This window comes from Lithobates pipiens, unplaced genomic scaffold (genome assembly GCF_037356315.1).
Source record: "Lithobates pipiens isolate NorthernLeopardFrog02 unplaced genomic scaffold, aLitPip1_a1.2 Scaffold_16, whole genome shotgun sequence".
NCBI classification, from domain to species: Eukaryota; Metazoa; Chordata; class Amphibia; order Anura; family Ranidae; genus Lithobates; species Lithobates pipiens.
This window is the reverse complement of record NW_027507748.1, coordinates 347,693,339-347,981,696: the sequence shown is the minus strand read 5'-3', so window position 1 is coordinate 347,981,696 and position 288,358 is coordinate 347,693,339. Positions and strand designations below refer to the sequence as shown.

The 288,358-nt window shown below is 44.4% G+C and overlaps 2 protein-coding genes across 4 annotated transcripts; one reads left to right on the top strand and one right to left on the bottom strand.

Moving 5' to 3' along the window:
- Positions 1–47,187: 47,187 nt before the first annotated feature.
- NIPAL3 (NIPA like domain containing 3) lies at positions 47,188–98,638 on the bottom strand. 3 transcript variants are annotated; one of them, XM_077481849.1, is made up of 12 exons: positions 98,482–98,638; positions 95,082–95,320; positions 82,063–82,131; positions 79,312–79,483; positions 75,564–75,623; positions 73,182–73,327; positions 70,591–70,687; positions 67,108–67,243; positions 65,407–65,495; positions 54,422–54,485; positions 51,604–51,698; positions 47,188–47,698 (listed from the first exon to the last, which is right to left on the bottom strand). In XM_077481849.1, exons 2-12 carry the CDS (start codon positions 95,169–95,171, stop codon positions 47,505–47,507), a joined length of 1,212 nt encoding a protein of 403 aa, XP_077337975.1. In that variant the 5' UTR covers positions 95,172–95,320; positions 98,482–98,638; the 3' UTR covers positions 47,188–47,504. The 3 variants fall into 3 exon arrangements, with proteins under 3 accessions (XP_077337975.1, XP_077337977.1, XP_077337976.1); XM_077481851.1 differs by having other exon boundaries at positions 73,182–73,303; XM_077481850.1 differs by lacking the exon at positions 98,482–98,638 and adding an exon at positions 98,364–98,382.
- A 5,891-nt stretch (positions 98,639–104,529) lies between these two features.
- On the top strand, positions 104,530–234,595 carry STPG1 (sperm tail PG-rich repeat containing 1). Its single transcript, XM_077481848.1, has 9 exons — positions 104,530–104,576; positions 123,751–123,834; positions 134,036–134,157; positions 145,316–145,414; positions 149,060–149,239; positions 156,383–156,494; positions 176,443–176,611; positions 188,263–188,453; positions 232,843–234,595. The coding sequence occupies exons 1-9, from the start codon at positions 104,570–104,572 to the stop codon at positions 232,914–232,916; spliced, it is 1,038 nt and encodes a 345-aa protein (XP_077337974.1). The 5' UTR covers positions 104,530–104,569; the 3' UTR covers positions 232,917–234,595.
- Positions 234,596–288,358: the final 53,763 nt, after the last annotated feature.

Sequence of the window (288,358 nt, the reverse complement as noted above, 5' to 3'; positions counted from 1 at the left end):
TCCCTACTGACACCATCAACTACTCTTACACTGTCCACTACTCTACTGACACCATCCACTGCTCTTACACTGTCCACTGCCCTACTGACACCATCCACTGATCTTACACTCTCCACTGCTCTATTGACACCATCTACTGACACCATTCACTGCTCTACTGACACCGGCCACTGCTTACACTGTCCACTTCCCTACTGACACCATCCACTGCTTTTACACTGTCCACTGCCCTACTGACACCATCCACTGCCCTTACACTCTCCACTGCCCTACTGACACCATCCACTGCTCTACTGACACCGGCCACTGCTTACACTGTCCACTTCCCTACTGACACCATCCACTGCTCTTACACTGTCCACTGCCCTACTGACACCATCCACTGATCTTACACTTTCCACTGCTCTATTGACACCATCTACTGACACCATTCACTGCTCTGACACCGGCCACTGCTTACACTGTCCACTTCCCTACTGACACCACCCACTGCTCTTACACTGTCCACTGCCCTACTGACACCACCCACTGCTCTTACACTGTCCACTGCCCTACTGACACCACCCACTGCTCTTACACTGTCCACTGCCCTACTGACACCATCCACTGATCTTACACTTTCCACTGCTCTATTGACACCATCTACTGACACCATTCACTGCTCTGACACCGGCCACTGCTTACACTGTCCACTTCCCTACTGACACCATCCACTGCTCTTACACTGTCCACTGCCCTACTGACACCACCCACTGCTCTTACACTGTCCACTGCCCTACTGACACCATCCACTGCTCTGACACCATTCACTGCTCTACTGACACCGGCCACTGCTTACACTGTCCACTTCCCTACTGACACCATCCACTGCTCTTACTGTCCACTGCCCTACTGACACCATCCACTGATCTTACACTGTCCACTGCCCTACTGACACTGTCCACTGCCCTACTGACAAGATTCACTGCTCTACTGACACCGGCCACTGCTTACACTCTCCACTGCCCTACTGACACCATCCACTTCTCTTACACTGTTCACTGCTCTACTGACACCGGCCACTGCTCTTACACTGCCCACTTCCCTACTGACACCATCCACTGCTCTACTGACACAATCCACTGATCTTACACTGTCCACTGCCCCAACCTCTGCTCTGCTGATGCCATCCACTGATGTTCTGACACTGTACACTTCTCTACTGGCTGACAGTGTGCACTTTTATGGTAGGATATTTTCATATTTTATCTGACATTTCTTTTATTAATCAAATCATATTTTATGGGTACACTAATGCTTTTGTTTTATATAACCATGCCCCTTTAAGTTGTAGTCCCCTCCCCCCCCCCCCCCCCCCACACACACTGTTAATGCAATTTGGCCAAAGCCACTCTTAAACGTAGCACACTTCATTACTACTCTCTTTGGATAACCCAAGGTGTACTTCAAAAAAACTGCAGTGCGCCGGGAAAGTGTTCGGGTTTGGCTTGAAGAAAAGGTGGCAACCCTACGGTCCCGTGTGGCGCATGCGCAGTTCCACCTTGCACTATGCACTAGCCCATTTAAAAAATCTGCCCCCTCCAGCATCGGGAGCGTGCGGGAGCCTGTGACAGAATCTAACAGGTATTGCGCAGCTGTCGCTCATACTTCCTCATCAGCTGTTCCTCTTCGGAGACTTTCAGCGTCTCCTTTCTCATCCTTACTACACAAGCGCGGCACCTGCGCAGTACAGAGCGGACAGTTTTTTAGCAGAACACCCGCCGCACACACTTATGTGACCCGCATGTCCTTCACCTACTGCCATCTTGGGATTGGCAACACGTAAAGCAGGGTCTAATTAGTTTCCCATAGTCCTATGCTATAGTTGGATCATATCGCCATCTTGTGGCTATTTTGGGAGTTACATCTTACAATTAATAAAAGTAGACCTAAAGTCCAAACTTTTTATTTTTATTTTGCATAGAGAAACACTGATTGTGCACTAGGAATGCAACAATACCGTTTTTTTTTTTTTACAAGTACAGATCCTTTTTTAGTACTCACCGATACCAATTACCGATACCTACCACAACTATTTTGTTTACACTTCAGCTGAAAGCAATGGTACAAAGCATTGAAAAGTTATTTACAAGTGAAATAAATGTATTTTTTTTTTAAATTGCACGCTTTTTTTGTTTTCAATGTGAAACGTGTAAACATACGTTAAAGGTGTAAAGATACACATTTGAGGCTGGGTTCACACTGGTGCGATATTAGACATTACATGTGATTCGCACCGCACTTCTGTGTAGATCACATGCGATGTCTATGCGATGCAAATTCAGCCATACAGATTGTATGGCTGAATTTGCATCACTTTCGCACCAAAATGGTGCAGGACCCTTTTTTTTTGGTCCGCATTGGAATCAGATCAATTTGATTCCTGCACCATTTGACAGTTTGCACTGCGATATGCGAACTGATCTGGGGGTGTTATTAACTTTCTATTGACACCTGCAGCAGTTCGCATAGGGCCTGCCTGCAATCCTATGTGATTCAGGAACCGGCACTGGAATCGCATTGCGCTAGTAAACCCCAGCATTTAATACAAAAAAGCACCCATAAAAAAAGTTTTCATTATTAATAATTTATAGAAGTGAACAGAAAAGAAATAAAAAATCAGCAGGAAAATAATAATTAAATGGAGAAGGAGAATAAGGAGTTAATTAAGGCTGGGTAGAGTAAATCAAGGGTTAATAAGGGGTTAAATAGGGGAACATTTAAAGCAGAGTTCCACCCTAAAGTGGAACTTCCGCTCATCAGAACCCTCCCCCCCTCTGGTGCCACAATTGTCACCTTTCGGGGGGTTACAGATATCTGTATAATACAGGTATCTGCACCCACTTCCGGGCATAGATGGCCACAGAAACTGCAGGTATTTACGCCACTTCCTGCAGGGCCCCCACTGTCTACTGGGAAACACACGGATCCCAGAAACAGCAGGGACTATCCTTATTGCGCAGCGCGACTCGCGCATGCACAGTAGGGAACCGGGAGGTGAAGCCACAAGGCTTCACTTCCTGATTCCCATACCCAAGATGGGGGCGGCGGCAGCACCTGAGATCCGAGTGACAGATCGGCTTCGGGTGCCAGCATCGCAGGCGCGCTGGGCGGTTAAGTGTCCATATTTTAAAAGTCAACAGCTGCAGTATTTGTAGATGCTGACTTTAAAAAAACAAAAAACGGCGGAACTCCCACTTTAACATTTTTTACTTGACAGGCTGCTTTTAAACTAACTTCATCTGCAGATCAAAGTTCATTACTTTAACCACTTCAGACCCAGGCCAATTCTGACATTTCTCTCCTACATGTAAAATTCCTAATTTTTTTGCTAGAAAATTACATAGAACCCCCAAACATTATATATGTTTTTTTAGCAAAGACCCTAGAGAATACAATGGCGGTCATTGCAACTTTTTATCTCGCACGGTATTTGCGCAGCAATTTTTCGAACGCTTAAAAAAAAAAAAAAAAAAAAACAGTAAAGTTAGCCCAATTTTTTTGCATAATGTGAAAGAGGAGGATACGCCAAGTAAATAGATACCCAACATGTCACGCTTCAAAATTGCACGCGCTCGTGGAATGGTGCCAAACTTTGGTATTTAAAAATCCCCATAGGTGACGCTTTAAATTTTTTTACTGGTTACATGTTTTGGATTACAGAGGAGGTCTAGGGCTAGAATTATTGCTCTCGCTCTAATGTTCGCGGCGATACCTCACATGTGTGGTTTGAAGACCGTTTTCATATGTGGGCGGGACTTACGTATGCGTTCGCTTCTGTGTGCGAGCTCATGGGGACAGGGGCGCTTAAAAAATTTTTTTTTTTTATTGTTAATTTTATTTTTATTTTTTTAGTTTTACACTTAAAAAAAAAATAAAAAAAATTGATGACTTTTATTCCTATTACAAGGAATGTAAACATCCCTTGTAATAGGAATATGGCACAATCGGACCTATTTACAGTGAAATATGGGGTCAATAAGACCCCATATCTCACCTCTAGGCTGGGAAGAATAAAAAAAAAAAACGATCATGGCTTCCTTGCCAGATTGGCGCCGTTAATTTGAATACCGAGGCCGGGCGTGACGTCATAACATCGCGCCCGGCCTCCGAACGATCATAGAGACTCCGGGGACAATCTAGTCCGCCGGAAATCTCTATGATCACATGCTGGGGCCGGCGGATCCTGTGACCGACTCACCGATGGAAACGGTGAGTCGGTAGAAGCACCAGAGGGCGGCGGGAGGGGCGTCCCCTCCCGCCGCCCGTAAGAACGATCAAGCGGCGGAACAGCCGCTATGATCGTTCTTATGGTGTAGGGAATCGCCGGCTGAAAACGGCAATATCTGAATGATGTCTGTGGACTCAGGCATCATTTAGATATAACCAGCAAAACCCCATGACGTCAATAGACGTATTGCGGGTCTCAAGTGGTTAACTTGTAAATGAATAAACAGAAAAAAAACAAGCTTTATTTTTATCTTTCCATTTCAGCAGCTGAGCAATGTTGTTAATAAACATTGCATGGCTGCTTTTTATTTTTTTAATTTTTTTACAGTTCCAATTGCCGGGACTTCTCTTATACTTCAGCTTTCAACAGGGGAACCCCACTGACAGCTGAATGAGTCATCGGTTGTTAACCCCTTGCGAACCAGCGCACAACAACGTACATCAACACAATGGCACATTTGGGCAAATGGATATATAGGTACGTCCCCTTTAAATCACGGCATAGTGGGCGCGCATGCCCGGCGTGTACCTGTGAGTGTGCCCGCGGGCCCCCAGCTGACATTGTGTCACAGAGCAGCAGAACGGGGAGATGCCTATATAAAAGGCATTTCCCTGTTTTGCCTAGCAACATGACAGGGATCTACTGCTCCCTGTCATTGGGAGCAGTGATCTCTGTCATGTTCTAGTGAGACCATCCCCGTACAGTTAGAATCACTCCCTAGGACACACTTAACCCTTTGATCGCATCCTAGTGCTTAACCCATTCCCTGTCAGTGTCATTTACACAGTAATCAGTAGTGATGGCCGAACGGTTCGCCGGCTGTAGTTTCGCGGCGAATTTCGGCTGTTCGCCCGATCGGCGGACTATTGCCGCCGTTCGCCTGACGGACTTCCGTGTTTACTGTGTAAAAGAACTTTGACCTATGATGACACATCCATCATGGGGTACAGGACAGCCAATTGAGACATTACAGCACATGGACACTTGGACATTCCCCCTAACTTATAAATAGACCCGATCCGGCAGCCATTTTACATTCTTTCTTCTGTCACTATAGGGAGAGGTTGCTGTGTGGAGCAGGGAGAGATTGCAGTGACCCAAATCGCTAGCTATTTGGTACACAAAAGTTCTTTTCAGGACTGGTATAGGTGTTAGGCGTAGTTCAGGATATAGGTTTGAGGCACTGCTGTGCTACTGATTGTTGCAGCAGCCTGAGTGTCTTTTGTCAGTTTAGAGAAAGGGACAAGACACTGTGTGCTGCAGGGACAGTCAGTTTAATCATTAGCTGTTACTATTAGGTCCACAAAAGTGCTATTCAAGTTATTGTTCCAGCAGCCTCTGTTTTGTCAGTTTATATAGGGACAGGCAGGAAGCTGTGTGTGGCAGTGAGGGTCAGTTTAATCAGTAGCTGTTACTATTAGGTCCACAAAGGTTCTTTTCAGGACTGGTATGGTAATAGGCTTGTACACGTATAATATTCTTTCTTCCAAATATAGAAAGAATATTATACTTGACTGCTGCAGTCTGCTAATCATTCACAACCTACTTGTTCCACAAAGGTCCTTATAAGGACTGGTAACTTGGTCTAGGGTGCTACAGTACATAGGGTTGAGTGAGGTACAGTCTGCTATTCCGTAAGGACTGGTATAGGTCCACAATACATAGGGTTGAGGTGCACTACTGCTGACCGCTGCCCTATACTGCAGCAGTCCTTCATCAGTATAGGGACTGACGTACAGTCTGCTAATCAGTCACAACCTACTTGTTCCACAAAGGTCCTTATAAGGACTGGTAACTTGGTCTAGGGTGCTACAGTACATAGGGTTGAGTGAGGTACAGTCTGCTATTCCGTAAGGACTGGTATAGGTCCACAATACATAGGGTTGAGGTGCACTACTGCTGACCACTGCCCTATACTGCAGCAGTCCTTCATCAGTATAGGGACTGAGAGTTTTGTCACAGGGTCATTTAAAAAATGACAGGCAGAAGAAGAGGCAGGCCCTTCCGCAGGGGTGGTAGGGGTAGGGCAGGAGCAACAGGCTTGAGCCAAAGTGGGAAGTTGCAGAAGGTGCGTTCAATTCATTTAAAGGACACACCAGACTTGGTTGAGTGGCTCACTCAGCCTTACTCTTCTGCACCCTCCTCATCCTCTCGATCTGCACCCTCTTCTTCACTCTCTATGTGCACCCCCAAAGACACTACCACCAACAACACCACCACCACCACATACCTTCCGCTTGAGTCACAGGAATTATTTTCCGATCCATATCAAGACATTTCTGATGCGCAGCCACTCTTGGTATTGGATCAGGAAGAGGAGGTAGCAACAACCGCTACTCAGCAGTCTGACGACAGTGCCCAGATCAGCCCAAGGAGGAGGTTGGTCCCCGGTGTTGCTGCCTACTCTGAGATCTCTACTTATAGCGGTGGGGAAGGTGACGTCGATGATGACGTGTCTAGTGATGTTACGTGGGTGCCCACAAGAGAGGAAGAGGAGGGGAGTTCAGAGGGAGATATGGACCAGCAGATAGGGAGGAGAAGCAGGAATAACTTACATTGCACAGGAGGGACAAAGCAGACTGCAAATGCATCAGGAGCGAGTCATCGACCATGTACGGTCACATCTGGCGCTCCCAGGACACCGGCACATGGCTCCACAGTGTGGGCTTTTTTTAACGTGTCTGCTGCTGACAATAGCGTTGCCATCTGCAATCTTTGCAGTCAACACATTAGTCGCGGTAAGCCCAACACTCACCTAGGGACGACCGCCTTAAGAAGGCACATGAGCAGCCATCACCGAGCCCAGTGGGAGCAACGGAACACACAAAGCCACACTACAGGCTCTCACCGTCCAGCCTTGTCTTCTACTTCTCCTTCTCCTCTCTCCTCACAATTGTCCTCCACTCCACCTTCCATCACGCCAAGCTCACGTTTTTCTTCAAAAAGGTAGGCTTCCGTGGGCCTAATGTTCGAGCGTAAAAAATTATGACGCCAGATAACCCTCTTGCCCAACGGTTGACGGCTGGCTTGCCAGAACTCATAGCCCGCCAACTACTGCCATATAAACTGGTGGACTCGGAGGCCTTTTTCAAATTTGTGGCCATTGGAACACCACAATGGAAGGTCCCAGGAAGGAAGTATTTCTCAGAGAAGGGCATCCCAGAGCTATATGGCCATGTTCAGCGGCAAGTGAATGTATCTCTGGCACACAGTGTCGGTGACAAGATACATCTGACCACAGACACGTGGTCTAGCAAACACAGGCAGGGAAGGTATATCACTTTTACTGCCCACTGGGTGAACCTTCTGATGGCCGTCAAGCATGTAACCCGTGGCACCCATGTAGATTTGGTTTTACCGCCACGGATTGCATGCAGGCCTGGCCCTTCTCCTCCTCCTCCTCCTCCATCCTCCTCCATCCTCCTCCCTCTCCTCCTCGGCTGACTCCTCCTTTTCTGCTGCTAGCGTCTCTTCCGCTGTGCCGCCCAAGCTCCCCAGAACCTATTCGACATGCCAGGTGAGACGTTGCCATGCCGTACTGCGTCTGTTGTGCCTGGAAGCCAAGAGCCACACTGGCCCAGCACTCCTTTCAGCTTTGCGTTCACAGGCAGATCAGTGGCTAACACCGCTCAATTTGACAGTTGGTAAAGTGGTGTGTGACAACGGTGCCAATCTGCTTAGCGCATTGAAACAGGGCAAAATCACGCACGTGCCATGCATGGCACACGTCTTAAACTTGGTCGTGCAGCGATTCGTTGTCAAATACCCTGGGGTCCAGGACATCTTGCGGCAGGCAAGGAAAATCTCGGCCCATTTCAGAAGATCTTACACGGCCATGGCTCACATTGCTGACATTCAGCGGCGACACAATCTGCCGGTCAGACGTCTTATTTGCGATTGCCCGACGCGATGGAACTCAACCTTCTATATGCTTGATAGGCTGCTCCAGCAGAAACCTGCAGTTAACGTCTACCTGTATGAACTCTGCGGCAGAACAGGTTCTGGGGAGCTGGGGGTTTTTTCATTGCGCCAGTGGCTGCTCATGAGCGACGCATGCAGACTTCTGCGGCCATTTGAGGAGATCACCAAACTGGTCAGTCGCAGCCATGGCGCCATCAGTGACATGGTACCTTATGCCTTCTTTATGGAGCGTGCATTGCGTCGTGTCATTGATCAAGCTGTGGAGGAGCAGGAGCGGGAAGATGAGGAAGTCGCAATGCTGGATGAATTCCCAGGGGGAGCTACTCTATCTAAGACAAGTCAACAACAGGAGTCTGAAGAGGAGTCAGAGGAGGATGGTGCCGGGGCGGATGAGGAGGAGCAAGAAGAGCATGCTTTAAACCTTTCTGGGATCCCTGTTGTGCGTGGATGGGGAGAGGAGAATGAAGAGGACGACATTATCCTGGATGATGAGCAGGAGCCAGGCCACCACACCGCTTCCAGTTTAGTGACAATGGGGGCCTTCATGCTCCAGTGTTTTAATAGGGACCCCCGTATAAAACGCATAAGGGTCAAGGACCAGTACTGGGTGGCAACGTACTTAGACCCCCGGTACAAGCACAAAATGGTGGAAATGTTACCGCCGTCACAGAGGGCTGGCAGAATGGAGCACTTCCAGGCCTTGCTTCGAGAAATGCTGCATTCTGCTTTTGCGTGCGCTGGCAGAGGAGCAATTCCCACTCCCAGAGAAGGAGTTGCGGGTACAAATCCAACAGCACCTGCAAGAAGAGGCCGGTTTGAAGATGTGTTGGTGACTTCGGATATGAGGTCATTCTTTCAGTCGACCCATCGACAGGTGTCATCCGGATCCAGCATCAGGAACGCCTAGACCGTCAGGTGTCCGACTACATCGGGTTAACGGCCGATGTGGACGCTCTGATGAGTGATGAACCCCTGGACTACTGCGTGGGCAGGCTTGACCTCTGGCCAGAGCTTGCCCAATTTGCAATTGAACTGTTGGCTTGCCCCTTGTCCAGTGTCCTGTCCAAAAGGACGTTCAGCGCAGCAGGGGGGATCGTGACCGATAATCGTACTCGCCTAGCTCACGACAGTGTTAACTACCTCACATTTCTAAAAAATGAATGAGGCATGGATCTCGGAGGAATTCAACACATGTGACCAGTAGACCATGTATATGTCTATAAACAATTTTTTAATCGAGCACACAGACTTCTTTCTTCATTTGGCTCACTTCCTTGTCCAAAAAAAGCACACCGTACTATATGCCCGTATCCTCCTCTTTGAAGAGCTTGATCGGTGTCATATTTCTACTGGGGCTGCTTATTATGAGGGGCTCCCACCATCCCTGTGCTATGCTGACATCCTCCTGGGGCTGTACCTCTGCTGTGCATATTATGAGGGGCTCCCACCATCCCTGTGCTATGCTCATTATGAGGGGCTCCCACCATCCCTGTGCTATGCTGACATCCTCCTGGGGCTGCTGATTATGAGGGGCTCCCACCATCCCTGTGCTGACTTCCTCCTGGGGCTGCCTATTATGAGGGGCTCCCACCATCCCTGTACTATGCTGACATCCTCCTGGGGCTGCTTATTATGAGGGGCTCCCACCATCCCTGTGCTGTGCTGACTTCCTCCTGGGGCTGTACCTTTGCTGTGCATATTATGAGGGGCTCCCACCATCCCTGTGCTATGCTCATTATGAGGGGCTCCCACCATCCCTGTGCTATGCTGACATCCTCCTGGGGCTGCTGATTATGAGGGGCTCCCACCATCCCTGTGCTGACTTCCTCCTGGGGCTGCCTATTATGAGGGGCTCCCACCATCCCTGTACTATGCTGACATCCTCCTGGGGCTGCTTATTATGAGGGGCTCCCACCATCCCTGTGCTGTGCTGACTTCCTCCTGGGGCTGTACCTTTGCTGTGCATATTATGAGGGGCTCCCACCATCCCTGTGCTATGCTCATTATGAGGGGCTCCCCATCCCTGTGCTATGCTGACTTCCTCCTGGGGCTGCTTACGGTGCAGGTGTCAGTGCTGTATATCACGGTGCAGGTGTCAGTGCTGTATATCACGGTGCAGGTGTCAGTGCTGTATATCACGGTGCAGGTGTCAGTGCTGTATATCACGGTGCTGGTGTCAGTGCTTTATGTCACGCTGCTGATGTCAGTGCTCTCTATCACGGTGCTGGTGTCATTGCTGTATGTCACGCTGCTGATGTCAGTGCTCTCTATCACGGTGCTGCTGTCAGTGCTGTATTTAACGCTGCTGATGTCAGTGCTCTCTATCATGGTGCTGCTGTCAGTGCTGTATGTCACGGTGCTGGTGTTAGTGCTTTGTCACGCTGCTGATGTCAGTGCTCTCTATCACGGTGCAGGTGTCATTGCTGTATGTCACGCTGCTGATGTCAGTGCTCTCTATCACGGTGCTGGTGTCAGATGACTCTATCACGGTGCAGGTGTCATTGCTGTATGTCGTGCTGCTGGTGATCATCTCCTGCACCCTCTTTGCCTACCCTGACCTTCCCTCTCCTCCATTGCCTTCATGCGCTGCACAGTTTTGAATTGTCACAACAATTTCCCATATAAAAAAAGAATGCTTGTAGTTGTCGATCCCAGATTCACCTCATACATGTGTTATATCATTGGCCATGTGTTGGGACTATGTTTGCACAGCTATTAATTATTTTGTGGCTGCAAATTTGACCTGTAGGATTGCAAAGTTCGCCTCCCATTGAGGTCAATGGGGCCCGCCGCGAACGTTGCGGTTCGCGAACGATCGGCCACCTTCGCGAAACGTCCCATCGGAAGCTCGTCCATCACTAGTAATCAGTGTATTTTTATAGCACTGATCACTATAAGGCCCCTGCTCCTTAACAACCAATAATTGTTGGCCTTTTATTTTTTTACATTTCAACTTCTGTGTTTAAAAGTGAAAAAGTGGTGAGCGGGGAGGGAAGTGTGAGAGCTGAAGGTGGTAAAAAAGATTTCTTCCACATTCCAGCTGAAAAAAACCCTGGGTGGGAGAGCGACATGAAATGGCCCGGGGGGCCAGATTAAGCCCCTGGGAGCATAGTGGGTTTTTTGAAGTTGTAGGTTATTTCCACAATGTTTTTTAAAAATGAAGAAAATAAATACAATTTAATTTTATTTAACAAAATGGTAAGTTTAACAAGTTATTTCTCACTCATGGCATAGGCATAATTCCAACTATACCCTAAAGCCTCGTACACACGATCGGATTGTTGGCCAACAAAACCGTGGACATTTGTCCAAAGGGCCCAAACTTGTTGCTGTTGCTGTGGGGGCCAAGCAGTGCGTAGAACCCCAGTACTCCTTTCCAGACTTAGGGTATGTAGCACACTCAAACCTAGACCAATAAAAAAAAGGGGATGACAAGTTGCTGTGGTGGCCAGGCAGTGCATACAACCCCAGTACTCCTTTCCAGACTTAGGGTATGTAGCACACTCAAACCTAGACCAAAAATAAAAAAATAAAAAAAAGGGGATGACAAGTTTCATGTTGGTGTGGTGGCCAGGCAGTGCGTACAACCCCAGTACTGCTTTCCAGACTTAGGGTATGTAGCACACTCAAACCTAGACCAAAAAAAAGGGGGCAATGACAAGTTTCAAGTTGCTGTGGTGGCCAGGCAGTGCGTACAACCCCAGTACTCCTTTCCATACATAGGGTATGTAGCACACTCAAACCTAGACCAAAAAATAAATAAAAATGGATGACAAGTTTCAAGTTGGTGTGGTGGCAAGGCAGTGCGTACAACCCCAGTAGTCCTTTCCAGACTTAGGGTAAGTAGCACACTCAAACCTAGACCAAAAAAAAAAATTAAAAGGGATGACAAGTTTCAAGTTGCTGTGGGGGCCAGGCAGGGCGTACAACCCCAGTACTCCTTTCCAGACTTAGGGTATGTAGCACACTCAAACCTAGACCAAAAAATAAATAAATAAAGAGGGATGACAAGTTTCAAGTTGGTGTAGTGCGTACAACCCCAGTACTCCTTTCCAGACTTAGGGTATGTAGTACACTTAAACCTAGACCAATAAAAAAACAAAGAGGGATGACAACTTTCAAGTTGCTGTGGTGGCCAGGCAGTGCGTACAACCCCAGTACTCCTTTCCAGACGTAGGGCATGTAGCACATTCAAACCTAGACCAAAAAAAAGGGGGATGACAAGTTTCAAGTTGCTGTGGTGGCCAGGCAGTGTGTACAACCCCAGTACTGCTTTCCAGACTTAGGGTATGTAGCACACTCAAACCTAGACCAAAAAAAAGGGGGATGACAAGTTTCAAGTTGCTGTGGTGGCCAGGCAGTGCATACAACCCCAGTACTCCTTTCCAGACTTAGGGTATGTAGCATACTCAAACCTAGACCAAAAAAAATAATAAAAAAAATGGATGACAAGTTTCAAGTTGGTGTGGTGGCCAGGCAGTGTGTACAACCCCAGTACTGCTTTCCAGACTTAGGGTATGTAGCACACTCAAACCTAGACCAAAAAAAAGGGAGATGACAAGTTTCAAGTTGCTGTGGTGGCCAGGCAGTGCGTACAACCCCAGTACTCCTTTCCAGACTCAGGGTATGTAGCACACTCAAACCTAGACCAATAAAAAAAAGGAGGGATGACAAGTTTCAACTTGCTGTGGTGGCCAGGCAGTGCGTACAACCCCAGTACTCCTTTCCAGACTTAGGGTATGTAGCACACTCAAACCTAGACAAAAAAATAAGGGGGATGACAAGTTTCAAGTTGCTGTGGTGGCCAGGCAGTGCGTACAACCCCAGTACTCCTTTCCAGACTTAGGGTATGTAGCACACTCAAACCTAGACCAAAAAAAAAGGGGGATGACAAGTTTCAAGTTGGTGTGGTGGCCAGGCAGTGCGTACAACCCCAGTACTCCTTTCCAGACTTAGGGTATGTAGCACACTCAAACCTAGACCAAAAAAAAGGGGGATGACAAGTTTCAAGTTGCTGTGGTGGCCAGGCAGTGCGTACAACCCCAGTACTCCTTTCCAGACTTAGGGTATGTAGCATACTCAAACCTAGACCAAAAAAAAAATTAAAAAAAATGGATGACAAGTTTCAAATTGCTGTGGTGGCCAGGCAGTGCGTACAACCCCAGTACTCCTTTCCAGACTCAGGGTATGTAGCACACTCAAATCTAGACCAATAAAAAAAAAAGGAGAGATGACAAGTTTCAAGTTGCTGTGGTGGCCAGGCAGTGCATACAACCCCAGTACTCCTTTCCAGACTTAGGGTATGTAGCATACTCAAACCTAGACCAAAAAAAAAAAAAAAATGGATGACAAGTTTCAAGTTGCTGTGGTGGCCAGGCAGTGCATACAACCCCAGTACTCCTTTTCAGACTTAGGGTATGTAGCACACTCAAACCTAGACCAAAAAAAAAAAAAAAAAAAAAAGGGGATGACAAGTTTCAAGTTGCTGTGGTGTCCCAGCAGTGCGTACAACCCCAGTACTCCTTTCCAGACTTAGGGTATGTAGCACACTCAAACCTAGACCAAAAAAAAAGGGGGATGACAAGTTTCAAGTTGGTGTGGTGGCCAGGCAGTGCGTACAACCCCAGTACTCCTTTCCAGACTTAGGGTATGTAGCACACTCAAACCTAGACCAAAAAAAAGGGGGATGACAAGTTTCAAGTTGCTGTGGTGGCCAGGCAGTGCGTACAACCCCAGTACTCCTTTCCAGACTCAGGGTATGTAGCACACTCAAATCTAGACCAATAAAAAAAAAAGGAGGGATGACAAGTTTCAAGTTGCTGTGGTGGCCAGGCAGTGCATACAACCCCAGTACTCCTTTCCAGACTTAGGGTATGTAGCACACTCAAACCTAGACCAAAAAAAGAAAAAAAAGGGTCATGACAAGTTTCAAGTTGCTGTGGTGGCCAGGCAGTGTGTACAACCCCAGTACTCCTTTCCAGACTTAGGGTATGTAGCACACTGAAACCTAGACCAAAAAAAAAGAAAAAAAGGGGGATGACAAGTTTCAAGTTGGTGTGGTGGCCAGGCAGTGCGTACAACCCCAGTACTCCTTTTCAGACTTAGGGTATGTAGCACACTCAAACCTAGGCCAAAAAAAAAAAAAAAAGGGGGATGACAAGTTTCAAGTTGCTGTGGTGGCCAGGCAGTGCGTACAACCCCAGTACTCCTTTCCAGACTTAGGGTATGTAGCACACTCCAACCTAGACCAAAAAAAAGGGGGATGACAAGTTTCAAGTTGCTGTGGTGGCCAGGCAGTGCGTACAACCCCAGTACTCCTTTCCAGACTTAGGGTATGTAGCACACTCAAACCTAGACAAAAAAATAAGGGGGATGACAAGTTTCAACTTGCTGTGCTGGCCAGGCAGTGCGTACAACCCCAGTACTCCTTTCCAGACTTAGGGTATGTAGCATACTCAAACCTAGACCAAAAAAAAAAAAAAAAAAAAATGGATGACAAGTTTCAAGTTGCTGTGGTGGCCAGGCAGTGCATACAACCCCAGTACTCCTTTCCAGACTTAGGGTATGTAGCACACTCAAACCTAGACCAAAAAAAGAAAAAAAAGGGTCATGACAAGTTTCAAGTTGCTGTGGTGGCCAGGCAGTGTGTACAACCCCAGTACTCCTTTCCAGACTTAGGGTATGTAGCACACTGAAACCTAGACCAAAAAAAAAGAAAAAAAGGGGGATGACAAGTTTCAAGTTGGTGTGGTGGCCAGGCAGTGCGTACAACCCCAGTACTCCTTTTCAGACTTAGGGTATGTAGCACACTCAAACCTAGGCCAAAAAAAAAAAAAAAGGGGGATGACAAGTTTCAAGTTGCTGTGGTGGCCAGGCAGTGCGTACAACCCCAGTACTCCTTTCCAGACTTAGGGTATGTAGCACACTCCAACCTAGACCAAAAAAAAGGGGGATGACAAGTTTCAAGTTGCTGTGGTGGCCAGGCAGTGCGTACAACCCCAGTACTCCTTTCCAGACTTAGGGTATGTAGCACACTCAAACCTAGACAAAAAAATAAGGGGGATGACAAGTTTCAACTTGCTGTGCTGGCCAGGCAGTGCGTACAACCCCAGTACTCCTTTCCAGACTTAGGGTATGTAGCACACTCAAACCTAGAACAAAAATAAAAAATAAAAAAAGGGGGATGACAAGTTTCAAGTTGGTGTGGTGGCCAGGCAGTGCGTACAACCCCAGCACTCCTTTCCAGACTTAGGGTATGTAGCACACTCAAACCTTGACCAAAAATAAAAAATACAAAAAAGGGGGATGACAAGTTTCAAGTTGCTGTGGTGGCCAGGCAGTGCGTACAACCCCAGTACTGCTTTCCAGACTTAGGGTATTTAGCACACTCAAACCTAGACCAATAAAAAAAAAGGGGATGACAAGTTTCAAGTTGCTGTGGTGGCCAGGCAGTGCGTACAACCCCAGTACTCCTTTCCAGATTTAGGGTATGTGGCACACTCAAACCTAGACCAAAAAAAATAAAAAAAAGGGGGATGACAAGTTTCAAGTTGGTGTGGTGGCCAGGCAGTGCGTACAACCCCAGTACTCCTTTCCAGACTTAGGGTATGTAGCACACTCAAGCCTAGACCAAAAAAAGAAAAAAAAAGGTCATGACAAGTTTCAAGTTGCTGTGGTGGCCAGGCAGTGCGTACAACCCCAGTACTCCTTTCCAGACTTAGGGTATGTAGCACACGGAAACCTAGACCAAAAAAAAGAAAAAAAGGGGGATGACAAGTTTCAAGTTGGTGTGGTGGCCAGGCAGTGCGTACAACCCCAGTACTCCTTTCCAGACTTAGGGTATGTAGCACACTCAAACCTAGACCAAAAATAAAAAATACAAAAAAGGGGGATGACAAGTTTCAAGTTGCTGTGGTGGCCAGGCAGTGCGTGCAACCCCAGTACTGCTTTCCAGACTTAGGGTATTTAGCACACTCAAACCTAGACCAATAAAAAAAAGGGGGATGACAAGTTTCAAGTTGCTGTGGTGGCCAGGCAGTGCGTGCAACCCCAGTACTCCTTTCCAGACTTAGGGTATGTAGCACACTCAAACCTAGGCCAAAAAAATAAATAAAAAAGGGGGATGACAAGTTTCAAGTTGCTGTGGTGGCCCGGCAGTGCATACAACCCCAGTACTGCTTTCCAGACTTAGGGTATGTAGCACACTCAAACCTAGACCAAAAAAAAAGAAAAAAAAGGGGGATGACAAGTTTTAAGTTGCTGTGGTGGCCATACAGTGCGTACAACCCCAATACTCCTTTCCAGACTTAGGGTATGTAGCACACTCAAACCTAGACCAAAAAAAAAAAGGGGGGGATGACAAGTTTCAAGTTGCTGTGGTGGCCAGGCAGTGCGTACAACCCCAGTACTCCTTTCCAGACTTAGGGTAAGTAGCACACTCAAACCTAGACCAAAAAAAAAGGGGGATGACAAGTTTCAAGTTGCCGTGGTGGCCAGGCAGTGCGTACAACCCCAGTACTCCTTTCCAGACTTAGGGTATGTAGCACACTCAAACCTAGACCAAAAAAAATAATAAAAAAAATGGATGACAATTTTCAAGTTGGTGTGGTGGCCAGGCAGTGCGTACAACCCCAGTACTCCTTTCCAGACTTAGGGTATGTAGCACACTCAAACCTAGACCAAAAAAAGAAAAAAAAAGGTCATGACAAGTTTCAAGTTGCTGTGGTGGCCAGGCAGTGCGTACAACCCCAGTACTCCTTTCCAGACTTAGGGTATGTAGCACACTGAAACCTAGACCAAAAAAAAAGAAAAAAAGGGGGATGACAAGTTTCAAGTTGGTGTGGTGGCCAGGCAGTGCGTACAACCCCAGTACTCCTTTCCAGACTCAGGGTATGTAGCACACTCAAACCTAGGCCAAAAAAATAAATAAAAAAGGGGGATGACAAGGTTCAAGTTGCTGTGGTGGCCCGGCAGTGCATACAACCCCAGTACTGCTTTCCAGACTTAGGGTATGTAGCACACTCAAACCTAGACCAAAAAAAAAGAAAAAAAAGGGGGATGATAAGTTCTAAGTTGCTGTGGTGGCCATACAGTGCGTACAACCCCAATACTCCTTTCCAGACTTAGGGTATGTAGCACACTCAAACCTAGACCAAAAAAAAAAGAAGGGGGATGACAAGTTTCAAGTTGCTGTGGTGGCCAGGCAGTGCGTACAACCCCAGTACTCCTTTCCAGACTTAGGGTAAGTAGCACACTCAAACCTAGACCAAAAAAAAGGGGGATGACAAGTTTCAAGTTGCCGTGGTGGCCAGGCAGTGCGTACAACCCCAGTACTCCTTTCCAGACTTAGGGTATGTAGCACACTCAAACCTAGACCAAAAAAAAAAATGGATGACAAGTTTCAAGTTGGTGTGGTAGCCAGGCAGTGCGTACAACCCCAGTACTCCTTTCCAGACTTAGGGTATGTAGCACACTCAAACCTAGACCAATAAAAAAAAAAGGGGGATGACAAGTTTCAAGTTGGTGTGGTGGCCAGGCAGTGCGTACAACCCCAGTACTCCTTTCCAGACTTAGGGTATGTAGCACACTCAAACCTAGACCAAAAAAAAAGGGGATGACAAGTTTCAAGTTGCCGTGGTGGCCAGGCAGTGCGTACAACCCCCAGTACTCCTTTCCAGACTTAGGGTATGTAGCACACTCAAACCTAGACCAAAAAAATAAAAATAAAAAAAAGGGGGATGACAAGTTTCAAGTTGCTGAGGTGGCCAGGCAGTGCGTACAACCCCAGTACTGCTTTCCAGACTTAGGGTATGTAGCAAACTCAAACCTAGACCAAAAAAAAGAAGAAAAAAAGGGGATGACAAGTTTCAAGTTGCTGTGGTGGCCAGGCAGTGCGTACAACCCCAGTACTGCTTTCCAGACTTAGGGTATGTAGCGCACTCAAACCTAGACCAAAAAATAAAAATAAAAAAAAGGGGGATGACAAGTTTCAAGTTGCTGTGGTGGCCAGGCAGTGCGTACAACCCCAGTACTCCTTTCCAGACTTAGGGTATGTAGCACACTCAAACCTAGACCAATAAAAAAAAAAAGGGGATGACAAGTTTCAAGTTGGTGTGGTGGCCAGGCAGTGCGTACAACCCCAGTACTCCTTTCCAGACTTAGGGTATGTAGCACACTCAAACCTAGACCAATAAAAAAAAAGGGATGACAAGTTTCAAGTTGCTGTGCTGGCCAGGCAGTGTGTACAACCCCAGTACTCCTTTCCAGACTTAGGGTATGTAGCACACTCAAACCTAGACCAAAAAAAAAGGGGGATGACAAGTTTCAAGTTGCTGTGGTGGCCAGGCAGTGCGTACAACCCCAGTACTCCTTTCCAGACTTAGGGTATGTAGCACACTCAAACCTAGACCAATAAAAAAAAAGGGATGACAAGTTTCAAGTTGCTGTGGTGGCCAGGCAGTGTGTACAACCCCAGTACTCCTTTCCAGACTTAGGGTATGTAGCACACTCAAACCTAGACCAAAAGAAAAAAAAGGGGGATGACAAGTTTCAAGTTGCTGTGGTGGCCAGGCAGTGCGTACAACCCCAGTACTCCTTTCCAGACTTAGGGTATGTAGCACACTCAAACCTAGACCAAAAAATAAAAAATAAAAAAAGGAGGATGACCAGTTTCAAGTTGCTGTGATGGCCAGGCAGTGCGTACAACCCCAGTACTGCTTTCCAGACTTAGGGTATGTAGCACACTCAAACGTAGACCAATAAAATAAAATAAAAAAAGGGATGACAAGTTTCAAGTTGGTGTGGTGGCCAGGCAGTGCGTACAACCCCAGTACTGCTTTCCAGACTTAGGGTATGTAGCACACTCAAACCTAGACCAAAAAAAAAAAAGGGGGATGACAAGTTTCAAGTTGCTGTGGTGGCCAGGCAGTGCGTACAACCCCAGTACTCCTTTCCAGACTTAGGGTATGTAGCACACTCAAACCTAGACCAAAAATAAAAAAATAAAAAAAATGGATGACAAGTTTCAAGTTGGTGTGGTGGCCAGGCAGTGCATACAACCCCAGTACTCCTTTCCAGACTTAGGGTATGTAGCACACTCAAACCTAGACCAAAAAATAAAAATAAAAAAAGGGGAATGACAAGTTTCAAGTTGCTGTGGTGGCCAGGCAGTGCGTACAACCCCAGTACTCCTTTCCAGACTCAGGGTATGTAGCACACTCAAACCTAGACCAATAAAAGAAAAAAAAAGGGGGATGACAAGTTTCAAGTTGGTTTGGTGGCCAGGCAGTGCGTACAACCCCAGTACTCCTTTCCAGACTTAGGGTATGTAGCACACTCAAACCTAGACCAATAAAAAAAAAAGGGGGATGACAAGTTTCAAGTTGCTGTGGTGGCCAGGCAGTGCGTACAACCCCAGTACTCCTTTCCAGACTTAGGGTATGTAGCACACTCAAACCTAGACCAAAAAAAAGGGGATGACAAGTTTCACGTTGCTGTGGTGGCCAGGCAGTGCGTACAACCCCAGTACTCCTTTCCAGACTTAGGGTATGTAGCACACTCAAACCTAGACCAAAAAAAAATAAAAAATGGGGATGACAAGTTTCAGGTTGGTGTGGTGGCCAGGCAGTGCGTACAACCCCAGTACTCCTTTCCAGACTTAGGGTAAGTAGTACACTCAAACCTAGACCAAAAAAAAAAGGGGGGATGACAAGTTTCAAGTTGCCGTGGTGGCCAGGCAGTGCGTACAACCCCAGTACTCCTTTCCAGACTTAGGGTATGTAGCACACTCAAACCTAGACCAAAAAAATAAAAAAAAGGGGGATGACAAGTTTCAAGTTGCTGAGGTGGCCAGGCAGTGCGTACAACCCCAGTACTGCTTTCCAGACTTAGGGTATGTAGCACACTCAAACCTAGACCAAAAAAAAGAAGAAAAAAAAGGGGATGACAAGTTTCAAGTTGCTGTGGTGGCCAGGCAGTGCGTACAACCCCAGTACTGCTTTCCAGACTTAGGGTATGTAGCACACTCAAACCTAGACCAAAAAATAAAAATAAAAAAAAGGGGGATGACAAGTTTCAAGTTGCTGTGGTGGCCAGGCAGTGCGTACAACCCCAGTACTCCTTTCCAGACTTAGGGTATGTAGCACACTCAAACCTAGACCAAAAAAAAAAAGGGGGATGACAAGTTTCAAGTTGCTGTGGTGGCCAGGCAGTGCGTACAACCCCAGTACTCCTTTCCAGACTTAGGGTATGTAGCACACTCAAACCTAGACCAATAAAAAAAAAGGGGATGACAAGTTTCAAGTTGCTGTGGTGGCCAGGCAGTGTGTACAACCCCAGTACTCCTTTCCAGACTTAGGGTATGTAGCACACTCAAACCTAGACCAAAAGAAAAAAAAGGGGGATGACAATTTTCAAGTTGCTGTGGTGGCCAGGCAGTGCGTACAACCCCAGTACTCCTTTCCAGACTCAGGGTATGTAGCACACTCAAACCTAGACCAATAAAAGAAAAAAAAAAGGGGGATGAGAAGTTTCAAGTTGCTGTGGTGGCCAGGCAGTGCGTACAACCCCAGTACTCCTTTCCAGACTCAGGGTATGTAGCACACTCAAACCTAGACCAATAAAAGAAAAAAAAAAGGGGGGATGAGAAGTTTCAAGTTGCTGTGGTGGCCAGGCAGTGCGTACAACCCCAGTACTCCTTTCCAGACTCAGGGTATGTAGCACACTCAAACCTAGACCAATAAAAGAAAAAAAAAAGGGGGATGACAAGTTTCAAGTTGCTGTGGTGGCCAGGCAGTGCGTACAACCCCAGTACTCCTTTCCAGACTTAGGGTATGTAGCACACTCAAACCTAGACCAAAAATAAAAAAATAAAAAAATGGATGACAAGTTTCAAGTTGGTGTGGTGGCCAGGCAGTGCGTACAACCCCAGTACTCCTTTCCAGACTTAGGGTATGTAGCACACTCAAACCTAGACCAAAAAAAAAAAAAAAAGGATGACCAGTTTCAAGTTGCTGTGGTGGCCAGGCAGTGCGTACAACCCCAGTACTGCTTTCCAGACTTAGGGTATGTAGCACACTCAAACGTAGACCAATAAAATAAAAAAAGGGATGACAAGTTTTAAGTTGGTGTGGTGGCCAGGCAGTGCGTACAACCCCAGTACTGCTTTCCAGACTTAGGGTATGTAGCACACTCAAACCTAGACCAAAAAAAAAAAAAAGGGGATGACAAGTTTCAAGTTGCTGTGGTGGCCAGGCAGTGCGTACAACCCCAGTACTCCTTTCCAGACTTAGGGTATGTAGCACACTCAAACCTAGACCAAAAATAAAAAAATAAAAGAAATGGATGACAAGTTTCAAGTTGGTGTGGTGGCCAGGCAGTGCGTACAACCCCAGTACTCCTTTCCAGACTTAGGGTATGTAGCACACTCAAACCTAGACCAAAAAATAAAAAATACAAAAAGGAGGATGACCAGTTTCAAGTTGCTGTGGTGGCCAGGCAGTGCGTACAACCCCAGTACTGCTTTCCAGACTTAGGGTATGTAGCACACTAAAACGTAGACCAATAAAATAAAATAAAATAAAAAAAGGGATGACAAGTTTCAAGTTGGTGTGGTGGCCAGGCAGTGCGTACAACCCCAGTACTGCTTTCCAGACTTAGGGTATGTAGCACACTCAAACCTAGACCAAAAAATAAAAATAAAAAAAGGGGAATGACAAGTTTCAAGTTGCTGTGGTGGCCAGGCAGTGCGTACAACCCCAGTACTCCTTTCCAGACTTAGGGTATGTAGCACACTCAAACTCAGACCAAAAATAAAAAAATAAAAAAAATGGATGACAAGTTTCAAGTTGGTGTGGTGGCCAGGCAGTGCGTAGAACCCCAGTACTCCTTTCCAGACTTAGGGTATGTAGCACACTCAAACCTAGACCAATAAAAAAAAAGGGGGATGACAAGTTTCAAGTTGGTGTGGTGGCCAGGCAGTGCGTACAACCCCAGTACTCCTTTCCAGACTTAGGGTATGTAGCACACTCAAACCTAGACCAATAAAAAAAAAAGGGGATGACAAGTTTTAAGTTGCTGTGGTGGCCAGGCAGTGTGTAAAACCCCAGTACTCCTTTCCAGACTTAGGGTATGTAGCACACTCACAACTAGACCAAAAATAAAAAAATAAAAAAAATGGATGACAAGTTTCAAGTTGGTGTGGTGGCCAGGCAGTGCGTACAACCCCAGTACTCCTTTCCAGACTTAGGGTATGTAGCACACTCAAACCTAGACCAAAAAAAAAGAAGAAAAAAAAGGGGGATGACAAGTTTCAATTTGCTGTGGTGGCCAGGCAGTGCGTACAACCGCAGTACTCCTTTCCAGACTTAGGGTATGTAGCACACTCAAACCTAGACCAAAAAAAAAAGAAAAAAAAGGGGGATGACAAGTTTCAAGTTGCTGTGGTGGCCAGGCAGTGCGTACAACCCCAGTACTCCTTTCCAGACTTAGGGTATGTAGCACACTCAAACCTAGACCAAAAAATAAAAAATAAAAAAAGGAGGATGACCAGTTTCAAGTTGCTGTGATGGCCAGGCAGTGCGTACAACCCCAGTACTGCTTTCCAGACTTAGGGTATGTAGCACACTCAAACGTAGACCAATAAAATAAAATAAAATAAAAAAAGGGATGACAAGTTTCAAGTTGGTGTGGTGGCCAGGCAGTGCGTACAACCCCAGTACTGCTTTCCAGACTTAGGGTATGTAGCACACTCAAACCTAGACCAAAAAAAAAAAAGGGGGATGACAAGTTTCAAGTTGCTGTGGTGGCCAGGCAGTGCGTACAACCCCAGTACTCCTTTCCAGACTTAGGGTATGTAGCACACTCAAACCTAGACCAAAAATAAAAAAATAAAAAAAATGGATGACAAGTTTCAAGTTGGTGTGGTGGCCAGGCAGTGCATACAACCCCAGTACTCCTTTCCAGACTTAGGGTATGTAGCACACTCGAACCTAGACCAAAAAATAAAAATAAAAAAAGGGGAATGACAAATTTCAAGTTGCTGTGGTGGCCAGGCAGTGCGTACAACCCCAGTACTCCTTTCCAGACTCAGGGTATGTAGCACACTCAAACCTAGACCAATAAAAGAAAAAAAAAAGGGGGATGACAAGTTTCAAGTTGGTGTGGTGGCCAGGCAGTGCGTACAACCCCAGTACTCCTTTCCAGACTTAGGGTATGTAGCACACTCAAACCTAGACCAATAAAAAAAAAAGGGGGATGACAAGTTTCAAGTTGGTGTGGTGGCCAGGCAGTGCGTACAACCCCAGTACTCCTTTCCAGACTTAGGGTATGTAGCACACTCAAACCTAGACCAAAAAAAAGGGGATGACAAGTTTCAAGTTGCTGTGGTGGCCAGGCAGTGCGTACAACCCCAGTACTCCTTTCCAGACTTAGGGTATGTAGCACACTCAAACCTAGACCAAAAAAAAATAAAAAATGGGGATGACAAGTTTCAGGTTGGTGTGGTGGCCAGGCAGTGCGTACAACCCCAGTACTCCTTTCCAGACTTAGGGTAAGTAGTACACTCAAACCTAGACCAAAAAAAAAAAGGGGGGATGACAAGTTTCAAGTTGCCGTGGTGGCCAGGCAGTGCGTACAACCCCAGTACTCCTTTCCAGACTTAGGGTATGTAGCACACTCAAACCTAGACCAAAAAAATAAAAAAAAGGGGGATGACAAGTTTCAAGTTGCTGAGGTGGCCAGGCAGTGTGTACAACCCCAGTACTGCTTTCCAGACTTAGGGTATGTAGCACACTCAAACCTAGACCAAAAAAAAGAAGAAAAAAAAGGGGATGACAAGTTTCAAGTTGCTGTGGTGGCCAGGCAGTGCGTACAACCCCAGTACTGCTTTCCAGACTTAGGGTATGTAGCACACTCAAACCTAGACCAAAAAATAAAAATAAAAAAAAGGGGGATGACAAGTTTCAAGTTGCTGTGGTGGCCAGGCAGTGCGTACAACCCCAGTACTCCTTTCCAGACTTAGAGTATGTAGCACACTCAAACCTAGACCAATAAAAAAAAAAAAGGGGGATGACAAGTTTCAAGTTGCTGTGGTGGCCAGGCAGTGCGTACAACCCCAGTACTCCTTTCCAGACTTAGGGTATGTAGCACACTGAAACCTAGACCAAAAGAAAAAAAAGGGGGATGACAAGTTTCAAGTTGCTGTGGTGGCCAGGCAGTGCGTACAACCCCAGTACTCCTTTCCAGACTCAGGGTATGTAGCACACTCAAACCTAGACCAATAAAAGAAAAAAAAAAGGGGGATGACAAGTTTCAAGTTGCTGTGGTGGCCAGGCAGTGCGTACAACCCCAGTACTGCTTTCCAGACTTAGGGTATGTAGCACACTCAAACCTAGACCAAAAAATAAAAATAAAAAAAAGGGGGATGACAAGTTTCAAGTTGCTGTGGTGGCCAGGCAGTGCGTACAACCCCAGTACTCCTTTCCAGACTTAGGGTATGTAGCACACTCAAACCTAGACCAAAAAAAAAAAAGGGGATGACAAGTTTCAAGTTGCTGTGGTGGCCAGGCAGTGTGTACAACCCCAGTACTCCTTTCCAGACTTAGGGTATGTAGCACACTCAAACCTAGACCAAAAGAAAAAAAAGGGGGATGACAAGTTTCAAGTTGCTGTGGTGGCCAGGCAGTGCGTACAACCCCAGTACTCCTTTCCAGACTCAGGGTATGTAGCACACTCAAACCTAGACCAATAAAAGAAAAAAAAAAGGGGGATGACAAGTTTCAAGTTGCTGTGGTGGCCAGGCAGTGCGTACAACCCCAGTACTCCTTTCCAGACTCAGGGTATGTAGCACACTCAAACCTAGACCAATAAAAGAAAAAAAAAAGGGGGATGACAAGTTTCAAGTTGCTGTGGTGGCCAGGCAGTGCGTACAACCCCAGTACTCCTTTCCAGACTCAGGGTATGTAGCACACTCAAACCTAGACCAATAAAAGAAAAAAAAAAGGGGATGACAAGTTTCAAGTTGCTGTGGTGGCCAGGCAGTGCGTACAACCCCAGTACTCCTTTCCAGACTTAGGGTATGTAGCACACTCAAACCTAGACCAAAAATAAAAAAATTAAAAAATGGATGACAAGTTTCAAGTTGGTGTGGTGGCCAGGCAGTGCGTACAACCCCAGTACTCCTTTCCAGACTTAGGGTATGTAGCACACTCAAACCTAGACCAAAAAATAAAAAATACAAAAAGGAGGATGACCAGTTTCAAGTTGCTGTGGTGGCCAGGCAGTGCGTACAACCCCAGTACTGCTTTCCAGACTTAGGGTATGTAGCACACTAAAACGTAGACCAATAAAATAAAATAAAAAAAGGGATGACAAGTTTCAAGTTGGTGTGGTGGCCAGGCAGTGCGTACAACCCCAGTACTGCTTTCCAGACTTAGGGTATGTAGCACACTCAAACCTAGACCAAAAAAAAAAAAAAAAAAAAGGGGAATGACAAGTTTCAAGTTGCTGTGGTGGCCAGGCAGTGCGTACAACCCCAGTACTCCTTTCCAGACTTAGGGTATGTAGCACACTCAAACTCAGACCAAAAATAAAAAAATAAAAAAAATGGATGACAAGTTTCAAGTTGGTGTGGTGGCCAGGCAGTGCGTAGAACCCCAGTACTCCTTTCCAGACTTAGGGTATGTAGCACACTCAAACCAAGACCAATAAAAAAAAAGGGGGATGACAAGTTTCAAGTTGGTGTGGTGGCCAGGCAGTGCGTACAACCCCAGTACTCCTTTCCAGACTTAGGGTATGTAGCACACTCAAACCTAGACCAATAAAAAAAAAAGGGGATGACAAGTTTTAAGTTGCTGTGGTGGCCAGGCAGTGTGTAAAACCCCAGTACTCCTTTCCAGACTTAGGGTATGTAGCACACTCACAACTAGACCAAAAATAAAAAAATAAAAAAAATGGATGACAAGTTTCAAGTTGGTGTGGTGGCCAGGCAGTGCGTACAACCCCAGTACTCCTTTCCAGACTTAGGGTATGTAGCACACTCAAACCTAGACCAAAAAAAAGAAGAAAAAAAAGGGGGATGACAAGTTTCAATTTGCTGTGGTGGCCAGGCAGTGCGTACAACCGCAGTACTCCTTTCCAGACTTAGGGTATGTAGCACACTCAAACCTAGACCAAAAAAAAAAGAAAAAAAAGGGGGATGACAAGTTTCAAGTTGCTGTGGTGGCCAGGCAGTGCGTACAACCCCAGTACTCCTTTCCAGACTTAGGGTATGTAGCACACTCAAACCTAGACCAAAAAATAAAAAATAAAAAAAGGAGGATGACCAGTTTCAAGTTGCTGTGATGGCCAGGCAGTGCGTACAACCCCAGTACTGCTTTCCAGACTTAGGGTATGTAGCACACTCAAACGTAGACCAATAAAATAAAATAAAATAAAAAAAGGGATGACAAGTTTCAAGTTGGTGTGGTGGCCAGGCAGTGCGTACAACCCCAGTACTGCTTTCCAGACTTAGGGTATGTAGCACACTCAAACCTAGACCAAAAAAAAAAAAGGGGGATGACAAGTTTCAAGTTGCTGTGGTGGCCAGGCAGTGCGTACAACCCCAGTACTCCTTTCCAGACTTAGGGTATGTAGCACACTCAAACCTAGACCAAAAATAAAAAAATAAAAAAAATGGATGACAAGTTTCAAGTTGGTGTGGTGGCCAGGCAGTGCATACAACCCCAGTACTCCTTTCCAGACTTAGGGTATGTAGCACACTCGAACCTAGACCAAAAAATAAAAATAAAAAAAGGGGAATGACAAGTTTCAAGTTGCTGTGGTGGCCAGGCAGTGCGTACAACCCCAGTACTCCTTTCCAGACTCAGGGTATGTAGCACACTCAAACCTAGACCAATAAAAGAAAAAAAAAAGGGGGATGACAAGTTTCAAGTTGGTGTGGTGGCCAGGCAGTGCGTACAACCCCAGTACTCCTTTCCAGACTTAGGGTATGTAGCACACTCAAACCTAGACCAATAAAAAAAAAAGGGGGATGACAAGTTTCAAGTTGGTGTGGTGGCCAGGCAGTGCGTACAACCCCAGTACTCCTTTCCAGACTTAGGGTATGTAGCACACTCAAACCTAGACCAAAAAAAAGGGGATGACAAGTTTCAAGTTGCTGTGGTGGCCAGGCAGTGCGTACAACCCCAGTACTCCTTTCCAGACTTAGGGTATGTAGCACACTCAAACCTAGACCAAAAAAAAATAAAAAATGGGGATGACAAGTTTCAGGTTGGTGTGGTGGCCAGGCAGTGCGTACAACCCCAGTACTCCTTTCCAGACTTAGGGTAAGTAGTACACTCAAACCTAGACCAAAAAAAAAAGGGGGGATGACAAGTTTCAAGTTGCCGTGGTGGCCAGGCAGTGCGTACAACCCCAGTACTCCTTTCCAGACTTAGGGTATGTAGCACACTCAAACCTAGACCAAAAAAATAAAAAAAAGGGGGATGACAAGTTTCAAGTTGCTGAGGTGGCCAGGCAGTGCGTACAACCCCAGTACTGCTTTCCAGACTTAGGGTATGTAGCACACTCAAACCTAGACCAAAAAAAAGAAGAAAAAAAAGGGGATGACAAGTTTCAAGTTGCTGTGGTGGCCAGGCAGTGCGTACAACCCCAGTACTGCTTTCCAGACTTAGGGTATGTAGCACACTCAAACCTAGACCAAAAAATAAAAATAAAAAAAAGGGGGATGACAAGTTTCAAGTTGCTGTGGTGGCCAGGCAGTGCGTACAACCCCAGTACTCCTTTCCAGACTTAGAGTATGTAGCACACTCAAACCTAGACCAATAAAAAAAAAAAGGGGGATGACAAGTTTCAAGTTGCTGTGGTGGCCAGGCAGTGCGTACAACCCCAGTACTCCTTTCCAGACTTAGGGTATGTAGCACACTGAAACCTAGACCAAAAGAAAAAAAAGGGGGATGACAAGTTTCAAGTTGCTGTGGTGGCCAGGCAGTGCGTACAACCCCAGTACTCCTTTCCAGACTCAGGGTATGTAGCACACTCAAACCTAGACCAATAAAAGAAAAAAAAAAGGGGGATGACAAGTTTCAAGTTGCTGTGGTGGCCAGGCAGTGCGTACAACCCCAGTACTGCTTTCCAGACTTAGGGTATGTAGCACACTCAAACCTAGACCAAAAAATAAAAATAAAAAAAAGGGGGATGACAAGTTTCAAGTTGCTGTGGTGGCCAGGCAGTGCGTACAACCCCAGTACTCCTTTCCAGACTTAGGGTATGTAGCACACTCAAACCTAGACCAAAAAAAAAAAAGGGGATGACAAGTTTCAAGTTGCTGTGGTGGCCAGGCAGTGTGTACAACCCCAGTACTCCTTTCCAGACTTAGGGTATGTAGCACACTCAAACCTAGACCAAAAGAAAAAAAAGGGGGATGACAAGTTTCAAGTTGCTGTGGTGGCCAGGCAGTGCGTACAACCCCAGTACTCCTTTCCAGACTCAGGGTATGTAGCACACTCAAACCTAGACCAATAAAAGAAAAAAAAAAGGGGGATGACAAGTTTCAAGTTGCTGTGGTGGCCAGGCAGTGCGTACAACCCCAGTACTCCTTTCCAGACTCAGGGTATGTAGCACACTCAAACCTAGACCAATAAAAGAAAAAAAAAAGGGGGATGACAAGTTTCAAGTTGCTGTGGTGGCCAGGCAGTGCGTACAACCCCAGTACTCCTTTCCAGACTCAGGGTATGTAGCACACTCAAACCTAGACCAATAAAAGAAAAAAAAAGGGGATGACAAGTTTCAAGTTGCTGTGGTGGCCAGGCAGTGCGTACAACCCCAGTACTCCTTTCCAGACTTAGGGTATGTAGCACACTCAAACCTAGACCAAAAATAAAAAAATTAAAAAATGGATGACAAGTTTCAAGTTGGTGTGGTGGCCAGGCAGTGCGTACAACCCCAGTACTCCTTTCCAGACTTAGGGTATGTAGCACACTCAAACCTAGACCAAAAAAAAAGAAGAAAAAAAAGGGGGATGACAAGTTTCAATTTGCTGTGGTGGCCAGGCAGTGCGTACAACCGCAGTACTCCTTTCCAGACTTAGGGTATGTAGCACACTCAAACCTAGACCAAAAAAAAAAGAAAAAAAAGGGGGATGACAAGTTTCAAGTTGCTGTGGTGGCCAGGCAGTGCGTACAACCCCAGTACTCCTTTCCAGACTTAGGGTATGTAGCACACTCAAACCTAGACCAAAAAATAAAAAATAAAAAAAGGAGGATGACCAGTTTCAAGTTGCTGTGATGGCCAGGCAGTGCGTACAACCCCAGTACTGCTTTCCAGACTTAGGGTATGTAGCACACTCAAACGTAGACCAATAAAATAAAATAAAATAAAAAAAGGGATGACAAGTTTCAAGTTGGTGTGGTGGCCAGGCAGTACGTACAACCCCAGTACTGCTTTCCAGACTTAGGGTATGTAGCACACTCAAACCTAGACCAAAAAAAAAAAGGGGGATGACAAGTTTCAAGTTGCTGTGGTGGCCAGGCAGTGCGTACAACCCCAGTACTCCTTTCCAGACTCAGGGTATGTAGCACACTCAAACCTAGACCAATAAAAGAAAAAAAAAAGGGGGATGACAAGTTTCAAGTTGCTGTGGTGGCCAGGCAGTGCGTACAACCCCAGTACTCCTTTCCAGACTCAGGGTATGTAGCACACTCAAACCTAGACCAATAAAAGAAAAAAAAAAGGGGGATGACAAGTTTCAAGTTGCTGTGGTGGCCAGGCAGTGCGTACAACCCCAGTACTCCTTTCCAGACTCAGGGTATGTAGCACACTCAAACCTAGACCAATAAAAGAAAAAAAAAAGGGGATGACAAGTTTCAAGTTGCTGTGGTGGCCAGGCAGTGCGTACAACCCCAGTACTCCTTTCCAGACTTAGGGTATGTAGCACACTCAAACCTAGACCAAAAAAAAAGAAGAAAAAAAAGGGGGATGACAAGTTTCAATTTGCTGTGGTGGCCAGGCAGTGCGTACAACCGCAGTACTCCTTTCCAGACTTAGGGTATGTAGCACACTCAAACCTAGACCAAAAAAAAAAGAAAAAAAAGGGGGATGACAAGTTTCAAGTTGCTGTGGTGGCCAGGCAGTGCGTACAACCCCAGTACTCCTTTCCAGACTTAGGGTATGTAGCACACTCAAACCTAGACCAAAAAATAAAAAATAAAAAAAGGAGGATGACCAGTTTCAAGTTGCTGTGATGGCCAGGCAGTGCGTACAACCCCAGTACTGCTTTCCAGACTTAGGGTATGTAGCACACTCAAACGTAGACCAATAAAATAAAATAAAAAAAGGGATGACAAGTTTCAAGTTGGTGTGGTGGCCAGGCAGTGCGTACAACCCCAGTACTGCTTTCCAGACTTAGGGTATGTAGCACACTCAAACCTAGACCAAAAAAAAAAAAGGGGGATGACAAGTTTCAAGTTGCTGTGGTGGCCAGGCAGTGCGTACAACCCCAGTACTCCTTTCCAGACTCAGGGTATGTAGCACACTCAAACCTAGACCAATAAAAGAAAAAAAAAGGGGATGACAAGTTTCAAGTTGCTGTGGTGGCCAGGCAGTGCGTACAACCCCAGTACTCCTTTCCAGACTTAGGGTATGTAGCACACTCAAACCTAGACCAAAAAAAAAAAAATTAAAAAATGGATGACAAGTTTCAAGTTGGTGTGGTGGCCAGGCAGTGCGTACAACCCCAGTACTCCTTTCCAGACTTAGGGTATGTAGCACACTCAAACCTAGACCAAAAAAAAAAAAGGATGACCAGTTTCAAGTTGCTGTGGTGGCCAGGCAGTGCGTACAACCCCAGTACTGCTTTCCAGACTTAGGGTATGTAGCACACTCAAACGTAGACCAATAAAATAAAAAAAGGGATGACAAGTTTCAAGTTGGTGTGGTGGCCAGGCAGTGCGTACAACCCCAGTACTGCTTTCCAGACTTAGGGTATGTAGCACACTCAAACCTAGACCAAAAAAAAAAAAAAGGGGATGACAAGTTTCAAGTTGCTGTGGTGGCCAGGCAGTGCGTACAACCCCAGTACTCCTTTCCAGACTTAGGGTATGTAGCACACTCAAACCTAGACCAAAAATAAAAAAATAAAAAAAATGGATGACAAGTTTCAAGTTGGTGTGGTGGCCAGGCAGTGCGTACAACCCCAGTACTCCTTTCCAGACTTAGGGTATGTAGCACACTCAAACCTAGACCAAAAAATAAAAAATAAAAAAAGGAGGATGACCAGTTTCAAGTTGCTGTGGTGGCCAGGCAGTGCGTACAACCCCAGTACTGCTTTCCAGACTTAGGGTATGTAGCACACTCAAACGTAGACCAATAAAATAAAATAAAATAAAAAAAGGGATGACAAGTTTCAAGTTGGTGTGGTGGCCAGGCAGTGCGTACAACCCCAGTACTGCTTTCCAGACTTAGGGTATGTAGCACACTCAAACCTAGACCAAAAAATAAAAATAAAAAAAGGGGAATGACAAGTTTCAAGTTGCTGTGGTGGCCAGGCAGTGCGTACATCCCCAGTACTCCTTTCCAGACTTAGGGTATGTAGCACACTCAAACTCAGACCAAAAATAAAAAAATAAAAAAAATGGATGACAAGTTTCAAGTTGGTGTGGTGGCCAGGCAGTGCGTAGAACCCCAGTACTCCTTTCCAGACTTAGGGTATGTAGCACACTCAAACCTAGACCAATAAAAAAAAAGGGGGATGACAAGTTTCAAGTTGGTGTGGTGGCCAGGCAGTGCGTACAACCCCAGTACTCCTTTCCAGACTTAGGGTATGTAGCACACTCAAACCTAGACCAATAAAAAAAAAAAGGGGATGACAAGTTTTAAGTTGCTGTGGTGGCCAGGCAGTGTGTAAAACCCCAGTACTCCTTTCCAGACTTAGGGTATGTAGCACACTCACAACTAGACCAAAAATAAAAAAATAAAAAAAATGGATGACAAGTTTCAAGTTGGTGTGGTGGCCAGGCAGTGCGTACAACCCCAGTACTCCTTTCCAGACTTAGGGTATGTAGCACACTCAAACCTAGACCAAAAAAAAAGAAGAAAAAAAAGGGGGATGACAAGTTTCAATTTGCTGTGGTGGCCAGGCAGTGCGTACAACCGCAGTACTCCTTTCCAGACTTAGGGTATGTAGCACACTCAAACCTAGACCAAAAAAAAAAAGAAAAAAAAGGGGGATGACAAGTTTCAAGTTGCTGTGGTGGCCAGGCAGTGCGTAAAACCCCAGTACTCCTTTCCAGACTTAGGGTATGTAGCACACTCAAACCTAGACCAAAAATAAAAAAATTTAAAAATGGATGACAAGTTTCAAGTTGGTGTGGTGGCCAGGCAGTGTGTACAACCCCAGTACTCCTTTCCAGACTAAGGGTATGTAGCACACTCAAATGTAGACCAAAAAATAAAAAATAAAAAAAGGAGGATGACAAGTTTCAAGTTGCTGTGGTGGCCAGGCAGTGCATACAACCCCAGTACTGCTTTCCAGACTTAGGGTATGTATCACACTCAAACCTAGACCAAAAAAAAGGGAGATGACAAGTTTCAAGTTGCTGTGGTGGCCAGGCAGTGCGTACAACCCCAGTACTCCTTTCCAGACATAGGGTATGTAGCACACAACCCTAGACCAACAAAAAAATTAAAATGGATGACAAGTTTCAAGTTGCTGTGGTGGCCAGGCAGTGCGTACAACCCCAGTACTCCTTTCCAGACTTAGTGTATGTAGCACACTCAATCCTGGAGTAGGAATGATATCTGCTCCCGCAGTCAGTGACATCTCCATACAGGTCGCACACACTGAGGGAACACATATTTAACCCCTTCCCTGTCAGGAACAATTACACAGTAATTAGTGCATATTCATAGCACTGATCGCTGTATAAATGTCACTGGTCCAAAAAAAGTGTCAAAAGTGTCTTATCTGTGCGTCATAATAACGAAAAAAAATTAATAAAAAAAAACACCCCACACGCAGATCACCGCCATTGATAGAAAAAAAAATGTATATGAATTATAAAAATGCCATAAATCTTTCCCATCGTTTGTAGACGATATAACTTTTGCGCAAACCAATCAATATATACACTTACTGCATTTGTTTACCAAAAATATGTAGACTATATATTGGCCTAAACTGATGAAGAATTTTTTTATTTATTTTTTTTAAACATTTTTTTGGGCATATAGAAAAAAAAAACACACACAATATTTATTTTTAAGTGTCGCTTTTTTGTTTACAGCACAAAAAAATATATATAAATTTTTGGTGGGAAAAATTTTTTTTGTTTGGGTACAGCAATGCCGTATCGCAAAAAAATAGCCTGGTCATTAAGGGGGTAAAATCTCTCAGGACTGAAGAAGTCAATGTAAAGACCTTCAGACACTCACGGTCAGAAAGCTCCTTGTAGATGACAGTGATATAGAAGCAATCAGCATGCTATCCGATGCGGCCAGTTACTCCAGGCAAACATGTCCGCACTCTTCCCCCGCGCAGAGCATCTGCCACTCTGCCAGCCAGTGTTGAGCAGTTATATTCCATTCAACCAATCACAGAACAGAGCACCCAAATCCCCTATAACATCCCAGGTTGCCATAGTAACAGCTGCAAATCTCGTCAACAAGTCACGTGACGCGACTCAACGGCTGATTGCTTGTGGGGACAAGGCAGGCTGCTCTTTAAGCCCCCGCCAGTCCCCTAACTTGTCCGCGGCAGCCCGGCTGCCAGGCCAGCTCAGGCTCAGCCATTGGCACCAGTACTGATACATGAAGGGGGAGGGGCTAGAGGAGAGACCCAGGGGTACTGAAACATGAAGGGGGGAGGCTAGAGGAGAGATCTCTCCACGGCCCCCAGTAGAGTTAAGCCTTTGGAGTCTGGGGGCGTGACCACGAAGGGGAGGGGCCTGATGCAGCCGCGGATCAGAGACAAAGTAAGTGTGGCCACCTGTAACCTGAATAGGAGGAGGGGGTGGGGCGGCTGCATAGAGAAGAATCATTCTCTCCATCCTCCTCCCGCAGTCTCTGAATGCTTCTGCTCCTCTCCCTCTTGCAGGCTTTCAGGTACTGCGGGAGGAAGATGGAGAGAATAATTCTTCTCTATGCAGCCGCCCCACCCCCTCCTCCTATCCTTCTTATCTCTACCCCCCCCCCCCACAGTGCTCTCTGCCTCTCTCTCTGCTGTGCCCTCTGCCCCTCTCTCTCTCTGCTGTGCTCTCTGCCTCTCTCTCTGCCTCTCTCTCTGCTGTGCCCTCTGCCTCTCTCTCTGCTGTGCCCTCTGCCCCTCTCTCTCTCTGCTGTGCTCTCTGCCTCTCTCTCTGCTGTGCCCTCTGCCTCTCTCTCTCTTTCTTTGCTGTGCCCTCTGCCTCTCTCTCTGCTGTGCCCTCTGCCTCTCTCTCTGCTGTGCCCTTTACCTCTCTCTCTCTGTTGTGACCTCTGCCTCTCTCTCTGCTGTGCCCTCTGCCTCTCTCTCTGCTGTGCCCTCTGCCTCTCTCTCTGCTGTGCTTTCTGCCTCTCTCTCTGCTGTGCTCTCTGCCTCTCTCTCTGCTGTGCCCTCTGCCTCTCTCTCTGCTGTGCCCTCTGCCTCTCTCCCTGCTGTGCCCTCTGCCTCTCTCTCTCTCTGCTGTGCCCTCTCTCTCTCTGCTGTGCCCATTGCCTCTCTGCTGTGCTCTCTGCCCCTCTCTCTCTCTGCTGTGCCCTCTGCCTCTCTCTCTCTCTCTGTTGTGCCCTCTGCCTCTCTCTCTCTGCTGTGCCCTCTGCCTCTCTTTCTCTGCTGTGCCCTCTACCTCTCTCTGTGCTGTGCCCTCTGCCTCTCTCTCTCTCTCTGCTGTGCCCTCTGTCTCTCTCTCTGCTGTGCCCTTTGCCTCTCTCTCTGTTGTGCCCTCTGCCTCTCTCTCTGCTGTGCCCTCTGCCTCTCTCTCTGCTGTGCCCTCTGCCTCTCTCTCTGCTGTGCCCTCTGCCGCCCTCTGCCTCTCTCTCTGCTGTGCCCTCTGCCCCTCTCTCTCTCTCTCTCTGCTGTGCCCTCTGCCTCTCTCTCTACTGTGCCCTCTGCCTCTCTCTCTGCTGTGCCCTCTGCCTCTCTCTCTCTGCTGTGCCATCTGCCTCTCTCTCTTCTGTGCCCTCTGCCTCTCTCTCTGCTGTGCCCTCTGCTTCTCTCTCTCTCTGCTGTGCCCTCTGCCCCTCTCTCTCTCTGCTGTGCCATCTGCCTCTCTCTGCTGTGCTCTCTGCCTCTCTCTCTGCTGTGCCCTCTGCCTCTCTCTCTGCTGTGCCCTCTGCCTCTCTCTCTGCTGTGCCCCCTGCCTCTCTCTCTCTGCTGTGCCCTCTGCCTCTCTCTCTTTGCTGTGCCCTCTGCCTCTCTCTCTGCTGGGCCCTCTGCCTCTGTCTCTGTCTGCTGTGCCCTCTGCCTCTCTCTCTCTGCTGTGCTCTCTGCCTCTCTCTCTGCTGTGCCCTCTGCCTCTCTCTCTGCTGTGCCCTCTGCCTCTCTCTCTCTCTGCTGTGCCCCCTGCCTCTCTCTCTGCTGTGCCCTCTGCCTCTCTCTCTGCTGTGCCCTCTGCCTCTCCCTCTGCTGTGCCCTCTGCCTCTCTCTCTGCTGTGCCCTCTGCCTCTCTCTCTCTCTCTCTGCTGTGCCCTCTCTCTCTCTCTCTGCTGTGCCCTCTGCCTCTCTCTCTGCTGTGCCCTCTGCCTCTCTCTCTGCTGTGCCCTCTGCCTCTCTCTCTGCTGTGCCTCTGCGTCTCTCTCTGCTGTGCCTCTGCCTCTCTCTCTGCTGTGCCCTCTGCCTCTCTCTCTGCTGTGCCCTCTGCCTCTCTCTCTCTGCTGTGCCCTCTGCCTCTCTCTCTGCTGTGCCCTCTGATTCTCTCTGCTGTGCTCTCTGCCTCTCTCTCTCTGCTGTGCCCTCTGCCTCTCTCTCTGCTGTGCCCTCTGCCTCTCTCTCTCTCTGCTGTGCTCTCTGCCTCTCTCTCTGCTGTGCCCTCCACCTATCTCTCTCTCTCTCCTGTGCCCTCTTCCTCTCTCTGCTGTGCCCTCTGCCTCTCTCTCTCTGCTGTGCCCTCTGCCTCTCTCTCTTTCTTGCCCTCTGCCTCTCTCTCTGCTGTTCCCTTTGCCTGTCTCTCTGCTGTGCCCTCTGCCCCTCTCTCTCTGCTGTGCCCTCTGCCCCTCTCTCTGCTGTGCCCTCTGCCCCTCTCTCTGCTGTGCCCTCTTCCTCTCTCTCTCCGCTGTGCCTTCTGCCTCTCTCTCTCTTTCTCTGCTGTGCCCTCCGCCTCTCTCTGCTGTGCCCTCTGCCTCTCTCTCCCTGTGATATGCACCACCCCCATGCTCTCTGCTGTGCCCTCTGCCTCTCTCTCTGCTGTGCCCTCTGCCTCTCTCTCTGCTGTGCCCTCTGCCTCTCTCTCTGCTGTGCCCTCTGCCTCTCTCTCTCTCTGCTGTGCCCTCTGCCTCTCTCTCTCTCTCTCTCTCTCTCTGCTGTGCCCCCTGCCTCTCTGCTGTGCCCCCTGCCTCTCTCTCTGCTGTGCCCTCTGCCTCTTTCTCTGCTGTGCCCTCTGCCTCTCTCTCTGCTGTGCTCTCTGCCTCTCTCTCTCTCTCTGCTGTGCCCTCTGCCTCTCTCTGCTGTGCCCTCTGCCTCTCTCTCTGCTGTGCCCTCTGCCTCTCTCTCTCTCTGCTGTGCCCTCTGCCCCTCTCTCTCTGCTGTGCCCTCTGCCTCTCTCTCTGCTGTGCCTCTGCCTCTCTCTCTGCTGTGCCTCTGCCTCTCTCTCTGCTGTGCCCTCTGCCTCTCTCTCTGCTGTGCCCTCTGCCTCTCTCTCTCTGCTGTGCCCTCTGCCTCTCTCTCTGCTGTGCCCTCTGCCTCTCTCTCTCTCTGCTGTGCTCTCTGCCTCTCTCTCTGCTTTGCCCTCTGCCTCTCTCTCTGCTGTGCCCTCTTCCTCTCTCTCTCTCTGCTGTGCTCTCTGCCTCTCTCTCTGCTGTGCCCTCCGCCTTTCTCTCTCTCTGCTGTGCCCTCTGCCTCTCTCTCTGCTGTGCCCTCTGCCTCTCTCTCTGCTGTGCCCTCTGCCTCTCTCTCTGCTGTGCCCTCTGCCTCTCTCTCTGCTGTGCCCTCTGCCTCTCTCTCTTTCTCTGCTGTGCCCTCTGCCTCTCTCTCTTTGCTGTGCCCTCCGCCTCTCTCTGCTGTGCCCTCTGCCTCTCTCTCCCTGTGATATGCACCTCCCCATGCTCTCTGCTGTGCCCCCTGTCTCTCTCCCCCTGTGCTCTCCACCTCCCCCCATGCTCTTGGCTGCTCCCTGTGCCTTCCACTTCTCCCCCAGTGCTATCCAGCCCCCCGTGCTCTCTACCACCCCCATGCTCTACACTGCCCCCGTGTGCCCTCCGCCTCTCCCCCCTATGCTTTTTTACCTCCCCTGTGCTCTCCACCTCCACCCATGCTCTACGCTCTCCCCCTGTGCTCTTCACCTCCCTTCAGTGCTCCCCACCTCCCCCCATGCTCTCTGCTGCTCTCCGTCTCTCTCCCTGTGCTCTCCACCTCTTTCTCTCTCTCTGCTGTGCCCTCTGCCTCTCTCTCTCTCTGCTGTGCCCTCTGCCTCTCTGCTGTGCCCCCTGCCTCTCTCTCTGCTGTGCCCTCTGCCTCTTTCTCTGCTGTGCCCTCTGCCTCTCTCTCTGCTGTGCCCTCTGCCTCTCTCTCTCTGCTGTGCCCTCTGCCTCTCTCTCTCTGCTGTGCCCTCTGCCTCTCTCTCTGATGTGCCCTCTGCCTCTCTCTCTCTCTGCTGTGCCCTCTGCCTCTCTCTCTCTGCTGTGCCCTCTGCCTCTCTCTCTGCTGTGCCTCTGCCTCTCTCTGCTGTGCCTCTGCCTCTCTCTCTGCTGTGCCCTCTGCCTCTCTCTCTGCTGTGCCCTCTGCCTCTCTCTCTCTGCTGTGCCCTCTGCCTCTCTCTCTGCTGTGCCCTCTGCCTCTCTCTCTCTCTGCTGTGCTCTCTGCCTCTCTCTCTGCTGTGCCCTCTTCCTCTCTCTCTGCTGTGCCCTCTGCCTCTCTCTCTGCTGTGCCCTCCGCCTTTCTCTCTCTCTGCTGTGCCCTCTGCCTCTCTCTCTGCTGTGCCCTCTGCCTCTCTCTCTGCTGTACCCTCTGCCTCTCTCTCTGCTGTGCCCTCTGCCTCTCTCTCTGCTGTGCCCTCTGCCTCTCTCTCTCTGCTGTTCCCTTTGCCTCTCTCTCTGCTGTGCCCTCTGCCCCTCTCTCTCTGCTGTGCCCTCTGCCCCTCTCTCTGCTGTGCCCTCTGCCCCTCTCTCTGCTGTGCCTTCTGCCTCTCTCTCTCTGCTGTGCCCTCTTCCTCTCTCTCTCTGCTGTGCCCTCTTCCTCTCTCTCTCTGCTGTGCCCTCTGCCTCTCTCTCTTTCTCTGCTGTGCCCTCCGCCTCTCTCTCTCTGCTGTGCCCTCTGCCTCTCTCTCCCTGTGATATGCACCTCCCCCATGCTCTCTGCTGTGCCCCCTGTCTCTCTCCCCCTGTGCTCTCCACCTCCCCCCATGCTCTTGGCTGCTCCCTGTGCCTTCCACTTCTCCCCCAGTGCTATCCAGCCCCCGTGCTCTCTACCACCCCCATGCTCTACACTGCCCCCGTGTGCCCTCCGCCTCTCCCCCCTATGCTTTTTTACCTCCCCTGTGCTCTCCACCTCCACCCATGCTCTACGCTCTCCCCCTGTGCTCTTCACCTCCCTTCAGTGCTCCCCACATGCTCTCTGCTGCTCTCCGTCTCTCTCCCTGTGCTCTCCACCTCTTTCCATGCTCTTCGCTGTCCCCTGTGCCCTCCACTTCTCCCCCAGTGCTATCAAGCCCCCCGTGCTCTCCTCCTCCCTCCTGGGCTTTCCACCACCCCCCATGCTCTACACTGCACCCCTGTGCCCTCCGCCTCTCCTCCCTGTGCTCTTTTACCTGCCCCCAGTGCTCTCCAGCCCCCCCAGTGCTCTCCAGCTCCCTTCTGTACTCTCCGCTGCCCCCCTGTGCTCTCCGTCTCTCTCCCTGTGCTCTCCACCTCCCCATGCTCTCCGCTGCCCCCCTGTGCTCTCCGTCTCTCTCCCTGTGCTCTTCACCTCCCCCCGTGCTCTCCGCGGCCCCCCCGTGCTCTCCTCCTCCCCCCTGGGCTCTCCACCACCCCCATGCTCTACACTGCCCCCCTGTGCCCTCCACTTCTCCTCCCTGTGCTTTTTTACCTCCCCCCATGCTCTACGCTCTCCAGCCCCCCGTGCTCTCCACCTCCACCCAGTACTCTCCACCTCCCCCATGCTCTATGCTGCCCCACTGCGCTCTCCACCTCCTCCCATGTTCTACGCTGCCCCCCCTGTGCACTACACCTCCCTCAATGCTCTCTAGCACCCCCAAGTGCACTTCAGCCCCCCTGTTCTCACCACCTCCCTCCTGTGTTCTCCACCTCCCCATGCTCTATGCTGCTCCCCTGTGACCTCCGTCTTTCCTCCCGTGCTCTCCACCTCCCCCATGCTCTACGCTGCCCCCCTGTGCCCTCCGCCTCTCCCCCTGTGCTTTTCACCTCCCCCATGATCTATGCTGCCCACCTGTGCCCTGCGCCTCAACCCCTGTGCTCTCCATCTCCCTCCTGTGCTCTCCACCTCCCCCCGTGCTCTGCACTGCCCTCTTCCTCTCCCCCTGTGCTCTTCACCGCCCCCCTCTTCTCTTCACCCTCCCCTTATGCTCTATGCTGCCCCCGTGCCCTCCATCTCTCTCCCTGTGCTCTCTAGCCCTCCCAGTGCTCTCTAGCCCCCCCCCCCCTGTGATCTCCACCTCCCTCATGCTCCACACTGCCCGCCTGTGCCCTACGTCTCTCCTCCATTGATCGCCGCCTAGCCCCTGTTCTCTCCACCTCCTCTCATGCTCTCTGCTGCTCTCCGCCTCCCCCCCCGTGCTCTCCGCCTCCCCCCTGTGTTTTTGCTTCCCCCTGTGCTCTCCAGTCCCCCCATGCTCTCTGCCTCCCCCCACAGTGCTCTCCAGCCCCCTTGTACTCTCGCCCCACCCCATGTTCTCAAGGTTCTTCCCTGTGCTCTCTGCCCCCCCACTCTTTCCCTGTCCCCCTCGCCCCCCCGCACCTTTGCCAGGTTTCCCCCTCCCCTCTCCCGGGGGATTCATCAGGATGCAAAGTGGGAAAAGGGCCGGTTATGGTGTCATGGGCTGCTCATTCCAAAATGCCTGGGCCTATTTTTTGTCCCAGTCCGGGCCTGGCGGTGAAGCTGGAGGTTCATTTTTAGGTACTGTACTTGATAGTGTCTGTAGAACAGCCAAACCTACCCTGCATAACAGTTTGTGAATCTGACAGTTTGCTGCACTCAGTTCAACAAATATGATTGAATCATATAGTAAAACACCATTGTTCAAATTACAGTAACCTATAACGACCAATCAAAACTCCTCTTGCAATGTCGTGACTGCCATAAGGCAATTAAAAACAAACTGATTTGATTGTTGTGTAGCTGCATTTTGCTATTTGGTTGGTTATTGAGCAGACAACTGGCTTCAGTAGTATTAATGACCCAGAGAAGGAGGATGATTTTGATTGGGAAATCATTTGTTTACTTGTTTGAGGTCTATGATTAATGTATTGAAGCAGGAGGGTCAATAGGAAAGCCAGGCTGTTAATATTTTCAGGAGTAATCAGCAATGGCAGCCTCCATGTTTTCATAAGTTCAAAGGATAAGTCTACCTTTAATGTCAAAGGATACATTCATCTTTATAAAAAAAAAAAAAAAAAAAAAAAAAAAATGCACATAATTTTGCAGGTAAAAAAAAAAAAAATGCATGTATTATTATTTTTTTTGTTAGGAGACTGTAAAGCATTGTCCCACATGATCAGAAGATTGTGGGTGTAATGTCACGTGTCACGGTCCTGCAGACTGTCTGCCTAGCTGTCTGTTCATACCTCCGATACGGGCAGGCAGTTACACAATGCAAGGAAGCTCAATGCAGCTCAGCTACTAGAGCGATCAACATGCCAACAGAATTACATGCCAACAGCTGCAAAGACTGTTGGTACTTTCAGTTTTCACATTCACAAAACTCTGGGAATGAATGACGTGGCCAGGCAGAGCCGCGCACGGCTGCGTTTTTTTTTAGATTGTGACGGCAAGCTCAGTGCGGAGGCTGGTGCATCTGTAACATGTTACAAAAGGGGAACTTATGCTTCAACTGCATCCCAAACACAGATTGCGAATCGGAAAATTCGTACATTCATACGAATCCGAAATACAAATTTTTATGCATACGAATTCCTTATGAAACACGAAATTTCATGTATGAATTTCGGATCCAAATTCATAACGAAAATTTGTAATTGTTATGAAAAGTTGACAAACCTAAAAGTTAAAAACCCAGGAAGTCAGCACAGCACAGGGATGGTGGAAACCCTATTGGAAATTACAAATTTTATACGAAATACGAAATTTAGTTAACAAATTTCGGATCCAAATTAACAGAATTGTGACTGGTGTTTTTATCAGAAAGTCAGCACAGGACAGGGATGGTGGAAACCCCACATAATGGGCACAGCGGGTGTACACTCAGACCCGGGAACTTAGTGCAGGGATGGTGGGAACCCCTCATAATGGGCACAGCGGGTGTACACTCAGACCTGGGAACTCAGCACAGGGATGGTGGGAACCCCTCATAATGCACACAGCAGGTGTACAGACCTGGGAACTCAGCACAGGGATGGTGGGAACCCCCCATAATGGACACAGCAGGTGTACAGAGCTGGGAACTCATCACAGGGATGGTGGGAACCCTATGGGAATTTTTATGCTTATGAATTTCATACGAATGTAGCAGCTGAACGAGGAAATGTCGTTGTAAACAGCATCTCCTCGTTCTGCCTAGCAACTAGTGACGCTGATCTCTGCTCCATGTGATTGGAGCAGAGATCAGTGTTCACTAAATTAAAGCCCAGCCCCCAACAGTTAGTAACACACTCCTAGGAACACTTAACCCCTACACTGCCACCCACTGGTTAACCCCTTCACTGCCAGTGTCATTTACACAGGAATCACTGCATTTATATAGCAGTGATTAATGTATAAATGACATTGGTCCCAAAAATGTCCGATGTGTCCGCCGCAATGTCGCAGTCACAATAAAAATCGCTGATCGCCGCCATTACTAGTAAAAAAAAAAAAATAATAAAAAAAATTATTAATAAAAATGCCATAAAACTAATTTTGTAAACGCTATAACTTTTGCGCAAACCAATCAATAATCGCTTATTGCATTTTTTTTAACCAAAAATATATAGATTAATACGTATCGGCCTAAACTGAGGGAAAAAAGTTTTTTATATATATTTTTGGGGGATATTTATTATAACAAAAAGTAAAAAATGCGTTTTTCAAAATTGTCGCTCTATTTTTGTTTATAGCGCAAAAAATAAAAACCGCAGGGGTGATCAAATACCACCAAAAAAAAGCTCTATTTGTGAGAAAAAAAGGACGTCAATTTTGTTTGGGAGCCACGACGCACGACCGCGCAAATGTCAGTTAACGCGAAGCAGTGCCAAATCGCAAAAAGTGGTCTGGTCTTTGAGCAGCAAAATGGTCTGGTCTGTAAGTGGTTAAAAACCCAGGAAGTCAGCACAGCACATGGATGGTGGGAACCCCTCATAATAATAAATTCATCATAATGAATTTTCATTATTTTAACGAAAAGTTTACGAATCTAACGAAAATTCATATTTCATACAAATCCGAATTGAATTTCATACACGAATTTTGATATTTTTTTTCAAATGGAATGAAACTAAACAAATTTTTTGACGGCGTCCATGTCTAGTGTTCACAGGCACCACATAGCATGCTACTGCAGTGCCATGCAATTTGGTGAGGCACATTTTTAAAAGTAGTACATGCACTACTTTTTCTGAGTTCTGATGCGATTTGCAGCCCATTCAAAGTAACCACTTCAATACCGGGCCTATTCTGGCACTTCTCTTACACGTAAAAATCATCATTTTTTTGCTAGAAAATTACTCAGAACCCCCAAACATTATATATGTTTTTTTTAGCAGACACCATAGGGAATAAAATGGCGGTCATTGCAACTTTTTATCTTGTGTGGTATTTGCCTAATCATTTTTCAAATGCCTTTTTTGGGGAAAAAATAAAATTTTCATGAATTAAATAACAAAACAGTAAAGTTAGCCCAATTTGTATAATGTGAAAGATGATGTTACGCTAAGTAAATAGATACCTAACATGTCACGCTTTAAAATTGCGCCCACTCATGGAATGGCACCAAACTTCGGTACCTAAAAATCTCCATAGGTGATGCTTTGACATTTTTTATAGGTTACCAGTTTAGAGTTACAGAGGAGGTCTAGTGCTAGAATTGTTGCACATGCTCTAACACACGCAACGATACCTCACATGTGTGGTTTGAACGGTGTTTACATATGTGGGTGGGACTTACATGCGCGTTCGCTTCTGAACGCAAGCTACTGGGGACAGGGGCATTTTAAATTAAAATTTTTAAAAAAATTTTTGATCACTTTTATTCCTATTACAAGGAATGTAAACAGCCCTTGTAATATGAATCGATTGTGACAGGTCCTCTTTATGGAGAGATGTGGGGTCAATAAGACCCCACATCTTTCCTCCAGGTTGGAAAGCATGTGATCATGAAAAAAATTCACCAATCTCACACTGACAGCCGCAATCGCGACTTTGTTTACTTCCGGGAACCCGGGCGTGACGTTATGACAGAGATGACTGGTGACCACCTGGTCACCAGAAATCTCTATCGTCATCATCTGGCGCCAGCTGATTCTTTCTCCGGGCCCGCCGATGGCAGAGCCCAGAGAAGCACCGGATGGCGCGGGGGGGGGGGGAGCATTCAGATATCCCCTTACAAAGTCAAGGACATCATATGACGCCCTAAGGTATTGAAGTGGTTAATAGGCTGCAAAATCGCATCACATGGGAACACGAAGGAATGTGTGGGTTGGAATCCGCAGGCTCGTGTGTGATCCTGTTTTAAACCTTACACTATTCAATTTTAGCTCTACTGTAGATTCTTGGCCCATTAATGGGATAATCTTTTTTAAGTATAACTGCATTTCATTTCACTTTATTAGATATAGTGTAAACAAATTTTTTAAAAAATGTATCGGAAACTATACAGAAAATATTTCAGCGTAAAATAATTTGTTTACTATCCAATTAATTACAACATCTAAATGCATCTATTCAGCTTTTTTTTTTACTGAATCAAGTAACAGTGATATGCAGGTTCCTGTGCCATCAGGGATTATTTAAACCAGGCATGCATTTGTGCATTACCCAGCATGAAATACCATGTTTTCTATTCGCACTTAAGGGGCTTGATGAACGCGAGTTTGTGTCTTGTCAAAACTTTACTTACTGTATCACTGTACAGTTCACCAAGCACTACTAATGTTTCTGGCAGTATGTGCCCAGGGATGAATGCCCAAAACACAGACCTCCTGTGCCAAACATTATTGCCAATTGGGGCACCGTCCAGCAACAGCAGCTTTCATGGAGTTTTACAGGCTGCTAGCGGTAGTGCTTTCCACTCGCACCAAAACACCAAAGTCATGCACCGATGCTCAACACACACAAATGAGGCCCCAAGACACAGAAACTCTAGAATAGAGGTTACTGCTCTAGTGCTTCTGACTCTGCTATGTCCTTTGGGTCCCTCGTCAAAAGCGTTTTTGCCATTTTACAGGCTCAGGAAGTCTCCTGGGTGACTTTCCCCTCAGCGTCATTGAATCCTGCAAAAAAAAAAAAGTAGTGTATAAGCAGTGGGGTAAACAGGATGAAGTTGAGGATGGTGACCGTGCGCATGTTTTTGGACTAGCGTCTCCTTTCATTCAAGTGGTAAATTGTTTGGGAGGAGGTTATACAACATAAAATTGGTGGACAATATTTTATACATTAAAGTGGTGTTAGGACCTAAGGTAAAATCTCAAGATTTCACCTTGATATGGAATAGCTGCTGCCCATTTTTTCCCCCCAAATACAGTGTCAGAGGAGGAATAATTGTAGGCATAAGCTGTACTTGGTCAGGCAAGTGTTTACTTTACTGCAAAATACAACTTCATTAAAGCAATTGGAATGACTTATTTTTCCATTGGCATACAGAAAGGGCAAGGTGGCATACACAAAACCAATGCATCTGGAACTGTAAAGACTATTTATAGGGTAATGGCCATTCCCTCCCCCTCTACAAAAGGCATGGCAGCATTGTGGCCCTCCCTGAGAGTTCCCTTTGGAAGATATCTAAAAAACAGGAAGCCGGTCCCTGGATATGTTACTGAGACACTACAAGGTAGATGTAGCAGCCAGTTTCAAATGTTTCGTAGCAAAATCTTTTACTCTAGCCTGAAACATGTCCAGGACTAGTCCCAAATCCACCAAATGATGAGTCAGTTTCAGCATTTGTAAAGTCACAGGATTCATCTGAACCACTGGAGGTGACCAAAATCATAGTTCTCAGGAATTGGGAGAAGATTGGAATTCCATGTTGCTCTTGCAAGTAGGGATAGCAGCAGGGAGATGCTTCCTCAATGCTATATGGGTTATTTCAGACAGGTGGTAATGCTTAATGCTTACTGCCCGCTGAAATATAATCCACAGTGGATTGTTTTTGAAGAGGTGGTAGAGCAATGGCTGGCAGGTGTTCAGGAGGCACTACTGACACCTTTTGATGCTGCCTTTTACTTTTGTTTTTAATTGTGCGATTGTAGTTGTGCTTTATGTCCAGGGAGTATAAGGCTCAATTGACATCTATGCATGTTGCTTTTAAGCGTTTCAGTGCTTTTTGCTCCGCTTTCCAGCTTTAAAAAAATGCAAATTGCAGTAAATATGCACTAAATGCTTTTCCACAGCTTCTTAATTGGAAGTCTACTGAACAAAAAAAAAAAAAAAAAAAAAAAAGCACAGTTTTGATTGACTCTTTCCAAAAATGCAGTTATGTGAACGTGTTCCATAGGAACCTGTGCTAAAAAAACGTCCTATGCTTCTGCAAAAAGCATGAAAAAACATATTGGTGTGAATGGAGCCTAGCACACTCCTATTTACCACATTTATACAGGGCACTTTTACCCCCTTTCTGCCCAGGCCAGCTATCAGCCCTGTAGCACTTTGAATGACAATTGCGCGGTCAACACTGTACCCATATAAAATTATTATTTTTTTCACATAAATAGGAGCAAACACAAACTGGTTTATAATCACCACTGGGTTTTATATTTTTTGCTAAACAAATAAAGACCGAAAACGTTTTTCTTGGTTTGTTATAAAATTTAGCAAATAAGTAATTTTTCTCCTTTACTGATGTGCTCTGATGGTGCTACACTGATAATCAGTGCCAATCTCCCCTGTCACACTTGCCGGGTACTGACTCTCTTCTCCTCATGCTGCGATAGCGTGTGAGAAAAGGAATGCCGATAACCAGCAAGTTTGTTTACATGCAATCAGCTGTGATTGGACACAGCTGATCCCATGGTAAAGGGCCTCTGTGGTTGGCCCTTTACTCCAAAGGACACAACAGTCAAAGAGCGCACTTGTTGCACATTGCAAGAGGTGAGGGGGAGGGGTGGTTCTGGGAGGACGTATATAAGGTAATGTAAAGTATAGTTTCCCCTCTAGGACTTACCCTGTTCAGTAGCACCTGCTCTTTACAAATACTGGTAGTCAGTAGGACAAACCAGCTACATAGAAAAAAATGGTAGTCTGCCTAACACATACACCAAATTGTGCTTTGTTATGGTTGCACCGTGCCTACAGCTCTACACATGCCCTGGGCTGTCTCCCTGATAGGCTGTACTTATGGAAAGAAGGCTCTCTTGAATGAGACAGGCAGAATTTCTACAGTTATCTCTTGTACATAAACTGAAGAGATGGGAGATGCGTAGTTGAGTTTACATATAAAAAAAGAAAATATGATGGTGATGTACAGTAAAAAAAAAAAAAACACAACGGCAAATAAATGTTTGTTTTGTGTAATAATGGTGAACAGGTTTTTAGCCAAGTATGGAAAGTTAATATTTTTGCATTTTCGGTTTTGCCCAGAATTACAATTACAACAACAGATGTCAACAGGGCAGGTAAAAACAGTCCTTTAGAAGTGAACCAACAAAGCAGAGTAAACTGGACCTAAGACATACATATAACGCCTGACATTAAAAAAATACACATTTTAAACTATGGTTTGAACTGTACAAGAAAAAAACAGACAAAAAAAACCCAGGAACATTTTTTGCTGCATAGGTTTCCCAGTCCACACATTAGTTGCTAGCACGCCTATTCATTCTTATTGTGTTCCAAAATCTTATACGGCGGAGATGACGATGATGATGCTTCTTCTGTTACAACAGGAAGTGTTGCTGGCGTGTAAATTTCTGATAAACTATCATTACTTTGTAGCGCTCCATAAGAGAAGGAATTCCCAAAATCAGGCTGAATAGTAGAGCCATTATCATGCATGTTTATCGCACCTGCAAACAAAAACAGAAGATTTTTTTTTCTTGAATGGTAACTGGCATAGTATAGACTTCACACCATTAATAGACCATTGTAATCATGGGAAGGGTTCATATACTGCATACCCAGCTTAATATAGATGTTACACAATAGTAGATAATTTAACAATGCTAGTGATGAATATGCTTTATAAATGGCTTTGTATTAACATTATACCATTAAAGGAAAACTAACAGTGGTAGTGACACATATGTCGTATACATGTTCCCATTTTTTGTAGTTAAATAATTAGCTCCAGTTGTGAGATCTTAATGCCCTTAGTCCCTGAGCAATACAAAAATATTGTAGGTTATTAAGCCTATCATCCAACTACACTATCACTTTTGAGAGGGATTAAAGTGTATGTCATGGGGAAAAAAAACAAAAAACAACCCCATACAAAAACATATTCCGTACATAGCTGCAATACATACACATTTCCCTGTGTTCTGACCCTTAACCACTTCAATACAGGGTACTTTCACCCCCTTCCTGCCTAGGCCAATTTTAAGCTTTCAGCGTTAGTGTCCCTGATAACCACCACAGCAGTTATAACAACGTTGTACCGCACTGGTGTCCAGTATGTAAAAAAAATTAATAAAAAAAAAAAATCCCAAAATTTTTTTTCCCCATTTTCCAAATAGTTTGTGACAAATTACAACTTCGACAGGCTCGTCAAGACTCTTACTAAATACCTTGGACTGTTTACTTTCCAAAAAGGGGTCATTTGGGGGTATTTGTACTGTCTTGGCATTTCTGGGCCTCAAGAAATTAGAGGGTGTCAGTACATCAGATATATACCGTAGTTTGCCTAAATTTATGAAGAAAGATTTGCAAAATGTTATAACCGAAATGTAGAAAACTTGTTCATTGTCTTGTAGTGATTAGGCAAAGCTAATTACACGATACAGATGGGCTGTGATTGGCCCTTTCTGTACCATGTGATAACTGTGACCAAATCACAGCTAGCAACGCAATTGTATACAAAAGGATGGCATGAAAGGAAGCTATCCACTGTTTATAATTATCATGTGATCTTCTGTGACTGGTCACAATGATCACATAGTACTGGTAGTGAGCCGGTACAGTGATCAGCCATCTGCTGTGTCCAGTGCACTCGCCCGGTTGTCATTGTACTATAGGCTGGGTGGGAAGGTGTTAAAAGTACAGAAAAGCATATGTTGATTTGCCAGAAACGCAGTCAGGTACCTCTTTTTGACATGTACCTATACCCACTTCCTGGAGATCGCACGCGCAGCGAGGTACCCCAGAAGTTCAGCCACCCTCCCCCTTCCCCCTGCCGAGAGGCCATTAACAAACCGCAGCGCGCTTCATGCATGTGCAGTAGGGAACCAGCTTTGAAAGCGCAAGGCTTCACTGCCAGTTTCTCTTACAAAGGATGGTGGTGTCCGCACCCGAGACACAATTGAAAAATCAGCTAGAGTGCCAACATTGTGGGATCCCTGGAAAGGTAAGTGTCCCAATTTTAAAAGTCAGCAGCTACAGTATTTGTACCTGTTGACTTTTAATCTTTAATCTTAAAGCTCCTTTTTAAATTTCTTATTGTGGGCCGAGAATACACATCATTTTTGTGGAATGAATGGGGTCAGCCCTGTTTTTTTTTTTTGTTAAGAACCCTTTCACACTGGGGCGTTTTTCGGGAGTTTTTCTGGCACCTTAGCATTAAAAAAAGCGTCTGTAAAGCGCTTGAAAGAAGCTGCAACTGCAATCCCAATGTAAAAGCTCGAGTGCTTTCACACTGAGATCCCTTTCACACTGGGGCGTTTTTTCAGGCGCTTTAGCCTTAAAAAAAGAGCCTGAAAGAAGCCGCAACTGCAATCCCAATGTAAAAGCCCGAGTGCTTTCACACTGAGGCGCTGCGCTGGCAGGGCATCAAAAAAAGTCCTGCAAGCAGCTTCTTTGCAGGGCCTTTGGAGCGGTGAATACAACGCTCCTAAAGCGCCCCCCTCCCATTGAAATCAATGGGAAGCGCCTGTAAAATGCCTAAAAAAAAAAGCTATTGGCAGCCCTTTATTAACCCTTTATTTGACCACTAGCAGGGGTTAAAAGCGCCCCAATAACGCTCAAAAAACGCTGGTAAAGCGCTGCTAGTTTAAGCGGCGCTTTAGGAGCGTTTTTCGGGCGCTGACATCGTGAAAGGGCTCTTAAAGCACTTGGGCTTTCACATTGGGACTGCAGATGAGGCTTCTTTCAAGCGCTTTACATGCGCTTTTTTTTAACGCGAAAGCGCCTGAAAAACGCCCCAGTGTGAAAGGGGTCTAAAACTTTTGGAGAGAACACGAGTGGATGACACTGGATGGACTTTGTCTTTTGCACACTCATAGTTTGTCAGGTTGAAAAAAAAGACACAAGGACAGTTCTGAATCTCCAACAAGAGGAATAGTTTTTTTTTGCTCTTATAAAACAGATAACAAAATGTATTCAATTATATATTTAAGAGGCCACAATGGGGCAAATGAAAGGGGTGTATTGTTTGGGTTTACATACACTTTAGGTCTGCCTATTATTGGTGCTACACTCAGTGTAGTGTCAGCATATGCCATAGAAATGTGCCATCTACTTTCCTAGCGATAATCGATACAGTAAAAAAAAAAAAAAAAAAAAAAAAAAAAAAAAAAAAAAATATATATATATATATATATATATATATATATATATATATATATATATATATATATATATATATATATATATATATATATATATATATATATATATATATATATATATATATATATATATATATATATATATATATATATATATATATATATATATATATACTGCACTTGATATACCATAGAAAGATAGAACTGTGGGGAAACAATGCAAGTATTAATCCAGACATCCAGAGAAGCTACTGACCTTATACCGTAAGCACTGCAACAGTAAAAGCAACATACAGAGAAAGCCAAGCAAGGTCACTGGAAGCAAACATCCTGAGGCCTGATCGGTGTAACCTCTGCTTCCTATATTACAAAACGCACTGCCATGGCTAAGGTTGTTTTAAATTTGTTTCATGACAGCAAAAAAAAAAAAAAAAAAAACACTCACTACTGATTTTTTTTTTTTAAACGTAAGGGTTTCTGCATATGAGAGACAAGTAATCTGTAGTGGGCATGTCTGGGAATGGCTCTTCTGCATCACAAGCGGGAGTTCTCAGATTAGCACAAGACTTGTGTAGACTGGCACACAATAGCAATGCTTGGTTAAAAAAAAAAAAAATGTAAGCACTAAATGAACCCAAGCTCCTGGCATGATTTCAGCGTTAACTCAATTTGTATCATAAACCTAAACAAATGACTTAACCAGTATTTACCAAGCCAATTTAAAGTGGCTCTAAAGGCAAAAGTTAATTTTTTTTTTTTATTTTTTTTACCCCAATGTATTCTCTACATTAAAGGTAAAAAAAAAAAAAAAAAAAAAAACCCTTCAATAGCAACTCCCCCCCAGCCCCTTTCTCAAACAGTTGCTTGGGTCTTTTTTTGACCCCGTCTGCGGCAGCTTTTCTCCCATCTACCTGAATTCTCAGGAGGCTTTAAAAGCAGAAGGAACCATTGACTCCTGTTGCTGTCAATCAAACCCTGTAATGAGGGTTTAGCCATGCCGTGTATGCCTAAGGAATGCACACAGCTCGACATGGCAGCAGTCCCACAAGAGTACCCCATAGCAAGCAGCTTGCTTTGGGGGCACTTGGAGGAGATGAGGAGCGGACAGCACTGGCAGGGAACCACAGCAGGGGCCGCTCTGTGCAAAACCATTGTACAAAGCAGACAAGTATTAAAACATTTCTTATTTTAGGACAAAAGAAAAAAAAAAAGCTTTACAACCACTTTAATCTGGGCTAGTTTTAGTTTACCTGGCATGGAGTTAATGGCAACATACGGTTCAAAAGCTTTCGTCTTTTTTCTGCTCCTTGTTATGAGGAACACACCCAAAAAGGCAATAAGGCACCTTGGGGAAATGAAAGATTTTTTAGATAAAACTATACCAATACAAAAAAAACTTCAACAATAAATGTAGTTTAAAGTGGAAGTCCACCCCAACACTAAAATTCCTGAATCTACAGCCATCCATGACCTGACACTAACCTATCTATCCCTGTAAAGAAGTTGCTATACCATACCTTTTTTCTGATCCAATCACCAGCGGCGGTAGCTCTGCAGAGGACACAACCGATGTGAAACGAATGGGGAGTGACATCACCCATAGGCTTATTATGTGGCTTCCGTTGTCGGCACCCACCTCTGCAGCAAAGCCACAGATGACAGCTCAGAATGGGATCGGGTTGGATCGGCTTTAAAAAAAAAAAAAAAAAAAAAAAAGAGAAGAAAAAAGGGAAGGGGTATGTATACTGGATTTCTTCGTCTACCGATTTCTTTACAGAGATATAGTTTAATATTGGATTGTGGATGTCTGTAGATGCAGGGATTTTAGTGTTAGCCCTTGTACACACGATCGGACATTCCGACGGAATGTGTCCGATCGGAGCGTTTTGTCGGCTATTCCGACTGTGTGGTCTGCATCGGACTGTTTCCGTCGGACCAAATTTTCCAACTTGCTGGAAATATTTTCCGACAAAATGCTCCGATAGGACATACTCCGATCATGTGTAGAGAATTCCGATCGGACAAAGTGCCACGCATGCTCAGATCAAATTCCTACATCAAAGCTATTGGCTACTAGCCTGAATGTAGTCCTATCGTAACGAAATTACGTCATCACATTCTGAAAGATCGGATTTTCCGACAACTTTGTCCGACCGTGTGTATGCAACAGTTTCGGCCAAAATCCGACGGATTTGGTTGTCGGAATCTCCGACCGTGTGTACAAGGGCTTAGGATGGACTTCTACTTTAAGTACTGTGTAAAAGACTAAACAGCATTGAGAATTTTCATAACTATATAGCTCACCAGCAGTACCATTTTAGGAGAAAAATGTTAAAACGAGTTTACGTCTCAAAAAGAAAAAAAAATAAGCCTCAATGATCTCTGTAGGTGCAGACACTGAAGCAATTTGTCCTCAAAGTTCACAGCAGAAGCACTAAAAGTGATACTAAACACAGTTTATATTACAATGTCCCTTTTATTTCTGTATATGGATGATGGCACTATTTTTTTTTATTAAAAAAAAAAAAAAAAAACACAACACAAACCAGAACCACCAAGTACCTCTTTCCTAATCAATATACAGCTGCCACATGACCCAGCTCTATCCCAGCCTGTCTGCAGGGAAACCTAAGCAGGAGGAGCTTCTAGCCCACTGCTGCTGGTCACATGTTTAAAAAAAAAAAGCCGTTCGAATACAAAGTAAATATAGATAGATAATATCAATAAACAATTTTAAATTGGCATAAAATATATATACTTGAAATTACATATTTATTATTTTGTGGAAATAACATGGTGTGGGCAGATTTCTGCCAGTCAGAGGCTGGGTCAAGCCCCTCCAGCCTGTGTCTTAGAATAAGAGGGAAGCCACCATTAATCCACATGTAATTTCCCACTCCCATTGTGTTCAGCTAGTTGGTGGGCATGGGGGAGGGAGGATGTGGGCTGCCATTTATCACTGTATCACACCCACATCTCAGCGACTCTATAGTCACATGGACTGCTTAGATGTGAGGGAGGAAATGCTTAGCATAGAAAATCACTGAAAACTGAGTATGTGCAGAGTTACCACTACAGCTGTAAAATCCCTAGCTGAATTGGGGACCTGGACAGAAGGGAGAGATAGAGAGCAACAGGATCAACCAGTTATTTTGCAGAATACTAAAAATGAATACCATAGTGGTTGAGTGAGTTTGAACAGCATGTAATACACCATTTATTGATAGGTTGTTTTTTTTATGATATGGGTTTAGTGACGCCATGTCCTTCTCTCAGGAGCAATCCCTGCTTTTCCCAGGGCAACTGCTCTGTGTTTGTATTAAATATTTGAAGGGCAGGAAGACTGCCAAGTCATTACTGGTAAGGAAGGGAGTAAAAAACAGGGTGAACTGTGCTAGTTTATAATGCCCTCAATGCTTTTGCTGTACAGCTTATTTACAGAATATTAATTAAATATCTGTAGCTTGGCCACTGATACACTTTAAACTTTTGAAAGACATTTTAGAAGTTATCTTTTAAACAATAACAGAGCAAACAATACAAAGTTAGAGAAATGTGCTGGGTGCACGTAGGAAAATCCTGCTATAGGAATGCCCGTGATTAATTAGTAGTGACTGACACACATAAGCAACAATGAAGTGCACACTGCAGTAACAAATCATCAGCACCACAATGATCTAAATGTGGAAGATTGACAGCTATTACAATCAACTGTTTGTGTAGCAATTCTTAGTGTCCACTTGCAATCATCGCTATAGCAAAAATCACCTGTGTGCGAGAGAGCCCTTATATCGCACATAATGGAGTACAACTAGTACATCAAGCAGGAAGGAGAAAAGCAGAGGACAGCAGCATCCTTAGCAGCTTATCTAGATATGGACAGCACCAATACAAATAATATAAATGCACTTCAATATGAAGTAGTAACACAAATTCACTAATTGACTGTGCCAATGTAAACAGGACTAGTGCGTCTTCATAATGCAGGCATATACTCTCATGTGTCTATAACCTCATAACTTAAACTAAAAGATTGCCTAATTTCAATAGGTCCATTCCTGTTCTTACCCTAAAGCAAACATGCAAAGATGTAGAGCATCTTCATTTCGAAAGTCAATGTAAAATACTGCTCCTAAAATGTAAAGCATGAAATATTAATACAACTGCAAAGAGTTAAACAAAGCACAGAATAAGCAGATGGCTATGGGAATGCTATCATTTTTCCTGGCAGGTACACAGTATCAAGGCAACTAATGGCAAATTAAATATTTAGAAATCTGTTTACTTTTCTACACAAAGACAATTTCTTGCTTTTAAAGAAATGAATATTGAAATAAATGGCATTATCTGCATGTAAAAAATATGTGCTGTAGATAAAGTTGACATTTACTTTACAATCAGAAAATCCTTTGGTAAGTGAACAGTAGCTTTGTAATCTCTACTCCCACATCACGCTGTGCTTAAACAGTATGTAAACCTAACATTTCATACTCCTGATGTGTGTCTGCTGTATCATGTACTTGTATAAAATAATATCTTGTTCTCTTTGTATTGCATTCTTTGTACGGAATCCCTGGTGTTCCTGCCAGTCACTCTGCTTTCCTATTAAAAACTGACCATACTAAGCAGGAGGAGAACACTCTTCCAATGATCAGACTTGTCTTGACAACACAATTCTGAGGCCGCGTACACACGGGCGGACTGTATGGCCTACTTAGTCCGTCATACAATCCGACGGACAGTCCGTCATACTTTCGAATGAACGGACTTGACCACACACGGATACACAAACAGTCCGTCGAAAGCTTGCGCGATGACGTGTACAGCACGTACAACGGGACTAGAAATAGGAAGTCCAATACACAGCAATGCAACCTTCCGCCGTGTAAATCCTTTCTGAGCATGCGCCATTCTTAGTCCGTCGAACTAGCCTACTGACGAGCGGATTGTCCGCTGAAACCAAAGTATGACGGACAGAATTTCGAAAAATCCGAAATACTTAGTACGCCAGACTGCACGCTGAAAAAGTCCGCTGAAGCCCACACGAGCGGACTGTCCGCTGAAATGTGTTTCGACGGACTAAGTAGGCCATACAGTCCGCCCGTGTGTACGCGGCCTGAGATTCTTCACTGGGAAGATCATTGTGCTACGGTCTCCTATGCAGCCGAGAACAGATGGAATGTAAGCAAAAAAAAAAAAAAAAAAAAACATTTATAATGGTTTCTTTATCTACATTATATCACAAAAGTGAGTACACCCCTCACATTTTTGTAAATATTTTATTATATCTTTTCATGTGACAACACTGAAGAAATTACACTTTGCTACAATGTAAAGTAGTGAGTGTACAGCTTGTATAACAGTGTAAATTTGCGGTCCCTTCAAAATAACTCAACACACAGCCATTAATGTCTAAACCGATGGCAACAAAAGTGAGTGCACCCCTAAGTGTAAATGTCAAAATTGGGCCCTAAGTGTCAATATTTTGTGTGGTCACCATTTTCCAGCACTGACTTAACCCTCTTGGGCATGGAGTTCACCAGAGCTTCACAGGTTGACACTGGAGTCCTCTTCCACTCCTCCATGACAACATCACAGAGCTGGTGGATGTTAGAGACCTTGCACTCCTCCACCTTCTGTTTGAGGATGCCCTACAACAGGGGTGTCCAAACTTTTTTCAAAGAGGGCCAGATTTGATGAAGTGAACATGCTCGAGGGCCGACCATTTTGTCTGACATTCTTTAAACCATTAAAATTCGGTCTAAGTGTGTTCATTGGAGCTCTAATACACGGCCCAACAAAAATTCTCTTGCCTTTTTGCTGTGTGTGGTGAACAGATGAGCTCTGTGTGTTATTTGGATATACTGGATTTAATCGGCTTATACCACACACCTTATCTTTAAAAAGGAAGTCTCAAAAAAATAAAAATAAAAATCTTTCATTTTAAATAAAGACATGTGAAGCAAAATAAGGGTCAGTGCCCATCTGCAGCCCCCAGCGTATTGCCATGAATTCAGCCTCCACCTTATTGCCATGAATGCAGCCCCCAGCCTATTGCCATGAATGCAGCCCCCAGCCTATTGCCATGAATGCAGCCCCCAGCGTATTGCCATGAATGCAGCCCCCAGCGTATTGCCATGAATGCAGCCCCCAGCGTATTGCCATGAATGCAGCCCCCAGCGTATTGCCATGAATGCAGCCCCCAGCGTATTGCCATGAATGCAGCCCCCAGCGTATTGCCATGAATGCAGCCCCCAGCGTATTGCCATGAATGCAGCCCCCAGCGTATTGCCATGAATGCAGCCCCCACCGTATTGCCATGAATGCAGCCCCCACCGTATTGCCATGAATGCAGCCCCCACCGTATTGCCATGAATGCAGCCCCCACCGTATTGCCATGAATGCAGCCTCCACCGTATTGCCATGAATGCAGCCTCCACCGTATTGCCATGAATACAGCCCCCACATTGCCATGAATGCAGCCCCCACATTGCCATGAATGCAGCCCCCACATTGCCATGAATGCAGCCCCCACATTGCCATGAATGCAGCCCCCACATTGCCATGAATGCAGCCCCCACATTGCCATGAATGCAGCCCCCACATTGCCATGAATGCAGCCCCCACATTGCCATGAATGCAGCCCCCACATTGCCATGAATGCAGCCCCCACATTGCCATGAATGCAGCCCCCACATTGCCATGAATGCAGCCCCCACATTGCCATGAATGCAGCCCCCACATTGCCATGAATGCAGCCCCCACATTGCCATGAATGCAGCCCCCACATTGCCATGAATGCAGCCCCCACATTGCCATGAATGCAGCCCCCACATTGCCATGAATGCAGCCCCCACATTGCCATGAATGCAGCCCCCACATTGCCATGAATGCAGCCCCCACATTGCCATGAATGCAGCCCCCACATTGCCATGAATGCAGCCCCCACATTGCCATGAATGCAGCCCCCACATTGCCATGAATGCAGCCCCCATATTGCCATGAATGCAGGCCACACATTGCCATGAATGCAGGCCACACATGGCCATGAATGCAGGCCACACATGGCCATGAATGCAGGCCACACATGGCCATGAATGCAGGCCACACATGGCCATGAATGCAGGCCACACATTGCCATGAATGCAGGCCACACATTGCCATGAATGCAGACTCACCATTGCCATCGGTGCAGCCTGATTCACGTTCTGCAGCCTTGGAGGAGACAGGGAGGGGGGGCGGGATGAGCGCCGACAGACACACAGGAGAAACTCCTGTTTCTATCGACGGCCTCTTTAATTGAAAGTCCCGCCTCCTGTGATGGACAAAACGGTTGTCCAATGGCAGCGCAGGACGGGACTTCCTTTTACACAGGACGCCGTCCTGTATCCACGGCACTCGTCCCGCCCCCTCCATGGCAGCCAGCATATCTATCTTTTGTGGCCCCCGGCGAACGGGGATTCGTTGGGGGCCACAAAAGATATATATGTGAACATGACCAGACGGGCCGCCCGAAACCGGAACGCGGGCCGCGATTGGCCCGCGGGCCGGACTTTGGACATGCCTGCCCTACAAGATGCTCAATAGGGTTTAGGTCTGGAGACACGCTTGGCCAGTCCAATCACCTTTACCCTCAGATTCTTTATCAAGGCAGTGGTTGTCTTGGAGGTGTGGTTGGGGGTCATTATGTTGGAATACTGCCCTGCGGCCCAGTCTCCGATGGGAGGGGATCATGCTCTGCTTCAGTATGTCACAGTACGTGTTGGCATTCATGGTTCCCTCAATGAACTTTAGATCCCCAGTGGCGACAGCACTCATTCAGCCCCAGACTATGACACTCACCCCCATGCTTGACCGTAGACAAGACAATTGTTTTTTTACTCCTCACCTGGTTGCTACCACACACGCTTGACACCATCTGAACCAAATAAGTTTATCTTGGTCTCATCAGACCACAGGACATGGTTTCCAGTAATCCATGTCCTTAGTCTGCTAGTCTTCAGCAAACTGTTGGTGGGCTTTCTTGTGCATCATCTTTAGAAGAGGCTTCCTTCTGGGACAACAGCCATGCAGACCAATTAGATGCAGTGTGCGGCGTATGGTCTGAACACTGACAAGCTGACCCCCCCACCCCTTCAACCTCTGCAGCAATGCTGGTAGCGCTGATATGTCTATTTACCAAAGACAACCTCTGGATGTGACACTGAGCACATGCATTCAACTTCTTTGGTCGATCATGGCGAGGCCTGTTCTGAGTGGAATCTGTCCTGTTAAACCGCTGTATGGTCTTGGCCACCATGCTGCAGCTCAGTTTCAGGGTCTTGGCAGACTTCCTATAGCCTAGGTCATCTTTATGTAGAGCAACAATTCTTTTTTTTCAGATTCTCAGAGAGTTCTTTGCCATGAGGTGCCATGTTGAACTTTCAGTGACCAGTATGAGAGAGAGTGATAACGTCAAATTTAACACACCTGCTTCCCATTCACACCTGAGACCTTGTAAAAGGGCTGCAACTAACGATTATATTCATAATCGATTAGTTGGCCGATTATTGTTTTGATTAATCGGTTAATAACCTTTAAAAAAAAAAAAAAAAAAAGTGGGTCAAATTGATGTTCATTTTCAACCACAGTGACGGGAAAATTTGGAAATAATAGAAAACTTCTTAGTCAAAGGAATTTTCAGACAGTGGTATGTGGTTTTCGTTCAGAAAATTACATTCCTTTTAAAAACAGAATATTAAAAACAAGTGAAAATTTCAAACAAAATTATTTCATTTAGCGAATGTACAAAGATTTTTCGTCTAAATATTCTCATCTGAAAACTGATCTGTGTGGCCAGCATAAGGCTCGGTGCACACCTATGCAGTTTGCTTTTGATCTGTTTCTGCAATGCTTTTTGCTGTATGTTTTGATTTTTGCACACGTGATTTTATGGCAATTTTCAAATTTCAAAGTGAGGGGTACTCACTTTTGCTGCCAGTGGTTTAACCCCTTCCCGCCGAGCGTACGCAGATGTGCGTACTCGGCTTCCGGGGGGTATATAGGGATGATGCCCGCACCTGCAGGCATCATCCCGGTACAGTTTTTTTCAGCAGGCGATTGGCTATCCAGCCATAACAACCGATGCGGCTAAAAGCCGCTCGGCTGTTATGCCGGAGGAGCGGGAGGGACGTCCCCCCCTCCCGCCACTGTTACCGGTGCTCCCGCTCGATCGGGAGCACCTATTCACGTTCCGCTGCCTCCGGCTGCTGGGGAGGAACTGGAACGAAGCCGTAAGCGGCTTCGTTCCAGTCTCCTCATAGTAAACACGGAAGCGACGTCATGACATCACTTCCCGTTTACTCGGCTGCCAATGGCGCCGGTTTTAAAAAAATATCCGGTATTCAGAATCACCGTTTTCGGCAATCTGCATACATTGAAGTGTAAAGAAGGGGTGGGGGGTCTTTTAGACCCCCGATCCCTCCATAAAGAGTACCTGTCACCGCCTATTACTGTCACAAGGGATGTTTACATTCCTTGTGACAGCAATAAAAGTGATCAAAATTATTATTATTTTTTTAAAAACAATTTAGTCATTTTAAAATAAATAAAATAAAAATTTTTTAAAGCGCCCGCCATCCCCGCGAGCTCGCAAAGCAAAGAAAACGCATCCACGTATGTAAACGGTGTTCAAATCACACATGTGAGGTATCGCCGCGATCGTCAGAGCGAGAGCAATAATTCTAGCACTAGACCTCCTCTGTAGCGCTAACCTGGTAACCGTAAAAAATGTTTAAAGCGTCGCCTATTGAGATTTTTAGGTACCGTAATTTGTCGTCAATCCACAAGTGTGTGCAATTATAAAGTGTGACATGTTTGGTATCTATTTACTCAGCGTAACATTATCTTTCACATTACGCAAAAAAAAATTGGATAATTTTACTGTTTTTTTTTTTTTTTTAAATTCATGAAAGTGTCCCTTTTCCCAAAGGGTTGCATTTAAAACACCGCTGCGCAAATACCGTGTGACATAAAATATTGCAACAATCGCCGTTTTATTCTCTAGAGCCCCTGCTAAAAAAATATATATAATGTTTGGGGGTTCCAAGTAATTTTCTAGCAAAAAATATGTATTTTAACTTGTAAACACCAAATGCCAAAAATAGGCTTAGTCATGAAAGGGTTAAACATAAATGGCTGTGTGTTGAGGTATTTTGAGGGGACAGGAAATTTTACAATGTGAGGGAAAAGAGCCATGGTGACATCACTTCTGGCTGAGGTCGGAAGTTTATGTGTACTTCCTGTGTTTGCCATTTGTTTCAAACACTAAAGTGTTTTATGAATAATATTAAAAAGCGTTTTAAAATACTACACCATGGAGCCCTCCCCTTATTCTTACATATCACTGAATGTGACCATCCTGGGATCTTGAGTGTTGCGGAACCAGGGATTGAGCAGCCAGTGTGGAGTATCTATGTGGGGCTCATTTATAATATCTATGAGGTGAGAGGCTGGGGGGAACTATCACCCGCACTGGACAGAAGAAGCTTGCCACATTGCTGCACATGCACTTTATTATTGGACTGGACAGCCAGCATGTCTTGATTGAGTACTTGGTTTGAGTTTATTGCACTGTATTAAGAGACACTCACATTATTGGACTTGATTATTCTATTGCTATTTTGCACCATTTCAGATTTACAATTGCACCTTCATGCCAATTTAATCATTGCATTATTGCCGTTTGCACGGTATTATCTGTTGGATATCAGTATCTTTGCACAGATTTGCATATTTTGCGTTTTTGCACAGCATTCTTTCACATTCACTTTTTAGTAAGATATTTATTACGTTTTGAATTTTATTTCACTATTATGTTAATATAATTTTGCACTATTGTTGTTTGCATGGTACTATTTGTTGGAGATCAGTATTTTGCACAGATTTGCAGTATTTGCTCCTAGATTATTTGCACATCATTTTTTAGTGTTATAATAAGACATTTTCTGCATAATTTTAGTTTAGTCAAGCGCCGCAGTTTTTATATACTACATTTATGCTGAGTGTGAGTCTGTTGGCAGCCATTTAAGTCGTTTTGGGATTATCACCACCTTTTGGTTTGCGTATTAGTAACCCCTGTATTTACATACATTTTACACTGTTATACAAGTTGAACACTCACTGCTTTACAGTGTAGCAAAGTGTAATTTCGTCAGTGTTGTCACATGAAAAGATATAATAAAATATATATAAAAATGTAAGGGGTGTACTCACTTTTGTGATATACTGTATACACAAATGTTTTGCCTTTCATTTATATTTTAAACTGAATAGATTGTAAACGATCACCTTAACTGCATTAAAATAGAACCATTATGAAAAATATTCTCCAGTCCAAGGAAAAATTCAATAAAAGTAAAACAAATCAAGCAATTAAAAAGATTGAATCTTCAGTTAAAATGGTTTACTTGTCTCTGTAGTCAATTCTTTATCTGAAACCGTCCTCCCAGGGTATCACAACTCACCTGGGAACATTCTGGCTCATCCTATTACAATCTACAGGATAGGATAAGGTTTCAGCTGCCTGTGGTGTGTTTGCCTGTGATTTTGCATATTCTCCATCATTGGAGCAAGATTTAAGCAGTTCTACAAGGCCTATTAATTGGTTATGGTGCCCTGAAGTGGGTATCCTAAGGTGTCAGCACCTAGCTGCACAGTAGCACCTTAGGTCCCTTTCACACAGACGGATAGAATGGTGCTTTTAGCTGCAGATTTTCTCGTTTTCTACCACAGCTAAAAGTACACAATGCTTTCCTATGGCCCCATTCACACACAGCGTTTAGCTGCGATTTTGTTACGTGCGGTTCGGTGCGAATAGAAAAAATAGAATTGAATGCGTCCAGGTGCGATGTAGCACAGAGCGAAATAAACATGCTAAACTGCGGCAGAACAGCCGTCCATGTGAAAAGGGGCCTTAAAATGACCCTGTTGCCCAACCATATCTTCCCAAGATTAGATGCACTGTACATTGAACTTTTTGCACATTATCTACCTGTAAAAGCCTCCTTCCTTTGTATAGACATCCCAAAGCCCCAAGACTGCTGTTGGGAGCCACCATTGTGGATGTGTTGTCAGCAGACTCAGAGCTGTTAACAGACAATCTATAGTTTTCCCTTTCTTTCTGCCCCTCAATCTCTCAACCCCCCCCACCCCCCTTTTTTTGGAATAGTTACATTTTCTAGCAAGCTCAAAGACAGAATTGTGGGTAAAAAAAACAAAAATAATAAAAATAAAAGCAGCATTTAAAAAAAGGATTTAAAATACTTCATTTTTTGGGACTTTTACCGGCAGTTTCTTTTTAAAGTGGCCCCCATTTACTTCTGATCAATTTAACTCCGTGTTACCTAAACCTATGGTGCACAGCTCCCAGGGACAATGCTGGGGATGACAGTGGCCATGGGGGACACCACACCAGGAGCAATCTGTTTGTTACACACTTGTAACCTCTGAACTCTGTGCTTTAATCTCTCCTGACCCATAGACACAGAGTCAGGTTATTTTAGCTATTTATTTAAGCCCTGCTTATTGTTACAGCAATCTGACCACACCCACAATTCAATGTGGTGCGCTACATGCACTGCATCATTCCCCTTCTGATGGTGCAGTGTCTTTATGCCTTAATGTCTGCCTCTGGTTTCAAAATTGTGATCAACTGTTTCAGGTCATGTAAAAAAATGTTTTTTTTTGGCTGTAGTTTTCTGGGCATGGTGAGTAGGGCATTTGTGAATTTTATTTTGAAAATCTAGTAACCTTATGTCAGAAATATATAAAAAGGCAAATAAAAGCTGGCCCTGTAAAAAAAAGAAAAATACTTACCTCTCCTACAGCACCGCTTTACTGCATGTCCCTCAACAAAAATGAATTGCTGAAGTCTGAAGAAAACTATTTCCTGGAGTGTATATCTACTGTGTCCCCTGTGGTGCTTAATGATTCTCCCATCACTACAGGACATGGTAGGCTTGCATCGGAGCTTAACCACTTTCAGACCGGACCAATTTGCTGGTCAAAGACCAGACCACTTTTTGCGATTCGGCACTGCGTCGCTTTAACTGACAATTGCGCGGTCGTGCGACGTGGCTCCCAAACAAAATTAACGTCCTTTTTTTCCCACAAATAGAGCTTTCTTTTGGTGGTATTTGATCACCCCTGCGGTTTTTATTTTTTGCGCTATAAACAAAAATAGAGCGATAATTTTGAAAAAAAACGCATTATTTTTTACTTTTGTAATAATAAATATCCCCCAAAAATATATAAAAAAACATTTTTTTCCCTCAGTTTAGGCCGATACGTATTCTTCTACATATTTTTGGTAAAAAAAAAAATCGCAATAAGCGATTATTGATTGGTTTGCGCAAAAGTTATAGCGTTTACAAAATAGGGATAGTTTTATAGCATTTTTATGAATAATTTTTTATTCTTTTTTTTTTTTACTAGTAATGGCGGCGATCTGCGATTTTTATTGTGACTGCGACATTGTGGGGGACCCATCGGACATTTTTGACACATTTTTGGGACCATTGTCATTTATACAGTAATCACTGCTATATAAATGCAGTGATTCCTGTGTAAATGACACTGGCAGTGAAAGGGTTAACCAGTGGGTGGCAGTGTAGGGGTTAAGTGTTCCTAGGGGTGTGTTACTAACTGTGGGGGGGTTGGGCTTTCATTTAGTGTACACTGATCTCTGCTCCAATCACATGGAGCAGAGATCAGCGTCACTAGTTGCTAGGCAGAATGGAAAACTGTTGTTTATACAGCATTTCCTCCATTCGGCCGCTCCGTGAGACGATCGCGGGGATGCCCGCGGCGATCGAGTCCGCGGGTCCCGCGACCGGACTCACGGGGGTCCCGACCAGCGCGGGAGCGTGCCGCCGGCGGCGCGCTCCCGATGGTACGGCGGCAACGAATATTGGACGTACATGTACGCCAATATGCCTGCCCGTGCCATTCTGTCGACGTACATCGTCGTGCGCTGGTCGGGAAGTGGTTAAAGGTTACTTAGATTACTGGTAGGACAGGGTTGCTTTAAGTGCCAACTTGATGAAGCTTTTACCGATTTCAAAGACCTGTTTTTGCCTTTCTATTCTATATTGAACAGTGGCTCTTCCACACACACACAAAAAAAGAAAAAAAAAAAAAAAAAAAAAAAAGACTGATGTATAAAAAATAAAAATAAAAAAAATAAATTCAGAAATCACAGAGCTTCCATCCCAATACCTTTTAGCAATGTCACCCTCTACCCCATGGTATCTTATTTCTACTTTGACTAAAGCCCCATACACACTTCACATCAGATTTTCCGCAGATTTTTTTCCTTCAGATTTACCAAAGCCATATAATATGAGGTCAAACCTTAAGAGACTCAATGTGTATGCAATCAGGCAGGCCCTTGCACTACATGGTTTTGGTAAACCTGAAGGAAAAAATCAGCAGAAAATCTGATAGTGTGTATGGGGCTTAAGAGTGTGTCCTGCAGATTAAACCTGGATAAAATAGATCTAACTGTGCTTTATGAAAACTATTTTGTCACACTGCGCAAGATTTTAGTTTTCTAGCAAAAGTGAATTTCCTATATTTCCTTCAAAAGGATGTAATGGCCAATTCACACTATATGCAGCGACAGACCTCATTCTAAAATGTCTGTCACGGCAGAGAATCTAGAAACAATAGTTTCCTATGTGTCCCATTCACACTGCAACAAAGCCTAGCACCAGCCTGAATCACACCGGAATGTTGGGCAGCGCATTGTGCCGCCCCACACTGCAGTGAAGTGTATGGTTTTGATTTTTGTTTGTGTACAAAAGGAGCCGTGCAATGCAATTGATCATACAGCACAGCGGCAAGGAGCAGTGAATTGCTTCAGCTGTTCTGCGATTTTACGGACGGGCAGTGTGAATTGGCCCTAGAGGAATGATACAAGAGGTAAAATTCCCAGCCGTTTTCAATGTACATTGATGGACTGCTCAATGCATGAAGATGTTTAACACATATACACCATACTGAACTCATCTTACCTGCAGAAATAGCTAGACTTGTAGACAATATATAATTAACGCTTGCAATTAAGGCAGAGTCATAAAGCTGGGATGCCTGTGCCAAAAACCTAAATATAATAAAAAGGTTTGGTTAGGTTTTTTTAAAAACACAAAACCTTCTTGCCACAGACAATAGATTCTACAACAGTGTATAATTGCAAAGATTTCATCCTAAAGTAGACTGGAGCTCAAAAGGTAAACATTTGCCATGTTAAAGGGATCATCTAGAAATATTAAGAGTACCCAAGTCAGGACTACCTTTTGTCTAGAACTTCTCCTGAAAAATAGCAATGCATTTCCAAGTATGCGAGTGTGAATAGGCACTTCTGTGCCTATAGCCCCATAGATGTACATCTGCGGTACGAGTTTAAAGGCACTGCAGCCTATGAGTGCTAGTTTTAATAGACTTAGAGTGACTGTTGGTGATGTCACCACCGTGCCGCTCACTAGTCTCCTTGATGGAGGCTTCATGAAACAAAACCCTGCATTTCGCAGTAATTCAGTAATAGGGAAATGATCAGCTGGCAAGAATGATGACTGGTCCTCTTGCCCTGGCCTATCTTTTTTTAGCACAGCTTATAAAGTTTAGTTCTTCAAGACAAGACAGTTACATTTTGTCATGTCATGCTTGGCAGTCACCAATGAAGTTTTGCCTGTGTTTTACAAGTTAGGCCTGGTTCACACTGATGCAACATAGGATCCGACTTGTGAGACCCCAAGTTGGATGCCATGTGAAATTCAGTGTTTCCCTATGAGAGCTGTCTTAAAGCGGGTTCCACCCTAAAGTGGAACTTCCGCTGATCGGAACCCTCCCCCCTCCGGTGTCACAATTGGCACCTTTCAGGGGGGAGGGGGGTGGAGATACCTGTCAAAGACAGGTATTTACACCCACTTCCGGGCATAGACTCCCGTGGGAGTCTATGCCTCTTCCTGTCCTGCTGCGCTGTCTGCTGGGACACATACGGGTCCCAGAGACAGCGCGGACAATTCCTATTGCACTACGCGACTCGCGCATGCGCAGTAGGGAACCGGGAAGTAAAGCTGATTCGCTTCACTTCCTGATTCCCTCACCTAGAATGGTGGCGGCAGCAGCTGAGAGCCGAGCGATCGATCGGCCTCGGCATCGCTGGACCCCGGGACAGGTGAGTGTCCATTTATTAAAAAAGTCAGCAGCTGTAGTAACACACAACACATCAAAGTCGGACTCCAAAGTTGCACTGAATGTCAAAAGACTTTGGGGTCAGGTGAGTAGAATGGAATAATTGACGTGGCTTGGCTCATACTTTCTTATCAACAGTACAAAGTTTAGCATGTTATACAATTCTTACACTTCTTCTCAATGGACAGCATATCTGGAGAACTGTGGTGGAATTTTGTTTAGCTAAATCTGGGCCACATATACACCAATGTAAAGGTGCTATGGATGAGGAATAATGTATGCCATCTAAAACTTGCTATACTTGAATTGAAGTATTCCAAATTAAATACCTAAAAGGATGATGAAGTTAATGGACTATTGTTGTACAGCTTTAATCCCGAAGAAGCATTCAAAAAGTATAAAAAAAATTCCTTATGTGCAAATGGTTTTGAAATGAACAGTTTATTACAGAAAACTGCAGGTTTAAATGCAATAAAGTACAGCATTTAGAAAATATGTCATATATGTATAAGTATACTTACGATGCTTGAGCAATAGCTGTAGCCACCATGCACACAAACATGATGTAGAAGATGGGGTACCCCAGCTGCATGCTACCTTGTATAGAGACCATGATCATGCCAGCTAGTGCTTTCACCGTGACCACTGTGGTAGAGCCTACAAACATTGCAGAGTTAAAAAAAAAAAATATTTTAAAATTAAAATCCTAATGAAAAGGGGAATTAAATACAAATCCAATATTAGCACTTTTTCACCTGGTTTTCATTATTCCTCTCTTGTTTTATCCGTAGTAATATTTGGGATAACGTTTTCAGGTTTGGATAGAAGAATAGTCTACATTTACCTGCAACCTGTTTAAATTTTATGAACTCTTGGTGTCCCATATACATATGCATACTGTTTATGACCTTTTCTTAGACCGACAGGTCAATAATAGGGTTCTCATCCAATTGTTGGTGGAGGATCCTGTGGAAAGTGGTACAGCAGCTTCTCTGTTTATGTAGAAGTGAACTTTTCACACATTTATAGGACGATATTTGTTGAAGTGGTACACTCAGCCTTGTTAAGGGTGGATATTACCCAGGCTGCCGGGTCTAGCATGGACACTCCATTCTTGGTGCCCCATCTACCTTCCATCCATGAGTGGCTGATTCAATTGGCCTCATGGGCAGCACAGCGTTACATGTACAGTAAATATGCATATTGATCTAAAAAATAATTCAAATTTGAACTATCATTTACTGTATGGATGTGACTATTTTAATATTTATCATAACATGTAATTTTCAACTGTGGAACTTTTTATACACTTTAGGATTTATATAAAGTTATAAAGGTTGCTCTGCACACAGTACTTCTTATGCATGTTAGGAATTATTCATCAAAATTAGCGAATTAATGAACACGGGATGTTTTAAAACCTCTCCTGAATGATTTAACTTGACAGATCGTAACCGACGCTTTAAACGTCCATTTTGCCACGTTTAGACACTTTTTTTATGTTCAAATAGTCGAAAACGTATTTCCGTTAAAAAGGCCTGTAAACGAAACACGGCAAAATGCGAGCTACTGCGTTTACAAGCTGTTACAGGCATTTTGCATTTCAAATGCCTCTGAACATCCATCCTGAATGCTTTTTTTTACTTTCCAAAAAATGCTTCTAAAATCAACTGCTTAGAAAAAACTATAAATGACTCAGTGTACATGTACTGATAAGATAACATAGGAGAGTTCAGGAGCAGCTGAAAAAAAAAAAAAAAAAAAAAAACGCCCAACTGCTCCCAAACCTCAGTTTACCAGTAGCAGTGTTTATGAAGTCTAACAGAATTCTATAAGCTTCCCTCAATTCTTCTTTGTCTGGTGAAATAACAGGGAGCACAGGAACTAAAGTTAAGTCCCAAAAAGGTGCGATGAACATGGCATACCTTATACCAGTGTTTCTCAACTCCAGTCCTCAAGGCGCACCAATAGGTCATGTTTTCATTTTTCCATTATTTTGCACGGGTGATTTAATCAGTTTCACTGCCTTAGCAATTACCACAGCCATTTCATCTGCGGGAAATCCTGAAAACATGACCTGTTGGGGCACCTTGAGGACTGGAGTTGAGAAACACTGCCTTATACTACTCACATGGGGACAGTCTCTGTGACCTCTATTATTATTCAGGATTTATATAGTGCCAACAGTTTGCGCAGCGCTTTACAATATGAGGGCAGACAGTACACTTACAATACAAATCAATACAGGAGGGATCAGAGGGCCCTGCTCGTTAGAGCTTACAATCTAGAAGGGAGGGTCAAGTTGAAACAAAATGTAATAACTGTGGGGGGATGAGCTGATGGAGAAAATGAAAATACAGTTAGGTGTGGGTGGGGTAGGCTTCTCTGAAGAGAAGTGTTTTCAGGGATCGTCTAAAAGCTAATAAAGTAGGAGATAAGCGGACAGATTGGGGTAGGGCATTCCATAGGATTGGAGAAGTTTTGGAAAAGTCCTGGAGGCGAGTATGGGAGGAGGTGATGAGGGAGCTAGAGAGCAGGAGGTCTTGAGAGGAACGAAGAGGACAAGTAGGTTGGTATTTAGAGACTAAGCTAGTGATGTAGCTGGGGGTAGAGTTGTGGATGGCTTTGTATGTAGTTGTTAGTATTTTGAATTTAATTCTTTGGCTGAGCGGAAGCCAGTGGAGGGATTGACAGAGAGGAGTAGCAGACACCGAGCGATTGGTAAGGTGGATGAGTCTGGCAGCGGCATTCATAATGGATTGAAGAGGTGATAGACTATGTAGAGGTAAGCCAATGAGAAGGGAGTTGCAGTAGTCGAGGCGAGAGATGACCAGCGAGTGAATTAAGAGCTTTGTTGTCTCATTGGTTAGAAAGGGGCGTATTTTGGAGATGTTGCGGAGGTTGAGGCGGCAGGATTTGGACAGTGATTGGATGTGTTGCTTGGAGGAGAGTTCAGAGTCCAGGACTACACCTAGAACCTTGGCGTGAGGGGATGGGCTTATGGTTGTGCCATCAATTTTGACAGTGAGATCAGGGGAAGGGGCATATGGGGGAGGAAAAATTATAAGTTCGGTTTTGAATAGATTGATTTTGAGGAAGTGATGTGACATCCAGACTGATATATCTGATAGTAAATTAGTGATACGCGAGGAGACAGAGGGAGTGAGCTGAGGGGTAGAGAAATAGATTTGGGTGTCGTCAGCATAGAGGTGGTATTGGAAGCCGTGGGAGGCTATCAGTTGACCCAGGGAGGAGGTATAGATTGAAAATAGGAGTGGTCCAAGAATAGAACCTTGGGGGACCCCAACAGAGAAAGGAAGAGGAGAGGAGGAAGTAGAGTTGTAAGAAACGCTAAAGGTGCGGTTGGATAAGTAGGAAGAGAACCATCGTAGAGTAAGGTCACGGAGACCAAAGGTGTGGAGTTTTTTGAGAAGGAGGGGGTGGTCAACCGTGTCAAAAGGCAGCAGAGAGGTCCAGGAGGAGGAGTACAGAATAATGTCGATTGGTTTTGGTCATTAGTAGATCGTTTGTTAGTTTTAGGAGAGCAGTTTCTGTGGAGTGTTGAGGACGAAATCCAGACTGAAGGGGATCAAGAAGGCTATTATCAGCGAGGTGGACACTCAGTCGGTTGTAGACCAGACGTTCGAGTAGTTCGGATAAAAAGAGGAGCAAGGAGATGGGGGCGTAGGTTGTTAGGATTGGATGGGTCCAGTGAGGGTTTTTTAAGTATGGGTTTGACAAGTGCATGTTTTAGAGAGTTGGGGAAGATGCCAGAAGAGAGGGAGAGATTGCATCATACTGGTAGAAGTAATGGCTGTTACAAACCTACTCATGCCAACACTGTATAGCAGGAGGCTTTGTGTTACAGAAATACATTTTGTGTGAATATGTTGCAAATGCAGGAGGAAACAGAGCTCCAGAACTAGAAATAGAAATTCATGCAAATATCTGCACAGTAGGTGCAATAAAATGGGTGGAGGACAGACTATAAATAATTTACATACCTAATAATGCAACCAGCAACAGTATGATGAGCATGTAATTAGCATTCTTCTGTTTGTAGTAATACAGCAGGGAACAAAATGCAAGGATTTCCACCAGCTGAGAAGACAACACACAAGGCATAAGAAAAGAGCTAATTAAATGTTAAGTTTGTTCACCTTAGAGTACTTAGGCATAAACCGTGCAAGAGGCATGTTTGCCTGCACGGGGATGCTCAGGTGTTCCATGCATAGACATTCCCATTAATGTCAACTGGAACACAAAGCAGCTGCATGGACAAAGCTGCTGCTCCCAATTTGGCAGCTGTGTGGGTACGGGTTTCTCAAAACGCACAGTGCCTGCATTTGGGGATCCACAAAAACATGGATGTCAAACAGGGAGCAGAGACCTTGCTCTGTTCCAACTGACATGAATAGGACTACCTGCATGGGGGATGCAGAGAACACCTTTGAATCCTTGCGTGGTGGGAAAATATGGCCCTCACACAGGCATACACTTGAGTACACCCATGTGAATGAAGGATTAGTTGAAGTGATCCATTTTATGGGAACACTGATAAGGTTTAGAAGACAAAGAAAAACGAAATTTATATATGCAGCTTTGTGTAGGGACACAACTCTACTTGGGATCAGAGCTTTATTTTTAACACTTTTACTGCCGATTCATCGATATTAATAAAGTGGACCTTCCATGAAATGGTAGATCCACCTTCCCTGCCAGTCCCCTGCTGCTCAAAAAAAAAAAAAAAAACAACGTTAAAAATAAAGATTTCACAAAATGAATTATACAAAATGAAACACCACGTGCCTCACCTCACCACTCAAAATCCCACAAGAAAGCATTTCTGCATTGTGCTAGGCCACATTCTCATGTAATACTGAGTGCCAGGACTATTACAGGAAGCAGCAGTGAGGCACACTGATATCACCCTCTCAGATACCTTGGAAGCCAGGGCCGAGGTATTTTTAAATATGAAAACGAAAAAAATACTGCGCTTACCTAAAAACCCAACCACCAAATATTACTCTAAATATTTTAAAGCTGCAATTATTACGATGTCATACACATCAAGGGTAAACATAAAACAAAAAATATAACTGCGCTATCCCACAAATTTTACCTAACAGATAATTTGCATATACACTAACATGCACCTAGTATAAAGACAGGCTTCCTTCACCACCAACAAACCCTTCTAAAACGACCTCCACTGGCGGGATCACTCACAGGTGTGACCCCAGACGATGTCATATATGACGAAACGAACGTAGGGTGGTCTTGACGTGTTGACGCCATCACGTGACAGGAACTATTGGGCGCTCGTTTTGCCGGCCGGCATTTAACGCTGTTTTTATCTATTCGTTTGTGAGTATGTTATTCATATTTTAATAAAACTGTATCTTTGTGGATTTACACTATGGTAGTTTTTCTTGTCTGTAGCCTGTGAGTGATCCCGCCAGTGGAGGTCGTTTTAAAAGGGTTTGTTGCTGTTCCATTCCAATGGTCTTTGCAGGAGTTCTAATGACATGTGTTGTACGCTTGGACTCTTTTGGTCTGGTAAGCGCGCATTCAGATTGTTAATCAGCACATTGGTGGTGAAGGAAGCCTGTCTTTATACTGAATCTCGCTGGAAGAATAATTTTCAATCCTACGGACTGCTTGCACTTCTCTCTTTTTCTGGAGCACTTTGAGTTTATTAATTTATTTATTTGATATCTTATAATGAATTTATCTATTTGACATTTCACATTGGGATTGAAACTGTTCTCATTTGTATTAATTATATATATTTGTCATTTTTGTTTTATTTAATTAAGTTATTTAAATAAAACACGTGTCGCATGGGGTTTATAGTGATTACTCTTTGCCGATATTTCCTTTGATGTGCATAGGAACCATTACTGGAGATCCTAGGTCCATGTTAGTGTATATGCAAATTATCTGTTAGGTAAAATTTGTGGGATAGCACAGTTATATTTTTTTGTTTTATATTTTTAAATATGCCTTGCTCAAGCCTTTATTTTTTTTTATTTGTATCTCCAATCACATTTGGGCTTTCAATTAGAACTTTAGCCCAATAGGAATCTATTCTCTGTGCAGTAAGAGAACTATACAAGCAGCTTAGTACTGACAGGGGGACTGCCCCCCCCCCCCCCACCAGAACACAGCGATCAGCACTTGCAGCCATTGATGCTGGTTTTCCAGTATGGAGAAGCCAGTTGCGAGACCAGCTTATATCGAACGGGGAACTGTACACACAGGACATAAGTTGGCTGGTAACTACTGAACTGACTGTTTTCAGCAAAATTTTCATCCCCTGTGTACTTAGCTTTAGTAAAAGCTGCTACTGGGTTGTGAGCACAGATTTTGTGGTTCTCAAGACACATTGTACTCAAGCATTGGTCTTCGTTGTCTGTCTTTCAAAGGATGTAAATAGCAGAAACATAGAATAGGAAGTCCCTTTGAATCTTACTTCTTTGCAAGCTCCTGATGTGTGGAGAATGAGTTTGATATATTATATTGTCAAAATAGTTACAGTATTTTGCTGGAGTTAACGTCTATTTCAGAAATTGGTCTGGAAAGTGAAACTTACCATGTACAACAGAAATGGCCAGCTCACTAAATGTTTGACAATATTATCTCCAGTCATCTTCTCATGGCTATTGGGTCCAAAGGTTATCAGCAAGTATGTGCCAATGATTGCTAGCCCACAGCCTATAAAGGACAAGATATAACGCCCTTGGGAGGGTGGAGAGAGAAGACATACACATATACATCAAAGGAAGCTTGGTTAGTGAACATGCAGTTGAATGTTTGTAAGTGGAAAAATCATGAAGGCAGCAAACCATGATAAAAGGCGACTGATCTCTCCAAAGCAAGGATTTATTCTCCGAGGCCTGGTTCACACCTATGGGTTTGATGCATTTTGCAGAAACACACTACAGTTCATTCAACCTGGTTTCCTATGGGACACGTTCACATCTATGCTTTTTTCAACTGCTGCATTTTTGGAAAGGGTAAGGGATTTTTTTTTAAATGCAAAACTGCTTTTTTGGTTCAACAGACTTCAGTGGAGAAACCGCAAAAAAGCATGTGTTTTTGCCACGATTTGCATTTTAATCTGCCCAACAACAAATTGGGCAAAAAAAGAATAAAAATGTTAAAAAAAATAAAATAAAAATAAATAAATAAAAAAGCAAAAACGCACAGCAAAAAGCACTGCAGACACAGATCAAAAGCAAACTGAATAGATATGAACTGAGCCTGAAAGTGTAATGGAAGAGACAACATTTCAGAGATAAGATTCATAGTACTTATAGTTAATCCACTTAATGGATTAACCACTTCAGCCCCGGAAGGATTTACCCACTTCCTGACCAGGCCATTTTTTGCAATACAGCACTGCGTCGTTTTAACTGACAATTGTGCAGTCGTGCAACACTGTATCCAAACAAAATTGACGTCTATTTTTCACACAAATAGAGGATTTATTTTGGTGGTATTTGATCACCTCTACGGTATTAATTGTTTGCGCTATAAAAAAAAAAAAAAGTTTTTTTTTTTTTTACTTTCTGCTATAATACATATCCAATAAAAAAAAATAAAAAAAAAACCCACACACACACAACACAACTAAATATATTCATCAGTTTAGGCCGATATATATTCAAAATATTTTTGGTAAAAATCACAATAGGCGTATATTGGTTTGCACAAAAGTTATCACGTCTACAAACTATGGGATAGATTTAGGGACTTTTATTTTATTTTTTTATTGTTTTTACTGGTAATGGTGGTGACCATGCACAGACCGACGTACACATATGGCGATTCACGCTATCCAGCCACCTTGCTGCAGTGTAACTGCAGCAGATGGTCGGGGAGCTGTTAAATTTTTTTCTTTTCTGCAAAATTCTACAATACCCCATAATGACAACATGAAAGAAGTTTGTTTGATTTCTTTGCAAATTTATAAAAATGCAAAAAAAAAAATCCCATGTACATATTTATAGCCTTTGCTCAATAATTTGTTGAAGCACATTTGGCACCAATTACAGCCTCAAGTCTTTTTGAGTATGATGCTACAAAGCTTGGCACACCTATTTTGGGCAGTTTCTCCCATTCTTCTTTGCAGGACCTCAAGCTCCATCAGGTTGGATACGGAGCATTAGTGCACAGCCATTTTCAGATCTCTCCAGAGATGTTTAATCAGATTCAAGTCTGGTCAAAGAGTTCAATCTTTGTTTCATCAAACCAGAGAATTTTGTTTCTCATGGTCCGAGAGTTCTTTAGATGTCTTTTGGCAAACTCAAGGTGGACTGACATGTGCCTTTTACTGAGGAGTGGCTTCTGTCTGGCCACTCTACCATACAGGCCTAAATGGTGGAGTGCTAAAGAGATGGTTGTTCTTCTGGAAGGTTCCCATCTCTCCACAGAGAAACGCTGGAGCTCTGTCAGAGTGATCATCGGGTTCTTGGTCACCTCACTTTCTAAGGCCCTTCTCCCCTGATTGCTCAGTTTGGCTCGGTGGCCCATTCTAGGAAGTAAAATTTGAAAAGATTTCTAACAAACTTCTTTCAAGTTGTCATTATGGGGTATGGTTTGTAGAAATTGGGGGAAAAATAATCAATTTTGGAATAAGGCTGTAACATAACACAATGTAAAAAAAAAAGTGAAGCGCTGTGAATACTTTATGGTTGCATTGTATGTAGAACTCACATAATGGTGACACAACAGCTCAGCTTATAGCCTAGCTGATTGCAGTGCCGGTGGTGGATCTCCCCAAGTTCCCAGAGAGGAAATAACCACAGAATCTGTTCTGTGGGAAGTTGCTCTAAAATATATATATATTTTTTTAAAGTGACTTTTTACTGGACAAAATAAAGAATTTTCTGGCCCTTCCTTACAGATCAGCCAGCAGGGAGTATTGCAAGGGATGAAAACAATATTTCAAAACTACAAAAAATATACTCACTTAAGAATTCCTTTGCTTTCCATTTTTCCTTAATAAATATAATGCCTATGATTGAGCTGGCTGAAAGGTAAAAAAAAAAAAAATAAATAAATAAAAAAAAAAAAAAAAAAAAAAAAGGTACGAAAAGAGGATAAGCACATTTCCTTATAAAAATTAAACTAAACTATTAAATACTGAGTATTCTGCTTAATACACACAAATATTTTATATCTTCAGCATACTGAATACAAAATCTACCCATGCCATTGTTGCTCCATTGTTGCTTTGCCATCATATCTGATGTTATAAAAAGTAAAGGGTTGCATTATCACAGCTGCTGATTGCATTAAAATGAAAGAAAGAAAAAATACACAGTGCAGCACTGCAGGGTAGAGGAATGAAGAACAATATGCACATTTTTAATAACTATTTGCACAGATTCCTGGGAATTAAATTTTACACAACGCAGTGTATAAGACACGGTTAGGAAATGCATTACCTTTAAATGGAATGGATATAGAAGTATGTAGTAAATGTGCCCATATGGCTGTGGTTAATGCAGTTTTAGAATGAACTTCCTTAAAATTGTCATGTTTATGGGGTAAAAACCATTTCAGACTTCAATGACTATTATCAACAATTTGAGCAGGTCAATGAAGATGGGCAATAATCAATCATTGTCTCACTATTCATATATGCAACTTTTATGATCTAAATATCAAAACTCAAAAAGTAAAAATCTGTTGTAGCTCAACCTACCCTATGGTAGCACATGTCTATGGAACTTCACTCACCGTACAAAAGTGATTACAGAAAATTGAGGTTTATTGATATCAAGGTATAAGAAAAAGACATAAAAACATCATACGTACATAGCAGGAGAGCTATAAAGACAAGGGACCATCTCTGGACGGGTAGTGCAATACCACCCAAGCTGCCAAAAAATATATAAATATAAATTGCTTCAAAACAAGTGGGATAATATTCCCAGGTATCTAAGACCAATTAGACCGTGACCTTAAACCATGGCAAACCTATGGCATGCAGAGCCCTCTCTGTGGGCATGCCAGCTTATGGAGCCAGAGCTGCCAGGAGGTGGTGGGGGGGGAGATCCCTCACCCGGGCTGTCATTTGCACTGGCGGTGCAAGCACGGAGAAGCCGGCTCCCTTCTTTGCATCAGTGCCAGTGGCATCGGCAGGGGGGGTGGGCAGCCAGTCATCTCGCCCCATGTGCAACTTTTACAGGGGTGTAAAGTTAATCCTCCGCCATCCCAAGGGTCTGTGCTGCAGTTTATTGCCTTCCCTGGACTCCTACACCTTCGGTGAGGCATTCCTCTCTGCGGCACCCTGCCCCAGGACTACTTTGGTTCAGCCTGTCCCTCTGGCAATGCGACCTGTGGAACAGCAGAGGGGGAGGGGCAGTGCTCAGAGCAGATCATGACCATGGGAGAGGTGCAGTGGCTGCTAGCTGATCTCCCGGCGGCTGGGACAACAAGGAGCGGCTGGATGGTGGGGACCCCTGCAATACTTCCTGGCCACTGCTGAGGAGAGCCCTGATTTGATGGACGATGAGGCCATGGAGAGGTAAGGAGATTGGCTGTGCTGACCTGACCAGTTTCGCCGTTCCCCGACGGCTGCGTACCAATGCGGTTTGCATTGGTAACCAGCCTCTGATGCAGCGGATATGGTTTCACATACCTTGCAAGGTTGGCGTTTATAAAAGATAAAGGGGGAACATATCCTGGGACACTGGATCTGTGGACTTGACATTAAGATAAGTATATCAATCATTACTAGTAATAGGAATAGACTACTTTTTCACATCACACTATTGATTATTTCATTGTATGGGGATTTGGAACGAGTCTTCATAAGGACTCTTCTGGTACATGCTTTTAGTGAGCTACTCACCACCACATTGGTCTTTATATACACATAGAAACCCCCTTTTGCGTATCTCCTCTGGACCACTGTTACCCAGCCACTTTCCCCTGCCAGTTTTTCCCATCACCTCAATATCCAATTATCAACTTGTCTACAGTTTTCCAGTATGGATCGGGAGAGCTATGGAAATCATCTCACAGTTTCTTTATTGTGAATTGACATTAGAAATCCTCCATCTTTGAATACAAGTCAATACTATTGATACAGTTTAAGGTCATTGTCTAATTGGTCTTGTGAGATTCCTGGGGATATTATCCCACTTGTTTTTCTGCAATTTATACATTTTTTTGGCAGCTTGGGTGGGATTGCACCACCCGTCCAGAGATGGCCCCTTGTTTTTATAGCTCTCATGCTATGTATGCATGATGTATTATATGTCTTTTTCTTATACCTTGATATCAATAAACCTACATTTTTTGTAATCACTTTTGTATGGGGAGTGAAGTTCCATAGACATGTGATACCAGAGGGTTGGTTGAGCTAAAACAGGTTTTTACTTTTTGAGTTTGAGATTTAGTCTTTAGCATACTGTGAGCTCCCATCCCTTCCTCCTCCTCCCTTCCTTACACTTTACCATAAAGTTTTTGAGGGTATTCAATCCCCATGTGTTAGTATTGTTTTATCTTTTTGATTCATTATCAGGTTAGGCAGCACCTTGAGGGCCCTGTATATTTAAAGTGTATCAACATTTATGATCCGTTGTGCTGCTTCCAGTATAATACTATATGAAAATTTCAAACAAACAGCTTTACCCATCAATAGATTTGCTATTCTGTGCAGCCAGTTATGAGATCTAGGCATCCCTGCCAAAGCTAGGTCTTCAACCACTGTAGCAGCACCACTACATGCAAGAATAGCGGGCTAAAGTCTGCTTCTCCACCAGAGTCCTGGGTAGGCTCTTGCGTCACAGAGCCCACCCAGGACCCTGTACTGGCACTGACTCAGCAGTCTGGTGAGAGCCTGAACCTGCCCCACCTGCCCCCTCCACAGCCCAGCGCTCCAGTGAGCGTTGAAGGGGTAGAGCAGAGAGCCGCTAACTGACAGTTCCGGTGTCTTGCCAAGAAAGTTCCCCTGGTACTGCGCATGCGCTGCGCAGTACAAACGACTATGTAGCTGCCAAAAGTCTCCGAAGATGAACAACCGATCGTCAGCTCTACGCGGTGCATGCGCACTACATTCTGCCCTATGTCCAGGTTCAAGCTCCACCATCCAAGTGGATATAGAGAGTTAGAACACGAATATGCCGAGTGCAGCGAGACCATGCCCGAAGTGAGCCCGCAAAGGGGCCCTGTTACAGGCGCAGTGTACAGCTGAATTACAGGTATTCAGCTTTGGCTATTTTCGGCGGCTCCCTTGCGATTCGTACCGAGCAAGTGGGTCATTATCTGCGGGGGGGGGGGGGCCTTTCTCAGCAGCACACAGGCTCTCTGCTCAGAGCAGAGGGGGGGGGGGGGACTGAGTAAACAGCCGTGCTTGATTGCTCAGTACTGCAGGGCCAGCGGGGACAGATGCTGCATCAGATCGATGCTGCATCCACCTAGGCGAGTATAATTTTTTTTGCAAAGCCCATACTTCTCTTTTAATGATTTTTCCATGAACATGCCAATGATCGGCTTCAAAATATATTCCTCCATAACTATGTTACATACCGAAGATAGTACTCTAAATCGTTTTAAAAACAGATAGAGAAATATTTTAGCTATTTTAAATAAGTAAATGTACATTTTATTTTTAGTGGCTTTTCAGGAGGTTGGATTAATTTCATGATAAACCTGCATTTTTTTTTAATTTGAGAAAAATTAACGGTTTAATCTTTTATACTCACCTATTAGAGAAACAGCACTGAGAGGCACAATTAGAGACAGTGGAGCAAAGGCATAGGAAGAAAATACCCCCGTTTCTCCCAGTATCGCCAAAAAGAAACCGAGCCACCATGTCTTTGTCTTGAAGTAGGTACGAGGGTCTTTGGAACTAGCCAAACGTATATGGCTGTATTTCTATACATTAAAAAATATGGTCGTTAGCAATTGTCACCATAATAATCGAAATATGCCTTATAAATATCAAACAAGGTAATGCATCCTCAGTAATAACAAATATTTTGCTAGGTGCAAACTAGATGCATTTCCTGAAAACTCTAATTCTCTGTTTTCTAGGTCCACGATTGAGATTTTTGGAGGGACAAAATGGCATGCTACTGGAGGCTACAGTGCACCAGTGTCAAGATTATGGACAATAAATGATTTACATATTAACAGACTTAAACAAGCTGTTAGGTGAGCCTTCCTCACCTTTAGCTGCTCTTAATGTGGTATTCTCTATCGAATGTCCTCAAAAGATCAAAAACACAAAATTCTAAAGTTGGTTTTAGCAAGTTTCTAGAAGCTTAGGACACTTACACACTGGGGAGGGCGTCGGCGGTAAAGCACCGCTATTATTAGTGGCGCTTTACCATCGTTTTTCAGCCGCTTTTAAGCCCAGCTAACTAAGCTAACGCGCTGCTTGCAGGACTTTTTTTAGCGTCCTGCCAGCGCACCGCTCCAGTGTGAAAGCACTCGGGCTTTCACACTGGAGTGACAGGAGAGGCGTTTTGCAGGCGCTATTTTTAGTACCATCGTGCCTGTAAAGCGCCTCAGTGTGAAAGTAGCCTTAGACCTCATTCTCATGGGTGACAAAGGGGCAGCAAAAACAGGCTGTTGATCTGCTTTTTTACCACCCTGACCACCTTACCCTGGAAACCTAACATTGCCAGCACACTTATCTCGAAAACATTGCAAAGGTTACATTACGTTTATACAGCATGTTGCTTTTGCCAGGCAGTACTTCAGTCAAACTCAGCAATATTGTCTAATTTACATTGTGGCAGTGCGTTGGAGTTTCCACCCAAAAGACAAGTTTCCCAGGTGGAGGCATACAGTCTCCAAGTTGCCTGTCAACTGGCTCTAAAAACCAATCTATCGCAGATCGATGACTGAAAATGCTTGGCCTGTTAGCCTGCAGAGTCGTATTTAGGGATTATGTCGAAAGCCCTAAGCTGGTCATAGATGGTTTGAATCTTGGATCAGCAGGGACTGGCCGAGATTCAAACTATGTATGGGCAGCTGATTGTTGGCATTTATTTATATGTGATCAGCTGTGATTGGCCCTTTACCGCAATCTGTAAACAGCTGTGACACAGCAATCACAGAGTGCACCTGATTTGCGACTTGGAGGTGGGGTTCTGGGATGCCAACAGATGCCCTTCCAGAATTGGATGACTGCGTTGTAGCCGCCTTTTGGCTATAGTGCAGTCGGCAAGTGGGAGGCGGATGCTGACGGCTGACAAAAGCCCAGGCACCAGGATGCACTTTCTAGTCACCTTTGCAAGCCCTGTCTTAATGCATCGACAAGATCTTTGTGCTATACAAGCGGGTCTGCGCACAAATAAGCGGGCAGCACTGAGGACAGAACTCCCATTTGTTAGTCAAGAAGACATCATGCAAACTTCTCTTTGGAATGAGAAGATGTCTGAAGATGACAATCAGTTGAGGAAAGTGGAAAGATAGCACTGGGCCCAAAGGTTTATCTTACTGGTATTGTTATCGTAAGGTATGGATGTTGGTGTAAATGATCAGGTTCCTGGGCAGGCAGCTTCTACACTCCAGAGGATCTCCGGTCTCCTTGGCTCGTAGTGTAATAGAACAAGAATTGACATTAAAGCGCCACACCACTGCCAAGAGGTCCAGATACAACTTTATTCCATTAAAAGTCAAGGGTACAATCCAAAAAAGTATCCAATGCATTTTGGGGGTCCAGTTCACTCCTAGCTTGTTCGCATTCAAGCCCCAATGAATGGGGATCTTGGCCCACTGAAGCTCATTGGATACTTTTTTGGATTATACCCCTGACTTTGTGGAATACAGTTGTATCTGGACCTCTTAACAGTGGTGTGGCACTTCAAATGTAAATTCTAGTGATACCACAGGGCTCAAAAAATCCCACTGAGCTTTTGTCAGCCATCCACACTATAGCCAAAAGACAGCTACGGCAGAGTCGTCAAGTTCTGGGAGGGCATCTATGGATGTCCTCCCAGAACCTGCCCACCAAACAGGATGCTCATTGAGCACGCTTTGTGATCGCTGTATCCTTCAGACACAGCTGATCACAGATCAAGGTAAAGGGATGCTATGATTTTAAAAACAGTTTAAAAGTTTCACATAAATAAAAGAAGGGTCATCATTGTAAGCACCCGTCAGTAGTAAATGGTTTGTCTCAACACTCCAACTTGTACATTTGCAGGAGAGCTTGTTCTGTTGAAAAATATCACCAGGAGAAAAAACAAGAAAGAAAGCCAAAAAAAAAAAATTCCAGCCATAACATTTAATGATTAGTAAGCTGTAATATAATAAATGTTTGCTTTTGGGTTTGATACCCCTTTAAGCAGTTAAAAAACAAACCATTCAAGTTATCAAGTTCCAGGAGGTGATATAGAAAATGCAAGTTCACCAATTCTTATTCTTCGCTAAGAATAAAAGCTCTCTTTTTCTGTTTCCTCTAGCCACCCTTTTACCCTCGATAATTTTGAATATTTTCTTACCTGTACATTAAGTGCAATACTGATAACAAGATGTCCAAATATGGCCAGCAGAGATCCAATAAGGTTGTCCTGAAAATACATTTTGCTATGATTAAATGCATATTTTATTACCAAGTTTTGTTATGGTTACATAGACACCATCAACAGTCAGAAGGGAACACAGAAGCGCATACTGGCAGAGACTGTCCAGTCAGATGTTGTGACAGATCAGCTTCATCTTGTCTCCTCCCAAGCCCCGCCCCTCTATAATCAAGCCTGTGTGCGGGTGAAACGCATTAGAGGTGCATGGTTTGGGAGGATTCAAGCTGAAGCTAATCTCGCATTATCTGACTGGCTAGTCTGCTGGTGTGTGCTTCTGTGTTCCCTTTTGCATGCCCTCTTATGTCTTTTGAAATACATGATAAAAATATACCTCATTATGATAAGGCTTTGTACAAAGGGGTTGATTTACTAAAGCAAATATACTGTGCACTGAAAGTGCACTTGCTCCAGAGCTTAGTAAATGAGGTAAAGATTCACTTTTCAAAGAATAGTCAACCACATTAAAGAAAAATAAAAGCATGATTGTATGACACAAATCAGCAGAACTTCTCATTTCAGAGCTACTGTTTTACCCCCTCTGCCATGGGGATAATTCCTTTTTGTCCTCTACCTCTGTATACCTATTCTATTCTTTCATAAAATGTTTGAACAAGAAATGTATCATTTAATATTTTTTTTTACATCCAAGTACCCAGGAAAACAAGATCTAATGAGGTGTTCAATCCCAAAGAGAGAAAGGAAGGAGCCCTTTGTAAATGGCTAAAACGCTGGCAGAGTCACAAATCATCTGGCCTTTATACACATCTAGACAGGAGTAACTACAGTACTTTAAGTAAAATGATGCAGAAGGAAAAGTTCTGCAAGTCATGTCACTTTAGCTTTTACTATAAGGTATCTGTCCATTCTCTTCTGCAACTCCTTTGCACAGAGATTTACCACATCCTTCTTCCTGACCACCATGTAGCACACAATTGTGAAGTTGCCCCTTAATCATTGCTCAATTACATGGTTAGCAAGAATCCATGTGCAATAACAAGCACTTCCAAAACTCAAACCCTTAATAAATTATTTTATGGCAAAACAGGTAATTGAACTCCAGCTGCAGTTTTGTAGCACAAGTTAAAAATTAAATTTTAATGTAATTGGGTTGTATTTTTTTTGTTTTGTTAAAGAGTCAACCTGATTGTAATTTAAATATTCTGTAACCGTAGGAACAGCTGTACACGTAGTGGGTCGGGAATCCTGTATGGATCTGTTGTCAAGGAACGAGGACACTAAAGCTGGCCATAGACTGATCAAATTACAGACAGTTCCTGATGCACCAGATGAAATCTATGGAGTAGGTGACCCTGCTGGCACCCTACTGCCAAACATCCTTTATTCCGTATGGGGGCTGCACAATAGGTACCAAAGGACTGAAGTTTAGGCAGCAGGGGATAAGAGATCGTCTGAGAATCTTGATCCTTAATGAGGACATTGAAGAAAATATATTTTTTTAGAACGGGTTCTAGCAGTGAAAATGGCTTGCTTTGTTTATTTTAATTTTACTTTTTATTTTATTTTTCTTCTGATCGTGAGAGTATTTTGGATCTTGCAACAAAAACTGATTTTTTCAGACGGATTTTGGCCGAAACTTGTCTTGCATACACACGGTCGCACAAAGTTGTCAGAAAATCTTATTGTTCCGAACGCGATGACGTAAAACCCGTACGATGGGACTACGTCAGCAGCCAATAGCTTTTGTCTCCAAATTTTTTTCTGAACATGCGTGGCACTTTCTGCGTCGGAATTCTTACACACGAACGGAAAAAGTCAGATCGGATTTTGTCAGAAAATTTTAGATCCAGCTCTCAAACTTTTTCTGTCGGAAATTCCGACAGAAAAAGTCCGATAGAGCCCACACAGATTTCCGACAACATAATCCAATCAGACTTTTTCCGTCAGAATTTCCGACCGTGTATGTGGCATAAGAATGTCTGCTGAAACACCTGCCATGTCTCCAGCAACTCCTATAGCATGTTTTCAGTCTCTGATCATCTCCTGCTGCATTTCTGAAATCTGACAGCTTTATAAAGCATTACATTTACTGACTATTATGAACAATCCTTTGCTCATGTTGGGGCTGCACCACTATCTTAAAAAAATATATATATTTGGACCACCACTGTTCTAATCATATTGCTGCTTTTTTTCTGTACTCATTAACTAAATGAAATTTGAAACAAAACCTGTAACCAACAGTAGTTGTGTTTTCAGTAACTTGAGAATATTGAATTTGTAATAAAAATGATTACAGTAAATGGAAGAAGTCACTGCATTATTTTACATTTAAACTACTAAACAGAATAATTTTACAAGAATGTTACCAGGTCAAATGATGGCTTAGCATAAATTACAGTCAAATAGTTTGTACCTGTTCAAAAAGCGATTACCCAGAAAATCTTACAAGTAGCACAACATGCTCATAAAACATTTTCCTGTGTTTCATTTAATTATAGTTTCTTTGAATATTTTATTATAGTCACCTGTAAGGTTCTTAAAGCATTCAGACCACTGGGTTTCTGCAAGAGAAAAGCCATTATACTTGCCTCTCTGGTGACCCTCCATTCCACACTTACGGTAACACTTCCAGGAGTGTTGAATGCCTTTGTCTCCTGCTGTGCACTGTGGCTTCTTCCTCCAATACCTATAACACTGCTGTGTCCCGCAATGACCAGCAGAAAGGAACCATGATGTATGGCCGACATCAGACACTCATGAAGTGCTGATTGCCAAAGACATTTATAGAAGTCACAACACTTAAGGAGAGGGGAGGTAGGGGATATGGGCAAACAGAGAGAGGTGACCAAGTGAGTGCAAGAGCTGTTCTCCTTTGGGAACCTAATGGCTCGAATCCTTTAGACCAGGGGTGTCCAAACTTTTGTCAAAGAGGGCCAGATTTGATGAAGTGAACAGGCATGAGGGCCGAACAATTTGCCTGACATTCTTTAAACCATTAAAATTTGGTCTAAGTGTGTTCGTCCAAACACTAATACACTGCCCAACAAGAATTCTCTTGCCTTTGTGGCTGTGTGGTGAAGAGATGAGCTTGAGTGTGTTATTTGGATATACCGTATTTATCAGCGTATAACGTGCACCTGGACTTTAAGAGGGAAATTTCAGGAAAAAAAACACGTACATTTTAAACACCTCCCATCTGCGCTATAGACAAAAGACGGCTACAGCGCGGACCTAATTTGCCAGGAGGGCGTCCATCGGCGTCCTCCCGTGCTCGAGCGGCCTGCGCAATTGTCAAAGTGTGACAGTGCTGAAAGCTAAAAATTGGTCTGGGCAATTTGCCCTGGGCAAGTGCCCAGTAAGCAAGAGGTTAAACGAAGAACTGTGAAGCAAAATAAGGGTCAGTGCCCATCAATGCTGCCCCACAAGTGCCATGAATGCAGCCCCATCATTGCCATGAATGCAGCACCTCAATTGCCATCAGTGCAGCCGGATTGATGCCCATCAGCAGCCTTGGAGGAGACACGGAGGGGGTGGGACGAGTGGCAACAGATTATATACAGGAGAATCTGTTTTCTCAGTGGCCTCTTTAATACAAAGTCCCACCTCCTGGTGGACAGAACAGTCTTCCAATGGCAGCGCAGGAGATGGGACTTTCTATTACAGAGGCCGCTGTGTAAACAGGAAATTCTTCTGTATGTACGGCACTCATTCCCCAAGGGAGCTAGCATGTACAGTGCCTTGCGAAAGTATTCGGCCCCCTTGAACTTTTCAACCTTTTGCCACATTTCAGGCTTCAAACATAAAGATATAAATTTTTTATTTTTTGTGAAGAATCACCAACAAGTGGGACACAATTGTGAAGTGGAACGAAATCTATTGGATTTTTGAAACTTTTTTAACTAATAAAAAAATGAAAAGTGGGGCGTGCAAAATTATTCGGCCCCCTTGCATTAATACTTTGTAGAGCCATCTTTTGCTGCGATTACAGCTGCAAGTCGCTTGGGGTATGTCTCCATCAGTTTTGCACATCGAGAGACTGAAATTCTTGCCCATTCTTCCTTGCAAAACAGCTCGAGCTCAGTGAGGTTGGATGGAAAGCGTTTGTGAACAGCAGTTTTCAGCTCTTTCCACAGATTCTCGATTGGATTCAGGTCTGGACTTTGACTTGGCCATTCTAACACCTGGATACGTTTATTTGTGAACCATTCCTTTGTAGATTTTGCTGTATGTTTGGGATCATTGTCTTGTTGGAAGATAAATCTCTGTCCCAGTTTCAGGTCTTTTGCAGACTCCAACAGGTTTTCATCCAGAATGGTCCTGTATTTGGCTGCATCCATCTTCCCCTCAATTTTAACCATCTTCCCTGTCCCTGCTGAAGAAAAGCAGGCCCAAACCATGATGCTGCCACCACCATGTTTGACAGTGGGGATGGTGTGTTGAGGGTGATGAGCTGTGTTGCTTTTACGCCAAACATATCGTTTTGCATGGTGGGCAAAAAGTTCGATTTTGGTTTCATCTGACCAGAGCACCTTCTTCCACATGTTTGGTGTGTCTCCCAGGTGGCTTGTGGCAAACTTTAGACGAGACTTTTTATGTATATCTTTGAGAAATGGCTTTCTTCTTGCCACTCTTCCATAAAGGCCAGATTTGTGCAGTGTACAACTGATTGTTGTCCTATGGACAGACTCTCCCACCTCAGCTGTAGTTCTCTGCAGTTCATCCAGAGTGATCATGGGCCTCTTGGCTGCATTCTGATCAGTCTTCTCCTTGTCTGAGCTGAAAGTTTAGAGGGACGGCCAGGTCTTGGTAGATTTGCAGTGGTCTGATACTCCTTCCATTTCAAAATGATCACTTGCACAGTGCTCCTTGGGATGTTTAAAGCTTGGAAAATCTTTTTGTATCTAAATCCGGCTTTAAACTTCTCCACAACAGTATTACGGACCTGCCTGGTGTGTTCCTTGGTCTTCATGATGCTCTCTGCGCTTTCAACAGAACCCTGAGACTATCACAGAGCAGGTGCATTTATACAGAGACTTGATTACACACAGGTGGATTCTATTTATCAGCATCAGTCATTTAGGACAACATTGGATCATTCAGAGATCCTCGCTGAACTTCTGGAGTGAGTTTGCTGCACTGAAAGTAAAAGGGGCCGAATAATTTTGCACGCGCCACTTTTCAGTTTTTAATTTGCTAAAAAAAGTTTAAAATATCCAATAGATTTCGTTCCACTTCACAATTTTGTCCCACTTGTTGGTGATTCTTCACAAAAAAAAATTTTTTTTATATCTTGATGTTTGAAGCCTGAAATGTGGCAAAAGGTTGAAAAGTTCAAGGGGGCCGAATACTTTCGCAAGGCACTGTATATCTTTTGTGGTGCTCTAGGATTTTTTGGGGGCCACAAAAAAGATATACATGTCCAAGTTACCAGGCGGGCCGTTTGAAACCGGTACGCAGGCCGTAATTGACCCATGGGCCAGACTTTGGACATGGCTGCTTTAGACCCTGACTGGGTCTCTATAAGTCTTCCAAAAAAATACATCCTCTCTCTGTCCTGCCTTAGATAACAAGTCTTTGGTACAGTTTCTTAAAGTGGTTGTAAACCCTTACAAACCACTTTGACCTACAGGTAAGCCTAGATTAAGGCTTACCTGTAGGTCCAAGCAATATCTCCTAAACCTATATGGTTTAGGAGATATTTGCCCGAAAACGGGCACCGCTGTCTACGGCGCATGCCAAGAATGGAGCTGCCGCGCGTGTCGACTCCCGTGCACATGCGCGGGAGTGACGTCATCGCGGCTTCGCCGAATGACAGCGGCGGAGCTGCGAGACGCCACCAGCAAGATGGATGCGGCGGACTACAGGGGACGGCGGCGACTTCGCTGGCTCCTGTGTCAGGTAAGTGCCACATAATGGGCTACTATGCGATGCATAGTAGTCCATTATGCTTTGCCTTTGCAGGGAATGAAAGAGGAAGTAAACCCATCAGGGTTTACTTCCTCTTTAACTAACCTTACATTTACACTAAAACTGGAGAATGCAAAATGTGGTATAGTTCTGCATAGAAACCAATCTGCTTTTACTGTCAAAACGTAACGGGTCCAATTGAAGTTAGCCGATTGGCTACCGTGCACAGCTACACCAGATTTTGCACTCTCCAGTTTTAGTAAATCAACCCTATGTGTCAGAGTTGGCCAAAACCATCCTGTGTCACAGTCCAAAGCTGGTCATGTTGCAGCCAAGTGTCTGCAGTCATGCTTTTCTGAGTCTGGGCCCAATGCTTGATTCCTGTTCACTGGAGCAACCACTTTCATATTCCCCATAAATCTTTTTCCATCCGTGTGTTTAAATGTTCTCACACTCCCTCTGCTGGTTCTTAGGAAAAGTGCTGCTGATGGACGCTTACTCTGGAGGTCATATCCAGGAAAGCCATTTAAACCTGCTCAGTACAGTTGCCTGAGCAAAGACCTCTCTGAGTATCTGTTATAAGGACCTTGTACCAGCGCCGATTCATGTAAATGATCGCTGCCTGTTTTTTTTATAATCCGTTATCCTCTTGCCCTGACTTTTTCTCCACAATCTATGTTATCCACTGACCTTTGTCTATTTGACCATGACCTTGCATGCTGATTTTATACCATTCTTCTTTTTCATCAATTCCAATCTTTCCCTGCAGGGTGTGCTGGCAAACATGGGGCAATTATGCAGACCCTGTGCTTCAGCAATCTTTAGTGCCTACGCTGGCCTGGCAACATGACATAGTTGTATAATACATCAATTAAAATTTTGATCAGGTGACCACGGATGTTTAGCTTTTTTTTGGTTCAGAAGACACGGACGAGTTTGGATCAGATGTCTGACATCCTCCTACAACTCACTCACCTGTTGGCCCTGCACCTACTCTTCAGCCGTCGGTAAGAACTTCAGGCTGGGTTCACACCATCGCCACATCTGGCTCACAGCAGGGGTCTGGTGCATCCTGGTTCACCATTTAAGTTTTCGATTTCACACCAAATTTTGGGCTAAATTCGGACCTTAAATGAACCAAAAGACACACAGCGTAGTCATCTTAATGATCACCCTGCTATCTGAATAAGCACTTTTCCACAAGGATCAACCAGTTATATAATGGTCAGCTGTTCCTAGAAAAGTTCAAGAGGATTTTTCTGGCTTCTGTTCTGGTGCCAATTTCTGCTAACACGCAATTGCCTTTTTCTAGACACTCCTTGTTAATCACCTGTCCTTACTTTTTCTCTGATAGACTATGACCTTGCCCACCAATTTCTTATCACAGTTTACTTCTGCTTTGTAACTGCTGCCACGATTGACTACAAAATGGGAGCCATCTGCAGCACACTCATCTCTTGCAGAGTACTTTTAGACCATGCACCTCTTTTAAGGCTTAGATTTATCTGGCAACACAAAGTCGACCGTCTCCATAATACCAAAAGGGGAATTCTACTTATTATACTTAGTTCAGTATAACAGTTTAAAAATTAAGGCAAATATATAAACAGGAATATCAGACAGTAGGTTCAGAGGTTAAACCGAGGGTGGGGGTTGTGAGTATGGTGGGGGAAGGCAAGTGCAGTGGTGAAAGCGGAGCACTCAAGCACTGTGGTCAGAGTGGGCGATGGTGAGAGGGAGGGAGGAGGCCATACAGGTACATCGATCAGAAAGTTGGCCATGCAGGTGTGCTAATATATTGAAGGGAGTGGGGCATATATGTAATGCGATAACAGCTGGGGAAAGTTGCTACCATGCATGGCATCATATTGCTAGCAATAAACAGTTAGTAAAATGGCAGTAGTTTTCTGTGCAAGCACAGTAACATCCAGTCTCTTATATTGCTCCCGCACAATCACGGACTATCGCACCATCTTACAGGTGACAATTTTTCTCTGTGAAAAGAAAGATATTCTAACACCATACATGTTTTAAACCAGTTGCCCCTGTGGATGCAGAGGATATCAGCACCAGATTGCCGATAACATTTTGTGTGCCGACAAGGGTGAGTTTCGCGTCACCCCCTACTCCAAAGACCACGGCTGGTTTCTAGTGCACTTGCAAGAGATTTCGGTACATTCATGTGTCATTTCAGAAACGTCCAGGGGTAAACCCATTAATTTAAAAAAAATGCCTATTTCAGGTGCCTCAACATTAGTTCTTGTAAACAGCAGAATTTTTATTTTAGATTATTTTGACCATTTTATCTCAATTTCAATGTGAAACTAAGTGGAAAACTAAAATGGCATTTAACTTCCTATATTCTTCTACATATTTTAGTGATTGTAAACACAAGCTGAGGTGACCTCCCGAATGTTGTATAAACAGACAGCATAAGCTTCAACATTTATAAAACAATGACGGATATGTATAAAAACCAAACATCCATTAACCGATGCCTGACCAGCTCACGCCGATATGTCGACAGAATAGCACAGATGCTCAAAACCACATACCCGTACATTGCGCAAGCGCCCCCATGGCAATTGGATTTGTTGCAGAACCGAAGAAAGTATTGGCCTGGACCTGCTGTTCGGTTCTGAATTAAATGCTTCCCCTGCCTGTAAGTGTAAACACAGGCAGGGGAAGTGATGTCATCTCCCCTCGTGGAATTCTTTTCGGCTCCAGAAAGAGGAGAGAGGACATCTAAAAAAGTGAGTTGCACCAAGACTACACATAGGCACACATTTAACCCCCCCACTGTCACTCTGTCACCAATTGCAGTTTTCAGATTTTTCCTGATCACTGTATTGGTGTCACTTGTGACACTAATCAGCATTAGGGCAGCTAGTAGTAGGCCCAGGTAGGTCTAGGGTACCCCCGGTTAACCCTTTCACCCCCTGTCACCAGTAGATTTATTTTCTGATCGCCATATTAGTGTCACGGGTGATGCTAGGTAGTTATTTTTTTATAGCATCAGGGTACCCACCGTATATTACCTAATAAAGGTTTAACCCCCTGATCACCCATCAGGTTTTAGCGCCAGTTAGGGTCTGTGACAGCCCCAGGCAGCGTTGGATTAGTGCCAGTAGCGCTAACACACACACACACACACACACACACACACACACACACACACAGTATACCTCCCTTAGTAGTATAGTGTCCGAATGGACCAATATCTGATCAGATCTATACTAGCGTTTCCATTAACGCACCTGCATTTTGCCCCTCTGCCCAGCCCTCCCAAGTGCAGTATCAATTGATCACTGTCACTTACAAAACACAACACACAACTGCAGCATTTGCAGAGTCAAGCCTGATACCTGCAAACGTTAAACAGTTTTTTAGTAATGACTGAAGCAGGCTCTGACAAGCAGGAGAGCTTTTTGCCTGCAAGTCGCACTAGAGTACCTGTCACTACCTATTGCCATCATAGGGGACTTTTCCTGTGATAATAAAAATGATAAAAAGTAAAATAAAATAAATGATTTTAAGGAACGGTGTAAAAACTAAATAAAAAAGCAAAATAAAAAAATAAAAAATTGGAACAAAAAAAATACACACCCGTCCCCCCCATGCTCACGCGCAAAGGTGAAAGCAATCATTGGTCTCGTGTGATATGTAAACAGCAATTGCACCATGCATGCGATATATTACCGTGAACATCAGATTGAGGGCAGTCATTTTAGCAGTAGACCTCCTCTGTAAATCTAAAGTGGTTACCTGTAAAGGCTTTTAAAAATGTAATTAGTCGCTGCTGCACGGCTGTGCAATTTGAAAGCATGTCGCGTTTGGTATCTATGTACTCGGCATAAGATCATCTTTTATATTTTACCAAACATTTGGGCAATATACTCAACATGCCTCTCAGCAAATAGCTTGGAGTGCCTTTCCAAAATGGGGTAATTTGGGGGGGGGGTTTGTGCATTTCATGGACAAAACTGGCATAGGCAGTGAGGAGTGAAATCAAAAAATTTACGTCCTTAGACAGCCTGAAGGCGGTGCTTGGTTTTCGGAGTCCTGTACATGGCTAGACTGCCAAAAAGTGTGGGGTGTGATTTCACATATGCCCATGGCATGTTTGTGCAATATATCATTTAGTGACAACTTGAAAAAATAAAAAATAAATGCTTTTTTCAAAATTTTCGTTTTTTTCATTTATAAACGAAAAAAAAAAAAAAAAAAAAAAAAAAGGAAGAGGTGATCAAATACCACCAAAAGAAAGCTCTATTTGTGGGGAAAAAAGGACTCAAATTTTGTTTGGGTATAGCATTGCATGACCGCGCAATTGTCAGTTAAAGCAACGCAGTGCCAAATTGTAAAAAGTGCTCAGGAAGGGGGTAAAATCTTCCGGGGCTGAAGTGGTTAAAAGTGAACGATAAGTGACACTGAAAAAAATAATAATTCTATTGTTCTCAGGCAGTTCCAAATAACTTTTTTGGGCTGCTGTGACCAGACATCCTATGAGAGGGTGGCTACATTTATTCTGGTCTCGCTGTATGTAGGAAAGTAGCCATTCTCCCTCCCTAGATGGACTAGGGACTAGGGGGTGCACATCTTCACTGGTCTCACGATTCAATTCGATTGCGATTATGATTATCTGGTCAATGATTCGATTCCCCAATGCATTACGATTACCGATGAGCTCCCACTTCCGCGTGGGCCACCTAGGCCCTTGGGCCTTCTGCGCTGCAATCTTCTGGGACACATCACAGGTCCAAAAAGATTGCTGGCTATACAGGACATCGCAGTGAGACATGCACAGCCGGATGCCCACAGTAGTATTGCCAGCACTGTGGACAGGTGTGGGAGAGAAGGAAGGGTTTGGGTGGCCACGTCGCTGGATTGTGAGACAGGCGAGTGTCTTTATTAAAAGTCAGAAGATACACAATTTTTGTAGCTGCTGACTTGTAATAAAACAAAAAATTGATTGGAATTTGACTGGAATTTCACTTTAAATTAAAAATAACCTCGCGCCCTTAAAAAGTGCACTAATCCGTTGCACTACAGGGTACAGGCATTCACACCCACTGCTGCTGGTAGGTCAGAAGGGATTAAAATCCACATTTGACAAACAACCCTGTGAAGTTCCCTGTACTGTCTCTGTGCTGACCAGTGGCAGCTGGTGCTCAAAATTATTGGGCGGGTGCAAACAAACTGAACCTCCTCCATTAATTGCAGCCTCACTGTGCCCATCATATGCAGCCACTTGGGCCCATCATATGCAGTCATCTGTCCCCAGTAAATGCAGCCACTTGTGCCAATCAAATGCAGCCATTGCTTCACTAACCCCCCCACAATGCACGGGCCGCCACTGGTGCTGAAAGACAGTTCCCTGGCATTCCTGTTTGTACCTTCCAGCACACTAGGAGTGAACACAGTGGAATGCGCAAAGGGGGAGCCGGGCAACTGTCAGCACGGAGCGTGTACTAGGTGTAAGAGTACACATTTGTACTCTACTTACGGTTGTTACAATTACTGAGTTTTAATAAATCCCGTGTTACAATCAATGAAGTGCCCTGCTGTATGTGCTTTTTTAAAAATATGGAACTTCATACCGAATTTCACAGTACAATACATGCCGCTCATGTGACTGCCCTGCCTGGCCCGCTCTCATGTCTCTCCTGGAGTCAGCGTGGAATTCTTAGCCCCTCTTCTGATCTGATAGCTACAGTCAGCAGGCGGAGCTGAGAATTACCTGCTGATGTCAGGAGAGACGAAAGAGGAGAGAGACGGGATGGGCCGGGCAGGGCAGTCACATGAGCGCCAAGTATTGTACTGTGAAATTCGCTATGAAAATCCATTTTTTTTTTTAAAAAGCACATACAGTGGGGCACTTCATTGATTGTAACATGGGATTTATTAAAACACAGTCATTTTATCAATACACTCGGAGCACTCTCCTGGGAGGGACGGGGCAAGTCGGGATGACGCCACCCAGCAATCGATTTTCTGGTCGTAGGCATCGATGCTGCATTAGGGACACCTGAATCATGATGCATAGATGCAGTGATTAATTTCAGCACCCCTACTAGGGACTATGAATTATGGGATTTGTAATGTGCAAACAGCAGTGCACAATACCTTAGCTGATTTTGAGTGCTTGTTCAAAACAAACTGAAGTGAGGGGGGGAAGGAAGATGTTGCAAACAGTAAGAAACTATTTCATGAAAAACAGGTTACAAGGCCATTAGGTACAGACTGTTTCTGGAGTATAAGGAAGCCGTTTGTTTATTGCCACTTTAAGCAAACAGTGTAACATTTAATTTTATACAGCACTCCACTACGATAACAAGTTTTCACTAGATAACTGCATGCTTGTCTTGAACACTGTTTGCGATGATTATGCTGGAGCAAATATTGCATATGTGGATTACAAAAATCGATATCTCCACATAATTTTGCCTTTAAATAAACTTAAAGTGCAATAGTTTAAATGGAAACTCATGACAAAACCATGGAGGTTGCCACTGCTGAGCTCTTTTTCAGAACATTCTAGTTTTGTGGCTGGTGTGCTTTAATACTCTGACCATTGACCTGGGACAGGTCTCCAACTTTCCCAATGTACATACTTGTTCCAGGTCAATGATGCAGAAACCACTGAATGGGTCCATATAAAAACCAGTCAACTAGCCTTTTCAGAAATATGTCAGCAATAGCAGCACCAAGATTATCCAACGTGATCTGCAGCTTTAGAATTTACCTGCTGCCTCATCTGAATGTTAACGCCTGGGCCTAAAATACAAATGTAATTAAAAGAAACATTTACCGGTATGACATTTCAGAGGTAGACTTACTGGTTACACACTGATTGTGCAATCACCTTTAGATTTGTCAGCAACTTTGTAGTGCAAGGGTCTGCCTGACTGGATACAAACTGAATCAACCGTTTAAAAAAAAAATCCCCACAATACCTGGTTCAAGCACCACTTCAGTTCTAATGAAAGCACCTCAGTGTTACCATATGTATGCTGGATTAGCTGAAATAGAATAAATTATCCACCGATTACAAGACAAAGATGTAGTACCTTGTAGGAAAAATAACTTTCTCCAGGCGTTAGGGGAGTGGTGGCTACCAATTTCTCTATCTGAACAGCGGGAATGGCCGTTATCTCCATCTTATTTTCGGTTGGGAATACTTCTACAGCATCCTCAAATCCAGCCTTAAGACATGATCAGCACCTCTCATACACAGAAAACAGTCCTGCTTTGTCATCATAAACGTCTCTTCATCTGTGGCAACATACAGTTAAAGCAGTGTCCTGGCCTAAAATATGAAGAGACAAGAAAAACACATTACAACTTCACATATTTGACATATTGGCATGAATTCAATCAAAATTATCATACAGTGCAAATACCTTTTCATAGTAAATAACTGTAAAACATCAGAACTTTAAACCTAATCACAAACATTAGATTTTATATTGATACCTGCCAAATAAAGGTGTTCACAAGGGACTGTTGTGTAAACATGCATGCTAAAATTATCCTAAACATCAATGTTTATTGTGAAGAAGAAGACTTTGCGGACACACCCAGAATCAGCTTTATCTCAGGGGGAAACAAAAGCAATCAGCCAGAGAAGAAAATAAACTGGCTGAGCAAATTTTTCTAACAAAGTGGTCAGCCTGGCCTAGGTGTGTCCACTGAAAACCAAACAGATGTTACGATTTTCACCCAACCAAAAGTAGGTGGCTATTGTGCTAAGTTTTGGGTTCCTTTGGGTACCAGTGTTTGTTTCTGAAAATGTCAGCATTGTTTCCCTTAAGACATTAAAGATGTTCTTTTACAGCCAGTTCATACAAATGCACTGCATGTGGTAGTGGCAGGACAAGTTCATCTAGAGCCGAGAGAAAACATGTCAAATCGTGCCCAGCCGACCCCCCCCCCCCCCCTAAAAAAAAGAGCACTATTCTGCATGCTTATCCCTTAAAGTGGTTCTAAAGCCTTAAAGAGGAGTTCCAGGCTTTTTATGTTTATTAAAAGTCAGCAGCTACAAAAAGTGTAGCTGCTGACTTTTAGTAAACAGACACTTACCTGTTCCACGATCCAGCGATGAGGCCGAACCGAGCATCGCTCCTCTCCGCCAGCACCTCCATTGGCACTCTGGGCACCCGACCGTGACAGCTTTTGTCTTCGCGGCCTGGCACGCATGGCGCATGTGCAAGTCCCGCTGTGCTCCTCGAGTGGACAGGTGATCTCCTGGGACATGTCATGTGTCCCAGGAGATCGCCTTGAGGGAGGGGCTGCCTAAGGTGAAAGGAGGAGTCGCCTTGGCGGTCCCTGGGTGGAAGGAGGAAGTGGGACAGGAAGTCCCACTCCTAACGGAGCCCCCACTCCCCCCCCGGAAAAAAAAAATGACATGCCAAATGTGGCATGTAAGGGGGTGAGGAGTGCTTAAAGCGGAAGTTCCACTTTTGGGGGGAACTCCGCTTTAAAGTGTTTTTTAACCCAAAAAAAATAAAAACAGATTCTGTTCCTTTACCCACTTCAGCCCTGGAGGATTTGGCTGCTGATTGACCAGGCCATTTTTTTGCAATTCGCCACTGTCGCTTTAACTGACATTTGCGTGGTCATGTGACGCTGCACCCAAACAAAATTGAAAATTCTTTTTTCCCACAAATAGAGATTTCTTTTGGTGGTATTTGATCGCCTCTGCGGTTTTTATTTTTTGAGCTATAAACAAAAAAAAGAGCGAAAATTTTGAAAATGATTTTTTTACTTTTGCTATAATAAATATCCCCCAAAATTATATTTAAAAAAATTTTTTTTTTCCTCAGGTTAAGCCAACTTGTATTCTTCTACATATTTTTGGTAAAAAAAAAAAAAAGGCAATAAGCATATATTGATTGTTTGCACAGAATTTATAGCGTCTACAAAATAGGGGATAGTTCTATGACATTTTTATTATTACATTTTTTTTTTTATTGTTAGTAATGGCGGTGATATCCGATATTTTATCGGGACTGCAACATTATGGCGGACACATTGGACATTATTGACACTATTTTGGGACCATTGTCATTTATACAGCAATCAGTGCTATAAACATGCATCGATTACTGTGTAAATGACACTGGCAGTGAAGGGGTTAACCACTAGGGGGCGGTGAAGGGGTTAAGTGTGTCCTAGGGAGCGATTCTAACTGAGGGGGCTGGGCTTCAACACACAGGACAGTGATCACTGCTCTTGATGACAGAGTGCTGTGATCACTGTCCTGTCACTAGACAGAATGGGGAAATGCTTTGTTTACAAAAGCATCTCCCCCTTCTTCCTCTCCATGACGCGATTGCGGGCACCCGGCGGACATCGAGGCCGCGGGACCCACAGTCACAGAGATCGTGGCGGGCGCGCGAGACCGCTTCTTAAAGGAGACATACCTGTACGCCCTTTTGTCCACCAGTGCCATTCGGCATGCGCTGGTCGGCCCTCCCCCTTGTAAACTGACCAAGGTGTATCATGGCTGCTGAGCCCTGATATCATGGTCAGTTTACATGCCTCCGTCACCCGCAGGTCTGCTCTCCTGTGTCCTCCTCCCCCCTCCAGTCACTGTGAATGGAGAGCAAAGATACAATGTATCTTTTTTCTCTCCTTGAGAAATAAAAAACACCTAAGTATTAAAAAAAAAAAAAGAAAAAAAAAAAAGAAAAAAAAAAAAATACCTAGATCAAGGTTTGGTTCAATAAAAACCAGTCGACATTCGGCCCGCGTGTACTGCAGCTGGTCCAACAGAAGCCAGCCGAAGTGGCATGCCCGAAAAAGGTCTGCCGATTGGCACAGATAGTGCTGAGTGGGGTGTTCTGGCATGGTGGGTGGGACGGGTTGTGTGGCCATCCCCTGTCAGAAAACAATAGCTCAGCAGGGGATATTGCGCTTTACTAACATCGCAATTTTAGTACAGCAGCTCCTTCTAAGCTCTTCAGGTTTTTTTTTCCCATTCAGCCCGCTGGGTCGAAAAAACAAAACAAATAGCATGTACCAGGCTTTAGGTGTGATGGGGTTAAAGGTGAGGATGAGATGGCTGTCCCCGTGGATAGAATAATAATCTTGTGTGTATGGTACATCAGACGATCGATGACACTTCTCCCATCACTAAATAACCACTCGTACTGCCCACATACAGTAAGATGTGTGAGGTGTCTGTATCTGCCAAAGCTTCTCATTTCCTGATTACATCACTAACTTGTTGACTTCCTTGTGTCCCTGCTACCAAACAACTACACAAGTGTGTGTGTTCCTATGAGAAGACAAGCCTGCATTACTCTCCTGGAGCCAGTATACAATCACACAGGCACAGCTGTACTCACAGTATATAAGAGCAGCGTAACTGCTAGCATTCAGTCTTCCCTGTTTATGTCTATCAGGTCCCATTCCTCTCCTTGTAGTATGATAACACAGCCCAGTCACCTCCACGTTGTACATTACCTTCTCTATAACCGTCCTTCCTATACACTCCACAGCTCCTGGCAGCCTCACTCCTCCGAGTTCCCTGTATACCTAGACTTCCTGCTTCTGGGGCTGCTGGTCACATGACACCGGTCACTCCAATCACCATCTTCGCTTTGTGTGTGGGCTCCCTCTTCTGGCCTTCTGTGATGTCAGTTTATAGCTGGGTGTGTTTTGTATACATCACAATGGAAAAGTAGTGGTTTCCCCTCTTGTAGCAATTGTTATTAACACATGATAAGAGCAAAGGTAGTCTGTTTTATTTCCACATTTTTCCAAATAGCTGCATTCACATTTGTTCACTGCAGGGACACATGCTGCAGCGCATGAAAACGCGTTTTTCTGGTTAGTGCACTTTATTAGGCATGCAAGAATTTTGTTTTACTGACCTGAATGAGGCCTGTTTTAATTACGTCACATGCCCTCTTCATGACCAAGCTATTCTTTGCTCTGCGACACTGCTACTTTAACTGACAATGGTCATGCGACGCTGTACCCAAGCAAAATGTACGTCATTTTTTTTTCTTCACACAAATAGAGCTTTCTATTGGTGGCATGTGATCACCTCTGGGTTCAGGGCCATCTTTAAGGCTGGGGGAAAAGGGGCAGCTGCCCTGGGCCCCATCATTGTTGTGGGGCACAAAGCAGCTGCCTTATATTTGCCAACTATCCCAGTTTAAATTCCCTTGTCTCTTGAAGTTTTAGTCCTGTGCTGTGTCCCGATATCTCAGTGTAAAGTGCTGCTACTAATGCTGCCAAGCTCTGCCCTATTGCCATGTACAGATGACTCAATTGCAGACCCCGCTTTTATATGTAAATAACCAGCGTTAAATCAGAGTTCCACCCAAAAATTTAACTTTTTGGATTCCTCACATTTGGCACCTTTCAGGGAAAGGGGAGAGCAGATATCTGTAAAATTCAGGTATTTGCTTCCACTTCCAGGCATAGATCACAGTCTCTGCGGTGATCTACGCCATGTCCATAGACATGGAATCCGGCCCCTCCTCCGTCCCTCTCTCTGTCTTCTGGGAGACACACAGGTTCCAGAAGACAGCAGAGACCAGTGAGGATGCTCAGCATGACTTGCACATGCGCAGTAGGGAACTAAGCTGTGAAGCCGCAAAGGCTTCACTTCCTGATTCCCTTACCAAATATGGTGGCGCCTCCACCCGAGAGACAGATTGGCTTAGGGTGAGGACATCGCAGGTGCCCTGGACAGGTAAGTGTCCATATTTTAAAAGTCAGCAGCTGCAGTATTTGTAGCCACTGACTTTTAGGCCCCTTTCACATGGGGCTGTCCATATTTAGCATCCCCTTGCTCAGCAGGGATCGCTCCATTGATCTCTGAGCTCCATTGATCTCTGTGCTGAGCCGGCAGATGACAAGTCCGTCTCTGCACTCTGTGCAGGGACAGACCTGTCAGAGAGTCCGCTCTCCCCTGTGGGGGGATTGGATGATTACGGACCACCTGTCCATTTTCATCCGATCCAATCTGAACCCTATTTTCTATCCGTCTGGATTTTGCGGTGCGGATTGGATGTCGGTGGACATGTCACCGCTGAAATCCGTCGCTCCATAGAGCTGTATGGACCATTCAGATTCACCTAAAAAAAAAAACTGACAAGCGGATCTGAACAGTCCGCACATGTGAAAGGGGCCCAAAAATTTTTTTTTTTCATCAGAACACTGCTTTAATATGTAAATAGCTCACTAACACTATGCAACAATAAAAGAATAATGACATACACAGATTAAATGGACTCCCCAAACAAGCTATTGATTGATGTAGAACACTGTGGCTAAAGGGGAACCCCAGGCCGACCAATAGTACCTCCAATACACACACACAATTAAGTAATATAAACACTAGTGTCCGCTTTAAGAGTAACAACAACAATGTATTAGGAGCAAAGCCCCCTCAGCAATCCTGTACGCATTCAGCGGTCCTCCAAAGAGTGATCAACCAATTCTCCTGGCTACAGATACGTCGCAATGGCGTTCAGTTTCTGAGCCGTTGAATCGGCCAATTCCATGACATTCTGCGCTGCTGCAGAGCATCCTTCTGGAAGCATGTGGGTTCTGTTCCTCTGGGCTTGAGCTGCAGATTGTGTGCCCCTTGGTAGGCCGCAATGCCCTCACACAGCAACAGAGGGTTTCTCTCCCAATGAAATCCAGGAAACAAGGCCTCCTGGCCTGGTCCACCCTGTGCTTTTTATAGTCTCTCCCACAATCCTCTTGACTCCCTGCAGTGCAGCCTGGGATTTGCAGTCCTGACTCCTGCCCCCTCACACAGTCAGTCAGGCTGCCTTGTGCTGGGACTTCATATTCCAGTAAAAGTTCTGGTGTCTGTTTTGCAGACATTGAATAGAAGTAACAGGTGCGGAAAAATTGGACTTTGGGTGTTGGTGGGGCCTTCCCACTGTAACCCTATAGAGGTGCTGTTGATAAAAGCAATAAGTGGCTTGTTAACAAGCAGTTAGGGCTATATACCTACTGGCCAGATGATCACCAGGTGAAAATAAAGGAAAAAAATCCTAAAAAAGAAAACAAATGCATCCACCACATGAGACAGAAGACACCAATTTAACAGTTTCCCAAAACAATTATATTCAATTCAAAGCATTCCTCAGATGATAACTGTTAACCACTTCAGCCTGGAGCATTTGGCTAGCCAAAGACCAGAGCACTTTTCGCGATTTGGCACTGCGCCGCTTTAACTGACAATTGCGCGGCTCCCAAACAAATTTGATGTCCTTTTTTCCCCACAAATAGAGCTTTCTTTTGGGGGTATTTGACCACCCCTGCAGTTTTTATTTTTTGTGCTACCCTGTTTCCCCGAAAATAAGACTTATCGTGATTGTCGGTGATGGCTGCAATATAAGCCCTACCCCCCAAATAAGCCCTACCCTGTTTCCCCGAAAATAAGCCTTACCCTGAAAATAAGACCTACAAGGACTTTAACTAGGGCTTTTTTGTTGGGTAGGGCTTATATTGCAGCCATCACCGACAATCACGCTAGGTCTTATTTTCAGGGAAACAAGGTATAAACAAAAAAAGCGACAATTTTGAAAAAAATCATTATTTTTTTTTTTTTGCTATAATAAATATCCCAAAAAATATATAAAAAAAGTTTTTTCCTCTGTTTAGGCTGATACATATTCTTCTACGTGTTTTTGGTAAAAAATATTGCAATAAGCGTTTATTAATTGGTTTGCGCAAAAGTTATATCATCTACAAAATAGGGGATAGTTTTATGGCATTTTTATTAATAATTTTTTTTACTAGTAATGGTGGCGATCAGCGATTTTTATCATGACTGTGACAATATGGCGGACACACCGGACACTTTTGGTGCTATTTTGGGACCATTTACCTTTATACAGCGATCAGTGCGATTAAAAATGCACTGATTACTGTGTAAATGTGACTGGCAGTGAAGGAGTTAACCACTAGGTGGCGCTGTAGGGGTTAAGTGTGTCCTAGGGAGTGATTCTAACTGTGGGGTGGAGGGGCTGTGTGTGACACTACACTGATCACTGCTCTAGATCACAGGGAGCTGTGATCAGTCTCAGTGTCATTAAGCAGAATGGGGAGATGCTTGTTTACATTAGTATTTCCCCATTCTTCCTCTCCGTGAGATGATCGCGGTTATCCCCATGGACATGGAGTCCGTGGCACCCCCAGTCTGACTCATGGAGCTCGTGGCGGGCCGTACATGTGCCTTTAGGAGATCACATGCAATAATGTGATTTTGCGCAGCAGAGCCAACCTGCAGCAGTAAAACTGCGGCAGCTGGTCCGCAAGCGGTTAAAGTTATTAGTGTGCTTATCAGTAGCGGTGCGTCCATAAGGGCACATGGGCACTGCCCCCTCTCTCCAGCCACCCCCTCTATGACCAATGGATAGATTCATGCATAGCATGAATCTATCCATGGCCCCCGCTGCCACCCCCTATTCATGCACCCGGCCCATTTTCGGGCACCGGGCACCTGAATTACAGTGGCGGGGGGTGTTTTTGAAGCACCTGATTAGAGCCATAGGCTCCAATAGGCCTCAAAAAAGGTGACCTGCGAGAGTCATGCTTGGCTCTCGCAGTTCACCCATGTGTGTTAGAAAAGCGAATGAATATTCACTTTCCTAACACTGAACCGCTTCTCCGCAAATCAGGTGCTCGGGTCTGTTACCCATCAGCTGATTGGCTGAAACGACAGGTGCTGTGATTGGATGCAGTGGCTGCATTTGATGGGCACGGTGGCTGCGTTTGATGGCACAGTGGCTGCGTTTTATAGCACAGTGGCTGCAATTTATGTTTCTTTTTTCTGAATTTTTTGGTTTGTTTGCGCCCCCCAAAAATTTTAAGCACCAGCCATCACTGGTGCTTATGTTAGATTTCAACTGATCTGTCAAGCCATCAAATGTCTGGTGTCATAGCTGATCACATGTGAAGCACCATGGCAACTGCAGATCAAACAGAGGCTAAGATGGCAGCTTCCTTGGCTGTGAAGGATAGGGGGGTTTAGTTCCGCTTTAAGCATTGGTAAGTTGCAATATATAACTTTGTTTTTTTGGTTCAATACCACTTTAGCCCTTTGGAGTACATGGGCCACAGTCTTTTCAGTCTGACAGGAAGTTTTAATGGCGTCACTACCTCTCTAACTTGGGTATATTGTTTGTATCCAGATAAACTTCAAGCGCTTCAAGTCACAGTTGTTTATTTGAGTACATTGGATTTATATTCTCCTTTGCCCTGTTTTGTGTTTTACAGTTATATGTGTTCTTCCAATCTCTTAGCCAGGTTCCACATATTGCATTCTGTAAACAGTATATGTCGAGTTATTCACTTTAAAGTCAACAAAGAGGACAAGGGGGCACTCTTTACGTCTAGAGGAGAAGAGATTTCATCTCCAAATACGGAAAGGTTTCTTCACAGTAAGAGCTGTGAAAATGTGGAATAGACTCCCTGCAGAGGTGGTTATGGCCAGCTCAGTGGATTGCTTTAAGAAAGGCCTGGATTATTTCCTAAGTGTACGTAATATAACTGGGTACTAAAATTTATAGGTAACGTTGATCCGGGGGAAATCCGATTGCCTCTCGGGGGATCAGGAAGGAATTTTTTTGCTTTAGCAAATTGGATCATGCTCTGCTGGGGTTTTTTGCCTTCCTCTGGATCAACTGTGGGTATAGAATTGGGTATATGGGCTGGTATGTTTATTGTGTGTATATATATATGTATGTGTATGTATGTATGTGTGTGTACATATATATATATATATATATATATATATATATAATTTTTTTTTTGGTTGAACTGGATGGACTTGTGTCTTTTTTCAACCTGACTAACTATGTAACTATGATGCTATTTAAATCCTATATAATAATATTGATAATATGTTGATTGTTTCAGGCAGTTAAATTATAGTACATAAATAAAGTTATTTGTATTACTTTCTCATTTTTACACTGTTAATCTGCTACAGAAGAAATCAGTGGTATTATATTATTCTGATGGAGAACAAAAAAAAATACAATTTCCGAAATGACAGATGTCTCACCAAACCATTGCTCATTCTTTTCTGGGCTGTTTTCGTGTTGCTCCCTCCACACCCCGTAGATCTGTCATTCACAGCCCCTTTTGTTTCATATGTCATTGAATAAAAAGTAAGCACAGCTAAATTGGTCTGTGAGGTGGAGGAGAGCTGGGGAGGAGAGCCAGGATGGAACACAAGAGAGTGGAGCTGATTTTCTGGTCCAACTAGTCACCAAATGACGTCATCTGCATTCTATTGGTGGATAAATAAATATATAATATGTATTGTACTTTATATACTATAAATAAATTAGCTCATGTTATATAGGCAGTAACATTACTTTAACACATCTATGTCATACTTGAATCAATAGAACTTCTTGTGTATAAACTGTGCACTCTCTACTGAGCCTGAAAAGATCAGGGTGTAGCAAGATGGCTGACTTTGTACAGCACATGCCTGCTTGGTGGTTGCTAAGTAACCAGTATACAGAATTGTAATAGCAGATATGCTCAGAGTTCCAGCACCGTTCGCAGCATGGAAGGTATGAATACAGGAAAGATCTGTATGTTTACTAGTTGTATGCACTGAATTGAAGTACTGTTGTTTATATATATATCCGAAATGTATTTCAAGGAGAAAAGGCATTTGTTGTTATGGTGACTAACCCTGTCACTGCTGATCCACTTGACCTACATGCTAAGATGCATATTATTGACTATTTTTGTTTATGAAATCATTACATTAAAAAAAAAAAAAAAAAAAACTAAAATGAATTTGAACACACAAACACAACATGATCCCTATAATTCTCCTTTAAATATAATTTGGCAATATTGAGTTGATAAAAATAGAATATGTCAAACCTCCAAAATGTATTCCTCCTGTGAAAAAGCTACGATACATAAAATTGTAATACATTTAAAACATTGACAGCTTTTTTTTTTTTTGTTTTACACATGCATACATATCCTAGGCGCATGTGTGGTCGAGTTGATTTTATGATTATCAGTTTTTTTGTATTTATTTAAAGTGGTATTAACCACTTGCCTACTGGGCACTTTTAGCCTCTTCCGGCCCAGGCCAATTTTCAGCTTTCAGCGCTGTGATTGACATTACGGGCATGCAACACTGTACCCAAATGAAATTTTATATATATATTATATATATACATATATATATATATATATATATATATATATATATATATATATATATATATTCATTTTTAATTTTTTTAGACAGATAGAGCTTTCTTTGGTGGCATTTAATCACCTTTGGGGTTTTTTAATTTTTTTGCTAAACAAAGGAAAAAAGATAAAAAAAAAAAAAAGAAAAGTTTTTCTTAGTTTCTGTTATAAAATTTTGGAAATAAAGTAATTTTTCTCCTTCACTGATATGCACTGATGAGGCTGAACTGATGCACACTGATGGGCACTGATATGCAGAACTGACAGGCACTGATAGGCAGCAATGATAGGCATCACTGATAGGCACCGACAGGCAGCACTGATGAACAATGACAGGCAGCACTGTCAGGCAACACTGATGGGCACAGATTGGCACTGGTGGGCACTGTTGTTGCTGCACTGATGATCAGTGCCCTGATTATCAGTTTAGATGTACACTGTGATCAGCTGTGATTGGACACAGTTGATCACATGGTAAAGAGCTGCTTTGAGTGTCTCTTTACCATGAGGGCCGGATTAAGAGCATCATGGTCCTGGTGCTGAGGATTATGGTGGGCCTTTTTATGGAAATAAATAAAATGAAATTGCAAACTTTTTTTGTTAAAACAAATTTAATATAATTTAAAGAAATTAAATAGAGGGGGTGAGAGAGAGAGAGGGGATGGGCATGAGAGAAAGAGAAAGGGTGAGAGAGAGGGGTGAGACAGAGAGGAAGTGTGAAAGAAAAAGGAAGTGTAAGGGAGAGACGGGTGAGACAGAGAGAGAGAGAGAGAGAGAGAGAAAAAGAGTGAGAGAGGCTGTCCTACACGCAATGTATGATGTAAATGGAGCTTTACACTTACCAACCATGTAACAGGGGTATTTACAGTGACAGACTCTTCCCCTGCATCTTTATCCACCTCCTCTCAATACACTTGTGCATTCTAAATCCCCCTACTAACCTCTGCACCCCAAACTCCACACGCCTCTGCTCATCTTTGTACCCCAGCCACCGCTGCACACCCCCTCTTTGGTCATGTTTTCCCACCAAACTGTAATTCCTTCTCTGTTTATCTCTGGATAACTCCCCCCCGGTCCATCTGCTCACCTTTTGCAGTACAGGCTGATGGCAGGCTTGTTGACTGTGGCTGGCAGGGCTTGTTACACATTCCCAGCATCGGCAGCATTCAGCAAATATGATGATGGACTAGGGCTTAGGGAGTTTGACATACCTATGAATGCTCTAAAAATTTACATATTAATGCCACCGCAATTTACAGAAAAATCGTGTACACTGCACACACAGCAGGGCTGGACAGCATTAGTGAGCCACTCACACCACTGGGTTGGGCCTATGTTACAGAAGGGGCATGGAGCTCCAGCTCCAATAGCCCCTATGTTAACCCGGCCCTGACCACGATCTGTGGGCAGCGTGTCCCAAGGACGCAGCGATCACAGATCCCTGTTGATGCATGCCACAGGGGGTGCGCAAGAAACACGACCAAGGGAGGACGTCATATGTGGCTCTCCCGGCAATGTGCGACTGCGCTGTAGCAGTCATTTGGCTATAGCGCGGTCATAAAGAGGTTAAAGGCAAACTGCACCATTTATTTTAAAAATTACTTTTTTAATAAGTCTAGCACACTTATTAAATTAGAAATATAGTAAGTACAATACTTTTTTCCACATAAACTAAAATTGGCCAGTAGTCTGCCTCCAAAAGGTACCATATTCAGCTCTTTTTTTTGTTTACAACGTTTTTATTTGTTAAAGTATATATATATATATATATATATATATATATATATATATATATATATATATATATATATATATAATCTTGTGACAGAGTACATCATAAACTTGACATCAAAAGCATATCATTAATAATAGAAATACAGAATAACTCAGAATCATACAGAAAAAGAAGTATGGAAAAGGTATACATAAAGGTACTGTTCGGTTAAGACCTGACAACCTTAATTGCCGTTTAGCCTTGCATTAGCAAAATATGCCTTCGGGCTTTCCATCTACGCTCAAATAGGTGCATTTTATCTTGTAGAGTATACAAAATCCTCTCCATTATCATAACCATATTCATTCTATCTAGGATGGAGGATAGGGATACTACGGGGGACTTCCAGTGAAGGGCGATGACCCACAGAGTGAATATACAAATAGTATGTATAAGACATTCCTCTTTGTGGAGGATACCTGGGATCATCACTCCAAGTAAACACATTGAAATTGTGAGCTTTAGAGGAGTTCCAGATATTGCAGAAGATATAGCAATTACTCCTCTCCACACTGGAAATAGTAGTCCACAATCCCAAAATATGTGTCTAAAGGTGCCTGGAAGTTGGTAGCCCCTAAAGCATAACCCAGATGTTCCTGGGAACATTACCTGGAGTCTGGAAGGAGTGTAATACCATCTGGTCAATACCTTATAGGCCGTTTCCCTAACTGCCAGTGATTTAGTGGCCTTACAAAGGTTTACCAGCATGGTACCCCAGCCCTCCGAAGCAAACTTTTCATTACAGTCAGTCTCCCATTTACTTCTATATGGAAGTTCACCTGAAAGACATGAAGCCAACACTGTTTTGTAAAGAGTTGAAATGAGGCCTTTGCCTCTGGGGGACCCATAGCAGATCTGTTCGAAAACTTTGGGGGGGGGGGGGGGTAAGACTATGATGGGAGATATAAAAGTGATTTCTATAGTGCTCCCAAAGTGGGATTTGTTTTTGTGCGCGGAGATCGGATGTGGTGAATGACCAGGGAATTGGATTTCCACCATGCAAAACTTTCAGGACGAATGTGAAAAGGAGTGGCTGACAACACAGCAACTATTAAACCCTGCGCCACTAAAATTAATAATAAAAGATATATATGAAAAATTAAACAATCAAATAATCAGTGAATCAAATATGTGCTAAATGAAACACTAATAGCTGCTCCCTAGAAAAACAAGAAAAAAACTTGTAGTGCTATAAATATACTCATAATAGGGGCGCTAGACCAAATACTAAACAATAAAAAATGTGAGACTAGTGATCATACAATATCTAAAATGATACATAACATATCACAAAAAACTGCAATATACCAAAAAATTGCAAACAAAATAAGGTGAAAAACAATAATATGTGAAGTCCCAATTAGGTGCTAACACCAAAAAAGGAAAACAAATAAATAAATAAGTATGAATCCAAAAGTCCAAAGCAGTGGTTTTTTTCAGTGAAAAACTTCTTATGAATCCATAAACAGAACAACTGCTGGGATCTTCTATAACGTAATAAAACAATGTCCCTTCACCAAGAATTTATGGACATAAAAAAGACACCCCACTTGTGAAGAAATAGATGTCTTCTTACCAGATGCTGTTGACTACTTTAATAAAAAAGATAGTCAAATAGGCTTATGCAGGGTAAAGTCCCTGCTCACATGGAATCAGGTGGACCTCCTATGGACAGAAGCTTCTCCTCACAGACTCAGATAGGAAGCGCTTCCTGATGACGTGTCAAACGAAACGTACGTCGAGGCGGTATCCAGTCACGTTCGTTTACGTCTAGTTCCGGTCGTCCTTGGTCATCGGCTGCCCTTCGGTGGAACGCACGCCTTATACCACGAGGAACTATGTATCCATTACGAAAACTTTTGTTTCAAGCAAGCAGCCCCAGTGCCAGGTTGGGCACCAACATATGTAAGCAGCCATTTGGCCTTATGTTTTATAATTTATGTTTTATTAAACGGTATTATGCTATGGATTTTTGTTTGGCTTTTTTTATGACCTATCTGAGTCTGTGAGGAGAAGCTTCTGTCCATAGGGGGTCCACCTGATTCCATGTGAGCAGGGACTTTACCCTGCATAAGCCTATTTGACTATCTTTTTAATTAAAGTAGTCAACAGCATCTGGTAAGAAGACATCTATTTCTTCACAAGTGGGGTGTCTTTTTTATGTCCATAAATTCTTGGTGAAGGGACATTGTTTTATTACGTTATAGAAGATCCCAGCAGTTGTTCTGTTTATGGATTCATAAGAAGTTTTTCACTGAAAAAAACCACTGCTTTGGACTTTTGGATTCATACTTATTTATTTATTTGTTTTCCTTTTTTGGTGTTAGCACCTAATTGGGACTTCACATATTTTTGTTTTTCACCTTATTTTGTTTGCAATTTTTTGGTATATTGCAGTTTTTTGTGATATGTTATGTATCATTTTAGATATTGTATTATCACTAGTCTCACATTTTTTATTGTTTAGTATTTGGTCTAGCGCCCCTATTATGAGTATATTTATAAAACTTTCAGGACGATTAAATAATAATTAAATAATGGTTCACTGAGAAAGGATGAGCCTGGAGGTGCAGATGAAATTAGTTCAAGTTTGCTTTTATACTGACCAATGGAAAGTGAGGGTGAGAGATTGGGAAACAATGGAATTGAGGGGAGTAAGCTTGTGTGTGGAGTTGGTGGTTGACCATAATAAACTGAGTTGCAACACGGTGTCCAAGACCATACAGAGGTTTAACAGGACAGGTTCCACTCAGAACAGGCCTCGCCATGGTCAACCAAAGAATTTGAATTCACGTGCTCAGTGTCATATCCAAAGGTTGTCTTTTGGAAATAGATATATGAGTGCTGCCAGCATTGCTGCAGAGGTTGAAGAGGTGTGGGGTCAACCTGTCAGTGCTCAGACCATACGCCGCACACTGCATCAAATTGGTCTGCATGGCTGTCATCCCAGAAGGAAGCCACTTCTAAAGATGATGCACAAGAAAGCCCGCAAACAGTTTGCTGAAGACAAGAAGAGTAAGGATATAGATTACTGGAACTACGTCCTGTGGTCTGATGAGACCAAGATAAACTTATGTGGTTCAGATAGTGTCAAGTGTGTGTGTGGTGGCAACCAGGTGAGGAGTACAAAGACAAGTGTGCCTGGCTTACAGTCAAGCATGGTGGTGAGAGTGTCATGGTCTGGGGCTGCCTGAGTGCTGCCGGCACTGGGGAGCTACAGTTCATTGAGGGAACCATGAATTCCAACATGTACTGTGACATACTGAAGCAGAGCATGATCCCCGCCCTTCGGGGACTGGGCCACAGGGCAGTATTCCAACATGATAATGACCCAAGCACACCTCCAAGACAACCACTGCATTGCTAAAAATGCTGAGGGTAAAGGTGATGGACTGGCCAAGCATGTCTCCAGACCAAAACCCTATTGAGCATCTGTGGGGCATCTTTAAATAAAGGAGGAAGAGCGCTAGGTCTCTAACAACATCCACCAGCTCGGTGATTTCGTCATGGAGGAGTGGAAGAGGACTCCAACCTGTGAAGCTCTGGTGAACTCCATGCCCAAGAGGGTTAAGGCAGTACTGGAAATGAATGGTGGCCACACAAAATATTGACACTTTGTGCCCAATGTGGACATTTTCAATTAGCGGTGTGCTCACTTTTGTTGGCAGCGGTTTAGACATTCATGGATGTGTGTTGAGTGATTTTGAGGAGACAGCAAATTTACACTGTTATACAAGCTGTACACTCACTACTTTACATTATAGCAAAGTGTAATTTCTTCAATGTTGTCACATGAAAAAATATAATGAAATATTTTCAAAAAATGTGAGGGGTGTACTCACTTTTGTGAGATACTGTACATATGTGTTGAAGAATATCGTTCAAGGATTTTAAAGAAGGAGGCAAAAAGGAGGCCTGCACTACATTAGATGCATACACATTTGCAATCGTCATTTCCTGTCCAGCTATTGACCCCTTAATTATAAGGAATCTGCTATCTGGGTCTTTGTAGACATGTTGCACCTCTAAGGGGAATGTGTTATGCAACAATAGTGCAACACTTCTATAGTTTGATTGGTACAGGGTAAAGAATGATTGTTTGTAAGACCTGTGATGATTATTTGAGGAAAAATGGGTCTCCTGTATCAAGACAATTTGGGCTCCTAATTTTTTAAAAGTGGTTAATGCTTTTTTACATTTGTGGGGAGAATTAAAGCCCTGCACATTGTGTGTAATACACGTAATCACCATTTTTGAAATGAGATCCATTTAGGCTCACCTGAGAGGTATGGTGGTAACATCAGTGCATCGCCAGAATTCTCCAACACAAGTGAAACGCCATGGGGGATACCTTACAGAATACACAGTGTTAAAACCATTACAATGTATGCTTTGATTGATATGCTTTGATAACTGAAAAAAACAAAAACTTGAATTGAAAATGTATAATCAAAATAACAACAGAGAAAAAAGCCAGCATAACGATTCTGAGCTGGTAAAACATTGGGTCAGGTTGCAAATAGCAGAAGCCTAAAGCTGAGAAATTAGCTATGTAAGGGGCAGAAATGCTCCTATCTCCAGGAGTCATATCCTTTCAGAAGACATCAAGATATTAGTGGAGTGGGGTAACATGGCAGCGGCATCTGCCAAACTAGCCTACAATGTTTGAAAAATATGCATAATGAGTGCATGTCTCAACCTTATATTGCAGGAGACAGAAAGCAAATTATTGCAGTCTGTGTCCATGTCAGGAGCCCAGAGGCAAGTTTCTTTAGAAAGAATAGAGATAGTCTCTGAATACCCGTCTGCACGATTGTTGGTAGAGAGTTGTGTCTACCTAAAAAGGAAGAGAAAAAAAATGGGGGGGGGGGGGGGGGGGGGATGGTCGCCATGCTGTCCTTATATGGTAATAAGGGGAAATATTCAAGCATCCTGGAATCGTCCGCAATGGTCCAGATGTCATCGGGAGTGGGTACATTCTATTATTTGAATAGTGCAAACATTTACCATAGTCTACCAGGAAGTAGACTATAGTGTACAGATTGAAAGATGCTGTGCAGAGGAACTTCCAAAAATAGCCATTAGGTGGAGTTCTAACCACAGAGAACATCAGACCATGTTAAACATGCACAGAGTGTGGAAATAAAGTCATCTCCAAGTTAGAGCCAACCTGAAACAGCACAATCAGATGTTCTTGGTCTTCCAAAAGTGTGGTTGCTGTGTATGTGGTACCATTATGGGGTCTGAAAGCTTAAAGGGGAAGCCCCATCTGTAATGGATGCGTGCAGTAGCTAACACTGTGGTTACCTCCTTCATCTTGCGGCATCTATCCAGGGTTGCTGGGGAGATGTCAGGATAAATTTGCACAGGGTGATAGAATGAGAGTTGCGAACAGCTCTAAGGATCTCCTCTTTGATAAGGAAGTCTTTTAGGAAGAGTACAATATCTCTAGGATGTTTGTCAGGCGGTGGTTTTGGGCGCAAAGCCCCGGTAAATGCGGTCACAAGTAAAGGACTCAGATTTATGATTCAGGAGCAGAGATTGGAACAGTTTGTACATGGCAGGAATCAGGTCAGTGTTAGATTCAGGGACTCCTCTAATCCTGAGATTGTTCCTGCGATTACGATTGTCAAGTTCTTCAACCTGAGATGGCAGTTGTGGATACTCCGACGTAAACAGTCTGATGTAGACCACACACAGTCGGAATATCCGACAAAACGGTCCGATCGGACACATTCCGTCAGAATCTCCGACCGTGTGTACAAGGGCTTAGAGGGGGTTGTGGTGGGTTTTTTAGCTTCATGGCCCCAGGAAGCAGGCTAATTGGAGTGAGTACTAAGGAGCTACTTAGACATGCAGCCGGTCCCGTGGAAGTCATGCATGCGTCCCTGACCATATTCAGCTTTTGATTGCGTGTGCAGGACCATGGCAACTAAATGGGCCAAGATGGCATCTTCTTTGGATGTAAAGAATTTGAGGGTAAAATTAACTAAAATGGTGGCTGCTGACATCATCACTAACTAACCATTCAGAATCCTGTGAAAGAAGTAGTACACAGTATGTACTATTCTGTGCCCTATAATTCCCAGCTTTTAACAACTAAGGTCACTTGCTCCCCCTCTAATCTTCCTGCCCACATGTTGGCCAACTGCCGGACATGATGCTAGGTGTAATAATGGTCACCAGATATCACTCTCCCTCTTCTTTAATTTATATGACGTGTTTAGTGTGGAGAGAACAAGAGTGACATCTGGTGGCCATTATTGCATCTAACAATATGCTTGATTTGATCCAATTCTCCAAAAGGGCCTTAATATTTGGGTCAGGTTTTATCTGATTATTTCACATTGAGTGCCAGGAGAAGGCATATATCAATGTAAGCAGGCATTCTGTTACTTGTTTTTATCAATTATTAATTACAATTTTACACTATGGATTTTTAATTTTCTTATTTTCGGCGAACACCCGAATTGGCAGGGCATTCAACCGTTTGTTCGTTCCAGCAGAACGCCCCACAATGCATTGTGTGCCTCAGAGTAGTGTGTCGGTTCACTTTTATTGAAGTGCATCAGTGCAGTTTTACTGCAGTATAATGTAGTGCATCAGTGCAGTTTTACTGCAGTATATTGTAGTGCATCAGTGCAGTTTTACTGCAGTATGTTGTAGTGCTTCAGTGTAGTTTTACTGGAGTATGTCGTAGTGCTTCTGTGTAGTTTTACTGGAGTATGTTGTAGTGCATCAGTGCAGTTCTAATGCAGTATATTGTAGTGCGTCAATGCACTTTTACTGAAGTATACTGAAGTTTGTCAGCACACTTTTACTGCAGTATATTGTAGTGCATAAGTGCAGTTTTACTGGAGTATAATGTAGTGCACCAGTGCCGTTTCAGTATATTGTATTGCGTCAGTGCAGTTTTTCTGCAGTATATTGTAGTGCGTCAGTGCAGTTTTACTGCAGTGTATTGAAGTGCGTCAATGCAGTCTTATTGCAGTATATTATAGGGTGTCAGTGGAGTGTGTCTGTGTGGTTCAGTGTTTTACAGCGCATTACATAACACTTAGTGCTGTATACAGCTCTGTATACCCCCCCTTTTTTGGTTCTGCATTTTGTGGGGGGGTTTTTATGTCCCGTGCCAGCCTTCTTTTTTAAAATTGTGAGCTGCAGTTTTTCTGACTGCAGCACTGTTGTTCCCTTTTTTTTTTATAGCCTTGACATTTCTGTCAGCGGCAGTCCTCAAGCTAATGTAGACCAAACACCACTTTCCATTGATTAAAGTGCATCGAATTACACTTTTCCCCATCTCTATTACATTTGGGTAGTAAGCCCCCCATCATGTCTGGGAGGCCAACAAGGAGAGATAGACGTTCCCATGCCACTATGAGGGGGCCAGCAGTGCCTTTGTCCACAGGCAAAGGTGGACATGGTCCATCCTCAGGCAGGGCATAATTTTCTCTGTTTAGTGATGTTGCCCATGTTATCCAATCACAGCATTCAGAGGAGGTAGTGGACTGGCTTATTAAACCATCCTCATCCTACTCATCCTCTATCACCCAAGCAGAAACTAGTGTGCAGTCCACCACAGCTGCCAGAGTGGCTTATTCTGCCTCCTTTTTGACAGCTAGCCCTGCCATAGCCTCAGCATCATGCACGGATGCTGCTCAGCTATTTGAACACAACGTCAACCACTTGTTCCTTGACGATGCACAGGCATTACTACTTCCCACAGCTCAGCTGTCTGGGCCCCTTTTGGACATGTATAGCCGATCACACTGTTGTAATTTGCAAACTTTGTCTCATACAGATCAAGCGTGGCAAAAACACCAGTCATTTGGGTACCACATGCTTGACAAGGCACTTAACCTCCCACTGCCCATTGGCAAGAGCACATAAAATCCACGCAAAAGGGATGCAATTCTTCTCCTCCTCACTGCTCACCTTTCAGGTCTACCCCCCCCCCCCCCCCCCCGCTATATCGCATGACTTCTCAGAAGTCTCTACTGACAGGCATGATAGTATAACGAAGGATATCACAGGTCCTTGCAGCACGTCTGCCAGCAGCACACCACCAGCTGTAGAGTATAGCAGGCAAATTTCTCTGCCCCAGCTGCTGCAGTGAAAAAAAAATACAGCCACTGCCACCCACATGCTCAGTGTCTAAATTCCAATTTGTCCAAGCTGTTGGCGTTACAACTCCTGCCTTTGGTGGTTTCTGCCCCCTTCCTCAAAATTTGCAGAATGTGCTGTACCATAATGGCAGGTTCCCAGTCTCTATTTCTTTTGTACGTAAAGCCATTCTAGCTCTGTACCATCACGTTGAAGGAAATGTTGTGGCATCGTTGGGCAAGCAGCAAGGTCCATGGTACTGCTGACATGTGGTCCAGCAAGCATGGTCAGTGATGCTATATTTTGTTCACAGCACACTGGGTAACCGTGCTGGCAACTAGGAAGGATGCAGGACAAGGCTCAGTGTTGGAGCTTATTTTGCCACCACGTCTTTATACAGCTGGTGGTGATGATGCAAGATTTATCAGCACCACCCTCTCCTCCTTCATGACCTCCTCTGCTGAATTGTCCTATGAACCACCAGTACCCCCTAAGCGTTCATAGGGCTATTCAATGAGTCAGACTAAAATATGCCATGCAGTGTTTCAGCTGGTCTGTCTAGGGGACAGGAGCCACAATGGAGTAGAGATTCTTTCAGCTCTGCAGGGGCAGGTCCAGAGGTGGTTGACACCATGCCAGCTTGAGTCAGGAATGGTGGTGTGCGATAATGGCACTGACCTCCTGTCCACCCTTTGACAGGGAAAGTTGACGCATGTCCTCAATTTGGTGGTGCAGCGTTTCTTAAACAGGTACCCAGGGTTGCAAGATCTTCTGAAGCAGGTCAGAAGAGTCTTACAAGAGTTATACACAGCCAGTGTTCGGTTGGCTTAAATTCAACAAGAATTCCACCTGCGCGTAAACCGCCTGATTTGTGACATGCCCACCAGGTGGAACTTAACTTTGGCAATGCTGCAGAGGCTGCACATGCAGCAGAAGGCTGTCAATGAATACCTGTGTGAGGATGGCACAATGACAGGCTCAGGGCAGCTTGGCTTTTTTTCCCCACACCAATGGCTGCTGATAAAGAATGCATGCACTGTACTGTCACCATTTGAGTCGGTGACAAGGATGGTGAGCCATGACAATGCATGCATCAGTGACACAATCCCTGTTATGTTTCTGCTGGGGCAGACGCTACGCAGCATTATGGACAGGGCACTCGAGGCAGAGAAGCGGGAGGAAGAGGAGGTCTTCCTTTCCTCTTAGGGCTCACTTTATGCAGACACCATTCTTGCGATGCCACAGAACACACAAGAGGAGAGGGAGGAGGAGGAGGATTCTGGCAGTTTTGGAGGCATGGAAGCAGAGAAAAACATACGTCAAACCTTAAGAGATGGTTTTCCATCCCCAGTACCCTTGGGAGTAGTACGTGGCTTGGAGGAGGCAGTTCCAGATACTGTAATCCTCAGTGACCACGAGGACTCTTCTTCTCATGCCTCTGCAAACTTGTGGTGCATGGGCTCCTTTATTGTTCCAAGCCTGCGAAAGGACCTGAGAATTTGTGGCATCAAGGAGAAGCACCATTACTGGTTGGCAACCCTCTTTGTTGACCACCGTTACAAGGGAAAAGTCTCGGAACTCATCCTGTCCCCACAGAGTGAGCAGAGGATGAAATATCTTGAGGACACCTTAAAGAGGAGTTTATGTAATGCTAGGTTACAGTCTCATGGAAAAGTTAGTTTTGAGGCTTATGTTGGTCAAAGTAGGAACAGTGGAGATGGGGTCTACCTCAGTGATGCAAATTTTTTAGTCCTTGATGCCCAGGGCTGTCAGCTTTCGCATCCCATCGGCAGCATCTTCATCATATGGTGGGAGATTATCTAGGGGAGAAAAAAAGACATGGAGACCTTTCCAGTTGACAATCCACTGGGCTACTTGGTCATGAGAATAGACCACTGGCCAGAACTTGCCCAGTATACAATTGAGGTGCTGGGCTGCCCTACATCCAACATACTTTCTGAATGGGCATTTAGTGCTGCCGGAGGTTTTGTGACAGATAAAAGAATGCATCTGTCCACAGACTCTGTTGACTGGCTGACATTTATCAAAATTACCTGATGCCGATGTTGCCAATTAAGTGTTTTTGGGATGTGGAATCTCTGCAAGACTGTCTAGGCTGCCTAGTTTGGTGGGTGTTGATTTTATCTAGAAGAAATGTATTAGAATAGGTTTCATGGGCCTAATTAACACCAATTTTTCTGCACCTGTTTGACAGGTGCATATAATTTCATTTTTTTCCAGCAAGGACAATTCTTACTTTCATCAAGAGTATCACTATAGGGTTATGGTGTGAAGGTACCACCAACACCCAGAGCCCAATTTTTCTGCACCTGTTTGTCCGTGGCATATAATTTCAATTTTTTACAGCAGGCCAATTCTTGCTTTTATCAACAGTACCTCTGTAGGGTTACGGTCAGAAGGCCCCACCAACACCCAAAGTCCAATTTTTCAGCACCTGTTACTTCTATCCAATGTCTGCAAAACAGACACCATCATTTTTCCCAAAAAATTTCTAATCTTGTTCCGAGTGCACTAAATTGTAGCCTCTATCAGGGTAAATTGTGGACTCATCATACATACAGACTCATCAAGCCATTGTATTTACAAAATAAAGAAAGCTTGCAGGGAAAATGTAATTTATTTTTCTTTATAAATGTCATTTTTGCTGCAGTAGATTCTATACACGGTAAAGATGTGCCACTTTAGTGGCAGACTAAAGAGCCCCCCCCCCGGCACTATATTTAAAGGAATTTTATATTTTTATTGTTTTATTGTTAAAATTATCTTTTTAAATAAAAACTAAAAAATGTGCATTGATACATGTTCCCCAGGGCAGTACACGGATCCCTTGTTCCTACTGTTTAGGAACAGTAATTGGTCTCCTCCCCCAAGCAGTCCCATCCCCCCACAGTTAGAAACATTCCCTAGGTAACAAAATTAACCCCTTGATTGCCCCTAGTGTTAACCCCTTCCCTGCCCATGACTTTTATACAGTAATCAGTGGCTATTTTTAGCTGTGTAATGTCAATGGTACCAAAAAAGTGTCAAAAGTTTCTGATCTGTCTGCCGCAATGTTGCAGTCCCTCTAAAAATTGCAGATCACCGCCATTACCCACTACTAGTAAAAAAAAAAATGCCATAAATATATCCTTATTTTGTAGACATTATAACTTTTGTGAAAACCAATTAATATACACTTATTTCAATTTCTTTTACCAAAAATATGTAGAATACATATTGACCTAAACTGATAAAAGAAAAAATTGGATATGTATTATAGGAAAAAGTAAAAAATATATATATTTTTTCAAAACTGTCGCACTTTTTTGTTTATAGCGCAAACAAAAAAAACAGCAGAGGTGATCAAATACCACCAAAAGAAAGCTCTATTTGTGGGAAAAAAAGGACATCAATTTTATTTGGGTACAGCGTCGCACGGCCCCACAATTGTTGCAATTGTCAGTTAAAGGGACGCAGTACGGTATCGCAAAAAATGCAAATCAATCCTTTATACAGTCACAGCATGTACCATTTTCTTATGTAGCATCCTTTAGTGTGTGCTACTAGAAATGAGAGTAGGCAAAATATAGTCTGGCCCAGGGATAAACCCACTGAATCTGGGTCAAGGTTATTAGAAGCCAGGGCTTGATGACTCATCCTGGCAGCTCACTGGTGCCACCCCGTTTCAAGAATGGATGAGAAAGTTCTAGAAAATAGTGGGCGGAAGCAAAGAGGGGTTGCCTCAAATATTTAGGGGCCTGTCAAGGAGCCCTTAAATAGATGTGAGCCATGCCAGCAGGGGAGTCGGTTTGAAGATGGAGAAGCAGTGCTGAGGGAAGCTGTCTGTCCTCTTACCGGGGGGGGGGGGGTGAGAGAGCAAGGAGAGACATTGAGTAGATCAACATGTTGCAGGGACAGACAAGGGTAGAGGCTGCCAGCTGTAGCAGTGCTCTCTTGAAAATAGTGGTGTACCAAGCCTTTGCCCAGGGGAGTCTCCATGTGCACGTCAGTCAGGATGACTGGCAACAGGAAGACAGCCAGGAGTGGCTGGTGGAAGCCAGGTGGGCTAGCAACTTCTGCAAGCAGTGGAACTGGGATCAGTGGCCACAGGGAAGCAGAAGGTGATGTAAAGGGCTGTTCACTCCTTATGTGTTACTTTGCTAAGGGACTGAGAGTTTCTGCTTATAATGGGCTGTTGCTGACAATATACTGTTAGTTCCCTCAGGCGTGAACCAGCAGAAGCTGTACAAAGAGGAACCAAGTTTGTGCAGGTGGAAGGAAAAAGAAGAGTAGTCTGTAAATAGGGAAGAAGTGTCCCTGAATTATTGTTGTCATACTGGGCATCCCTTAACCCCTTACCTTATTCAAGTTATCATCCCCTAATAAAACTACAAAAACAAGCCACATGCCATGTACACACGATCGGAAATTCAGCCAGCAAAAGACCGTTGAGAACTTTTGGTCGGAAAATGCGACAGCGTGTATGCTTCATCGGACTTTTGTTGGCCGAATTCCCTCCAGCAAAAGATTGAGAGCAGGTCTCAATTTTTCGGTCGGAAAAAGTTTTGATTGGAAATTCCAATCGTCTGCAGCAATTCCGATGCACAAAATTCCTACGTACACTCGGAAACAATTTGACGCATGCCCGGATGCATTGAACTTCATTTTCTCAGCTCATCGTAGTGTTGTAAGTCACCGCATTCTTGACGGTCGAAAGTTCAGCAAACATTTGTGTGACCGTGTGTATGTAAACCAAGCTTGAGCGGATTTCCATTGGAAAAACCATACAAGATTTTTCCTGCGGAAAATCCGCTCGTCTGTACTCGGCAAAAGACTGATTTCTGTGTCTGGATGAAAGAAAAAAATGCTGAGTGACTGGTTGTGCAGCAGTGGGGAACCCTGACTTCAGCAATTCCTATGGGGGTAGTTCTACACTTGTCACCCTATAAAACAGCTTTATTTAACCTTTTTAACACAGAGGAAATAAATCTGAAATAAGATTATGGTCTTCAGGAAACCTATCTAATAATTACTATATGTACAGCTCACAGTATATTTGTGTGCTGGTTACTGGGAAGAATGTTCCCTACATTTGTAGTCAGTGGGAAGAATCCCTCTTTTGCAGATAGATAAAAACAACATTGGTATCTTTGTATTCTTATCTAAGAGGCAGAATTTGTTCATTGTTCAAGGAACTCCAACCAACCTCTGAAGCAACCCTAGGGTTCCATGGAACTCTGGCTGAAAATGCCTGCTAAACTGTTACCACTTACCACCAGGTCTGTTATGTGTCTGCTTGTTAGAACCTCCGAAATGTATAAACAGCGGTTTCAATTCACTTAAAAAAAAAAATGATGGTGGCAAGGAGAGTGGACCTTAAAATACCCACACACCACACATATGTGTCCATGGGAGCTGGAGTTTCTGTGCTGAGAGTGCATGGGCAGGCTCCAGATCTTTTGGCCGATGTGACAGCCAATCACAGTAGTCATGTAATCATATTGTATTCCTGTAGGGCCTTTGAAGTAGCCTGAAATTCTTAGGTACACTTTAAAGAAAAATATGAACAGAGCTTGCATGGTTATAATTTACCTTGCTTATTTACTGTGTAATCCCACTGCATCCTGCCACCTGGATATACAGTTTGGGCAACATACAGTATGTGATGGGTAGGGTAGCTTTACTAAGCCACAAATGTGGGGAAGGGGTGGTGCTGGTCAAAATTTCTTCTCTCCAGGATTTCAAAATTCACTGCTGCTCTACAAAGATACTGAATATGTGTGCAGAAACCTTGGGGCACCTGCTATTAAAGGACAGGATACAATTTAAACTGACTGTCACTTGATGAAAAATGTAAAGAAGATAATTAACGTTTACCTGTCCCACACCGTCAGTCTTTGATCTCCTGTAGAGTTAAGGTGCTATTCTCATTTTGCGCATCCCTACTTCAGTTTTTTTTTTTTTTGCAATTCACGCACTCTTCCGCATGTCGCGCATAGGGCAGCCCATTCACTTTTACACAGGTGTTTTGCAGTGACTTGTGCATTTTGTCAAGCGATAATTGTGTCGCTATTGAACCATGTTTGGGGTGCCACTAAAGCCGCGTACACACGTAGCCGTCTGTCCGACGTACTTAGTCTGGCGGACGTCCGCCAAACTGTCCGTCGGAATTTTCAAACGGGCTACTTGCCCACACACGGCACTTTTTCAGCCGACTAATACGACGTACTAAGTCCGCCGTACTTTCGAAATGAACGGACTCGCCCACACACGCGGAGGAAAGTCCGCTCATTTCGAGCGCGTCTCCAGGTAGGCGGGTCCCGCGAAGGAGACGTCGCTGGCCCCGCCGCCTGGTATGGACTTAAAGGGGAAACCCCAACGCCGGAAAAAATCGGCATGGAGGTCCCCCCAAGTCCACAATAGACCCTTGTCCGAGCACGCTACCCGGCCGGCCAGGAAAGGGGGCGAGCGAGCGCCCCCACCGCCTGAGCCGTACCAGGCCTCGTGCCCTCAACATGGGGGGTGCCTTGGGGAGGGGGGGGGGGCGCACGGCCCCCCCACCCCAAAGCACCTTGTCCCCATGTTGATGAGGACAAAGGCCTCTTCCCGACAACCCTGGCCGTTGGTTGTCGGGGTCTGCGGGCGGGGGGCTTATCGGAATCCGGGAGCCCCCTTTAATAAGGGGGCCCCCGGATACCGGCCCCCCACCCTATGTGAATGAGTATGGGGTACAATGTACCCCTACCCATTCACCTGTAAAATAAAAGTACAAAAAAAACACAACACACGAGATAAAATACTTTATTGCACAGCTCCGGGGGTCTTGCGTCTTCGGGGGTCTTCTCGCCGGACTCCTCCGCTATCTTCTTGTAGCTCTTTTGCTAGCGGAGGAGTCCGGCTTTCTTCCTCGCCGCCGGCCTCTTCTCCCGACTTCGGGGGTCTTGTCTCCCTCTTTGGTTCTTCTACCGGGCCACCGTGCCTTCTTATAGCTCTTTTACAGGCGGTGGCCCGGTCTTCTGTCGCCGCTGCCGCCGCCGCCTTCCGTTCTTCTTCTTCTTCTCCAGGAGATGTTGACTCGACGATCTCTCCGGCCGCAATGCCAGGGACGCCCTGCGCTGCCACTTATATAGGGACAAGGGGCGGTGTCACATGGCTTTATGTCACATGGGTTGGTCACATGGGTTGATGTCACATGGGGACTGTGACATCGTAAGGGGGCGGGGTCACCATGTGACACCAACCCATGTGACATAAAGCCATGTGACACCACCCCTTGTCCCTATATAAGTGGCTGCGCAGAGCGTCCCTGGCATTGTGGCCGGAGAGAGCGTTGAGTCAACATCTCCAGGAGAAGAAGGAGAAGAAGAAGAAGAAGAACGGAAGGCGGCAGCGGCAGCGGCGACAAAAGACTGGGCCACCGCCTGTAAAAGAGCTATAAGAAGGCGCGGTGGCCCGGCAGAAGAACTGAAGAGGGGGACAAGACCCTCGAAGTCGGGAGAAGAGGCCGGCGGCGAGGAAGAAAGCCGGACTCCTTCGCTAGCAAAAGAGCTACAAGAAGATAGCGGAGGAGTCCGGCGAGAAGACCCCCGAAGACGGAAGACCCCCGGAGCTGTGCAATAAAGTATTTTATCTCGTGTGTTGTGTTTTTTTTTGTACTTTTATTTTACAGGTGAATGGGTAGGGGTACATTGTACCCCATACTCATTCACATAGGGTGGGGGGCCGGTATCCGGGGGCCCCCTTATTAAAGGGGGCTCCCGGATTCCGATAAGCCCCCCGCCCGCAGACCCCGACAACCAACGGCCAGGGTTGTCGGGAAGAGGCCCTTGTCCTCATCAACATGGGGACAAGGTGCTTTGGGGTGGGGGGGCCGTGCGGCCCCCCCCTTCCCCAAGGCACCCCCCATGTTGAGGGCACGCGGCCTGGTACGGCTCAGGAGGGGGGGTGCTCGCTCGCCCCCTTTCCTGGCTGGCCGGGTAGCGTGCTCGGACAAGGGTCTGTTGTGGACTTGGGTGGGACCCCCACGCCGATTATTTTCGGCGTTGGGTGTTCCCCTTTAAGTCCATACCAGGCGGCGGGGCCAGCGACGTCTCCTTCGCGGGCCCTGCCTACCTGTAGACCCGCTCGAAATGAGCAGACTTTTCTCCGGGCGGGAAGAGTCCGCTCATTTCAAAAGTACGGCGGACTGGCACACACACGGCCGGATTGTCCGCCGAAATGCGAGTACGGCGGGCAGATTGATGTGCAACACGAAATTCTAAGTCCGCCGTACTGTCGGGTCAAAAAAGTATGCCGGAGGCTACACACGGGGGGATTGTTTGGCGGACTTGAGTTTGCCGGACTTTTCCACCGGATTGTTTGATCGTGTGTACGCGGCATAAGGATGAATGACACCCAAATGTACATTGCATGTTTTGATGCAATTTTAGCACGATTTGGAATCATGGGGAGAATAGGGCTGATGCAAATCCAAATCGTTAAATGTGCACAGGCTTTAGCCTTTTCTTAACTTGCGGTGCTGATTTAAAAGCTTTTTTTTTATATATAGTGACAGAGTTGCTTTAGGAAAGTTTGCAAAACAATTACACACTGATAAAATGTGAAACTTTAGGTACACCTGTATTTTAATGGATTGTAACTTTTTTGCACAGGCATGATGTCATTCTGTGTAAGAACTCAAAGAAAGAGGAGCACAAAGAAGAAAAACCACCTATGGGCAGAACACTTGCAGAAAGGTAACATGATAAACAAATCATTTTTAATCCTCCTTTAGCCGCTTGACCCCTGAAAGGTTTTACACCATTCATGACACATTTTTTGTTATTCAGCACTGTTCCTCTTTTAACTGGCAATTGCGTGGTCATACAACACTGTACAAAAATGAAATTTTTATAGTTTTTTCATACAAATAAGAGTTCTCTTTTGGGGGTATTTGATCAGCACTGTCTTTTTTATTTTTGTGATATAGATGAAAAAAGATTGTACATTTTGAAAAACAAACAATATTTTCTACTTTCTGTTATAAAATATATTAAATAAAATCTAATTTATTTATAAATTTAGGCCAAAATATACTCTGCTACATACAGTATCTTTGGTTAAAAAAAAATTCCAATAAATATATATTAATTGATTTGTGTGAAACTTATTGCGTCTACAAACTATGGTATACATGGTGTGCCTAAAAAGTTAAATGAATGGTCCAATATCTCAACGGCAACATGGGCCAGGTGCGCATGCACTTGGCTATCCAGAAGCACGTTGAAGTGCCATCGTGGAGTTCACGTGACCGTCAGGGTAAACCTGCTGCAGGCAATCAAACATTGTTAGGGTGAGAGGTAGGGTCACAGTGCAATGGAGAAAAGAGTAAACATAAAGTTTTGCTACAAATTCGGGAAAATGGTGATGGGGACGCATGAAATGTTGGTGCAAGTGTACGTGATGGAAGCTGGGAGCAGAAAATGTGTTGACTGGTTCAAACTCTTTTGTGATGGGAAGGAAACGATGAGCCACGTTCAGGTCGGCCGTTGACAAGCAAAACCTCAGACATGATCAAGCGATTGCGACAAATGCTGGCACAAGATAGGCGACTGAATCTCCTTCTTTGACAACGATGGTATCATCCATAAGAAATTTGTTCCTACAAATTCTGGAGCACTGGACAGTGGATGTTGCTGAACGATAATGCGCCTACGCACTGTGCGATCCGTGTGCACAAATTTTTGGCTCATCATATCTTACCTGTTGTCGATCATTCACCATACTGCCCTGATCTGGCCCCTGCAGACTTCTTTCTGTTCCCCACCTAATGGCGATTATTTTGAAGGTCAATGAAAGTAATTTTTTGTATCTTCTGTTTTGTTTGTTTTCTGATACCATTCACTAAACTTTTTTAGACAAACCTCGTATACCAGCTCAGTGCTTATTTTAATGCTGTTCTTCGTCTGCGTTTGAATTTTTTTTAAAGCAGAGTTCCACCCAAAAGTATAACCTCCACTCATTGTACTCCTTGCCCCCTCCAGTGCCACATTTAGCACCTTTTGGAGGGGAAGGGGGGCAGGATACCTTAGAGGAGAGAAGTTGCACTACAGGTATGCTGGCCTCAGTGTTTCCCCTTAAATCAGTATCCTCAGAGTTACCCTTTACATCAGAATCTGCAGCAATCCCCCTTACAGTGCAAGGGGGAGCTCTGCAGACTTTGATGTAAAGGAGAACTCTGATGTAAAGGGCAATACTGCAGACCCTGATTAAAGTAGGAACTCTGATGTAAAAAAGTACGATGCAGACTCTGATGTAAGGTAGGGCTCTGGTTACCAGGGGCTACCTTACATCACAGTTCCCACTTACATCATGGTCCACAGCATTTCCCTTTACATCAGGTTCCACAGAGTTTGCCTTTGCACCATAAGGGGAATCCTGCAGACTCTGATCTAAGGGGCAACTCTGTGGATACTGACGTAAGGGAGAAATTTGTGGACTGTGATATATAGGGTATATCTGATGTAAGAGGGAACTCTGAGGACTGTGATGCAAAGGGGAACCCTGTGGACTCTTGTGTAAGGGAGGGGGTTCTGCTGACCAGAGATCCCCTTACATCAGAGTTTCCCTTTAGACCACAGTCTGCAGCATTTGCCCATACATAAGAGTCCTCAGAGTTCTCCTTTACATCAGAGTCCACAGTGTTCCCTTTTACATCAGAGTCCACAGAATTATCCCTTGCACCGTAAAGGAGAAATCTTTTTTGTGTTCTATCAGTAAAAATTTGTCTCTTTCAGTAAATTTTTTGTATTGTGGCAGTAAATTTCACTTTGGTGGTGGGAAACCCTGGTGCTGAGTATTCTCTAAAGTCAAAGAAAGTGGAAAAATTATGATGTATTCAATATAGAATGCTGATTTCCATTATAGACACTTAGTCCTGGTTCTGGTGAGCAGGGAGCTGCTGAACAGGAACAGTTCAATAGACTGAGTCAGGCAACACAGCACTGTGGAAACTGTAGTACAGAGGAGAGAAACTCTACTGTAATCAAGAGCTTTTGAACTGCATTTCTCAGAGCGAGATTGCCAGAAAGTGGGAAAAGAGCTGCATCTTCTCAAGCTGTACAGAACACAGCTTCCACTTGCCACGAGGGAGTCTGGAGAGTGCACATTGCTGTTCCATGTGCACCACCACTGCTGAATATTGGTTGCTTGAGGATCTGCAGTGCTGAGTCCAGATATGCCAACAGCCAGAGTCACCTAGGTGCCTTGCTGTGTGTGACCGGATGATAAACTGTTGCTGTGGATACTATCTGGTGCTAGAGAGACTAAACCCTTTAGGAACTGACCATCTAGTAGCCGTATTACTGCCTGCAGGCTTCACTGGGACTATTCCCTTGTGTACCAATGATACAATTGGGCCCCAACACTAGCCAGCTGAAGAGTTAGGACTAAAGACTGGCCATTTACAGATACTTCACAAAGACCTTCACCCATTGCTTATGCTTATGCTAAGACGTACCTCTCAGGGGACGTTGCATCATGTCCTAAGCATTCTCCTAGGGTGCACCCTAGGCTAGTTATAGTATTCACGTTGCAGTTAATGCTTATATGCACTACTTATTGCTGATTTTTCTGATTTATGAGTTAATCCCAGACTAGTGGTACAGAACTTTATTCGAAGTTACATTGGCAAAATGATTATAATGTCTAGCAGACTGTGTCTGAACCTACTTACTGTGTGTTAATTTATGCTCAAACCACAATTTATTCTAACCCTTATCAATACAGTGGGTTAATTTACCACTAAACGACTTTGTGTCTATTTTCTGGTACTAATTCACAGCTGAGTTAAAGGTATCTATACTCGTGTTCTTATGAGTGGTACAATAACTCTCATTCAAGCAGGTGTGTCAGAGCGACTGAGGTTGTTCTTGGAATCAAGGTGCAGAACAGGGAATCCACATTACCAACAACGGGATGGTACTGGTGCAAAGTTATGATTACCGATACTGGAGCCATACGTCTGGGTAATGGATGACGATGGGCAGGAAGTTAAAAGACATATATAGTGATTTGGCAGATGATAATCCTGGGACGGAGATGGACAGTCCACAGTTTAGGGCAAGCCTCCTCTACGAAGTAGAAACACAATCCAGGGACATGTAGAAAAAGACAGAAGCAGAGGAACCTTTGCTTCTGTCTCTTTCTACAAATCCTCATTACTAAGTGGCTCCTGCGGGTATAGCTCTAAACATGAGACAAGACAAATGGTGGAATCTTGATAAGTGGATTGCGTAGTTTTGAAGTTTTTAAAAAGTGGCTTATAGGAGTGGTAAATAACTTAAAGGGGCCAGGTCAAGCCCCTAAGCCAGTGGCCTCCAAACTGTGGCTGGGGGCTGGATGTGGCCCTTTGGTTTAGTTTATCTGGCCCTTGGGCACGATTTAACTAACTGACACCAATGCTGGAGCATCATTCCCCCTACTAACACCATCAATGGGACTCCATTCTTCTCATTGATATAAAAAATGGGGCACTATTTCTCCCATCAAACCAATGGATGGGGCACTGATATCGGAAATTTTCTATTACCACAGGCCACAGTCTGGCCCCCCTAAAGCCTCAAGGACAGTAAACTGGCCCTTTGCTTAGAAACTTTGGAGACCCCTGCCCTAAGCAAATGCAAACAGCACTTCCCCACATTAGAAGAAGTGGTAAACTTGCCTCTCTGGTGGCCCATGTCCCCTACCTTACCTTCATTCTAGTTATACAATCTCCATAAGACACTGGCATTCGGCATTCCTGGGAGTGTTGGAGGCTTGTGTTCCCCGCATGCTGTGGTTCTAACCCAACTTCACTGCTGTGTCCTGTAGCAAATAGAGGATGTAGTCACAGCATGTGGTGGGACAAACAGGTGTCTAACACTCCCAGAAGTTTTGAACACCAAAAAGTGAGTATACTACCTCTCCCATTGAAGGGGAGTTCCATTTCCATCTGCTTAGGGACCTTATAGCATCCCTAGAAAATGTATGTTGTATAGTGGTAGTGGTGAAAGGAATCAACACATCCCAATACATACTTGACTTCCAGTCCACTAATCAATAAAATTACCCAATGTTATTTTGTTGCCTCTTCCTGCTTTCATGGAGCAATGGTTGACCAACATGTTATTTGAATGTCAACTATTACAATTTCTGTATAGATATATAGATATGTTAACATGCGTTCTCAATGGGGATCTCTTTCAGTAATAAATATCCTGTAACTATTTATTCCACCTGCTTTTAGTCTCATGCCATTCATTTTTTGGAGTGGTTGACAACTGGAATGTAAATCACTTTGACACAATTTCCACCTCTAAACATGTGCTTCTGGCAAAAATGACTATAAAAGAGAGTATATTATGTACACGATTATTATATTATTTCCTACTTGTCACTAGAGGGCACTAGAGGGAAGGATTTGAACTATTTTGACCTTAAGTTAAAAACCAAAGAAAAAGTATCAGAATGTTTACATTGACAAGAATGTGACATTATGATTTATTATCAAGATCAGCTAAACAGAACATTTTAGAGTAGGAAAATACCCTGCAGGGAAAGATAAGTATTTGAATTCAACCTTTCCTCTACTTCTACCCTTGCTCTCCATCTACTGTTCCTACAGCCTGCCTAGTATGACAAAGCAGAAATGTATGCATGGGTCATTTCTTGTATATGTTTTTTTTTCTGACCGACTTATCAACAGATCACAAATTGCGATTGCAGAGGTGCAATAAGCAAAAATCATATTATGATTTACATAACTGAAAATAATGACTTAATATCAAAACAAAAATGCAAAAGTGTGTTGAAAGACATGAGTTGAGGGTAAATCTCATCATTAATTAAAAACTCATACTCTACTATTGAAAAAGAAACCCCCAAAAAAATGGATGGTAAATCAGTAGCCTGTTAGGATAATACTTAGTAAATTGGCCCCAGGGCTAAATACACTGTATTGTCAAAAGTATTGGGACACCTGCCTTTACACACATGAACTTTAATGGCATCCCAAATGGGAAAAAAAAAAGAAAGAAAAGAAAACAATGTCCCTGACCACCGCCACACCAGTTATATGATAATGTCGTACTGCACTTGTGAAAGTATGTTAAAAAAGAAGAAGAAAAAAAATTATATATATATATATATATATATATATATATATATATATATATATATATATATATATATATATATATATATATATATATATATATATATATATATATTTTTTTTTTATTCCAAAAAATTCTGGAAAAAAATTACAACTTCAAAAAACTCACCATGCCTCTTACTAAATACTAGGGATAGGCTGTTTGCCGAACACCCAAATTTGCAGGTTGTTCACCCCGACGAACATCCTGCAATACACTGAGCACTGCACAGTGCATTCTGCGCCCTGTTTGCTTTGCCCAATCAGGGTGCAGTGTAAGCTGGCTGGGAAGCTGGTCGCAGCGTCCTTAACAACCGATGAGTCATCAGCTGTCAATGGGTTTCCCCACTGACAGTGGAACAATAAAAAGAAAAAGCGCCTGTTAAAAAGGTCTGGTCTGGTATGGATTTGAAGGGGAAACCTATGCCAAAAGTTTTTATAAAAAGGGCATGGGCCCCCTCAAAATATGTTCCAGATCCTTATCCAGGCATGCAGCCCAGCAGGTCAGGAAAGAGAGGGGGCGAATGAGCGCCCCCTGCTCCTGAACCATACCAGGCCACATGCCCTCAACATGGGGGGGTGGGTACTTTGGGGCAGGGGGGATGGGAGATGTTGGTAGGGACAAGGGCCTCACCCTCACAACCATAGCCGGTGGTTATGGGGGTCTACGGGTGGGGGGCTTATGAGAATCTGGATGCCCTTTTTAACAAGGGGGCCTCTAGATCCTGCCCCCCCATCGGGTGCCCCTATCCATTTACCAAAAAAGTGTCAAAAAGTAATAAACACAAAAACAAAACAAAAAAGAAGTTTTTGACAATTCCTTTATTAAAAAATAAAAAATAGTGTCCCTCGATGTAAATCCATCGTCCATCATCAATCACGCCACCCAGCATGGACCAGTCCGTGGCATCAGAAGGGACAGTGTCTCTGGGTGACGTATCTAGGTGGCCCGCTCCTCTCATATATAAGAAGTGCCAAAGCGCAGAGCAGGAATTTAGTGGGAGGCCTCCCAGGAGGCTGGAGCATTTGAGTTTTTTTATTTTTTCAGGTCAGCATGCAGCGGGATTGACAATGGATTTACATCGAGGGACACTGTTTTCTTTTTTATTCTCTTATTAGAGGAATTGTCAAAAACTGTCTCTTGTGTTTATTAATTTTGACACTTTTTTGGTGAAGGGGCAGGGGTACTATGTACCCGATATCCATTAACATGGGTGGCAGGGGGCGGGATATGGCCGAATGCCTATTCTGCGCTTTGACATTCCTTATATAGGAAAGGGGTGGGCCAACTGGCTACGTCACCCAGTGGTACCACCCACTGTTCACATCACAGACTGGACCATGCTGGGTCGCGTGATTGAAAATGGATTTACATCGAGGGACACTATTTTTTATTTTTTAATAAAGGAATTCAACATTGTTTCTTCTTCAAATTTTCAGTCTTTTTTTGTTTAGTTAGGAAAAAGTAAAAAACTCACGGCATTTTTTTGTTTTAGTTCTGGTGTGGGGTTCCCCTCCAAATCCATACCAGGTCCGAATTGGGTGCCCTACGCCATTTTTTCTTTATTTTTTTTTTTCAATAACCGTGTGCCGACAATTATAACCGCAAATCATTTTAAATTTTTTTTTCTCTGCAGCAGGTTTTATGCATGCTACAGATGCGCCACTTTACAGGCACATTAAGGGGACCCCTCAGCCTCTATATTTAAAGGAATTTAAATTTTTATTGTTGCACTTTAAGCATAATTAAAATCACTGCTCCTTAAAAAAAAAAATATTGTTCAGGAGTTCTGCTGCAAACTGAACAGGGGGGTGTTCGGCCTATGTTTACTAAATACCTTGGACTGTCTCTTTTCAAAAAAAGGGATCATTTGGAGGTTATTTATACTGTCCGGGTGTTTTCGGGCCTCAAGAAATTAGATAGGCTGTCAGTACATCAGGGTTGATAAATTTTTAGATATACTATATATACCATAGTTTGCGGACTAAATAATATACACTGATTTGGGTTATTTTCACCAAAGAAATGTAGCAGAATACACTTTTATGTAAATTTATGAAGAACTATTATTTGTTTGCAAAATGTATTAACAGAAACAAAAAAAATGAAAAAAACACCACCATGCTTCACAGTTCACTACTTGTATTATACACCACTGGTATCCTTGAATTAGTAGACCTCTTGTTTTAAAGTCTGCCCTTTCTGCAATGTTTGAGCAGTCTGAGATCAAATTATGTAGCAAACATAACTAAATCTCAATTAGCTCATATTTTAGTCATTCTCATTACAGGTTTATTATTTAAGCCCTATGCATACTGGGTGCATACATGAAGCTCCATCATTTAGATGTGAGCTGAGGGCACAGGTGCACCATCCAGCCTTGCTGCCCGCAGCCTGTTAAACTCTATGAGAAGCTGACAGCGTATGGTGTATGCTTCCAGGGGTGAATGCCAAGAATGTAGACTGCTTGTGTTCCTGGCATTTGTCCCTGGGCACATACTGCCCTAAATGTAAGTACCGCTAGGTGAACTGGTCAGCCCTGTCCAGCCAGAGCAGCTGTCTGGCTCTCATAGAGTATGAAAGGCTGGTGGCAGCGGGACTGGATGGTGCACCTATGCCCTCTGCCCACAAGCAAGCATTGGAGCCCTATGCACTGGAGCTAAAAGTCCAGATTGCATTGAGCCTTAGGTGTGTAACTGATGCAATAACAGTGGTAAAATGTGGGCTTTTGAACAATATTCATATGAGAAGAGGCTACTGAAGGCCCTGCTATATGATAGTGAGTTGGCAATAATGAGATCTTTATCCTGACCAAACATGGTAAGAAGAGAAAGCTGCAGGTGCTGGTATTGAGAAGGAGGTCTGAAATGCATGTGCACAGAGGAAGGAAGGGGCAGTTTAGCCACAGACCCTTCCTCAGATGATCCCCTTACCCCCTCTCTTACAGCTCTTCACCCCACTGCCTCTTTAGAACCCCCACAGAGTCCCTCAGCTGTCTGCCTCTTTTAGAGTTTTCCAAAAGCCTTTCAGCCTCCTTTATCAAACTGACGCAGACTCCAGGGCAAACTTCATTCCACCATTGCCATAAGTGCAGGAGTATTATTTCTTCCAGCCAATACAGGGGCACCTTTTCCTTCCACACTACTGATATGGAGACATATTTTTCATAGCCACAGGTATCCCCATATTTTGCTTAGTCACACTATGTGCACTGTTTAAACCCTTTAATTCCCTGCTATGCGCTAAGTGGACCACAACTATTGCCTCTACTGTATATTGGCTATTTTAACCATTCTAGAACAGCATGCTGGGATTGCTGCTATTGGCTCCTTTCCTTGCCCTACCCCTAATCTCAGACTTATTTACTTTTCAAAGTTCCCAGTACAAAAATGCATGATGGTGTGTTGCTTTAGTGCCTTGGGTAGTCATTATAATGCAATGTAATTTGTCATACATTGCAGTACAGTGCATGTTACTGCAACATATAGGGGTTAACCGGCTTCAGCGTTTATTTTTATTTTTAGGTGTTAGTGCTATGTCTTAAAAATTAAAGACTCTTTAGCAAGCAACATGAATCTCAATAATGTATGATTTATTCATTTTTCAGCTCTGTTATATTGTGAGTACATATTCAGAATTATACTCCAGTCAAACATTAAAATGTTTTATATAAACTTGATCAGGGGACACAACCTATCTGCTTTCATCCTAGCATTCATCTTGTCAAGCTGGTAGCCCCACTCACTAACCCCCCTTTCTCACTTGAGCTTTTTTCAGCTCACCATACAAAATTCCATTCTTTCGACTTGTCCCTTTTCACACTGGTATGTACAGTTTCCCTACACTCTACGCCCCAAAAAAGTACACAAAAGCGTTTGTTACCCCAACACTTCATATTTCTAATATGTGTCTACTGTACCATGGAATTGTATGTGAAAGTATCCTGTTCTCTTTGTATTGTTCCTTTATGTGAAATTCCTGGTGCTCCTGCCAGTCCCTCTGCTTTCCTATTAAAAACTGACCACACTAAGCAGGAGAGCATACCATGGTCAGGTCTCTAGCTATGCTGGGAATTCCATGTGCTCTCCTCCAATGATTAGAGTTGTCCTGACACGCCGCTGCTGCACAGCCATTCACTGGGGAGCTCAGTGTGCTGCTGCTTCCCCACCCAGCTCTTATGCAGCTGAGGACAGAGGGAATTTGATCACTTATAAAAAAAAAGGAAAAAAGGTTATTTATAATGTTTTTTTATATCTATACAAAAATGCCTGAAGGTTGAGACACATGCAGAAACACTTGTACAAATCTTGTAAAATACCTGTAAAACACCCCGAAAGAGAACATCAAAATCATTGGGAATATGCTCTGCTTATACTCTCAGGTATGAATGCAAGCTGAATTATAATGGGTATGGATACCCTGAAACCAAGCATGGAAAAATATAGGCCAAATCTTCCCATATTCTGAGCACCTGACACATGAAGGAAGGCAGCAGAAGAACAGAGCAGACTTTCTGATTGTAGTGAGTTTGTACAGTTTATTAGATAACTGACAGTTCAGCTGATGTTGGTTGTCGTCTGGTGTTGCATCTTTAACATTTACAAAGGTTATATGCTATAGATGCAAGAAATACAATAACATAAAAATGATTCATAAATGAATATATCAACTGGTCAGCAATGATATGTACATATTGTGGGATGACACTTGGACATTTGGTTTTTATCTTCTCAGTTTTCTTGTTTTTTTATTCTGGTCATTAAAGGGATGAAGATACCTACCACTCCTTCCTCAATTCCTACAAAACACCAGACTGTGTTTATTGCTGAGTCAGAAAAGAAAGGTTTCAACTCCAGATCACTGAGATTTTCCTACAATCTAAATCAGGTAACAGTAATATACTTTTAGTATAGCTACTGCGTGTTCATATTATTTGCTGTTTTATGATACACTAACGTGGATAAAATTCAAGGACTTTCTATTTGTTTATCTAGGCCCTGTTCACATCTGAGTGTAGCAGAAGTGCGGGCAAAATTAAGCCCACGATTCTGGAACTCGCTAAAAACAGACTACGCACATCTATCTGAGTGGCATTCATTGGTAATGGCACAACTATTCACGCGTGCCAAAAACCACTCAAAAAAAGGGTACAGAAGATGCTTTGGAGCAGAAGGTAGCCCATAGAAGTGAATGGTGTTGCTCCAAAAATGCACGAAACAAATAAGCAAAAAAAGCGCAAAAAATGCAATGCTCCCACGTCGGCGGTGCTCAGATGTGAATGAGAACAAGTTCAACTGAATTCAAAAGAGATATTTCTGTTTATATTGTTGTTGACAAACTAAATTGCATGCTGGCTTTTTATAGGTCCCCTTCATTGATATCTTCATATGAGGTCTTAGGGGATCATTTGCACATTTTTTTACTGGCAGAGGCGTGTAAATCTCAAGGCTGTTTGAATAGAATTAAAAAAAATTGGGTGGTAAAATGAATGATATGAATTACTTTTTAAAACTGAGCTTAAATTGGACATTTACTAGTTCAGTGATCCTTTCTAACATTTATAGTCTCATGTAACAAATGTATTTTTGTACCTAAAATAATGCCTACATCATTTATATATAAGTAGCAATTCTTCATTTCAAAAGAGAGTTCATCAATCAATCTTTGAGGCAACACCCTGTGACTTGAGTTTGTTCCTTTTTTTTTTTTTTTTTTTTACTTACGTTCTTAAGCAATCAGCCCTAAGGGCTAGCTACTACATTTCCAATGTTCTATCTAAAGATACATTTAGTTTTAAGTAATTATAGATCATTCACCTGTTCAGTTTTAATAACAGCTGAGCTGAGATGATGCAGATTCCTTCTCAAGGATATACAGGCTTTTTGTCTTTGCATTCTTTCAGAGCACACATCCATCTTATAAACTCTAACATACAGAAATACAGTAAAGAAATGAAGAAATGTAATGTTCATGGTTTTGACATTTTTAATTCCTTATTTTAGTTTTGCATATCATGAGTACTGTATAATGAGGGCTTACTTTTCTGTGATGAGAAGTTGTGATTTTTCCTCTTTAATTACATAAAATTATTGCAGATAATGCAATTTAGGACATGATTCACTCTATGAATAAATAGGGCTTACTTTACTCCTGGCTTATTGCTAGTCTACCTCCCATTCCAAGAAAACGTTGATGGGTTGCTTGTCAGGACTGGAGATCCTCTTTAATGCAGATCACCTCCAAAGACACATATACTTATTTTGCTCCTCCACTGCTCTGTTCATTGTCTGAGAGTGAAAGGAAAGCCCTATGTATGCTACATGTCACTGAAGTTGTAGCTCAGCACAGCTATGAAATCCCCATGTGATAGCACTGATTGGCCCACAGCTGTCAAATAAAGTGAATGACCTGCCCTTCATAGCCTAGGAGTGCCATTTGTAGCACTGACTCCCGAAGGAGCGGCTGGTTTTGTTGGGCTTACCGTTTACCTTCTCCACCTCGTTGTTCTTGTCTAGGGGTTCATAGTACAGTCCAGCCAAACTGATGCCAGAATCAGGCCAGAATATTAGGAAAAAACTAAATTTACAAACATTGTGCATACTCTTCAGGAGTACCGGTGCTACACATGCATTTCCTTTACCTCCCATCACTGAAAAGAGCAATGGGGGAGCAAAGGAAAGATGAGTATGTGCTTTAGAGGTAAGCAGGAATTAAAGCAACCCCATTGAATTTGCGTTACACACAGTATCCTAGTCGTTTTTAGAAAGCACACTGTTTTATACAGAGTCTACTGTTTTCATTACGACCACATTAAAGCAGGAGTTCCGCCGTTTTTTGTTTTTAAAAGTCAGCAGCTACAAATATTGCAGCTGCTGACTTTTAAAATATGGACACTTACCCGCCCAGCGCGCCCGTGATGTCGGCACCCGAAGCCGATCTCTCGATCGGCTCTCGGGTGCTGCCGCCGCCATCTTCTATATGGGAATCAGGAAGTGAAGCCTTGCGGTTTCACTTCCTGGTTCCCTACTGAACATGCGCGAGTCGCGCTGCGCAATAAGGATGGTCCCTGCTGTCTCTGGGATCCGTGTGTTTCCCAGCAGACAGCGGGGGCCCCCGCAGGAAGTGGCGCAAATACCCGCAGAATCTGCGGCTATCTATGCCCGGAAGTGGGTGCAGATACCTGTATTGTACAGGTATCTGCACCCCCTCCCCCCTGAAAGGTGCCAGTTGTGGCACTGGAGGGGAGGAGGGTTCCAATGAGTGGAAGTTCCACTTTAGGGTGGAGCTCCAATTTAAGTAATTTTGTTATTAAACATTTTTTTTTTTTTAAATCAGACTGTGTTGTGAAAGCAGAGAAATTGGAAGTGGCTTCATATGTTAAGACAACTTTTGAACCCTAAGGCCCTTTGCACACAGGGCTGTTTAGTTGCATTGTGTCCCTCCTGGCACATTAATGCATCTGAGAGGGACAGAAACAGTGTACAGCCTTGCTTCAGGCAACCTGTCAAAGTCTGTGGCAGGTTGCAGCTGGACAGGGCTGAACACTTTACTGAGTGGTACCAATATTAAGGGCCTTACATGTTCACAGATGTTATCCTCGAACGAATAGGGCCCTAAACTCTACCATTCAGTATAGCATTCAGCCCTGTCCAGCCACAACCCACCATAGACTGACAGGCTGCCTTTAGTGGGCTGGAGCATGTACCTGTCCCTGCCCAGCTTACTAAATTGCTGGGACACACTACAGCTGAATGGCCCAGTGAAAAAGGGGCCTTAGTTGACTTCTTTCAGCATACATTTCCCATATTTTCTCCAGAGCACCAGATTGTTAGGGATTGCAAAAACAGTGGTCATTTCAGGTTCTGCATGAGCAGCAAGTACTAGGGAAGTAGCACAAGGGATATGCAGAATTCAACTGTGGAAGCATGTGTGATATTGCCAGTTATCTTTTTTTACCTTAAACCCATATTTGAATTACAGGGCTGTGTTGCGTCATGGTGTAGAGAGGATTTGGTGTCACCAGGGTTCTCACCTATGCAGGTTGAGGGGCTCTGGGATTTGTCTCATTAGGAAAAAATAGCTTTTCTCCAGGATTAGTAAATCCTGGATCGGGTCCTGGAGCCCAGAGATTTTGTAGAGTATTGAGTAGGGTAATGCCTTCTTCTATGGGTTCCACATTTTGATGGTTACCAGCACCCGCTGATTGTGAAGATGTGCACAGGCCTTATGGTATGGTAACTGAGTAGAGTTCAGAGCTCCATCCTCCAGAGGAGAATGTTGTGGCAGAGAGCAGCAGGTGCACTGATCAGGATGACATCTAAAGAAACAATTACTGCAGGACCAGCATTTGTCGTTGTAGACATGTTCTGTTAAGCTAAAGGTTGGTACACACTGCTAGTTTTTTTGTTCAACCCAACAGGGCTGAGGGAAAAAAAAACCTGACAGCTCAGCAGGTGCCTCTGTACTAACTATCCGATGTTAGTATAATGATCTCCCCTGCTGTGCTATTGTATTCTGACAGGGAGCCTGCCCCCCTCCCCCACCAGAACACTCCAGTCAGCAGACCTTTTTTGGTCATGCCCTGTTCAGCCAGTTTCTGTTGGACTGGCTGCAGTACACACAGTCCGAATGCCGCCCAACATTCGGCCCATGTGTACTAGGCTTAAAAACTGGTATTCTGACTCCGATTGTTGTGAAGAGATTATCCCTTGTGAGACCTCTATGCCTGGCCTGCATAAGATATAATCACTGAGGACAACCCTCATCAGATAGCTTGAACTCACCAACACTGATTCCATCCCCAGAGGTGCTTTTATTCCGAACATCAGGATACAGCAGATGACCAGATACAACAGATGAATAGGTTGTGCTATTATGCGGTCAAAAGATGATATTGACTGTAGCTTACAATGTAAAATACATGTGCCCTGCTCCATGTGGCCTGTTACTGCATTGATGACACAGGAAGTACAAACACAGGAAGAAGGGTGGAGCATTACATACAAAGGAAGTGTGTTATAACATAAGGGAAAAACAAACTCAAGAAACAGGTGCATTACCACAAAAGGTCACTAGATGGCAGCATGCAAACTAAACTTAAACATCCATAGAAAAATGGTTCAGGGAAATAATATATATAAATTCTATGCCCCGTTGGGGCTGTACAACTGGTGTAGACCAAGCTGGGCTGCTTTATAGTTAGGAGGTTGTATTTTTACTCTGAATGCTGGGCTGTACTCTTGATGCCATCCTATTTTTTGTGGAGTTGGTCTTAATACATAAATTGGTCTATTTTAGCAGATTTATAGCAAATAATACAGTAATTAAACTAATATTGTCCCTGAAAAACATTGTCAGTCTGCTTGAACCTTTGTCCTTCATGGGGACGAACAGTGGTGCACTGGCAGTCAATGAAGTCCTTTAAGCTAGAGCAGCTAAACAGTTGTGAAGAATCTCTAAATTTGTGTAAGTGTCCAGTATGGTTATGTGACTAAATGAATTTATCTCAAAAGTCTTTCAGCAAAATTTCTGATTATGTTCCCATATATAGAGAGAAACACTACAGTAAGGACCTCCAAACTCACACCTGAAATGCAGACATCAACATAAGAAAGCAAAAATTTGGATACGTGGGTTGCATAAAAAATTACAATAGCAACCTAAAATGTGTATCCAATGACATACACCTTAGTTTCTCTTTAAGAATGGTTCTTATGAAACAAAGGCCTGAATCTGAACATCTTGTCATTAAGCTTAGTACAGCATTAGTGCAGTCTGCTTTAAGAAACACACAGGTGTTTTTTGTTCCTGCTTGTTCATACCATTGAAACTTCCTCCTTGGTGACGTGAATTCAGGTTTCATTAAAAGCTTAAGCTGTCAATGTGCAGAATTCAAGGTGAGTTTGAATTTTGCTTTGTTTCATATCCCTCCCTGTTTTCTGTTTGCAGTGTAGCCCTGAAGCAGTTCTGAGTCAGATGGGGTGAGGAAAAAGGGAATTATTCACTGTTCACATATCTGAATTTTTGCCACCATGTGATTTTATTGTTAACACTGACTTGTGTACTTTGACTTTAGATTCCATACATAGGAAAAATGTGAAATGAGTGCCCAAAAACTAGCTTGTACTATTGTGCTGGTAACAAATGGTAACAAATACCAGGTATATTATTGCTGTATATTAATAAACAAATGTATTAAAAAATATAAAAAGGTATGACTGACACGTGTCCCCTTGACTGTGGCAACCCACCCACAATCCACAAAACAAGATCCAAACATAGAGTCTGTATCAGTTTTTGTATGTTTCTGGTCATTCTGCTATACTGTGCCTAGTGGACATTCCAAAAGCCACCCCATGTAGCTTTTTTTGCCACCCCCCTCTGTCATGGTCAGCTCCTGATGGAGGTCGTGGCCCTCAGGATTGCCCCACCAGAAAGTGAGCAAGCCGGGGTCCAATAGCAGATATAGCAGGTAGGGATAAACCAGAAGCGTTGTCAAGGAACAAGCCAAAGGTCGGAAACGATTGGTAACGAAGATATGGATGGCAGTGGGAGAGACAAAAGGGAGATATTGGCTAGAGTGAGCCCCTTAAAGAATAGACCTAAAAGCTCCATGACTATTATTTATACAAACTCCCAGCAGCCTTCAGGGCCATCCTCCTTGGGATTGGCCAGGGCTGTATAATAATTCATGCTGCTATTTGCATTGTTCCACATCTATGTTCCAGAGAGTTCTATAGTTCTCTGGAAAACAGAGGAAACAATCAAAATTGCAGCAGGTGAAACACTGAGCAGACCTAACTAATTAAATGCAGCTGCACTGAATACAGTGAGCACAACTGAATTTACCTAACACAGCAATTGCAGCCACACTGGTTGCAGTGAGACAAGCTTAATTTACTTAGCACCAAAAATACAGCTCCACTGAACAAATTGATCCAGAACTAACTCTACCTAAACTTAGCACCTATCTAGGAGAGTGCTACACATATCTGAAGAAAACGGAGTGAGCCACAGATGTTGGTGGAGCCTTATGCTTGATTAAGGTCACTTTCACACTGCCAGTGCCCGGGCGTCAGTGGTAAAGCGCCTCTATTTTTAGCAGTGCTTTACCATCGTTTTAGTGGCTCTGTTCGGATGCTAGTGGGATGCTTTTACCCCCTGCTAGTGGCCGAAAAGGGGTTAAAACCGCCCACAAAATGCCGCTGCAGCTGCGGCTTTTCCGGCGGCACTGCCCATTGTATTAACCGCTCTTACAGCACTGCAAAAAAGCTGCTTGCAGGACTTTTTGTGATGCCCTGCCAGTGCAGCGCCCCAGTGTGAAAGCACTCTGGCTTTCATACTTGGATTGCAGCTGAAGCTTTTTTCAGTCGCTTTAGAGGCACTATTTTTATCACTAAAACACCTCCAGTGTGAAAGGGGGCTTAGGGGGACACATGCTGCAGGCACAGACTGGCTGTCTTTCACCCAGTATACAGTGGGAACCACCTTCTAACACAAGAAGTTGATGAGAGGTCATTGACCAAATCCACATTACACGTTGACAAAAGATGGGAAAGTGTTGTCTTCAAGTATCACAGAGCCAGTAACTTTATCAGAGATTAAAGGGGCCAGAACCAGTGTCATCATCAGTGTTTAAGTACTTAAGGACCGCCCGTCGCAGTTGTGTGCCATAACTCCGGTATCCTCTTCAACAGCGGGCTTTCAGATAAAAGTGGTCTCAGAGGCAGATTTTGTTTACATCCCTTGTAATAGGAATAAAAGTGACCCCAATTTATTTATTTATATTTTTTTCTTAGAAGGAGAGTGTCAAAATAAAAAAAAAAAAGTAAAATAAATAAGAAAAAATAAAGCTAAATTTAAAGCACCCCATCCCATGCGTAGAAGCGAACGCATATGTAAGTTGTGCCTGCATATGAAAATGGTGTTCAAACCACACATGTGAGGTATCACCATGATCGTTAGAGCGAGAGTAGTTCTAGCACTAGACCTCCTCTGTATCTCAAAACTGGTAACATGTAGAAATTTTTAAATGTCTCCAATGGAGATTTTTAAGGGTCTAAGTATGTCGCCATTCCACAAGCATGACATGTTGGGTGTCCATTTACTCGGCGTAACATTATCTTTCACAATATAAAAAAAATTGGGCTATCGTTACTCTTGTCTTATTTTTTTACTTAAAAAAACTGTATTTATTCCAAAAAAATTGCGCTTGTAAGACCACTGATTAAATACGGTGTGACACAAAGTATTGCAACGACCGCCATTTTATTCTGTAGGGTGTCCGAAAAAATAATTATAATGTTTGTGGGTTCTAAGGCCGCGTACACACGGGCGGACTGTTCGCCCAACTTTGTCCGCTGAACAGTGTTTCGGACAGTCCGCTCGTGTGTGGGCTTCAGCGGACAGTTTCAGCGGACAGTCTGACGAACAAAGTTTTTCGGAATTTCCGTAAGACAGTCCGCTGAAACTTGGTTTCAGCGGACAGTCCGCTCGTGTGTAGGCTTGTTCGACAAACTAAGTTTCGCGCATGCTCAGAAAGGATTTACACGGCGAAGGTTGCATTGCAGTGTATTGGACGTCGAATTTCTCGTCCCGTCATACGTGCCGTTCACGTCATCGCGCACGCTTTCAGCGGACTGTTCGTTCATCGTGTGTGGTCAAGTCCGTTCATGCAAATTTTGAGCGGACTGTTTGTCGGATTGTTTGACGAACAAAGTTGGGCGAACAGTCCGCCCGTGTGTACGCGGCCTTAGTCATTTTCTAGTAAAAGAAAATTGATTTTAACTTGTAAACACAAAGTCTGAAAAATGGGCCGGGTCCTTGAGTGGTTAAAGGAACATTATCCAGAGTGCTCCGACATAACAGTTGGGCCCCAGACTGCTGAACTGTCAAAGTGGCGTAAGGCCAAGTGTGGTGCAGTTTGTCCGTGTTGCTTTTTTATGCTCATTTACATTCATTTTTAGCTGAGCTGTCATTAAACTCTATTAAAATGCACACTTTATATCTGCGCAATCGATTAAGTGAAACAAACCAAATAAGTGCTAAATCAGTTGCTGGCCAGAACCTATAAGTGATTCTGAACTTACTAGACTAAAGTAATACCCCAAGATGGTGTAGCGCAACTCTCAAAAGCTATGAACAAAAACAATGTGCAAAAAAACTGTGCATAGAAAAATGATATACCGTAAATTTACAAATAAGGTCCAATGAAAATCCAAATGCGAAAAATATACAAAAATCGATATTCAGCTTGAATCCACTGCAATAACTACTGTGACATGTCATATGCAAAATGTGTGGTGAGACCTATTGGTAATGCAGAGGTCAGGTCAGTCAGGTGAGAGGCTCATCTAAATGGGTGGTGGATTTACTTTGCGTTTGACATGTCACAGTGGTGATTGAAGTGGATTCAAGCTGGATATTGTCTTTTGATATTTTTTCACGTTTGGATATTTATTGGACTTTATTTGTATATTTATATCATTTTTGCATCCAGTTTTTTTTTGCACATTGTTTTGTTCATACTTTTTGAGAGTTGCTCTACATCATTTTGGGGTATTACTTTATGAATGTGCATCAAAGATGCAACAAGCAGGACTTTGATGCACTTTTAATAAAGATGCACGTTCTAATAGAGTTTAACAAACCAACTGATGTGAACGGGGCATAATTTTCCTAAATTAGGATTACCCTAGGATTTAAGAGAATTTGTTCTATTGCTTGTTTTTACAGTAAACTTCTTTCTACTGTTCTACTGTCCCACTGTTCATTTGCAATATAGTCCTTGCTTTAGCTTATCTGTTTGCTGTGTCATTGCTGTAGTGTCATATCTCTTTGGCTACCGGGGTACCACATATACTGTACATCTGCAATAAATATTCCCCATCCAGCCAGGTGTGTCAGTGTGGTTCTATTTGCAGAGTCGCAGACACAGGAATTGGGGAACCAGTACATCCAGCAGCTCCATCAGGGCTAAGTGCTACTTTGTCAATAGAACAGGAATAAATCTTCCAATGGAAATACCTGTTCCAATGACAGATGGAGTAGCCAAGATTGCTTGTGGAGGACCCCAGAAGAAGAGCTTTGGGGTTGCTGTGTACAATATCATTGCATATAGCAGGTGAATATAACAAGTTTTATTATTTTCAGAAAAAATACACTTGACTTTAAAACGGTTTTAAGGTAAAAAATGTCCCAGAATTTGTATCGCCCCCGCACCTCCCTGAATACTTACCTGAGTCCTAGCTCGATCCAGTCCTGTGCCCAAGTGCAGCAGCAATGCTCTTTCTTTGTCCTCACAAGACTCAATGTCAGCTGTAGGAATCATTGGCTCCTGCTGCTGTCAATCTAATCCTGTTCAGAGGGATCAGTACGGGGGGGGGGGGGGGGGTAGGGAGGGCAAGGCCGAGCTGTGCTGTGTGTGTCTATAGAAGCGGACCAAGAAGTGGAGGGGCCTGAGGCTCTGGCAAATCATGGGGCAACTCTGTGCAGAAGCATATTTAAAATAAATAAATAAATGAAACACTTGACGCCCCTCCACAGTACATTTCATTTACTACAGCGGGGTGGTAGGGGCAGGCTCAGTAATATACTGTGTGTGTATATATATACTATATACTATACTATATATATATATATATATACTACATATATCTGTAGTGTTTAGTTATCTCTCTCCAAAGCTCTAAATGTCTTTTCTCTCTGGTGTTTGTTCCTTTGTTATCAGCATGTCACCTCTGAGAAGTTTTCCCCACACATGAGATACAATTTGTGTCGTGGAGAGAGCTCAGCACACAGCTTGTCTTTTCACAACACAGTTTTTCTGCTCTGTGAAGGGGGTGTGTTCCTTTCCTCCAATCAGCTCACACACACTGTTACTGCAGCCTCTCCGCCCCCTCCTCTGTGATACTAACAGATGGAGAATAATTTTAAAGCGGGGTTCCACCCTAAAGTGGAAATTCCGCTCATCGGAACCCTCCCCCCCGCCGGTGTCACAATTGGCACTTTTCAGGGGGGAGGGGGTGCAGATACCTGTCAAAGACAGGTATTTACACCCACTTCCGGGCATAGACTCCTACAGGAGTCTATGCCTCTTCCTGTCCCTGTGCGCTGTCTGCTGGGACACACACGAGTCCCAGAGACAGCGCAGACAATTCCTATTGCATTGCGTGACTCACGCATGCGCAGTAGGGAACCGGGAAGTGAAGCCGCAATGCTTTACTCCCTGATTCCCTCACCTAGAATGGTGGCGGCAGTAGCCGAGCAATTGATCAGCCTCGGCTGCCGACATCGCTGGACTCTGGGACACGTGAGTGTCCATTTATTAAAAGTCAGCAGCTGCAGTATTTGTAGCTGCTGGCTTTTAATATTTTTTTTCACAGTGAAATCCCTCTTTAACACAATTCTGCCCTTTTGAAGGGGTGTAGGTTAGAGAGGAGAAGACTGCAGATAAACAAGTAAAACTTATCTGGATTTGTTAAATCTCTGTATATCATCTGTGGCTGTTCACTTCACTGGGCAGCAGCAGCCGGTCCATAAGGGGCACAGGGGTGCGCCCCCCTAGTATGCATGTGGGGTGCCGGATTCATAGCTTTCTATGGGTTTTTTTTTCAAGCACATGATTAGAGCCTGAGGCTCTAACTGGCTTGATAAAGGTTGAGCTTGGGGCGCAGGGCACTGTGCCCTGAACCTACCCACTTGTGACACTAGCGAATTAATATTTGCTATTGGTTTCCGGCTTCTCCTCCCAGCCCATCAGGGCAGGAGACGGATCTGAAAAAGACCGGGTTGGCCGGTTGGAGAATCTGGGGAAGCCACGGCGGTGGAGGGGTGAGTGCGTTGAGTGCAGACCTGGGGAGGGTGGCTTGTTTCAAACCCTCCCCCCACCATAAAAATGTATCACCAGCCACCACTGTCACTGGGTATATTTGAGGGTTGTACATTTTTTTAATAATAATATATCTTTGTGTATTGCCATACGACACATCAAATATCAAAAATAAAGGTATATTGCTTTCAGTAATGCAGTTTATTTTTATACCAGAATGAAAATCCCGGCCCAGGATCCTATAATGTTTCCAATGGATCAGATATCAACAATGTTTCTTTATCAGCAAAAGGGACTGGAGGCTTTCCTTCAAAGGTATTATATTGGCTTAAGGTTAGAGATACACTAATTTCGGTATAATATTGTGTACGATTGATATATAAGACATATGTATTGGCATAACAACGTGAGTGTACAAATACCACATTTTAATGGTGTAAAATCTAGAAAAGGTATTGGTAAGTGCCTGCTGTAGCAGAAATATATGTTTGGCAGCCACTATCCTGTGCTACCTCTTGTACAACTCATAGTGGCTTTGCCCCTTTCAACCCTGTCTGCTTCAATAAACATTGGTGGATGGGGAAGCAGGGTTTTGAGTTTATATCTGCTTCTTTCTTGTAGCCCAACTCCAGGAATATGAAAAAAAAAATAGCTCCGTCTAGTGCTGCAACCAATCTCCCACAGCCTGCTCTTTGTGCTGCGACTGAATCTGTCACACTCCAGCCTCATCGCTGTCCAGCCTCATCACTCTCCAGCTTCCTCAGCACACAATACAGAGTTGATGCTGCTGTATTGTACGTGCCGATGTTGAGGCTCCATCCACAGACTGGAGCTTTGGGCAAAGGAGGGGAGCACTGAAGTTGGCTGGAGTGGGCATGTAGGGAAAGTAAAGCTTCTTATACAATAACCCCTAGGCATAACAAGCATTTGACGCTTGAGTGTGGGACAGGGTGGAATTATTCATTTTCATGGAGATGGGCACCAGGAAAGTTAAAGATCACTGATATACTGTACATAATGTACCTAAAACGTAATTTTTGCGTAATGTCTTTTTATTATAAATGTAAAAGAGGGCAACATAAAAAGAGTGCGATATTTGACACTGTTTTTGATAAACGAACGCATCACCATCTGGATTGAAGAAACTTGCAAAAAAAAAAAGTCCAGTAAAGAGACACTGTCAAAAAGTTTTGTCGGCCGCATGTGTTCACTAGGTATAAAAGTATTTTTACATAAAAAGTCCCCTACATAAAAAATCAACATTTTGAATTAAGTTTATGATTTTGTGTTGGGCCGCATTCAGGTTGGACACCCCTGCTATAGCACAGCATCATTGTGCCAAGGTATCACGCCAACCTACAATTGTAAGTTTCAAATTCACACCCAAAATGTCAAAATTCACCCAATAAAGGGTGTCAAGAAAAGCCGTTTTTACGATGAATTTTAACTTTCTTATACTATGTATCAATTTATTTTGGATGTATGTTGTTTCTCTGTATCCCATGTATTAATCATGATTACTGTGATTTATATGTTTATTACTCATGCTCATTGTTTACTGATTAACTGTAATGAATATTTTTATGATCCTTAATTTATATGTTAAGTTATTATGATTATTTGCACTATGATTATCATTATTGCCATTATTATTATTATGTATTATTTTACCATATGTCTATCAATCATGTATATCTTACATGATTGTGGCACTGAATTGATTATTCATTATGCTTTTTGTGTGTCTATCAATCATGTGTACATTTTATGTTATTCTGACATTCAATTGAATTAGAGTTTATCATTTGCTTTCTATTTTTGTTTTTCTTGCAAAGACATGCCCCATGTGAAGTCCCAACCGGCCTCTTTTTTATGTATATTGGCCTACTAAATACATTGAGAATCTTCATGCCATAAATTGTGTGAATATTCACTTCAATTATCCAGTCAAGTGTAGATGAAATAAGCAGATATGATTGTATGAAGATTCTCAACTGCTTTACCAGTGACGGGCAGTGGTAATTTTTTTTGGGGGTGGGGGGGGCGGCAGACATTTCCACCACCATTCCCTCCCCCCTGGTCAGTTGGATCCAGAGCACTTACCCCATCTATTGGCGGGCAGCGCTTCTCCAGGGCTTCATCTGTGTCTTCCCCTGCTCTCCACAGGCATCACGGCGGCAACGGCTTCTTCCCCTGCTCTCAGTGGGCATCACACCAGTGGTGGCTTCCCCTTCCTCTGCTCTCAGTGGCTTCAGTTTCCTCCCTCCTCCTCGGCAGCCAATCTGGATGCTTCTAATTTCGGCCAATAGGGAAACGGGTCTCATACCCGCTTCCCGATTGGCCGGGAGGAGGATCCGTGTTTCAATAGCAAATTATCATTGTATATATATATATTGTAACACAACTGGGTGGGCTCTTAGCGCACATGAGCCCACCCTATTTTGAAGCCTATTAGAGCCTCTGGCTCTAAGCAGGTGCTTCAAAGCCCCTCCCTGTTGGAATTCATGTCCTGAAAGGGGCCGGATGCATGGATAGATGTGGTAGTTGTGGATGGGGGGGTGGCACTCGGGCGCCCCTAATGGATGGGCCACCCCTGAGCTTTACTAAGTCAGCCTCAAAATATTGAGTCTTTTCAGGAGTGAATCCAAAATGTAAGTTGTAGGTTGCCCTGATTCATTTATTTTTTATGCATGGTCAAAAGCAATTGGACAAGTATTGAAATTGCCTAAAAATACATGTGTGCAGCCAGCATAATTTTCTTTGCATGAATAACGAAATATTTACTAATTTTGAGGACAAAGATTATACTGCCACCTACAGGAGAATGAGACATTGGCTAACAAAAAATTCTAGACCAGCTCAGGATAAGCCCTTCTACAACCAGCATGCCTCAGTGTTTTACCATTTTCCTTAGTACGATGGATACATTTTCTTCAGTTCTGTTGGGAAAAGTCTAATGTACTAAAATGCTAGCATTTTTCTTCTTTTTTCTTAGTTTTTCTGTTCAATCAGGATTCTTACGTTACTGCTAGAGCTGGTCTCTATGGCTGCAGCTATCTGAAGCAGCCTATCCTTAGCCTGGCTTTTGTAGTATCTTTGAAGATTCGCTATGTTAGAATGCCAAATGGGCTAAGCATCAAGAGCTACCTCATTGGATTGTGGGGCTCCTTTGCATTGCTTGCTTCCCACTAGCAAGGAGTACATCATCTGCCGAATGGAGTGTCATGTGCTTTGCACTCTCCTTACTGCCATTCAGCATCAAGGAAGTATCTACCTGCTGCTGCTCCTGCTTTGCAAAGAGCCATGTGGCTCTTCGTCTGTTCCTCCTGCCTTTCTTCAGTGACTGTGCGGGGCAGCATATAACAGTTTGGCCTAGGAAGTCAGGAAGAATTAGTCTTACCCTGAATATTGGTGGCACACATACGGTTAGCCGCCTGGCTGCCTCTGGGCTAAGTACTTTTTTTTAATGTTACCTACTATGAGCAGGGAGCTAATAAAGTCAGATGAAAATCAAAACTATTGATCTGAACACCTCTTCCAGATTAGTGACGCAGAAAGTATTACAATTTTTTACGGCCAATCTAACAGGCAAGGAACCAGCATTTTCTAAATGAGCATTCAACAATGGTGGTCTGCCTATTTTAACAGCATGGGTTACCTTTAAGATGTAGGCCCCTTCCAAATGTGAATCATGCTGTGGTGTAGAGTGACCACCAAACATGCACTGTAGGCCAGCCCCCACAGTTGTTTTTTTAGAATATTGTGCATGATATGGCGTTACACAACAGGTACAGTATTTGTACTCCTTACATATTCTTAGTGCAAAAGCTTTAGTTAAACTTTCACCAATGTGTTTATATTTTAGTTTATGAATAAAATAATTTGATACTGTATACTTGACTTATTCTGATAGCCAGTATTGAATAAATGAAAATATTTATGGCACTGTTTATTCTTTAGGCACCCCGAAGTACGTTCTTTAGGGTCAGTCGGACCCCTGCACCGAACTCATACTACATAAAATATGCCCTGTTTGCAAAACAGGATTTTAACAAAAGCAACTCTAGCGTGTTCCATCAGCCTATAGCTATAAAATTGAAAGACACAAAACTTCAGACACCAGCTCCAAATCAGTACAATGTAAGTGTTTGTCTGTTATTTTCATCCAAATGGGACAGATCACTTTCTCCTAACCATTTACCAGTTTACGGGCTGGTTCACAATCCCTGTGCTATGTTTTAGCTTACAGAAAGTATTGGTTCCGGTCAGTGGTGCCTTGCACTTTTAAAGACATGCTGCAGATTTCCAAACCACACCACAGTTCACCCACAGGCTGCACTGAAATGTGAACAAGGCACATCGAAAATAATTGTTTTCTGTCTGCCCTTGTGGAGATTGGTGCGTTTTCACTAGAAAAATTACAATCTTGGCCCAAATATGAATGTTTCCTAAAATACAATTTTGAATATTCTCAATGATTCAGTAATGGACTGCTAAACTGCAAGGAATAAAGTTTGCTTTCTAAAATATGATTTTGCTTTTTTACATATCTAATAGTGTAAGGCTGGATTTACATCCCTTTGAAGAGTGTTCCATTAAAATGAATGGAAGCATACATCAACTACTAGCACCAATGTGCATAAACATGTGTTGTTGCAAGTTTTCAGCATGCACTGCAGTATGTTATATTGGATGTCAATAGGCTTCAAAACACACATCCAACTCTTGCTGATGCATATTATGTTGCATTTACATGTATTATGATGAGTCCATGTAAATTACAAGACGCATAATGCATTTGTTGATATGCGTTGTAATGTGTTTTTATGGATTTCAATGGACAACGCATCAAGCAAAAATGCAGAGATGTGGATCCAGCCTAAATGCAAACTTAAAAACAGCTTACCCATACTTCCTTTGTGGTTACAGTTTTTTATAAGTTGAGCAGTTTAAAGCAGTGATTTTTAACCCTATTCTCAAGTACCCCTAACAGGCCTTGTTTGCAGGTTTTCCTTTATCTTGCACAGGTGCTTTAATTCAGAGTCAATGGCTTGGTATTTTGGACAGCTTTTTTGTCTAATGCCGCATACACACGTAGCCGACTATCCGGCGGACTTCCCGCCGGACTGTCCGTCGGACTTTCTGAACGGGCTACTTGCCCATACACGGCACTTTTTCAGCAGACTAATATGGTGTACTAAGTCCGCCGTACTATCCGCCCTACTTTTGAAATTAATGGATTCGCCCACACACGCAGAGGAAAGTCCGCTCATTTTGAGCGCGTCTCCAGGTAGGCGGGGCCCGTGAAGGAGACGTCGCTGGCCCCGCCACCTGGTATGGACTTAAAGGGGAACCCCAACGCCGAAAAAAACCGTCGCGGGGGTCCCCCCCAGGTCCACATCAGACTCTTGTCCGAGCACGCTACCCGGCCGGCCAGGAAAGGGGGGGGACGAGCGAAAGCACCTTGTCCCCATGTTGATGAGGACAAGGGCCTCTTCCCGACAACCCTGGCCGTTGGTTGTCGGGGTCTGCGGGCAGGGGGCTTATCGGAATCCGGGAGCCCCCTTTAATAAGGGGGCCCCCGGATACCAGCCCCCCTCCCTATGTGAATGATTATGGGGTACAATGTACCCCTACCCATTCACCTCTAAAATAAAGTAAAAAAAAAACACAACACACAAGATAAAATAGTTTATTGCACAGCTCCGGGGGTCTTCCTTCTTCAGGGGTCTTCTCGCCGAACTCCTCCGCTATCTTCTGCTAGCTCTTTTACTAGCGGAGGAGCCCGGCTTTCTTCCTCGCCGCCGGCCTCTTCTTCCGACTTCGGGGGCCTTGTCCCCCTCTTCGGTTCTTCTTCTGTCGCCGCTGTCGTCGCTGCCTTCTGTTCTTCTGTTCTTCTCTTCTTCTCTTCAGATGTTGCCTCGTCGCATCCTCCGCTCACAATGGCACGGACCCGACGCGTGCCGACTTATATAGGGACATCACTGGATTATGTCCCCGCCTATTATGATGTCACAGTCCCAGCATCCTCTGGGACTGGGACGCGACGAGGCAACATCTGAAGAAGAAGAGAAGAACAGAAGATCAGAAGGTGGCGACGACAGCGGCGGCAGAAGAACCTAAGAGGGGGACAAAACCCCCGAAGTCGGAAGAAGAGGGCGGCGGCGAGGAAGAAAGCCGGGCTCCTCCGCTAGTAAAAGAGCTAGCAGAAGATTGCAGAGGAGTCCGGCGAGAAGACCCCCGAAGACGGAAGACCCCCGGAGCTGTGCAATAAACTATTTTATCTTGTGTGTTGTGTTTTTTTTTACTTTATTTTACAGGTGAATGGGTAGGGGTACATTGTACCCCATACTCATTCACATAGGGTGGGGGGCCGGTATCTGGGGCCCCCTTATTAAAGGGGGCTCCCGGATTCCGATAAGCCCCCCGCCCGCAGACCCCGACAACCAACGGCCAGGGTTGTCGGGAAGAGGTCCTTGTCCTCATCAACATGGGGACAAGGTGCTTTGGGGTGGGGGGGTCGCGCGGCCCCCCTTCCCCAAGGCATCTCCCATGTTGAGGGCACGCGGCCTGGTACAGCTCAGGAGGGGGGGGCGCTCGCTCGTCCCCCCCCTTTCCTGGCCGGCCGGGTAGCGTGCTTGGACAAGGGTCTGATGTGGACCGGGGGGGGGACCCCCACGCCGTTTTTTTCCGACGTTGGGGTTCCCCTTTAAGTCCATACCAGGTGGCGGGGCCAGCGACATCTCCTTCGCGGGCCCCGCCTACCTGGAGACACGCTCAAAATGAGCGGACTTTCCTCCGCGTGTGTGGGCGAGTCCGTTCATTTCAAAAGTACGGCGGATAGTACGGCAGACTTAGTACGCCGTATTAGTCCACTGAAAAAGTGCCGTGTGTGTTCAAGTAACCCGTTCGGAAAGTCCAGCGGACAGTCCGGCGGGAAGTTCGCCGGACTAAGTCTGCCAGATAGTTGGCTACGTGTCTACGTGGCATAAGAGAGATTCCCAAAACATGGCCTGTTGGGGGTACTTGAGGAAAAGGTTGAAAACCACTGGTTTAAAGGAAGGTCCTGCTCTTTTTGGCTAACAATGCAGTAGCTGGTAGTACTCACTCCAAATAATCTTAGACAGCAGCCAGTGGCAGCTACAGCCATGATATGATCTATAAAGCCTACACAGTACAATGTCACATCTCCTTTAGTTGTACTAAAGCATGTAATGTTAAAACCTAAATCTAAACAATACATTCAATATGTATTCAATCAAGCAGGCTACTGCATTACATGTAGTTGTTGGTCTAAAGTAGATTGCACAATTAGAGTGTAAAGTTCATAGATTTTATTCCAGCTTTCAGAGCTATAGAGCAGTCCATTTTTATGAACAAATTAGGTCCCTTGGGGAAGATTTGGATTTCATAATCTAGGGAAATACTAAGTTTGCAAATAACAATGTACAGTATATATGATTACCTGGTTTGTGATAGTCTACTGTAATTATATAACTGTGTAGCGGATGACATTTGGGACCAAATGTCACACGCTTTCTAAATTTAGTTTTTGCCTCAGGACCTTACAGTACTGAGGGTTGATTGTGTAGGTAAGCCTTAACACCCGTCTGGCTAGGCCATGATTGATGTTCTGCCTGGTCATGTGAGCGGTGAGGTGCACATGACAGGCGAGAACCAGGCTTGGTTGGATGTTTGGGTATGGCCCTCTCGGAGCCAATCAGCGGGAGTGCCAGACCCACTGAGGAGTCTGGGAGGGGGTACTTAAGCAGGTGTGGGTCACGTGTTCAGGGTTCCGGAGTTGATCGAGAGACCCGTGTGGTCTGTTCTGGTTCCAGGACCGGGGTAGCCCCATGAAGGGTCCCGGTCACGGGGTATTTGACATCCTACAGAATGTTCCTGTCAGTGGCCCCTGTTAGACCCGACTGGTCTGGGGTAGGGATCCATCTGTTCCTGAGTCTCGGAACCTGCTGGCCCAAGGCGCTGTAAGGCGGCGTACACACGCGGGGACTGTCTGCCAAAACTAAGTTCGTCAAACAGTCCGCTCAAACTTTTGAATGAACGAACACGCCCACACACGGCACTTTTTGAGCGGACAAATACGGCAAACTTTGTTCGTCGTACTAAGTCCGCGCAACTTTTGAAATGAGCGGACTCGCCCACACACGAGGCAACAGTCCGCTCATTTCGAGCGCGTGTGCAGGTAGGCGGGGCCCGCGACGGAGACGTCGCGGGCTCCGCCGCCTGGAATGGACTTAAAGGGGAACCCCAACGCCGAAAAAAATCGGCGTGGGGTCCCCCCAAAGTCCACAACAGACCCTTGTCCGAGCACGCTACCCGGCCGGCCAGGAAAGGGGGGCGAGCGAGCGCGCCCCCCCTCCTGAGCCGTACCAGGCCGCGTGCCCTCAACGCGCGGCCCCCCCACCCCAAAGCACCTTGTCCCCATGTTGATGAGGACAAGGGCCTCTTCCCGACAACCCTGGCCGTTGGTTGTCGGGGTCTGCGGGCGGGGGGGCTTATCGGAATCCGGGAGCCCCCTTTAATAAGGGGGCCCCCGGATACCGGCCCCCCACCCTATGTGAATGAGTATGGGGTACAATGTACCCCTACCCATTCACCTGTAAAATAAAAGTACCCAAAAAAAAACACAACACACGAGATAAAATATTTTATTGCACAGCTCCGGGGGTCTTCCGTCTTCGGGGGTCTTCTCGCCGGACTCCTCCGGAATGCCAGAGCCGCGCTGTGCGGCCACTTATATAGTGACAATGGGGCGGTGTCACATGGTATATGTCACATGGGTTGGTCACATGGGTTGATGTCACATGGGGACTATGACATCGTAAGGGGGCGGGGTCACCATGTGACCAACCCATGTGACATATACCATGTGACACCGCCCCATTGTCACTATATAAGTGGCCGCACAGCGCGGCTCTGGCATTCCGGCCGGAGAGAGCGACGTGTCAACATCTCCTGGAGAAGAACAAGAAGAACAAGAAGAAGAAGAAGAACGGAAGGCGGTGGCGACAGCGGCGACATCGGCGACAGAAGACCGGGCCACCGCCTGCAAAAGAGCTATAAGAAGGCGCGGTGGCCCGGCAGAAGAACCGAAGAGGGGGACAAGACCCCCGAAGTCGGGAGAAGAGGCCGGCGGCGGGGAGGAAGAAAGCCGGACTCCTCCGCTAGCAAAAGAGCTACAAGAAGATAGCGGAGGAGTCCGGCGAGAAGACCCCCGAAGACGGAAGACCCCCGGAGCTGTGCAATAAAATATTTTATCTCGTGTGTTGTGTTTTTTTTTGGGTACTTTTATTTTACAGGTGAATGGGTAGGGGTACATTGTACCCCATACTCATTCACATAGGGTGGGGGGCCGGTATCCGGGGGCCCCCTTATTAAAGGGGGCTCCCGGATTCCGATAACCCCCCCGCCCGCAGACCCCGACAACCAACGGCCAGGGTTGTCGGGAAGAGGCCCTTGTCCTCATCAACATGGGGACAAGGTGCTTTGGGGTGGGGGGGGCCGCGCGGCCCCCCCTTCCCCAAGGCACCCCCCATGTTGAGGGCACGCGGCCTGGTACGGCTCAGGAGGGGGGCGCGCTCGCTCGCCCCCCTTTCCTGGCCGGCCGGGTAGCGTGCTCGGACAAGGGTCTGTTGTGGACTTTGGGGGGACCCCCACGCCGATTTTTTTCGGCGTTGGGGTTCCCCTTTAAGCCCATTCCAGGCGGCGGAGCCCGCGACGTCTCCGTCCCGGGCCCCGCCTACCTGCACACGCGCTCGAAATGAGCAGACTTCCCTCCGAGCGGGAACAGTTTGCTCATTTCGAAAGTGGCCTACACACGGGCGGACTGTTCGCTCAAACCAAGTTTCAGCGGACAGTTTTTCGGAATTTCCGAAAAACTTTGTTCGTCAAACTGTCCGCTGAAACTGTCCGCTGAAGCCCCACACACGAGCGGACTGTCCGCTGAAACACTGTTCAGCGGACAAAGTTGAGCCAACAGTCCGCCCGTGTGTACGCGGCCTAACTGAGGGAGGATTCAGAGTGTCCGGGTGTGCTCTCAGCTTGGAGGGGCACCACAGCTCGTGCAAGTGACTGGGGGAGGACTCTTCAGAGGAGGGCCGACAAGTGGCATCCTGAGAAGTGCCTGGTTACTGAGTTGGGAAGGACATTGACGAGTCCACACTTTTCCAGTACCTCAAAGGAAGCGGGAAACGTTCCCGGTACGGTTGGAAAAAGGTTCCTGTTTATCTTCAGTTGATGGTTCAAGTTTGAGTCAACGTGCTGACTGCCATGACCTCTGGCTAGAGGTCTGTTCAGCCTTGAAGTACCCAGCTGCGAGTGGCTACTCTCTGGGTGGAAGTAGAGACTTTGCTAAACCTACAGTTCAAGGTACCTGAGTTCTTCACCCGTGCCCTCTGTTCCCAAAGAGACTGTGTTTTGTGAGAGTTCTACTGCAAAATAAAACCTTTTGAAAGGACTTTATCTGTGTCAGTGTACAAGTTGTTGGGTATCAACCCTGGGAACCTCTAGACGTGGAGGAGCAGGCCAGGAGAAGGTAACCGGTAAGCCCATTAAGTCAAGGCCGCCCTGCAACGGGTTATGGCCGCTACAACTGTATTTATATAACAATATATACCGTACTTTAAATCATAGTTTTGGTATGTGTCTGGTGTTTGAAAAACACACAGTATAAACTGGAATGTATTTTAAAGTATAACTAAAGGCAAAACTTTTTTGTTTTTTTTAGTTTTGGAGTGGAAAGGGATTAGAACATCTGTCAGGGTTTTATTTCTGTCTGTTTCCCTCTGAGGTGGAGTCACCCTCTGTATCTGTTTTGTTTACCATTATCACTGAGAGTGAAAGCGAAAGAAAATCCATAATTGTGGGTTGCTGCCAGAACAGGAGTACAGGGAAAATATTCCAATGGGGCCACTAGTTCTGATGACAACCTAGGATTCCACAGTTTGGAGGGATTTGCCCTCACTTCGTGTATTGGGCAAGGGAAAGGAAGTGAAGGAAAATCTCTCCAATGTGAACAAAATTGCCATAAAGAAAAAAAAACTGACAGGGGTTATATTCTTCCGTTACTCTTTGCAAAATAAAAAGGTTTTGCCTTTAGTTCTACTTTAACAGTTTTTAAGATGATATGTGGTCAGCTATGTATGGACACTTGAAATAACATTTTCGATTTTGACAAGCTTGATCGTTGAAGCTAGAAAACATATGATACCCCTGTAATATCCATGTATACCATATATTCTGACAAAAAATATTTTTTTCCAGGCATCTATAAATTGTTGTCTTCCCAATAACAATGTGTCTGCTCAAGCTGCTTTTGTCTCAAGAACAAAGAGAGAGGCTGTACAGTTAAACCCTCTTAAAGTACCTTCACCTTGTAAGTTCTCTTTATAAAATGATTCATTGCATCTGCATTCCATTTAAACGTAGAGCAAATGTTTAAAGAGAATGATATTCATCCCAGTACACAACCCCACCCAACAATAATTCCTACAGCATTAGAAATATTTAGTCTATATATGGCTGAAAACTCATGACCACCAACACCAGAAGATACAGTGGGGAAAATAATTATTTGATCCCCTAAAGATTTTGTAAGTTTGCCCACTTACAAAGAAATTAAGGGTCTATATTTTTTATCAACCAAAAATCCAGAAAAAAACACATGATACAAATGTTATAAATTGAGTTGCAGTTCAGTGAGTAAAATAAGTATTTGATCCCCAAGCAAAACATGACTAATTACTTGGTGGAGAAACCCTAGTTGGCAAGCACAGAGGTAAGACATTTATTGTAGTTGGTTACCAGGTTGGCACACATCTCAGGAGGGATATTGGTCCACTCATCTTTACAGATCTTCTCTAAATCTTCAAGATTTCTTGGCAACTTGAAATTTTAGCTTCCTCCATATATTTTCTATAGGATTAAGGTCTGGAGACTGGCTAGACCACTCCTTTGTTGCCTTAGTGATATGTTTTGGGTCATTGTCATGATGGAAGACCCATCCATGACCCATCTTCAGTATTTGGACTGAGGGAAGAAGGTTCTCACCCAAGATTTTACAATACATGGCCTCTGTACCTTTAGCAGAGAAACAGCTGTAAAGCATAATGTTTTCACCTCCGTGCTTGACTGTAGGAATGGTGTTCTTAGGGTCATAGTCAGCATTTTTCTTCCTCCGAACACGGCGAGTCGAGTTAATGCCAAAGAGCTTAATTTTGATCTCATCTGACCACAGTACTTTCTCCCAAACCTTCTCTGAATCTTCTAGATGTTCATTGGCAAACTTCAGATGGGCCTGTACATGTGCCTTAACGAGGGGGACCTTGTGGGAGCTGCAGGATTTCAATCCATGGCTGCCTATTGTGTCACCAATGGTTTGTTTGGTAACTGTGGTACCAACTGCCTTAAAATTGTGTAGTTATGGGCTGATCCCTCACTTTTCTCATGATCATCCTTACCCCATAAGGTGAAATCTTACATGAAGCTCCAGACGGAGGGTGATTGATGGTTATTTTGTATTTCTGCCATTTGCAAATAATCGCCTCAACAGTTGTCTCCTTTTCACCAAGCTTCATGCTAATGGTCTTGTAGCCCATTCCAGCCTTGTACAGGCCAACAATAATTTCCCTGACATCATTCAGAAACCATGAATCAAACTGAGTACAGTTAAATCTCACGTGTTTAATAATAATAAAAAAAGGTAATCGTAGTTAAAAACTTAGCCAGAATTCAGGAATCGGAACGGATAGTCAGACAAGCCAAAATGTCAGGGAGCCAGAGATGAGCGTAGTAGAACAGCAAGCAGGATCTGGAGCCAGAAGGAATGTCAGCCAAGCAAGTCTTTAACAGGAACACAGGAGAGCATTTCTAGAGATGTGACCAAGGCGAAGGCAGAGATCATCTGGGCTGGATGGATTAACTAGGCAGGACTGACAAGCAGGATATCATCAACAGGTGAGTCACTGTGGAGAGATAGGAGCTGGCAATTAGCTAAAAGCTGAGCGGCCAGCTTAGAGAAGGAAGGGCTGAGCTCAATCCCTCCTCAATGACCCCCCCTCGGAGGACCACCAGGCTTGAGGGGAAAATGTCTATGGAAATCACAGAGGAGGACAGGGGCATGAGGTCCGAGGATGAGACCCGAGAGCGCTCCTCTGGACCGTACCCTTTCCATTGCACCAGGTACTGTATGCGCCCATTCCAGCCCTGTACAGGTCAACGTTAATTTCTCTGACATCATTCAGAAACCATAAATCAAACTGAGTACAGTTAAATCCCACTTGTTTATTAATAATAAAAAAAGGTAAATGTAGACAAAACATAACCATAATTCAGGAACCGGAACGGATAGTCAGGCAAGCCAAAATGTCAGGGAGCCAGAGATGAGCTGGTAGAACAGCAAGTAGGATCTGGAACCAGAAGGAATGTCAGCCAAGCAAGTCTTTAACAAGAACACAGGAGAGCGTCTCTAGAGATGTGACCAAGGTGAAAGCAGAGATCATCTGGGCTGGACGGCTTAAGTAGGCAGGACTGATGAGCAGGATATCATCAACAAGTGAGTCACTGTGGAGAGATAGGAGCTGGTAATTAGCCAACAGCTGAGCGGCCAGCTCAGAAGAGGAAGAGCTGAGCCCAGCCCTGACAGTTGCCCATGACTGTGAGGTTGTAATGGAAGAAAGAGATTCTGTGGACAGGTGTCTTTTATACACATTACGAGTTGTTATTAGGAGCAACTTCTTAAATTGACAGGACTAATCTGTGTACCACATGAGCACATACTGTAGCCAGACTGGGAGACAGAATTATTGTTGGTTGTTAGGGGATGAAATACTTTTTTTCTCACTGAACTGCGACTCAATGTATAACATTTGTATCATGTGTTTTTTTATGGATTTTTGGTTGATATTCTGTCTCTACCATTTAAAATACACCTATGATAAAAATGATAGGCCCTTCATTTCTTTGTAAGTGGGTAAACTTACAAAATCTGCAGGGGAGCAAATAATTATTTCCCCCACTGTAGGTAACATTGTGTTGGTATGTGTGCAATCTGTGCTTGGCCTTCTTCTACTTAAACATGAAGCACCTTATACCAACATAAAATGTGGATAAAAATAAAGTGTACAGCATTACAGTACTTGGAGTAAAGGGGCTTACTGATATTTGAGTCCCAGAAAAAAGTGGGTTAGAAATCCTTCAGGCATCCCAGAAATTGGTGTCTAAACAGCAATTTGTATCTTATCTATCTTGTTATTTAATGAAAGTTGCTTGGCCTTTGCTAGACTATGCTTCTATCTGCTGTGATCAAGTTGCTTTAAGATGGGTATATTCTGATAGTGGGGTATGAGGTAGTCTTTCAGTGCTGGCCTCCTTCTTTCTCACTGAGACATCAGTGGCAGTACATAGCCAGAACTGCTCTGAAAGACCAGAGGGACATGATTTGGCAGCAGTTTGGGTATATGGTGGGAGCAGGTGGGGGAGCTGCTCCTAGAGCAAGAGCCAGAAATATTTTGTCCTTGATTACTTCTTTGCTAATAGCCTATACCACTTTGCAGTAAGAGCTGGTACAGTGCCAACACTCAGACCATTACTGGAGTTACCATTTTAGTGTAGGCAGGTTTAAATAAAGTAAAACTGTGGCTTCCTATTAAATATGTGCCACAACACATCTACATCTGGACTTGCAGTTTTCTCTTGCCTCCTCCCCGCAAAGCGCTATAAATACCTGTTGAGCCTTAAGTGAAGTCCACCGGATACAGCTTCTTGTGATGATGTGGCAACGATGCTGCTGCACTACTCCTGTATTCAGAGCAGAGTTGCCAAATTTGGGGCTTCCACTCATATGTCCCACATTTTATGAAAGTTCTTAGCACATCCTCTGGATAAGTAAGTGGCCTTATTCAACGTAAGGGCAGAGCTAATCAGCTGTTTCCTTGCGTGCAGTTCTGACTTCTCAACTATGAGCCAGTTGGTCCACAAGACTCATCAGGCACACCTCCACCATTAGTGGTATCTGGATAGTGGTGACAGTGGAGATAACCATGGCTACCTCCCTCCAAAATTTTTTTATTTGAGGACAGGTCCAAAATACAAGAATAAAACCCGCCCACCAAGCAACACACCACCAGCATGAAGCTGAGTATATTTTATGTAGACGTGAGGGTGTGTAATACACTCTATGCATGATCTTTAACTGGATTAGTCTGTCTCTTGCCGAGACCAATTGCATGAAGGAACATTCCCATGCCTCTTCCCAACACCACCAACTTAAATCTTGGCTGGCCTGTGCCCCAGAGAAAAGCAAGCAAGGTATTATTCATTCGACTGAACACCTTCTTGGGTATGCACACTGGGGAATGTCTAAGAACATAGAGAAAATCAGGCAAGAGCTTCATCTTAAAAACATTAATTCACCCAATCAGTGAGAGGGGGAGCTGAGCCCATGCTTTCAAATTAACCTTCATATTTTGTATCAATAGAGCTATGTTTAATGTATAATAGTCAGCAGTAGATGAGGAAATGTAGATACCCAGATACTTAATTTTGTTGGCCCATATTATTGGGAGATTAGGGTCTTGTAAAGATTTTGCCGCAGTGTCAATCAGCAATATTTGGGATTTATCCCAGTTGACTTTGAGTCCTGAACAGTCAGTGAAACTGGAGAGGATGCCCAGAGCCGCTTGAAGGGAAGGCCCCGAGTCATTTAGGAATAAAATGAGATCATCCACATACATGGCTAGTTTTTCATGTATGGAGCCGACCTTTGTGCCCCTGACCATGCTTGCTTGTCTAAGAGCCAAGGCGAGTGACTCCATCACCAGGGCAAAGTGTGCCAGTGATAAGAGGCAACCCTGCCTCATACCTCTGCCTATTGTGAAGGGGGGCAAGAGGGCACCACTTAACTTCACCCGTGCTGTCGGGCACCTATATAGAATCTCAATCCACGTGCAGAATTCCATCCCAAATCCCATGACCTCCATCACTGAGGACATATATGACCAAGCCACGTGTCAAATGCCTTCTCTATATCCAATGCCACCATTACCTTAGTGGAGGTTTCAGACAGCGTTAATTGCAAGTGGGTGAAGACTCTGCACAAGTTGATGTCCGTTTATTTCCCTGGTATGAACCCAGTTTGATCTATGTTAACCAGAGATGGGAGAATTGTCTGTAAACGAGTTGCCAACATTTTGGTTAATATCTTAAGTCATAATTCAGGAGAGACCGGCCTGTATGAGGCACACTGGGACTTGTCCTTACCCTGTTTAGGAAGTAAGACAATATGACCTTGGTACATAGAAGGGGGCAGGGATATCTGCTTTTTATACCCAGTGAATACCTGTAACAGTTTAGGTGCAATTAATGCAGAATATGTTTTGTACCAATCTCCAGGAAGGCTGTCTGGGCCCGGAGTTCTATTGCCTGGGAACGAGCGAATCACTGCTTTTACTTCCTCGGCAGTGAACTCTGTGAACTATCCAGAGATGCACAGTCCTCCTGTAACAGAGTGGGTAAATGTAAGGACCATAGATAGTCCGTAATCTGCTCAGCTGGCCAGTTAGGGGGTGCTGTATATAGATTTTCATAAAAAACTTCAAATTCATTCAGGATTTGATCGGAATCAGAGACGATTCTGCCATCTGGACAACAAATCTCAGACACTACTGTTTGCATTTTAGATTCTGCAACCAGATTTGCCAGAAGCTTGCTATTCTTGTCTCTGGACTCAAAGATTCTTCCAGCCAGAGAACTTAGGTCTAGGTGTGTGACCGAAGTAACATGAAGAGACAAGGCTCTTCTCATCTCGGCCAATTGACTGAAGTGATCAGGAGTCAGAGAAAGCCTGGGCAGCCTCAGTCTCTCTGGATTCAAGCCGCTGCAATTGAAAGGACATTTCAGATCTGACTGACTTGATAGCTGAGATGTACTCTCCCCTAGTGTTGGCCTTAAAAGCCTCCCAGACCACATGAGCTGAGGCAGAGCCCTCATTAAGGTCCCAGTATTGTTGTAGTTTAGGGGACACCATCTCCTCAACCCTAGGGTCCTGCAACCACCTAGCTGCCAGACGCCAGCATATCTCTCCCTTGTTCTCTGATAGCACTAGCTTAATTTCCAAAGGGGCATGGTCAGAGAGGCCTGCAGGTAGGTACTAGACCTCCCATACCTCTGCCAAAGCACAGGTGTTACTAAAGACCAGGTCGATCCTGGAACCCGATTTGTGAGAAGTGGAGTGAAAGGCATAGGCTCTGTTATTTCGGTGTTTCCATCTCCAAATTTCAGTGTAGTTAAAGGCCTGTGCCCAGTGGAGTAAATCAGGTGTATAAACTCTATTAGGTTTAGACGAGTCTAAAGATGGGTCTAAAGTGGAATTAAAGTCTCCTGCTATATAGAGTCTGGAGAATTGCAGTGTGGACAATTTTTCATATACTTTGTACAAGACCTGGAGGAAGGAGGAACATATATAATGACCAGAGCAAATACCATTGCCTTAATTTCCAGCAAGAGAATAATATATCGACCCTCCTGGTCAGTGATCAACTTAATAACCTTATATGAAAGGGACTTGGCCAGTAGTATAGCCTGGCCCTTTGCATAATAAGAGTATGTTGCATGGATCGACTGCTGCACCCAGGGCCTATGGAGGGCAAGAATTTTGTTGCCCAGGAGATGCGTCTCCTGTAGAAACAAAACATGCGATTTGTGATGATTTATGTATTTTAACATCAAAGCTCTCTTAATCTTATCATTTAAACCCTGGAAATTCCAAGATATCAGTTTTAGTTCTGTAGCCATCTTGGACATATTGTAAAATTACCTGATGACATGTGGATGAGGGGCTTCATCCCCTTTGAGGTATGAGAGGGAAAGCAAAGTAGGGCAGAACTGAGGCAAATGAGTGCCATTCTAGCATAGGAAAATAACCAATCGTGCAATGGATACAGAGCGTACAAAACTAAGAACCAAAAAAAACTAAACTCCCTACTTACCATGAAGTACTCAACTAAAAACCAGGTCAGTTTACCCTAAAACGTATTCAGAACCCCCTACTGGCCGGAACCGCAACAAAAATATCCAGTCAATTTTTTACCCTGAATTCAACTTAAACTTTGGCTATTTTAAAGTCCCTCCAGGTGAGTGGAGAATAGCGGGTCAATAACTTTGCAAAATTTCTGGGATGACCCCAGCTCATGGGCAAGGGTGGGGGGACGTGTATCTCATCACAGTGAGAAGGACTGGGCAATTTGGAACGGTTGTTTAGTTCCTCCAGCTATTGGAGTACCTCCAAGAATATGGAGAGCACCAGGTCTATCTCTTCTCAGAAAACAAATAAACTGTGAGGGTCAAGTGTGAGTCACATGTAGAAGTACATTTGGGGTTGCTCTGGTATTTGCCGAATGTTGTGTAGGATGGGGCGAACAAGGATATGTATGATCTGTGCATCAGGTGGAATTATAAGAAGAATCCTTTATTGTAGGGTGATCAGCCAGTCATCCACGTTGGTCCCGCAGACCGCTGGGGTAAAGCATGCTGTAGTTAATGTTCTTATCTCTGCGATCATCATTGAAGGTTTTAATTTTTCTCTGTAAGTCAGCCGAAAAGTCGGGGAAAAGAAGAACTGAGGAGTTGCCATATCTGAGAGTGGGATGTTTCCGGGCTTCAGAAAGGATCCTGTCCCTATAGTTGAGGAAGCGAACCAAAAATGGGCGGGGAAGATTCCCTGGCATGGCACGGCCCACAGGAACTTGTGAGCCCTTTCTGTTTTAATATGTTTATTTGAAATTCGAATAAACAAGAATAAACAAGAAAATACAATCTGCTCCTTGAGCGCCCTCGCAGGGGCTACAAAACATGAATACAAAACCAAAGGGCAAGCCATCGCATTGTACTTATAACAAAAGATGAGTAGGGGATGGTATCGAGACTGGCTACAGTACCGAATAACTTGTCCCCTTGTTGTCTCTGGGGGGAAAGCCCTTCTCCCACTACCCCCTTCCATGGGGGGCAGCAGTATTTGTTAGCAATGGGAGAGATTATAAAGAAGAGTGAAAAGAGATAGGGAACAAAAGAAAGAAGGTTAGAGAGAAGAGAGGGGGGAGAAAGGAAGGGGGAAGCTCGGACGTGGACGCCTCGTCGAGGGGAGTCAGACCAAGCCCAGACATGTGGCTTGGAGTGCAGGGAACTCATAGGAGATCCACGGCTCCCAGATTTTTAGAAATTTAGCATGAGAATCATGAACAATACTGGACATATGTTCTTGAAGTAGCATAGCAGTCATGCAGGTTTTAACCCCTTGGGAATCTACCCGTTGGGCCTTCCAGGCTTGGGCAATGGTCCGCTTGGCTGCTATAAATAGATAGGTAGCCAGCTTCTGCTGAGGGCCTCACAAACCAGGTATTGGACATGGAGGAGAGCTAGCTTAGCATCCCTTCGGATTGTTAGATGAAAGAGTGTCTGCAGCAAACCAAAAACCCTAGACCAGAACCCCACCAGCCTTGGGCAGGCCCACCATGTGTGCATGACATCAACCCGCTGCCCACAGTTGCAAAAGCATCTGTCAGCACTCCCAGGGAAAGCCTGAGCTGTACGGGCTGGTACCCAATACCATCAGAACAATACTTTGTATGCGGCCTCCAGGGTATTTGTGTTGAACGAGCATTTGGCGACCATTCTCCAGGCCTTGCTCCAGTCCTCTGAGTCTACTGGGGCCTGAAGGTCCTTTTCCTATTGAGCCATATAAGAGAGGGATGCTGATGGCGGGCGTCCATTCAAGGATGCATAAATGGCCGAAATAAGGCCTGGGGACCCCGGGGCGCATTGGCATGCATGCTCGAAAAACGTTTTTTGGAATGGGTAGGTGGACGTGCGGCGCAATGTTGCAATCCAGTGCTATAATTGGATAAAATGATAATGATCGTTAGCCGGTGCCCCTTGTGTTTCCCGAATACCCTCCCAGGAGGGGAAGCAGCGTGAAGAAAGAAAATTCTGGACTCGTGGGTAGCCATGTGAGGGCCACCAGGAGAATGCCTGGGGCTCCTCCAGATCCGGGGGGGAAAGAGGGTTATGGGTGATGGGGAGCAGGGGTAGAAAGGGGGACATCAGATTGCCGGAAAAGCAAACTGAGTCCCAAACCTGCAGACCATGTAGCAGCATGGGACTCAGAGAGGGAGGGCGCAAATTCCTGGGGAGCCAGAGTAGTGCCTGAAGTGAACATGGGTCACAGCCAGGTACCTCCAAGAGCACCCACAGAGGAACATCCGTGGTTGCATGAAGCATAGTCAATGGGGAGATCTGGGCCGCTGTGTAGTATTTAGAGATATTGGGGACCCCCAAACCTCCCTGGAGCCTATGGGTAAAAAGGGTCACTCTAGGTACCCTGGGGCGTTTGTGCGCCCATATAAATTGGAGGATCCTATTCTGCAGGAGTCGAAGGAAAAAAGTGGGTACTCGGACAGGCAAAGTGAGAAAATAATAAAGGACTTTAGGCAGGATCATCATCTTTGCCGCCGAGATCCTGCCTACCCATGAGAGCGTGGGAAATTGCCAAGCCTGCATAAGGGTGGACACTCGGTGAGCCCTTTTTTAACCATGTAAGTTGGGGGGGACATCTGTAAGGCCCATGAGAGTTTTAAAGAACTCTGATCCCCCTCTTCTCTCTCAGGTAGACCCAGGATATTGTTTCACCTCAGTCTGTTTTCAGCATTGTCAGATTTTGCAACAAGGGACTGTACTGTGCGCTGCAACTCAGCGATGGAGGCGGCATGGGTGGCTGTAAGATCTTTGGTGGCTGACACTCTGGTTTCAGTTTTGGTCATTCTCCCTCTTATTTTGTTGAGGTCATTCCGTATTAAGTTGCACTCCTCAGCAAGATGGTGAATGCGCACCAGCAGCTGGGTCCTACTCTTCTCGATCGCAGCAAGGACTGTGGCTGTACTGTCTCCCTTCCACCATCTGAGTTTCTCTAGGTTTCAATTCAAGATAGGGCAGCAGGGCCCGAAGCCGACCGATCAGTATGGGATCCGTTTGCGGGGAGGTGGGCAGTGGTGGCCGGACCGGAGTGTTGGTCTTAGTGGTTTTAGAGTACCTCTTCCCTTTTTTTGGAGGACATTAGGTATTTCATTCAGGGAGACCACTATAGTAGAAGCTGATTGATCGTGCCCAGAAGGATATCCAGTGGATGGCTAGATGCGACCCAAGCTGGCCGTAGGCCTCAAGTCCCTGGTGTTCACAAGGTGGACAGGCAGTCAATGTTCACCAACAGCCTCCCCCCTCACAGCAGACACACAGGCAGGGGTACAGTAGTAAGGATGTGAGACTGGGAGTGCCAGTGTGGGGAAGGACCAGAGCAGTGTGTCAGAGGCAGCAGCAGATTGGAGACACTAGGCCTCAGGATACGCCAGCTCTGACAGGCAGTACTTGGAAGCACCCCAGGCAGTGGCAGGGCCTTGGATGGGTGACAGGGCAGATGCAGAGACCCATGCCTCCGAGGTCGGACCGGACCGGCCGCGGTGCACTACCGCAGGACAACAGCCTCAGAAAACAGTGGGGATTCTCAGGCCTCACTAGGCCGCACTAGGCCGGACCAGGATGTGGATGTCACCATGACCCGGCTCGGCCTCCGAACTGGGCCAGATAGGTGGATGGGTGGCAGCTGAGGAAGGATGATGGTCCCTTACCTCCAAAACTGCTAGGATCGAGTCTCCTCGGGAGGCCTTAGGCTGGCAAGATGACGGCGGCCCGGGTGTCTGGAGGCAATGTCTCTGGGGTGTCCACGGCAGAACCACCCCAAAATAATGGCACAGGACACTGCAGGGGACTGAGATGAGCAGGCTAGCAAGTTTTCAGCTCTGTATTGGTAGTTAGATGCATGGATGTTGACGGATTAGAATCAGGATTCCCGGAGCTCCTCGCAAAAACGTCCACCGCCGCTCACGTCAGGACATTCCCCCCTACTACTGTCTTTTGCTGAAACCCTCCCACTGTGGATTACAGTATCTGGGAGGAGGAACCTGTGAGACTTCAATGAAGGAGAATTTGTCTTAGAATGTTTTTGTAATTTATAAGGCTTGTGCATCACATAGTGCCTGGATTTTGTAATTGTTTAGATATACAGGAGCATTAAGCCCCTATTCACACCCCTGAGCGTTTTATTGCTCATTGCTCCAAATCGCTCAACAAGCCAAAGACTATGCTTTTTATATTGTCCCATTTGAGCATTCAGGCACATGTAGCTCAAGCAAATGGCCTACTTTTGAAGGAGAATGGGATGTTTTTAACCCCACTGACTTCAATGGGAGTGCACAAAAAATGACAAAATTAGTGTTAGGCTCCATGTAACTTGAGTTTAGAAGCTTTTTTGGCTTTTTTTGCCAAAGCTCCTAATTTCAACTCCCTAAAAGCCTTTGTACACATAGGCTATGAGGATTGTTTAGGAGCTGCTGCGGTCAGGGGAGGTTTAAGCTCCCCTAACCTCCCTCTCCTGAATGCAGAAGAATCGCGTTCAGGATAGGAACGTTTTGACCGCCAGCCGCAAAAAGGCGCAAAATCATGGCATGATTTTGAGGCGTTTGCATTTTCTTGTGGCCAGTGGTCAAAGTAGTTCAAGTGTACATGAAGCCTTATGCACATTTTTCTGCTGCTCTGATAATAAATTTATAAGGCCAACACACACATTTTTCCATGAGGTTGGTACACTAAAGTCTAACGATTTAGATATATTAGTTCTCAGGAACACCATTTAGTAATTATGCGGCCATATTAACCAACGTGTGGTTCTGCTAGAGACAAATTTTGTCATTTCCAATTTCCTTGGTGAGAGGTCCCTGCAGACCTCCTGGGATCTTTTCCTAAAGTAAAGTTACAGCAAACATGAGAAAGAAAAGCATTTGTATGTTGTCTTAACTACCCCAAATGCATTTCCACCAGTGGCGGCCCGTCCATTAGGGACGCCGGAGCGCTGCCCCTCTATCCACAAGACAGCAGCAGTTTATTTTAAGCACCTGATTAGAGCCAGAGGTTCTAATAGGCTTCAAAATAGGGTGGGCTCATGGTGCAGAGCATTGTGCCAGGAGCCCACCCAGGTGTTACAACAGCGAATAAATATTCAGTATTGAAACTCTGATCCTCAATCTGGCCAATCAGAAGCAGGTCTGAAACACATTTTCCGATTGGCCGCTGAGGAGCAGGGAGGAAACGATAGCTGCAGCGATACCCGTGGAGAGCAGGGGAAAGCCGCCCGAGAGTCCTGGGAGATGTGCTGCGCACCATAGATGGGGAAAGTGCACCAGACCCACTTGACTGACCAACCCCTGTCTAACTAACCGGGGGAAGGGTTATACTGTTTCCACCAAAAAATTTACCACCGGCCGGCACCGATTTACATCCTAATATTTTTTGGATGGCCTATGAGCGTTTAAATCTCAAATTCTGCAGTTCAACATTTTGGATAATCTATAATGCCTCCATTGAACATATAAATTCATCATAGATCCCACACACGTTACCTTATTGTTACAATGTTACGTTACAATGTACCCTTACTCATTCACCTGTGAAGAAAACGTAAAAAAAACACAACACACAAGGTTTAAAAATAATTTATTGCCCTGCTCCGGGAGTTTTCCGTTTTCGGGGGTCTTCTCGCCGGACTCCACTATCTTCTGCTAGCTCTTTTACTAGCGGAGGAGCCCGGCTTTCTTCTTCACCACCGCCCTCTTTTTCCGACTTCGGGGGTCTTGTTCCCCTATTCGGAGGTCTTGTCCCCCTCTTCGGTTCTTCTTGCCGGGCCACCGCGCCTTCTTCTAGCTCTTTTACAAGCGGTGGCCCGGTCTTCTATCGCCGCTCTCGTCGCTGTTGCCGTCTTCTGTTCTTCTCTTCTTCTTTTCTTCTCCTCTTCTTGAGCTGTTGCCTCGTCGCTGTCTCTGGCCACAATGACAGGCACGCAGCGTGCGGCGACTTATATAGGGACATCGCCGGATGTTATTATGATGTCACAGTCCCAGAGGATGCTGGGACTGTGACATCATAATGGGTGGGGACATCATCTGGCGATGTCCCTATATAAGTCGCCGCATGCCGCGTGCCTGTCATTGTGGCCAGAGACAGCGACGAGGCAACAGCTCAAGAAGAGGAGAAAAAGAGAAGAACAGAAGACGGCGACAGCGATGAGAGCAGTGACAGAAGACCGGCCACCGCTTGTAAAAGAGCTAGAAGAAGGCGCGGTGGCCTGGCAAGAAGAACCGAAGAGGGGGACAAGACCCCCGAAGTCGGAAGAAGAGGGCAGCGGCGAAGAAGAAAGCCGGGGCTCCTCCGCTAGTAAAAGAGCTAGTAGAAGATAGCGGAGGAGTCCGGCGAGAAGACCCCCGAAGACGGAAGACCCCCGGAGCAGTGCAATAAATTATTTTTAAACCTTGTGTGTTGTGTTGTTTTTACATTTTCTTCACAGGTGAATGGGTAGGGGTACATTGTACCCCATGCTCATTCACATAGGGTGGGGGCCAGTATCCGGGGCCCCCTTATTAAAGGGGGCTCCCGGATTCCGATAAGTCCCCCGCCCGCAGAACCCGACAACCAATGGCCAGGGTTGACGGGAGGAGGCCCTTGTCCTCATCAACATGGGGACAAGGTGCTTTGGGGAGGGGGGACCGCGTGGCCCCCCTACCCCAAGGCACCCCCCCATGTTGAGGGCACTGGTACGGCTCAGGATGGGGGGGGGCGCTCGCTTGTCCCCACCCCCTTTCCTGACCGGCCGGGTAGCGTGCTCGGATAAGGGTCTGATATGGACCTAGGGGGGACCCCCACGCCATTTTTTTCGGCATAGGGATTCCCCTTTAAGTCCATACAGGTGATGGGGCCAGCAACGCCTCCTTCGCTAGCCCCGGCTACTTGGAGCGGCGCTCAAAATGAGCGGACTTTTTCTGGGTGGGAAAAATCTGTTCATTTCAAAAGTATGGCGGACTAGCACACATGCGGCCGTATTGTCCGCCGAAATGCGAGTGTGGCAGACATATTTAGGTGCAAAACTACTTTCTTAGTCCGCCGGACTTTTGGGTAAAAAAAGTCAGCCGGAGCCCAAACACGGGCGGATTGTCCGCCTGACTTTTCCACCGGATTGTTTGATCGTGTGTACGCGGCTTTAGTGAGCACTTCTCCTTTGCCTGAGATAATCCATCCACCTCACAGGTGTGGCATATCAAGATGCTGATTAGACAGCATGATTATTGCATAGGTGTGCCTTAGGCTGGCCACAATAAAAATTTTAAATGTGTAGTTTTATCACACAGCACAATGCCACAGATTTTGCAAGTTTTGAGGACGCGTGCAATTGGCATGCTGACTGCAGGAATTTCCACCAGAGCTGTTGCCCTTGAATTGAATGTCCATTTCTCTACCATAAGGCCGCGTACACACGGGCGGACTGTTCGCCCAACCTTGTCCGCTGAACAGTGTTTGGGCGGACAGTCCGCTCGTGTGTGGGCTTTCAGCGGACAGTTTCAGCGGACAGTTGGACGGACAAAGTCTTTCGGAAATTCCGAAAAACTGTCCGCTGAAACTGTGTTTGAGCGAACAGTCCGCCCGTGTGTGGGCCTGTCCGCTGTACTTTCGAAATGAGCGGACTGTTCCCGCTCGGAAAGTCCGCCCATTTCGAGCGCGTGTACAGGTAGGCGGGGCCCGCGAGGGAGACGTCGCGGGCTCCGCCGCCTGGAATGGGCTTAAAGGGGAACCCCAACGCCGAAAAAAATCGGCGTGGGGGTTCCCCCCAAGTCCACACCAGACCCTTGTCCGAGCACGCTACCCGGCCGGCCAGGAAAGGGGGGCGAGCGAGCGCGCCCCCCCTCCTGAGCCGTACCAGGCCGCGTGCCCTCAACATGGGGGGGTGCCTTGGGGAAGGGGGGGCCGCGCGGCCCCCCCCACCCCAAAGCACCTTGTCCCCATGTTGATGAGGACAAGGGCCTCTTCCCGACAACCCTGGCCGTTGGTTGTCGGGGTCTGCGGGCGGGGGGCTTATCGGAATCCGGGAGCCCCCTTTAAGAAGGGGGCCCCCGGATACCGGCCCCCCACCCTATGTGAATGAGTATGGGGTACAATGTACCCCTACCCATTCACCTGTGGAATAAAGTACAAAAAAAACACAACACATGGAAAAAGTATTTTATTGCACAGCTCCGGGGGTCTTCCGTCTTCGGGGGTCTTCTCGCCGGACTCCTCCGCTATGTGTGTGTAGCTCTTTTACTAGCGGAGGAGTCCGGCTTTCTTCCTCCCGGACCAGGCGCGGTGGCCCGGTCTTCTGTCGCCGTCTTCCGTTCTTCTGTCGCCGCCTTCGGTTCTTCTGCCGGGCCACCGCGCCTTCTTGTAGCTCTTTTACAGGCGGTGGCCCGGTCTTCTGTCGCCGTCGCCGCCGCCGCCGCCTTCCGTTCTTGTTCTTCTTCTTCTTCTCCTGGAGATGTTGACTCGACGATCTCTCCGGCCGGAATGCCAGGGACACGCTCCGCTGCCACTTATATAGTGACAATGGGGCGGTGTCACATGGTATATGTCACATGGGTTGGTCACATGGGTTGATGTCACATGGGGACTATGACATCGTAAGGGGGCGGGGTCACCATGTGACCAACCCATGTGACATATACCATGTGACACCGCCCCATTGTCACTATATAAGTGACCGCACAGCGCGGCTCTGGCATTCCGGCCGGAGAGATCGTCGAGTCAACATCTCCAGGAGAAGAACAAGAAGAAGAACAAGAAGAACAAGAACGGAAGGCGGCGGCGGCGGCGACGACAGCGGCGACAGAAGACCGGGCCACCGCCTGTAAAAGAGCTACAAGAAGGCGCGGTGGCCCGGCAGAAGAACCGAAGGCGGCGACAGAAGAACGGAAGACGGCGACAGAAGACCGGGCCACCGGACCAGGCGCGGTGGCCCGGCAGAAGAACCGAAGAGGGGGACAAGACCCCCGAAGTTGGGAGAAGAGGCCGGCGGCGGGGAGGAAGAAAGCCGGACTCCTCCGCTAGTAAAAGAGCTACACACACATAGCGGAGGAGTCCGGCGAGAAGACCCCCGAAGACGGAAGACCCCCGGAGCTGTGCAATAAAATACTTTTTCCATGTGTTGTGTTTTTTTTTGTACTTTATTTCACAGGTGAATGGGTAGGGGTACATTGTACCCCATACTCATTCACATAGGGTGGGGGGCCGGTATCCGGGGGCCCCCTTCTTAAAGGGGGCTCCCGGATTCCGATAAGCCCCCCGCCCGCAGACCCCGACAACCAACGGCCAGGGTTGTCGGGAAGAGGCCCTTGTCCTCATCAACATGGGGACAAGGCGCTTTGGGGTGGGGGGGCCGCGCGGCCCCCCCTTCCCCAAGGCACCCCCCCATGTTGAGGGCACGCGGCCTGGTACGGCTCAGGAGGGGGGGCGCGCTCGCTCGCCCCCCTTTCCTGGCCGGCCGGGTAGCGTGCTCGGACAAGGGTCTGGTGTGGACTTGGGGGGAACCCCCACGCCGATTTTTTTCGGCGTTGGGGTTCCCCTTTAAGCCCATTCCAGGCGGCGGAGCCCGCGACGTCTCCTTCGCGGGCCCCGCCTACCTGTACACGCGCTCGAAATGGGCGGATTTGCCTCCTCCTTACGTGGGCGAGTCCGTTCATTTCAAAAGTTGAGCGAACTGTTTGCCCAACCTTGTTCGTCAAACAGTCCGCTCGTGTGTGGGCAAGTCCGCTCATGCAAATTTTGAGCGGACTGTTTGCCCAAACTGTTTGACGAACAAGGTTGGGCAAACAGTCCGCGCGTGTGTACGCGGCCTAAGCCATCTCGAAAGGTGTTTCAGAGAATTTGCAAGTACATCCAACCAGCCTTACAACCGCAGACCACGTGTAACCACACCAGTCCAGGACCTTTGGAAAAATACAGAATCGTTGGAGCTGATTTACTTAGCCACTTGCCTGCTGTGTAATTTTACCCCCTTCATGCCCAGGCCAATTTTCAGCTTTCAGTGCTGTCGCACTTTAAATGACAATTGCGAGGTCATGCAACACTGTACCTAAACAAAATGCTTTTTTTTTTTTTTTGGTGGTATTAAACCACCACTGGGGTCTTCATTTTTTGCTCAACAAACGAAAAAAGACCGAACATTTTGAAAAAAATGTTTTCTGTTTTAAAATCTTGTAAATAGGTAATTTTTCTCCTCCACTGATGGGCACTGATCAGGTGGCACTGATGGGCACTGATAGGCGGCATTGATGGGCTACAATGATGGGCACTGATAGGCAGCAATGATGGGCACGGATAGGTGGCACTGTTGGGCATGGATAGGTGGCACTGATGGTCACTGATAGGCGGCAATGATAGGCATTACAGATAGGTACTGACTTTTCATTCAATATTTGACAGTTATAAAGATATATTGTATTTACTTAATTACATTTGGTTGCAATTACAAACTCACAGGAATTGTATCCTTCTTTACTGTACTTGCAGGACAATTTCATGGGTCAGATAGTAAATGTACCAAAAAGAAACAAAGCGTTACTAGACCTACTGATTAGGATTACTAACAGTAAAGACCTGATCACAGATGTTGAAATACGGGGCAATTTAGGAAACTGCGATCATAGGTCAATTTGTTTCAGTATAAATCACACAAATAGAAAACATAAGGGGAATACAAAGACAATGGATTTCAAAAGAGCCAACTTCCATAAACTATGCTCCTTGCTAGAAGATATTAAATGGGATAAAATCTTAGGAAAAATGAACACGTTGGAAAAATGGGTGTGCTTTAAGGGCATCTTAAATAAGGGTATTATCCAGTGCATCCCAATGAGAAATACATTTAAAAGAGCTAATAAAAGTCCTGGGTGGGTTAATTCCAATGTAAAAATGCATATAAAAGCAAAGGAGTAGTTATGGGCTGTCTTTTCGAGTCGAACATGAGTTCGATTCGAACATTGGCTGTTCGCCCGTTCGCTGTATAGCAAACAATTTGTGGTATTCGTGGCAAATTCGAAAGCCGCAGAAACACCCTTTAAAAGTCTGTGGGAGAAATCAAAAATGCTCATTTTAAAGGCTAATATGCAAGTTATTGTCATAAAAAGTGTTGGGGACCTGGGTCCTGCCCCAGGGGACATGTATCAATGCAAAGAAAAGTTTCAAAAACAGCATTTTTTTTCGGGAGCAGTGATTTTAGTAATGCTTAAAGTGAAACAATAAAAATGTTATATTCCTTTAAATTTCATACCTGGGGGGTGTCTATAGTATGCCTGTAAAGTTGCATGCAGAAAAGTCCCTGCACAAAATGTCATTTCGAAAGGGAAAAAAAGTCATTTAAAAGCACTCACGGCTATAATGAATTGTTGGGTCTTGGCAATACAGATGAAAGTCATTGAAAAAAAACTGCATGGGGATTCCTCTCAGTCCATTACCAGGCCCTTTGGGTCTGGTATGAATATTAAGGGGGACCCCGAATCAAAATGTAAAAAAAATTTGCGTGGGGGTCTCTCCAAATTACATTACCAGGCCCATCAGGTCTGGTATGGATATTAAGGGGAACCATGCACCAAATTAAAAAAAAAATGGTGTAGGGGTCCCCCTCAAAATCCATACCAGACCCTTCAGGTCTGGTATAGATTTTAAGGGGAACCCCACGCCAAAATAAAAAAAAAATGGCGTGGGGTTCCCCCAAGAAATCCATACCAGACCCTTATCCGAGCACGCAACCTGGCAGGCCGCAGGAAAAGAGGGGGGGACGAGAGAGTGCCCCCCCTCCTGAACCGTCCCAGGCCACATGCCCTCAACATTGGGAGGTAGTCTCCCAAAGCACCTTGTCCCCATGTTGATGGGGAGAAGGGCCTCATCCCCACAACCCTTGCTCGGTGGTTGTGGGGGTCTGCGGGCGGGGGGCTTATCAGAATCTGGAAGCCCCCTTTAACAAAGAGGACTCCCAGATCCCGCCCCCGTGTGAACTGGTACATTGTACTCCTACCATTTCACCCAAAAAAGTGACAAAAAACACACACACAGTTTGGCACAAGTCCTTTAAAAAAAAAAACAGACCAAAAAATTCCAGTGATGTAATCCTTCTACGATCCATGAACGATACAGCCTCCTCCATAGGAGCCCCCAGCAGAATGACGTACAACTCAGATGACAGTTCTTAAATAACCGAGGGCGGGGCCACCCATGACATGTTGACGGGTGACCCCACCCCCTCTGACACAACGGCAATGCCAGGGTTAACCATTGGCATGTACGGGTGACCCTGCCCCCTCTGATGCAATGGGGGTTTCTCGTGATGCGTCAGAGGGGACGGGGTCACCTGTACATGCCGTCCATTCACTAAAATTAGAAGAAAAGCAGTTTAACCTTAAACTGCGTAGAGGCTTCTTTTCTGTAAGAGTGGTAAGGATGTGGAATTCTCTTCCACAAGCAGTGGTTTCAGCAGGAAGCATAAATCATTTAAAAAAACTATTAGATAGGTACCTAAACTACCACAACATTCAGGGTTGGGCAATGTAATATTGACACACACACAGGTTGGACTAGATGGACATGTGTATTTTTTCAACCTCAACAACCATGTAACTATGTAATAATAAATGGGGTTGATTTATAAAAGGCAAATAGGCTGTTTACTTTGCAAGTGAACTTGCACTTTGCAAGGGAAGTTGCATTTGCATGATAGGTTTCCCCAGAGCTTAGTGAATGTGGTACAATTTCACTTTGCAGAAAATACCCAATCGAGTGCAAGGAAAATAAAAAACAACATGTTTTTTCTTGAACAGGATTGGAAGTCAGAAAAGCTTCACCTCATTCACTAAGCTCTGGGAAAAATTATGATTCAAAGTGCAAATTCCCTCATTATGTCTTTTTTTAATATTCTTTTGCATGGTCGCGTTACTTTGTTCGTGATAGATAGTCCAGGTGAAGGTCCGCCTTAAATAAATATGGTTTATGTATAACTTGGTTTTCAAGAATTTAATAGGGTCAGATAGGGTTAGTGATTCTTTTTTTAGAACATGCTGATAATTCTGGTTATATTGGATGCTTTTAGTAGGAAGTCCATTCTAAACATTACTTGTCATCACAATGCGGCTGTTTGCTTAATACAAATATAATCCTTCGAAAATAATTGTGCATCTACAGCTTTGGCAGTAAAAACATAGCAAATATAATAAATAAGTACAGTTTCACCTAAATTAGTACCAAAGTTACAAAGCCCTGAATTCTGAAAAGCTATCATTTAAAAATGTGGGCAAACCTAAAAGACACAAAAGAACTGTTGGCTTAACATTCCAAGAGTAAACCCTAAATAAATGAACATTATGTTGTTTTAGGTCACTATACAGTCAATGATTCGCTAACTAAAGAGTCTCCTAAGGTTCTGGTGTCATGCTTCAAGTCAAAGACTACCCGAGATCCTTTGAATGTTGCCTTGAATAACCCAGGACCAGCCAGCTATGACCCATTTGGATGCCCTGAAATAGGAAAGAAGACTGTTTTACCGTGAGTTATCAGAAAGTTGTATTTTCAGAATCTAACCTATCTTTCCTCATTGGTGTGACTGGCTGCAGCCATGCAATATATGATTGGTTGATATGTTGGGGACGGGGGTATTCCACTTCCCACTGCATATCAGTGCACGAAAATCATTAATTGTGTCTTCTCCTTAATATCATAGATACCCCCTACTCCTTATATACTGTATGTCTATTGTTTCTGCCATGACTACCTGTGTTACTGTTTGACGAAAGCAGTGTTGTTCTTTACCTTAAGGAACTGTGAAAATATTATTTCAGACCATGCCCTAGAGGTTGTATTCTTTCTTCTTTGCCCTAATGCTTACAGGACTTGTTCAAAATTCTGTCAGAATGTTCTGCACACAACCTTTGAGGTGACCCCATGCACCCCTTTTCTCCGCACACAACTTGAATTATATTACCAAAAGTATTGTAATGCCTCACTTTATGCACATGAACTTTAATGGCATACCAGTCTTATGCCCCATACACACGGTCGGACATTCCAACAACAAAATCCGTCTCATTTTTTCTGAAGGATTTTGGCCCAAACTTGTCTTGCATACACACAATCGCACAAAGTTGTCGGAAAATCCGATAGTTCAGAATAAAAGAAGTACGTCAGCACTATACACGGGCCAGTAGCCAATAGCTTTCGCCTTGTAATTTATTCTGAGCATGCGTGGCACTTTGTGCGTTGGATTTGTCTACACACGATCGGATTTTGTTGTCGGAAAATTTTAGATCCAGCTCTCAAACTTTGTGTGTCAGAAATTCAGACGGAAAAAGTCCAATGGAGCCCACACACGATCGGATTTTCCGACAACACAATCCGATGGCACATTTTCCGTCGGAAAGTCCAACCGTGTCTACAGGGCATGAAGCCCCATGCACACTATCAGTTTTTCTGCTGAGCTTTTCCTTCAGATTTACCAAAACCATGTAGTGCAAGGGCCTGACTGATTGTATACACATTGAAACGCCTAAGGTTTGACCTCATATTATATGGTTTTGGTAAATTTAAAGGAAAAACTCAGCAGAAAATCTGATAGTGTGTATGGGGCATTAGTCTGTACAGTTACAATATTGAGTTGGCTCACCCTTTGTAGCTATAACAGCTTCAACTCTTCAGGGAAGGCTGTCCACAAGGTTTAGGAGTGTGTCTATGGGAATATTTGACCATTCCTCTAGAAACGCATTTGTGAGGTCAGGCACTGATGTTGGACGAGAAGGCTTGGCTCACAGTCTCCACTCTAATTCATCCCAAAGGTATTCCTCTCCGGTTGTGCAGGCCAGTCAAGTTCCTCCACCCCAAACTCGCTCATTCATGTCTTTGAGGACCTTGTTTGGGAAATGGTACACAGTCATGTTGGAACAGGCAGGGGCCATCCCCAAAAAGTTGGGAGCATGAAATTGTCCAAAATGTTTTGGTATGCTGACGCCTTAAGAGTTCCCTTCACTTGGCCAAGCCCAACCCCTGAAAAACACTGTACAATGGAATCGCCCAACTCGTCCTAGACCCAGCCCCCACCCAGCAGAAGGCACATATTAGAAAACACTATCTATCCACACAGTGCCCTACAGCTGAAACAATTTGAATTTCCCTGCCCACACTCCCTATATGGGAGGGGTTAGCAAGGGGGCGTCTGAAAAGTTCAGTATACTGTTAAGTCGCCACTTTGAGAGCTGCTGCTGTGTGAAGCCACAGCCCAGCCTCAATCGTGTCTGGGGATAAGGCAAGCTCAAATCCAGACACATGATTCAATTCCCGTACTGTCCAGGGCAATCCCATACAGGTGGCAACCCTAACTGTTCGTCTCACCCCTTTACAATACATGGTTCCTGGTACAGCTAGCACATAGGCCTGACTCTAGCCAGGCCTTAGTGACTGTCATTTGCAGGCAGGCCCGCGGGTCCCTTTAGTGTAGCAGCAAAATTAGAAAAGTCTTTAGTGCTAGCGGACCTTGGTGGACTACTGCTCCAGTCAGTCTTTTAGGCCCTGCCAGCCGTCCTGGTTGCAGCTGCCCATCTTCACTGCCCATGACATCACAGTGTCTCCTGCTGGCTCTACAAATATTGGCTCACTGACTTTGGATGACTTTGATTGAGCAGTGGGTGCCCACTGCAGTCTCAGCCAACGAGGATTCAGAGTCACGGACATTGGGGGCTCTTGTACAACATTGCTGGATCGAGATGGGGCTCAGGTAAGTATTGGGGAGGGGGGCTGATGCACACATACGTTTTTTTTTTAACTTAATGCACAGAATGCATTAAGATAAAAAAACCTTTAGAACCACCTTAACTAACGAACATTAAGCAGGAGGGGAGGACAGCAGGAGAAAACAATCAAGTAAGCAAGATGTAGTAGCCCAAAACTGCCACTAGATGTCAGCATACAGCAAAACAATAGTAACCTCATGCAGTTCAATGTAACACAAAAATAATAGCAATAGGTTGTACAGACTAGTTGTAGTTTTTTAAATGTCATATGGTATTAGTGCACATGTTTATCAAAGGCATATTTTCATTAAAAAAATACACAAAAGTTAAAGTGGTTCTAAAGGCTCAAGGTTTTTTACCTTCATGCATTCTATGCACGAAGGTAAAAAAAACCTTCTCTGTGCAGCAGCCCCCATAATACTTACCTGAGCCTGATCTTCCTCCAGCAATGTGTGCGAGAGCTCTCTGAGGACTCTCCCTCCTTCAATGGCTCCCGCTGCTGTCAATCACAGCCAGTGAGCCAATAAGGAGGAAGAGGGGTTGTGGCCAAGCCACAGCTGTGTGTGTGAATAGACACACAGAGTCATGGCTCAGAAATGAGCCTGCTTGGGTGCCCCGTTGCAAACTGTATTCTCTGGTAGCACTCAGCAGGTGGGCGGGGCCAAGAGCACCAGCGTGGGGCTCGAGAAGAGGAGGATCAAGGCTGCTCTGTGCAAAACAACTGTACAGAGCAGGAGAGTATGACATGTTTGTTATTTAAGTAAAAAAGAAAGCCTTTAATATTGCTTTAACTTTAGTGCACACAATCACAATATGTGGGATGGGAGTGACGACCACCCAACGGCCTTAAAGGGATAATTTTTTTAATGAAAAGAAAATTAAAGAACTTTGGTTTTATTGCTTTTAAGTGTAAATGTGAGATCTGAGGTCTTTTTGACCCCAGATCTCACATTAAAGCGGAGTTCCACCCCCAAGTGGAACTTCCACTCATCAGAACCCTCCCCCCCTCTGGTGCCACAGTTGGCACCTTTCAGGGGGAGGGGGGTGCAGATACCTGTCTCCCGTGGGAGTGTATGCTTCTTCCTGTCCCACCGCGCTGTCTGCTGGGACACACACGGGTCCCAGAGACAGCATGGACCATTCCCATCGCGCTGCACAACTCGTGCATGCGCAGTAGAGAACCGGGAATTGAAGCCGCAACGCTTCACTTCCTGATTCCCTCACCGACAATGGCGGTGGTAGCAGGCGAGAGCCAATCGATCGATCGGCCTTGGCTGCCAACATCACTGGACCCTGGAACAGGGGAGTGTCCATTTATTAAAAGTCAGCAGCTGTAGTATTTATAGCTGCTGGCTTTTAATAATTTTTTTCAGGTGTACTCCCTCTTTAAAGAGGTCCTGTCATGCTTTTTTTGTATTACAAGGGATGTTTACATTCCTTGTAATAGGAACACAAGTGATGCATTTTTTTTTTAAAGGGACAGTGTACAAATGAAAAAAAATAAAAAGTAAAATAAATAAGAAAATAAATAATTTAACCACTTCCCAAACACCCTATAGCCGAATGACGGCTATAGAGCGGGCACTCTCGTCCGGGAGGCCGTCCCTGGACGTCCTCGTGTTTACTTCCGCAATGCGCGCCGCCGTGGGTGCGTATCGGGGAAGTTTTGTGTTTGCTGTGTCCCCCGGAGACAGGCAAACACAGATCGCTGTAAACGGCCAATCACAGCGGCCGTTTACAGCGCGATCGGCCTATCCAATGAGAGATGATCTCATATGTAAACATATGAGATCATCTTTCAGCGCCGCTCTCTCCTCACACAGACAGCGTGTGAGAGGGGAGAGATGAACGTGAAAAAGTGAAAAAAAAAAAGAAAAAAAATGTTCCATCCTCCCCCAGTGCCATCCTCCTCCAGTGCCACCCGCCCCAGTACCATCCACCCCAGTTCCATCCACCCCAGTGCCATCCTCCCCCAGTGCCATCCACCCCAGTGCCATCCACCCCAGTGCCATCCACTCCAGTGCCATCCTCTCCAGTGCCATCCTCCCCAGTGCTACCTGCCCCCAGTGCCACCTTTTAGTGCTATCTGTCCCCAGTGCCACCTGTTAGTGCTATCTGTCCCCAGTGCCACCCATTGTCAGTGCCATTTGTCCCCAATGCCATCTGTCATCAGTGCCACCTATAAGTGCCATCTGTCATCAGTGCCACGTGTCATCAGTGCCACATAGTGCCATCTGTCATCAGTGCCACATATTAGTGCCATCTGTCATCAGTGCCACGTATCAGTGCCATTTGTCATCAGTACCACCTGTCAGTGTCACGTGCCATCTGTTGTCAGTGTCACGTGTCATCAATGCCACTTATCAGTGCCATCTGTCATCAGTGTCACACGTCATCTGTGCCACGTATTAGTGCCATCTGTCATCGGTGCCACGTATTAGTGCCACATATTAGTGCCATCTGTAATCAGTGCCACGTATTAGTGCCATCTGTCATCAGTGCCACGTATTAGTGTCACGTGTCATCAGTGCCACGTATAAGTGCCATCTGTCATCAGTGCCACGTATAAGTGCCATCTGTCATCAGTGCCACATATTAGTGCCATCTGTCATCAGTGCCACATGTCATCAGTGCCACGTATAAGTGTCATCATTGCCACGTATCAGTGCCATCTGTCATCAGTGCCACGTGTCATTGTCCTGGTGCTCCAGGGCCTTCAAAAGTGTAATAGATAGTCAACAAGTTAGATGTGTAATTTATGCCACATGAGAAAAATAACCTATTACAATGACAATTTTGTGGAAAAAAATAAATCTTAATTTTGCAAAGAATTGTGGGAAAAAAATGACACCATCAAAAAGCTCACCATGCCTCTTACTAAATACCTTGGAATGTCTACTTTCCAAAAGGGGGTCATTTGGGGGGTATTTGTACTTTCCTGACTTGTTCGGGTCACAAGAAATGAGATAGGCCACCAGTACATCAGATGTGATCAATTTTGTATGATTCGCACCACAGCTTGTAGACTCTCTAACTTTCACAAAGACCAAATAATATCCACTAATTTGGGTTATTTTTACCAAAGATATGTAGCAGTATAAATTGTGGCCAAAATTTATGAAGAAAAATTAATAATTTGCATAATTTTGTCACAGAAACAAAGAAATATGCGTTTTTTTTCAAAATTTTCGGTCTTTTTTCATTTATAGCGCAAAAAATAAAAACCCCAGAGGTGATCAAATGCCACCAAAAGAAAGCTCTATTTGTAGGAAAAAAGACAAAAAATTAATTTGGGTACAGTGATGCATGAGTAATTGTCATTCAAAGTGTGAGAGCACCGAAAGCTGAAAATTGGTCTGGGCAGGAAGGGTGTTTAACCGGTTCCCGACCAGTGCACGACGATGTACAACGACAGAATGGCACGGGCAGGCATATTGGCGTACAGGTACGTCCAATCTTCAATGCTGCCCTGCCATCGGGAGCGCGCCGCCGGCGGCGCGCTCCCGCGCTGGTCGGGACCCCCGTGAGTCCCCGCGATCGTCTCACGGAACGGCTGAATGGAGGAAATGCCGTGTAAACAGCATTTTTCCATTCTGCCTAGCAACTAGTGACGCTGATCTCTGCTCCATGTGATTGGAGCAGAGATCAGTGTTCACTAAATGAAAGCCCAACCCCCCCCACAGTTAGTAATACACCCCTAGGAACACTTAACCCCTACACTGCCACCCACTGGTTAACCCCTTCACTGCCAGTGTCATTTACACAGGAATCACTGCATTTATATAGCAGTGATTACTGTATAAATGACAATGGTCCCAAAAATGTTTAAAAAATGTCCGATGGGTCCTCCACAATGTCGCAGTCACAATAAAAATCGCTGATCGCCGCCATTACTAGTAAAAAAATAATAATAAAAAATTATTAATAAAAATGCTATAAAACTATCCCTATTTTGTAAACGCTATAACTTTTGCGCAAACCAATCAATAATCGCTTATTGCGATTTTTTTAACCAAAAATATGTAGAAGAATACCTGCCAAAAAATAAAGCTGCGCTAAAACTTATAAAGTGAAAAAACTAAAAACATGATATTGTGACATATCAAATCTTAGTATCACATACTAAACAATGTGTGTAACCAAAAATTGTGCAAAAATTATTCAAAATTAAAACACATAAAAAAAGTCCAGGGGGAAGAGAAACGCAAAGAAATAAATAAATTCAGTCCATTGAAGTGACTCTTTAAAACACCCTTTAGATGTATAGCAGGTGCGCCCAAAGAGAGAGTTCTATCCACCACCGAATTCAGTAAGGCTTACCAGCTGACAAGATCTCTTTTTAGGGAGATCATACAGGCTTGAAAACAAAGCGATCACTCCTGATCTCTCCAATGGGTTCTGCTGGCGTCTCCAACTCCTATGACTTCTTGTTAGAGCGTCCAGGTTCCAGGTGATGCATCTCCTCCATCCAGCGGAAACATGAAAAACTCAGTTTTTCATGTTTTTCATGTTTCCGCTGGATGGAGGAGATGCATCACCTGGAACCTGGACGCTCTAACAAGAAGTCATAGGAGTTGGAGACGCCAGCAGAACCCATTGGAGAGATCAGGAGCGATCGCTTTGTTTTCAAGCCTGTATGATCTCCCTAAAAAGAGATCTTGTCAGCTGGTAAGCCTTACTGAATTCGGTGGTGGATAGAACTCTCTCTTTGGGCGCACCTGCTATACATCTAAAGGGTGTTTTAAAGAGTCACTTCAATGGACTGAATTTATTTATTTCTTTGCGTTTCTCTTCCCCCTGGACTTTTTTTATGTGTTTTTTTTATGTGTTTTAATTTTGAATAATTTTTGCACAATTTTTGGTAACACACATTGTTTAGTATGTGATACTAAGATTTGATATGTCACAATATCATGTTTTTAGTTTTTTCACTTTATAAGTTTTAGCGCAGCTTTATTTTTTGGCTTGTGTTTATTGTGGGTATCTCACATTGTGTTGCAGCAAGAACTTATATTTAGTTTATTATCAGTAATTAATTTATTATTAATTTCAGAGCTTGCCTCACTGGCTTAGGCTCCTTTTTTTTGAATGATTGAGCAATTTTTTGGACAGCGCTGTTTTCCAAGGATTTTTTATGTAGAAGAATACGTATCGGCCTAAACTGAGGGAAACATTTTTTTTTTATATATATTTTTGGGGGATATTTATTATAACAAAAAGTAAAAAATAATGCGTTTTTTTCAAAATTGTCGCTCTATTTTTGTTTATAGCGCAAAAAATAAAAACCGCAGGGGTGATCAAATACCACCAAAAGAAAACTCTATTTGTGGGAAAAAAAGGACGTCAATTTTGTTTGGGAGCCACGTCGCACGACCGCGCAATTGTCAGTTAAAGCGACGCAGTGCCGAATCGCAAAAAGTGGTCTGGTCTTTGACCAGCAAAATGGTCCGGTCTGTAAGTGGTTAAGTGCCCAGTAAGCAAGTGGTTAAAGTGCCCCATCCCTATGTGCTCACACACAGAAGAGAACGTATATGTAAGTCGCAGGCGCATATGTAAATGGTGTTAAAACCACACATGTGAGGTATCGCCACGATCGTACGAGCAAGAGCAATATATATAGCAAAAGACCTCCTCTGCAACTCAAAACTGGTAACCTGTAGAAATTTTTAAACTCAAAGTTTGTCGCCATTCAACGGGCGCAATTTTGAAGCATGACATGTTGGGTCTCAATTAGAAAAAGTGTATTTTTTCCAAAAACATTGCGTTTGTGAGACCGCTGTACAAATACAGTGGGACATAAAGTATTTCAACAACCATCATTTTATTCTCTAGGGTGAAAATAAAAATAATGTTTGGGGGTTCTAAGTAATTTTTCTAGCAACAAAAAACGATTTTAACTTGTAAACACCAAGTGTAAAAAATAGGCTTGGTCCTTAAGTGGTTAAAGGAATCCTTTGTGGTGTTTTTATATCTGTCAGGTAATCAACTGGAAAACACTTAAAGATGAACACTAGATGGATAGAAAATGAAATGAAATTAAGGCAGTCCTGTAATCAATAATGCTTCATGAAGTCAACGTATTTGTATTAAATGTACTTTTTAAATGCAAGCAATGTAGGAACCTGAATTTGATCCAGTATCAGCTTCTTGCAGTCCTTTGTAGGAAGAGAAAACAGTGACAGTGATGAGCTGTTGACTGTGCAGCTTCTCTTTTCACTGTCCAGTCACAGGTTAGAACAAGTTGAGGACAGCCTGGATTCAAAAGAAATGGGTTAAATGGTGGTGGCCATCAGATTGAGAACATCTAGTGGCATATTGAAGAATACTTCTTATAGACAAATGATCACCCATTCTTAAAATCTGTCTTTGTCCATCTACTGACTTTGGATACATTTACTCTCTGACAGAAGCCATACAGATGATATAAAGCAGTAGACATGCATTTAAGACACCCGTTACTGCTCTAGAGTAAGTTCTAGAACTGCAGAGCTACTCCTATTGGAGACTGGTGATTTGTGCATGTACCATCTTCTGGGTATGTCCATCCTTTTCTAGCACTGTACAAAGCTTTATTACTCAGTTGCAGTTATTTAGGCATATCACAGCCTACACTCTGCACTAAGTGGTGGCACATGTTAATATGCATAATGCCAAATACGATTATCTAAGCAAACAAACTTGGTGATCTCTCTCTACAAATGTTTAGATACTTTTACATTTGAACTGCTGACAATGGTGGCACGGAAATAACTGCTTAACAAAATCATTCCAAGATTAGGAACTTTCAACAGTTAGAATGGATTGTTTAGTAAAAGGTTTGCCATTCAGTAAAGCCCAAATAACAATTTTCGAGGTCAATAATATGTTACCTTTAGGTAGTTTGTTACTGTAAACATATGTTGCAGTATAGGAATGACTTTTTGTGCAATCACATTCAAAAGAGTAAGTTTGACCTAGGTCCAGTTATGTGTCACCTTAGGCTTATTTTCTGTACCTTGTGTTTCTTCTGATGACAATAAGTCCACACCATTTCACATGCTAAACATACTAAGATTTCAACATGCTAAACATTTTTGACCTATCCACCTCCTACTATTGCTAATACTGTGGAGGCTTTTAAATGGGAAGTCTGTTCAAAACTGGTTTTTATTTTTTCAGTTTTGGGTGGAAGCCACCAGGTTTACCCACTGAAATCTTAAAATGATCAGGCATCAAAGAAGGAAGATTTTGCCACAGGGAGCGTCACAGCTTCAACATGAGAGCGTTTGCTCCAGTTTAGGCAGCGTAGTGTAGGTACCCACTCATCCTTCTGCCCTTTAAAGAGGAAGTAAACTCTCCCACTCTGAGGCCTCTTTTCATTTAGTGCATTATAATAATAAATTATCAAACTATAGCCACTGTAATCCATCCCAAATTGCATATTACTTTCTGTTTAAAGAAACTTTAAAAAAACTTGTTTCCAGGGGTAAGGCAGCACCATCTTAAGTATTGTATTCTGAGTCCATAAGGGAGTGTATTTTTGCCCTTACATTGAGCACTTCCTGTACTGGTAACCAAGCCTCCTTCTCAATCCAACATTTCTATGGCAACCCTGCTTCCCTGCTCATAGCTGACTTGTTTTATTTCATAGTATTTACTTGTGCTGATTATCTAGTGTTTGCCTGTGTAAGTCTTATCAGCTTCAGCTGATAAGACTGCAGTAATGCTGTTACATGCCCTGCTTTACACTGCATGTGATGTCACATGGTCACATGGGGGTGTAGGAGGAAGCTCTGAGTGATTATGAAGTCTCCTGGGATTTCAGTGCTGTGTGCAGTAGGAAGTCCTGATAACAGATAGATAAGCACATAGAGAGTGTGCCGTAAATCAGGGGAGCTCTGGGCATGCTCAGTGACATCATTCTAAAGAACAAAAAGGATTACAACAATACTAAGCAAGTAAGGAGATATCTACAAGCAGTGTTCATTAGAGTTTTCATACTGATTTACATGGGACAAAGTTGTGGGGGAGAGTTTACAACCACTTTAAACAAATGTTCTTAGGCACATATGGAGGCATAGCTAGACTGGTTGCATTATTGCTGAAACAAAGTGAGCTATTGCATAATCATATCATAAGTATAGGGTTTGATTGGCAGAGCTGGAAACTTCAAAGCAAGGTCTTATCACTGGCATCTGCAAGTGTTTATTAAAGAAAGGTTTAAGAAAAATAACTTAGGTATACGTACCCTTAAAAGGCATGGGAGACATGTGAAAGCATAACAAAACTTTAGCCCTGACAGTATCTGTTTCATTTTAAATCTTCAGTTATAGTTTAGGAGTAAAGTGAAAAAATGAATTTCTGTGGGTGAAAATATATTGGCTTTGAGTCTGTGGAGACATGCTTTTGGGTTTAATACGGCTTAAGGCTGGATTCACACCTATGCATTTTTAGCGCTTTTTGCATTTTTCAGATTTGCACAACAGAACGTGTTCCATAGGAAACCATGTTAAATGGACTGTAGTGCAAATCTGCAAAATGCAAAAAGCGCTAAAACTGCATAGGTGTGAATCCAGCCTTAAGCCGTATTAAACCCAAAAGCATTAATTTATTATATTGCAGCTTACCAATTATTACAGTAGATGCAATGGCTGCATTCGTTTTCTTTTTTTTTATAGGAGTTCTTTGCTTTATTTTTACCTGGTGATCTGGTCGGTAACCCTTTTATTTTTCCAAAAAGAACAAGCTCACTTGCAATTGTATCAGTCAAGAGACAAAGCATTTACCACTGAGAGTGCTTATAATGATCAGATTTTATTTATTCGTGTAAAATCTTTATCCCAAAGGGGAAAAAAAACAGCTGTTTGTGTAATTGCAGTGTGAGTTGGAGTTTGGATTTTTGCTAGTGTATCTAAATCTGCTACTCCATCCAATACTACCCTCCCCCAGAATAACAATGCTGCTGTCCAAAGGTACCCCTGGAGGCCCTCATCCAAAGTGAGGGGGCACTAATACAGGAGGCGTGTTAGTGGCCAGATCATTGGGTGAAAAAAGAGGGGAAAAAAAGAAAACTAATACAGCCACCACATCTAAGGAGTGGTAAGCTGTAAAATATATTATCATTTTATGTTTTGGGTTTAATACTGTTGTAAGCAATAAAAAAAAAAAAAAGTATATATATCCAAGTATTTCCAATAGCTGCAGAAATGTCCTTGTTTTTGCATATCATTCCTCTGTAAAATAAAAAATCCAAAGTCCAAAAAGAGTTGGCCTGGCCCATTTTTATTGTAATTTCTGAACACTTCTTTAGGAGAGATGAAAAAATGTTTCTTTATTATATTGATCATGATTTTTATTATGTTGTAAATGTTATTTCTCTCTTCCTCAAAAAGGTTTTCATACTAGCCAGTTCTAACAGAAACCTTTGTTGTATTTCAGGAGGAAACATTACCTCTGTTTCTCAGCCCCAGCAGTACCAGTTCCCAAGACAACAAATGTTCCAGGCCCTGGATATTATGAACTTGTGGACTATGAGGGACCTCCCAAACAGTACATTTCCAGCTCTGCGTTTGTATCCAACACAAGTCGATGGGCTGGAGATGCTTCTGGAGCAGATGTACCAGGTCCAGGTTAGTAGAGTAACTGTGTGCTTATCAGAAAGCACATATTGTTTCATTTTCATTGGAAAGATATATTGTATTTTCTGGCATATAAGACAACCTTTTTGCTCTGAAATTACACACCCAAAAAACAGGGGTCGTTTTATATGCCGGGTGAAGAAGCTGCCAGATGGATATCAGCTTGCCGGGTGCTACTTTACTAACACAGCATCGTACTTGGCGCTTTACATATTAACAAAGCATCCTGTTTGCACATCCAGCTCCAAATCTCCCCTAAAATACAGGTATGATTTATGGTGCTTTGGAGGAGAAGATTAATTGTTGCTGCCTACCAATTATGGGATCTCTGGGACTTGTAGTTCACCAGTTTCCCTTTTCTGATGTTAAGTCTGATGTTTTTTTTTATGTTTCTGATGTTTTCTTTTAAAATGGTATAGCTTCGGAAGGGTCTTATATGGCGAGTATAGCCCAAAACCTAAGTATTCACTGGAAAAATAGGGGGTCGTCTTATACGCCCAGTCGTCTTATACACCGGTAAAATTGATAGCATTGTTGCCAGCTGATCGGTAGGGCAGGGTACACCATCATTTTAAAATCTGTTCTTTATTTTGATCCGTGGATACAAGGTTTCACACTGACTGCCTGTGTGTATGACCGAGCTGCCATACACGCAGGCCAAACGTTGGCCATTTTTTATTGAACCGATGTCACTCGACATTTGGCCCGTGTACTACCAAGTCTTTTCTGGTGCACCTGCTGTTCCAAGTCTTCCTCTATGGAGATTGGAAACATCCTGACAAGGTGTTTGCTCACTCAAGCACTTATTAGCTGTCTATCTGTTTGTCACTGCTCAAATTAATAGACCTCCCTGGAGTTCTGGATCCAGATGTAATTGACCCATTTCCTGTGGCAGAATGGTTTTAGGAGTTTTATTCTAACCTGTTCAATGGTTCCCAAACACAAAAGAGGCATCCACCCCATCCTGGATCTCTAAGCACTGAATGTCTTATGAGGGCCCCCTGCTATTCAGCCTTTCTTCTACTACATGATTGTTTACCAAGGTTCTAGTCCTAGTACATGTCCTGCTGCTCTTGGGGCATCCCCAATGTAGGATACCTAGATGACATTCTGTTGAGGTCAGATAAATCCTAGAACACACTCATCGCTTGGAGTCCAGTGGTCTAGTCCTAGACTACAGCTCATGCTAAGATTTTCTCCCCCAGGATAGACTTTAAACTCTCCACAACCAAACTTCTGCTTTTCAGTCCAGGAGTCCTTGGCTCTACGCTTTGGCATGAGAGTCCTGGTAGTCTGCTTCAAGTTAGTCCCAATTGACCATTTTTACTCTATGCCCCTAAAATGCTCAAAATGCAATCTATTGTTTTGGGACACGTTAGTCCAGTCCCTGAACACAATAATTCATTTGGCACCGAGGATCAGGTTGTCCCTGACTTGGCAGCTTAGGAATCCGTCAGTGCCTAGGACTTGGATGACGGAGAAATTTTGTCTCTAAATCAACATCCTGAAAATGCATGATTCATGATTTGGTTCTCCAATAATTGAGGAACCAGAAATCTCACCATGGGAAGATAGGTAGAGGGGATTGTGTGCTAGGCAGAACTTCACATTCCAGCCTTCTCTCCACTATTTACATTACTGGCATGGGAAATTAGCAGTCGGCAGCACCTGAACTGAATGATCCCTAGACCTGAAAGTGTTCCAGGACTTTTATCTCATTTGCGGGATGCTGGATATGGACCTCCTGGCCTCTAGGTTCAACAACAAATTGGACAGGTTTGTCTCCAGGTACAGCGTTTTTCAATTGATGTGCCATCTGGGTTCTCCCAGGGTACCGCAAGCACAGGACCCAGTTTGACCCTCTTTACCTGCACCCGCAAGGCAGTGTTTCTTGTACCCAGCACCTCTGTGAGGAAAGTATCTTTGGTTTCAGCTGTATTCTGCAAAGAACCTTTTTGGTATTACAAAAAAGACAAGGTTGTGTTGAGGCCAAGGACTTCCCTCCTACCTAAGGTAGTTTTGGCCTTTCAACTCAATAAAGGCACCATTCTTCCATCACTCTATCTGGCCCCGGTTCATCAAAATGAGATTTCCCTCCTTTGTCTAGATGGGGTTCATAAGATGATAGTGTTAGCTCTCAGCTACTGATTCCCTCTATATCATCCCAGGTGATACCCATAAGGGTATACCAGCTTCTTGCTCCACCATTTCTAGGTGGCTAAGACAGACCATTACTCAAGCCTATGGTCTCAAGTATTGGGTTCAAATCTTTCCTCTTAAGTCCCACACTTGTAGGTCTATGAGAGCCTCATGGGCTTTTTGTCATTGGGCTACTCTTTCCCAGATTTTTTAGGCTACCACCCGATCGTCTGTGCATGTTTTCTAAGTTCTAGCAAGTAGACTTACCTGATGCCAGCTTTGGGTGCAAGGCCCTTTAGGCAGCTCTTTGAACTGCAGACAGTCCCATTTTGTTTTTCTTTTCTTGGGTCTGTCAGCATTGGTAGGACCTCAATGGACAACATTTTTCTACTCACCATAAAATCCTTTTTTTCCTTAAAGCGGGGTTCCACCCTTAAGTGGAACCTCCGCTGATCGGAACCCTCCCCCCCTCCGGTGTCACAATTGGTACCTTTCAGGGGGGAGGGGGGTGGAGATACCTGTCAAAGACAGGTATTTACACCCACTTCCGGACATAGACTCCCGTGGGAGTCTACGCCATTTCCTGTCCTGCCGTGCTGTCTGCTGGGACACACACGGGTCTCAGAGATAGCGCGGAGAATTCCTATTGCTCTGCGCGACTCGCGCATGCGCAGTAGGGAACCGGGAAGTGAAGCCTATTCGCTTCACTTCCTGATTCCCTCACCTAGAATGGTGATGACAGCAGCCGAGAGCCGAGCGATCGATCGGCCTCGGCTGCCGGCATCACTGGAACCCGGGACAGGTGAGTGTCCATTTATTAAAAGTCAGCAGCTGTAGTATTTATAGCTGCTGGCTTTTAATATTTTTTTTTTAGGTGGAACCCCTTTTTTAAGTCTGTAGAGGAACAGTGGTCCAACTGCTCTGTATTTATGATCATGCTCTTGGTACTGCTTTGCCACAAAACTAAAACACGCTGGTAGTAGGGAGGAGTTATCCTAGGCTGGCCTACAGTTTTTTTGCTAGCCAGTGTCCAGTCCTCCTTTAGGCAGCAGCATTACCTGGAAGATGTCCTGCATACCTCAATAAACTCTAAGAAAATAATTGTACAGTAAGTACAACAATTCTTCTGTTCTTTTCACAAGTGTAACATTTTAGATTTTCTCTCACTTTCAGTTCTAAAAAAACAAGCACCAAGATAATAGAGACAGTAAAATTTTCCAAGAGGGACTTCAACAGTAATTCAAACCTAACATTCAATATCCTGTCTCGCACTTTCCCCCAAAGTTAATATAGAATGATGCATGGTTAACAGTGGTACTGTATCCATCCAATTTAAAGTAATATCCAGGAATCCTTATCCTTAAAGAATTTGTTAACCCCCCCCCAAAAAATACATCCTGCTCCTTTAAAGCATGTTATATGACACAGTGCTTGTCCTGTGTCATTTTGCCCCATGTAACACCTAAAAACCTGGCTGACCCTGCCAGTTTCTCCCTACCCCTCTGTAAACTGACCACAGTGTATCATGGCTGCTGAGACCAGACACTGTGGTCATTTTACATGCCTCTGTCATCAGCAGCCTGCTATCTGCTCTTCTCCCTGCTCCTGTGCCCTCCTCCCACCTCCCCTCTCTGTCTGTGTGTGAGCCGCCCCCCCCCCCCCGCTGCTCTCATAACACTAACCTGTATACACCATCAGCACTGCCTCCTATTGCACTGTCCCCCTCTGTGAATGATTTATAGATATAAATGCTGCAAATACCTAATTTAAGAGCCGAGTTTGTGATCACATGACCAGCCAGCTCTCTCCTCCTCTCTTCCTGCCCACCAGACTGACATCAGCAGAGGAATCTCAGCTCTGCCTGCTGCATGTCTCAGAGGAGGAAAGGAGAAAGCTGGCCAGTCATGTGATCTCAATCTCGGCAGTGAAATTGGGTATTTGAAGCATTTATTTTTATAAATCACACAGAGAGGGATACTACAATAGGAGGCAGTGCTGATGGTGTATACTGGTTAGAGTGGCTTAATAACCACTTTAAACACTATTCATTAATAGTAGATGTGTTAGTAGCATATCTTTGCAAATCTATGTGGCAGTCATACTGTGTGTGTCTTTGCATCTTTAACCACTTTCAGACCGGACCAATTTGCTGGTCAAAGACCAGACCACTTTTTGCGATTCGGCACTGCGTCGCTTTAACTGACAATTGCGCGGTCGTGCGACGTGGCTCCCAAACAAAATTGATGTCCTTTTTTTCCCACAAATAGAGCTTTCTTTTGGTGGTATTTGATCACCCCTGCGGTTTTTATTTTTTGCGCTATAAACAAAAATAGAGCGACAATTTTGAAAAAAACGCATTATTTTTTACTTTTTGTTATAATAAATATCCCCCAAAAATATATAAAAAAACATTTTTTTCCCTCAGTTTAGGCCGATACGTATTCTTCTATATATTTTTGGTAAAAAAAATCGCAATAACCGATTATTGATTGGTTTGCGCAAAAGTTATAGCGTTTACAAAATAGGGATAGTTTTATAGCATTTTTATTAATAATTTTTTATTCTTTTTTTTTTTACTAGTAATGGCGGCGATCAGCGATTTTTATTGTGACTGCGACATTGTGGGGGACCCATCGGACATTTTTGACACATTTTTGGGACCATTGTCATTTATACAGTAATCACTGCTATATAAATGCAGTGATTCCTGTGTAAATGACACTGGCAGTGAAAGGCTTAACCAGTGGGTGGCAGTGTAGGGGTTAAGTGTTCCTAGGGGAGTGTTACTAACTGTGGGGGGGTTGGGCTTTCATTTAGTGTACACTGATCTCTGCTCCAATCACATGGAGCAGAGATCAGCGTCACTAGTTGCTAGGCAGAATAGACAAATGTTGTTTACACAGCATTTGCTCTATTCGGCCGCTCCGTGAGACGATCGCGGGGATGCCCGCGGCGATCGAGTCCGCGGGTCCCGCGACCGGACTCACGGGGGTCCCGACCAGCGCGGGAGCGCGCCGCCGCCGGCGCGCTCCCGATGGCAGGGCGGCATCGAATATTGGACGTACCTGTACGCCAATATGCCTGCCCGTGCCATTCTGTCGACGTACATCGTTGTTTGCTGGTCGGGAAGTGGTTAAAGCGTTTGTTAACCCAAAAAAATAAAAACAAAGATCCTGTTCCTTTAACCACTTGACCACTGGGCACTTAAACACCCTTAATAACCAGACCAATTTTCAGCTTTCAGTGCTCTCACATTTTGAATGACAATTACTCATGCAACACTTTACCTATATGAAATTTTTGTCCTTTTTTTCACACAAATGGAGCTTTCTTTTGGTGGTATTTAGTCACCTCTGGGTTTTTTATTTTTTGTGCTATAAAAGAAAAAATACAGAAAATTCTGTAAAAAAATGAATTTTTCTTTGTTTCTGTTATAAAATTTAGCAGATTAGTAATTTTTTCTTCATGAATTTTGGCCAAAATTTATACTACTACATATCTTTGGTAAAAATAAGTACAAATTGGTGGATATTATTTGGTCTTTGTGAAAGTTAGAGTCCACAAGCTATGGTGCCAATATCTGAAAACTGATCACACCTGAAGTACTGGCGGCCTATTTCAATTCTTGAGACCCTAACATGCCAGAAAAGTACAAACACCCCCCAAATGACCCCTTTTTGGAAAGAAGACATTCCAAGGTATTTAGTAAGAGGCATGATGAGTTTTTTGAAGTTGTTATTTTTTCCCACAATTCTTTGTAAAATCAAGATTTTTTTTAATTTTTTTTTTTTTCACAAAATTGTCATATTATCAGTTTATTTCTCACACACAGCATATGCATACCACAAATTACACCCCAAAACACATTCTGCTATTACTCCCGAGTACGGCGATACCAAATGTGTGAGACTTTTACACAGTGTGGCCACATACAGAGGCCCAACATGCAGGGAGCGCCATCAGGCGTTCTGGAGCACCCAGGACAATTCTGACATTTCTCTCCTACATGTAAAAATCATCATTTATTTGCTAGAAAATTACATAGAATCCCAAAACATTATATACGTTTTTTTAGCAAACACCCTGGAGAATACAATGGTGGTCGTTGCATTTTATCTCGCACGGTATTTCCGCAGGAATTTTTCGAATGCTTTTTTTTGGAAAAAAAACTGTTTTGTGCTTTAAAAAAAAAAAACAGAGTAAAGTTAGCCCAATTTTTGCATAATGTGAAAGATGAATTTACGCTGAGTAAATAGATACCTAACATGTCACTCTTCAAAATTGCACAGGCTCGTGGAATGGCGCCAAACGTCGCTACTTAAAAATCCCTATAGGCGACGATTTAATTTTTTTCTACTGGTTATAGGTTTTGAGTTATAGAGGAGGTCCAGGGCTAGAATTATTGCTCTCGTTCTAACGTTCGCAGCGATACCTCACATGTGTGGTTTGAACACCGTTTTCATATGTGGGCGGGACTTACGCATGCGTTCGCTTCTGCATGCAAGCACATGGGGACAGGGGCGCTTTAAAAAAAAAATAAATACATTTATTGTTCATTTTACTTTATTTATTTTAGTTTAACATTTTTTTCCCCCCAAAAAATTTTTTTGATCACTTTTATTCCTATTACAAGGAATGTAAGCATCCCTTGTAATAGGAATATGGCATGACAGGTCCTCTTTACAGTGAGATATGGGGTCAATAAGACCCCGCATCTCAGCTCTAAGCTGGGAAGTCTGAAAAAAAATGATCGTAATACAGATAACACTCAATGAGTGATGTAACCTGTGTTATATTTACATATTTTACATATTTAGGGAGACCCGCATGTCAATTTAAAAAAAAAATGGACTGGGGTTCCCCTTAATATCAATACCAGACCTGAAGGGCCTGGTAATTGAATTTAGGGGAACACCACTCTTTTTTTTTATATCAATGAATGAATTGTCGGCTCCGTAATACAGAGACCACTCATTGAGTGTTCTCTGTATTACGGGAGCCGACAATTCAAAGTGATTTTAAAAGACTTTTTTTCCTTGCGAAATGATACTTTGTGCAGGGACAGTTCTAAGCCTGGGAAACATGTGCCCTTTCACAGGCATACTATAGACACCCACCAGGTACAAAATTTAAAGGAATATTACACTTTTATTGTTTCACTTTAATCATTATTAAAATCACTGCTCCTGAAAAAACGGCCATTTTTAAAACTTTTTTTTGCATTGATCCATGTCCCCTGGGGCAGGACCCAGGTCCCCAAACACTTTTTAGGACAGTAACTTGCATATTAGCCTTTAAAATTAGCACTTTAGATTTTGAATGTTCGAGTCCCATAGACTTTAATAGGGTTTTAAAGGGGGGTGTTCGGCTCATCCTTACTGAAGTAACCTTAAGGCACCCCAGGTGCCTGGGCGCCCTGGTTGAAAAAGGCTAGTCTAAAGGCATATACCAATATGTGTAGAGGGGCCTTGAGGAAGCATGCAATCTGCAGTGGGTGTCAATGTAACGACACACCAAACATTTTTTGGGATATAGTTTGCATTTGACTTTTAGGTTTTCATTAGGTTTTTCAATTTTATTTTGTGTGCTTTTGTCAGAGCATGGCATTCACTTTTTTGTTACATCACTTTATATTTTATATATCATTGTATATCCTCTTGCTGCCAATCAACGTATCGGTACGTTGCTTGACTTCAAGTGGTTGTAGTGGGAAGATGCTTGCAGCTGTTGGTGGTCGGCTCATTTTTAAGAGCAATCAGAGTGGCTAACTAGCTGCTCAATTGCTGTTACAAGCAGTACGTTGTCCCCTCCTGCCGCTTTTCACGGCACGCTCTGGCCCTTCCGTCCCATCAGGAGACCCGAACAACCAGCTGACATGTCTGCCAGTAACCATGGCATGGTTACAATGATACCAGTCATTGGTGCTATTTTCAAAAAAAATAAAAGCACAGATCTTGGTGTTTTGAATGCTTTTAAATGTAGAAGAGGGATTTGGGATCTTTCTGACCCCAGATCCCTCCATAAAGAGTACATGTCATGTGCCTATTGCTGTCACGAGGGATGTTTACATTTCTTGTGACAGCATTAAAAATTATAAAAAAAAAGAAAAAATTAAAGCAACAGTTTAAACATAAATAATAAAAATGTGTATGTGTGTGTATATATATATATGTGCATATATATATATATATATATATATATATATATATTATATGTGTGTATGTATATATATATATATATATGGAAAGGCCAGTATGGTGGCCTGGAATTATGGGTGGAGCCCGGTGGTGTATATAACCAGCCCGTTCGCCTGGCTACCTCGTCGGTTCCGGTGCGCGATACCTGATACGTCAGAAATCAAGGGCCGACTATCCACAAGACTTTACAGTGAGCCGGGTTCGTGAGTTCCACGTTTTCGTCCGCCTCGTGTCGACAAAGCCTTGTCGTTCGTCAGCGTCCGTCTGGTTGCCGTCTGAGTCGCTATACTCTAAATCGAATTTTCCGTTGTCGTACAACACGTCTGGGCCGGCTGTCGCAGGTAGGGCTTCGGCACCCTTTTCGTTCATGTGTTATTAAGTCACGTAAACTAGATTCCGGAACTCACGAACCACTCACTCTAGATTACACGAACGTCTTAACTTATATTCGATACCTCATGTCACTACCCCTTCTTCGAAGAAGTCGTTGTCACCTTTTCGGTACTTGTCGTTCGTGCCGACAGGCACTTCGTTTCGTAGCACGTCATTGCTATACCGAACGACTCATTTCGTCGTGTTCGAATCGATCGAACCGTTTCGAAAGCACAGCTGTCTGCTTGTCACGCTAAATTGAGCAGTCCGGGCAATGTCAATCTCAGGTTGTTCAAAGAAAAAAAAAAAAAAAAAATCATTTCATACCGTTTGTACTATGTCCGTCAGGTCATTTCTTTCCATGTCAATCATTGCAGTCATTTCAATCATGCCAGTCGGTTATGTCGAATCATTTCATTTCTGCCACTTCTAACCATGTTATCATTTCTGTCACTTACCACACTCCGATTCGAATCCCGTCGCATCTCTAACGCACCGATTCGCTTCGAAGTGCCCCAAGGTTCGGCCTCATTTCTGTACGTGCTCCAGAGACTGAGTCACTCGCAGGTTCAAGCATGGTCCTTGATTCTAGTCTTTGTCATGGCATATCATTTCTGTCACTTATTACGCTCCAATTCGAATCCCATCGCATTCCTTATGCATCGATTCGTTCTGGTGCGCCCAGCTGCTACACCTCATTTCAGTACCCCCCCCCTTTGCCTGAGCTCCACGTGGCAGGCTCCCCCCCCCTGCCTGAGCTCCACGCGGCGGGGTCCCCTCCCCCCCCCCCCTGCCTGAGCTCCACGCGGCGGGGGTTCACCCCCCCGCCTGAGCTCCACGTGCGGGGTTCCCCCCCCCCCCTGCCTGAGCTCCACGTGACGGGGTCACCCCCCGCCTGTGCTCCACGCGGGCAGACCCCCCCCCCCCCCCCTGCCTGAGCTCCACGTGGCGGGCTCCACCTCCGCCTGAGCTCCACGCGGCAGGCCCCCCCCCTCTGCCTGAGCTCCACGTGGCGGGCTCCACCTCCGCCTGAGCTCCACGCGGCAGGCCCCCCCCCCCCCTCTCTGCCTGAGCTCCACGTGGCGGGCTCCACCCCCGCCTGAGCTCCACGCGGCAGCCCCCCCCCCCCCTGCCTGAGCTCCACGTGGCTGGGGTTCACCCCCCTGCCTGAGCTCCACGTGGCAGGGGTCCACCTTCGCTTGAGCCCCACGTATGTGCAATTTGCGTTAGAAACAAAAAAAAAAAAAAAAAAAAATGGGGAAAGGGAAGGAAAGGAAATTTTGCATCTGCGGCGCAACCAAGTCACGTCTCTGTCGCCATATGCACGTTATTCTAAATTCAGTTGTCTGCTCGTTTTATTTAAGTAGCTCGTTTCAGTTATGTCTTCCATCACATTTCAAGTCTTACCTCCACTATTTAGCTAGACATCTCTCTGCAGGTATAGGAGTCTCATACAAACTCACCTTCATCTCCTCAGATCAGTCGAGTTTTCAGTAGGTCCAACCTGCACCGGGTCGGACGGTGCCTCCTTAGGTAAGAGAATCTTCTGGGAAGGGAACGCTCACAAGCGGTAGTATCCTTCTCTAAAAAAAAAAAAAAAAAAAAAAAAAAAAAAAAGAAAAAAAAAATGTTTGCTTAGGAGTCTCCTACGAGTCTTGTAATCCATGTCACCCTCTTAGGTTCCGTGTAGGAGAAAAACCCGGACCCTAGGATTAATAGGCTCACCAAGCCTGGATTTTGCCACCATGTCCCAGGCTGGCAGCGAGGACTACACGGCTCCGTTGTCCCCGTCTCTCGTCTCAGAGAGCGGCAGCCAAAGGTCCTTCAGATCATGGACCATTCCAAGGCTGACAGCCGAGTTGAGGCGTAGGGGTGTACCCTTCCCAGCTACAGCCAGAAAGGCCGAGCTCTTCGGGCTCCTTTTTCCTCCCCCAGCCGCGGTTGAGAATAGTGTCCAGCAGGCCTCCCTGGGCTCTATCGCTGCTTCCATCACGCAGCTTCACACGCTGGTGTCATCCCTGACGACCTCAATGTCAGAGGTTCAGAGTTGGGTGGCCCTCCTCGAGACCCACCCAGTTGTTTCTCCTCCTACACCAGCTTTACAAGCAGTGGAGAACACCAGCGCAGGTACCCCCGGGTGTACACCAGTAGTGTACCCTTCTCATTTAATATCAGCCAACATCAGGAAGGACATCCTAGAGGGAAAGGACGTCAATCTGGCTTCACTCCTGATATCCATTCATGAGCTGGCAGAAAATAAAGCTTACACTTGGGGGGACGTGTCGGTGGTCCTCAAAGCCAAAGACCCCAGGCTGGACAGGAAGCTTTCAGTCACCGAGTTCACCTTGGCCTTCGGCATGCTGAGGGATGTCATCTGCTCGGCCTCCCCCGGCAGGAGGGAGGAACTGGATCGTTACCTCCACGTAGTAGTTGACCTGGGGTACAAATACGGCGGTTTTGCATTTTATGACTATCACCGCTCCTTCTCCGCTAAGGCGGCCGCCAGGCTCTCCCAATTTCAGATACCTACGGATTGGAGTGTCTTGGACACCGAGTTGTTCTGTCGACACTTCGCAGGGCTGCGGTCTCCTCTTTGTGCCATTTGCCAGTCGGCTACTCACACCGCGACTTGGTGTGCCAGCTCAGTGGCAACCCCACCCGTAGACGGTCCATCGACCTCAGGCACTGCCCAGGCCCTACCGGCGCCGGTACGCCTGCCGCAGACGGATAAACTGGGGCGCCCGGTCAAGACCTTGGGGGGCGCAGCCATCTGTAACAACTACAACAGCGGGTCGTGCAATTTCAGCCAGTGCAGGCTGCTCCATGTATGCTCACGATGTAAATAGAGCTCATCCCAGGCTCATGTGCGAGGTCAAGCAGGCTAGAAAATCTTGACTAAGCCGGGTCAACGTGTCGTGGCTCAGCGTCTACCTCGCCAATCATCCCACCCCCTCACTTGCCACCTACCTAGTCCAGGGCTTTACTCAGGGCTTTCATACAGGACTTATTTCCCTCCCTCACCTTACACACGAGTGCCAGAACCTGCGGTCAGCAGCCACGGACGTACAAGCCATCGACCAGCTATTACAGGCAGAGCTAGACCGGGATTTCATCATAGGCCCTTTCACGAAGCCCCCATTTAACACCTGGCGAGTCAGCCCTATTGGGCTTGTCAAGGGCAAGTTCTCCAATAAACTTAGGTTGGTCTACGATTTGTCAGCGCCTTATTCTTTCTCTGTCCCCAGTCTTAACTCTCTTATCCCCTCTGAGGAGTTCTCCCTTAAGTACGCGTCCGTAGACATGGCCATCCAGGCCATTCTCAAGTCAGGCACAGGAACATGGCTCTCCAAGGCCGACATCTCGGACGCCTTCAAGCTCCTTCCTATCCACCCATCTCTCTGGTGCTGGCATGGCATCAAATGGAGGGAGCTCTACTATTTTGCCACTAAGCTAACCTTCGGGTCCAAGAGTAGCCCTGGCTCTTCGACTCGTTTGCGCAGGCTCTCGAATGGATCTTGCTGCACGTAGCCCAGTGCCAGGGAGTCATACACTATTTGGATGACTTCCTGCTGGTCGAGTCACCTGGCTCCCTTCCAGGGGATTTGGATAAACTAAGGGTGGTCTTCAATAACCTTGACGTCCCGATTGCTGAGCACAAGGTGGAGGGCCCTGCGCAGGCAATCACCTTCCTCGGGGTCAGCTTAAATACCAGCACTATGCAGGCCAGCCTCCCCCCGGATAAACTAAGCCGCATCAGGTCGGTCATGAGGGACTTCACCCGCACCAGAACTTGTACCAAGAGGCAGTTACAGTCCCTTCTCGGTATGCTTAATTTTGCCATGCGCATCATCCCTCAAGGTCGCGCTTTTATATCACGCCTGTTAGTCCTACTGTCTCATTCACAAGACCCGGAGCATATCCTCAGCCTGGACCCCGCAGCTATAGCTGATCTTGCCATGTGGGAGGAATTCCTGACGTCCTGGAATGGTGTGTCCCTATTCATTCCCTCCGTGTCCTCCTCGTCACCGCAGGTCGTGACCGACGCAGCGGCCTCCACAGGTTTTGCGGCAATTTTTGGCCACCTCTGGCTCGCAGCCCCTTGGCCTCCTCAGATACTGGCTATTCCGGGCTTCACCGAGACGTCCTCCCTATTCGAGTTGTACCCCATTGTAGCCGCTGCCCATACGTGGGGCCGCAGTTGGTCCGGTCAAACAGTGACCTTTTCAACGGACAATCTCGCCACTGCGGAAATCATTAACAAAGGCAGGTCCAAGTCTCTGGAGATTATGTCCTTCCTGCGGCGGCTGGTCCAGCTCTCGTTATTGTTTCAATTTAATGTTCATTGTGCCTTTATCCCCGGTAAATGTAATCGGGCAGCGGACGCCCTCTCCCGCTTTAACTTAGTTTCCTTTTTCGATCAGGTGCCCGGAGCCGGACCAACGTCAGCAGTTATCCCGGACTGGTCTCAACTGACCCTGGATTAACCCCTCACCTAGTAGCCGCGACGCAACTCATCAATCACTCCCTCGCAGACAATACCCGCAAGGCCTACCAAACAGCCTGGAGGGCCTTTAACCGTTTCTTAACATCTCGCTCCACAGAGACCTCCCGGGTCAAGCAAGTTCTGGCCTTCATTGCCCATTGCCACTCGGACTTGGCGTTATCCTTCAACACGATCCGACTATACCTGGCCGGGGTACAACATTTTACGTCCCTCCAGGACCCTGCTGAACCCTCCTTGTTCACTTGTCACGCCATTCGGGCCGTCATGCGTGGCATCCAGAAACGCCAGCCTGCGGCTTCCCTCAAACGCCTGCCTATCACAGGAGACGTTTTCAGAAACATGTCCGATATTCTGGCCACTGCACCTTTCGGACTCCACACTAGTATCATTATACAAGCAGCCATACACCTGGCCTTCTACGGCTTCTTGCGGCCAGGCGAGTTTACCTCCAGTAGCCCCTCAGCTCGCACGCTATGCAAGCACCACCTGGTCAGGCACGGAGACCATTTCATCCTACATATAGCAGTATCCAAGACGCAGCAGCTCGGCCCAGGGACGGACATACATTTTTATAAAACTAACAACCGCTGGTGCCCGGTCGCCATGCTCACCCGCTTGTTGACCCTTCTGGCCGATCAACCAGGAACTGGCCCGCTTCTGCCATTCCACGGTAAGCCACTGAACGCAGCCCAGTTCATGGAGCATGTCAGGATACTCCTGGGCATCCTTCACCTCAATCCGGCTCACTACTCCGGACATTCATTTCGGATCGGAGCGGCTTCAACTGCCTCCCACCAAGGGGTCCCGGTCCACGTTATCAAAAAGTTGGGTAGGTGGAAGTCCACCTGTTTCGCCCGTTACATACCCAATCCGCAAGTAGAGATGGCCCAGGCCTTTGTCAAGCTCACCCAGTAACAAACTTGAATCAATAAAGGCATTCCCTACCTGTATGTTTTTGCCCCCTTATTTTGGTATACCCTACGTTAGGCCAGGGCACACTTTCAGGTCCGGTTCAAGTAAGCGAGTTTGTGTTAACCTTGTTTGTCATCCTTATCCGTATCGGTCAGAGGGCTCTGGGCCATAAATGGAAAGGCCAGTATGGTGGCCTGGAATTATGGGTGGAGCCCGGTGGTGTATATAACCAGCCCGTTCGCCTGGCTACCTCGTCGGTTCCGGTGCGCGATACCCACCCACCCATCCCCTGTCAGGGCATTTCTCAAGCATTATACTCCTCGAGCGAGTACTCATTTCACTTCATTTCATTTTCATTTCATTTATTACTCATTTCTCTATCAAGGGTATGCCCCCTTATTTTGGTATACCCTACGTTAGGCCAGGGCACACTTTCAGGTCCGGTTCAAGTAAGCGAGTTTGTGTTAACCTTGTTTGTCATCCTTATCCGTATCGGTCAGAGGGCTCTGGGCCATAAATATATATATATATATATATATATATATATATATATATATATATATATATATATATATATATATATATATATATATATATATATATGTATATATATATATATATATATATATATATATATATATATATTTATTTATTTATTTATTTTAAAGTACCCCTGTCCCCCTGTGCTCGCACACAAAGGCCTTGGTCAGGCATGCACGCAAACATTAAACGCCCCACACATGTGAGGTATCACTGCGAATGTCAAATCATATGCAGTAATTTAAGCACTAGACCTCCTCTGTAAATCCCCCCCCCCCCCCAAAAAAAAATGACATGCCAAATGTAGCATGTCAGGGGGTCACCTTCCCTTAAAGCAGAAGTTCCATTTTTGGGTGGAACTCCGCTTTAACATTGAAAAAAGTTTAATTTATTCCCAAAAATTGCATTTGGAAAACCGATGCCACAATACCGTGTGGCATAATAAATTGCAAAACCCACCAATTTATGCTCTAGGGCCTCTGCTTTAAAAAATATATACAATATTTCTAGAAAAAATACTGATTAATAAATGTAAACAAAAAGTGCCAGAAATGGCCTGGAGCTGAAGTGGATATGCGCCCTGCACTTTTTTTTTCAGTTTATTCATTATATGTGAGTGAACTGCTAACTGACTCTTTATCTGACATAAGAGGGAGGCATTTCTAATTGCACATGCACTACTTTTGGTGAAATCCAGCTCATTCAAAATTAATTGTCTCAAGTCATACCGCACTGTATCACATGTGAATCACACAGAAACATGCTTGCATGTTCCTGTGCAATTTTTGATGTGAACCGGTCCTAAGGATGGTGACTATTTCTTTAATTTAGCAATTTGAACTTGACAGAAATGTAACACTAGTACAACAAGACTATAGAATTTTTTTTGGCTTTAGATACATTTTAACAATGACATCACTTTATGTAGAGTTGATACACTTATAGTGAGACCATTGTGATTGTGCTGCTTCTTTGCATTTTTCTTGTAGCAGCGGGACAAAAATAGAAGTGTTCCTATGAATTCAGAACACGTCACACTGAGTGTGCTGACTGTATTAACAATTGTGACTAAGGTCAAAATATGTGATGGAGTGAAGGCTTAATAATCAATTAATGACAGCACATCAGTGTTCAGCATGGAGCATTATTCTAGAAACCGGACGCACTGCCATCTATATATTCTCCCAATGCATATGTGACTCATGGGCATTCCAAGATACTAATCCACTCACAATAATGTTTTCAGTACTAATATCACGCTAAAGTTCTTCAAAGTTGACATTCCACCTTGGCAGATCTTGCAATAGCCCTTAAGGTCTGAATGTGCGAAGATGTCAGAATAAGATAGTGCTTTCCAGAATACATGGCTTATTCTCTGAAGGAATGCTGTTTAGGCACGTAATGTTCTAACTGCAGGGAGCTTAACCATTTCACCTCTGAAAACGTACAGCACTGTTTTTTTAACGTTGATGTCTTTAAGTGACTGTATGAAAAGCGTACAGTATGTGACACACTACAATAGGTCTTTGTCCTATAAAAACAGTTTGATCATCTGTATGACTAGAGAAGTACAAATACTAGATAGCATTGCAATTGCTCCTCCTTGTTCCATTTTTTTTGTGCAATGCTATGTTGTGACCTAGAGATGACAGTGTTACTGTTCTTCATGACAAAGAAATGGTGATTTGATCAGAGGAAAAGTTCAGAAAAAAATTTCAGGGAGGTTGAAATATATTTCTGAGTAGTACTGACTGGACGAAACAAAATATAAGACACAATCAACAATTACAACAAATTAAAATCAGTGCTCAGCTGTTTAGCTTCATGAGAACAATGCAATTTCTATATAGGTCATTACACTTCTTGTGAAACTACCAGTCTTTCAAAATTGAAATATTCTAAGCTCTATCTAATCATATTGTACTTGAACATAGTAGGCCTGTGGGTGGTTCCCATTTGGGGATAGTGAGGAGCGTGTGCATACCGTTGCAGGCTGCCAAAGGCATATGCCGAAAACACGAGTAGTGTTGATCTGGCACTCTCCATAATGAACAGCACTTCTCCACACAGACAGTAGTTTAATTCTTAGATTCCTTGGCACAGTTATTTCAACCTTACTCACTGTACATGACAGATAATAATTCCGATGTCACTTCTCTCTCTACAGCATTTCTGAGCCGGTGCCACTTGACGTGCACCGGACTCCACAAGCTAAGTGACACTGAACTGTTTGTTTAACTCTTTACTCCACTCGTGATTAAACCTGAATCTCAGGAAGCTCGACTCTGTACATAACCTCTGCTTGCTATTCCCTCAAGGCTTCACTCCCTCTTTTGTGACATCCAGACTGGGTCCCTAGGGACACCCCATACCACAAGTGGGATCCAGATTGGGGTACTGATCAAAAGGGAAGGTGCTCAAGAACACAAGTTGAATGGTCTAAGGTTATTGGCGGTATACCCCAAGGTTAGGTGTTGGGATCCTTTCTTTTTAACATATTTATAACTTATATAGGTTGTGGGGTTAAAAGCACCATTTGTGTCTTTGCAGATGACACCACGCTATGCAGTGGAATAATGTCTTTACAGGTCTCCAACTTACAAGCCAACCTCAATGCACTAATTGGGAATCTATGTGGCAAATGAGGTTTAATGTTTATAAATGTAAAGTTAGGGGGGTTAGGGGGGTAACAATATGCATGCATCATACATACTAGGGGGATTACAACTGGGGGTATCAATAGTGGAGAAAGATCTGGGTGTTCTGGTACATCATAAGCTTAATAATAGCATGCAATGCCAAGCTGCAGTTTCTAAAGCAAGCAAAATCCCTTCTTGTATTAAGAGAGGTACGGAGAGAGATATCATTTTGCCTCTGTACCGAATTTTTTTTTATTGGTCTTTTCTTATTTGTTTAGCAAAAAAAAAAAAACCCCAGTGGTGATCAAATACCACTAAAAGAAAGCTCTATTGTCAGGAACAAAATGATAAAAAAAATTGTTTGGATACAGTGTAGCATGACTGTGCAATTGTCATTCAAAGTGTGACAGCGCTAAAAGCTGAAAATTGGTCCAGGAAGGGGGGAAAGTGCCCTGTATTGAATTAGTTAAGGGGGGATATGATCAACATGTATAAATACATAAGTGGTCCATATAGTGAACTTGGTGTTGAGTTATTCACTTTAAATGAGGTTGTATACTCTGGAAAAAAAAAAACCTGTAAGACAAAGGCATTATGAGCTAGTATGCATTGCATACTAGCTCATTATGTAATACTTACCTTAGACCGAAGCTGTTGCCTGCGCACCATTGACACGGCTGACATCTCTCCCGAAGTTACTTCCAGGTTCGAGGGCTCCAGCGCTATAATTGGGTGGAGCCGCGATGACGTCACTCACACGCATGCGCACGGTAGCTGCCGTTCGCAGCATGGGGCTCGGAAAGGAACAGCATCTGTGCCTGTTTCTTTAGAGAGCATGTGCCAGTGATGTCACTGGCTGAATGTAATATATATATTTTCACTACCTATAGGTAAGCCTTATTATAGGCTTACCTATAGATAAATGTAAGCAGAGAAGTTTGCTTCCTCTTTGAGGTCATCACAGCAGACAAGGGGACACTCTTTACCTATGGAAGAAAGGAGATTTAATGTCCAAATACGGAAAAAGGCTTCTTCACAGTAAAAGCTGTGAAAATAAGGATTAGACTCCCTCATGAGCTGGTTCTGTCCAGTAGATTGCTTTAACTATTTCCAGCGTGCTGTTTGCAGAATGAGGGCTGCAGGGTGGTTATGTTATCCTGATTGGGCGTCATATGATGTCCAGCAGGATAAGCCGCTCATGCTCACTAGAGGCCTACCAGGAATGCCAAACCGTGCCCATCGAGAATACCTATCGATGCCCACTAGGAATGCTAATCAGTGCCCAACAGTAATGCCCATCTGTGCCTGCTTATCAATGCTGCCTATCAGTGCCATCTATCAGTGCCACCCATCAGTGCCGCCTATCAGTGCCCATAATTACGGCCTATCAGTGTCCATCAGTGCAGCCTATTAGTGAGCATCAGTGCAACCTATGAGTGCCCATCAGTGCTGCATATCAGTGCAACGATGAGTGCCCATCAGTGCTGCATATCAGTGCCCACCAGTGTTGCATATTAGTGCTCCATCAGTGCCTGCCCCTCAGTGCTGCCTCATCAGTGCCTGCCAGTGCAGCCTCATCAGTGAAGGAGAAAACTTACTGATTTACAAAATTTTATAACAGAAACAAGGAATTTTTTTTTTTTATATTCAGTAGTTTATTTATTTGTTTAGCAAAAAATAAAAAACCCAGTGGTAATCAAATACCACCAAAAGAAAGCTTTATCTGAGGGGAAAATATATGACATTTATTTATTTAAAAATAAACCTTTATCCACATGTTCAGTATAAGGATGGAGGTGCGTGACAGGCTGGTACGTAGTTTTTGACTACCATTAATGGATTCTTTTGAATCCTTATTGCAGATGGCAGACCTTACTTTTCGGTCTGTACTAACTTTTTTTTACCAATCAGGAGTGCTTTATTGAACATCATCATAATACAGAATCCACATACACAAGGTATACAGTTAGCATCGTACAGAAGTCAGCATATCAATCATGAGACCAATAAAACAGTGTGAACCAGAGGATACCTATTGCAGTGCCGTAGCCCACCAGGGAGAGAAGAGGGTGGAGGGGGACAGAGGAAGACAGGGGAAGGGGGAGGATGACGGGAAACAAGAAGAAAAAAAGGGGGGGGGGGAAAGGAGGAGGAGGAAAACAAAGGAGAAGCATCAGAGGGAATAGGAAAGTGCGAAGGGGAAAATGCACAGAGCTTCTTGTCACCGCTAGTCTCCTATCCAAGGGTGGGCCCAATCCATGGGGACCATACCTTGTCGAACTTCCAAGGACAGCCCCTGCTCATATATGTAAATTTATACATGGGTAGCACAGCATTTATTTTATTCTCCCATGCAGACACCCTAGGTGGAGTTGGGGATGTCCATTTCACCAGAATCTCCCTCCTAGCGTAAAAACAGAGCATATAGATAAGTATCCTGCTGTGGTGTGGCCTCTGAGCATCTTCCTGCACCCCCAAGAGAGCAAGCTCCGGCGACCTGAGGACTGACAACTCCATACGAACATTCATATGTTCAAACACTCTATCCCAGAAAGTCGCCAGAGTCGGGCACTCCCAGAACATGTGAATAAATGTGCCAAGATTTACTCTACAACGGGGGTACTGCGGGTCCTTATCAGCATACATTCTCGACAATCTGACTGGAGTAAAATATACTCTGTGGAGAAATTTAAGCTGGATCAATTTGTCACCCGCTGCTATCATTACCCTGGGACCATAAGTTAGACAGTCTTCCCAATCCGCCCTAGTGAGTGTCGGGATATCGTTTCGCCATTCCTCCCACAACGGGCCATCCTGGGAGTGTCTTTTGGCAGTAGGGTGGTATACAATGCAGAGAGGGGCTTCCTCAGGTCACTATCAGACAGGAGGTCTTCCACTGGGTCCATTTGGAGCAGGGGGGAGTCGGGAACTGGGCCCTGGCAGCGTGGGGCAATTGAATGTAACGAAAGTACATCCAGCCCGGGAGATCATATTTCCCAGATAGGTGCGTATACGTCAATAGAACACCGGTAGGCATAATATCCCGGAGAGTCGCTATCCCGTACCTAGCCCACACCCGATGGTCCGGAACCATACGAAAGTGGTGCAAGGCCGGCTGTGCAGGAGACTACCGGTCGGTATTCGAAAAACGACGCCTAGCCACAACCCACGCCTTTAATGTAGCCTTCACCGGAATAGGGAGATCCGAATAAGCCCTAACCCCCCTATAAACCAGATCTTGAAGATCCCGTCGCGTGCCCACCCGCACCGCCTCCACACGCACCGCGGCATTAGACCGGCCCCCCTCCAGCCACCAATACGCAGTGACTAGCATTGCTGCCCAATAATAGATCCGCACATCCGGGAGGGCAAGCCCCCCCAAATGAGTGGGAAGGCGCAGCGTGGCCCTAGCCAGGCGCGGGGACGCGCCATTCCACAAAAAGGAGGTAAGGCACCCATCCAATTCACGAAAAAAGGAGGCCTGGACCCACACAGGACTGTTCCTAAACATATAAAGAAGTTTGGGCAACACCATCATCTTAAAAATGCTAACCCGTCCCAATAGGTTTAGAGGCAACCCAGCCCAAGACCGAAACCGGTCTTTAACAAAGCGGAGCAGGGGGGGATATATTAAGTCGGTAATATTGAGTGGGATCTCTGGATACCAACACCCCCAGATATTTAAAGGAGGATACCCACTCCAATGGACCGGGGGGTGATCCATGACAATCCCCTCCATCCAAGGGAAGTAGACTGGACTTAGCCCAGTTAATACGGATACCGGAGTGAACACCAAATTGATCAAATATGCCCAGGGCAGCTGCTAACGAGGGGCCCGCATCTCTCAAGTATAGCAGAGCGTCGTCCGCATACAGCGATATCTTTTCTTCCACTCCACCGACCACCAACCCCTGGACCCCCAGAGACTGCCTAATAAGGATTGCCAGAGGCTCTATAGCCAAAGCAAAAAGCCCGGGGGACAGGGGCAATCCCTGACGTGTGCCTCTATGGAGTGGGAACAGATCTGAAAGTCTGTCGTTAGTGCGCACCCTGGCCCTGGGCGCACGATAGAGCAGTTGTAACCAACGCAGAAACCCGGAGCCAAACCCAAAACAACGAAGCACTTCCCAGAGGTATCCCCACTCCACAGAGTCGAACGCTTTTTCCGCGTCAAGTGACGCCACCACCCGGGAGCCACTATCATCATGCGCGGTAGATAGGTTAAGAAAAAGGCGACGTATATTGATGTCTGTACCTTTACCTGGCATAAACCAGTCTGATCGGCATGTATCAGCTTAGAGATGATCGACGTGAGTCGAGTAGCCAGAACTTTTGTTAATATTTTGGCATCCACGTTCAATAGTGAAATGGGTCTGTATGAGGAACACTCCTGCGGGTCCTTACCAGGTTTAGGGATAAGAACAATGACCGCCTCCTCCATGGACCCCGGGAGAGCCTCAGCCGTTCCAAGGCCCAAGAACAAGGCAGAGAGTTTTGGGGCAAGGAGCTCCATATTTTGTACATAAAACTCAGAGGGGAGCCCGTCCATTCCCAGAGTTTTACCTGACTGAAGGGCCCCAATCGCCGCCTGCACCTCCTCCAACGTGATGTCACCATCCAGCATATCCCTGTCCGCCTGAGATAACACAGGGAAGGAGACCTGCTGTAGATAATGCCACAGCTCCGTCGGAGTGGAGCCAGAGCGAGAGGCATAGACCCCCTGAAAAAATTAGAGGAACCTGCGATTAATGTCTGTAGGGGAAGACAGTAGTTCCCTGGTAGCACCCCGAACCTGAGCAATATGCGTGGATCCAATCTGCCCCCTTGCCAACCAGGTAAGCAACTTCCCATTTCTATCTCCAAATTCAAACAGCCGCTGCCTGGCGTGCAACAGAGATTTCTGGGTCTGCTCCACCCTGTACAGCGAGAGCCCCCGCAACGCACTCTGCCATGCCGGGTAAGTGGAGTCTCCCGGGTCCAAAATATAGGCCGCCTCCCGTCTCCCAGCCTCCCCCTCCTGCTCCCGCACACACCCCTCAGCCTCCCTCTGAATGTGAGAAATATTAGAAATAAACACTCCCCTCACCCAGGCCTTGAAGGGATCCCATGCATTCGGCACAGACGTCGAATCCCCGTTATCAGTCCAATACTGACAGAGCGCCTCAGTCATTGGCTCTTTCAACCTGTCATCCGTCGCCCAGAAACCCGACAACCGCCAGAGTCTTAGTCCAGAAGGCCTGTCCATAGATACAGTTAGGCAGATTGGGGAGTGGTCAGAGATACACCTAGGTTGATGGCGAACTTCCTGTGCCCATGCAAGCGCTTCAGAAGAAGCATAGACCAAATCAATTCTAGAGAGGGCTCTATGGGAGGCTGAGTGACAGGTGTACTCCCGCGCATGAGGGTGATAGTGCCGCCACACGTCTGTCAGCGTAAACGTAGTAGCCCACTGTCGTAAGTCTGAGGAGGACCTATACCCGGGGTGCAGCCTATCAAGATCATCCCTAGGGGCCAAGTTAAAGTCACCAAAGATAAAGACCTCACGTGTAGCATATCCCATTACCGCCCGCATAATATCATAGAGAACTGTTGAGTCAGTCGGGGGGGGGGGGGGGGAAGATACAGTCCCACCAGAACCAGGTGTCTTCCACAAATAGACATATGTAGGATCACATACCTTCCGCCAGGGTCAGTACGAACATCCAGGACCTGGGACGGGAGTGATCTTCGAACCAGTATGCTGACCCCCCTAGCATAACTCGAATAAGTAGAGTGATAGTGCGTACCTACCCATGCCCTCCTAAGGCCCAGGACCCGCTGGCCCAGCAAGTGCGTCTCTTGGAGTATACAAACGTGAGGGGCATATCTCTGCAGGTAATTAAATACCAACGATCTCTTAATTGCCGATTTCAACCCCCTCACGTTCCAAGATATAATGGAAACACTAGCCATGCTGCACGTCACAAGGCTACCGAGCCCCCCCCCCATCCACCGCCCCCCCCCCACCCACCCAACCCCAGAGGCCACACCACACAGCACCCCGTGAACACACTTCCCCAGTATCAATGCAGACATATATACCCCTGCTGGACAGCACACACCTCGTAATACAATAGCAGCTCCTAACAACAAAAAAAAACTAAAACAAACCCCCGTCCCCTGCGACTGCAGAGAAAAAAACTGAAACTGAAAACCCCCCACCCCGCACCCCCCTAGAACTGGCGATGCATTGGATCCCATACCCCAAAACTAGAACTTGATAGAAAAAATTACCAAAGGGACGGTGACTGTCAGCAAGGCTCACCACCCAACAAGACAGTAGAGATGCTGTAGAATAAACATAGAAACATTCTCCTGAGTACACTCAGGGGCACTGAACTTAAATGAAACAGATGCATAGACACTGTCCCCCACTGCGAAAAGGATTCCCAGTAACACAGTGAGATATACATATATACATCCATACATTCCCCCCACCTTCCCCCCCAGCCGGTCTGTACTAACTTAGAGGATTTATAGGACACATAGACTCTACATTTGTATTACTCCATGGTTAACCATGGTAATTTATATTACGACATGCAGTGGCGGCTGGTGAAGTTTTTGGATGGGGGGGCGCCAGACCCCGCCCATCATGACCCCGCCCACCATTTTGGCCCCTCCCACTTCTCATAAAACACGCCCCTTATGTAATCGGAAAAAAAATTTGACGTGGGTTCCCCCTCCGAGAGCATACCAGGCCCTTAGGTCTGGTATGGATTTCAAGGGGAACCCCCTACGCCGAAAAAACGGCGTGGGGGTCCCCCCCAGATCCACACCAGACCCTTATCCGAGCACGCTACCCGGCCGGCCAGGAAAGGGGGTGGGGACGAGTGGGCGGCCCCCCCCCTCCTGAGCCGTACCAGGCCGCGTGCCCTCAACATGGGGGGGTGCCTTGGGGGAGGGGGGCGTGCGGCCCCCCCACCCCAAAGCACCTTGTCCCCATGTTGATGAGGACAAGGGCCTCTTCCCGACAACCCTGGCCGTTGGTTGTCGGGGTCTGCGGGCGGGGGGCTTATCGGAATCCGGGAGCCCCCTTTAATAAGGGGGCCCCCGGATACCGGCCCCCCACCCTATGTGAATGAGTATGGGGTACAATGTACCCCTACCCATTCACCTGTGAAAAAAAGTACAAAAAAAAAACACAACACAGGGTTAAAATATTTTATTGCACAGCTCCGGGGGTCTTCCGTCTTCGGGGGTCTTCTCGCCGGACTCCTCCGCTATCTTCTTGTAGCTCTTTTACTAGCGGAGGAGCCCGGCATTCTTCCTCGCCGCCGGCCTCTTCTCCCGACTTCGGGGGTCTTGTCCCCCTCTTCGGTTCTTCTGCCGGGCCACCGCGCCTTCTTATAGCTCTTTTACAGGCAGTGGCCCGGTCTTCTGCTGCCGCCGCCGCCGCCCGTTCTTCTTCTTCTTCTTCTTCTTCTTCTTCTCCTTCTTCTCCAGGAGATGTTGCCTCGACGATCTCCCTGGCCGGAATGCCAGGGACGCGCTGTGCTGCCACTTATATAGGGACAATGGGGCGGTGTCACATGGGTTGATGTCACATGGGCTGGTCACATGGGTTGATGTCACAGTCGCCATGTGACATCAACCCATGTGACCAACCCATGTGACATCAACCCATGTGACACCGCCCCATTGTCCCTATATAAGTGGCAGCACAGCGCGTCCCTGGCATTCCGGCCAGGGAGATCGTCGAGGCAACATCTCCTGGAGAAGAAGGAGAAGAAGAAGAAGAAGAAGAAGAAGAAGAAGAAGAAGAACGGGCGGCGGCGGCGGCAGCAGAAGACCGGGCCACCGCCTGTAAAAGAGCTATAAGAAGGCGCGGTGGCCCGGCAGAAGAACCGAAGAGGGGGACAAGACCCCCGAAGTCGGGAGAAGAGGCCGGCGGCGAGGAAGAAAGCCGGACTCCTCCGCTAGTAAAAGAGCTACAAGAAGATAGCGGAGGAGTCCGGCGAGAAGACCCCCGAAGACGGAAGACCCCCGGAGCTGTGCAATAAAATATTTTAACCCTGTGTTGTGTTTTTTTTTTGTACTTTTTTTCACAGGTGAATGGGTAGGGGTACATTGTACCCCATACTCATTCACATAGGGTGGGGGGCCGGTATCCGGGGGCCCCCTTATTAAAGGGGGCTCCCGGATTCCGATAAGCCCCCCGCCCGCAGACCCCGACAACCAACGGCCAGGGTTGTCGGGAAGAGGCCCTTGTCCTCATCAACATGGGGACAAGGTGCTTTGGGGTGGGGGGGCCGCACGCCTCCCCTCCCCCAAGGCACCCCCCCATGTTGAGGGCACGCGGCCTGGTACGGCTCAGGAGGGGGGGGGGGCCGCCCGCTCGTCCCCACCCCCTTTCCTGGCCGGCCGGGTAGCGTGCTTGGATAAGGGTCTGGTGTGGATCTGGGGGGGACCCCCACGCCGTTTTTTCGGCGTAGGGGGTTTCCCTTGGAATCCATACCAGACCTAAGGGCCTGGTATGCTCTCGGAGGGGGAACCCACGTCAAATTTTTTTTCAGAAATTTGGCGTGGAGTTCCCCCTTCAGAGCTCATTCTCTGATTGGCCACGGCAAAAGTCGCCTGGCCTGGGGAAACCTTTCTGGCTGTGAAAGCTTTTTGCATTCATTCAGCTAAATGCACGAACATTCTCCACAAAGTAGAGGCTAGAAAGCCTTTATGCGGTGACTCACCTCTCACTGTCTGGCAGCTCCGCTCGGGCTAAGGAACAGAGCTGCCTACGTCACTTCCGGGTTTCGTGAAGCAGCCGAAAGCCGGAAGTGACTGCCTGTCTAAGAGTGACAATGCTCCCGCCCGTAGAATCACAGTGATTTTACGGGCGGAAGCTAGTCGGCGTTCTGCTGTGCGCCGCAAGGCGGGTTTTTAACCCGCAAATGAAGCGCCATGAATGCAATCTTGTGATTGCATGGACGTGGCGCTTCTCATAGTGCACTGTGACCGGCGCCACAGTACACTATGTTAAATTGTTAAATGACATTTTTTTTATTTTTTTTTTAAATGTCTTAAAGGGCCCGTTTTTTTTTTACTTTTTTTTTTTTTTTTTTTTTTTTTACTTTTTTTTTTTTTTACACCTAGGGAGAGGGGGGGCGGCGCCCGGGCGCCCCCTATGGGCGGGCCGCCACTGACGACATGGTTAAACTATTTTGTTCATTCTCATGTGGTCTGACTCTGCTGGGCTGGCCGATTGTCTCTGCACCCTGGAGCTGCAATGTGCACCAGGCACCTTCTCCTTCCCGTCTGCCCTCTTTGGATGCAGGGGATTTGGCAGGCAATCATCTGATGCGCATTGATGCCGTGCTTCATGCCAAACGCATGACATTGATCTCCAATGAGGTATGTTGGCACCAATTGCAGGCAACGGCTGCTGCTCTGGCAAGGACGCCTCTCCTCATCAACCACGCCAGCGTGACTCTGGGCCGGACTTGTGGTCATACCTGGTGCATATAATACCCCCAGTTGGAATAGACAGTCTTTTTATCTTCTTATCCTCGGTATAGTGCACACCACATTTGGATCATGTTTCCATGTGGGAATACAAGGTCATCACTCTGGGAGTTTCCTTGCCCATAGGGTCTCTTGAGCATAGTGTCTTTCTAGACTTTTTGTTTCCCCTGTGGAGAAATTGCATGGTGGGTTCCATACAACACTTAATATATTATTTTCATTCCTTCTTTGTACTTGGGTTATGGTTTATTTTGCATATCCTTTAACCCACACTTGCTCTTTATTTCTCTGAAGTCACCAATGGTCACTGGTTATATTTACACATGGCAGCAGCATTATTCAATATATAATAGTTATGCACAATGTATCACTTTTATAGAAATTCTTGTAGCTACTATGTTGTACCATCACAAATTATAACATGGAGACCCTTATCCTTCTGGGGTTTTCTATGTGTGTGCCTTGGTTTCCGCGGGTCTGTATCACCACAGCTCCCCAGTCAGACATTTCCAGCGGCCCCCAGTTTGCAGCACCGCTTTTTTGAACTTGGAGCCGGTTTGTAAGTATTTCAGGGGTGAGTATCTTTTTTCCTCCCTCTTTAGCCCTCCCCATTAGTTAGGTCAACCATTAGACCCACTGGATGCAGCTATGTGTTAAACATACCTTTTTTATTTTAATTTTAGCTCACATAATGAAACTTCTGCAATTATAAATTATCCTGTGACACAGAGCATAAATCGGCTCACAATATCACATACTACAATGTTATCTGTATATATATATATATATATATATATATATATATATATGTGTGTGTATGTATGGCTTTTTTTCAGCCTGAACTTACCACTGGCTGCCCTCTCCTCTCTAGCCTGTCATTTAATACTGAAGCCAGTAGAGGAAGTTTTCTGCACAGCACACTTCCTCTATTAGGTTCTCTGCGCTAGAGCTGCACAATCAGGACTGCTGCCCTCAATCACTGGTGAGGTCTCAGGTCCCAACCTTCAGCTGCTGCAGTGATTTGGGAGGACACTTCCATCCCTGCCTGCCGCTTCTACTCAGCCTTTGTAGCACAGAGCAGAGGAAGTCTGAACACCTCCTCAGCTCTGTGCTACAATAGGGGGAGCTCTCTGGTCCATTGCACTGTGCAGAAAAAAAAGCCTGCACATACCGGAGAGCAGTAATAGCAGAAGAGGTGAGGGATCTGTCCCTGTGAAAACGAGGGAAAGTTTTGCAGAGACCATTCAGAGAGGAGTGCACTGTGGAAGTGTGTGGGGTAATATGTGGAGAGAGTTAAAGTTTGTGTGTATTTAGCAGAGGGGAGAGCATTGTACATAGAGGAGAGCTGGAGGGAACTTGTGATGAGAGGGGAGCTATATATATACACATATGTGTGTGGAGGAGGAGGGGGAGGTCAGCAGAGAGGAGAGCTGGGGGGGGGGGATTTGTGATGAGAGGGGAGCTGGGGTGATTTGTGATGAGAGGAGAGCTGGGAGGAGATTTGTGATGAGAGGAGAGCTGGGGGGAGATTTGTGATGAGAGGAGAGCTGGGGGGATTTGTGATGAGAGGAGAGCTGGGGGGAGATTTGTGAGGAGAGGAGAGTTGTGGGGAGATTTGTGATGAGATTAGAGCTGGGGGGATTTGTGATGAGAGGAGAGCTGGGGGGATTTGTGATGAGAGGAGAGCTGGGAGGGGAGTTGTGATGAGAGGAGAGCTGGGGGGGGGGGATTTTGGGAAATTTTCCTTATGTGAGACACAGTTCTAAGCCTTAACTCATTACAATTTTTTGGCGCAGCAGCTGTAAATCTCTCCTCTAAGGAAGGTGTGGCTGGGGGTTGGGTTTGGGTGGGGTTGGGATGGAGAGTTGGACAGAGAGGTTGAGTTCCTGAACCTTTTCTCTGAGAAAAAAAGCCCTGTATATATATATATATATATATATATATATATATATATATATATTGCAACATTCCATGTGTAATCAGTGTATATATATGAATTAATTAATATCTGTGTGTGCATAAATTGCAATGTGCTACGTTATTTGTTTATGTACGAAAAATAAATATGTCATCATGTATTGACCAATTTACCAAGTTTTGTGTCACGTGCTTCATATAAAGTTCTTCCTTTTATTTCAGATACAGGGATGCAGGTGCGTGACTATTGTCATGCGCTTCATATAAAGTCCCAATCCCCCCCCCCCCCCCCCCTTATCCATACATTCAAAGGTACTGTGCCTTGCAAAAGTCCCCCCCCCCCCCCCTTGGCTTTTTACCTATTTTGTTACATTACAGCCTTTAGTTCAATGTTTTTTTAATCTGAATTATATGTGATGAATCAGAAAACAATAGTCTAAGTTGGTGAAGTAAAATTAGAAAAATATATACATAAAACAATTTTTCAGAACTAAAAAACTGATAATTGGCATGTGTGTATGTACTCACCCCCTAACATATCCAATGTTAATGCAGCGATCTCCCTGCCAAGCTAATGTATTCTGACAGGGGAACTGCCCCCTCCAGAACACAGTGATCAGTGCTCGCAGCCATTGGCTCATAGTCATGGGCCATTTTTTTGTGTACTTTGTTTTATGTTTCCAGGCAGTAGTGTGGTCACACAAGTGGAAGTTACCTGTATATGTAGGCCAATAAGCAGTTAGTGGAGTATGAAAGAACACCTCTACTTTTGAGCCCTATTAATGGAATCTATCCTTGGCTGTGTGTTCCCACCGGAATCTACTGACAATTCTCTTACAAATATAAAGTAGATTTTAACTGAATTAAAAAAAATTAAAGACTAGGATAAAAGTGGTGACTCTATAAAACTCTTTTCTACTCCCTTCTTGTGATCCTCTGTTTACTTGTGTGAAGTTGACTTTACAAACTTCTGTCAAACCCTTAGCAAGGGTCAGAAAATGAGATATTGATGTTTTTTTTGTTTTTTTTATATTATTGTAAATCTCCAATTTTCTTAAGAATTCTGCATGGCCTCCACCTGTCTTACCGTATCCAAGTGATTCTTATCAACTTTCGCAATGAGATGTTAGAATGATCAGCAGCTCGTTGAGGAATTTACATGCTTTAATTTTCCATGTACAAATCTGCTGGCGTTAAATAGTGGAATGTGACCTGGTACTTGTTTATAGTGGCCAATTGTGTCTAATTTCCAAATACCATTCTGCTTCTCTAGTGTGTCCTTTGAAACACACATAACTTTTAGTTCTGATCATCTGCATCATACAGCCCTTTATGTACAGTGTATTAAAGTAAGCTATTTCAACCTCTTAATTTAACTTAACCACTTTCAGACCGGACCATTTTGTTGGTCAATGACCAGAGGTCTTTTTACAATTTGGCACTGTGCTGCTTTAACTGGTAATTGCGCGGTCATGCAATGTTGTACCCAAACAAAATTTGCGTCCTTTTTTTCCCACAAATAGAGCTTTCTTTTAAAGGTATTTGACTGACTCTGCGATTTTTATTTTTTGCGATATAAACGTAAAAAGACCGCAAATTTTGAAAAAAAAAGATATTTTCTACTTTTTGTTATTAGAAAAATCCAATAAACTCAATTTTAGTCATACATTTAGGCCAAAATGTATTCAGCCACATGTCTTTGGTAAAAAAAAAGTCAATAACTGTATATTTATTGGTTTGCGCAAAAGTTGTCACATCTACAAACTAAGGTACGTTTTCTGGAATTTACGCAGCTTTTAGTTTATGACTGCCTATCTCATTTCTTGAGGTGCTAAAATGGCAGGGCAGTACAAAAGCCCCCCAAATGACCCCATTTTGGAAAGTAGATACCCTAAGGAAATTGATAAGAGGCATGTTGAGCCCATTGAATATTTTATTTTTTTGCCTCAAGCAATTGAATAATGACAAAGTTGTCACTAAATGATATATTGCTCACACATGCCATGGTTATATGTGGAATTGTACCCCAAAATACATTCTGCTGCTTCTCCTGAGTACGGGGATACCACATGTGGTCGACTTTTTGGAAGCCTAGCCGCGTACGGGGCCCCGAAAGCCAAGCACCGCCTTCAGGATTTCTAAGGGCATACATTTGTAATTTCACTCCTCACTACCGATCACAGTTTTGAAGGCCATAAAATGCCAAGATGGCACAAAACCCCCACAAATGACCCCATTTTAGAAAGTAGACACCCCAAGCTATTTGCTGAGAGGCATGTTGAGTCCATGGAATATTTTATATTTGGCACAAGTTGCGGGAAAATTACAAACTTTTATTTTTTTTTATTTTTTTTTCACAAAGTTGTCACTAAATGATATATTGCTCACACATGCTATGAGCATATGTGAAATGACACCCCAAAATAAGTTCTGCTGCTTCTCCTGAGTACGGGGATACCACATATGTGGGACTTTTTGGGAGCCTAGCCGCGTACGGGGCCCCGAAAACCAAACACCGCCTTCAGGCTTTCTAAGGGCGTAAATTTTTGACTTCACTCTTCACTACCTATTACAGTTTTGAAGGCCATAAAATGCCAAGATGGCACAAAACCCCCACAAATGACCCCATTTTAGAAAGTAGACACCCCAAGCTATTTGCTGAGAGGCATGTTGAGTCCATGGAATATTTTATATTTTGCCACAAGTTGCGGGAAAATTACAAACTTTTTTTTTTTTTTTTTTTTTTCAAAAAGTTGTCACTAAAGGATATATTGCTCACGCATGCCATGGGCATATGTGAAATGACACCCCAAAATAAATTCTGCTGCTTCTCCTGAGTACGGGGATACCACATGTGTGGGATTTTTTGGGTGCCTAGCCGCGTACGGGGCCCCGAAAGCCAAGAACCACCTTCAGGTTTTCTAAGGGCGTAAATATTTGACTTCACTCCTCACTACCTATTACAGTTTTGAAGGCCATAAAATGCCAAGATGGCACAAAACCCCCACAAATGACCCCATTTTAGAAAGTAGACACCCCAAGCTATTTGCTGAGAGGCATGTTAAGTCCATGGAATATTTTATATTTGGCACAAGTTGCGGGAAAATTACAAACTTTTATTTATTTTTTTATTTTTTTCACAAAGTTGTCACTAAATGATATATTGCTCACACATGCCATGGGCATATGTGAAATGACACCCAAAAATAAGTTCTGCTGCTTCTCCTGTGTACGGGGATACCACATATGTGGGACTTTTTGGGAGCCTAGCCGCGTACGGGGCCCCGAAAACCAAGCACCGCCTTCAGGCTTTCTAAGGGCGTACATTTTTGACTTCACTCCTCACTACCTATTACAGTTTTGAAGGCCATAAAATGCCAAGATGGCACAAACCCCCCCCCCCAAATGACCCCATTTTGGAAAGTAGACACCCCTAAATTTAGGGGTACACTAGTGAGACTCACAGGTAAAAAAGCACCTAGGCTGTCAGCGACTGTATCAAAACGCTACAAGAAAAACTGTTAGCGATCGCAGGGATCAGGCCTGACTCTGCAAACGCTGCAGTTATGTGTGTTGTGTTTTGTAAGTGACAGTGATCGATCGATACTGCACTGGGTGGGCTGGTCTGGGCTTGGCGGAGGGGCTAAACGCAGGTGCTAGCAGGTATCTGGGCTGATCCCGCTAACAATGCGTTTTGGGAAACCTAAACTGCTGGCGACGCTAATATAGATCTGATCAGATACTATATTACTAAGGGAGGTGTATGCTTTGTGCGTGGGTGTTAGCGGTACTGGCACTAACCTGACGCTGCCTGGGGCGACGCAGACCTTATCTGACCCTCAAACTTATATAACCCGCCGGGTGATCAGGGGGTTAAACCTTTATTAGTTAATAAATGGCGGGTGCCCTGAAACTATAAAAAAATAACTAACCAACCAGCGTCACCTGTAACAGTTATATGGTGATCACTGGTGAAAGGGTTAACTAGGGGGCAATCAGGGGGCTTTATGCGGTAGTATATGGGGGTCCCTGGCGCTATAAAAAGCTGCGGTGAACCTAAATACCTACCTGCCTAACTAGCGTCACCTGTGACACTAATACAGCGATCAGAAAAATGATCGCTTATTAGACTGGGTTCACACTGGAGCGATGCAGGAACGCTACGAATCCGCGGCGGGTTCCCGCATCGCATGCCTCCCAGCGGCAGTTCACACTGCCCTATGCGAACTGCTGGGAGTGTCAGTGAAATGTTAATGACACCCCCAGATCAGTTCGCATATCGCAGTGCGATCTGCAAACTCGGATCGCATGGTGTGAACACCCATGCGATCCGATTCTGCTGCGGACCAAAAAAGGGTCCCATGCGAATTTGCGGCGGGTGCGGCGGGTGCGACGCAAATTCAGCCATACTATCTGTATGGCTGAACTCGAATCGCACAGAGATCGGATGTGATTTGCACTGCAGTGCGGTGCGAATCACATCCGTTCTCATAAACCGCTGCAATGTGAACCCAGCCTTAGTGACACTGGCGACGGGGGGTGATCACGGGGTTAAACCTTTATTGGGGGGGTTAGGGGGGTACCTTAGAACTAAAGGGGGCTAACCCTAACTGCCCTAACAGTTATTACAGTCACAAATGACACCAATGCAAAAAAAAAAAAATGCAATTGGTGTCACTGTGACTGGGGGGGGGGTGATCGGGGGGGTGAGAGTGTGCCTGGCATGTTCTACTGTGTAGTGTCGTGTTGGTGCAACTCACCGATCCTCTCTCCTCGGTGCCGGAACGAAAAATACCGACACGGAGGAGAGATTACATCACTTCCTCTGCCTGTGTTTACATTACAGGAGAGGAAGTGATGTCACGCCTCACTTCCATTAGTCAGGAGCGATCGCGAGGGGGTGGCCATGAATGAATGGCCGCCCCCTCATCCCGGGTCGCTCCTGAACGGATACCGACCGCCGCAGGCACCGGGGGGGGGGGCCCGATCGGGCCCCCCACCCGCGGGAAGGCAGGGACGTATATATACGCCTATATGCCTGCCCGTGCCATTCTGTCGACGTATATCGTCGTGCGGCGGTCGGCAAGTGGTTAAAAAACACTTTAATCATTTTATTTTTTTTAGATTTGAGCTACTGGCACTTATGGAAGTAGAATTTAAAGTCCAAAATACTGATTAAATTACTTTGGCGAAAACTTGCCATAATTATGGATTCCTAAGAATCCTTTTAAAATGTTGGTAACTAGTTTTTGCATTGTGTTCTTAGCTAATATTTTGTAAAAGATATACTGATATGAGTAAAAAATACATCATATAAATGAAATTACATGATGTTCCTAAGCCATCAGTATGTTTTTGTCCTCCTTTAGGTGTGACACCATAACCCACTTGAAAGGTGGATACAAAGATTGCAAGCTTTGCATATATTAATTTGGATTCTTTTGTGTACATTCACATTTTAGGAAGTAAGGCAACTCCTTTGTCAAAACATAATGCACACCCAGTGATTGATGCATCTTCTTCCTGCTATTTTTCTAAGTAAACAATCATAGAAAAAGGGTGATACCTGTATGTACACATCGCATATAATAACAATCATGTTATGACTAGTTTTTTTAAAAAACAAAATTTAGATGAGAATGGCTCAGTAGCTTTCTTTCATTGTTTTGCTGTAACTAATGCTAAAACATAAAGAAGCTTACAGAAAACGAAGTTTAAAACTGAGGGGGTAATAAAGAACCTAATATTTCTGATAAAATGTTATTACTGGGGAGGGTATATATTGATACACATTGTTGACTTCCTGTCCATTTACTTCCTTGTAAAATAATGCAGCAAGAGTCTTTTCAACTTTTTGCTAGCCTATAATAAAGAGATATTGCTCATGAGGGACTTTTTTGTTTATCAGTTGCTTTAAAAAATAAATAAATAAGAGGAGGGTTTATCATTAGACCCTTCAGTTCTGCAAAAAGCCCTCATGCTGTTCCCCAAGTTCCTAGTAATTTTTAAGAATGTACGCACACCCTCTGCACCCAGCCTACAATGAAATGTCTAAAGGTTTTGATTGATCTACAAGCAGGTCATCACCATGTGATGTGAAGTACAGTATATGTACTGTATGTGTGTAAATAATCACCTTCAAGAATTCCCCTATTATACATTTGTCACTGGAAGAGTTGTCCTCATCATATGACCTATCCTCCTCTCTTGTTCTGGTGACAACCTGGACAAATGAAAAGGTAAATCTGGGGACACAGACAGCACTAATAACTTAACAGAGTCTAAAACCTAGTATGCACGGGCTGAATGTCGGGCGGCATTGGCCGGTTCAGTAGAAACTGGCCTACATTAATCCCATGTCCCACAGAAGCTGGATGTTGGGCCGGCTTCTGTTAAAGGGGAATGACAGAAAAGCGTCTGCCGATTGTCTCCCGATCAGTGCTCTCAGCCAATGGCTGAGAGCGATGACCGGAGAGTCCTGGCGAGGGGCATCCCCTTATAAAAACACAATAGAACAGCAGGGGAGGTCGCTGTACTAACATCGGATAGTTAGTAAAGCGGCTCCTCCTGAGCGGTCAGTTATTTTTTTTCCTTCAGCCCTGCGCGGTTGAATGAAAAAAAAAAACTTCTAGTGTACTAGGCCTAACCTTTCCCTTCCCTGTCCATGAGATTTAAAACCTATGCTGTGTCCTTCCCCCAACAAAAGAAAAATGTATTGTAAAGTGAATGCAAAAAAAAATCCTATTTTTGCCTTATTTTAAATTAAAATTAAATTAAAATGTATGCACTGACACTTTATTGACACTTGTCAGTTGTCTGGCCCTACTGGTGGTTTAGTAACTCTGTCCCACGGGTTTGTTGTGTAAATACATTTTAAGCTTTTGTATAATTTGGATGAAAAAAAAATAGTATGGACAATAGAGGGAGCCAAGGGCACCACATCCCATATGTATATAAGAGAACAACGGAATGATAACTTGCGATTTTTAAGGTGCCAATAATCAAGAAAACATAATTTGTATAAAATGCTTAACAAAATATATTGGAGATTTCTATAAAAATATATATAAAAACCATCTAAAAGAAAGTCCTTAGAAGCCACATGTTTTGTACTTTAAATGATACATCCTTTAGATGTTTTTTTAGGAATTTTTATAGAAATCGGTAATAAATTTTGTGAAATGTTTTATACAAATTATGTTTTGTTGATTATTAAATTAAAGAAAACGAAGATAACAAAGTGAATGTGACAGCACTGTATATATAATAAGCTCAAATAATAAATATAAAAATCAACATAGGAAAAATAGTAATCAATGAAAAACGTCCATATTCAAATACAGGTAAATAGTGCTCAATGGAAAAACGTCCAAATATGTGTGACAATTTTGCTAAAAAGCAAGTAGAACGTTCTAATTTTCTAATTTTCTAAAAAGATAATATCTAGGTTTACAAATAAATGTGTTACACACAAAGTTATGAACTCTGTACCTATTGAGGAATATATATGAAATAAAGATTTTTGTGCATGGAGTTTAGCTTTAACATAGGCCTTAGGCTACCAAGGTAGCAAGGAAAGTTTGACATTGATGCCTGAAATATTTTTCAAATTTTGTGTGTTTTATTACTTTGAATTTAGTAAAAAATAATAGAGAAAAGCAATGCGCAGCTCATTGTCAATATTCTTGAACTCTTGTGTGTGGTCATACCTTTGTGCCTCGTCACTTAATAGAGCTGACTCATCCAAAAGAGAGCCAGTTCAAAGTCTTTAGCAGCAAGTCACCTGCTTAACACGACATCCTGTCGTTCCATGTAATCTATAATAACATTTTGATATGTTGTATTGTGATTAGCTGCATATTGTATCTAAGGCAAACATTCATTTGCTCTATAGTACTGTTTTATTATTGCTAAATTGAGTTTTTAAATTCATAATTGCCTGTATATTTTGTCAACACATTAGTGGTGAGTACAAATTGTGATTGTCTCAAAAAAAAAGATCCTGTAGAAGCACCTGAAAAGTGCTTTGAAAGTGCGGCAACTCAGGCGCTATTAACCCCTTCTTTGGCCGCTAGCAGGGGCTAAAAGCACCCCGCTAGTGGCCGAAAAGTGCAGCTAAAATGATAGTAAATCGCTGCTAAAACGAATGACGCTTTACCGCTAACGGACTCACCGCCCCAGTGTGAAAGTACACTAAGGGAGGGTTGTAACCAGAGACGGCCGGTCCATAAGGGACGCAGTTGCGCCCCCCTAGTTTGCCTAATCTAATCATAGAAAGATTTATTTTTAAATAACTTTATTAAATAACTAACAATTTTTAACATCTTAAAGAAAAATCAAGTGTTCTGTGCCTGGCTGTGCACTGTATGGGGCTCCAGACTAATAGGTTTCTATTAGGTAAGTCATTTTTTTAGAAGCATATGGTTAGAGGCTCTAATTGGCTTGTTTTAGGTTGTCCTCGGGATGCACTTGTGATTTTAGCAAATCAATATTCACCATTGGTTTCCGGCTTGTCCCAGCCAATCAGGACAGGAGGCTGAAGTTTTGGAACCCGGAAAGAAGACCAGGTTAACACGGAATCTGCAGTGCCGGGTATCAGGGGAGCCGTGACTGCTGAAAGGCCCCATTTGTAGGGTGAGTGCAGACCTGGACTTTGTTTGCACCCCCAAATATTTTTTAGCACCAGCTGCCACTGGTTATAACCCCTGTCAGTTTAGTTTTGTCACCTGTGTCCCATTGAGCAGAATTACCTTCACTTCCTGTCCCATAGCTAAGACAGGAAGTGAAAGAAAATTCCTCCAAAATGAGGGAATCCCTGGTTGTCATCAGAAATATTTGAAGACTTTCACTTTATTCCTGTTCTGGTGATAATTTGACATTTTCTTTTAATTTTACTCTTGGTTATAACAGTAAACAGGACAAATAGAGGGCAAATATTACTAATGGGGAAGTGAACAGCAATAAAAACAAAACAAAAAAACCCCAATAAACTAGCACGTTAATCCTTCTTCATTCTATCTAAAACAAAAAAAGTGATTTAGTGATTTAGTGATACTTTAGCAGCTCCCCTGTACTGCTACAAACAAGGAGATACCAGTTTTCTGATAAATCAGTGTTTATAACCAACATTCACAGGAAACACTATTTGACACACTAAGCTTGTTTGAGTGAAAATTAATTTGCAAGCAATGCCAAGCAGAAGTTATAATACTATTGACCATTACATTTTTATTTTCATAATATTAACCATGATATTAATTTATAGTAAGGGACCTTCTATTGTTATGCTTAATAAATATTAAATCACTTGAGTTCTGTTTTTAATCTACAGTGCATCTTTATGTATCCATTTGAGGTTTTTTTTTAATCATATTTGGTTTGCCATGTAGAAATGATCTGCTAGCTCATAATGTAAGCTCCATCTAATTAAGCATTCTGATTTTCTTTGATAAAGTTTGGAAGGAGGGCAGTTGTCACTGGGACAGAAAATGAGGGGCATCTCTCAAACAGGGCACAAACTGTCATAAAAGACTGATAGTAATTCTAATCCTTAATGAAAAAGGTGTTCTGGTTGGATTATCCAATAGATATACAGTATGTCACAAAAGCCAAAGAGGTGAATGCCATCATTTTATTTAAAAATCCACAATATAAAGTAGACCTTGCATGAAAAAAAAAAGAACTCTAAAAAGGAAGATTTACATTGCTTCCCGCGCTCCCTAATGCAAGTGATATTTTGAAAACATATACAGTATCTCACAAAACTGAGTACACCCCTCACATTTTTGTAAATATTTTATTATATCTTTTTATGTGACAACACTGAAGAAATGTACAGCTTGTATAACAGTGTCAATTTTCTGTCCCCTCCAAATAACTCAACACACAGACATTAATGTCTAATCGGCTGGCAACAAAAGTGAGTACACCCCTAAGGGAAAATGTCCAAATTGAGCCCAAAGTGTCAATGGAGTTCACCAGAGCTTCACAGGTTGCCACTGGAGTCCTCTTCCACTCCTCCATGACAACATCATGGACCTGGTGGATGTTGGAGACCTTGCGCTCCTCCACCCTCCGTTTGAGGCTGCCCCACAAATACTCAATGGGGTTAAGGTCTGAAGACATGCTTGGCTAGTCCATCAACTTTATCCTCAACCTCTTTAGCAAGGCAGTGGTCGTCTTGTAGGTGTGTTTAGGGTTAGTGATGGATGAACTTCCAATGGGACATTTCAGGAACGCAAACCCCGAACGCGGCCAAAAGTTTGTGAACCGCAAAGTTTGAGGCGGACCCCATTGACTTTAATGGCAGGCAAACCTTAAAAACCTACAGGTCATATTTTCAGCCACAAAATACTAGCTGTGCACACATAGTCCCACAACATGGACACTGACATAACAAAAGTATTAAGTGAATCTGGGATCGACAACGACAAGCATTCTTTTTTTAGCTGTGAAATTTTGACAATTCAGGAGCGCATGAAGGCCATGGAGGAGAGGCAAGGTCAGGGCAGGCTATGAAAGGGGTGCAGGAGATGATCAGTGCCACAGTTAGGGCAGCGCAGTCCTGTGCCAGTGTCCCAGTGTGCCAACCTGTGCTTGAGCCCCTCCCTCTGGCCAGCCCTTACCCCCACCTATGCAGGGCTCCACTGCGGTGGTCTGGAGGTTCCAGTCCAGTGCTGATCCTCAGCCATGGTGCTGGCATTGCCTGCTGATTGGCTTCTCCGCTGCTATCTCCCTCACTGTCTGAAATCAGCACCACAATAGAGACTGAGCACTGACACCAGCACCGTGATAGAGAGCACTGACACCAGCACCGAGATAGAGAGCACTGACACCAGCCCCGAGATAGAGAGCACTGACACCAGCAGAGAGTGAAGAAGAGGGTGCAGATCGAGATGATGAGGAGGGTGCAGAAGAGTAAGGCTGAGTGAGTCACTCAACCAAGTCTGGTGCGTCCTTTGACGTAATCGCACGCACCTTCTGCAGTTTGCCACTTTGGCTCAAGTCTGTTGCTCCTGCCCTACCCCTACCACCCCTGCGGAAGGGCCTGCCTCTTCCTCTGCCTGTCATTTTTTAAATGACCCTGTGACAAGTCTGTAGAGAAGTGCAGTATGTATGTGGAAGAAGGTATATAACACCCCGCTTCAATCTGTCGTTTTTGGGGGCCACTGGTCTACCACACCAGTTATAATACTTTTTTTTTATTGCGTTTGTCACTCTTTGTAGTACCACTGCTGAACCGCTCAGCAGTCACAATGCTGCACAGTGGAAATGCACTATACTATGCTTTCTATATGTGCAAGTATTTTATACGTGTATTACACCCCTATATACTGCACACCAAATAGTACACCTATACCAGTCCTTAAAAGGACCTTTGTGGACCTAGTAGCTAGTGATTTGCAGACTGTCCCTCAGTCCCTACACTGATAAAAGACAGCTGCAGAGTTGGTCAGCAGTCAAGTATAATAGGCTTTCTATATTTGAAAGAAAGTATATTGTACGTGTACAACCCTATAAACTGTACACCAATACCAGTCCTTAAAAGGACCTTTGTGGACCTAGTATCTAGTGATTTGCAGACTGTCCCTCAGTCCCTACACTGATAAAAGACAGCTGCAAAGTCGGTCAGCAGTCAAGTATAATAGGCTTTCTATATTTGAAAGAAAGTATATTATACGTGTACAACCCTATAAACTGTACACCTATACCAGTCCTTAAAAGGACCTTTGTGGACCTAGTATCTAGTGATTTGCAGACTGTCGCTCAGTCCCTACACTGATAAAAGACAGCTGCAGAGTCGGTCAGCAGTCAAGTATAATAGGCTTTCTATATTTGAAAGAAAGTATATTATACGTGTACAACCCTATATACTGTACACCTATACCAGTCCTTAAAAGGACCTTTGTGGACCTAATAGTAATAGTTAGTGATTAAACTGACTATCCCTGCTCCACACAGCGTCCTGTCCCTACACTGACAAAAGACAGCTGCAGAATAGGTCAGCAGTGCACTCAGCAATCAGCAGCACAGCAGTCAGCAGCAGTGCACCAGAACCCTATATACTGTACACCTATACCAGTCCTTAAAAGGACTTTTGTGGACCTAATAGCTAGTGATTTGTGTCACTAAAGTCTGTCCCTGCTCCACACAGCAACCTCTCCCTACACTGACAAAAGACAGAATGTAAAATGGCCGCCAGATCAGGTCTATTTATCAGGTAGGGGGAATGTCCAATTGTCCATGTGCTGAAATGTTTCAATCGGCTGTCTTGTACCCCATGATGGATGTGTCATCATGGGTCAAAGTTCTTTCACAATGTAAACGCATATGTCCGCTGCGCGAACAGTGCCAGAAGTCCGCCGATTTGGCGAATCGCGAACACGCAAAATCCGCCGCAAACCGACCGCCGGGGCGAACCGCAAGGCCATCCTTATTTAGGGTCATTATCATGTTGGAATACTGTTCTGTGGTCTAGTCTCCAAAGGGAGGGGATCATGCTCTGCTTCAGTATGTCACAGTACATGTTGCCTCAATGAACTGTAGCTCCCCAGTGCCGACAGCACTCATGCATCCCCAGACCGTGACACTTCCACCACCATGCTTGACTGTAGGCAAGACACAGTTGTCTTTGTACTCCTCACCTGGTTGCCGCCACACACGCTTGACACCATCTGAACCAAATAAGTTTATCTTGGTCTCATCAGACCACAGGACATGATTCCAGTAATCCATGTCCTTAGTCTGCTTGTCTTCAGCAAACTGTTTGCAGGTTTTCTTGTGCATCATCTTTAGAAGAGGCTTCTTCTGGGACGACAGCCATGCAGACCAATTTGATGCAGTGTGCGCTGTATGGTCTGAGCATCTCTGCAGCAATGCCCATCTTTTTCCCAAAGACAACCCCTGGATATTACACTGAGCACGTGCACTCAACTTCTTTGGTCGAACATGGAGAGGCCTGTTCTGAGTGAAACCTGTCCTGTTAAACTGCTGTATGGCCTTGCCCCCATGCTGCAGCTCAGTTTTCAGGGTCTTGGCAATCTTCTTATAGCCTATGCCATTTTTATGTAGAGCAACAATTTGTTTTTTAGATGGTGCCATGTTGAACTTCGTGTGACCAGTATGAGAGTGAGAGCAATAACACAAAATTTAACACACCTGCTCCCCATGCACACCTGAGACCTTGTAACACTAACAAGTCACAAGACATCAGGGAGGGAAAATGGCTAATTGGGCCAAATTTGGACATTTTCACTTAGGGGTGTACTCACTTTTGTTGCCAACGGTTTAGACATTAATGGCTGTGTGTTGAGTTATTTTGAGAGGACAGCAAATTTACACTCTTGAATTTGATGCAATCAAGCACCTTGACTTCAGTTTGGGCTCCCTGTTTTAGGGTCTATATATGTAATTGGTGACTAATAGATGTCCATACTATTGAGGCTTTATTGCTTTATTGCTCATAGTGTCCAAGTCCATATCACCCCCCCCCCCCCCCCATACCTTCCTTCTTATCTGGCTGTGGCTCTTTCATTTGATAATACTGGAAATATACTTGCCACAGAGTACTTATAGCCCAGTGAGTATTTCCTACTTTCTTCTTTCGAACATTTGCACTGTCTTTCGATCTTTGAATGACTATTGTTACTGTATATTGTTCTAGTTGGTGTTCTTGTATGAACACTCAAGTATTGGGATTAGAATTTTTGAAGTTATATGGGTGAGACTATTCTTTTATGGATCCCTCTGCAAGGTATTTTTTGTATGCCGTATATATGGCTCAGATATGATGATGATCAATTTTTATTGTTTGTTTTCATTGTAGATAGTGAGACCTATTTTTTTCCAACAATCCCTGAGTGTGTCCTGATGAAGCTTGACAGTGAAACATGTTAACGCACAGGGACATGCATGCTTATTTTTGTCATGTATTATGTATAAGTTTTTTACTCTTTACACCTTTTTGCTTTATGTACCATGTATTGTTATAAAAAAATATATTTGTTCTATATATCTCCCACTGTCTATGTTGCCTTTAAAGTCTTACCTTTGTGACTATCATATGACCAATTTTTCCTCCTACATTAAATTCTCATACAGATGTGGCTACAGAAGTGTCTTCCCTACATTGTTCCATCTCTCCTACCCTTCCTATTGACTAAGAACATGATGGCATCTTTATGAGTAGATCATTAAGGCACATCTATGAGCAGATCATAAAGGCACATACAAAAGCAGAAATCTATGCATACTAAACATAAGCATGCACAGGAGGAATGCCAGGTGTGCCTGGGCACACCCTAATTACTGAGTGTGGTGCCGATTCCCCCTGTTGCCTGGGCCCCCCTCCCCCATGTTGCGCCCCCCTGTAAACTGTGTTTGCTATGCTTCAGTTTGTGAATGAACAAGAAGCCGCTCATCACAGAGCACTATCCCATTCATTCACTATCCAGTGCAGCTGAGGCTGCAGAGAAAGGCATGTGTGTTTGAGCTTTGGAGTGCACACCCTAATGCAATAGACTGTACACACCTATGAGCCTAAATGAATTGTGATATCAGCTTTTTAGAATAACACTGACTGCATTACTTTCGTTAGGCAGGAACATATGTTTTTGAATAAAAACATTTTTTTTACATTTTCAGAGCTAAAAAAAATACCCAAATCCATAGCCAAAGCTCTGCTCAAGATTCACTTCTCTTAATATACCAGGACAACCCCGGTTCTAGCTCCTGTAGGCAGTCTCCACTCCTTATCAAAAGATATGAAAAGATATCAGCCACACTCCAATCTTAGCTCCTCTTCCTATATTTATTGAATTATTGATTGTCAGAAAAGTGACTGCATACAACATGTCTCCACCCCGAAAAAGGAAGGTTGGTTTTTGGATGGAGACATGTTGTATGCAGTCACTTTGCTAATCCACTAAATCAATAAATATAGCAAGAAGAGCTAAGATTGGCATGTGGCTGAAATCTTTTCATAACCATTGTTTTAAAAATGCTTTTTTTTATGTAGATAAGTATAAAAATGATTTTGGGGCCATTTCTCATTTTTCTCCATTTGTACTACTGTTGAATAAAACCTGTTAACGTAACTCAATAGCTTAAGCTGAAATATTACACACAGATCAGTGCCATATAACAGGGACTTATACCTTTTTGAGACTACCCCATTTGAGGTTTCAGTCAGACAAAGCAGGCAGCATATGCTGTCTTTTTAGGTAATCCATTGTGCTATAAGTATCCATTGTCTTCCATTAACTGTATATTTTTAAAACAAAGCTTGTGTGTGTAAGTTAAAAATCTGCTTAAGCTAATAAACTTAAGAGAAGACAGCTAAGAACTCAAAATCATCATAGTGTCCAATTAACATGGGGAAATCTGACTATACCTTTCCAGCTAGTGAGGTGTGATTTCACTGGGAGGGGGTGCCTCTTAGCAAAATAGTGATTTCATCTTGAAATGCATACTTTGGAAAGTATTTGTACCACACTACATTCCTACCTCTATTCTTCTGTTTGAATTTATTTTGAAGAGACGTGATCTGAGAAATGGCAAGGAAACATTTACATGCATGTGTAAGAAATACATTGTAACGTTCCATCATTTTGATATTTGTGTTAATCCTGTTTTTTTTGTTTTGTTTTTTGTGTCCACCACAGGATCCTACAATCCTGATCACCTAGGAAAACAATCATTTCTTTTCAATAATAACCAGAAATGGATTCCAGCATAAGAAGGCAACCAGGAAAGCAAAAGTTGTATTGAGCTACATCTTCTACATCTTGCATATAGTGCTTCACTTTGATCAAACATGACCATCTCAGGATTTACTTCTGAAAGTCCAAACACAATCATAATTATATGCAGCTTTTATAGTGGAAATATTTGCATATAATTTTTCCCAGCATCAAAGCAGAACTCTAGTCTATGGTTAAGCCTATGCAACCCCCACACTCCCCAGCACACTGACATCACTGGTCCTTTCTATTCACCTTCCGTGACAGCGTGATGGTAATTCTTTCTTGTGGACTAAGTGCTGTTTAGGTAATGATATGTGCGCACTGTTCTGTGCAGTACTACTATGAGCACAGGATCAATGATGATGGGTAGGATGTTCGCCTGTTCGCTGAATAGCGAACAATTCGGGGGGGTTTGCGGCAAATTTGAAAGCCGCGGAACACCCTTTAAAAGTCTACGGAAGAAATCAAAAGTGCTCATTTTAAAGGCTTATATGCATGGTATTGTCATTGCCCTTCAGGTCTGGTATAGATATTAAGGGGAACCCCATGGCAACATTTAAAAAAAATTGATTTTGAGGGGGACCCCCACGCCATTTGTTTTTAAATTTTGGCACGGGGTTCCCCTTAATATCCATACCAGGCCCTATGGAATTTGGGAGGACCCCCACACATTTTTTTTTTACATTTTGGTTCGGGGTTCCCCTGTGGGGGAATCCCATGGCGTTTTTTTCAATGACTTTTATGTATGTTGCCGGGACCGACAATTCATTATAGTTGCGAGTACTTTTAAACTACTTTTTTTCCTTTAGAAATTTAATTTTGTTATTGGACTGTTCTAAACACAGGAAACATGCGCCACTTTACAGGCATACTATAGACACCCCCCAAGTACAAAATTTAAAGGAATATTTCACTTTTATTTTTTCACTTTAAGCATTATTAAAATCACTGCTCCCGAAAAAACTAACGTTTTTAAAACTTTTTTTGCATTGATACATGTCCCCTGGGGCAGGACACGAGTCTCCAAACCTTTTGGTTTTTTACATGTTCGTGTCCCATAGACTTTAACGGTGTTTGCGTGTTCAAACAAATTTTTTGCCTGTTCGCATGTTCTGCTGCGAACTGAACCAGGGAGTGTTCGACTCATCCCTAATGACGGGTAGGTCAATGACAGCCTAGGCTCAGAACAAGTAGGTTTAATGATGCTGGTTGTTTGTAAGTTTGGTAGACTGGAAATATAGCGGAGAAGAGGAAGCACTGCAAAGGGCAGCTTGTCTATTTATTTTTCAGGTTACACAGAGTTCTGCTTTAAGGTGGCAAAGGCATTTGAACTTGTTGAACTTGTTTTCCTAATTCTATTTTGTGTTCATTTTGTGCATGTAAAATTAGATATCTTTAACTTTCCTTGAGGGACAGAGAAATTCATATGCCATTGGGATATACTGCCACCTACAAGAGGATTTAGACACTGGCAAACAAAAAAAACACTGCCAGTCTCATCTATCACTTCCTACTCCCAGTATGCCTTAGTTTTAGTGCCCTGCAAGGTGAGCTTTTAACTTTACTTTTATACAGGACACTTTTACCCCTTCCTGCCTGGGCCATTTTTCAGCTTTCAACACTGTCGCATTTTTAATGACAATTGCATGCTCATGCAACACTGTTCCACAAATGATTATTTCATCATTTTCTTCACACAAATAGAGTTTTCTTTTGGTGGTATTTACTCACTGCTGGGTTTTTTATTTTTTTACAACAAAAAAAGACTGAAAATTTTGAAAAAATATTTTTTCTTAGTTTCTGTCAGTAAATTTTGTAAATACATAATTTTTGTCCTTCACTGATGTGCACTAATGAGGCTGCACTGATTGCACTGTCATTGGGTCTTTATAGAGATTGGGGTCATGCCGTGTTCTAGCGCGAGAGCAGCCATTCTGGGGTGCTGTTATATGATGTCCACCCAGAGCGAGAGCCACACTGTCCCTCCATCATTTGACGGTTGGTAGGCGGCAAGTGGTTAAAGCGGTATTAAGCCCAAAACCAAACATGCATTATGTTGAAGCTTACTAGTCATTAAATGTGGTGGCTATATCAGTTTTCTTTTCTTATGCCGCGTACACACGATCGGAATTCCGGACAGAAAAAGACCGATGAGAGCTTTTCATCGGAAAATGCGACCGTGTGTATGCGCCATCGGAATTTAGCTGTCCGAATTTCCACCAGCCAAAAATTGATAGCATGTTCTCAATTTTCCCGACAGAAAAACTTTCTATCGGTAATTCCAATCGTGTGTATGCAATTCCGACATGCCAAAAATCCCACATGCTCAGATTCAACTACGAGACAGAAGCTGTTGGCTACTGGTTATTGAACTTCCTTTTTCTAGTCACGTCATACGTGTTGTACATCACCACATTATAAATGATCGGAATTTGATGTGACCATGTGTAGGCAAGCCAGGTTGAGCCGAATTCCGTCGGAATTCTGTCGGGAAAACCATCAGAGTTTTTTCTGACGAGAATTCTGATCGTGTATACGCGGCATAATGCTTTTTTCCCTCTGTTTTGACCTGGTGATCTTGCCAGCGACACATCTCCTGTATTAGTGAGAAAAAACACTGGATGAATGAACACAGGAAGCACAACAGAGAGCAGCATTGTCAGTCTGGAGGGAGGGTAGTGTTTAATGTACTAGTAGATTTAAATACATTAAACAAACTGAAGCCAAACTCCAGCTCAAACTTTATAATCAGTTACAGCAAACAGTTTTTTGTTCCTTTTGGGATAACAGTTTTACACAAATATTTAAAAGCTGATTGGTTTAATCATCCCTGCCAGTGTTAGGTGGTATGTCTCTTAAAACATTCTTATGGAGAGCTTGTGCTTCTGTCAAAAATAACAGACTTGCTGGCTGGATCCCCAGATGAAAATAGAAGCCTAAAAATCAATACAAATTCAATCATCACATCTAATAATTGGCAAGCTGCAATATAATAAATGTTTGCTTTTGGGTTTAATACCACTTTAAGTTTTCTCTACATGCTGCTTGAGCTGGTCTCTGTACACAACTATTCAGTTTGGTGTTTCCTCGGCAATAGCATTGGAGGTCTTACCAGTACTGGATGATTGTGGGGCTAGCCTGGAATGTGACCTTCCTGCACTAGGCTTTGCACTGTGGTGCTTTAACCTCTTCGCGCCCGCCCTATAGCCGAATGACGGCCGTAGAGCAGGCGCATTCGTCCGGGCGGTCGTCCCTGGACGGCCCGATGTTTACTTCCGCAATGCGCGCCCCCGCGGGCGCGCATCGCGGAAGCTCTGTGTTCGCCGTGTCCCCCGGGGACAGGCAAACACAGATCGCTGTAAACGGCCAATCACAGCGGCCGTTTACAGCGTGATCGGCGTGTCCAATGGGAGATGATCTCATATGTAAACATATGAGATCATCTCTCGGCGCCGCTCTCCTTCCTCGCACTGTCTGTGCGAGGAGGGGAGAGGGGAGAGATGAACGGCTGCAGCGGCAGCCGTTCTGCCTGTGGGGGGAAAAAAAAAAGGTAAAAATAAATAAATAAAGTGCCATCCGCCCCCAGCAGTGCCATCCGCCCCAATGCCATCCGCCCCAATGCCATCTGCCCCAGTGCCATCTGCCCCAGTGCCATCTGCCCCAATGCCATCTGCCCCAGTGCCATCCGCCCCAGTGCCATCCGCCCCAGTGCCATCCGCCCCAGTGCCATCCACCCCAGTGCTACCTGCCCCCAGTGCCATCCACCCCAGTGCTACCTGCCCCCAGTGCCATCCACCCCAGTGCTACCTGCCCCCAGTGCCATCCACCCCAGTGCTACCTGCCCCCAGTGCCGCCTGCCCCCAGTGCCACCTGCCCCCAGTGCCACCTGCCCCCAGTGCCACGTGTCGTCAGTGCCACATAGTGCCATCCGTCATCAGTGCCACGTATCAGTGCCATTTGTCATCAGTGCCACGTATCAGTGCCATTTGTCATCAGTGCCACCTGTCAGTGTCACGTGCCATCTGTTGTCAGTGTCACGTGTCATAAATGCCACTTAGTGCCATCTGTCATCAGTGTCACGCGTCATCGGTGCCATGTATTAGTGCCATCTGTCATCGGTGGCACATATTAGTGCCACGTATTAGTGCCATCTGTCATCAGTGCCACGTTTCAGTGCCACGTATTAATGCCACGTGTCATCAGTGCCACGTATAAGTGCCACCCGTCATCAGTGCCACATATTAGTGCCATCTGTCATCAGTGCCACATATTAGTGCCATCTGTCAGTGCCACCTGTCATCAGTGCCACGTATAAGTGCCATCATTGCCACGTATCAGTGCCATCTGTCATCAGTGTCACGTGTCATTGTCCTGGTGCTTCAAAAGTGTAATAAATAGTCAACAAGTTAGATGTGTAATTTATGTTCCTAGAACACATGATGGCGCTACCTGCATGTTGGGCCTCTCTATGTGGCCAGGCTGTGAAAAAGTCCCACACATGTGGTATTGTAATACTCAGGAGGAGTAGCAGAATTTTTTGGGGGGTGTCATTTGTGGTATACACATGCCACGTGAGAGAAATAACCTATTACAATGACAATTTTGTGGAGAAAAAAAAAAAAAATGAAAAATCGTAATTTTGCAAAGAATTGTGGGAAAAAAATGACAACATCAAAAAGCTCACTATACCTCTTACTAAATACCTTGGAATGTCTACTTTCCAAAAAGGGGTCATTTGGGGGGTATTTGTACTTTCCTGACTTGTTCGGGTCACAAGAAGCGAGATAGGCCACCAGTACATCAGATGTGATCAATTTTGTGCGATTCGCACCACAGCTTGTAGACTCTCTAACTTTCACAAATTCCAAATAATATCCACTAATTTGGGTTATTTTTACCAAAGACATGTAGCAGTATAAATTGTGACCAAAATTTATGAAGAAAAATTAATAATTTGCATAATTCTGTCACAGAAACAAAGAAATATGCGTTTTTTTTCCAAATTTTCGGTCTTTTTTCATTTATAGCGCAAAAAATAAAAACCCCAGAGGTGATAAAATACCACCAAAAGAAAGCTCTATTTGTGGGAAAAAAAGGACAAAAAATTCATTTGGGTACAGTGTTGCATGACTGAGTAATTGTCATTCAAAGTGTGAGAGCACCGAAAGCTGAAAATTGGTCTGGGCAGGAAGGTGTTTAAGTGCCCTGTAAGCAAGTGGTTAAAAGCTGCATTTACTGTGTTAGTTAGGCTCTCTTTAAGGGTCCAAAGCCATGGCACAGCCCCAGGTGTGACCCCGAGAAGACTCTCTTTGTGAGTAAACCGTGTTGGTGAAAGCACAGGAATTTTTGGACAGCATTTGAACTCCTTGTTTTCTGTCAGCTTCCCATAGAAGGGGTTAGTGCTGGGGTACTGACCACTATCATCAGGTACTGGGTGGAGTATAAAACACTCACTCCATGCTCTCTTTTCTACCGTTCATTGTTGAGGAAATGTCTTTCAACTGCCTGATTATCCACTACCAACAGCTGGTTCATGAATATGTAGTTTATGATCTACTAAAGGTTCCAGCGCTGCCTGCAATACACCTGTTGAGGGTCCTGTTGTTGACAGCCTGGAATTGTCTTCCCTAGCTCTACTGGGTGTGCCCCCTTCATTTTATTCCAGGGAGATTTGATCTCAGTTATGCAAAGCTTTATTAATCCAATTACAGAGCCTAATTGCTGACTGAGCACCTATGAGTAATTCCATGCCTTTCCCAGCAGAATCCTTATCAAATCTGCCCACGGCATTACTGGCATCTGAGCTTTTAGCTGTTGAGACTTTATCTTAGGCTAAGTCCCTTATGTGCATAACGTAGAATGTTACAATTCAGGAGTCGCAGGTTGCTGCCATTAATTACTTGGCTTGGAGACCGAATTAGCTCTCATTGACATGGTTTTCACCACTTTAAATCACCTGCTGTTATCAGTTGTCCTTTATGGAGACTGGAAGAACCCTGAAAAGCTGTTCACTCCTACCAAATGGCTGGCATCCCTGTACATATTTAAGGAGGAATGCCCCCATTTTGGATTGTGTCTTCGCAAAGCTTTAACAATCTCTGGGGAGGATGTACCTGTGCTTAAGAACCCCATTTACAAGGAACCTTTCAGGCTGCTCAGGCACTTTAGCTGTACAGGCTAAGGCCATAAAAAGGGATCCATTCCTCCTTAGATTCAAATATTTTATTGCTCCCAGGCCTCAACCTCCAAACCCAAGCTCAAGATTAGTCCATTGGTTGCTTACAAAGTTTGGGCTTCCAAGTCCTCTGAGACCTCAGATAAATCTTCTTCAGCATGGGGAGACATCTGTTATCTTTGCGAACATTTGGATTTTTGGCTTCTGGAACTGGTTTCTGGGGACTACTAGTTAGTCTCCTCTGCATTTCATTTCCCCCGACCTACCAGTATCACCAAATGGATTAGTACATTTTTATACATCTCTTGTGAATCTTCTGGAGTAAGGGATCATTGCTCCAGTACCTGTGGCGAAACAGTTCCTGAGGTTCTAGTCAACATGTTAACAGCTCCAAAACCAAAAAAGTGCAACTCACCCCATCTTGGATTTCAAGACCCTAAATGACTTAATTTGTGCCCAGAAATATTGAATGGAATTCACCAGGTCTTCATCAGGGAGACTTTCTGGACTGTGGATATCAAAGATGCATACTTGCATTTCCCCATTTTTTAACTGCATCACTTTGTTGTGGGTTTCCAGCATTTCCAGTTTTTTAGCTTTTTCATTCAACTTAGCTCAGTGTTTATTTTTTGTCTTGCAGCGCACCAAAAAGATATAAGATTGTTGGTGGCACGCCTGAAAAGATTTGCAATGCAGCCTCACCAGTGCCCATCAATTCAGCTCCACCAGTGTCCATAAATGTAGTGTCATCAGTGTCCATAAATTCAGCCTCACCATTGTCCATAAATGCAGGAACACCAGTGTCCAAATATGCAGCCTCATCAGTGCCCATAAATGCAGCCACAGCAGTGTCCATAAATGCAGTCTCCCCAGTGCCCATAAATGCAGCCTGATCACTGGGGCAGAGAAAATGGGGTGTATGTGGGGGGAGAAGGGATGTGGGGGTGAGCTGGGGTGTCAGCGTCTCTCCCCTGGCAGCTTAGCCCAGCAGGTCTTTGCACTTCACAGCCTCCTAAGAGGGTGATGCTCCTGGGGTAAAGTTGCTGCCAGCGCCCAGCCCCGCAGCTTGAGCCAGTCACGCATCCTGACTCCCTTGCGTGCCTTGCCTCCAAGACTTCTGTCTCCGGGAATTGTAGTTTCCTCTGCGCTTGAGCGGAGACTACAACTCCCTGAGTGCAACAGCGACCCGCAGCTATGCCCTTGGACTGATTGTTACAGTGACGGCTTCCAGGCTCCCCGTGGCACACCCACAAATGTGCCCTGGCACACAGTTTGAGAAACACTGACCTAGCTTCTGCATCTTGACTGTTCATCAGGGTGCAGACCCCTTTACTAGCTTTGCTCTACTCCCAGGGCATCCCGATATCTGGATAATCTTTTGTTGAGGCAGCATTCAGCATGGGTTCTGGCACACAACATACCTTGAATCATCCTGATTTTGCAAAGATCTGACTGGATCCTGAACCTTCAGAAGTCTGCATTGGAACTAACTCACCATTTTGAGTATCTGGGTAGCTCATGCTAGTCATGGTTCAAGCCAGAGTTTTTCTGCTTCAGGAGCAGCTTCAAACTCTTAATTTCCTGACTCAGACTCCTTAGTCAAGGAGTAATTAAACTCTTTGTTTTTGCAAAGTTCGAGAATTCTATGACTTAGAGAGTTCTATGGCCAATGGTAGCCTCTTTTGAGGCAGTCCATTTGTATAGTCCCACCCGAGTCCCATTCAACACAAGATCCTGTCATTGTGGGACAAGTCAGTCCAGTCCCTGGCTTGGTGGTTCAAGAATCTTGTTCCAGAGCTGGGAAAGCCCCTTCTTCTGGTCTCAAGGAAGATCCTCACAAGAGATGCCTGCCTGTTTGGCTGGGGAGGAGACCTGGAGACCCTGTTGGTTTAAAGGACGTGGATGTCAGAGGAATCGTGTCTCCTGATTAACATCCTGGAGGTAATTTAGTTGTCAGAAGAAATGGATGCTCTGGTGGTTCTGTGGGGTTTATACAACCTGACCTACAATATGCCTTTCAGCCTGTGAAACTACTTTCAGGTCTACTCCATAGGATCAAATGAGGACATTCTAGTCATCCTTGGAGATCTGGGCTGGTCTAGGCACATGTTTTACACCAACCTTAAGACTTCTGCCAGAGGCTCTGAGGGCTCATCCAGATTGTCTGTTTTACCACTCTGCAGTGCTGGACACCCTAACTGAAAGGTTGTCTGATCAATATTCAGGAATAAAATTCAACAAAGTTGGAACACATCCACCATTAATGAAGAACCAGAAGTATTGCCACAGAAGAAGAGGTAGAAAGATTCCTGTCCTGGGCAGAGCATCATGTTCCAGCCTTGTCCAATGTTTACATCCCAGGTATGGACAATTAGCAGGCAGACTACCTCAGTGCATGGACTTCTGTGTTTCAGAACCTGTGTCATGGGGGGGGGGGGTGCCATATGTGGACCTTCTAGCCTCCAGGTTAAACAACAAATGGACAGGTTTGTCCCCAGGTAAAGTAATCCTCTTGCAGAAGCAGTGGATGCTTTGGTGGCTCTGTGGAATCAGTACAACCCGCTCTACTCCTTTCATCCCTCAAAGTTCTATTGTCTGCATGCTTTACAGTATTGAGATGGAGGGCATTTTGGTGAGCCTCATAGCTCCACACTGGTTCAGGCGGATGTAGTGCTCTGACCTGATCAGACTTCTGACGGATACTCTGCTGGCTCTGCCCCAGGGACTGGTTTGCCATTCTGCTTCATGGGTGCTGCCTTTAACAGCATATCTGTTGAAGCCTAGGTCCTAAAGGGTAGGGACTCTGTGAATCAGTGATTCCCCATAATTCTAAAGGCTAGGAAGACTACTTCCACAGGGTCTGCCATTACACATGGAAAGCTTACTAAGCTTATTATGAGGCTAAAGACTTTCACCCCATTACATTCTCTGTAGCATCAATCCTGGATTTTTTTTTCAAATGGGCCTAGATCAACATTGTCTTAGGTAGCATCAAGGGACAGATTTAGGCACTTGCAGTCCTGTTCCAGAGGTAGATGTTCGGGCATCTTCTCATGTCAGCTTCTGGTCCTTTAAGGGTTCCTTTAAGATGCAGGCAGTCCCAAGTTCTATGGTTTTCGTGGGGCTTTTAGTGTTTTGTTGCATTGCCTGCTCCTCAATTTTGGATGTCACAGCAGTCTATGAATTCCTATGTCTCCTGATAAATGCTAAAAAAAATAGGAATTCATTTCTTGTAGTTCATTGAAGAACTCAGGTCTCACCTATCTTTGTCTATGGTCTTTTTCCTGGTGCTGCTTTTTCACAAAACTAAGACATGTTGGGGATAGAAGGTGTTATAAAGGGTTTGCACTGTTTTTTTTATTTTTTGCCAGTGCCCAAATTTTCTTGTAGACAGCAGTAAATCCCATCAGTCTTTGCACCCTAATTAACTACAAGAAATAGATTTTATGGTAAGTACAAAAATCCCATTTTAAGGAATGTAAATTAGGGTGATTTTGGTTATGTCCCAAACGTAAACCAATAGAGTTACAAAAGATAGGTAAGGAGTGACTAACTTTTCAACTAGATTTGAAAAAAAAACTTCCATCAGTATGTACAATTCAGATATGTATAACTTTGTTTTGTCACCTATTGTTTATCCCATTATTATTCAAAAGAAAGCAACATAAAGACAATTGATAGTATTCCTCTATTTTTATTATTCATGTAATTTTTTTATTAGAAATAGAGAAATATTTTCCATTTCAACGGAATGACCGTCAGAAAAAAGAGAAACAATTATTTATGTTTCTATCTAAATCCAAACATTATAGTTCCAGTTCTGCTGAGCCTAGACATCTGCCATAGCATTCTTCTTTGGGAATATTGAATGAACAATCTTATGTTTGAAAATATTAATTCCATGTACCACTTTGTAGGCTAACTTTATTTTAAATTTCAAGCAGAAAAAAACCCCATCTATTCTTTACAGCAAAGGAAGGTGCCATCTTAGCCTCTAGTTAGATCTGCAGTTCTCATGGTACTGCACAAGCGATCAGCTTTGACACCAGCCATGAGGTTTGGTTGGGAGCTTGCATAAGCACACTAGCAAATGTGACAGTTACCACCAAAGGCATTTCTTGAATGTAACTGTTTTGGGAAACAGTTTAGTGGGTTATTTTTGTTTCTTTATTGTACTTATTCTTCTCAGGACTTCTTATTTTTCCCCAGTATTTCTGTAAAGTAACATACCTGAAATGCAAATTTCCCTTTAACTTTGCTATGTGGCCTGACCATGGCTCCTCAGAAACTCTTCAAAGTACTCTTGGCCTTGCTTGTCATCCTTGGCACCTATGCACCTTGAACTCCCTCTCGCTTCAGTGAAAAGTCTGTGGACAGCTCATTGAGTTGTTGGCAGGCTTACACACCGATTTGAATGAATTTCAGGTTTCACCTATGCCTGAGACAAAATGCAAGACTGGGAATGATCTGGCATGGGGTGTCAGGCAGGCCACACAGAGAAAATCATGAGGGAAATGGTATTTCAAGTAAATAAGTTAAAAATGACGAGGGAAGTAAGAGGAACAGAGATAGATAAGTGCACAAAAAATGTTTCTGTTTCGATAATCTCTTGAAATGGTTAGACATTCATCTATGATACATATGCTAATACAACCTCTCTTTATATTATTCAGTTCATTGGATTTATGTAATATAGGGGTTGTGGGCCTAATATATGACTACCTGATTCAGTAATGATCATATATATATATATTTGATATATCATATATCATATATATATATCAAAAGCAAGAGTTCAAAAGAAACTGTCTAAGGGGCAAACATCAGAGCATTTAACACATCACACAAACACTGGTTATTTTATTTTTCCATTGCACATTTCAGTAGATGAATGCACAACCATCAAAAATGTGATCTATCTATCCAAAAGGAATCTAAAGCGGTAGTTTTTTACAGCGTGTGCAGTTCACTTTTCTTCATCTGTGAACATATACTCATTCGGTTAAATTTATAAAATGAATTCACTAAATAAGATAAATTCACAAAATGAATACACTGGGATAAGATAAATTCACAAAATGAATACATTGGGATAAGTAATCTTATTTAAAGAAAAGTGAGTTATTTTCAAATATAATTTGAATATTACTGTCATAAATCAAAAAATGAGTACCTTAGGCCGGTGTTGAAGTTTTTTGAATTATATATATATTACGCTTTGTAAAAAACATTTGCACATAAAAAAACAAACAAACAGATAATACAAGGACTTTATTTAGGTGAAAAAGGTATATATCATTCACATATATCTATTCACAGAAAACACCCATTAAGTTGCCAGTGGGAAGATATAGGAAAAAGAAGAACAAACCCAGGTGAAGTCTTAATTAAAAAAAAAAATTCAAGTTTGCACGTTTCAGTGTAAAGAAAAATGGTTTATTTTATGCCATCCTTTCTTCCACTAACATGAATTCCATATAAAATTCAGCTTGAAATCGATGAGCTAGCACTGGATGGTCTTAGCAACAGGATAAGCAAGAATTGGTGAGTTCAGATATACAGACTCCTTGGTTGTTTCACACATACTGGTCATAAATATTCATGTTTCAGGTACTAGAAAAGGGTAATGAAGTGCTCAGAAAGAAATACGTGCTTCAAGAAAATAGTGTGCCACATGAAAAGAAGTTACTAAAAGTGTTTTCCATAATTTTATATAAAAATAAAATAGTACTGCTAATATTTTCGAAATTTTAAATGTGACATCTAATCTTGTAAACATAATGCAATTAAAACATAACATAACAATAATTTTCAGGATTACCAAGTGAAAATAAATGGGAAAAAATGAAAAGATGTTTTAATTGTTATTGAAATTGACTGAAAATGTATTGCAAAAAAAATTGTGCTTGTCTCTTATTTTTAAAATGTAAATTAAAATTTTTGTGCTTTTTATTGTAAATACATTATTGAAGTCAACCTTTCCTCTATTCTATTTAAAACTAATTTGGCTGCCTGAGAAGAATTCTTTTTTTTTGATCACTTAGTGGTTTGGTGTACATACAGTGGGTATAGAAAAGAACCACTCCCCCTTTACAATAGGCACATTTTGTTGCTTTGCAGTTTGAAATGAAAACAGACACAGTTTTTGTTTTATTCAGCTGTATTTACTCAGTGCAGCTTATTACATCCAAGTGAAATATATAACACCAACATGTCAGAAAAAAAATCAAAAACTGTATTACTAAGTTGGAAAAAAGGATCACCCCCTCCCCTCCTAAAAATGACTTGTAAACTCAAGCAGGTGTAGCTAATCACCTTCCCATGACACACAAAACATTTAATTTGTAACTGATCAGCTGTGGTCATTTTGATTGACTCAGCATGAAAATAGCTTTCCTGGAGCATTTCAGTCCCTAGTAGTGCAACTGAAGCAAACAATGAACTATGGGTGGCAAGGCATTCTCAAAAGATCTCTGGGATAGGTTATGGACAGGCACAAGTCAGGAGATGGATAAAAAAACTTTATCAATTCACAGAAGCACAGTGAAGTATATTATTAAGAAGTGGAAGGTATAAAACAGACCCTCCCTGGATCAGAACATCGCTCCAAACGGGATGAAAGAGCCAACTGGTCAGAGAGGCTACCAAGAGGCCTACAGAAACTCAGAAGCAGTTGCAGGAATTTATGACAAAGAGTGGTCATTGTGTGCATGTGACAACAATATCACAAACTTTCCACAAATGTGGCTTGTATGGGAGGGTTGCAAGAAAAAAGCCACTCCTCAAGAAAGGCCACATACAGTCATGACTGAGCTTTGCCAAAACTCACCTTGAAGATTCTGAAACCACATGGAAAAAGATGTTATGGACAGATAAAACTAAAATGTAATTATTTGGCCTCAACACCAAACAAGATGTCTGGCAGAAATCTATCCAAATATCACCATACCTACAGTAAAGCATGAAGATAATAATATCCTGTTATGGGGTTTTTTTCTCTGCAGCAGGGACCGGAGCACTTGTCAGGAAAGAAGAAAAATGGATGGGACAAAATACCATCAAATTCTTCAGGAAAATCTGCTGCCATATGCCAGAAAATTGTCAATGGGAAAAGGGTTTACCTTCCAACATGACAATGACCCAAAGCACACAGCAAAAATGACCACAAAGTGGTTGAAGGAGAAAAAGATGAGCATCCTTGCATGGCCTACTCAGAGCCCAGACTTAAACCCCACTGAAAATCTGTGGAATGACTTGAAGACTGCAATCCACAAACAGTCACCATCAAGCTTACCTGAACTTGAGCAGCTCTGCAAAGAAAAGTGGGTAAATATTGCAAATTCTAGACGTGCAAAGTTACTAGGGACATATCCCAACAGACTAAAGGCTGTAATTTAAGCAAGAGGTGGTTCAAAAAAATACTGACACAAGGGGGTGATCCTTTACTCAGTCACACTGAGTAAAACAGCTGGATAAAACTTTTTTTACAGGTTACCAGTTTAGTGGCACAGAGGAGGTCTAGTCCTAGAATTGTTTCTCTCGTTCTAACGCACATGGCGATACCTCACATGTGTGATTTGAACGCTGTTTACATATCTGGGGGTGAATTATGTGTGTGTTCACTTCTGTGTGTGAGCACTAGGGATGAGCCGAACACCCCCCGGTTCGGTTCACACCAGAACTTTCAAACGGACCGAAAATTTTTGCGAACTTTAGAACCCATTGAAGTCTAAGGGACTCGAACATTCAAAATAAAAAGTGCTAATTTTAATGGCTAATATGCAAGATATTGCCCTAAAAAGGGTTTGGGGACCCGGCTCCTGCCCCAGGGGACATGGGTCAATGCCTAAATTTTTTTTTAAAACGGACATTTTTGCGGGAGCACTGATTTTAATGACGATTAAAGTGAAAAAAAAGTTAAATATTCCTTTAAATATCATGCCTGGGGGGTGTCTATAGTATGCCTGTGAAGTGGCACGTGTTTCCCATGTTTAGAACAGTCCCTGCACAAAATGACATACGGAAAAAAAGTCATTTAAAACTGCTTGAGGTTTTAATGTAATATCTGGTTCCGGCAATACGGATGAAAATCATTGAGAAAAATGGCATGGGTAGCCCCCCTGCCCATTGGGTCTTATACAGATATTAAGGGGAACCCCGTACCCAAATAAAAAAAAAGAAAGGCGTGGGGCCCCCAGGCCCTATATACTCAGAACAGCAGTATACAAGCGGGGCAAACAAGACAGGGACTGTGTAGGTATGTTGTGTTAAGTAGAATATGTTTGTTATTTTGAACTGGTACATTTTAAAAGTGTAGCTCCAGTCAAAAAATCTATTTTTAAGATTTTTGGAAAACCTAGGGAAGGGTTACCACCCCTGTATAATTTTTTGTGGCCACCCGTCTTTTTTCATCTCACTTCCTGTTGTCTCCTTCTGTTTGCAAGTAGGAGACGTTTGTAAGTTAGATGTTTGAAAGTAGGGGCCTGCCCTATATACTCTGCAGAAATGGGCGGCCTAAGGTGTTGGTGTTGCCACAACACTGTAAGCCCTCAAAGTGACTCTTGGTGGGTGCTGGAGCTCCCTGCTGTGAATGATTATATCAAGAATTGTAATTACATGCCATTGTTGAACAGTGGTAGAAAAATTGGGCCTTTGGTGGTTGTGGTGGTGGTGCTGGTGCCACAACACTATAAGTCCTCACAGTTACTCTCGGTGGGCGCAGGAATGGGCCCTGCTGTGAAATATTACATCAAGAATTGTAATTACATGCCCCTGTTAAACAGGGGCTGAAAAATTGGGCCTGAGGCACTGGCGCTGGTGCCACCACACTGCAACTGCTCCCATCTACTCTATTTGGAGTGCAGGAATGAGTCCTGCTGCAAAACATTGCATCAAAAATTGTATTACATGCCCTTGTTAAACAGGGGCTGAAAAATTGGGCCTTAGGCACTGGTGCTGGTGCCACGACACTGCAACCTCTCCCATATTCTCTAGTTGGAGTGCAGAAATGAGCCCTGCTGCAAAGCATTGCATCAAAAATTGTATTACATGCCCCTGTTACACAGGGGCTGAAAAATTGGGCCTTAGGCACTGGTGCTGGTGCCACGACAATGCAACCTCTCCCATATTCTCTAGTTGGAGTGCAGGAATGAGCCCTGCTGCAAAGCATTGCACTCTAATTACACACCCCTGTTAAACAGGGGCTGAAAAATTGGGCTGGTGGCATCACCCAGAACCAAAAATGTTCTTCCAAGATATCAGAAGGATCATTGAGGAGGAAGAGGATAGTCAGTCAACATAACAGGACAGTCACTCAGCATCAGCATATGCAGTCTTGAAGGGATGTGACATTTCCAAAAAAATTATTCGGTTACATCAGCTTCAGGTGCTTGGTAGCTGGTGGTGACACAAGACTGATTCATCTTTATAAAGGTCAGTCGATCAACCAAGTCGGTGGACAGGCGCACCCTGTGATCGGTTACAAAGCCACCAGCAGCACTGAAGGTGTGTTCCAAAAGAACGCTGGATGCAGGACAGGCCAGTAGCTCAATCGCATACTGTGCAAGCTCTGGCCAGTGATACATCCTCAGAAAATACTGGGAGGTTTTGGGACTTTGAATGAGACACATGGAAAATATGTCTCCATCCCTAATTCAATGCTTAAAAATGGGGAAGTTGGGACTTTGAATGAGGACATGGACAACAAATGTGGTTTAATTAAATGCAAGTTGTATATTTATTGAAAATAGAAAAATGCATGAGACATACCAATTGTATAACTACATATAGGAAGAACATTATAGTGAATGCTGTTCTATAGATCTACACACCACATAAGTATGTGTGCATGTAGACGACATCAAGGGTACACAAAATATACATCAACTCAACGCCACATAGTTGTCACAACTGATAAATTAACACACAGACAATAAATTCATTTTTATACAACTTAGCAGCATAATAGATTAGATAGCACATGTAGCGTAAGAAATTGATAGACCATGATTGTCAAGTATAAAAATATATTCCATATTTAATAGTGGGATATAACCATAAGTTAGCATCATCCATTTTCCGACGCGTTTCGTGTAAACCCCTCATCAGGGGAAGATGCTAAGGAATATCTATAAAATATAGTAAAATGAAATTAGTCTAAATTTATCTTAATAAATGAAGGGGCAAATGAGCCCACCCCATATACTTACACAGAATCAATGCAGGGAGATGTGAAAAATATGGAATCAGGGCCGCAATTATAGTCCTTGCTGAAGTAATGGGGGCGTGCCGCAGCGGAGAGCATGCACAGAAACTCCCCACACACTCAGAAAACGAATTGCCAAATTATATGGTAAGGAGGGTGCTGTACCAAAATTGACTGCCAAGTTAGATCTAAAATAAAAAGAATCCGTAATCAGTATATCATAGTGTACCGATGATTGAGTAAAATATATATATATATTATTAAGCAGCCAATAAAGTGACATGAAAAAGGCAGGAGCCTACCACATATAAGTAATCATCAAATATATTGTAAGAAAAAAGTCAATCAGAAAATGCCAGAAAGCAAACCCAGTTGCCAACCCAAATGTCAAAAAGGGAGGACTGGCTTAATAGTAGGTGGAGTACCCCTGTAGTCACTTACATATGTCCCGTAGAGAAAATCAAATGAATCCTAGATGGAAATGGCGTCCCGATTGCATGGCACGCCGGAAGGGGCCTCCACATAGGCGGTTAGCACCGCCCATGGAAACCAACCATCCTCAAGACCCAGTAAGCCAGAGTATTTTCGGTGGGAAAGGTGTCCAAGTCTGACCTTGCCCCTAGGTATTCCTGCACCATATAAATCAGACACTGGCGATGGTTGCTCGAACTGATCATACCTTGGGGCTGCGGACTAAAAAATTGTCTGAACGCATCGGTCAGACAGAAACCTTCTCCACGCTCCTTCTGTGACTGACCGAAGCTTCAGCAAAACGTTGTCCAGGACCAGGAGTTTGTAACCTCCCAGTCTCTGGGAACACGTTGCATAGACCTTTCTGCAAGGCCTCCTGGAGATGTCTCATCCGCTGCTCCCTCTGCGACAGCAATATAAGGTCCGCAACCTTACCCTTGTACTGTGGATCAAGGAGAGTGGCCAGCCAGTAATGGTCACACCTTGATCCGAAGAATACGAGGATCCTTTCCGCAGGCTTTGCAGGATCAGGGAGGCCATGCAGCGTAGGTTAGCTGAGGCATTCGGTCCGGAGTCCTCTGGGTCACTAAGGACAACATGGTCCGCAGCCACCTCCTCCCAGCCACGTACAAGTCCACGTGTTTCTTGGGACTGTAAATCATCGCTAAAAGACTACTGATGCTGAGTGCCAGGCTCCACCTCCATGCTGACACAAGCCTCCTCCTCCTTCTCCTCATCATCCTCTTCTTGTGTGATGGGTGGGACAGCAGGAACACTGTCTGTATAAAAGAGGCCTTGAGAAGCAAGGAAGTCCTCCTCTGCCTGCCTCTGTTCTGCTTCAAGTGCTCTGTCCATTAGGGATGAGCTTCGTGTTCGAGTCGAACATACGTTCGACTCGAACATCGGCTGTTCGTCCGTTCGGCGAAGTCCGAACATTTTGGTCTGTTCGCACCAAATTCGCGTGGCGCTCACGGCCCACAATGCACTGCGATGGCGCAGTGCATTGCTGGCTCATGATTGGCCAAGCATGCACTGTGACCCCGCATGCTTGGCCAATCGCAGCGCCAGCAGCGAGGAGAGCCATGATTGGCCACAGGCAGGATGCCTGTGGCCAATCATAGCTCAGGCTGTGTAGTGCACGCCCCACACTATATAAGGCCGCCAGCGCCGCGGCCTTGTGTAGTGTGTTGGCGTCTGAAGCAGTGGGTGTTCTGTGTACCTTCAACACAGTACACACCGATCGTTTTCGGCCAATTTTTGATCTTGCTGTTGTGTAGTGGTTATTGTCTGCGTGCCCTGACCGCAGTATACACCGCTATATTCACCTCACCTATATAGCTAGTGATCTATCTTTTATAATAGAGCTTGCAGTCAGTAGTGTTAGGAGCTAGTGCGTGCTGTCTGCGTGCTCTGTACCCAGTACATACCGCTATATCCACCTACATAGCTCTTCTCTATTTGAGACCACTTGCCATCTGCAGGAGTTATTGGAAGTTGTGTGTGCCTCCAGCACAGCACAGTATACATCTGTATATACCCCTTTATCTCTGGTGTTCTATAATAAAGGCATCTGCAGGAGTTAGTGGGTGTTGTGTGCATCTAGCACAATATACACTACCCAACTGCTTTTTTACCCAACTCCCTTCAGGCCATTACCATGTCTGGAAGGCCAGCAAGGAGAGGCAGACAGGCACGAGCCGATAAAAGAGGGCAAGCAGGCTCTGTGTCTAGAGACAACAGTGCTGGTCGTGGACGCGGTGCATTGTCATCAGCACGTGGCCATGGGACACGCTTGTCCTTCTTTTCGGCAGCTGGACATGTTGAGCCGCAACATGCCAACGACTTGGTAGAGTGGATGACCAAGCCCTCTTCATCCTCCTCATCCTCTCTCACCCAGGCTCAGGGTACTAGCAAAGCAGCTGCCAACGCATCGTCTTCCCTCCTCTCAATGTCATCATCAGTGACTCCTTCCCTAGACCCACCACGTCCTCCTGAGGAGTCTCCTGAACTCTTTGAGCACAGTGTTGGGTACATGCTCCAGGAGGATGCCCAGTGTTTTGTGGGCTCTGATGATGACACTCAGCTAGAGGAAGGCAGTAGCGTGAGCGCAGAGAGAGGGGATGCTCAAGAAGGACAGCAATCTGGCAGTCATGTTCCACAAGTTGCAGCATACTGCCAGGTTTGCTACAGCGATGAAGAGGGAGGGGATGATGAGGGCACTGACTCCACGTGGGTGCCTGGAAGGAGAGAGGAGAAGGAGGAGGAGGAGGAGGAGGCACATGTCCAACGAGGCAGGATGCCCTCCGGGGGACAGCTTAGGGGCAGCACACCGACTGAATCACACCGCAGAGCTCCGCCTGTGCAGGGCGCTGCCTCTGCGCGTTATTCTAAAAGTTCTTTGGTGTGGGCCTTTTTTGAGACGAGTGCATCAGATCGCACCGCTGCTATTTGCAACATATGTCTCAAGCGTATCTCGCGTGGCCAAAACATCAGCCGCTTGGGCACCACATGCTTGACCAAACATATGTTGACCTGCCATGCAGCTCGTTGGCAAGCGTACCTCAAAGACCCACACCAAAGAACAAAGCGGACCTCTCCTTGCTCCTCATCAGCTGGCATCTCCAACCCCACTAGACCTTCAGTCCTCTCTGAAACCTGCTCTGAGAGGAATGAAGGTGTAGAATTAGGTGTGTCACAGCCAAGTGCTTCCGGAAACTCTGCTAGCGGTACACCCACGTCCGATTATAGCAGGCAAATGTCCCTGCCCCAGCTGCTGGACCGGCGAAAGAAGTTCACTCCCAGCCATCCACATGCCCAGCGGTTGAATGCTAGCTTGGCTAAATTGCTAGCACTTCAACTGCTGCCTTTTCAGTTGGTAGACTCGGCCCCCTTCCGTGAGTTTGTACAATGTGCGGTTCCTCAGTGGCAGGTCCCCAAACGCCACTTTTTCTCACGGAAGGCGATTCTGGCTCTCTACCGGCATGTGGAAGGCAATGTCCTTGCCTCGCTGGACAGGGCGGTCAGCGGTAAGGTGCATATTACTGCTGACTCATGGTCCAGCAGGCATGGACAGGGACGTTACCTGTCTTTCACGGCCCATTGGGTCACTCTTCTGGCAGCTGGGAAGGATGCAGGACAAGGTGCAGTAGTGTTGGAGGTTGTTCCGCCACCACACCTCCAAAATGCTACTATTGGTTGTGACACACCTCTCTCCTCCACCCCCCCCTCTTCTTCTTCCTCCATGGCCTCTTCCAGTGCTCTGTCCTCAGAACCAGCGGTGCTTCGTAGGCGTTCCAGGGGCTACGCAAGTACGCAGGCAAAAGGATGCCATGCCGTGCTTGCGCTGGTTTGTTTGGGGGACAGGAGCCACACTGGGGTGGATGTTTTGTCAGCTCTGCAGGGGCAGGCCGAGAGGTGGTTGACGCCACGCCAGCTTAAGCCAGGAATGGTGGTTTGTGACAATGGCACCAACCTCCTCTCCGCCCTCCGACAGGGACAACTGACCCATGTGCCCTGTGTAGCTCACGTCCTTAACCTGGTGGTGCAGCGGTTCTTGGGCAGGTACCCCGGCTTACAGGATGTCCTGAAGCAGGCCAGGAAAGTCTGTGTGCATTTCCGCCGATCATTTAATGCCTGTGCTCGGCTGGCTGAGCTCCAAAAGGAGTTGAACCTGCCCAAGAACTGCCTTATATGTGACATGCCCACCAGATGGAACTCAACGTTGGCCATGCTGCAGCGGCTGCACACGCAGCAGAGGGCCATCAATGTGTACCTGTGCGACTACGGCACCAGAACAGGGTCAGGGGAGCTCGGTTTTTTCTCACCACGCCAGTGGGGCATGATCAGGGATGCATGCACTGTCCTGTCACCGTTTGAGGAGGCCACAAGGATGGTGAGCAGTGACAGTGCATGCATCAGTGACACTGTACCTCTTGTCCACCTCTTGGAGCATACGCTGCGTGGAATAATGGACAGGGCACTTGAGGCAGAACAGAGGCAGGAAGAGGAGGACTTCCTTGCCTCTCAAGGCCCCCTTTATCCAGACAGTGTTCCTGCTGTGCCACCCATCACACAGGAAGAGGATGAGGAGGAGGAAGAGGAGGAGGAGGATGATTGTGTCAGCATGGAGGTGGAGGCTGGCACTCAGCATCAGCATCAGCAGCAGCAGCAGCAGTCTTGTAGGGATGATTTACAGTCCCAAGAAACACGTGGACTTGTACGTGGCTGGGAGGAGGTAGCTGCGGATCATGTTGTCCTTAGTGACCCAGAGGACTCCGGACCGAATGCCTCAGCTAACCTACGCTGCATGGCCTCCCTGATCCTGCAAAGCCTGCAGAAGGATCCTCGTATTCTTCGGATCAAGGAGAGGGACCATTACTGGCTGGCCACTCTCCTTGATCCACGGTACAAGGGTAAGGTTGCCGACCTTATCTTGCCATCGCAGAGGGAGCAGAGGATGAGACATCTCCGGGAGGCCTTGCAGACAGGTCTGTGCAACGCGTTCCCAGAGACTGGGAGGTTACAAACTCCTGGTCCTGGACAACGTGTTGCTGAGGCATTGGTCAGAAGGAGCGGTGGAGAAGGTGGCCGTCTGACTGATGCTTTCAGACAATTTTTTAGTCCGCAGCCCCAAGGTATGATCGGTTCCAGCACCCATCGCCAGCGTCTGATTTACATGGTGCAGGAATACCTAGGGGCAAGGTCAGACTTGGACACCTTTCCCACCGAAAATCCTCTGGCTTACTGGGTCTTGAGGATGGATCACTGGCCAGAGCTTGCACAGTATGCAATTGAGCTACTGGCCTGTCCTGCATCCAGCGTTCTTTCGGAACGCACCTTCAGTGCTGCTGGTGGCTTTGTTACCGATCACAGGGTGCGCCTGTCCACCGAATCAGTTGATCGACTGAGCTTCATCAAGATGAATCAGTCTTGGATCACCCACAGCTACCAAGCACCTGAAGCTGATGTAACAGAATAATTTTTTTTGAAATATCACATCCCTTCAAGACTGCCTATGCTGATGCTGAGTGACTGTCCTGTTATGTTGATTGTCTATCCTCTTCCTCCTCCGCTGATATGTTGGAAGAACATTTCTGGTTCTGGTTGATGCCATCAGCCCAATTTTTCTGCCCCTGTTTAACAGGGGCGTTTAAGTACAATTTTTGATGCAATGCTTTGCAGCAGGGCTAATTCCTGCAATCAAACAAGAGTATATGGGAGAGGTTGCAGTGTGGTGGCACCAACACCAGTGCCTAAGGCCCAATTTTTCTTCCCCTGTTTAACAAGGGCGTTAAATTACAATTTTTGATGCAATGCTTTGCAGCAGGGCTAATTCCTGCAATAAAACTAGAGTATATGGCAGAGGTTGCAGTGTGGTGGCACCAGTGCCTAAGGCCCAATTTTTCTGCCCCTGTTTAACAGGGGCGTTTAAATAGAATTTTTGATGCAATGCTTTGCAGCAGGGCTAATTCCTGCAATAAAAGTAGAGTATATGGGAGAGGTTGCAGTGTGGTGGCACCAGCACCAGTGCCTAAGGCCCAATTTTTCTGCCCCTGTTTAACAGGGGCGTTTAATTACAATTTTTGATGCAATGCTTTGCAGCAGGGCTAATTCCTGCAATAAAACTAGAGTATATGGCAGAGGTTGCAGTGTGGTGGCACCAGCACCAGTGCCTAAGGCCCAATTTTTCTTCCCCTGTTTAACAGGGGCGTTTAATTACAATTTTTGATGCAATGCTTTGCAGCAGGGCTAATTCCTGCAATAAAACTAGAGTATATGGCAGAGGTTGCAGTGTGGTGGCACCAGCACCAGTGCCTAAGGCCCAATTTTTCTGCCCCTGTTTAACAGGGGCGTTTAAGTACAATTTTTGATGCAATGCTTTGCAGCAGGGCTAATTCCTGCAATAAAACTAGAGTATATGGCAGAGGTTGCAGTGTGGTGGCACCAGCACCAGTGCCTAAGGCCAAATTTTTCTGCCCCTGTTTAACAGGGACATGTAATTACCATTCTTGATATAATATTTCACAGGAGGGCCCCTTCCTGTGCCCACCCAGAGTAACGGTGAGGACTTGGCACCAGCACCACAACCACCAAAGGTCAATTTTTCTACCACTGTTCAACAATGGGATGTAATTACAATTCTTGATATAATCGTTCACAGCAGAGCGCTGGAGTCACTTTGAGGGCTTACAATGTTGTGGCAAAACCAACACCTTGTTCCGCCATTTCTGCAGAGCATATAGGGCAGGCCCCTACTTTCAAACATCCAATTTACAAACATCTCCTACTTGCAAACGGAAGGAGACAACAGCAAGTGAGATGAAAAAAGATGGACGACAAAACAAATTATACAGGGGTGATAACCCTTCCCTATGTTTTCCAAAAAGCTTAAAAATCGTTTTTTTGACTGGAGCTACACCTACACAGTCCCTGTCTTGTTTGCACCGCCTGTATACTGCTGTTCTGAGTATATAGGGCCTGGGGGCCACACGCATTTCCTTTTTTTAATATGGGTACAGGGTTCCCCTTAATATGCGTACAAGAACCAAATAGGCTGGTAATGGGCAGGGAGGGCTACCCATGCCATTTTTCTCAATGATTTTCAACCATATTGCAGGAACCAGATATAACATTAAAACCGCAAGCAGTTTTAAATGGTGTTATTTCCGTTTAATGTCATTTTGTGCAGGGACTGTTTTAAACACGGGAAACACGTGGCACTTCACAGGCATCCTACAGACACCCCCCAGGCACCATATTTAAAGGAATATTTCGCTTTTTTTCCACTTTAATCGTCATTAAAATCAGTGCTCCCGCCAAAACGGCCATTTTTAAAAACATTTTAGGCATTGACCCATGTCCCCTGGGGCAGGAGCCAGGTCCCCAAACCCTTTTTAGGACAGCATCTTGCATATTAGCCATTAAAATTAGCACTTTTCATTTCGAACGTTCGAGTCCCATAGAATTTGGGGTCCGTTCGAAAGTTCTGGTGCGAACCGAACCGGGGGGTGTTCGGCTCATCCCTACTGTCCATTATTCCACGCAGCGTATGCTCCAACAGGTGGACAAGAGGTACAGTGTCACTGATGCATGCACTGTCACTGCTCACCATCCTCACGACCTCCTCAAATGGTGACAGGACAGTGCATGCATCCCTGATCATGCCCCACTGGCGTGGTGAGAAAACACCGAGCTCCCCAGACCCTGTCCTGGTGCCATAGTTGCACAGGTACTCATTGATGGCCCTCTGCTGCGTGTGCAGCCGCTGCAGCGTGGCCAACATTGAGTTCCACCTGGTGGGCATGTCACATATAAGGCGGTTCTTGGGCAGATTCAACTCCCTTTGGAGCTCAGTCAGCCGAGCACTGGAATTAAATGATCGGCGGAAATGCACACAGACTTTCCTGACCTGCCTCAGGACATCCTGTAAGCCCGGGTACCTCCCCAAGAACCGCTGCACCACCAGGTTAAGGACGTGAGCCACACAGGACACATGGGTCAGTTGTCCCTGCCGGAGGGCGGAGAGGAGGTTGGTGCCATTATCTCAAACCACAATTCCGGGCTTAAGCTGGCATGGCGTCAACCACCTCTCGGCCTGCCCCTGCAGCGGTGACAAAATATCTGCCCTAGTGTGGCTCCTGTCCCCCAAACAAACCAGCGCAAGCACGGCATGGCATCCTTTTGTACTTGCGTTGCCCCTTGAACGCCTATGGAGCACCGCTGGTTCCAAGGACAGAGCACTGGAAGAGGCCATGGAGGAAGAAGAAAAGTAGGGGGTGGAGGAGAGAGGTGTGTCACAACCAGTAGTAGCATTTTGGAGGCGTGGTGGCGGAACAACCTTCAACACTACTGCACCTTGTCCTGCATCCTTCCCAGCTGCCAGAAGAGTGACCCGATGGGCTGTGAAAGATAGGTAACGTCCCTGTCCATGCCTGCTGGACCATGAGTCAGTGGTAATATGCACCTTACCGCTGACCGCCCTGTCCAGCGAGGCAAGGACATTGCCTTCCACATGCCGGTAGAGAGCCAGAATTGCCTTCCGTGAGAAAAAGTGGCTTTTGGGGACCTGCCACTAAGGAACCGCACATTGCACAAACTCACAGAAGGGGGCCGAGTCTACCAACTAAAAAGGCAGCAGTTGAAGTGCTAGCAATTTAGCCAAGCTAGCATTCAACCGCTGGGCAATTGGATGGCTGGGAGTGAACTTCTTTCGATGGTCCAGCAGCTGGGGCAGGGAAATTTGCCTGCTACAATCGGACGTGGGTGTACTGCTAGCAGAGTGCCCGCAAGTACTTGGCTGTGACACACCTAATTCTACATCTTCATTCCTCTCGGTGCAGGTTTCAGAGAGGACTGAAGGTCTAGTGTGGTTGGAGATCCCAGCTGATGAGGAGCAAGGAGAGGTTCGCTTTGTTCTTAGGTGTGGGTCTTTAAGGTACGCTTGCCAATGAGCTGCATGGCAGGTCAACATATGTCTGGTCAAGCATGTGGTGCCCAAGCGGCTGATGTTTTGGCCATGTGAGATACGCTTGAGACATATGTTGCAAATAGCAGCGGTGCGATCTGATGCACTCGTCTCAAAAAAGGCCCACACAAAAGAACTTTTGGAATAACCTGCACAGGCGGAGCTCTGCAGTGTGATTCAGTCAGTGTGCTGCCCCTAAGCTGGCTCCCAGAGGGCATCCTGCCTCGTTGGAGATGTGCCTCCTCCTCCTCCTCTCTCCTATCAGGCACCCACGTGGAGTCAGTGACCTCATCATCCCCTCCCTCTTCATCACTGGAGCAAACCTGGCAGTATGCTGCAGCTGGTGGAACATGACTGCCAGATTGCTGCCCTTCTTGAGCATCCCCTCTCTCTGCGCTCACGCTACTGCCTTCCTCTAGCTGGGTATCATCATCAGAGCCTTCAAAACGCTGGGCATCCTCCTGGAGCATGTACCCAACACTGTGCTCAAACAGTTCGGGGGACTCCTCAGGAGGACATAGTGGGTCTAGGGAAGATGAGGGAAGAGGACGCGTTGGGAGCTGCTTTGCTAGTACCCTGAGCCTGAGTGAGAGAGGATGAGGAGGATAAAGAGGGCTTGGTCATTCACTCTACCAAGTCTTCGGTATGATGCGGCTCAACACGTCCAGCTGTCAAAAATAAGGACAAGCATGTCCCATGGCCACGTGCTGATGACGATGCACTGTGTCCATGACCAGCACTGTTGTCTCTAGACACAGAGCCTGCTTGCCCTCTTTTATTGGCTCGTGACTGTCTGCCTCTCCTTGTTGGCCTTCCAGACATAGTAATGGCCTGCAGGGAGCTGGGAAAACCAGCAATTGGGTAGTGTATATTGTGCTGGAGGCACACAACACCCACTAATTCCTGCAGATGCCCGTATGAGAGAACACCAGCAATAAAGGGTAGATACAGGTGTATAATGTGCTGTGCTGTAGGCACACAATACTCACTAACTCCTGCAGATGCCCGTATTAGAGAACACCAGCAATAAAGGGTAGATACAGGTGTATACTGTGCTGTGTTGGAGGCACACAACACCCACTAACTCCTGAAGATGCCTGTATGAGAGAACACCAGCAATAAAGGGTAGATACAGGTGTGTACTGTGCTGTGCTGTAGGCACACAACACTCACTAACTCCTTCAGATGCCTGTATTAGAGAACACCAGCAATAAAGGGTAGATACAGGTGTATACTGTGCTGTGCTGGAGGCACACAACACCCACTAACTCCTGCAGATGTCTGTATGAGAGAACATCAGCAATAAAAGGTAGATACAGGTGTATACTGTGCTGTGCTGGAGGCACACAACACCCACTAACTCCTGCAGATGCCTGTATGAGAGAACACCAGCAATATAGGGTAGATACAGGTGTATACTGTGCTGTGCTGGAGGCACACAACACCCACTAACTCCTGCAGATGCCTGTATTAGAGAACATCAGCAATAAAGGGTAGATACAGGTGTATAATGTGCTGTGCTGTAGGCACACAATACTCACTAACTCCTGCAGATGCCCGTATTAGAGAACACCAGCAATAAAGGGTAGATACAGGTGTATACTGTGCTGTGCTGGAGGCACACAACACCCACTAACTCCTGAAGATGCCTGTATGAGAGAACACCAGCAATAAAGGGTAGATACAGGTGTGTACTGTGCTGTGCTGTAGGCACACAACACTCACTAACTCCTTCAGATGCCTGTATTAGAGAACACCAGCAATAAAGGGTAGATACAGGTGTATACTGTGCTGTGCTGGAGGCACACAACACCCACTAACTCCTGCAGATGTCTGTATGAGAGAACATCAGCAATAAAAGGTAGATACAGGTGTATACTGTGCTGTGCTGGAGGCACACAACACACACTAACTCCTGCAGATGCCTGTATGAGAGAACACCAGCAATATAGGGTAGATACAGGTGTATACTGTGCTGTGCTGGAGGCACACAACACCCACTAACTCCTGCAGATGCCTGTATTAGAGAACATCAGCAATAAAGGGTAGATACAGGTGTATACTGTGCTGTGCTGTAGGCACACAACACCCACTAACTCCTGCAGATGCCTGTATTAGGGAACACCAGCAATAAAGGGTAGATGCAGGTGTATACTGTGCTGTGCTGGAGGCATACAACACCCACTATCTCCTGCAGATGCCTGTATGAGAGAACACCAGCAATAAAGGGTAGATACAGGTGTATACTGTGCTGTGCTGGAGGCACACAACACCCACTAACTCCTGCAGATGCCTGTATTAGAGAACACCAGCAATAAAGGGTAGATACAGGTGTATACTGTGCTGTGCTGGAGGCACACAACACCCACTAACTCCTGCAGATGCCTGTATGAGAGAACATCAGCAATAAAGGGTAGATACAGGTGTATACTGTGCAGTGCTGGAGGCACACAACACCCACTAACTCCTGCAGATGCCTGTATTAGAGAACACCAGCAATAAAGGGTAGATACAGGTGTATACTGTGCTGTGCTGGAGGCACACAACACCCACTAACTCCTGCAGATGCCTGTATGAGAGAACATCAGCAATAAAGGGTAGATACAGGTGTATACTGTGCAGTGCTGGAGGCACACAACACCCACTAACTCCTGCAGATGCCTGTATTAGAGAACATCAGCAATAAAGGGTAGATACAGGTGTATACTGTGCTGTGCTGTAGGCACACAACACCCACTAACTCCTGCAGATGCCTGTATTAGGGAACACCAGCAATAAAGGGTAGATACAGGTGTATACTGTGCTGTGCTGGAGGCACAGCACAGCCACTAACTCCTGCAGATGCCGGTATTAGAGAACACTGGCAATAAAGGGTAGATACAGGTGTATACTGTGCTGTGCTGAAGACACACAACACCCACTAACTCCTGCAGATGCCTGTATTAGAGAACATCAGCAATAAAGGGTAGATACAGGTGTATACTGTGCTGTGCTGGAGACACACAACACCCACTAACTTCTGCAGATGCCTTTATTATAGAACACCAGCAATTAAAGGGTGGATACAGGTGTATACTGTGCCGTAGGCACACAACACCCACTAACGCCTGCAGATGCCTGTATTAGAGAACACCAGCAATAAAGGGTAGATACAGGTGTATACTCTGCTGTGCTGGAGGCACACAACACCCACTAACTCCTGCAGATGCCTGTATGAGAGAACATCAGCAATAAAGGGTAGATACAGGTATATACTGTGCTGTGCTGGAGGCACAAAACACCCACTAACTCATGCAGATGCCTGTATTAGAGAACACCAGCAATAACGGTAGATACAGGTGTATACTGTGCTGTAAGCACACAACACCCACTAACTCCTGCAGATGCCTGTATGAGAGAACACCAGCAATAAAGGGTAGACACAGGTGTATACTGTGCTGTGCTGTAGGCACACAACACACACTAACTCCTGCAGATGCCTGTATGAGAGAACACCAGCAATAAAGGGTAGATACAGGTGTATACTGTGCTGGAGGCACACAACACTCACTAACTCCTGCAGATGCCTGTATGAGAGAACACCAGAAATAAAGGGTAGATACAGGTGTAAACTGTGCTGTGCTGTAGGCACACAACACACACTAACTCCTGCAGATGCCTGTATGAGAGAACACCAACAATAAAGGGTAGATATAGGTGTAGACTGTGCTGGAGGGACACAACACCCACTATCTCCTCCAGATGCCTGAGAAAAGAACACACTGTCCCTTCCTATCTAGCTCTATCTAGCGGCCTTATATAGTGTGGGGCGTGTACTAAACCCCCCTGAGCTATAATTGGCCACAGGCATCCTGCCTGTGGCCAATTATGGCTCTCTTCACTGCCGGCACTGTGATTGGCCAAGCATGTGGGGTCACAGTGCATGCTTGGCCAATCATGAGCCAGCAATGCACTGCGATGGCGCAGTGCATTGTGGGCCGTGAGTGCCACACGAATTTGGCACGAATGGCCCATAACTTTCGGTATTCGCCGAACATGTGAACAGCCAATGTTCGAGTCGAACATACGTTCGAATCGAACACCAAGCTCATCCCTAGTGAGAACATGGTGATGGGGCGCTTTTAAAAAAAATTCTCTTTTTATTGTTTATTTATTTATTTTTTTACACTATCTTTTTTCATTTTAATTTTTTATCACTTTTATTTCTTTTACAAAGAATGTAAACATCCCTTGTAATAGGAATTGTGATTGACAGGTCCTCTTTATTTAGAGATGTGTGCCTATAAGACCCCGCATCTTTCCTGCTGGCTGGAATGCTTGAGATAAAAAAAAAACGAACGATCTCTTTCTTTCCAGCCGAGTTCTCGGCTTTGTTTACTTCCGTCGGCCGGACGTCATAACGTCACAACCAGGCCTCTGAAGGTCATAGAAATGTGGTCCCAGATCTTTCTCTGGTACGCTGATCGTACAGACGAGCACGTAGAAGCACCGGAGGGCGGCGGGAGGGGGGGTGTCCCCTCTCGTCGCCTGTAAGAACGATAAAGCGGCTAAACTGCCGATATGATTGTTCTTACAGTGCACATAGCTGCTGTCTGTAAAAGATGATATCTGAAAAATGCCTGATTCTGTGATCCTGTGATTCTTTTCTATACTCCCTGTATAATGTGTGTGTGTGTGTGTGTGTGTGATGTATATAACATAAAATGTATATGTAGCTCTACCCCCAGAGGTGCTGTTGAATTGTTTTGTGATTTTGCTGCACACTTGAAGATGACACACCTCGCTCACCCAACACTTCACATCTTGGGTGTTTCTAAGAATTTATTAGGCGATTATAGCCTAAAGGAAGAAATAATTAGCAGATGTACTTATACAATCAATAAGACAATAATGTAACTCTTATGCCGCGTACACATGGTCAGAATTTCGGCCAGCAAAAGACAGATGAGAGCTTTTCATCAGAAAATGCGACTGTGTGTATGCTCCATCGGAATTTTGCTGGCCGAATTTCCGCCAGCAAAAGATTGAGAGCATGTTCTCAATTTTTCCAACGGAAAAAGTTTCTATCAGAAATTCCAATCGTGTGTATGCAATTCTGAATTGCAAAAAAACATGCATGCTCAGATTCAACTACAAGATGGAAGTTATTGGCTACTGGGTATTGAACTTCCTTTTTCTAGTCCAGTCCCTGCACCTTTTTAAAATTGCAACCACAAACAAATGGAATGGTACTTTTGAACCATGTGATGTCACGCACCCGAAAACACACTGCATTTTTGGATGCTTGGGGGTGCCATTAGGAATGCACCAGTCTGAGACTAGTGTAAAGACAGTCCTAGCTTGTTATAACAATCTGAGTTCTCTCCCATTGGCCAGTGATTGATGGAAGGAAAAAAAACATTGTCTGGCAAACTTCCTAGCAGGCAATAAATTAACTTGTACAATGTTGTCTCCTACCAGACTCAGGGTGCCCAGGGTGGTCTCCACACCAGTGTAGATAAAAATATTTTTATCATAGTTTTTGTCAGCTGAATGTTTTCAGTGACGAAAAGTAAACTAAAATAAGATTTGTATTAAGTTAATTAATGAAAAGATATGACAAAAATCAATAACATTTTTTGCCAAGGAACGAAAACGGAATGAAAATGTGAAGGAGGGACGTTTACTCACCTGAACTTCCACTTTCCTCAGGCCTCCAACTGTCTGTTAAAGCCTCAGGTCCTTGACTCTAGCAGCAAGCTTCCATCCCCAGCCTATAATAATAACAGCACATTAAAGTTTAAACATGTATTCTACTATTGCATTACTACATAAGAATAAGTAGGGCTCGTCTACTAAGCTGCTGAAGCAAAAAAGACCCAAAGGGTCTGGTATGGACTGGGGGGGGGGGGGGGGCGTTTTTTTTTCTCCAATAGCCAGTTGCTGGAAATTGTAACCATGAGTAATTTTAAATGGGATTTGACAATTTTTTTTTGGGGGGGGGGGGGGGAATTCAATTTTTGCTGCAGCAGGTCCTATACACGGTACAGATGCGCCACATTACAGGCAGACTAAGGGGAACCCCAGTCTCTATATTTAAATATTTATATATTTTTTCTTGTTGCACTTTAAGCATAGTTAAAATCACTCCTCCTGAAAAAATTATAGTTTTAAAAAAGAAAATTGAAATTGATACATGTCCCACAGGGCAATACCCAGACCCCCATACCCCTTTTATGGCCAATTACTTGCATATAAGCCTTCAAAGTGGGCACCCTTAACCACTTACAGACCGGACCATTTTGTTGGTCAAAGACCAGACCACTTTTTGCGATTCGGCACTGCGTCGCTTTAACTGACAATTGCGCGGTCGTGCGACGTGGCTCCCAAACAAAATTGACGTCCTTTTTTTCCCACAAATAGAGCTTTCTTTTGGTGGTATTTGATCAACCCTGCGGTTTCAATTTTTTGCGCTATAAACAAAAATAGAGCGACAATTTTGAAAAAAACGCATTATTTTAACTTTTTGTTATAGTAAATATCCCCCAAAAAAATCTAAAAAAACATTTATTTCCCTCAGTTTAGGCCGATACGTATTCTTCTACATATTTTTGGTAAAAAAAATCGCAATAAGCGATTATTGATTGGTTTGCGCAAAAGTTATAAGCCGCGTACACACGAGCGGACTTTTCAACGTCCAAAGTCCGACGGACTGAGTCCGTCAGACTATTCGATCGTGTGTGGGCTGCAACGGACTTTTGACTCGCCAAAGTCCGAAGGACTTTAGAATATGGAACATGCTTCAAATTTTCCCGACGGAACTCCGCCGGACCCGGGTCCCTTCGAAAACTCCGCTTGTGTGTGTGCTATTCCAACGGACTAAAACCGACGCTAGGGCAGCTATTGGCTACTGGCTATGAACTTCCGTATTCGAATCCAGTCGTACGTCATCACGTTCGAATCCGTCGGAGTTTAGTGTGATTGTGTGTGGCCAAGTCCGCTCCGCCGAAAAGTCCGTCAGAACTCCGTCGTAACTCCGGCAGAACTCCGACGGAACTCCTTCGGAAGTCTGTCGGACATAAGTCCTCTCGTGTGTACGGGGCTATAGCGTTTACAAAATAGGGATAGTTTTATAGCATTTTTATTAATCATTTTTTATTATTATTTTTTTTACTAGTAATGGCGGCGATCAGCGATTTTTATTGTGACTGCAACATTGTGGGGGACCCATCGGACATTTTTGACACATTTTTGGGACCATTGTCATTTATACAGTAATCACTGCTATATAAATGCAGTGATTCCTGTGTAAATGACACTGGCAGTGAAGGGGTTAACCAGTGGGTGGCAGTGTAGGGGTTAAGTGTTCCTAGGGGTGTGTTACTAACTGTGGGGGGGTTGGGCTTTCATTTAGTGAACACTGATCTCTGCTCCAATCACATGGAGCAGAGATCAGCGTCACTAGTTGTTAGGCAGAATGGAGAAATGCTGTTTACACGGCATTTCCTCCATTCAGCCGTCCCGTGAGACGATCGCGGGGATGCCCGCGGCGATTGAGTCCGCGGGTCCCGCGACCGAACTCCCAGGGGTCCTGACCAGCGCGGGAGTGCGCCGCCGGCGGCGCGCTCCCGATGCCAGGGCGGCATTGAATATTGGACGTACCTGTACGCCAATATGCCTGCCCGTGCCATTCTGTTGACGTACATCGTCGTGCGCTGGTCGGGAACCGGTTAATCTTTCCTGTTCAACTCCAATAAACTTCAGTGGGGTTCACCGTTCGGGTTAAAACATTTCCCCTGATCGGGAGATCTGCTACAAAACCACACAGGGAGGTTCGGCCGATGTCTACTTGTGGCTTGCACTGGATTAACTCTTCCACTGCTGTCTTCATAACCCAATGTGCTTAACTGACCCAAACTGACCCAAATGTGTCAGTTACTTGCTTTACACCCCTTGATTAACTTCAGACCAGGCAAGGAAATTCACAGCATACTGACCAAAGTGCACAGTCTCTTCCTAACAGCCCTAACTCAGACTTTGTAGCTGCCCCAGCATACCTGCACAGGATAGAGTCCATTATGGCAGAGTCCATAATGGCTGATTTCCAGAACTGGTGTCTTTGGGCGAATTGTAGATCTTAGAGGTCCCATACTCTGTAGAAGGCTCTTTATCCATAGGTACTATGGACTTGCACTATGTGCACTCCTGGATCGGGTCCCTGTCCCAAATTTTACATAGCACAGGTTCCGTGGGTCAGACCCATGAAAACCCACCAAGAAAGACCCGGGAAGCATGTGAACTCTTTATCTTGTTAGTTATGGTTTATGAGAGTTTGATTTACATGAACTGGCCCAGTCCGCCACAATATCTGATTAGAGCCTGTTGATTCACTCGCCCTGAGCCATTTACTTACAGAAAGTGTACAATGTGGCATAAAGACATGGTTAAATCGATGCTCAAATATACACAATTGTGTGAATATTTGCATTTACAAATAAAAAAATAGTTAGATAGATGACCCTGTGCATGGAAATAACCAGTCAACCCTTTTTCAGCAAAACCCCACCACCCAAAACAACTTGCAAATACTGGTTGGTGCTCTGATTGGATTGAACTTTCTCACACTAACCTTTGCCTGATTTCTATAAAGATATAGGATTACAACACCACTTTCTTATTTACATGAAGCCCTCATCAGTATAGGTAAAAATGTGGTGGGAAGACAGCGGTCAAGAAGTTTGTCTCCATCTCATGCATACAGTATATATACAGATACAGTCTAAGCTGTAGGAGACTACTAATGTGATTATCACTAATTCTTCCTCATTCCATGTAGGTATATGATTTGTGAAATCAAACAGACATGTCCCTTCCCATATTACATTTTTATGCTCTTAGATTCTACAGTTTCTTGTTAGAGAAACATGACTTTATTTGTGATGTGCAAACACGTTTTTTCAAATACTTTTTCATGTATTTTTTTTTTTCCACAAAATGCTTACAGCATACAATTACCACTCCTGTGACCCCTAGGTGACTAAAGTACAGTATAAAGTATTATAATTATGTTCTCTCTGTGCCTGCATGGGTTTCCTCCAGGTATTCCGGTTTCCTACCCCACTCCAAAGACATGCTGGTAGGTTAATTGGCTCATGTCTAAATTGGCCCCAGTATCAGAATGTGAGTTAGGGACCTTAGATTGTAAGCTCCTGGAGGGCAGCAACTGATGTGCATGTACAATATATACACTATATATATGTAAACATACATACATTTATTATAAGAGCTTCCATAATATTTAGTATGCAGAGAGCACAGTGCTGCCAGCATGTCATATCCCCGATGTGTGACAGGTGAAGTGTCTGGGCAGAATACTCCTCAGAGTCAATTCACACAGGGGCAACACGACTTGCAGCATGACTTTGGGAGGCAACTTGGACACGACTTGAGTATGAATCACAGCGCGACTTGGGGGCGACTTCAACCGATTTGGGGGGACTTACAACATGACTTCAAGTCGCCCCCAGGCCAGGTAACTTTGGCTGTGGCCAATCACAGAGTAATCAGCTCTCGAGGGGGAATTCCACGCCAAATTTTAAATAAAAAACAGGCATGGGTTCCCCTCCAGGGCCAAACCAGGCCCTTAGGTCTGGTATGGATTTTAAGGGGAAACCCCTACGCCAAAAAAAATGGCGTGGGGGTCCCCCCAAAATCCATACCAGACCCCTATCCAAGCACGCAGCCCGGCCAGTCAGGAAAGGGGGTGGGGACGAGCGAGCGCTACCCCCCTCCTGAACCGTTCCAAGCTGCATGTCCTCAATATGGGGGGGTGGGTTCTTTGAGGAAGGGGGCGCCCTGCGGCCCCCCTCACCCCAAAGCACCTTGTCCCCATGTTGATGAGGACAAGGGCCTCTTCCCGACAACCCTGGCCGTTGGTTGTCAGGGTCCGGGGGGCTTATCGGAATCCAGGAGCACTCTTTAATAAGAGGGCCCCAGATCCCGGCCCCCCACCCTATACACCTATCCATTCACCTGAAGGAAAAAAGTGTCAATAAAAAACACACTGCACAGGTTTTTAAAGTAAATTATTAGGCAGCTCTGGGGGTCTTCTTCTGACTTCAGGGGTCTCTTCCGACTTCTCCGCTCTCTTCGGCCTCTTCTCCCGGTGTAAGGCCTCTTCTCCCTCTCTCTGGTTCTTCTGCCGGCTCCTCTGCTATCTTCTTCCAGCTCTTTTGCTAGCAGTGGCCCGGTCTTCTGCGTCGTCTTCTTCCCTATTCTCTTCCTCTGATGTTGACACAAAGCTCTCTCCTGTTGTAATGCCGTGTGAACGGTGTGCAGCGACTTATATAGGCATGGGGCGTGGTCACTGGACTGTGACGTCATAAGGGGGTGGGGTCACCGGGGGACATCACCCGTGACCACGCCCCATGCCTATATAAGTTGCTGCACACTGCTCACACGGCATTACAGCGGGAGAGAGTGTTGTGTCAACATTGGAGGAAGAGAAGAGGGAAGAAGACGACGCAGAAGACCGGGCTAGCAAAAGAGCTGGAAGAAGATAGTGGAGGAGCCGGCAGAATAACCGGAGAGCAGGAGAAGAGACCGGACACCGGGAGAAAAGGCCGAAGAGAGCGGAGAAGTTGGAAGAACCAAGACATACCAACGGCCAGGGTTGTTGAGAAGAGGCCCTTGTCCTCATCAACACGGGGACAAGGTGCTTTGGGGTGGGGAGCTGCAGGACGCCCCCCTTCCCCAAAGCACCTGCCCCCCATGTTGAGGGCATGCAGCCTGGTATGGTTTAGGGGGGTGCTCGCTTGTCCCCACCCCCTTTCCTGACCGGCCGGGCTGCGTGCTCGGATAAAGGTCTGGTATGGATTTTGGGGGGACCCCCACACTTCTTTTTCAGCATAGGGGGTTCCCCTTAAAATCCATATCAGACCTAAGGGTCTGGTTTGCTCTTGGAGGGGAGTCCATGCCAGTTTTTATTATTATTAGAGAGGTGACATTGTCGCTTCAATATAGATGGAGATCCGACTTGGAGGCTACTGCCATTGAAATCAATGGGTACAAGTCGCCTAGAAGTTGGATTGAAGTCATACAGGAACCTTTTCTGAAGTCGGAGTGACTGCAGTAGTGTACATTAAGATGGCTCCATTCACTTCCATTGATTTTCTCAACCGCGCGACTTGGGGCAACTTGAAGTCATATCCCAGGTTGTGAACCAGCCCTCATTGACTCTGAGGATGCATTCACACCGGAGAGATTATCTGCCTGAAGGAGGAAAACAAATCTGTTCACATCTCCACTCCATGTTGCCTGAAGCCAAACGCCTGAAGCTCAAACAAGTTCTGGAGATTTTTTGCCCTCAAATCAGGTAGACTTGGGCATTTTATTATTATTTTATTATGATTTTTTGCTCAAATGAAAAATTTCAAAAATAAAATAGTAATAATATATGAATAAACGGAAAATAAATACACAAATTACTACAAATCGTGATCAATAAGTAAAATGAATTAATAATGTGTAATAAAGCATTAATAAACAATTAACCTCTAACCTTAAAAAATATTAAATACATGTTTATAATTATTGATAATAGTAATAATAATAATAATAATAATAATAATAATAATAATAATGATAATATTACTAAAATAACAATAAACACCAAAACTTGAACAAAAATACATTATTATTAATAATAATAATAATAATAATAATACTATTAATATTATTAATATATTTATTTTGTTTTAGGGTTAGGGTGTTTAGTTATTAATTATTATTTATTTTTAAGGGGTAAGGGTTAACGTTAAGGGTTAATTATTTATTTATCGTTACTTAGTATTAATAATTTATTAAATTTACTTATTTTTTATTTATTTTACATTTATTTATTTATTATTAGTCATGTAATAATAAATAAAATTAAATTAAAATAAGTAAAATAATAATAAATAACCCTAACCTAAACTGAACTCGAACTCCTTACCCTAACGAAAAAAACATTATAATAAATGAATAATAAAAGAAGAAATCAAAGCTAATGGAAAAGCTATAAAAGCTGAAATACCTAGCAACAAATGATGCAACAGATAATAGTTTCCTCTAATAACTAATAAAAAAACACCAAAGCCCAAAGACAAAAGTATGGCGAAAATACACCAAAAAACGCTCAAAGACGATACACTCAGGTGTGAATTCAGCTTGAGCCTGCACCTTAGGCCGCGTACACACGGGCGGACTGTTGGCTCAACTTTGTCCGCTGAACAGTGTTTCAGCGGACAGTCCGCCCGTGTGTGGGCTTTCAGCGGACAGTTTCAGCGGACAGTTTGACGGACAAAGTCTTTCGGAAATTCCGAAAAACTGTCCGCTGAAACTGTGTTTGAGCGAACAGTCCGCCCGTGTGTAGGCTACTTTCGAAATGAGCAAACTGTTCCCGCTCGGAGGAAAGTCTGCTCATTACGAGCGCGTGTGAAGGTAGGCGGGGCCCGCGACGGAGAAGTCGCGGGCTCCGACGCCTGGAATGGACTTAAAGGGGAACCCCAACGCCGAAAAAAATCGGCGTGGGGGTCCCCCCCAAGTCCACAACAGACCCTTGTCCGAGCACGCTACCCGGCCGGCCAGGAAAGGGGGGGGCGAGCGAGCACGCCCCCCCCCCCTGAGCCGTACCAGGCCGCGTGCCCTCAACATGGGGGGTGCCTTGGGGAAGGGGGGGCCGCGCGGCCCCCCCACCCCAAAGCACCTTGTCCCCATGTTGATGAGGACAAGGGCCTCTTCCCGACAACCCTGGCCGTTGGTTGTCGGGATCTGCGGGCGGGGGGCTTATCGGAATCCGGGAGCCCCCTTTAATAAGGGGGCCCCCGGATACCGGCCCCCCACCCTATGTGAATGAGTATGGGGTACAATGTACCCCTACCCATTCACCTGTGAAATAAAGTACAAAAAAAAACACAACACAGGGAAAAAATATTTTATTGCACAGCTCCGGGGGTCTTCCGTCTTCGGGGGTCTTCTCCGGACTCCTCCGCTATCTTCTTGTAGCTCTTTTGCTAGCGGAGGAGTCCGGCTTTCTTCCTCCCCGCCGCCGGCCTCTTCTTCAGACTTCGGGGGTCTTGTCCCCCTCTTCGGTTCTTCTGCCGGGCCACTGCGCCTTCTTATAGCTCTTTTGCAGGCGGTGGCCCGGTCTTCTGTCGCCGCCGCCTTCCGTTCTTCTGTCGCCGCCTTCGGTTCTTCTGCCGGGCCACCGCGCCTTCTTATAGCTCTTTTAGAGGCGGTGGCCCGGTCTTCTGTCGCCGTCGCCGCCGCCGCCGCCGCCGCCGCCGCCGCCGCCGCCTTCCGTTCTTCTCCTTCTTCTTCTCCTGGAGATGTTGACTCGACGATCTCTCCGGCCACAATGCCAGGGACGCGCTCCGCTGGCACTTATATAGTGACAATGGGGCGGTGTCACATGGTATATGTCACATGGGTTGGTCACATGGGTTGATGTCACATGGGGACTATGACATCGTAAGGGGGCAGGGTCACCATGTGACCAACCCATGTGACATATACCATGTGACACCGCCCCATTGTCACTATATAAGTGGCAGCGGAGCGCGTCCCTGGCATTGTGGCCGGAGAGATCGTCGAGTCAACATCTCCAGGAGAAGAAGAAGGAGAAGAACGGAAGGCGGCGGCGACAGCGACAGAAGACCGGGCCACCGCCTCTAAAAGAGCTATAAGAAGGCGCGGTGGCCCGGCAGAAGAACCGAAGGCGGCGACAGAAGAACGGAAGGCGGCGGCGACAGAAGACCGGGCCACCGCCTGCAAAAGAGCTATAAGAAGGCGCGGTGGCCCGGCAGAAGAACCGAAGAGGGGGACAAGACCCCCGAAGTCGGAAGAAGAGGCCGGCGGCGGGGAGGAAGAAAGCCGGACTCCTCCGCTAGCAAAAGAGCTACAAGAAGATAGCGGAGGAGTCCGGAGAAGACCCCCGAAGACGGAAGACCCCCGGAGCTGTGCAATAAAATATTTTTTCCCTGTGTTGTGTTTTTTTTTGTACTTTATTTCACAGGTGAATGGGTAGGGGTACATTGTACCCCATACTCATTCACATAGGGTGGGGGGCCGGTATCCGGGGGCCCCCTTATTAAAGGGGGCTCCCGGATTCCGATAAGCCCCCCGCCCGCAGACCCCGACAACCAACGGCCAGGGTTGTCGGGAAGAGGCCCTTGTCCTCATCAACATGGGGACAAGGTGCTTTGGGGTGGGGGGGCCGCGCGGCCCCCCCTTCCCCAAGGCTCCCCCCATGTTGAGGGCACGCGGCCTGGTACGGCTCAGGGGGGGGGGGCGCGCTCGCTCGCCCCCCCCTTTCCTGGCCGGCCGGGTAGCGTGCTCGGACGAGGGTCTGTTGTGGACTTGGGGGGGACCCCCACGCCGATTTTTTTCGGCGTTGGGGTTCCCCTTTAAGTCCATTCCAGGCGGCGGTGCCCGCGACGTCTCCTTCGCGGGCCCCGCCTACCTGTACACGCGCTCGAAATGGGCGGACTTGCCTCCGCCTTACGTGGGCGAGTCCGTTCATTTCAAAAGTTGAGCGAACTGTTTGGCAAACAGTTCGCTGAAACAGTCCGCTCAAAAAAGTGCCGTGTGTGGCCATGTCCGTCCATGCTAATTTTGAGCGGACTGTTTGCCGAAACTGTTTGACGGACAAAGTTGGGCGAACAGTCCGCCCGTGTGTACGCGGCCTTAGACAGGCAGTCACTGAGCTGACTGTGTGCATAAATGGTTGTTTACCTGCTTGCACTGCCATTGATGTAATAGTTAAATCAGCAGCAGTTAAAGGGGTAAAGTGGAACTAAATGAGCTACAGTGGGGATCGAAAGTTTGGGCACCCCAGGTAAAAATGTGTATTAATGTGCATAACGAAGCCAAGGAAAGATGGAAAAATCTCCAAATGGCATCAAATTACAGATTAGACATTCCTATAATATGTCAAAAAAAGTTAGATTTTATTTCAATCATTTACACTTTCAAAATGACAGAAAACAAAAAAATGGCGTCTGCAAAAGTTTGGGCACCCTGCAGAATTTATAGTATGCACTGCCCCCTTTGCAAAGCTGAGACCTACCAGTGTCATGGATTGTTATCAATCATCGTCTGGGAAGACCAGGTGATGTCAATCTCAAAGGTTTTAAATGGCCAGACTCATCTGACCTTGCCCCAACAATCAGCACCATGGGTTCTTCTAAGCAGTTGTCTAGAAAACTGAAACTGAAAATAGTTGACGCTCACAAAGCTGGAGAAGGCTATAAGAAGATAGCAAAGCGTTTTCAGATGTCAATATCCTCTGTTCGGAATGTAATTAAGAAATGGCAGTCATCAGGAACAGTAGAAGTTAAAGCAAGATCTGGAAGACCAAGTAAAATATCAGACAGAACAGCTCGCATGATTGTGAGAAAAGAAATTCAAAACCCACGTTTGACTGCATGATCCCTCCAGAAAGATCTGGCAGACACTGGAGTGGTGGTACACTATTCCACTATAAAGAGATACTTGTACAAATATGGTCTTCATGGAAGAGTCATCAGAAGAAAACCTCTTCTACGTCCTCACCACAAAAATCAGAGTTTGAACTTTGCAAATGAACATATAGACAGGCCTGAGGCATTTTGGAAACAAGTTCTGTGGACCGATGAGGTTAAAATAGAACTTTTTGGCCGGAATGAGCAAAGGTACGTTTGGAGAAGAAAGGGCACAGAATTTAATGAAAATAACCTCTGTCCAACTGTTAAGCATGGGGGTGGATCAATCATGCTTTGGGGTTGTATTGCAGCCAGTGGCACAGGGAACATTTCACGAGTAGAAGGAAAAATGGATTCAATAAAATTTCAGCAAATTTTGGATGGTAACTTGATCTGTGAAAAAGCTGAAGTTAAAGAGAGGATGGCTTCTACAAATGGATAATGATCCTAAACACACCTCAAAATCCACAGGGGATTACATCAAGAGGCGTAAACTGAAGGTTTTGCCATGGCCTTCACAATCTCCTGACCTCAACATTATTGAAAATCTATGGATAGACCTTAAAAGAGCAGTGCGTGACAGACAGCCCAGAAATCTCAAAGAACTGGAACACTTTTGTAAGGGAGAATGGGCAAAGATACCTCAAACAAGAATTGAAAGACTCTTGGCTGGCTACAAAAAGCGTTTACAAGCTGTGATGCTTGCCAAAGGGGGCAGTACAAGATATTAACTCTGCAGGGTGCCCAAACTTTTGCAGACGCCATTTTTTTGTTTTCTATAATTTTGAAAGTGTAAATGATGGAAATAAAATCTAACTTTTTTTCACATATTATAAGAATGTCTAATCTGTAATTTGATGCCATTTGGAGATTTTTCCATCTTTCCTTGGCTTCGTTATGCACATTAATACACAATTTTACCTGGGGTGCTCAAACTTTCAATCCCCACTGTAAGTGGGAGTAAACTACAGAACATCACAAAAATATATAGTATACCGTATCCGTACCCTAATTACCCCGCATATACTATATTGACAGCGCTAAAACAAAAAAGGGGAAATAATCAAAAAATAAAATATAATAAATATATAAAGGAAAAAATATAATAAATACATGGAGGATAATAACTCAGTGTCTAAAAAAAGTCACTAGCAAGTGTCCATAATATCTCCAAACATATATGACTCAATATTCAATTGAGCTATCACACTTTGGAAAAAAAGTTCAGAAAAGCAGATCCATCTCCGAAGAAGAAAAAACCAGTGTGCGAAGGGTCTGACGGCCGGTGACACCCCTTATGGTAATTCACTCACCAGAACCCAAAGGGTTAACAGGCACTTCACTACGGCTGCAGAAGTAGTCCCACTAGTGTCCCTCCGGAAAATCGTCTTATCATAACACCATAGGTTCCTCTCTCTCGGGCTCCCTGCTCTCTCACCGATAAGAGTTCACTTAATTCTCATTCACAGCTCCAGATCCACATATAGAAAACAATAAAATATAGATTCCATAGTGCAACACAGCTTTATTCATTAAAAACACTCATGCGCTTAAAATCATACGTACACAATGTGCACAGCAAAATGTCACATTTGAAATGTCACTTGCAGCGATAACGAGGTGGTCTCACCGCAGTCCTGAGCGCGTTTGGTCGAATACTGCCTCAGCTTCCACGGCGGGTCCCGGGTAACCACTCCGAATAGCCTGCTCTGGTGACGTATAGCTGCCTGGTCACGCCCATACGCGTTTCGTCATCACGTCTTCGTCCGTGGGCGTGGCCAGGCAACGCAGCTAGTCAATTTAAATACCTTGCGGGGCGGGAAGCCAGATCAAAATAACGCCCACGTCCGGCCCCCTCTCCTCGCATTCGATGTGACAATGTAATGACATCGCCGTATAAGCGATCGTCATAACAACGGCCTGCTAAAAATCACTATCTAGCTTAAGGGGAAGGAAATGAAGAAAACCTTCTGCTTTGTTTATTGTTACATGATTAGGTCCCGCCGTGCAAGCCATCAGCATACCGGCCAGGATACTAATAACAAAACCTTATCCTTATTGCCTATCTAAAATACCTGTATGCCTACCCCATCACCTATATTAGTTTAAACAGGGCATATCATTACTATGATATAACAAATCCGGGGCATACTGCTGTAGATATTATGAGTCTACACTAAACCATATTACAATATACCAAAGTCACCTATGTGCAAACTATAAGTGATCAAAATTATCATTCACTGATCGACCAATAAGCACAAAATCCCAATTATCCAGTCTAGATGACAGAGGTGAGAAAAAATGAAAATGAAAATAAAATAATATGGTAAAAGAAAATATAAGACAAATAAATAAAATAAAAAATAAAAATAAATAAAAATAAAATTAAAAATGAAAATAAATATAAAAATAAAAATAAATATGAAAATGAAATAAAAATAAAAATAAATAAAAATAAAAATAAAAATAAAAATAAAAATAAAAATAAAATGCACTCAAACTCAAATCCCAACTGTTCTATAATAGATAAAATCAGTAATCACTAATAAAGCAGTTAATATCTAACTCTATGTTCAAACCAAAAGGACTCAAAGTATTTGTACGGAAAATCCATTCCGTTTCTCGCTTGGATATCTCCCGGACTAGGTTGCTGCCCTTCCAATCAGGAAAGATCCTATCCACTCCCCAAAACTTGAGTCCAGTTGGGTCCCTACCATGTTCACGTCTAAAATGTAGGGAAACACTATGCTCTTTATAACCGATGGAGATGTTATAAATATGTTCTGCTATCCTGGTGCATAGCTTTCTTTTAGTACGTCCTACATACATAAGCCCGCATGGGCACTGAAGGACATATACTACATGCGTGGTAACACATGTAATGAATTGATCGATTTTGAAATTTTGTCCATTACCAGTGGAGGTGAACTGGACCAACCCTCTTAGATGATTACAAACTGATTTGCAAGCCCGGCAGTTGCGACAGGCATAAAAGCCAGCTCTATCCCAAAACATAAGCGGTTTAGAGGGAGGATCCAGTACCTTTTTAACTAATTTATCCCCAAAGGAGGAATTCCGCCTATATATAAACCTAGGTCTATCCGGAATGACGTCCCTGAGAGTCTTATCCAATTTAAGAATATTCCAATATTTTTGGATAATACCCTCCACCTCTTTATATTGAGTATGTAGAGTACTAATAAAACTCCATTCCTGTGTGTTTCCAGTTTTATTTTCTTTGGGTCGTAAACATTGTTCCTGAGGAACCCGAAGAACCCGTTGTAACTCTTGGTCCAAAATCTCAGCTGGGTAACCCTTTTCAACAAATTTGTCTCTAACTAGGGACACTTGTGTCAGGTAATCAGCATCAGAAGTACAGTTTCTCCTCACACGGAGAAACTGTCCCTTTGGAATCCCCCTTAACCAAAGGGGGTGATGACCACTATGAATGGGGATAAAACTGTTTCTGTCCGTGGGTTTGAAAAACACCTTTGTGGATAGGTTAGTCCTCTCTCTCATTACTGTTACATCGAGAAAATTAATAGTTTGTTTACTCCAACTGAACTCTAATTTAATATTGTTGTTATTATTATTTAAACTATCGGAGAAGCTCATCAAGGAATCCTCAGTGCCCTGCCAAATGAAAAACAAATCATCAATATACCTTTGATAAAATAATAGTTCACTTCTTCGGTTTGCAAAAATGCGAAAATCCTCCCATTGGCTCATAAATAAATTAGCCAAACTCGGTGCGAACTTTGAACCCATCGCAACCCCTTTCTTTTGGTTATAGAATTTGTCATTATACCAAAAGTAGTTGTGAGAGAGGCAAAACTCAAGAGACATACTCAAAAATTTCTTCTGGATAAAAGGCAAATCATCTCTCTGGGAGAAAGCCCAGTTGAGAGCCAACAGAGCGTCCTCATGTTGTATGATAGTGTAGAGCGAGGCTACATCCGCCGTTACCAGATAAATCTCAGCTTCTGCAGGGAACTCAACCTCCCGTAGCAATTTTAGAAAACTAGTGGTATCTTTCAAATAGGAACGTGTAGTGACTACACTCATCTGCAAGAAGTGGTCTAGATATTGTCCAATCCTTGCAGTCACTGAGTTAATCCCATTGACAATTGGTCTAGCCGGGGGGTCACTCTGATCTTTATGAATTTTGGGTAGTGTATAGATGTTAGGAATTCTGTTATAACTCGGTACCAGAAACAATTGTTCTTTCTTCGTTAAAACACGCATACAATACCCATAATTCACCAGATTCGTCAAATCCTTACGATAAGACTTTGTGGGATCTTTAACTAATGGTGTATACGTTGTTTGGTCTGACAGCATATTAATCAGCTGAGTATGATAAAACTGCTTGTCAAGAAGTACCACACCTCCCCCTTTGTCAGCTGGTCGGACTATTATATCCTTCCTCTCCTCTAGGGCTTTAATCCCTTCTTTAATGTGTTTGGGACAGAGATTTTTCTTCAAAGGAAGGATATTCAAGTCTCTGAGCACTAATTGCTTAAAAACCTCCACCTGATGATTAGAAGGTAATGAAGGATTAAACAATGACTTGTTCCTGAGTCCACTATTAATGCCTATTGTCTCACTGTTCCTATTATTCATTATCATGCTATTGTTTGAAAGCATGTATTTCTTAATATTAATCTTACGTACATATTTATGTACGTCAATATAGACATTAAATTTGTTCATAGTCTGCCGAACAGAGCATTTTAAACCAGCGTTCAAAATGTTCTTCTCCTTCTGGGATAAAATTGCTTGGGTCAGATTGTAAATCCCTGTCATTCCGTCTCCCTGCGTCTTTTTTTGCTTGAGGCGCTTACCGGCTCTGCAGCCTCTTTTGTGATGGTTTTTAATTGCCTGATTGGGCTGTATGGTATTCCCCAATCTTGGGGTTGCCTCCATTCCTGAGTGTTCTGAGTGGTTGGAGGGTACGGCGGTCGGCCCCTCCATGGACGTCCCCCTCTTGATCTCCCTCTCCATTGCCCTCTCCCTCCTCTCCCTAAAAAAGGGGGCCTCTGAGTATTATGAGGTGAGGATGATCTCATTAATGGTGTAAATCGGTTGTATGTGTCAACCTGATAAGGCCCTTGTTGATTATATACCGGGCGAGGGTCCCTATATCCCTTATTTGGTTGGTGGTATCCCTGATTTTTCTGGGATTTTTTACTTACTAAGTTTAATTTTTTTGGCAGGACTTCATCAGACATTCTAGGGATATTCCCAGAATTTTTTGATGTTCCTGATGATGATTGAATCCCTACTCTACCCTCATTAGTCACTTCTTGTGTTGGTGGCCTATTACCTTCTTGCCAGCTGTAAATAGTATGGTTTCTGAAGTCATTGTAATCTCTCCTAAATTTTTTTATTTTCTTTTTCTGTGTTTCTCTATCGACCTTTTCTAACTTCTTCTGAATATCATTATTAAAAGAAACCCATTGTGGACTGCCCCTTATTGGTTCGAGTGATGCTTGTAAATCTGCAATCCTTTTTTCCAGGATCACCATTTTTTTCTTTTTACGCGTTAAGACTAGTTGTTGCAATTTGTAGCCAACACCATTAAAAAAATCAAGCCACTCTGACATAGAGCAAATATCATCAAGACCGTCTTGAGGTGCCACATCCCACCTCAGACTTCTCATTATTAATTTGTCCTTGAGATATTGTTCAAACGTACAGATATCCCACCATGTACGGACTTGTTTCTCCAGGGTGTTGGCCAGAGCTGTCAAAGTTTCGGTGTAATCATTATCCTCAAGTTCTCCCCCTTCATAGGAAAAAACTGTTTCTAAATCGATCTGTCGATCCCTCAAAAAATTGACTGCCTCCATGTTCGCTCAGGGTAAATAAAACAATGTAACAAGTACTAGTATCACTGGAATGTGCACACAAAATATTGAAAGTGACAGCCAATGATCCCAGCGCCCTATGCAGTAAGTCAAAACTCACCCTAACAAGCTGCTATCATACAGAAGGACAAAATCACAAAAATATATAGTATACCGTATCCGTACCCTAATTACCCCGCATATACTATATTGACAGCGCTAAAACAAAAAAGGGGAAATAATCAAAAAATAAAATATAATAAATATATAAAGGAAAAAATATAATAAATACATGGAGGATAATAACTCAGTGTCTAAAAAAAGTCACTAGCAAGTGTCCATAATATCTCCAAACATATATGACTCAATATTCAATTGAGCTATCACACTTTGGAAAAAAAGTTCAGAAAAGCAGATCCATCTCCGAAGAAGAAAAAACCAGTGTGCGAAGGGTCTGACGGCCGGTGACACCCCTTATGGTAATTCACTCACCAGAACCCAAAGGGTTAACAGGCACTTCACTACGGCTGCAGAAGTAGTCCCACTAGTGTCCCTCCGGAAAATCGTCTTATCATAACACCATAGGTTCCTCTCTCTCGGGCTCCCTGCTCTCTCACCGATAAGAGTTCACTTAATTCTCATTCACAGCTCCAGATCCACATATAGAAAACAATAAAATATAGATTCCATAGTGCAACACAGCTTTATTCATTAAAAACACTCATGCGCTTAAAATCATACGTACACAATGTGCACAGCAAAATGTCACATTTGAAATGTCACTTGCAGCGATAACGAGGTGGTCTCACCGCAGTCCTGAGCGCGTTTGGTCGAATACTGCCTCAGCTTCCACGGCGGGTCCCGGGTAACCACTCCGAATAGCCTGCTCTGGTGACGTATAGCTGCCTGGTCACGCCCATACGCGTTTCGTCATCACGTCTTCGTCCGTGGGCGTGGCCAGGCAACGCAGCTAGTCAATTTAAATACCTTGCGGGGCGGGAAGCCAGATCAAAATAACGCCCACGTCCGGCCCCCTCTCCTCGCATTCGATGTGACAATGTAATGACATCGCCGTATAAGCGATCGTCATAACAACGGCCTGCTAAAAATCACTATCTAGCTTAAGGGGAAGGAAATGAAGAAAACCTTCTGCTTTGTTTATTGTTACATGATTAGGTCCCGCCGTGCAAGCCATCAGCATACCGGCCAGGATACTAATAACAAAACCTTATCCTTATTGCCTATCTAAAATACCTGTATGCCTACCCCATCACCTATATTAGTTTAAACAGGGCATATCATTACTATGATATAACAAATCCGGGGCATACTGCTGTAGATATTATGAGTCTACACTAAACCATATTACAATATACCAAAGTCACCTATGTGCAAACTATAAGTGATCAAAATTATCATTCACTGATCGACCAATAAGCACAAAATCCCAATTATCCAGTCTAGATGACAGAGGTGAGAAAAAATGAAAATGAAAATAAAATAATATGGTAAAAGAAAATATAAGACAAATAAATAAAATAAAAAATAAAAATAAATAAAAATAAAATTAAAAATGAAAATAAATATAAAAATAAAAATAAATATGAAAATGAAATAAAAATAAAAATAAATAAAAATAAAAATAAAAATAAAAATAAAAATAAAAATAAAATGCACTCAAACTCAAATCCCAACTGTTCTATAATAGATAAAATCAGTAATCACTAATAAAGCAGTTAATATCTAACTCTATGTTCAAACCAAAAGGACTCAAAGTATTTGTACGGAAAATCCATTCCGTTTCTCGCTTGGATATCTCCCGGACTAGGTTGCTGCCCTTCCAATCAGGAAAGATCCTATCCACTCCCCAAAACTTGAGTCCAGTTGGGTCCCTACCATGTTCACGTCTAAAATGTAGGGAAACACTATGCTCTTTATAACCGATGGAGATGTTATAAATATGTTCTGCTATCCTGGTGCATAGCTTTCTTTTAGTACGTCCTACATACATAAGCCCGCATGGGCACTGAAGGACATATACTACATGCGTGGTAACACATGTAATGAATTGATCGATTTTGAAATTTTGTCCATTACCAGTGGAGGTGAACTGGACCAACCCTCTTAGATGATTACAAACTGATTTGCAAGCCCGGCAGTTGCGACAGGCATAAAAGCCAGCTCTATCCCAAAACATAAGCGGTTTAGAGGGAGGATCCAGTACCTTTTTAACTAATTTATCCCCAAAGGAGGAATTCCGCCTATATATAAACCTAGGTCTATCCGGAATGACGTCCCTGAGAGTCTTATCCAATTTAAGAATATTCCAATATTTTTGGATAATACCCTCCACCTCTTTATATTGAGTATGTAGAGTACTAATAAAACTCCATTCCTGTGTGTTTCCAGTTTTATTTTCTTTGGGTCGTAAACATTGTTCCTGAGGAACCCGAAGAACCCGTTGTAACTCTTGGTCCAAAATCTCAGCTGGGTAACCCTTTTCAACAAATTTGTCTCTAACTAGGGACATTTTATTTTTATTTTTATTTTTATTTTTATTTTTATTTTTATTTATTTTTATTTTTATTTCATTTTCATATTTATTTTTATTTTTATATTTATTTTCATTTTTAATTTTATTTTTATTTATTTTTATTTTTTATTTTATTTATTTGTCTTATATTTTCTTTTACCATATTATTTTATTTTCATTTTCATTTTTTCTCACCTCTGTCATCTAGACTGGATAATTGGGATTTTGTGCTTATTGGTCGATCAGTGAATGATAATTTTGATCACTTATAGTTTGCACATAGGTGACTTTGGTATATTGTAATATGGTTTAGTGTAGACTCATAATATCTACAGCAGTATGCCCCGGATTTGTTATATCATAGTAATGATATGCCCTGTTTAAACTAATATAGGTGATGGGGTAGGCATACAGGTATTTTAGATAGGCAATAAGGATAAGGTTTTGTTATTAGTATCCTGGCCGGTATGCTGATGGCTTGCACGGCGGGACCTAATCATGTAACAATAAACAAAGCAGAAGGTTTTCTTCATTTCCTTCCCCTTAAGCTAGATAGTGATTTTTAGCAGGCCGTTGTTATGACGATCGCTTATACGGCGATGTCATTACATTGTCACATCGAATGCGAGGAGAGGGGGCCGGACGTGGGCGTTATTTTGATCTGGCTTCCCGCCCCGCAAGGTATTTAAATTGACTAGCTGCGTTGCCTGGCCACGCCCACGGACGAAGACGTGATGACGAAACGCGTATGGGCGTGACCAGGCAGCTATACGTCACCAGAGCAGGCTATTCGGAGTGGTTACCCGGGACCCGCCGTGGAAGCTGAGGCAGTATTCGACCAAACGCGCTCAGGACTGCGGTGAGACCACCTCGTTATCGCTGCAAGTGACATTTCAAATGTGACATTTTGCTGTGCACATTGTGTACGTATGATTTTAAGCGCATGAGTGTTTTTAATGAATAAAGCTGTGTTGCACTATGGAATCTATATTTTATTGTTTTCTATATGTGGATCTGGAGCTGTGAATGAGAATTAAGTGAACTCTTATCGGTGAGAGAGCAGGGAGCCCGAGAGAGAGGAACCTATGGTGTTATGATAAGACGATTTTCCGGAGGGACACTAGTGGGACTACTTCTGCAGCCGTAGTGAAGTGCCTGTTAACCCTTTGGGTTCTGGTGAGTGAATTACCATAAGGGGTGTCACCGGCCGTCAGACCCTTCGCACACTGGTTTTTTCTTCTTCGGAGATGGATCTGCTTTTCTGAACTTTTTTTCCAAAGTGTGATAGCTCAATTGAATATTGAGTCATATATGTTTGGAGATATTATGGACACTTGCTAGTGACTTTTTTTAGACACTGAGTTATTATCCTCCATGTATTTATTATATTTTTTCCTTTATATATTTATTATATTTTATTTTTTGATTATTTCCCCTTTTTTGTTTTAGCGCTGTCAATATAGTATATGCGGGGTAATTAGGGTACGGATACGGTATACTATATATTTTTGTGATTTTGTCCTTCTGTATGATAGCAGCTTGTTAGGGTGAGTTTTGACTTACTGCATAGGGCGCTGGGATCATTGGCTGTCACTTTCAATATTTTGTGTGCACATTCCAGTGATACTAGTACTTGTTACATTGTTTTATTTACCCTGAGCGAACATGGAGGCAGTCAATTTTTTGAGGGATCGACAGATCGATTTAGAAACAGTTTTTTCCTATGAAGGGGGAGAACTTGAGGATAATGATTACACCGAAACTTTGACAGCTCTGGCCAACACCCTGGAGAAACAAGTCCGTACATGGTGGGATATCTGTACGTTTGAACAATATCTCAAGGACAAATTAATAATGAGAAGTCTGAGGTGGGATGTGGCACCTCAAGACGGTCTTGATGATATTTGCTCTATGTCAGAGTGGCTTGATTTTTTTAATGGTGTTGGCTACAAATTGCAACAACTAGTCTTAACGCGTAAAAAGAAAAAAATGGTGATCCTGGAAAAAAGGATTGCAGATTTACAAGCATCACTCGAACCAATAAGGGGCAGTCCACAATGGGTTTCTTTTAATAATGATATTCAGAAGAAGTTAGAAAAGGTCGATAGAGAAACACAGAAAAAGAAAATAAAAAAATTTAGGAGAGATTACAATGACTTCAGAAACCATACTATTTACAGCTGGCAAGAAGGTAATAGGCCACCAACACAAGAAGTGACTAATGAGGGTAGAGTAGGGATTCAATCATCATCAGGAACATCAAAAAATTCTGGGAATATCCCTAGAATGTCTGATGAAGTCCTGCCAAAAAAATTAAACTTAGTAAGTAAAAAATCCCAGAAAAATCAGGGATACCACCAACCAAATAAGGGATATAGGGACCCTCGCCCGGTATATAATCAACAAGGGCCTTATCAGGTTGACACATACAACCGATTTACACCATTAATGAGATCATCCTCACCTCATAATACTCAGAGGCCCCCTTTTTTAGGGAGAGGAGGGAGAGGGCAATGGAGAGGGAGATCAAGAGGGGGACGTCCATGGAGGGGCCGACCGCCGTACCCTCCAACCACTCAGAACACTCAGGAATGGAGGCAACCCCAAGATTGGGGAATACCATACAGCCCAATCAGGCAATTAAAAACCATCACAAAAGAGGCTGCAGAGCCGGTAAGCGCCTCAAGCAAAAAAAGACGCAGGGAGACGGAATGACAGGGATTTACAATCTGACCCAAGCAATTTTATCCCAGAAGGAGAAGAACATTTTGAACGCTGGTTTAAAATGCTCTGTTCGGCAGACTATGAACAAATTTAATGTCTATATTGACGTACATAAATATGTACGTAAGATTAATATTAAGAAATACATGCTTTCAAACAATAGCATGATAATGAATAATAGGAACAGTGAGACAATAGGCATTAATAGTGGACTCAGGAACAAGTCATTGTTTAATCCTTCATTACCTTCTAATCATCAGGTGGAGGTTTTTAAGCAATTAGTGCTCAGAGACTTGAATATCCTTCCTTTGAAGAAAAATCTCTGTCCCAAACACATTAAAGAAGGGATTAAAGCCCTAGAGGAGAGGAAGGATATAATAGTCCGACCAGCTGACAAAGGGGGAGGTGTGGTACTTCTTGACAAGCAGTTTTATCATACTCAGCTGATTAATATGCTGTCAGACCAAACAACGTATACACCATTAGTTAAAGATCCCACAAAGTCTTATCGTAAGGATTTGACGAATCTGGTGAATTATGGGTATTGTATGCGTGTTTTAACGAAGAAAGAACAATTGTTTCTGGTACCGAGTTATAACAGAATTCCTAACATCTATACACTACCCAAAATTCATAAAGATCAGAGTGACCCCCCGGCTAGACCAATTGTCAATGGGATTAACTCAGTGACTGCAAGGATTGGACAATATCTAGACCACTTCTTGCAGATGAGTGTAGTCACTACACGTTCCTATTTGAAAGATACCACTAGTTTTCTAAAATTGCTACGGGAGGTTGAGTTCCCTGCAGAAGCTGAGATTTATCTGGTAACGGCGGATGTAGCCTCGCTCTACACTATCATACAACATGAGGACGCTCTGTTGGCTCTCAACTGGGCTTTCTCCCAGAGAGATGATTTGCCTTTTATCCAGAAGAAATTTTTGAGTATGTCTCTTGAGTTTTGCCTCTCTCACAACTACTTTTGGTATAATGACAAATTCTATAACCAAAAGAAAGGGGTTGCGATGGGTTCAAAGTTCGCACCGAGTTTGGCTAATTTATTTATGAGCCAATGGGAGGATTTTCGCATTTTTGCAAACCGAAGAAGTGAACTATTATTTTATCAAAGGTATATTGATGATTTGTTTTTCATTTGGCAGGGCACTGAGGATTCCTTGATGAGCTTCTCCGATAGTTTAAATAATAATAACAACAATATTAAATTAGAGTTCAGTTGGAGTAAACAAACTATTAATTTTCTCGATGTAACAGTAATGAGAGAGAGGACTAACCTATCCACAAAGGGGTTTTTCAAACCCACGGACAGAAACAGTTTTATCCCCATTCATAGTGGTCATCACCCCCTTTGGTTAAGGGGGATTCCAAAGGGACAGTTTCTCCGTGTGAGGAGAAACTGTACTTCTGATGCTGATTACCTGACACAAGTGTCCCTAGTTAGAGACAAATTTGTTGAAAAGGGTTACCCAGCTGAGATTTTGGACCAAGAGTTACAACGGGTTCTTCGGGTTCCTCAGGAACAATGTTTACGACCCAAAGAAAATAAAACTGGAAACACACAGGAATGGAGTTTTATTAGTACTCTACATACTCAATATAAAGAGGTGGAGGGTATTATCCAAAAATATTGGAATATTCTTAAATTGGATAAGACTCTCAGGGACGTCATTCCGGATAGACCTAGGTTTATATATAGGCGGAATTCCTCCTTTGGGGATAAATTAGTTAAAAAGGTACTGGATCCTCCCTCTAAACCGCTTATGTTTTGGGATAGAGCTGGCTTTTATGCCTGTCGCAACTGCCGGGCTTGCAAATCAGTTTGTAATCATCTAAGAGGGTTGGTCCAGTTCACCTCCACTGGTAATGGACAAAATTTCAAAATCGATCAATTCATTACATGTGTTACCACGCATGTAGTATATGTCCTTCAGTGCCCATGCGGGCTTATGTATGTAGGACGTACTAAAAGAAAGCTATGCACCAGGATAGCAGAACATATTTATAACATCTCCATCGGTTATAAAGAGCATAGTGTTTCCCTACATTTTAGACGTGAACATGGTAGGGACCCAACTGGACTCAAGTTTTGGGGAGTGGATAGGATCTTTCCTGATTGGAAGGGCAGCAACCTAGTCCGGGAGATATCCAAGCGAGAAACGGAATGGATTTTCCGTACAAATACTTTGAGTCCTTTTGGTTTGAACATAGAGTTAGATATTAACTGCTTTATTAGTGATTACTGATTTTATCTATTATAGAACAGTTGGGATTTGAGTTTGAGTGCATTTTATTTTTATTTTTATTTTTATTTTTATTTTTATTTTTATTTATTTTTATTTTTATTTCATTTTCATATTTATTTTTATTTTTATATTTATTTTCATTTTTAATTTTATTTTTATTTATTTATTTTTATTTTTTATTTTATTTATTTGTCTTATATTTTCTTTTACCATATTATTTTATTTTCATTTTCATTTTTTCTCACCTCTGTCATCTAGACTGGATAATTGGGATTTTGTGCTTATTGGTCGATCAGTGAATGATAATTTTGATCACTTATAGTTTGCACATAGGTGACTTTGGTATATTGTAATATGGTTTAGTGTAGACTCATAATATCTACAGCAGTATGCCCCGGATTTGTTATATCATAGTAATGATATGCCCTGTTTAAACTAATATAGGTGATGGGGTAGGCATACAGGTATTTTAGATAGGCAATAAGGATAAGGTTTTGTTATTAGTATCCTGGCCGGTATGCTGATGGCTTGCACGGCGGGACCTAATCATGTAACAATAAACAAAGCAGAAGGTTTTCTTCATTTCCTTCCCCTTAAGCTAGATAGTGATTTTTAGCAGGCCGTTGTTATGACGATCGCTTATACGGCGATGTCATTACATTGTCACATCGAATGCGAGGAGAGGGGGCCGGACGTGGGCGTTATTTTGATCTGGCTTCCCGCCCCGCAAGGTATTTAAATTGACTAGCTGCGTTGCCTGGCCACGCCCACGGACGAAGACGTGATGACGAAACGCGTATGGGCGTGACCAGGCAGCTATACGTCACCAGAGCAGGCTATTCGGAGTGGTTACCCGGGACCCGCCGTGGAAGCTGAGGCAGTATTCGACCAAACGCGCTCAGGACTGCGGTGAGACCACCTCGTTATCGCTGCAAGTGACATTTCAAATGTGACATTTTGCTGTGCACATTGTGTACGTATGATTTTAAGCGCATGAGTGTTTTTAATGAATAAAGCTGTGTTGCACTATGGAATCTATATTTTATTGTTTTCTATATGTGGATCTGGAGCTGTGAATGAGAATTAAGTGAACTCTTATCGGTGAGAGAGCAGGGAGCCCGAGAGAGAGGAACCTATGGTGTTATGATAAGACGATTTTCCGGAGGGACACTAGTGGGACTACTTCTGCAGCCGTAGTGAAGTGCCTGTTAACCCTTTGGGTTCTGGTGAGTGAATTACCATAAGGGGTGTCACCGGCCGTCAGACCCT

Excerpts from the sequence above, each read along its gene's own strand:
- NIPAL3 (XM_077481849.1), bottom strand. The coding sequence starts at position 95,171 with ATGGAGATAACGGCCATTCCCGCTGTTCAGATAGAGAAATTGGTAGCC. Across the intron at positions 75,624-79,311 it reads CAGTGCTGTTTCTCTAATAG|CCAGCTCAATCATAGGCATT; the intron begins GTGAGTATAAAA and ends TTTACCTTTCAG. Across the intron at positions 65,496-67,107 it reads ACAGCTATTGCTCAAGCATC|GTTTTTGGCACAGGCATCCC; the intron begins GTAAGTATACTT and ends TATTATATTTAG.
- STPG1 (XM_077481848.1), top strand. Across the intron at positions 134,158-145,315 it reads TTTCCTACAATCTAAATCAG|AATGAAAATCCCGGCCCAGG; the intron begins GTAACAGTAATA and ends TTTTTATACCAG. Across the intron at positions 176,612-188,262 it reads GGAAAGAAGACTGTTTTACC|GAGGAAACATTACCTCTGTT; the intron begins GTGAGTTATCAG and ends GTTGTATTTCAG.